The sequence below is a fragment of the Callithrix jacchus genome, chromosome 4 (genome assembly GCF_049354715.1).
Source record: "Callithrix jacchus isolate 240 chromosome 4, calJac240_pri, whole genome shotgun sequence".
Taxonomy (NCBI): Eukaryota; Metazoa; Chordata; class Mammalia; order Primates; family Cebidae; genus Callithrix; species Callithrix jacchus.
Window position 1 is genome coordinate 116,189,897 of NC_133505.1, and position 223,428 is coordinate 116,413,324.

Genomic DNA, 223,428 nt, shown 5'->3' on the forward strand with positions numbered 1-223,428 from the left:
ACAGCTTTATATGAAGTCATAAAATCAGGTATTATAAATCCTATGACTGTGTTCTTTTTAATCAAAAGTTTAATCAAAATTGTTTTGGCTATTCTGGGTACAGATCTATTCTAGATCCTTTGCATTTCCCTACAAATTTTAGAATTATATTGTCAATTTCTGCAGAACTCCCTCAGAGATTTTGATTGGAAATGTGTTGCGCATATAGATCAATTTGTGGATAAGTGGCATTGTAAGAACATTGAGTCTTTCCATTGATAAGCATGGTATAGGTCTCTATTTAGGTCTTCATTAATCTCTGTAAGCAATGTTTTACATTTTTAATTGTGCAAGTCTTGTACCTATTGCTAAATTTACCCCTATGTATTCAATATTTTCATGACATTATAAATGACATTGTTAAATTTCTGATTACTCATTGATTATATGTAAAAAGATGACTTTTGTATGCTGGCCTTATCATCCTTGCCAAACTCATCTATTAGCTCTAATAGTTTTTTGTAAATTTCTTAGGATTTCTTTAGGTAGACAGCCATGTCATCCACAAACACAGTTTTATTTCTTCCTTTCTGATCTGTGTGCCTTTTACATCTTTTCTAATCTTGTTAGATGGGCTAGGAATGATGGTATAATATTAGACAGAAACAGTGAGCATAGACATCCTTACTTCGTTCCCCAGCCTGAGGGCATCACGGTCAGCCTTTCCCCATTTAGTGTAATGTTAACTATGGGTATTTTTGTCAGTGTCCTTTACCTAGATGAGAATATTTCCTTCCAGTCCTTGTTTTTTGTTGTTTTTATGAATCAGTGTTGAATATTATCTAACGCTTTTTATGCATCTCTTGAGATGTTTATACTGCTTTTATGTTTTTAGTCTGTTTAATGTGATGGATTACACTGATTCTTGTATGTTAAACAAATCTTGCATTTCTGGGATAAACCCCACTTGCTCGTGGTAGTCTGTTTTGTACACTGCTGGATTCAACTTGGTAATATTTTTAAAGGATTTTTGCATCTTTCTTCAAAAAAAGAAATCATTCTTGAATACTTCTTCTCTGACTAATATCCACATTATCTTATTTTGATTATCACAAAAATCTTTTGAAGATAATATGTCAGTGCATCCTAGGCCTCTGAAATCCCTGTCAGTCTGCACATATGCTGACTGGCTGATTTATTTATTTATTTTTGGCTATTACTGGTTTTATTGATTGTCACCCAAGCTGGAGTGCGGTGTTGTGATCTTGGCTCAGTGCAACCTCCACCTCCTGGGTTCAAGCAATTCTCATGCCTCAACCTCCCATGTAGCTGGAACTAGAGGTGTGCACCACCATGCCCAGCTACTTTTCTTATTTTTAGTAGATATGGGGTTTCACCAGGTTGGCCAGGCTGATGTTGAACTCCTGAGCTCAAGTGATCCACCTGCCTCAGCCTCCCGAAGTGTTGGGATTACAGGTGTGAGGCACTGAGAATGGCCACGTGTTGTTTTAATAAATCTCTTACCACTTTGGAGCTGAAGAAATGAACCCTCACCCAAATTAACCGGCTTGCCCACAGTTCCAGCATCAGTTCATGACAGAGCTCAGAGTCTTGTAGCCCCTGCACTGCCAGTGGGTGAAGGTTGCCAAGAGGCATGGCAAAGGCATGACGGATTCTGCAGTGATGAGGGTGGGCTCCAGCTTGTGTGTTCCTGGCCAGGGGGAAATGCTATTAACATCCTGCCCACCCTCTGCTCCCTGTCACTTTCTGATAGACAATGGTAGAAGGATTTCTGCTGTAAAAGATTCTTATTATTTTACCTTGAATAGTCTTCTGGGAAGTGTTCAAAGAGCAATTGATGCTTCAGGACTTGTTCTCTCCCTGAAGGAGAAAACAAAGAACCCAATGCCTCCCATTCTTTTAGGGAAGAAGTAGTACTTTCAGTTACATTGTGGCCCCAAGAGATACCAATATGGGTGGTCAATAAATGCTGCTGACCAAATGACTCTTTTTCCAGAAAAATATAAGTGCTTATACCCAGAAAGCATGATTAGTTGCTTTCAAGAAACGAGCCTGGTAACTACAAAATGCAGTGTGCTTATTGTGGGTTCTGAATTTATTGTAACGTGCCTTTCCTCTCCGTCCCCTCTGCCTCCTCCCCATTCTCTCTTCACACTGGCCTGGAAACCTGCTCTTCCCATACAATGAGATAGTGGGAAAGGAACATAATTTGTGTTAATATCCATGCCAGCATGAAAGGAAAGGGTGTCCTGGTTGAGTGAGGCCTGAGTCATGCAGGTGGGCTCTATCCCCGCAGTGGGCCTACAAGTGTGGAAGGTAAAGATGTTACCGTGCTAGGGTGCCATTTCCAAAGGAACCCTGTGATGTAGCCTCAGCAGGAATGGCTCCACTCACGATGGCAACAAAACACAGAACACACTTAGCAATAAGCCTCATGTTGCATGCATGAAATCTTATAAAGAAATCTAAAAAGCATTAGCAAGAGACATAAATGAAGACGCACACTCTATAAGCCCTGAATATGGAAAAGGGACCAAGAGAACTGTTAAATAATTAATAAAATGACCATTGTTCTTCTCATCACTTTATAGATTGAAAACAATTCCATTCAAAGTAAAGAATGATTACCGTCTGCCAAAAATGTTAGTTTTGACTTTCTACAAAAATAGACTGACGAGGCTTTGGCTTCAGCTGTCTGACCCTTAACAAATTACTTGACCTCTCTAAGCACCCGTTCCTCGTCTGTAGAGTGAGGATAGAAGTAATCCCTTTCTCATAGAATTGTGGCAAAGATTAAACGGCAGAGTGCAAATGAAGAGCCTGGCACTGTGGGTAACACGAGGTCAGCACTCATTACATATTAGCTGTTATGATTATTGATTAATTTTAAATATAAAATATTTCTTTAAAGAACATCAGAGAAAACTAGTTCTACCAGATATTTAAGTATCATTTAAAACAATGAATAAAAGCAACAATATATTGACAAAAAAAAAAAAAAAAAAAAAAAAAAAAGATGGGCATGTGAATAAATAGAGAACAGAAAGGACAGGAGCCTCTTACTGTGAGAACTTAATTATGTGGCAAAGAAACCATCACAAAATAATGAAGAAAAGAATTACTTAAATGTTCTTGGGAATGATAATTATGCTATTTTGAAAGAAATAATTTAACCCTTTATATCATACACTGAAAATAAATTCCATATGTGTATTAAGGAGTTAAACATTTTTTATAAAACACAGAGAAAGACCAGCAGAAAACAAAACTAAGTGATTATCAAATCTCCTCTGGGTTAGTTAACTTAAAGCTATTAAGTGATCAAAGAAAGTACAAAAGTAAAGATCAACAGAACCAACTACATAAAAGGGTAAATGTTTGATGGGCCAACTAAGAAAACATGTAAAATGTAAAGAAGTAATATTTACATTGTATGAAGAAATTATGATTTATGAAGAAAATATTGACTGACCTATAAATGAGAAATGATACAATCCATACAGAAAGGATATAATTAGCAAAATACATATGAAAAAATATTATGCATCCCCACTCCATTACACAACCAAAAATTCATACAAGAGGGAGGAACTAAATTGTATGTGTTACTGTGGAATATTACACAGACATGAAAAAGAACAAAATCATGTCCTTTGCAATGACAGGGTTGTAGCTGGAGGCCATTATCCTAAGTGAACTAATGCAGAAACAGAAAACAAAATGCTACATGTTCTCACTTATAAGTGGGAGGTAAACATGGGGTACTTATAGACATAAAGATGGCAACACTGGGGATATTAGAGGGGGGAAGGGGCAAGGTTTGAAAAACTAACTATTGGGTACTATGCTTAGTACCTGGGTGACAGGATCATTCATACCCCAAACCTCAGCATCATGTAATATACCCAAGTAACAAACCTGCACATGTATCCCCTGAATCTAAAATAAAAGTTGGAAGAAAAATAAAAATAAAAGGAAAAAAGTTCAGAAAAAAAAAAAACCAGATACACTATGTTAAAAAATTAAATAAATGATAGATTAGCCAAATGTAGAAAATCTTATAAAACCCAATGTTGATGAGACTGGTAAAACTTGTTTATTATATATTGCTAGGTGTTATTGCAATTTGATGCAGAATTTTGACTATTTGTCAGTACGTATTAAAAGCCATTAAAATCTTCAAGCCTTTGAACTCTGAAATATAATCTAAGTACTTTTTCTTTTTCTTTTTTTTTCTTTTTTGAGACACAGTCTCGCTCTGTCACCCAGGCTAGAGGGAAGTGGCACAATCTTGGCTCACTGCAACCTCTGCCTCCCAGGTTCAAGATATTCTCCTGCCTCAGCCTCCTGAGTAGCTGGGATTACAGGCGCATACCACCATGCCCAACTAATTTTTGTATTTTCAGTAGAGACGGGGTTTCACCATATTGGTCAGGCTGGTCTCGAACTCCTGACCTCGTGAGCCACCTGCCTCAGCCTCCCAAAGCTCTGGGGTGACAGTCATGAGCCACCACACCCTGCCACTGAATAAAATATTCCAAAAGAAAAGAATGTTTCTCAAAGCACTATCTATAATTGTGAAGCAACTGGATAAATCTAAATATACAAGGAAATAATTAACTAACTTACATATGTAATTAATATTGCAATTTACAAAGACAATTATGAATATGCTTGCATAACATTAAATTTTTATAATTCATTTGGTACAAAAGCAGAATACAATACAAAATAATAAGAATGATACATTGTGTCAGAATAATTGGGTAAATTTTTTTCCATTTTATATTATTGGCTATTAATGTTATCTTGCCAAAACAACTGAAAAATTAAAAGCTTCATAGCTAATAAATTTAAGTACCTTTTAACATTGGGAATTATAGGAATCTCAAAAATATGAAAATATCAGTGCCCATTTGAATTATTTTTTATCCTTTAGTTAAAATAAAAAATAGAAGAGATTTCCCTCTAGAATTATATCTATTTTATCATATTTTTAAAATTGTAAATCTTGTCAAGAATGAACACTGAAGTGAATTGCAGTCTTCTCCCCTCAGGCCAACTATAATATCCTCTTTTCCCCAGATCAGGGGAACCTTTACTCAAATGAGTACTGAACTTCTCCCATTCCTCAGATACTTATCAGCCCTAATGCCAGAAGAGCCTTGTATTTAGTAGCTATAAAACTTGTAATTTTTCCTTTGTATTGACAAGATAACATAATTACTCTGGCCCTTGATGCCCTAGAAGAATCCACTGTTCAGTTCTGGGTTCCCACAATCCTTGCAACAAGTCCATTCCTCTCTGGAATCCACTTCAACACAAGGATACTCCTGAGGCTCAAGAATATTGAGAATGTGGGCTGGGTTCGAAATCTACTGGCAAGTTTGTGATTTTCATCTTGGTCAGGAGCTGAAAGATCCAATGTTCGAAGTCATGATATTTCTAATTTACACATGAGCTGGGACAGAATTTTTGCAAAGTCAAAAACAATAATGATAGTAAAAAGCATTCAGAGTTTCTGACAAATCTCATGAAAGTTCATATCAACAAGTGTTCTTTCTGTACAACAAATCTCAGAAACATGACAGTGATAAATATACCATTTGTAGCAACAGGCTTGTTTTTATCTATGGCCACTGTGATTGAACTGTCATTATGTTTCCTTTCTTCTTGCTCCAGTTGCTAGGAAGCTCAGTCAATTTTGCAGCCCACTTCTACTCTTGTACAGGACTTAATGTTAGGTACCTCTCAGTCCCATTTTGTTCTCCTATAACAGAATAACACAGACTGGGAAATTTATAAATAACAGGAATGTATTTCTCACAGTTACGGAGGCTGGGGAGTCCAGGATCAAGGAGGTGGCATCTGGTGTGGGCCTTCTTGCTGCATCCTCACATGGCAGAAGGGCAAGAGAGGATGAATGTTGTGTCCTCAGAGGAATGGAAGGAAAGAACCCAGTCCCACAAGCCCTTTTTATAACAGCATTAATCCATACATGAAGGCAGAGCCCTTGTGAACAAACACCTTCTGAAAGGCCGCACCTCCAACACTGCTGTGCTGGAAGTCAAGTTGCCAACACATAAATTTTGGGAGACCTGTTCAGACCATAGCAGTAGTTATCTTAGTGTTTTCACCTCACTCCTAGCTTTGTCTCTTCCACTCATTATTTTCCCTTTATTTCCTTTTCCTCAACTGTTTATCTTCTATTCTCTTATGGATAATTTTATAAGCTGATTCCTGGACATTTGTGTCCTCCCAAGCCTAAACCAGGAGGAAGCTGAAGCTATGAATAGACCAATAACAAGGTCTGAAGTAGAGGCAGCAATTAAGAGCCTACCACACAAAAAAAGGTTCCGGTCCAGATGGGTTCACAGCTGAATTCTACAAGACACACAAAGAGGAGCTGGTATCATTCCTTCTGAAACTATTCCAAATAATCCAAAAAGAGGGAATCCTTCCCAAATCATTTTATGAGACCAACATCATCCGGTTACCAAAACCCGGCAGAGACCCAACAAGAAAAGAAAACTTCAGGCCAATATCCATGATGAACGTAGAGCAAAAATCTTCAATAAAATACTGGCAAACCGATTGCAACAGCACATCAAAAAGCTTATCCACCATGATCAAATAGAATTCATCCCAGGGATGCAAGGCTGGTTCAACATATGCAAGTCTATTAACATAATCACCACATAAACAGAACCAAAAACAAAAACCACATGATTATCTCAATTGACGCAGAGAAGGCATTTGACAAAATTCAACAGCCCTTTATGCTAAAAACCCTCAATAAACTCGGTATCAATGGAACATATCTCAAAGTAATAAAAGCTATTTACAACAAACCAACAGCCAATATCATACTGAATGGGCAAAAACTGGAAGCATTCCCTTTGAAATCCGGCACTAGACAAGGATTCCCTCTTTCACCACTCCTATTCAATATAGTACTGGAAGTTCTAGCCAGAGCAAGCAGTCAAGAAAAAGAAATAAAGGGTATTCAAATAGGAAAGGTGGAAGCCAAATTGTCTCTATTTGCAGACGACATGATAGTATACCTAGAAGACCCCATCACCTCAGCCCAAAAATTCCTGAAACCGATAAGCAACTTCAGCAAAGTCTCAGGATATAAAATCAATGTGCAAAAATCACAAGCATTCCTATACACCAATAACAGACTTAAAGAGAGCCAAATCAAGAATGAACTGCCATTCACAATTGCTACAAAAAGAATAAAATACCTAGGAATACAACTCACAAGGAATGTAAGGGACCTCTTCAAGGAAAACTACAAACCACTGCTCAACGAAATAAGAGAGGACACAAACAGATGGAGAAACATTCCATGTTCATGGTTAGGAAGAATTAATATCATGAAGATGGCCATACTGCCCAAAGTAATTTACAGAATCAACGCTATCCCCATCAAGCTACCATTGACTTTCTTCACAGAACTGGAAAAAACCACCATGAACTTCATATGGAACCAAAAGAGAGCCTGCATAGCCAAGTCAATTCTAAGCAAAAAGAACACAGTGGGGGGGCATCACACTACTGGACTTCAAAATATACTACAAGGCTACAGTAATCAAAACAGCTTGGTACTGGTACCAAAACAGAGATATAGACCAATGGAACAGAACAGAGGCATCAGAGGCAACACAACATATCTACAACCATATGATCTTGGATAAACCTGACAAAAACAAGCAATGGGGGAAGGATTCCCTGTTTAATAAATGGTGTTGGGAAAACTGGCTAGCCATGTGCAGAAAGCAGGAACTGGACCCCTTCCTGACACCTTACACTAAAATTAACTCCAGATGGATTAAAGACTTAAACATAAGACCTGGCACCATAAAAACCCTAGAAGAAAATCTAGGCAAAACCATTCAGGACATAGGAGTAGGCAAGGACTTCATGACCAAAACACCAAAAGCATTGGTAACAAAAGCCAAAATAGACAAATGGGACCTAATCAAACTCCACAGCTTCTGCATGGCAAAAGAAACAGTCACTAGAGTGAATCGGCAACCAACAGAATGGGAAAAAATTTTTTCAGTTTACCCATCTGACAAAGGGCTGATATCCAGAATTTACAAAGAACTCAAACAGATTTACAGAAAAGAAACAAAGAAGCCCATTCAAAAATGGGCAAAGCATATGAACAGACACTTTACAAAAGAAGACATACATGAGGCCAACAAACATATGAAAAAATGCTCATCATCACTGGTCATTAGAGAGATGCAAATCAAAACCACATTGAGATACCATCCATGCCAGTTAGAATGGCGATCATTAAAAAATCTGGAGACAACAGATGCTGGAGAGGATGTGGAGAAATAGGAACACTTTTACACTGTTGGTGGGAGTGTAAATTAGTTCAACCATTGTGGAAGACAGTGTGGCAATTCCTCAAGGCCTTAGAAATAGAAATTCCATTTGACCCAGCAATCCCATTACTGGGTATATATCCAAAGGACTATAAATTGTTCTACTATAAGGACACCTGCACACGAATGTTCATTGCAGCACTGTTTACAATAGCAAAGACCTGGAGCCAACCCAAATGTTCATCGATGATAGACTGGATTGGGAAAATGTGGCACATATACACCATGGAATATTATGCAGCAATCAGAAATGATGAGTTTGTGTTGTTTGTAGGGACATGGGTGATCTGGAGAACATCATTCTCAGCAAACTGACACAAGAACAGAAAATGAAATACCACATATTCTCACTCACAGGCGGGTGATGAAAAATGAGAACACATGGACACAGGGAAGGGAGTACTAAACACTGGGAGCTATTGGGGGAAATAGGGGAGGGACAGTGGTCGGGGGAGCTGGGGAGGGATAGCCTGGAGAAAAATGCCAAATGTGGGTGAAGGGGAGGAAGGCAGCAAAACACACTGCCATGTGTGTACCTATGCAACTGTCTTGCATGTTCTGCACATGTACCCCAAAACCTAAAATGCAATAAATAAAAAGATAATTTTATAAGCTGATTCCAACCCATTTTTGAAAGAAGGCACACCGATTAATCAGATGTTGGATTATGCTTGTTGCCAGAGTGCCTCTGATTCCATTTCTTTTGACATTTGACTGCCTGAAGAGGTGTCCCTGGAGACAGGTGCCTGGGCCACCTTGGCTGTGCTTGGCATGCTCCCTGATAAGCCCTGCTCTAAGAAACCTAACTGCAGGATCAGAGCCATTGCTGATTTGAGCCCTAATAATTTCACCCCCACAAAATTAACTAATTCGATCTCTTTTAAAAAGTGGGATATTAACATTTTTTAAATGCCAACTTTATATACTGGTTTTGGATATAGACCTGTAAGTTTTAACAAAGATATGCACCTGTGTATCAATCACCCCCAATCAAGATATAGTGATTTTCAGCATCACTTCCAAAGTTCCCTTAAGTTCCTTTTCATTAATCCCTTGCCCCCACACCCTACCCCATCACCACTTATCTGCTCTCTATCACCATGAATTAGCTTTGTAGAGTTTCATACAAATAAAAGCATAAATATTGACCACATTAGAAGTTAGATTATTGGTATTCTTGGGTAGTAGTCAACTGTATTGGTTCTCTATATTTTGTTTAAACATTCACCTGCAGATCCAAGATGGCCGAATAGGAACAGCTCTGGAGTGCGGTTCCCAGTGAGAAGAATGCAGAGAGTGAGTGATCATCGCATTTCCAAACGAGTTTTAACTGCCCACAGACCAGGAGATTCCCAGGCTAAAAGCACCAGGAGTTTCTAGCATGGCTGTTTCAGCCGATGCTGCAGGTCTCCGCATAAAAACTCACACAAATCCAGGCAGCCATTTCAACAGGTGCCTGGAATGCCTGTGATACAGGGCCACCCATTCAACTGACAAAAAAGGGGGCTCAAACAGGGAGCCAGGTGATCTGGCTCAGCAGGTCCTATCCCCCACAAAGACCAGCAATCTGAAACACTCTGAATTGAGAGTTTCGTAGCAAGTGCAACTGAACCCAGAATAGTCCAGCTCAGTGTGGGGAAGGGTGTCAGCTGTTATGGAGGCAGTCCACCACTACCGAGGCAGTCCACCATTACTGAGGCAATCCGCCTTTACTGAGGCAGTCTGCCATTATTGAGGCAGTCTACCATTACTGAGGCAGACCACCATTACTGAGGCAGTTATAACAGGAAGTTCACACAGCAGCTGGGCAGAGCCCACAGCAGCTCAGTAACACCCCTGCTGGAAGACTGTGGCTAGACTACCACCTTGCTTGGAAGGCATCACTGAAAAAAGGCAGCGGCATGTCAAGAACTTATAAATAAAGCCCCACCTTCCGAAGACAGAGTGCCTGGGGAAAAGGACATTTATGAGTTCTATTGCAGCAGAATTAAACATACCTGCCCAGGAGCTCTGAACAGAACAACAGAGCTCTCAGCTCAGTACTTGAGCTCCTATAAGGGAGAGACTGTCTCCTCGAGCAGCTCTCTGACCCCCATATAACCAAAGAGACACCTCATAAAGGAGAGCTCTGGCTGACCTCAGGCAGGTACCCTTCTGGGATGAAGATAACAGAAGAAGAAACTGGCAGCAACGCTTACTGTTCTACAGCCCCTATGGGTGATCTCCAGGCAAGCAGGGTCTGGACTGGAACTCCAGCAGGCCTAAAGCAGAGGGGCCTGCCTGACTGTTAGAAGGAAAACTAAAAAACAGAAAGAAATATTTTCAACATCAACAAAAACGATGTCCATTCAGAGACCCCATCTGAAAGTCATCAACTACAAATACCACAGGTAGATAAATCCACAATGATGAGAAGAAACCAGAGTAAAAAGGGTGAAAACACCAAAAACCAGAACATCTCTCCTTGTCCAAGGGATTACAAGTCCACACCAGGAGGAAAACAAAGCTGGATGGAGAATGACTGATGAATTGACAGAAACAGGCTTCAGAAAGTGGGTAATAACAAACTTCTCCGAGCTAAAAAGATCATGTTCTAACCCAATGCAAAGAAACTAAGAACCTTGAAAAAAGGTTAGACAAGATGCTAACAAGAAAAAAAAGATTAGAGAAGAATATAAATGATCTGATGGAGCTGAAATACACAACAAGAAAACTTCACAGAGCATACACAAATCTCAGTAGCCGAATCGACCAAGCAGAAAAAAGGATATCAGAGATTGAAGATCAGCTCAATGAAATAAAATGAGAAGGCAAGATTAGAGAAAAAAGAGTGAAAAGAAATGAACAAAGCCTCCAAGAAATATGGGATTATGTGAAAAGACCTAATCTACATTTGATAGGTGTAACTGATGTGATAGAGAGAATAAATCCAAGCTGGAAAACACTCTTCAGGGTATTATCCAGGAGAACTTACCCAACCTAGCAAGGCAGGCCAGCATTCAAGTGCAGGAAATACAGAAAACACCACAAAGATATCCCTCAAGAAGATCAACCCCAAGTCACATAACTGTCAGATTCACCAGGGTTGAAATGAATGAAAAACTGTTAAGGCAGCCAGAGAGAAAGGTTGGGTTACCCACAAAGGGAAGTGCACCTTCTCACAGTGGATCTCTTGGCAGAAACCCTACAAGCCAGAAGACAGTATTCAACATCCTTAAAGAAAAGAACTTTCAACATAGAATTTCATATCCAGCCAAACAGCTTCATAAGCAAAGGAGAAATAAAATCCTTTATGAACAAGCAATTGCTCGGAGATTTCATCACCACCAGGCCTACCTTACAAGAGCTCCTGAAAGAAGCACTAAACAAGGAAAGGAACAACCAGTACCAGCCACTCCAAAAATGTACAAAATGGTAAAGAGCAATGACACAATGAAGAAACTGCATCAACTAACAGGCAAAACAACCAGCTAGCATCAAAATTGCAGAATCAAATTCACACATAACAATATTAACCTTAAGTGTAAATAGGCCAAAAAGCCCCAGTCAAAAGACACAGACTGGCAAATTGGATAAAAAGTCAAAAACCATTAGTGTGCTGTATTCAGGAAACCCATCTCACGTACAAGGACACACATAGGCTCAAAATAAAGGAATGGAGGAAGATTTACCAAGCAAATGGAAAGCAAAAAAACAGCAGGAGTTGCAATCCTAGTCTCTGATAAAATAGGCTTTAAACCAGCGAAGATCAAAAGAGACAAAGAAACACATTACATAATAGTAAAAGGATCAATGCAAGAAGAAGAGCTAAATATCTCAAATATATATGCACCCAATACAGGAGCACCCAGAACATAAAGCAAGTTCTTAATGACCTACAGAGACCTAGACTCCCACACAATAATAGTGGGAGACTTTAACACTCCACTGTCAATATTAGACAGATCAATGAGACAGAATATTAACAAGGATATCCAGGACTTGACTCAGATCTGAACCAATCAAACCCAATAGACATCTACAGAACTCTCCACTGCAAAACCACAGAATATACATTCTTCTCAGCACCACATCACACCTACCCTAAAATGCACCACATAATTGGAAGTAAATCACTTCTCAACAAATGCGAAAGAATGGAAATCATCACAAACAGTCTCTCAGACTACAGTGCAATCAAATTAGAACTCAGAATTCAGAAACTAACTCAGAACCACACAACTTCTTGGAAACTGAACAACTGGCTCTTGAATGTTGACTGGATAAACAATGAAATGAAGGCAGAAATAAGATGTTCTTCAAAACCAATGAGAACAAAGATACAACATAACAGAATCTCTGGGACACATTTAAAGCAGTGTCTAGAGGAAAATATATAGCAATAAATGCCCACATGAGAAGCAAGAAAAGATCTAAAATCGATGCACTATCATCAAAATGGAAAGAGCTAGGGGAGCAAGATCAAAAAAACTCAAAAGTTAGCAGAAGACAAGAAATAACTAAGATCAGAGCAGAACTGAAGGAGATAGAGACATAAAAACCCCTTCAAAAAATCAATAAATCCAGGAGCTGGTTTTTGAAAAGATCAACAAAATAGACTCCTAGCCAGATTAATAAAAAAGAAAAGAGAGAAGACTCAAATAGATGCAATAAAAAAACAAAAGGGATATCACCACTGATTCCACAGAAATACAAACTACCATCAGAGATTACTACAAACAACTCTATGCACATAAATCAGTAAACCTGGAAGAAATGGATAAATTCCTGGACACTTGCATCCTCCCGAGCGTAAACCAGGAAGAAGTTGAAACCCTGAATAGACCAATAACAAGGGCTGAAGTTAAGGCAGCAATTAATAGCCTACCAACTAAAAAAAGCCGAGGTCCAGGTGGGTTCACAGACGAATTCTACCAGACATACAAAGAGGAACTGGTACCACTCCTTCTGACACTATTCCAAACAATCCAAAAAGAGGGAATCCATACCAAATGATTTTATAAGACCAATATCATCCTGATACCAAAACCTGGCAGAGGCTCAACAAGAAAAGAAAACTTCAGGCCAATATCCATGAATATATATGCAAAAATCTTATATAAAATACTGGCAAACCAATTGCAACAGCACATCAAAAAGCTTATCCATCATGATCAAGTAGGCTTTATCCTGGGGATGCAAGGCTGGTTCAACATATGCAAGTCTATAAACATAATCCACCACATAAGCAGAACCAAAGACAAAAACCACATGATCATCTCAATAGATGCAGAGAAGGCCTTCACCAAAATTCAACAGCGCTTTATACTAAACACTCTCAATAAACTAGGTATCAATGGAATGTATCTCAAAATAATAAAAGCTTTTATGACAGACTCACGGCCAATATCATACTGAATGGGCAAAAACTGGAAGCATTCCCTTTGAAACCTGGCACTAGACAAGGATGCCCTCTCTCACCACTCCTATTCGATATAGTTTTCGAAGTTTTAGCCAATCAGAGCAATCAGGCAAGAAAAAGAAATAAAGGATATTCAATTAGGAAAGGAAGAAGTCAAATTGTCTCTATTTCCAGACAATATAATTGTATACTTACAATACCCCATCGTCTCAGCCCAAAAGCTCCTTAAACTGATAAGCAACTTCAGCAAAGTCTCAGCATACAAAATCAATGTGCAGAAATCACAAGCATTCCTCTACACCAATAACAGACTTAAAGAGAGCCAAATCAAGAATGAACTGCCATTCACAATTGCTATAGAGAGAATAAAATACCTAGGAATATAACTAAAAAAGGATATAAAAGACCTCTTGAAGAAGAATTACAAACCACTGCTCAAGGAGATAAGAGAGGACACAAACAGATGGAGAAACATTCCATGCTCATGGTTAGCAAGAATTAATATCATGAAAATGGTCATACTGCCCAAAGTAATTTGTATATTCAATGCTATCCCCATCAAGCTACCTATGACCATCTTCATAGAACTGGAACAAAACACCTTAAACTTCATATGGAACCAAAAGAGAGCCCACATAGCCAAGTCAATTCTAAGCAAAATAAACAAAGCTGGAGGCATCATGCTACCTGACTTCAAACTATACTGCAAGCCTACAGTAATTAAAACAGCTTGGTACTGGTACCAAAACAGAGATATAGACCAATGGAACAGAATAGAGGCCTCAGAGGCAACGCCGCACATCTACAACCATCTGATCTTTGACTAACCTGAAAAAAACAAGCAATGGGGAAAGGATTCCCTGTTTAATAAATGGTATTGGAATAACTGGCTAGCCATGTGCAGAAAACAGAAACTAGACCCCTTCCTGACACCTTACCCTAAAATTAACTCCAGATGGATTAAAGACTTAAACAGAGGACCTAACACCATAAAAACCCTAGAAGAAAACCTAGGCAAAACCATTCAAGACATAGGCATAGGTGAGGACTTCATGACTAAAACACCAAAAGCACTGGTAACAAAAGTCAAAATAGACAAATGGGATCTAGTTAAACTCAGAGCTTCTGTACAGCAAAGGAAACAATCATTAGAGTGAACAGGCAACCAATAGAAAGGGAAAAAAATTATGCAATCTACCCATCTGACAAAGGGCTAATATCAAGAATCTACAAAGAATTAAAGCAGATTTACAAGAAAAAAACAAATCCATTCAAAAGTGGGCAAAGGATATGAACAGACACGTTTCAAAAGAAGGGATATTTGATGGACATTTGTGCTGTTTCCAATCTGGGGCATGTATGAATAAAGCTACTATAAACATTTGCATGAAAATCTTTCTTGGAGCCATATATTTTCATTTCTTTTGGCCAAATATACATGACTGAAATTGCTGGATCATATGGTAAGTGTATGTTTAATTTCATTAAGAAACTGCCAGACTTTCCCATAATGATAATACCATTTTACACACCCTTCAGCAATGCATGAGTTCCAGTAATATGAAATCCTTGCTAATACTTGATATTGTCAGCTTATTTTCAATGTTGGCCATTTTAGAGAGTGTGTCATAGTATTTTATTGTGTATTTGTTTTTCCCTGATGACTAACAACTTTGAGCATCTTTTCAAGTGCTTACTGGCCTTTTGCATATCTTCCTTTGTGAAGAACCAGGCTTTGGTTCAAAGCTTTGCCTATTTTATCAGTGGATTTTTCATCATCTTCTTGAGTCTTTACATATAAGCCTTTTATGATTTTAGATAGATTTAGATATTCACAAAGTATTCACAAATATATTTGATAAATATGTATATGTATATATTTGTGAATATAAATTATTTCATTTATATAATTTGAAATGTATAGATATATTTATGTGTAATTTATATTAATATGTAAAATAAATATACATTTATATATAATTTAATCGATAATAATATAAAGAATATTTTCTCTCAGTTTGTGGCTTGCCTCTTTGCTTATTACAATAATTTATTTTGAAGAGTAGAAACCTTTAGTTTTGAATAAGTCCAATAATTCAATTTTTTGTTAATGGTGTGTGCTTTTTGTGTCCTAAGAATTATTCATCTATCCCAAGGTCACAAAGATTTTCTTCTTCTATATTTTCCTCAGAAGTTTCACAATGTTAGCTTTTATGTTTAGGTCTGTGATCCATTTTGAATTAATTTTTGCATACAGTACAACATAAGATTCTGGGTTCATTTCTTTCCAAATGGATATCAACATCATCTGCTAAAAAGACTCTTCTTTCCCCCATCTAATTACCTTAATTTTTTTGAAAATCAAATGACCACACACGTGGGGGTCTATTTCTGGAGATGTATTCTGTTTTACTGATGGTTATGACTATCATTATGCCAATACTAACGTGTCTTAGTTACTGTCTTGTTAGGCAGGTCGTATAAAATCTCCGAATTTGTTCTTTTTCAAAATAATTTCACCTATTCAAGGTGATTTTGCATTTTCATATGAATTTTAGAATCAACTTGTAAATTTCTGTTTTTACAGATACCTGTTAGAATTTTGATTTGAATTATATGACCCTGCTGAGGAACTGACCTCGTAACATAGTGATGTTTCTAATCCATTTGTGTAAATCTCCTTAAATTTCTCTCAACATTGTTTTGTTCTTTTCTATATAGAGGGTTTATAGGCTTTGTTAAATGTATACCTAATTATTTTATCTCTTTGGATACTATTATAAATAAATGGTGTTATTTTTAAATTTTCATACTATTGGTTGGGGCAAAAGTTATTGCGGTTTTTGCCATTAAAAGCAATGGCAAAAACCGCAATAACTTTTGCACCAACCTAATATAATTGTTTGCTGCTAGAATATAAAAATACGATTAATTTTTGCATATTGGCCCTGCTTTGAGCAACCCTGCTGAACTCGATTTTTATTTCTAGTAGCTTTTATTGTAGATTCTTTAGAATATCCTACATACACAATCATGACATCTACAAATAAGGATAGTTTTACTTCTCAGCTCTTGTTTGTATGGCTTTTCTTGTTCTCACCTTATTGCACCAGGTAGAATTCACTACAATATTGCACTGGAGTTGTGAGCATGGAGCTGTGAGTTGCTGCCTTCTTGACATTAGGTTAGAGTGTTTCCTTTCACCATTAAATAGGTTGCAAGATGTAGGGTTTTGTAAAAGCTCTTTGTATAAGTTTAACTTGAAGCTGCTCTGTGTAGCTCTGTGCTTATTTCTGAAGCCATATGGAGCCATGAAACTGACCCTTGGCCACATAGGAATGAGATATTTTGGCTGGTGGTTTATAACGTGCTATTTAAAGTTCAAAACTCCCCCACAAACAGCCTCCATCAGCTTGTCTGCAGTTTTGTTGATAATGTATAGCCTGGTGGCTGGAACCTCGTGTACTGAGTACACAGTCTGGTTTGGCTATATGACAGCAGAAAAAGGAGACTGGCTTGGGATATTTATGGTAGTGATGAGGTGGGTCAGGGTGAGGGTTCCTATTGCAAGGTGGGGAAAGGGTCTTGCATGGTTTGAACCTTCCACCAATGACAGAAAGAGCACTAGGGCTTTCTATCGACTTATCCAGATGTGGGGCATAAGGTGGAGAGCAAGGGGTGAGGCCTAAAAGCTTTCAGCAGTCAAACATCTAAAACTGATGCCAGACTTTGTATTATAATGAGGGGTAGCCACATTTTCTGATTGTCAAACTTAAAAATATTCCTAATATCCTTTTAATGTCTGTCGAATGTTTGTGATGTTTCCTCTTCAATGCCTCGTGTTCAATTTGTGTTTTCTTTTTTGCTTGATTTGTTGAGCTTTATCCGTTTTTTTGAGCCTTTCAAAGAAACAAGCTTTGGTTTTACCAATATTCTCTATTGCTATTCATCTTACATTTCATCAATTCTCACTCTTTATCACTCCCATTCACCTTTCCTTGTATTTATTTATATATGTTTTGTTTCTTAAGGTGGATACACAGACCATTCGCTTCAGACCTTTCTTCTTTCTAAATGTAGGCATCTAAGGCTAACCTTTTCCCCCTAAGCATTGACTTAGCTGCACCTGACAAATTTTGTTATGTTGTATTTTCATCATAATTCAGTAGAAAATATTTTTTGATTTCCCTTATGACTTGTTGTTTGATCCATGGTTTGTTTAGGAAAGTATTATTTAATACCAAAATCTTGGAGATTTCCCAGTTTTTTTATTGGTTAATGATTTTTTATTTTGTTGTGGTCAAAGAATGTACTCTGCATAATTTCAATCGTTTTAACTTATTGAGACATGATTTATGACCAGCATATGGTCTACTATAGTGAATGAACCATGTATATTTGAAAAAAAAATGGGTATTCCGCTGTAGCTGGGTGGAGGGTCCTATAATTGGGGGCAGCTTAAGAGGGAGTGGTCAGGAAGGGCTTCTCTGGGAAGGTGACAGTCAAAATTTATCAATGGCATAAAGGAACCAACCTGGCAGAGACTGTGGAAGGAGCAGGCTGGACAGAGGGAGTGGCTGGGGCAGAGACGCTGAGATAGGGAGAGGTAGCTGGGTGAGAAACTTGGAGCAGGCCCTGTAATTGCTATCATTAGAGGACAATCACCTCCTCACAACTTATGCTTACTCAGGTTTTGGGGAGCTGCTGCTCTACCTGGCCTAATTCCTCATATCTACAATCCATTCTCCCCAGCCCTGACCAGAAGCAGGAGGGACTGAAGGGCTGGGTGACAGGTCACTCATGTGGCGGGCCTGGCTCTGGCCTTTGCCCCAGCTAGGATTTCCAGGCAGCTGCCTTATTCCCAAGATCCACCAGAATAAATAATATTTCTAAAACAATAATAGCAGTTGTTGAAGGTCGTTCAGTGCCAAACACACACAGGGCACATTTCATTTCATCCTTATTACTAACCACCTTCTGGCTAGGTATCATTATCCTTTTCACATGTGAGGAATGAAGCTCAGGAAGGCCAGCAACAAGAGTTCACACAGCTTCGAAGTGGTGGGTGTGGGGGTTTAAGCCCAGATTGTTCTCACACTAAAGCCTATGGTCATAACCATTAGGCAACACTGCCTCGGCTATGCCAGCATCAACCCCTGAATTGCCATCTTAGTTCCTGTCTCCATGCTGCCAAGTTTCTCTGTGCATTGAACACTGCACAGACCTGTCTTGCTCCTGCCAACTCTCCTGCCTCAGGCGCCACCCCATGGCCAGAAACCTGCTCGATGCTGACACCCCAAACCCCACCCTACTGGCCACCTGAATGAGCCTGGCCTGCGCCAGGATACCCTGTAGTCACATCAGGGGCTGCGTCCACTTTGCTGTACTGGTGCAATTCCAGTTTTTGCCTGCTGGCTTCGGCGTCCGCCCAGGCCTCCCTGACCAGGGAATGGGTCCAGTTTCAGGTCTCAATCTCCCATCGGCAGCTTCACTCCTCTGTGATTCACTAGACTGGCGCCAGGATCTGGCAGAATTTACACTACCCATCAGCTTCGACATTCTTTTGGTGTTTTGTGTAGTTTTCACTCCTGAGGTTTGCAGGGACTGCCCCTTCCCTTAGCACCCTAAACAACATCTCCAGCCATAGACACCAAAGGCCTTTTATCAGAAACTCCATCAGTAAAACATGTTTACACCATTCCATCCAATATGTGTAGTTATACACCAATCACAGGCGTGCACTGCTGTGCCAGTATAGTATATACATGATAAAGCACAGCTCACAGCCAGATAAATGCAATGCTTGTGTGTGTAGAGAAGTAATATACACAAACGAATAGTTTTTTAACAGGAATTTGCATGTGGTGCAGATGAGAGGTACATCCTTCCTCTGCAGACCCCTTAACTACAGGACCCAGACAAGCCCATCAGGGCAGCTGCCCTGGCTCTCCAGCCTCGACCCCCTCTCTCCTAAAGCTGAGCTTCCTCCTCCATCCCAGCCCAGACCCCTCTTCCAGGCAGCTCACCCTCCACGTCCCTCCATCCCAACACAGGCTGCGGAGTCAGAACAGCCTGGCATTAACTTTGGATGGCTGTCTCCCAGCTGTGTGACCCGAACAGTGTATGGAGCCTCTCCAGGCTTCGGTTCTCATCTGTAACGTGGGATCATGGCATCAACTTTTCACGGTGCTTGTGAGGATGGAAAGAGGAAAAACACAGAAGGGAGCCTGGCCCAAAAAGGGCAGTCAAGGAATAGTGGCTGTCACTGTTATTTTGCCAGATGAGTTCACGTCTGCCTCCAGCCCTGCTGCGCACTGATCCCTCCTTCCCTGTTGCAGGCCCCTCACCTTTCCTGCCCCGTCACTCCCAATCCTCCAGGCTGGAGTTTCAGGACCTGAGTAAAGTGCTAACTTTTCTAACCACTCCGGCCCACTGGCTGTCTGCCCTTTGGCACAGGCAGCGTCAGATTGCTAAATAACCCTTTCGGTCTACTGTCACTGCCCAACTGCTTATACGCTTCTGGGGGGGGCGGGGCACAGAGCTCCTGCATCTTTGGTACCCACCGCAGACCATGCTCAGGCAAGACTGTTGAAGTGGATCAGTGCCCTCAGCCATAGGGATTTGAGGTCTTCCAAAACCCTCCACCCTGTTGCATTTTACCACCCTGTGTTCATTTGCTGAAATCACAAGTCTGGGTCTGTGGGCCTGTGAAATCCTGCAGGCCCCTGTAGAAGAGGCCACTCTAACCAGACACTCCAGCAGGTTCTGCTTAGCACAGATCAGCATCTAATCACGTTTCCATCACAACACGGTGAGAAACGTGTGACTGGCCCTTAGCAACGGTCTCTCAAGAAAGCTACCCCTATAGAGAGCTCATTAAGTTAGCTGCACACACGTGAGGCAGAATCTAAAAACAGACCTGTGCTGTCTGAAGCCTCATGCAGCACGTGGCAGAAGCTGGAAAGGGCAAGGACAAAGCTTTGCTCTAAATAAGGGCAGGGAAAGAGAGAAAGCCCCCTGAGCGGATCCAGTTCCCACAGAAAGACGGCACCAGACTTCCCCGCTGGGCTGAGCATCTGCAGGGTGGAGAGCCACAAGGTGAAGCCAGGCCAGCCGCTCCCACCCCTCACCCCCATCCCACCACACAGAGGGCACAAGCTGCTCCCAGGCCCAGGTGCTGGGGAGCTCTCCTCACCCCAAGAAGCCCCTGTCTTGTTTAGAACCCAGGAAAGTGCATAACCTGGAATTGGCCGTGATGAGAGTTTGAAATAGTAAGAACTTAACATTTAAAACTTAAAATTCATTTCAATCCAACAAACCTCAGGCACCTACCATGTTGCAAACCACTTTCCTAGGTGACAGAATCCTCACTGTTAAGAGGTTTACAGAAACACATAAGACTTACAATTCATACCCGCAACTCAGGATGACACACAGTGAATGCTCTAACGGAGAAGCAGGCAATGCATTTGGGAGGCAGAGAGGAGACAGGAAGAACAGCACAAAACAGGGAATCAGGGAAGGCTGCATGGAAGAAGCAGCGCTTGCCTGGGCCTTGTCTCCTGACTCCCGGCACCTGAAAGTTGTCTTCCTCAGCGTTCGATAGAATGCGGCTGGTGCTGTTAAGCAGTTAAACAAGGTACCCGAGAACTTAGTTCCTGCCTCTTCCCTGGCTGCTAAGGGAAAAGTTGAGGCTTCTTTTGTCTTTGAGAAGCCAACAGGAAGGTGGCTAGAGGAACTCGGAGCACATTCACCAGGACCCTCAGCCTTATGCCCTGTGCCGGTCTCCTCCCTTCCTTATGGAGACCACGGGGCTGCCATGGGCTCTCCTTGGCTCACTGTGGTGCAAAAGTAGAAAAAGCCAACTGGGGTAGCATAGGCTGTGGAGTTAGCTTCTGCTTTTAAAACGGTTTTGGAATGCAAGGCAGTCCCAGCCACCTTCACTGAATGCTATCCTTGATGCAAAATCAGCACAAGGGGTAAATACCGATCCTTTTCTGTGGAGTTCACGAAAGACCATCTTTCTGCACTGAAGGGGTAGCAAACCTGGAAGGTGAAGCAAAGGGGATGTGCATTCCAGCCTGACGGTGTGTGTTTGAAAAGAACCAAGGGGAGCAGGCGAGGGAGGCAGCGTCTTCACCTAAAGGTCTCGGCAGGCCACCGGGCAAGAATAATGTGTGGGTCTGAAAAATAACAACACACACAGCCAAAGAGGGAATGTGCAGGAGCACCCAGAGTTTGAAATATAGGCTACCAGACGCACGGGCACTGGAGCCTGGGTCAGGAGTCTCTGGGTCCACACAGGCTGCAGCTGGTGAAGGGGTGGCATGAAGAGGGGAGCCTCTGTGTGGTGTTAGCTGGGAGAGTCCTGTGCCATCCTCAGAGTCACCAGAGGGCTCCGTCCCTAGGAGGCAGACACCGAAAGGTCTTTCTCTTACTAGGGAGGCAGCTGTCACACCTGCTTCTGAGAGAGCCACACTCAAAGCTGGAACACTACGGTCTGTGCTTCTCTTTCAGACCCATGGGACCGTTAAAAGTTGGCAACAAAGGAGTTGGTGAGACCTGGACAGGGGAATTATGAAAACGTGCTTTGTGAACTGCAATGCACTATACAAAGCGTAGGGGTTTTCAAAGGAAATTAACATCAGCATGAACTGGAGTGTGAGCAGGGATGTCTGGTTCTCAGGCGCTTAACAGCTACAGCTCTTACTCTCACTCTCCTCACCAAAAATTAACCAGTTCCTTTATTTCTTCCTTTACTCAATGCGTTGGAGACATGCTTACTGAGCACCTACTATGGGCCTACTAAAGTGAAGACATGGATGAGGTCCTCAAGAAATGTACAACTTGGTAAAATTGTTGTAAAGGTGCCAGTCATGCCAAATGCATGGAAAAGGGTTTGAAAGACAACGCACCAGAAGTGGCTTTCTCTGGGGAGGAGGAAAGGAGGGGGTACTATTGAATTTTTTACCAACAGAAGACTCAACTATAGCACCCTTGTGTACCTCTGGTTTTTAACAGATGACTCCAATGCGAGTGGGCGTTTTACATGCGACCAAATGAAAATGGCTTTGATTTTTGATTTTGGAATAAGCTGCTTTCTCAATTAGTCAGAAGTTCTATGAAATGTTCCCAGCTGGCTCCTGGGTAAATGTCCCAACCCTGCAGGCTACACGAGCACCAGACATTTAATTATTTCCTATTTCACACTCCCCATGCGGAGGCTGAGTTTCTGCTTCATGTGCACGGAGCTACTTGGGCTCATTTTTGTGCCATTTTCAACTTCCCATTGACCCAAATCCCTCTCTGGCCCTAAGGATTGAGACTTTGTGTTCCAGTTACATAAATTCTAGGCTTGAGAATAGCCACACATGCTGGTAGCTCTTTACCCTGTCGCCTGGGCCCTCACATCCTGCTGTCGTGTTCTTTCAGATGACCACAGCTCTCTTCCGCCCTCCTGGGTGGGCAGGGCCAGGAAATAGCCCCAAATGGGAGAACAAAACCCCCTAGCCGAGAACCCTGACTCACAGTGCCCACTCCTCATTAGAGACCACAGGGGAAGAAGGCTTCCTAAGTGTCCTCCAAGAAGTTTTAAGCACAGCAGAAACCGCTTAAAAGTTAATGGTGTAATGAGGCTGGGGTGTGGGCTCACACCTATTATTCCAACGCTTTGGGAGGCTGAGGTGGAAGGATTACTTAAGCCTAGGAGTTAGAGGCCAGCCTGGGCAACACAGGGAGACCCTGTGTCTACAAAAGAAAAAAAATTACCAGGCATGGTGGTGGTGTGGGTCTATGGTCCCAGCTACTCAGGAGGCTGAGGCATGAGGTCCCTTTGAGCCCAGGACTTCAAGATCATGATAACTGCACCACTGTACTCCAGCCTTGGCAACAGAGTGAGGCCGTATCTCTAAAATATAAAATAAAAAATAATCATGAATGGTGGAATTAAAATAGAATGTATTGGTTCTCAAAATATGGTCCCAAGACCTGCAGCATCAATATCACCTGAGAACTCTGTAGAAATGTACATTCTTAGGCCTTACACTAGACTTACTGAATCAGAGACTCAGGGAGTGGAGCTCAGCAGTCTCAGTTTTATCAAGCCCTCTGGTGATTCTGATGCATGCTAAGGTTTGAACAGCTCTCGTATAATTACTAGAAGCTAAGATGAGAAATGATTGATTTCTGCTGGGAAAAAAACCAAATTTGTAGAAACTGCCCAGCCTGACTGCCTTCCTCAAAAGAGTATTTATTGGCCTGGGCATGGTGGCTACCACCTGTAGTCCCAGCACTCTGGGAGGCCAAGGTGGGTGGATCCCCTGAGCCCAGGAGTTTAAGACCAGCCTGGGCAACATGGTGAAACCCTGTCCTTACAAAAAAATTAAAAAATTAACCAGGCATGGTGGTACATGCCTGTAGTCCCAGCTTTCTGGGAGGCTGAGGTAGGAGGATCACTTGAGACCAGGAGATTGAGGCTGCAGTAAGCTGTGACTGTGTCACTGCACTCCAGCCTGGGCGACAGAGTGAGACCCTGTCTCAAAAAAAAACCAAAGTATTTATAAATGGTCGATTTCTCAGACTTTCAATTCTACAGAGGAACTAAGTTTTTTGAGAACATGAGAACAAAAATTTTATTCCTTTGCTCGGGCTGCCACAACACACACTCTCCTCTCTCTCTCTCTCTCTCTCTCATCTCTATGTTTCTCTCTGTCTCTCCCTCTGTCTCTCTTCTCTCCCCCTCTCTCTTAAACAACAAAAATGTATTTTCTCTCTCTTCTGGAGACCAGAAGTCCAAGATCAATTTCCTCTTCAGGGTTGGTGTCTTCTTTGGTCTCTCCTTGGCTTGCAGAGGGCGCCCTCTTGTGGCCTCTACACGTGGTCATCCCTCTATGCACAAGGCCCTCATGGTTCAATTTCCTCTTCTTGTAAGAACAGCAGGCAGATTGGATTAGGGCTCTCCCTAATGGTCTCTCTAAAGTTGGTCGCCTCTTGAGAAATCCAGTCTCTAAACGCAGTCACATTCTGAGGTGTTATGGGTTAGGGGTTCAACGTCTGCGTTTTGAGGAAGCACATTGCCGCCCACACGAGGAGTCTTCCCGAAATGAATGGTGCGTCAGCATCCACTAGGCCTTTCTGAAACCCTTTCCCTGGGTGTGTGGGACCAAGATGAGGCGCACTGGAGCCTCCCTTTCCTTCCCCTCAGCTCCCTGGTCACCTCACACGGCTCTCCTAGAGGCACCTGATTCTATGGACCCAACCGTCCTTGGGAAGAGCAGCTGTGCCCTTAGTAAAGGACGAAATGAAGAAGAAAAAGGAGAAACTCACCCGAGAGCATTGGTGAGCTCAGCAGGGAGAGGAGGCAGCGGAGAGGGACTGCCTGCCTTTGTTTCAGCTCTCCAGGTGTCGGAGTCCCGCACCGGAAAGTAGTCGACTGGAGGGTTGGTAAAAAGAATTTACTGACGACAGCATAGGTTTGAAAAAGGAATGTTTATTAGACAGGAAGAACACTGCAAAGGGGTGCAGTGGAGCACCTCAGCGAGAGGACTGGGCGCACGCTGGTGGGTTTTCCTGAGGAGCATTTACGGACCTTTTAAAGTGGGAGCTTAGGGTTGTGAAATGAGTTTCCACACAGCATTCTGGAGATATATAGAAATTTTAGTTGCTTACAAAAGTTGAAAGAGGCCTGGAACCTCTAAAAGTTTAAAGATGCCAATTTTATTTTATTTTATTTTTTGAAACGTAGTCTTGCTCTGTTGCCCAGGCTGGGGTACAGTGGCATGATTTCAGCTCACTGCAACCTCTGCCTCCCAGATTCAGGTGATTCTCCTGCCACAGCCTCCTGGTAGCTGGGGTTACAGGTGCGGGCCACCATGCCTGGCTAATTTTTGTATTTTTAGCAAATACAAGTTTTCATCATGTTGGCCAGGCTGGTCTTGAACTCCTGACCTCAAGTGATCCGCCTGCCTTGGCCTCCCAAAATGCTGGGATTACAGGTGACAGCCACTGCATCCCAGCTTAAAGGTGCCAACTTTAGATACTAGGGAAGTTTGATCACTTCTGAATTCCCTGGATAAGGCATTTTGCCTCTGGATGGCCTGTTTGATGGTCACCAGGTGGTCTTCGCTCCGTTCTGAATTGCTCAGATAAGTGTCTGTCTCCCGGGCCTGTTCAGCGCTCAACAGGTGATTTTTGCGCTCCTCAGTCTCCAGAATTGAGACAAGTAGGGAACCGTCTTAGGGGCCTCCTAGGCTCCCCCAACCACTGTCCCTTGCCCAGCATGGAAACATTTTGAGTCCCTTCAAGGGAAATTCCAGGCACCCAGCTAGCCCTACAGCCAGCCATTAGAGAATTAAATAAATAACCCACTAACTGAGAAGATCATAATAACTTTAACAACAGGCACCCAAGTTGAGTCATGAGATGTTTATTTCCCTACAGAAACTAAAGATAACATCTTGACATATGTCCTGGAGTTGTTTTTAAGAAACCAGGACTCCCACCTGATGGAAAATGCCAACTGTCTTCACAGTGACCTCAGACAGACTAGAGCCAAAAAGGAGATTTTAAAAGTTCCAGAAATTCTCTCACTTTGGAGAGCCCTCCACCCCACCCATGCCCTGCCACCTTTAAAAACCCCTGCTTGGAAGCCATCAGGGAGTTCGGGTCTTAAGCGTTAGCTGCTCATTCTCATTCTCCTCGCTTAGCACCCTGCAGTAAATGTCTCACTTTTTCTCACTGCAAATCTGGTGTCAGTATTTGGCTTTTTCTGTGCATTAGGTGAGCAGACCCAAGTTGGTTTTGGTAACAGAACCAGAGGTGAAGTAACCCCACCCAATTTAAAAGGCCAAGCAGGGTGCAAGTTTAGAGCCAAACCAAGGCTAAACCACTTGGGAACTGTGTGGTCGTGGATCAGCCACTTACCTTCTTGGTGCTTCTGTTCATTCATTTGTTCTACAAAATAAGCAGAGGCTTTCAGATACCGCGCTAGGTGCTAATTCCATGTTGGTAAAATGGGAATAATAAACCCAATTTTCTGAGTTGTTAGGAAAATTCAACATAAACACCTACGTATTAGCAATTGGTTGTGGACTTGGTCTGTGTTTGTTTGTCCACTTCTGTGTCACTTCAGTACAAGGGAGAGTAACTGGGACTCAATTGATATTTGAGCCAGTCCACACAGAACATTAGACCAGCACCAACCCCCTAGCTCCCCTTCTCCCCCACACATTTCCTTTGGACCATAAGAGAAACCAAGTGTGCCTTGCTTCTCCTTGGGACAGAAATCACCAGACCGTGGAAGCAGCCACTTCCCAAGCTATTTTGATGCCAGGAAATCAAGGGCCTGAGTTTCCTGTATCTCAGCAAAGGAGGTGGGGATTGAAAGGCCTTCCCCACCCTGCTCCGCAAGCTGAGCTGAGAGCTCTCCTGATGCCGGGGCAGCCATGCACAGGCCTGCCCCTGCCCACGTGTGTCTCCAGTACAGATGCTAACCATGGAGCATGACAGGAAGAGCCCACTTCACTTCCGCAGGCCCAGCAGCAGCAGAGAAGGATTAACCCTGAAGCGAACGACGCTTTAGTGCCTCACTTCAAGGATCTGGGAAGGGCCCCAGCAATGCGTTCCTATGTCATGTGTCTTTAGATTTAAGCTATCTTAACCTCTTTCCCTGCTGATGTCCCCTTCATCACACAGAGCCTTTTGTAGAGTGACAGAGGACGTTATGAGCATCTGGTTAAGGGGAATTAAATGCAGGAAACATTTAATTGGGGTTTCTTGAGATAGTTTCTGCAGTCGGTCTGCAGTTACTTTTATGTGTTAAATAATTGCTAGGGGCTCTGAGGAATGGCTTCAGGAAATCTCAACGCCCTCTTGCCCCAGAGGGGTAAGGCAGAGGCTGTGCAGCCACGGTGAGGGAGAGGCAGAATTTGGGACTGGCAGAGCTAGTCTGTGGAATATTCATCCAGTTCTCACAGCTCACATGAGAAACTTGACACCAGGTTTCAAACATTTGACAACAAACCTGAAATGTGCATAATATTGCCAATAAAGAGCTGGAGGAAACTTTGGTAAAATACAATAAAGAAATGTTTCCCACCGTGTTTGAGGAAAAATGAATTATCTTTTTCTTCTCTCCATAAAAAACTCCACAAAGTTCTCCACAAAGAACTCCACAAAGTTCTCACGTGAAGAGGTGATTGAAGAGTATGGAAGAAAAAAAAGGGGGAATGAATGAAGCGAATAAAGTGTCAACATAGGGATATAATAAGGGTGTTTCAAAGAGTTAATAAAACAGCATGTTGTTTGAATTTGATATTTGTGGAATTTCTGATTTGTTGTGACTTCTTTTCTCATTCTAAATAAATACTTTTATACCTAGATTTTTAATGTGTATTTTGTTTTAGAACGCCTCTAAAATTCAGGCCCCACAAAGCTTGGATCCAGCATGACAGGAAATCACTAAGGTAACAATTTAGACCCATCGGAAAGAAGTCAACCATGTAACTAGCAGCAGCAATGACATTCTGCCTCCTGCAATCCCAGAGAGCTTTTATATATAAGAAAGGCAATTTAGCACTGACAAGCGTTGGGTTAAGTGATAGAACCCTTCCTGTCCTTTCACGTGGTTAAAGGAAACATTCTCACTTGCAGATGAATAATGCACACTAATTTGTGCAATTTGGTAGTCAGGACCTCCAAAGGAAGGAGAGATCCAATGTCAGGCGAACTTTGTCCTTGTTTCTGGTAGGATGGGGCTGGGGTGTCTCCGATGGGCATGGGGAATCATGCCCCACTGCAGGGATATATGGGAGAACAGAAACTTTCCCTGACCTCAGTTAGAGGTGGGGAAAACTCATATCTCTGCAACAAATCTCTCCACCGCCTCAAGCAAGCCGCAGGAAAGGCCTGAATGGGTTTAATCTTGAGTCTACTCTGACAGCCCATTTTCCTCGGCTTTCATTTGCTCCCTTTCTTTCCAAGTTATTTTATATTTGGGGGAATGAGACATCAACCAAAAAATTAAGTCAACAAATGCTTGTGCAGATTAGGAGGGCGGCTGGGAGCACGCACTCGTGGCAGCTGGGACTGGGATTTTTACAGGGTTCTCCCTGTCCCATTGTTGTGCCTCCTGAGCCACAACAAGGGCCCCGAGGAAGGCTCAACATGACAAATGGCTCGTCCTGCCCTCTGTCTATTTCTTTAAACTACATTATTTAGTAACTAGTTTAAAAAATTCCTGGAAGAAAGAAATACAAGTTTATTTAAAAATCCCCTGCATCTTCTGGTAGTGGGCCTTGGAGCCCAGGTCCAGACCACAGTGAAGGGGATAAAAGTAGCTGCAGCTGGTATACCCAGGATTCTCCACGAGAGGCCACCAGGGCACCGTTTCAAAAATCACCTGGGGCTTTTTACAATGCATATGTCCAGGGTCTCCCCTCCAAACTTTACCAGGGTGCCCAGATGCCATCCTTACCCAGAAATTCTGAGGTCTAACCCTGCGCCCAGGTGAGCCAAGAACAAGTCCCTTGTACTCGGAGTATCCTTTTGTGGGGTACAGAAATCCCAGGTCCCTCACTCTCTATCTTAGGAGGCTCTTCAGCTTCTGTGGAGTGTGATGATTAATCCTGAGTGTCAACTTGATTAGACTGAAGGATGCAAAGTATTGACCTGCATGTGTTTGTGAGGGTGTTGCCAAAGAAGATTCACATGTGAGTCAGTGGGCTGGGAAAGACAGACCCACCCTCAATCTGGGTGGACACAATCTAATCAGCTGCCAGTGCAGTCAGGCTATAAAGCAGGCAGAAAGACGTGAAAAGGAGAGACTGGCCTAGCCTCCCAGCCTACGTCTTTCTCCCATGCTGGATGCTTCCTGCCATTGAACATGGAATTCCAAGCTCTTCAACTGTGGGACTTGGACTGGCTTCCTTTCTCCTCAGCTTGTAGACAGCCTACTGTGGGACCTTGTGATCATGTATATGATATGTGTGTGTGTGTGCGTGTGTGCACGCGTGTGTTATTAATTCTGTCCCTCTAGAGAACCCTGACTAACATATGAGGGCTTAGTGTCAGGCTCATGTAGTCGGAAGTCAGGAATCCACCCAGTGGCTGCACTGGTGCCTGGAAAGATAGTCATTAGCTGCTATAGAGATCTAACAACACAACAGCAACACAAGTATCTACGCCTTTCTGAATCCGGTTTGGATGACTCCCTACTCAAGCTTACTTTGGGCCATAAGTCTTAGAGTTTAAAGAATCTGGGGTGGCTCGTAGATGTATCTAATACATTACTATGCGTTGGAAAGAATTGCTGTCTGGGTTCTAGAGCTGGGACTGCCTGTCAGTTATTAATCCCATATCACAGGGCAAAAAATCACTCAACTTCTCTATGTGTGGTAGAGGGTTAATGGTTAAAGGAAATATTCTTACTTAGAGATGAATAATGCGCATCACTGTAGGATTTGGTCCGTTGGGATCTCAAAAGGAAGTTGAGTCAGGGGTTAGACCTCAGAGCTTCTGGGTAAGAAGAGGCAGTTTTGGCACCTTGTTAAAAATGCAGCTTCTGGGATGGGCCCAGTGGCTCACACCTGGAATCCCAGCACTTTGGGAGGCTAAGGCGGGCGAATCATAAGGTCAGGAGTTTGAGACCAGCTTGGCCAACATGGTGAAACCCCGTCTCTACTAAAAATAAAAAAAGTTAGCTGGGCATGGTGGTGCATGCCTGTAATCCCAGCTACTCAGGAGGCTGAGGCAGGAGAATTGCTTGAACCCGGGAGGCAGAGGTTGCAGTGAGCCAAGATTGTGCCACTGTACTCCAGCCTGGGCAACATAGTGAGACTCCATCTCAAAAAGAAAAAAAAAAAAGGTTCTGGGCCCCACCCCAGAGGTCCTGTCTCACATCTGGGGTAGACTAGAAATCTGCATTTTGAGAAGCCTTCAGGTGATTCTGGTGAAGGTGACCTGGTGACCTTGCTTGGAGAATAAAGGCATTAATAGTTCTTTTCTTAAGCTGGGCGCGGTGGCTCAAGCCTGTAATCCCAGCACTTTGGGAGGCCAAGGCGGGTGGATCACGAGGTCAAGAGATCGAGACCATCCTGGTCAACATGGTGAAAACCCGTCTCTACTAAAAATACAAAAAATTAGCTGGGCATGGTGGCGCGTGCCTGTAATCCCAGCTACTCAGGCGGCTGAGGCAGGAGAATTGCCTGAACCCGGGGGGGTGGAGGTTGCGGTGAGCCAAGATTGCGCCATTGCACTCCAGCCTGGGTAACGAGCGAAACTCTGTCTCAAAAAAAACAAAAAACAAAAAACAGTTCTTCTCTTGAAGGGTTGTTATAAGACTTAAAATAGAGTCACGAACATACTTAGAATGGTACTTAGCATATCACAAAATACTAAACGAAGTTCACTCTTTTTATTGCTCTTTATTTTGTGGGCTAGGTTTTGGGGATCTAGCAGTGAATCAGGTATATGTTGCCTGCCCTCAAGTAGCTCCAGAGGTGGGGGGTTTCGCCATTGCCTGGTTTGAAATTGGAGAAGCTCTCCTGAACAGCAGCCAGAAGCTTCCTCTCCTTCCCAGTGTCATCGCTCCACCTGGCAGAGTTTCTAAAAAAAATCCTTTGATCAAAGTCTAAGCCCAGGCCCATGAACAGTATTCCTCCCCTGAACAGACTGGCAGGACTGGATAAAGCAAGGAAACACTGCCACCTGTTGATCATTCACAATGCCTGCTCCATCCCAAACAAATAACCATGTATACTTTTAAAAAAGCAAAAAAAAGCCCTTTACTAGTGCTGAGTAGTTAACAATCCAATATCCTATAATTGTGCACAGTGTGCCAGTTTTTACACAAATAACGAGTAAATCTACTTAAATCACCTCTTAAAACCAGTTTCCCATTCTCAAAGTCACCTTTGATTAACCAGGTCCCCACTGCATATATTAAACTTATGTAGGGTCAAAGGAGTAAAGGAGTCTTGAACGTCAAGCCTGGAGTTCTGGGCTCTGACCTTGCATAGCCACTGTCTAGCTGTGGGATTGGGCAAGGCTCTTTGCCTCGAGGGCTCTCTCACCAGTAGTTGAGGTCAGGGGACTTCCAGCTCCCATACTGTATGGTTCTGGTGACGTGATGGCAAGACATTATGAGTGAATTTTCTGAACTAAGGACAACATCAGAATTCTATTGCAGAAGTCTTTTTTCGGGGGGGGGTTGGAGGGCGGGGTGGGGGGTCAGGGTCTCACTCTATTGCCCAGGCTGGAGTATAATGGTGCACTCATGGCTCACTGCAGCCTCCACATCCCAGGCTCAAGTGATCCTCCCACCTCAGCCTCCTGAGTAGCTGGGACTGCAGGCATGTGCCACCACAACAGCTAATTTTTCTATTTTTTGTAGAGGCAGGGTTTCACCATGTTACCCAGGCTGGTGTCAAACTCCGTGCCCATCCCAGAAATCCTATTTTAAGACAATTTTCAACAGAGCCCTCTCTGACACCTTCTCCAGTATACCACACTGCAACAGTTCACCGGGCCCATGGAAAAGAAGTACATGAAGCGAGAGACCGACTGGGGAAATGACTATGCATCCATCCTCCCCACATCTATTGGAATGGTTTCCTTCTTATTCTTTCAGAGGGGAGGGTGTGCTCAAACTACCCTTGGCTGCAACTGTCTCTAGAAGCCCAGATGCCCCAGACAGAGTGCACAAGAGCAGGGATCCTCCCCAGCTTGAGGAATCCCAGGGACCAACAGTTGGAGACCCAGAGAAGTTTGTCACCTTCGACCGGCCGCAAACAAGACCAGTGCCTCCTGACCACTGCAGACACCTGTGTGCGTGGCCCTGGAGGGTGAGGGTATGTGGCACCATTAATACTGTTTCTCACACCTGGTAAGACAGGGGCTCAAAAGTTGGAAAGTCAGCCAGAAGTGAAGCTGGGGGTGGCAGTGCGTCTCAAACTGAAGGCCACCAGCAAGGCGAGACTGTGTTGAAAAGCCAGTGGACACAGAGCTGCATAACTCACCTCACAGCAGCCTCAGCACCCATCAGCACCCTTCGGGAAAATAACATAGGAAGCCGCAGTGGAGTCTCAGGGAATGCACAGGAAGGTGAAAATTGATATCATTTGGATCCGACTGAGTGGAAACACACAGCCGACCGTGCCCCTCGCTCATCTTCCACAGGACACTGAAGCTTGCCAGGAAAGAAGCGGCCTCAGAAAAGTGTGAGGGGCGAAAATGTGTTTTCACTGCCCTGTTCAGTTTCCTTCCTCCATCCTTATCCTCTCTTCCTCTCTGCATTTGCCCAGCTGTTGGCTGCCTTCCAAGCATCCGCACATCCAAGAGTACTGGCCAATCTGCTTCAACTAAGAGTTCCCTTCAATGAGCAATTTGCATTTTATTAATGGATTCATAGAGACAGAGAGGCCTTCAGTAAATGAGCAGTGAGAGCAGACATTTGGGGATGGGAGGTCGGGCCGTGGTCTCCAACACTGGCCCTAAGAAAGCAAGGTGGCGGTGACTCAGGGAAGTTAGACACGCTGGTGTTCATAGAGAGGGTGACACCCCCAAGAGGACAGAATAGGAGTACATGATCCACAGTTCAGCATAAAATGGGTAATGGCTGTGAGGGAAAAATTACAGATGACAACCATTGTTTTAAATAATTTACTGCCCCCGAATGGGCTATCCGGTCATCGTCTGATTTGGTGATATCCTTTCCTTTTCCTTTTAGATGTTGTATTTTCTAAAATGTAGTTTTTAAAATTAAGCAGATTAACACAGTTTTGCTTTTAGAATTATCTTTCAAACTCCATTACACAGTAAGATACATGAGAACAATTTGGAAATGACACGAGTTTTAAAAATCTTTGCACAACACAAATTAACCAAAGTTGACATGATGAAGCAGAAACTTCCTCAATGATGGATCTATTAAAATGACCTTTAACTAGCTGTTTATAAGTTCCACGCACTTTTTATTTGTTCATTCATTTTAAAAAATGTATTCCTTTATCTACACAACCCACCCTCCTTCTTTTCCTATCACTTTCACATAGACAAATATTCCAGTATCTTTCGTGTATTTTTGCTTATCAGTGTTCCTATAAAATGTATGTTGTTATTTTGTATACTTGTACTTTATTTATGTCAGTGGTATTATTTTCTGTAGCTCACTTTCTTTCTTATATTTCTTTTCTTTTTTGAGACAGGGTCTTACTGTCACCCAGGAGTGCAGTGGCACAATCGCTGCTCACTGCAGCCTCAAGCCATCCTCCCACCTCACCCTCCTGAGTAGCTGGGACTGTAGGAGTGCTACCACACTCGTTTTTTTGTATTTTGTAGCAAAGGGGCTTCATCATGTTGCCCAAGCTGGTCTGGAATTCCTGGTCTCAAGCAATCCACCTGCCTCCGCCTCCCAAAGTGCTGAGATTACAGATGTGAACCACCGTACATGGCCTCTTTCTTACATTTTTCATGTCTTCAACATCCATCCATGCTGCCATCTCATAGTAACTTGGCTGGGTATGACTACTCCAAAATACCCCATGCTGTGCACCCATCACGTGTCACCTCTGCTCCCCCTGTGAGGGACACCAACTTCATTTCCAACTCCTTACCCGAAAAAATAATACTGTAATGAGCAATTTCCTGGTAGATCTGATGAGTTTCTTTGGGATAAATACACAGGAGAGACTCGATCGCCATAGGAGTGCGTATACTACACTTTTCTAAATGGGACAAGATTGCTCTCTCCAGAAAGACTGAACCAGCCCCTCCTTCCCTCTATCAATGCGTATGGGTACCCACATTCTTATAAACAGCTGGCATCATCCAGCTTCATATTTTTGCCAGGCTGAACAGTATAAATTAATATCTTACATTTTAATTTGCATTGTCTAATTACTAGTTATTTTTAGACTCTCTCCATATGTATTATAGTAGTTATTATGTAATTAGCTTCTGGATGGCTGTAAATTGCCGGGCCCTATATTTGACTCATTTTTCTATTAGAGCTTCTTTTTATTTTTTAGTTGCAAGAGTTTCTTGTATAACCTAAATGTTAATCCCAGGTCTAGTTTAGACATTGCAAATATTTTCTCCTATCCTGTCATCTGTCCATCTTAACTTTGTCCCTGGTGTTGTTTATCGAATAGGAGTATTTAAACTTGATTTAAATCAGTTAAGTTGTTTGTTGTTTGTTAGGTGGTAGTTGCTTTTGAATTTTTGTTTAAAAAGTCTTTCCCTACTTCTGGGTCATAAAGATACCTCTTGTATTTTCTTGGAATTACTTTTTTTTTTTTTGAGACGGAGTTTCACTCTTGTTACCCAGGCTGGAGTGCAATGGCTTGATCTCGGTCACCGCAACCTCCGCCTCCTGGGTTTAAGCAATTCTCCTACCTCAGCCTCCCGAGTAGCTGGGACTACAGGCGCGCGCCACCATGCCCAGCTAATTTTTGTATTTTTAGTAAAGACGGGGTTTCACTATGTTGACCAGGATGGACTCGATCTCTTGACCTCGTGATCCGCCCGCCTCGGCCTCCCAAAGTGCTGGGATTACAGGCGTAAGCCACCGTGCCCGGCATTAACTTTATAATTTTATCTAGAAAACATTTTGGTTTCTAGTCTATTTCCAGTCTGCCAACGATGTGACACTGAGTAGGGACCCAGTTTTATTTTTTTCTATGTAGTGAGCCAGATTTCCTAATAACATTTTTACTGAACAATCTGTCCTTTCCCTATTGATTTGTGGCATCGCCTCTGTCCTTCATTCATTTCCACATATATCTGTGTTTGTCCCTGACCTCTCCATTATTCTCCATTTACCAACTTGTCTGTTCTTACTCAAAAACTACACTTAAAAAATTAATTATGGTTTCACAGCATGTCACCATCTAGTAGGATTAGGCCCCTCCCCTATCTTTACTCTTTTTTCTGAAGGTGTTTTAGTCACAAATCTTTGTCTTTATATAATTTAATTTAAGCAAGCACCTCAAAAAAAATCTAACAAGAATTTTGATTAAAGTTGCATTTGATATGTAGCTTGATTTGGATGTTAATTGACATCTTTTACGTGTCATACCATTTGAGGCTTGGTAAAATTCACCTGGGAGGCTGACTGAGCCTGTAATTTTTGTTTTTGGAAGGTAGGCTTTTGACTTCAATTTGTTTAATTCTACTGACCTAGTTCAAGTTTTATTTCCAGTACCAACTTTAGCATCTCCTGTTTTTCTGTGAATTTCTTTCTTTCATCTAGCCAGGCTTTCAAATCTAATGGCAGATGGGTATTTGTGTGCTCTTCTATGCTCTTCTCATCTTTGTGGTGTTAACTCCTTCTTCCCATTCCGTATTTTCACTTATGTCTTTTTTTTTCCTTGATCCTTCTTTTTTTCATAGATCTTTTTAATACTTCAAAAAAATGTTTGGTCAATCCTTTCAATTGATTTTGTCGTGAACTATTTTATTGATTTCTGCCCTTATAATTGTTTCCCTCTTATTTGCTTTGTTGCTCTTTTGTGATTTTTCCATTAATAGCTCACTTCATTTATCATTAGCATATTGTGTTTTTTAATGAATATATTTAAAACTAAATGTTTAATTAGCCAGGCATGGTCTTGTGTGCCTTGTATTCCCAGCTACTTGGGAGGCTGAGGCAGGAGGGGCTCTTGAGCCCAGGAGTTCCAGGGTGCAGTGAGTTATGATCGTGGTGTGGCACTCCAGCCTGGGCAACAGAGTCAGATTCTGTCTCAAAAAGAAAAAAAAAAATTTTTTTAAACTAAATGTTCCTGAAAATTTCAGCTGGATCCCACAATTTTGATGTGTACTGTTTGCTTTGGTTCCAATATTTCTAAATTTTATGATTTTAACTCAAAGGCTAATTAGTATGTTATTCTGTTTCCAAACACAAGGGATTGCTTAGCTCTATTTTTCTTAGTGACTTCTGCATATTTTTATTAGTTTGTTGCCTGATAGATTATTTCTGTCAATGTTCCACGTGTACTTGAAATCTTTGTTTGTTTGTTTCATTCGTAGGTCTTTGATATCTCTGCTCTTTTTGTCTGCTTTATCAATCTTTCTGTAACTACAATTGTAAGATAATCGATTTCTCTCTGCAGTTCTTTCAGTGGTCAAAACATTTTGAGGTTTTCTAATTACATATACATATGATCACAATTGATATATCTTTTCTTTTGTTGCTTCTTTTATGCATATATAATGTCATCTATCCTTCATGATATTTTGTGCCTCAAATTCTTATTTTGTAAGATACTAATATTGCTATACTAGTTTTCTTTTACTTCATGGATATCTAGTATATATTTTTCTATCTGCTTTTATTCTCAATTTTCTTGTTTTACTGTCCACAGTGTGTGTTTTTAAGACAGCATATTGTTGTATTATATTTTGTTTTTTAATCCAATCTGACAGTGTCTTTGATGAGTTTAACCCTTTTGCTACTAAATTAGTATTTAGTTCCATTATCTTCCTTTTTCTTTTTTTTTTTTTTCTTTTTGAGACAGAGTTTTGCTTTTGTCGCCTAGGCTGGAGTGCAATGACACGATCTTGGCTGACCACAACCTCCGCCTCCCAGGTTCAAGTGATTCTCTTGCCTCAGCCCCCCTAGTAGTTAGGATTACAGGCACGTGCCACCAGGCCGGGCTAATTTTGTATTTTTTGTAGAGACGGGGGTTCCTCCATGTTGATCAGACTGGTCTCGAACTCCCAACCTAGGTGATCTGTTCTCCTCGGCCTCCCAAAGCTCTGGGATTACAGGCATGAGCCACCGTACCCAGACCCATTGTCTTATTTTCCATTTGCTTTATTCTTTTTTTCTTTCCTCTGTTCCTAAATTGCATTGAATAGAACAAGTTTTCTTCTGCAAGATTAAAAATTATGCATTGCTTTTGCCCTGTGGTAGCTGACCTTCCACACATACGTTCATCTATTGTTTTATTGAAGTTAGCAATGTATCATCTTTCTTGCTTTACTATGAATCTCATGTCCCCTTTGCACTTCCTCTCATTTTGACACCCTATATCATGCTGATAGAACTTTAGTTCTAGGCTACTATGTATATTTCCTCCCATTTTAATTTTTAAGACAATAGTAAACTCTACCAAGATATATGATTACTCTTTCTTCCTGTAACTCTTGCTTTATCATGTGGATTTACTTCTCTGATTATTTAAGGACTCCCCAAAGTGTTTTCAAGATGGATTTTCCTTGGGAAAACCTTCTGAAGTTTTATATGCCTGGGAATATTTTTGTTATGTCATTACATTTGATTAAGAGATTGGTGGGATATAATTCTTTAATTTCAGAAAATTTATCCCCATTACATCTTCAAATATTGCCTTTTATCATTTTTCTTTTTTTCTCTTTCTAGGCATCTGATGCAGATGTAGACATTTCTTTGTCTTCCATACTCAGCTTATTTTTAAAAACTACATATTTTCTTTCTTCTCTTACCCTTTTCTGTTGTATTCTGGGAGAGTTTTTCAATCTGATCTCCCAACTAATTGCTCCTTAGCTATATCCATCCTATTAGTTACCCCATCTGTGGAGTTATTTCATTGCTTGCCTTTTCCATACCTAACATTTCTACTTGGTTCTTTGGTGTGATTTTTATTTTTGTTAACATATTTTCTTATTTCTTGAGACATATTTATAATGCTTATTTTAAATTCTTGGTCCACCTGTTCAAATACTTCTGCCAGATGGCACATGTGCAGTTTGCTTGTTTGTTTGGTAGTTGTATTGCTCTAGTCATTTTGGCTCATGAGCTTCTTTTCCTTTCTTCTCCTCTACTTACCCTACCTGGTAATGTTTCCTCTATTCCATTTTGTAATGTGTACTGGGAAGAGCCAGTGGTGGCTTAGGCTCTCAGTGGAGAGCCCGGTACACCATGGAATCACGACAACTTCTCTGGCCAAGGTTTCATCTTAAAACCTTTAGGATAAGGCAGAATGGAAAAGAGATAGTCCCCATCACTTGGGCTGTGGAGAGAAGGTGATGGGTAAAGGCAGGAGATTAGTTTTCAGTCCACAGCTGTTTTCATCACTTCTTCCCTCTGGCTGGGTTTTGGTGCTGCCATGAACTTCCCCTGCAGACACCTGCACCAATAGTCCAGGCTGCTGCCACAGAATCCTACACTGAGGAGGTGGGAAAGGACTGCCTTTCTCCAGGCAGTCTCTTCACTGCTGCCTTGGGGTTTCTCTACCCTGGGAATAGCCACCCCTCCATAAACTACAGTTCAAGAAAATCTTCATGTCCCAGGCATACAATTTCATAACATACACGCGTGTGCACACACACACACCACACTTCTTTGTGCCAGGCTTTCTGTTTTTATGTAAAAAATTCCCAAAGGGGAGCAGAAAGCCCTAGGCCACTAAAGTGACTTTAAATGTCTTTGCAACTTCAGCAGCAAAATGCCATGCTCCAGGGGGATGGGCCGGAGGGCTCTGGCTGATGGGGCTTCCCCTCAGTGCTGAGGTTGTGCTTTCCACATAGGGTCCTCGACGGGAGAGGTTGCCAACGAAGCCCCAGGAATGGCTGCCCCCGCATGGTTCCATGGCTTCTACTGGGGGGTTGTTTGTTGCTTTCATTACTGTTTTTGTTTGTTTTCACGAATGTACATTTCCCCTTTGCTTCTGTTTTCCTGCTGCATTGATTAGCAAGCAACTTGAGCTAGTTTTACCTTCTTGGTAGCAGCCTAACATAGTAAATGGTTAATCAATATTTGTAATTGATTGGCAAAGCTAACAAAGAAGTATGTCCTTCTTTCCAGTTTGTTTGTTTTCTTAACAAGAAAAGTTTCAACTGATTAAAAGATATAGGTATATCCCTGACAAAAGGGACAAGAAAGAAAAAGAAATGGATTATTTTATTGTGTACCCACTAAATCTGGTAATTTGTTAAGTACTAAATATATGAGTTGAGTATGAATTTTACTCCATAAATTTTTCATCTATTTTTCTAAATTAGATAACTCAATCTGGGCCCCACCCACCTGGCTAGGAGAAAAAGTCAGTCTTGGTGATGAACGAAGCTTTCCCTTCCTTGGATCTTACAGAAGTCCCAGAAGAAAGTCTTATGCAGCCTAGATCATTCCTGAATGGGCACCTGCTAGTCGGCTCCCACTGGCCTAGTGGGGGACTCTGTGCAGTCTCTGGAGACAGGCTTCAGCTACTTCTATGCCAGCTACCATCAGTCCAGGGATTTTTCTCTGAGATTTTCAAAGTAACAACCCATAATGTACAATCTCCCTACCCCTAAATGCATATACCACTTTCTAGAGGACTAACTAGAAATGAGATGGCTCTAACATTCACAGATTCCAGAATCCATGTCCACAGATTCTCTCTCAGTTTTAAAGTTTTTTTTTCTCGTCACACACTTTATTTTTTAACTTGTTTGAGCTGGAATCTTGCTCTGTCACCCAAGCTGAAGTGCAGTGGCATGATCTCAATTCACTGAACCTCTGCCTCCTGGGTTCAAGGGATACTCCTGCCTCAGCCTCCCTAGTAGCTGAGATTACAGGCATCTGCCACCACACCTGGCCAATTTTTTTTTTAAAGTAGGGTTTTGCCATATTGGCCAGGCTGGTCTCAAACTTCTGACCTCAGGTGCTCGACCTGCCTCGGCCTCTCAAAGTGCTGGGATTACAGGTGCGAACCACCACACCTAGCCCCATCACACACTTTAAAATCAAGGCCATTTTTATCTCTTTTACTCCAAACCTTGCTTCCATCCTGCTGAGCTGAAACCATCCAGCCTCCTCCCACTAAGTAAGTTTGAAACAAAAGCTTTTCTCTTCCCCGAGGGCTCTTGAGTTGAAGGACAGCTCAGAACTTTAAAAACATGAGCCCACTTTTTCCAAGGATAAGCCTGGGCAAGATGAATCAGTTGGTTTGCTGTTGTTGTTACCACACTATATATGTGCTGTGTCATTTGATTCCCTCCCACAGCCCTGCAGGAGTTGCTATAGTGCAGCCCTCCTTGGCTGGTGCAGGAAGGGATGGAGTGTTGGTGACTGGGGGCTGTGAGCAGGGGCAGCCAGTGGCCAGTGGCTGGCTGATGGGGAATTGTAGATGAGATACAAAGGCCCTGGCCCCCTTGCCTGAAGGCGGTACAACTCTGAAAGGCCATCCGTCAGAGCATCCTGTGAAGCTGGCTGAGGCCTTTTGATTGTCCCAGCAGCTCCCCTGCCCAGTCCTGGGTCCTTCCTGCCCCTACAGGCATTGGCCCCCACTCCCTATCTCCGCCTCAGAGTCCGTTTCCCAGGAACCATACCTAAGGCACCCCAAGAGACAGATAGCAACATTCCTACTTTATAGATATGGAAACCGAGGCTCTGAAAACATAAGTTACCTGGTCTAATGGGAGACTTGGCATTTTCTTACAAACTCTGACTCCCAAGACTTTGGATACTTTTTGGGGGTCTGAGGGATTCCCACTCTTACTTGGGCAGGAATGTGGAATATTAACATCCACTGGACTGTTCACTCCCAGTTCCCTCTGCCAGGTGCCTGTCACTCCATTCCCCAGGCCTGGTTTCATTACACACACACACACACACACACACACACACACACACACACACAAACATGCACACCCATTTCTTTGTGACAGACTTTCTGCTTTCATGTCAAAAATTCCCAAAGGGGAGCAGGAAGCCCTAAACCACTAAAGTGAGCTTCAAATGCCTTTGCAACTTCAGCAGCAAAATGCCAGGCTCCAGGGAGAGGGTGTGGAGGGCTCTGGCTGATGGGGCTTCCCCTCAGTGCTGAGGTTGTGCTTTCTGTGCAGGGTCCTGGAGAGGAGAGGCTGACAATGCAGCCCTAGGAATGGCTCCTCCGTGGCTCCTCATTAGCCCAACCTTCATCCCCATTCCTGAAAAGATTAGAGCTAGGGGAATGCTGCTTTTCAGTTTCCAAGGCAGAATCAGGAGTTGCTGCATTCTTTAAGAACAAATGCCATCTGCTGTCAGAGCACAGCTAGAAACTCTCCGTCTAGGGGAGTCATTGTAACGCATTCGCTCCCTCTTACTCCCTCTCCATCCTCATCATCCCACATTCGCCTGCCACATGCTGAAACATTGTCTAAGTGTAAACACTTTGGCCTTTGCTAGGATCTCATAAAGACGTGGTCCTGTTCATGCTGTAGCAAAACCACCCAGAGCCTGCCTGATTCAGAAGGGAGCCCTGACTGTGAGCTAAACCTCACCTTGCACAAAGGGCCTGCAGCTCCCCACAGCTAAGCCCTGCTGGGCTTTGGGCCACAAGAAGAATAAAGAAGAAACTACAAAGTATCCCCTGCTGTGTTTCTAACCACTACGTCCTCATGTGCACAAACCATCTTGCCAATTTTATGCAGGGGATCCAAAATGACTGTGGGACTGTGTGTGGTTTCGTGGTCCCCTGAGACCTGGCCCCGGGCTCACAGGCTCACTCTCATGCTTTCCTGGTGCTTCTCTAACAAAAGTGCCAAAGTGTCAGGGCAGATGAGGAGAGGGTGGGGCCGCGGGGCTGTGCTGCACTCCTTGGAGAAATCCACAGTCAGATGCTCTCAGGCTGGGAAGGCCTGTGGACAGAGGCCAGCATCCAGCTTTTGCACTTGTGGCCCTGGGCCTTGCTCCACAGTCAAGTACCCAGGGATTGATTGGACTTGCAGCCTCCTCTACTGGTTATGAAGATGAGAGTTCCATTTTTCCCGTTTGTTTTTTTTTTCCCCCTAAATGCTTTATTAAAATATTGGAAGGAAAAGAAAGTCAAGTGGATTGCTTTAAAAGCTTAGAAGAGTCCTGCCATTTTGGTAACAGAGGACACTCCCGAAGTCAGAAGCACAGAGCCTGTGGGTGCCCAGTCCCAGCAGGGGCTTCTCCTCTCCTGATGGTGACAGGGCAGCTGTGACCCCCACAGCCCTCGCTGTGTGCAGGCCTCTCTCCACCCCTGCCTGGGGCCCCTCCTGGTGCTGAGGAGCCGGGCTGCTCCTCTCCTGTTCCCGGACACCCACCATTTCATTCGTGTGCTCAGCAGGATTTTCATCGAATCCCAACCCTACATCAAGGCTGGGGACATGATGACAATGAGGGGAAAGAGGAGCTTAATAGCCATCACAGAGCTCACCAAGTCTAGGAAGGAAGACCAACACCAATCACAGAATTAGACAAATGAAAGTAAAATTATAACTATGCCAAGTGCCAAGGCCATGAGGCACATGGTACCATGAGAGAATGTAGCAGGGGGCCTGCCCTAGTGAGACTTCTCTGGGAAGTGTGGCTGAGCTGACTCAGGGAAGAGCAGGCAAAGCGGGGAGATGTCCATTCCAGGCAGAGGAGATGGATGTGCCAAGGCCCTGCAGCAAGGGAAAGTGTGGGCCTCCAGGGAACTGAAATAAGGCCAGTGAGGGAGAAATGGGTGACTGAAGGGGGTGTGCTATAATCTGAGACCAGATGGGGACAGATCAGGTAGAACAACAGAAAGTCTTTAAAGTATTGGAAGCGGTCATGCAAAATAATCAGATTTGCATTTTTAAAAGTCACTATTAGCTGCAGCAGAGAACAAAATAGAATGAAATGGTAGAGATGGGTTAAGAGGTTACTGCTTGGACCAGAGGTGGCAGCTGTGCAGATGGGGAGGGAAACAGACATCAGAGCTCTTCCTGAAGAGCTAGTTGCAGCTAGTTCCAAACTGCCATGAGCTCCCCCAGACCCCAGGGAGGGCCCAGTGTGAGACACAGATTTCAAAGCTCTCTGGAAGAAGAGAGAGGAAAGAATAAATTGGTCTCCCCAAACTCTCACTTCTGTCTCCTTGACCCAGGAAGACTGTCAAGCTCTGTTTAGCTCCTCCCTCTCTGCCTGGAGCCTGGAAACTCGCAGGCAGCTGGCTATGTCAATTGCAGGAGACCCAACTCAAGACTAGGCAGTGATTCGATGTGGCGGGGAGGGAGAAGGAGTTGTCAAGGAATATATGTGGGTTTTGACTTCATAACTGGTTATGTACTAGGAGGGGCATCAAATTTGAGGAAAGACAATGAACACGTTCAGACATGTTGAGTTTGAGATGCATAGAAAGATTCAGGTTGTGGAGTCAGAGGCAGTTGGATGTCTGTGAATCATTTCATCTATAATCAAATTCTATTTTTTTTATCCTAGAGATAGAAAGTAGATAATTACTGAGAAAAAATTGGGGAAACTTTCCACACACATAATTTGTGTCTAGAAACACAGAAACAAACATTTTTTTAGAATGTACAAAATGATTCTATGTTCAATCTGTTATTGTGGAAAATCTTCTAAAATGGATTCAGTGCAAGAAATCCTAGTTGAAGTCCCGGTGACAGGAGCTCTGGGCCAGAAACCTCATTTATGGTAGAGGTGGCTGCCAAAGCCCTATGTACAGTGAGTTCACCCAGTGAGCAATTTTAGAATGGGAGGAGAGAAGAACAGGACGGTGGATAGTGGAGGAACTCCAGTAGTTAATGAGCCTGCCAAGGAGGCTAAGAGGAGCTTGTAGAGAGTTTGAGACAAGGGAGAATGTCAGGTCTCGAAAGCGAACGGGAAAGAAATGTTTAATGAATGAACAAGAGGACTTTGCTTATGGCCACGATAGACTTAACAGGGATCAGATTTACCCTCCTGCTTTAAACAGCTACTAAAACAGACAAGGTATATAAAACCATGGTTCTCAGACATTAAACCTTGGTTTTTCAGGCAGCACAGGACAGTGATCCCTGAGAGAAGAGAAATAAATGAGATGAGTCTCCTGCAATTGACACAGCCAGCTGCCTGCGAGTTTCCAGGCTCCAGGCAGGAAGAGGGAGGAGCTAAACAGAGCTTCACAGTCTTCCTGGGTCAAGGAGACAGAAGTGAGAGTTCGAGGAGACCAATTTATTCTTTCCTCTCTCTTCTTCCAGAGCTTTGAAATCTGTGTCTCACACTGGGCCCTCCCTGGGGTCTGGAGGAGCCCGTGGCAGATTGGAACTAGCTGCAAATAGCCTCACGAGTGGGTAAAAACATGGCAGGCAGCCTAGGCGGGAGAAGTGATAGAGGCACCCATTCTGCACCCGGAAGGCTGACCCTCTATTCCTACACAGACCTGTACTCTCCAGGCAGAATGGGGTTTGTGATGTGTTTCCTTGAAAGCAGCTCAATTAAGTGAGGAGAAGGCCTCTATGAGGTTCACATAATGTTCATCACCCACTACGTTAGTTTCTGAATTTCTACCTAGACCACTCGTGCCTGTCAGATAAGACAGCAGCTCAATTAGCCTCCAAATGTCACTATTTCTAGTAATTACAGACATGCACAAACAATAGAAAAAGCTCAACAATGGGTCTGATTGGAAACATTAACTTTCAAAAATGCTCACAAATGAATCATTTCATCTATAATCAACTTCTATTTTATTTTTTTCTCCTAGAGATAGAAAATAGATAATTACTGAGGAAAGAATTGGGGGAACTTTCCATGCACATAATTTGTGTCTAGAAAGATAGAAACAGACATTTCCTTAGTATGGACAAAATGATTCCACATACAATCTGTTATCATTGCAGAAAACCTTCTCAAATGGACTCAGTGCAAGAAATCCTAGTGGAGAAACATCTGTGGTTTCAGGCATGTCAAACCTGAAATATGCATGTATGTATGTGTGGGTGTATGTGTATGCTCCCCATAATAGGGCCCCTGTTCTCACTCTGTAACCCACGCATAAGTGGGCATGAAATGATTAAATAACAAAACCCCAAGCTGCTGTACCCAAGGAGAATGTGATAGAGCAACATTAAAAAGTAGCATAAAGTCAGTGACTGCTATGCAGTGGGAAGACTTGGTAACTATGGCAACTTGCTTTAGAAGTTGTTCTTTCCCTGCCAAAAATCAGGTAAGCCTTGTCAGCCCTCCCACTGACACACCACAGGGAGACAGAAGCTATTCAAGAGAGTCAGCAGGCCAGCTACCCAAAGGGCACATGAAGGAAAGTAAACCTCCTTAAGTTTTTGCACTACATGGGTCTATGAAGAAACAAATTACGAGCAAGAATGAGTAGTACAACTGGGGAAGGCTGAATAGAGGATTCTGAACTCTTGAAACAGAATGAGAATTATGTGTGGTGAAGACATCAGCCCAATTGTGACCATTCTGATATAATCTGGCATGGAACACAGGAAAAGATCAGTACACACTCAGGAACCAGGATGAGTTACTAATAGGTCCCAGACAGGGTACGGGTATTTCCATCAGGCTCCTGGAAAAGGTTTCACCAACTCTACAGGAAGGAAGATTGGAGTTAACACCAGCAACCCACCATGTATAGTTAGGTTTTGTAGTTGGTAGCAATTTTTTTTAAGTTTAACTTAGTAAACTGCCTAGTTGATCCCACGGAAGAAACTCAGTTCTCATCAGATGCTTTACGTCAAAAAGCCTGGAGCAAATATGGTTAGACAAATGTTACTATGCCAGGTGAACTCCAGTGACCTTCAGCAATCCGGTCTCTGAAGTGAGCAGAGGCAGGCATCTCTCAGGCTGAACTGGTGTACTGTATAGGACACGGCCTCAGGCCCAGTTCATGCACCTCACGGTGGCACTCAGTGCAGCCGATGACCACCTCCTCTTCAAACATTCCCTCCATGCACTTCAGGAGAACTCACTCCTGTTTTTCTCCAGCCCCACCAGGGCTTTTACTTTTTGTAGTAAACTTCTTCCCTCTATTCCCCAACTCTAGATGACCTAAGTCTTGGAAGTCTTCCTCTTTCATTTCCTATATGGCCTCATTTAATGTCGTGGTTCTCACTACCTCTGCATACTGATTACTCCTATTAATATCCGTAGCTATGGCCAGTTCTGGTGGCTCACCTCTGTAATCCCAGCACTTTGGGAGGCCAAGGTGGGTGGATCACTTGAGGTCAGGAGTTTAAGACCAGCCTGACCAACATGGTGAAACCCTGTCTCTACTAAAAAAATACAAAATTAGCCAGGCATGGTGGCACATGCCTATAATCGCAGCGACTTCGGAGGCTGAGGCAGGAGAATCGATTGAACCCAGAAAGCAAAGGTTGATGTGAGCAGAGATCACACCACTGCACTCCAGCTTGGACGACAAGAAGGAAATTCTGTCTCAAAAAAAAAAAAAAAAAAATCAACTGTAGGTCTTGGACTCACTCAGTCCTCCCTCTCGGTATGTCCACATGGATGTCTCACAGGCATCACAAACACAGCATGCCCCAAACTGTCTTCTCTTAGTAGATAGGTGGTTCCACCATCAAAGTACATCCAAAATCGGAGCCCTCCAACTCCGCTCCTCAGCCCTTATCTGCCCCAGCCAACACTGGACTACTCCCCTGGCCTCCTGAGTTCCCTACCTTTGCCCTTGCCATTTCCTTTTTCTTTCTTTTTTTTTTGAGATGGAATCTCGCTGTGTCGCCAGGTTGGAGTGCAGTGGCGCGATCTCTGCTCACTGAAACCTCTGCCTCCCAGGTTCAAGTGATTCTCCTGCCTCAGCCTCCCAAGTAGGTGGGATTACAGACATGTGCCACCATACCCACCTAATTTTTGTATTTTTAGTAGAGACAGGGTTTCACCATGTTGGCCAGGATGGTCTCGATCTCATGACCTTGTGATCTGCCTGCCTTGGCCTCCCAAAGTGCTGGGATTACAGGCAGGAGCCACCATGCCTAGCCTGCCCTTGCCCTATTCTATAGTCTATTCTCCATACTGCAGCCAGACTCTTTTAAAAATACAAATCAGACCCATCACTACCTTGTTCAAAACCTTCCCATGTCTTTGTGTTACATGAGAAATAAAAGCCCAAGTTCTTGCCACAGCCACTGGGCATCATCAGGTGTGCTTCCTCCTCAAGCTCTCCTACCCTCTCCTCTTGGCTCACGCCGCTCCTGGCGTGCGGGCTTTCTCTGTTGCTTCAAACATGACTGCACAGCCTCGCACTTGCTGTTATCTCTGCCTAGAATGCCTAGAATAGCTCATTCCCTTTATCCCAGTTTCTGTTCTCTCCTTAGAGAAAACCACTCTGCCTATTTTATTTAACAAACCCCACTCCTACATTCCATTCTATCCTTTTATCCTGTTTTATTTTTCTTTGCCACACTAGTCACTGTCTGTATTATCATAGGTAATTTGCCTCCCTCAGTAGAATGTGAAGTTTATAGAAACAGGGACTTTTTGTTGTTGCTCACTCCTTCCCCCCAGGACACATGAATAGTGCCTGGCACATGGTGGGTGGTCAGCAAATATCTGTAAATGAATGAATAAACACACGCATAAAGAAAACAACTGTATATCTGTGTAACACATGGCTGTGACATATAATGGTCCAGCAGTTTTTAAACTTGATTTTGTTGGTAAATGGTCTAGTGCCTTTAACAAATCAGGTGAAAAAATAAATCATTCAGCCACAGAAGTAACAACATTTGGGGTCAACACATGGCTCTGTTCCATTCCTCTGCTATCAAAGAGATTTCAGAAATTTAGCTAATAGAGGAGTCTGAATAGAACTAGAAGTAGGATTTTAGATCTGGAAGAGTATTCTCTCTATATCCTCCTCCCCAAGAGCAAATAAAAATGTGCCTTCCAGCGTGCATGAGTTAGGAGGAACCTGTCCTAAGCTCATTCACCAAGGCATCCTGCTAATACAGGTGCCTCTCCCAGAGGAATTCTCCTTCTAGTTGCTAAAAATAAATAAAATCCCCTCTATATCATTACAGAATTTTAAATACTAACTACCATGTATTGAGCATTAACAATATGCCACCCGTTTGACGTTCACTTGCTAACCCTCAGGGCAATCTTGTGAGGTGGTACTGTTAGCAGTCCCATTTCATAGATGAGAAAACAAAAGCACAGAGGGGCTAACTGACTTGTCCAAGGTTACAAAGCTAGTAAGATGTATAGCTGGGATTCAAGTCGAGGAGGTTTGATTTCAACATTCATGCTCTTAATCATCTGCATAGCCTCTCTGTACTTAGCTACAAGAGGCATTATAGATCACTAGGTTCAAATGCCTCATTTTAACACTGAAAACCCTAAGGTAACGAAAACTCAGCTGATTTGACTGAGGTCACATAGTAGGTAATAGATGACTCGTAGGAAGGATATGGGAGTGGGAGGTCCAGGTCCATGTTCCCTGCTCTTCCCAGTTGGCTTGAAAGATCCCAATAAGAGAATACTGCCCCTAGAGACTGGGTGGTGAAGGTGGTGAAGAAGATTTATGATGGAACCAGTCCTAACTACTAACTGCTAAACATAGGGCCAATGGAGCATCCTATGAAAGTGGGTAAGATTAAATAAAGTAAATATTTGCAACTTTATCTTAGCTCAGTTTAAGAGGCAACGCATGTCTTTTGTATTTGTAATTTTTGTCCTTCTTACTTCTTTCATTATAAAGTAGTGTCTGGTGTCTACTTAAAAAGTACATTTAACTAAGTTTCATTCTGTTGTTTTCATGTAAATGAGTAATTATACATCTTTTAAACTTGGTGCAGACTATACCCTCTACATTTCTTCATTTTGCTACATTCGCAGACTGCTTTGTGTTGCCCAGATGGAGTCTTAATGCTAAATAGCATTTCTGGACGCACTCTGACGTTACAATACCCAAACATACAAGGTGAAATATGAGACCCTGAGCAAGTCACTTACCTCCTCTGGGCCATAGTTTCCTCATTTTTAACTCAAGGGGGTGGGGCTAGATGGTGTCCATCTTACTCTGTGGTGCCTTCTGATTCTATACACAGAATAATAACCATAGTCATAAGTAACACTTATTTACCTATTACCAGGCACTGTGAGAAGTGATTTATGTGATTTCCCTTTAAATCCTCACAGCATCAGTGAAAAAACGGGTACTACTATTGCCCCAATTTTACAGATAAAAAAGCTAAAGCTTAGAGAGGTTAAGAAACTTGCCCAAGGTAACATACACAGCAAGTGAGTAGCAGAGCTGGGATGCAAAGCCTGGAGGTTCACCCCAGATCCTATACTCCTAACCAGAATGAGGTGGGAAGGTGCTTTTCCATAAAACCATGGAGAGCACAGGCACCCATAGAGCACTTTCCATTATAGTAGATGGAGAAGTAAGAGTCAAGAGAATTTGAGTGGCTTGTCCAAAGTCATATTGCCAGGCAGTGGTAGAGCCAGTATGCATTTTCTTCTGGGCTATTTACAATGGCTGTTCCATCAGGTGGACTCTGGAGAATGGTCATCTCCTCAATTAAAAAGCTTCTAATGAGATTCTAGGCTTGGTATACTCACCTTTTGTCTGGGAGCAAAGTAAAAATAGATTTTGGCAATCAAGAACATAATCCCATTTACAATGGCCACAAAAAATAAAATAAAATAAAATGCCAGGAATACAGCTAACCAAGGAAGTAAATGATGCCTACAAGGAGAACTATAAAAGACTGCTTAAAATATTAGAGATGACACAAACAAATAGAAAAACATTCCATGCTTATGGATTGAAAGAATCAGTATCATTAAAGTAGACTTTCTACCCAAAGCAATCTAGACATTCATTGCTATTCCTATCAAGCCACCAGTATCAGCATTCAAAGAACTAGAAAAAACTATTCTAAAATTCATATGGAAATGAAAAGATTCCAAAATAGCCAAAGCAATCCTAAGCAAAAAGAACAAAACTGGAAGCATCACATTTCCTGACTTCAAACTATATTGTAAGGCTACAGTAACCAAAACAGCATGGTACTGGTACAAAAACAGACACAAAGACCAATGGAACAAAACAGAGAACTGAGAAATAAGGCCACACACCTACAGCCATATTATCTTTGTCAAAGTTGACAAAAGTAAGCCACAGGGAAAGGACTCCTATTCAATAAATGGTGCTGGGATAGCTGTCTAGCCATATGCAGAATGGCTGGATTTTACAAGGACCCCTACCTTTCATCACATACAAAAATTAACTCAGGATGGATTAAAGACCTAAACATAAGTCCTGAAACTATACGAATCTTAGAAGAAAACCTATGAAACATCATTCTGGACATCAGCCTTGGGAAATAATTTATGACTAAGTTCTCAAAAGCAACTGCAACAAAAACAAAAATTGATACATGGGGCCTTTTTAAACTAAAGAGCTTCTGCCCAGCAAAACAAACTATCAACAGAGTAAACAGACTCTAGAGAATGGGAGAAAACATTCAAAAACTGCATCTGACAAAGGTCTAATATCCAGAATCTATAAGGAACTTAGATCAACAAGCATTAAAAAAAAAAACCCAAAACAGTTAATTCCATTAAAAATCAGCAAAAGACATGGCCACCTCAAAAGACATACTAGTGGTTAACAAACATATGAAAACATGCTCCATATCACTAATCACCAGAGAAACACAAACTGAAACCATGATGAGATACTATCTCACGTGAGTGAGCTATGGCTATTGTAAAAAAAGTCAAAAAACCACAGATGCTGATGAGACTGCAGAGAAAAGGGAATGGTTCTACACTGTAGGGAGGAATGTAAATTAGTCCAGCTACTGTGGAAAGCAGTTTGGAAATTTCTCGAAGAACTTAGAACTAACATTTGACCCAGTAATCCCATTAGTAGGTATATAACCAAATGAAAATAAATCATTCCACCAAAAAGTCACATGCACTCATATGTTCATTGCAGGACTATTCTCAATAGCAAAGACATGGAATCAATCTAGGTGCCCATCAGTGGTGGATTGGATAAAGAAAATGTGGTACATAAATACCATAGGATACTACAAAGCCATAAAAAAGAACAAAATCATGTCCTTTAAGGCAACATGGATGCAACTGGAGGCCGTTATCCTAAGCAAATTACTGCAGAAACAGAAAACCAAATACTACGTGTTCTCACTTATGAGCTCTAAAAAATAGGTACTCATGGACATAAAGATGGGAACAACAGACATTGGAAACTACTAGAGCAGGGAGGGAGGCGGGCATGGGTTGAAAAACTATTGGGTACTATGCTTAGGACCTGGGTGATGGGATCAATCATACTCCAAACCTCAGCATCACACAATATACCCATGTAACACACCTGCACATATACGCCTGAATCAAAAAGTTGAAATTATTTTTTAAAATAAATAAAATCCATGTTTCTGCCAAGAAAATTAATTTTGCAAGTTTATGCATCTCCCATACATTTGATTTATATTTTCAAAATTGACTTAAACTTGATCCTATGTGTACTTTAAAAATAAATAAATAAAATTGTATTTGGAATTTGGATTCAGAATTCATTCTGGCTGGTCCTAAAACATAATATTTCCTATATCATGTTCCTGCTCAAATGCCATCGATGGAATTCAGAATTCATTCTCTTTGGTTGTCAATGTGATATTCAGTGCTTCTCCACACAACTTTCCCCACAGGTCCACTGAAAGACGGTATGCAGACGGCTGAACTAAACTTAGAGTGTCTGCAATCCACAGGCTAAGCCCTAAAACAGTGTTCTCTATCACACTGTCTATACACTGTTTATCACTTTTAGATCAGGGCAATGATTCCCAACTCTGGCCAGACAATAGAATCATCTGAGATACTTTACAAAATAGTCATAATTTGGAACTCACCCACCACTAAAGCCACTGAAATGTCAAATTCCATCGATGGCATTTGAGTGGGAACATGATATAGGAAATACTATGGTTTAGGACTGTTAGTCAGGTTGCTATATCCCTAACTAAGTAGATCTTTACAGTATTTTTTTTAAACACTCAGGTCTGCTGATGCTTAAACCTAGATTGACAGTGCCCTGAATCATGGGTTCTCCCATGTGCCTCATTCTTTCTTCCCATACTTCCCTGGAGTTTGCCTGACTTTCCTTTTTTGAAGTTCTCTTTCCACATGTAACAGTTTGTGAAAAAGTACATGTCCCAAGATTATTCCCTATTTTACTAATTTTGGAGAGATATTTTATTCACGTCACAACACTCAAAAGGCACACAGTGTAGAGTAAAACCCTAGTCTGCCTTCTCTGTCTCTCAGCCTCAGTTTTCCTCCCCGAAGTCACCACATTTCTAGTTCTTGAGGTGTTCTTGCAGAACTGGGTTATGCACACACAAGCAAATGTTGCATACGTGGATTAACTAAAATGATACCCTTTTAAGCACTGTTCCGTTTTTGCTTTTTCCCTTCTCTTTTATCGCGACAATTAAGCATGTAGGCCCTTCTTCGTTTAAGTATTTTTTAGAATGAAAAGGGGCAATGACGAGGGTCTGTAAGGAGGATCCAAAACCTTTAAAAGTTCTCACAGTTGTATGTCTGAGGTCCTTGGACCTAAGAGCTTCCTGCTTTCACCCTCTCTTCTTTACCTGAAGGTGGAGTTATTCCAATCTTATTTCCCTGCCCTCTTCAGCCTCCTGAGTCCCTGACTCTATCAGCATTTTTCTTCTCTCCTTTCTTTATGATACTGACTCTCACTAGGAAGTGGGTCTGAATTTACAGTTAGGGTAGAACAATGCTTATGAATAGCAGACCATTAAGCGGCTTCCTAACCTCATTTGGAAATCAAACATCTCAGAGGAATTTACGGTCACCCTGAGCAACCTCTCAACACAGTAAGTTAGGAAATTTATGAGGGTCTGAGTTATGATGTTAAAAGTTGGAATTCAAAGAAAGGGGTAAATAGGAAAAACAATGCAAAGAGAAATGTGATGCACCTTGATAAATGACTAGGTTGAGAGAATGGAAAGAAGTGGACTCTCTATGCCTTAGGATCAAGATTTTAAGCTCAAGAGACCAAAAGAATGGTGGGATCACCATCAAACAAGACATTCTTTGTAAAGGGCTTTCAAAAGCCTTATTTTTTCTAGGTTGAATACCGTACTCATCAGATTTCTGAGGCAGACCAAGGATGGGAAAATCTGTGGAGTAACAGTTTGTCTCCAACCCTTCTCTGTACCTTCTCTGTCTCACCCTTCTGACTCCATGCGCCACTCTTCCACTGGACTGCCTGTCATCTAACGCTTGCTAAAGTGATGAACAGTATCAGCTGCAGGCTGATAAAGACAAAAGTTGCACCTTCTCCCAGGGGTAGCTACATTTTAAAAGGAGACTTAGGAAGAAATCAAGATTTTAGACCCCCAAAAAAAAAAATTCATCTACGAGAGTGGATTAATGGGTCCTAGGGTTTTTTAGACAAGCTGGTATACCTCAAATCACATGGTGGTTTGTTAATCCCAAGGTTAATTCTGTTCTATTGGGACCACTTAACTCCAAAGCTTTTCTTGCCTGAACACAGACTATAGCCTACTGATGGGGTTTTAGTTCTATTATTCTGTAATATACAAAGGTACTTTGCAGCCATCCATTCAGTTATTTTAAAATATAACAATAGAGGCTGAATAATTTTCTTCTATATTTCCTGACAGTCTTTTTGGTGGAATTTTCTGTGATCCATAATTGGCCTCTGCTTACTGGGACTATGTAACATTTAATACCTTATTTACAAAGAGAGAAAGCTTCATAATTACATCCAAAACTTTAATAAAGACACATGGCTCTTCTAAAGAGAAACTTGCCCACATCCCTAGTAAGTTGAACAAAACTGAAATAGCTGATGTATTATGGGCATGTACACTCAGTCCACAGCCAGCATCTCAGTGCACACGTCCAAGTCACTAATTCCAATCCAGTTGGGTTTAGCAGAGGTCCAGCTAACGTAGATATATACTGCTTAACCTCCTCTAGGCATCTGACCTTGAAAATATTCACACTGTATAAAAGGCAGTATCACACAGTGGTGAAGAGCACAGGCACTGAAGCCAGGCTATTTGGGCTCAGATACTAGCTCTACTAGTTATAGCATTCCCCCATATCTGTGGGGTTACATTCCAAGACCCCCCAGTGGATGCTGTAAACCAGATAGTACTGAACCCTATATATACTGTTTTTTCCTATACAGCCATATCTACGACAAAGTTTATGAATTAGGCACAGAGACTAAAAACTACTAATAAAACAGAATACAATAAAAGTTATGTGAATGTGGTCTCTCTCAAAATAATTTACTGTGCTAACTCTTCTTCCTGTAGTGATGTGAGATGATAAAATGCCGTGCTGAAATAAAGTGACGTGAATGACACAGGCATTGTGACATAGTGCCAGGCTATTACTGAATGTCTGACACTTCAGAAGGCTCATCTGCTTCAGGTGATCCTAGATGTCAGGATTCTGACATCACCATGTCATTACCTGCTTCAGGTGATCCTGGATCATTGAGCCATGATGATCCATGGCTGGATGTCAGGAAAAATAGCTCAATGTCATTAATGGGCAGGCTGTGTATCCGACATGGATGCTCTGGATAAACGGACAATTAATGTGCTGTGTGGGACAAAGAGGGGTGGTGCAGGATTGCATCACGCTACTCAGAACACTGCATAACTTCAAACTCATAAATTGTTTATTTCTGGAATTTTTCACTTATCTGTGTTATTTCTGGACTGCAGGTAGCTGAAACCTCAGAAAGCAAAACTGTGGATAAGGGGGGACTACTGTACTACTTAGGTGACCCCAAGACATTTATTTAACCTGCTGTGCTTTGGATTCTGCAAAATGTGGAACACATTAATAACTACTCTGTAGAATAGTTGTGAATAAAACATAATACATGAAAAGCATGTAGAATGGAGCATAGCACTTTGTGCCACATAAGTGTTAGCTGTGTTTTTACTTAATAGTGGAAACTTTATACTCAGATTTTGAAGGCAATTTTGAAATTAATTTTAGTTAAAATGTGACCAATGGAAAAAAAGTATTAGCTTTTTTCTTTATTATTTCTCCCTCTTCTATTATAAGGTTTCCCTCTGACATGCCAGGGTCTAGTAATGACGTCCACATGTGGCAAGAAACTATAGCAATTAAGCCACAAGCTAAGCAGCTGAGGTATCCAGGGCCCCTTTGGGGTCATGTTTAAATGTTCACTGCCCATAAAGGCAACATAAACTTTTTAAATTTTTTGGAGACAGGGTCTCACTCTGTCACCTAGACTGGAGTGCAGTGGCATGATCTCGGTTCAGTGCAGCCTCGTCCTCCTGTGCTTGTGATCCTCTCACCTCAGCCTCCTGAATACCTGGGACTCTACGCATGTATCACCCACCCACTAATTTTTATTCTTTTATAGAGATGGGGTCTCACTATGTTGCCCAAAGTGGTCTCAAACTCCTGGGCTCAAGTGATTCTCCCGCCTTGGCCTCCCAAACTGCTGAGATTACAGGTGTCAGTCACTGTGCCTGGCCAAACCTTCCTTTTATACCCCTGCATTATGATGCTGTCTATGGGTGGGAGATCCAGTTTTGACTGAACTGTCAACAACTTCTCACTTCGGTTTCAAGCAAGCACACCCAACAATAGACACAGTTAGAAGCCATCGCATAGGAAATGCATTCCACATTCCTGTCATCTTTTTTTTTAAAAAAAAAAATAGTGTGCATGTGAAATTCAGCTTTTAAAAAGGTAACATGTGAATATATTAGTTCCTTCAGCTAAAGGAGATACAAAGTCCATGTGAATATATCATTTCAGTTGAAGGCAGATCTGTGGTACTTCAGTTTGAATGAAACTAAAACCACTGAGAAATTAGATAACATCTGAATAGATATTGAATGAATGGGTCTTTTTCATCACAATGGTTTATTTTTATAGTACTGTGGAGCTACACAAATATTTGTTGAATATTTCTACTAGGTACTTTCCCTTTATATGAAATGCCTGTCATGTAAATGTTAATATTTGTTGATCTGTTGAAGAATAATGGTAATCTTAGGCATCTAAATTATGAAGTTGAAAATATTTATTTAAAAGTATCATCATTTAGATACTACATCCTCTGTGTTTTGACATTTAACTAAGATAGCTTTTTCTAAAATACCATAGCAGAAGAAAATTCTATTCCATCTTATTTTAAACAATCTGTATTTTGGTGGAGTTCAGCAGCATTTCAATAAAGAGAATTTAGTACGTTTAACTTTTAGCTTAGCTAATGTACACCAAATTAAAATCACAGCCTTAAAATAGTTGGTACTGCTGTTGATAAAAAAAAATTACTTTGATAGCGTTTTTCGTTATAAAAGTGGAGTATTTTTAAAGAATTTTAGAAATTCACACATTTTCTGAGAAGACAAATCATTTCCTGCTAAAAATATAAGGCTGAATCAAGTATCAATGTTAGGGATCTAATAAATCTTGTTGATAAATTACAGAAACACAGAAAATATGTCTAAAAGGAAGCTCATGCTAGGAGAATATATAAATTTACCTGCATTTACATATATTTTTTTCCTTTAATCAATTCAATCAAATAGACTTCAATTTTTAAGAAACAGAATGAAGCCTTTTAATTTTATATCAGTCTAGAAATAGCTCTGTTTTATATTCTATTCTTTGTAATCTCATCTTTCACTCATTTACCTTATCTCCCGAAGGACTGGACCTCATATTGGATAATGGTAGACCTGGCACAATTTATCCAGGGATCTCAAAATACTGCATCTAGAATAACGTGATTTTTATTGAAGAAAAACACTGGGTTCTTCAAGGTCACATAACATGCAACAGCAGGGCTAGAAGAGCTCAGCTGGCCACAGCTGGATTAAGCACAATGCTCCTTTCTCTAAAGCTGTGTTTGCTCAGACATCACTTACAGAGTCTCTCTCAATATTAAAATCACAAGATACCTTAAGACACCTTAAGTCATAAAATCAATCCACAATCTCATCTCTTGGGTGTGAAGTAAGAGAGGTGTCTAGGAAACCTGGGCCCAAAACACTTTCTCAAAATGCCAAACATCACCTGTTAATTATCATTCTGTAGGTTTAAGCCTTTCTGGTCCTTAACATCACCAGTTAAAGATCCTGTAGACAAGAAGTTATTAGTGATAAACCTTTTTGGTGATAGCCTGTTAAACTCACTGGAGATATGGAAGAGGACTGGTGAGTTTTGTTCCTGAGACATGAAGAATTAGTCTCTGTTCAGAAAGCCAGAAATAGGTAAGATATCATGATGTTAGGGACCTGTACAGTTGCCAGGTAGAGAGAGGGATGTGTGGGGTGGGATGAGATGGAGATGGCTTCCTTTTAAGTGAGGTGGGAAATTAACTCTGGAAAAAGATAAGGAAAAGTATCAAAAGTAAAGTCTTGGCTGGGCATGGTCATTCATGCCTGTAATCCCAGTACTTTGGGAGGCCAAGGTTGGTAGACTGCTTGAACTCAGGAGTTCAAGGCCAGCCTGGGCAACATGGCAAAACCCTGTCTCTACTAAAAATGCAAAAATTAGCCGGCCATGGTGGTGTACCCCTGTGGTGCCAGCTACTCTGGAGGCTGAGGCAGGAGGATACCTTGAGCCCAGGAGGTTGAGGTTGCAGTGAGCTGAGATTGCACCACTGCACTCCAGCCTGGGCAACAGTGAGACCCTAACTAAAAAAAAAGTAAAGTCTCTTTCTCTGCATATACATATACATACATGCATATACACACACACACACACACACACACCCTCCCACCCCTGGCTGGCCCTAGCTGGTGATTCTAACCCAGCATCAGTGTGGTCTTTCATAGATGTTTTTTTAACTCTAAGATAGGGTTTTTAAATATTACTTTTGAAATAAATGTTTTTATGTAGAAAAGCATACTATCCTGTTTTTTTAAAAAAGATAATCCTATGGTCTAAAGATGTTTTGATGTATTTCATTTAAGTGTTCTATGTGATTATATTTGCATAATTGTGATTATGCCTATAAGATTTTAAAGAATCTGAATATGTTTCCTCAACTCAAAAAAAAAGTACTAAATGTTACCTTTAGAGAATTATGATTATCTTCAATGCAGTTTTTTTTCTTGTGAGAAAACCTAAGAGCTGCTTCCCATGGTATACCTTTCCCTTCTTCCAAAACTTGCCCTTCTGCCATGGTTTAATCTTTTGCTTTGGTTTACCTTTAGCTGCTATTTAGAAGTCTTTCTTCCTCCACCCAAAGGGAGGCAGCTTCCTGAAGTTCAAGATTTTTTGTCGCTCTTCTTCCTCTGTAACACACCATGATAGCTATATTGTAATCTCTACTGCAGTACAGTAGATATAAAGTAAAAATGTATGACACATTAAACTGTCCTGTTCAGACCACATTGGGAGCTGCTTTCTTAGTTTTCAGTCTTGTGGAGGTGAGGGGTGGGAGAAGGGTTCATGTTCTGTCTGCCCTGAAGGCTTTTAAGCCCCATGCTAGGTTGAGTTCTTTCTTTCAAACACTGTCTCTGGAAAAGAAGGATATTTTCCTGTCTGGGGGCAAGTCCACCAGCTTTGACATCAAAACTGCTCTCTTAGCTTTCTAGACCAACCTGCCTGCTGTCTTCAAGACTCTACTCAGAAATCACCAACAAACTTTAGTCTACTGGCCGTGGGCATCCATCTCCCAACCATCTCTCACTAGCAGATTCTAGCCTTTAAGTTTATTCTTCCCCGTCCTCGCTGTCATATTCTTACAGTAGTGAGCTGAGTCTTCCCAGCCTCTCCCTCTATCTGAATTATCTCCTTCTGGTTCCCAGGAGAGTATTTCTAGTCCCACATCTCTGAAAAGCCTTCTTGGTGCTGTCCGTCCCATCGCTGTCCTTGGAATATCTAAGTCATACCTGGGAGCATCTTTCTTCAAAAGACTCACACCGTTCGTGTGCACATGAGAATGTGAGAAAGTTGATCTATCTCTTACTGGGAAAACAGAAGCTTCATAAGGTTCAATTCAGTGAATGTTATCAATGAGAGATTAAATAAATTACTTATAGTCCATTCCTCCATTCGCATACTGCGAATGAATGAACTAGAACCCTACATATTATCATGAGTGAAACTCACAAACATATTGTTGAAGAAAAAAGCAAGCTGCAGAAAAATATCCAGATACCATGAATACAGTTTGAAAGCTATTCACAACAATGCTATCTAGTTCTTTCTTTTTTTGAGACAGAAATGTCGCCCAGGCTCCAATGCAGTGGCATGAATTCGGCTCACTGCAACCTCTGCCTCCTGGGTTCAAGTGATTCTCCTGCCTCAGCCTCCTGAGTAGCTGGGATTATAGGAATGCACCACCATGCTCAGCTAATTTTTATATTTTTAGTAGATGGGGTTTTGCCATGTTGGCCAGGGTGGTCTCAAACTCCTGGCCTCAAGTGGTTTGCCTGCCTCAGCCTCCCTAAGTGCTGGGATTACAGGAATGAGCCACTGCGCCTGGCCAATGCTGTATATTTCTTAGGGATATGCACACATACACACATTTTCCTGACACTATGTGAAATATGTATGTAATAAAAATATAAAGGTATGGAAATAATACACTAAATTCATGGTAGTAGTTACAACTGCAAGGAGATAAGAAGTAGCTTCAACTGTATTGGTTAGTGTTTATTTCTTAAGATGGGTAGAGGATATGTGGTAGATTATATATTCATTATGTAGTTATAAATTTTACTTATTGCGTAACAAATAAAAATAAAATGCATTCCAGCTTTTGCAGTAACAAGGTAATTCAGATATTTTATTAAGGTTAGCTAAAATTCTGATAGAATAATTTATTATTTGCCTTCTCACAACGTAAAATTACGATAAGATATTGCTGGTTCTATTTTCTTAGGAAGACAGCCTCTGTCATTTTAAGTTAACTTGACACTCTCTTTCTCTTGTTTAAGCACAAGTCACAGTAGAAAACTTCACTCCTAAACAAAACCAGCTCTTTTCTCTCCTAAAATTAACTGGCATCAATGTGGATCTGGCACTACGTTTCTAAACTGGCAAAAACCAATTGGCTACAATTTCTGCTCATATCTTCAGGTTTCACTGTTACAAATCACCAATTGCCAATAATAAAATCATATTTTCATGAGGTATAAACCACTCTTAATATTCTTCCTGAATTTATCAATTTTCCATTAAAATATTCAAAAAATATTTTCTGCTTATTGATCTGGCACCACAGTGGTGCCAAGACCATGCGTACAAAATCCCATATAATTAAAAAATTAATGTTATCAAATGGTTCATGTCTACCTTTTCTTTAAGCCACTTTTCTTTTTCTACACATAAGACTGGTACCATGTGTAGTTACAAGCCATATCTGTGTAGTATTAGCATCAGCATGTGTTTTCAATATGAGATTATCAAAGTTCTTTTGTTGCAGTTTTCTAGTACAAACCATATGCCACCAACATGTATAAATTCTTGAGAAAATTATTAATATTTTAAAATCATATATTCCAAATAACTGTAGAAAACATGTGACTTTAAGTTATATCCAATAAGAAAGGAGCAATGAAATAAAACAATTTTAATAGTACCTCTAAAACCCATGCTTTGAATATAACATATTCGTGTGGGGGAACGATCCAAGATGGCCGATCGCTAACATCTCGGGATTGCAGCTCCTGGCGAAAGCTCAGACAACGAGAGGACGCCACACTTTCAGACAAATTTTGGTCGCTCATGGAGCAGAAGATTCCCAGTGGAGGAGCTCCACGGGTCGCCAACATGACTCTTGTGGCCGGTGCAGCGGTTTCGCTGGCACTTTGGCACGGCAGCTCTCGGTGCAGAGTAAATGGGACTGGTTCCCTTTCTGATCGAGGTTTGGAGGAGCCACACGGGTCGCCAGCATGACTCTTGTGGCTGACGCAGCAGTTGTGCTGGCACCTTGGCGCGTCAGCTCTTGGTGCAGAGTAAACGGGACTGGTTCCCCTTCTGACCGAGGTTTGGAGTTCCGGGAAGGCAGAGTTGCTTATTATGGACTCAAGAAGGAAGCCAGACTGGAGATTCCCGGGCAGAAAAGCACCATCAGTCTTTTTTTTTTTTTTTTTTTTTTGAGACGGAGTTTCGCTCTTGTTACCCAGGCTGGAGTGCAATGGCGCGATCTCGGCTCACTGCAACCTCCGCCTCCTGGGTTCAGGCAATTCTCCTGCCTCAGCCTCCCTAGTAGCTGGGATTACAGGCACGCACCACCGTGCCCAGCTAAATTTTTTGTATTTTTAGTAGAGACAGGGTTTCACCATGTTGACCAGGATGGTCTCGATCTCTCGACCTCGTGATCCACCCATCTTGGCCTCCCAAAGTGCTCATATTTCGGCCCTGGGAATTAACAACTTGGACGTCCACTAAGAGACCTAATTTGAAAGTTGGTAATTACCAAGATGACCGGTGGATAAATTTACAATGATGGGAAGAAACCAGCGTAAAAAGGCTGAGAATATTCAAAATCAGAACGCCTCTCCCTCTAAAGAGGATCACAGTTCCCCATCAACAAGGGAACAAGACTTGATCAAGAACGAGCACATCCCATTAACAGAATCAGGCTTCCAAAGATGGATAATAAGAAACTTCTGTGAGTTAAAAGAACATGTTGCAGCCCAATGTAAAGAAACTAAGAACTTTGAAAAAAGGTTTGATAAAATCCTATTGAGAATAGACAACTTAGAGAGGAATATAAGTGAATTAATGGAACTGAAGAATACAATGCAGGAACTCCGAGAAGTATGCACAGGTTTAAACACTCAAACTGATCAAGCAGAAGAAAGGATATCAGAGGTAGAAGTCCAACTTAATGAAATAAAACAAGAAGACAAGATTAGAGAAAAAAGGATAAAAAGGAATGAGCAAAGTCTCCAAGAAATGTGGGACTATGTGAAAAGACCAAATTTATGTTTGATAGGTGTACCTGAATGCGATGGAGAGAATGAATCCAAGCTGGAAAATATTCTTCAAGATATTACTCAGGAAAATTTTCCTAAACTAGCAAAGCAGGACAATATTCAACCCCAGGTAATACAGAGAACACCACAAAGATATTCCTCAAGAAGAGCAACCCCAAGGCACATAATTGTTAGATTCAGCAGGATTGAAACGAAGGAGAAATTACTAAGGGCAGCCAGAGAGAAAGATCAGGTTAATTACAAAGGGAAGCCTATCAGACTTACAGCAGATCTCTCAGCAGAAACTCTACAAGCCAGAAGAGAGTGGGGGCCAATATTCAACATCCTTAAAGAACAGAACTTTCAGCCCAGAATTTCATATCCAGCCAAACTAAGCTTCACAACTGAAGGAAAAATAAAATCTTTTATGAACAAGCAAGTACTCAGAGATTTTATTACCACCAGGCCTGCTTTACAAGAGCTTCTGAAAGAGGCATTACACATAGAAAGAAACAACCAGTATTAGCCTTTCTAAAAATATACCAAAAAGTAAAGAGCACCAACATAGAGAAGAATTTACATCAAGTAATGGATAAAACAGCCATGGATAAAACAGTTAACATCAAATGGCAGTAACCCTAAATTTAAATCGACTTAATCCCCCAATCAAAAGATACAGCCAAAACCCAACGGCATGTTACATCCAGACCCATTTCACTTGCAAGGATACACAAAGACTCAAAACAAAGGGATGGAGAAAGATTTACCAACTAAATGGAGAGCAAAAATAAATGAATAAATAAAAAGCAGGAGTTGCAATTCTCGTATCTGATAAAATAGATCTTAAAGCAACAAAGATATAGTGGTAAAAGGATCAATGCAACAAGAAGAGCTAATGATCCTAACACCCAGATACATAAGACCTATAAAGAGACTTAGACTCAACGAGACAGAAAATTAATAAGCATATCAAGGACTCGAACTCAGATCTGGAACAAGTAAACTTAATAAATATTTATAGAGCTCTCCACTTTAAATACAGAAAATATACATTCTTGTCAATACCACATCACACCTACTCATAGGTTTAAATGAAACATTGATTGGCCATTATTAATACCCATTTTTTTTAGAATAAGCAACATTTCCCTTCTCTCACCCTCTTTTTCTTCCTCTTTCTTCCTCTCCTTCACTCTTTTTTTTTCTTTCCTTCTCAAAAAAAAAGAAAAAAAAGAAATCAACTTGTAGACCTCTAGATCCAGATCGGTAATGTCTCTCTCACTGCTTGATTTCCTTCCTTCCCTTCTCTCCCTCCTTCCCTCCCTCCCTTCCTCCTTTCCTCCCTTGCTGCCTTCCTCCCTTCCTAAGAAAAAAATAAAAATAAAAACATATTTGTGTGAAACTATGATATGAAATATAACATTCCTATGAGGTGAAAATAGTTATTTTATTGGAGAAATACTAGGTGCTCAAACTCTGAACTACCTGAAATTCCTTAAGTTCTCTAAATTGTTCTGAATACATACAACTTTAGGCTAATATTATTCAAAACAAAATGAAATTTGGGAAAGGTGGATCTCAAATACAAGCTTATATACAAAATAAACAGCCTGAATGTACATAACTCAGTTTCAAATGACTCATTAAAAAAGGACACCCACAAGCACAGACATAGAGTAAATAATACAAGAAATTACGTATAAACTTAATAACAAGTAAATCTGGATTGGCATATAGGAGTGTTCTTTGTATTGTTCTTATTCTTACAAGTTTTCTGTAAATTTTAAATTATTTCCAAATGAGACATTAAGAAAAAATGTTAATGAGCCAGTTTTGGAGTTTGGGGAAGAGAGAAAGCAGGAAGACACGTTAAGTTTCCAGCTAAGTACACAGGAATCCCCAGACTAACAAGTTCCAGTTCTGATACTGGCTGTCATCTTACATTAATGACAGGAAGAAAGATTTTATATAGCCAGGTTCTCATGGAATAAAGTATTCTTTTCTGTCCTGGGTTTAGAGACCCAAGCTCTGGTTCTAAGAGTAAGGCCCCCACCGCCACTTTTAAAATATGCTCAATTTTCAGAATATTCCTGGAATAATGTAGAGAAGCTGACAACAAAAAGGGAAAATCCAATCATATCTGATAGATCTAGTTCTAGGCAAATCCCAGACAACCCAATTAATGGGACAGCCATGGTTAGAGTTCAGTGTCCATCAGAACTATGAAGTGCCTGACATTTTTATCCTACTTGCAAACCAGTTTCATGGATGCTGACAGGAGACCAGAGACACCTGGCTAAGAAACTGAAAGACTTCATTACTTATAGCAAAAGCAGTAGCCAGAATGACAGATGTTTGCAACAGTTTCCCAAGCTCCAGTTCCCACATGGGTGTTATGAATGGACCTAGATGTAGATGGACCAGCACATGCACTAGGTTACATTACAGGACAGCTTTGGGCAAATGCTGTTTTAGAGCCGGCCAGTTTATAATAAGCAAGTTTACTCTTTGTCCTGGAGAGAGATGGATCAGTGCATGCAGTGGGTTGCATTACAGGACAGCTTTGGGTAAATGCTGTTTTAGAGCAGGCAAGTTTAAAATAAGCAAGATTACTCTTTGTCCTGGAGGGAGACATTATCTCCTCCTTCAGGGTTTTTTGCCCACTGAAAAAACAATGCTGAGAAATGACCTAGATAAACAGAGGTCAGGGCCTTTCTGGAGTGCAAAAGTCATGGAGGACACTCTCCCAGTAAAGTCCCTCTCAGCAACAGTTAGATGACTAGTGAGAAGCATAGTGCTGGCTATCAGTCATACACCAAAACATATTCAGCATGGAGCTAATGTGGGTAGACTGTCTAGGAAAACAGTAGATAGGAACAGATGGATGGAAGGGGAAGCATAGCTCATCCAAGGTCTCATCCTTGCTTAAGTAGAAGAGGTAGAGAAAGCAAACAGGTCCCTACCAAATAAGGAGGATGGAACCTCCCAAGGAAGATGGGAAAGAGCTCTCTCGTTTGTATTGTCTGTTTCTGTCCCTCAGCAGCTGCCTCCTCCTCCCTGAGCCCTTCCTTTCTTCCTTCACCCTCTATGAGATAGCACTTTGGTCGCGGCCCCTGATTTGGACTGCTTTCCTCTCTGGTTTGGATGTTTCCCTGTCTTGGGTATTAGCTGCAGTTGTCTGTATCCTGCTCCTCCTTTGCATCTTACACCTCACTGAACATTTCTACTTCATAATGAAATTAATATACTTTAATTTTTTTCAAACATCCAAAAACCTTTCTCATTCACAAGCTTTCAAAAGTACAAAGTCACTATCATGCTCAATTTTTTTTTAAATCAAGAATTTAAACTTTTAAATCATATATGGCTTCCATCTATTCCAAAAAACATTTATTGACCACTCCGCTCTCTTTGTACTGGAACTGTGTTAATGCTGGGGATACCAGTTTAACAAGACATTGTGCCTATTCCCAAGGATTTTACAAAATCTACCCAGAAAATCCAAGATAATCCATAAACTAGTAGAATTATTAGGCAAGTTCATCTAAGTACCAATATTTAGAAAAATATGTATCACCACTTAGAAAACATAATTAAAAAGATAATGTTAATTATAACTATTATAAAAAGATTAAAGGTATCCAATAATAATCTAACTATAAATAGATGGTGAGCTGGACTGTTTTCTATTCAGTTACCCTAGGACTGTTAAAGACCAAACACAAGGATGAAGTCATGAAGTATACCATCTACAGCAACATTTGCACACACAGACCACCCGTGGGGTCAGAGTCCTCTCCACAGGAAATGCAGAATTACTATCACCCACCACCATTCCTTCCCTGCATATTAAGTAGAGGATTGACAAGGACAGAAGGAGTGGTCAGCAGTAGCCTTATGAGGAGTGGGGTAATCCATGGTTATAGCTGAGTAGGGATGGATAGGGCAGAGGGTTCAAGTGACTAACAGAGACGTAGATAGATGCCTAATAGTGGGTTCTCTCATTAGCTGATGGCTGAACTGCAAAATCCGGAGGTTGAGCCTGATGTTGCCATCTAAGTGTGGAAAGGAAGTCCTTGAGACTGGCTTGACATGTAATTCCTGAAAACTGCTGTCATATTCTATCTGTGCAATCCCTGTATAAACAGCAATCTATACAATTCCAATCAAAATTTCAAGAAAGGTATTTATAAGAATAAAGGACCAAGAATAGTCAAGATTATTTTTAAAAAGAATCAAAAGAAACTTGGCCTATCAGAAACCAAGACTTAGAAATGAATAGTAATTAGGGAAACGTATTGTTGCTATAGAGGAGGGCTATTATATCCTAATTCTTTCACACATGGGAATGTGATATAGAGAGAGGTGGCATTGCAATTCAGTGAGGATAGAAGAAACTGTACAATAGTATTACTTTCATAAAGAAAAATGGCATCAGATTCCCTATATCATACCCTAAACAAAAATAAATTCTAGATGATTAAAGACTTAATGTGAAAAGCTAACCTTTAAAGCTTTCAGAAGAAATTATATGAAAATATCTTTATGACCTCAGGGTACAAAAACATGTTTTAAACCTGACATAAAAAGTATAAACCATAAAGGAAAATAATATCAAATTTACATATCAAAAATCAAAACTTCTGCATAGCAAAACTCAAAAGACAAGCTACAGATTGGGAGAGATATTTATATAGTTCATATATTGTATAATATAAATCAATAAAGGCAAATATTCTATTAAAATGGGCAAAGAATATTAATAGACAGGATGGGGAAACTTAAATGACTAACATACATATGGAAAAATAATAACTAAAGAGATATTGTTTCACACTTACCAGAACTGCAAACAGACAGTACCTATTCTTGTTGGAACCATCAGGGAATTTTAAATCAACAATGAGTACTAGATGGGTTAATAGGTGCAGCAAACCACTATGGCAGATGTACACCTATGTTACAAACCTGAATGTTCTGCGCGTGTATCCCAGAACTTAAAATAATGACAAAACAATGACTACCATGTTAAAGACTCTAGTGGAAAAGGTAGACAACATGCATGAACAAAAGAGGACTGTCAGCAGAAAGATAAGAACTGTAAGAAAGGATAGAATGGAAATGCTAGAAATAAAATGTCTGGTAATAGCTATAGAATGCTTTCACATTAGTAGACTAAACACAGAAAAAGAATCAGTGAACTTCAAAGATAGAGCAAAGAATATGTGTGCGTTTGCGTGTGTGTGTGTGTGTGTGTAGTGGGGAGAAGTGGGACCACAACTGTGTGTGTGTCTGTGTGTGGGAGTGTAGTAGGGAGAAGTGGCACCACAACTGTGTGTGTGCGTGTGTGTGTAGCGGGAAGGAGTGGGACTAGAACAGAACATCCAAGAATTGTGAGACAGTACCAAATCGTCTAGCATACATGTAATCAGATCCTTAGCAGAAGGAAAGACAAAACAGGAAAGAAGAAATATTTGATCAAAAAATATCTGAGAAGTTCCTAAAAGTTCCATAGATGATGCTTATGATCAGCTGGGTTTGATAACCATTGAGTATATGAGAGGATATTCCTCCTCACTTCATAAACTAACAAGTGAACTGAAGACTGCATAGAAGCTATCCAGAGGTATCTGCTATTCACCGTACTAACGAGGCATCAGTTATGCTGACAGGTCAATATAAATAAAACAGTAAAGAAGAGAATTCTGTTTAGAGACAGAATATTCCCTATGGTAAGTGTGCTTTAGTGTCTGATTTCTAATAAATCTTGCTAGGAAGGGAAACAAAACAAAACAAAATGCTTATCCTTCCTAAAAGAGGTACAGCTGTACCAGCTTAAATCCTTAATGCGAAAAAGACTGTAAGGTACTTCAGATCTATGTGTTCCTTATCTTTGCAGGCACATACATAGTCTTATGTGCCTGGCATATAATGATTATTAGTAAATACTAGTTGAATGAATGAAATAAGTGAACGAAAAGAAAGTGACACCTGGAACTTTTCTCAAAAAAGCATGGCTCAAGGATGGAAACACTACCATTTAACTTTGTGAACCACAGTAATCTGTTTTGTTTTTGTTGAAACGAGGTATTGCCATGTTCCCCAGGCTGGCCTCAAACTCCTTGGCTCAAGTGATCCTCCGGCCTAGGTCTTCCAAATTGCTGGGATTATAGGCATATGCCACCATGCCTGGCCACAGTAATCTTTACCTATTTCTGCTTCTATATTTTTAGCACCTCACAGTAACTAATTCTGATAATCATGACACGTATTCATTCATTCTTCCATTATTTTAACAAACATGTAGACCTTCTATGAACTACAGACTATACTGAAGGTTGGGAACACAAAAATGAACAAGACACAGTTCTCAAGATTTTCACAGTCTACTAGGAGACAGTAATATAAGCAAATAATTTTTTTTTTTTTGAGACGGAGTCTCGCTGTGTCACTCATGCTGGAATGCAATGGCGCGACCTCGGCTCACTGCAACCTACGCCTCCTGGGTTCAAGCGATTCTCCTGCCTCAGCCTCCTGAGTAGTTGGGACTATAGGTATCACCACCATGCCTGGCTAATTTTTCTATTTTTAGTAGAGACAGGGTTATAATACATTTTAATAAATGCTACACTAGTATCATTTTTTTAAATGGACATTACATCCAGAATATTCTTTTTTAAAAATCAGAGAAATTCACAGTTGCTTTCAGTAACAACACTGACTTCAGACATGTGCTGTGGAGTCAGACTGACCTGGATTCAAATTCAGCCTTTATCCAGCCCTTACTCCATAGAAGCTGAGACAAGGGCCAAATCACAACCTCTCCAAACTTCAGTTCTCCTCTGTAAAATGGAGACAATACCATTTCCTACCTCATCCTAATGTTAAAAAGATTAAATGAGGGAAAGAATGTAAACTACTTAGGACGGACAGTGCCTGGCACAAAAATAATAGGTGGTGGGTGGGGGTGGTAACAGTAACACTGCTTTTGTAATATGCAAAATTTTAACCCTTCATTATCTGAAGAGGAGACTTATCCAGAACGATTTATTTCTTAAAAGATTCTAGAGGGCTAATATTTTAACGAACATGTACCAAGAACTGGGAGTAGAAAGATGAGCAAGAGTCCCTACCCTCTAGCAGAAGTATTATTAGTGGTACCTGCTAGGATATCATTTGTAGTCAACAAAGATTCTACAGCCACTAAAGAGTTAAAATAGACCTGAAGTTCAACTAGCTGTTCAAACACACTTTCCCTCCCTTAAGCAAGAATGCTTCAAAGTTAAGTGCCACTGGGGAATTCTGATTTATTATGGTGAAGTTTTTGCAAGTTGTTCAGCTTCAAACAGCATCCTGTAAGTCCCCAAGCAGTAAATCGGGAGCCAAATGGGAAGCATTTGACAGGTCTGTCACTTGCTTTTTCTTATTCCTCAAAATACTCCAGGGATGCACTGTCTCCACTTCTGCACGTCTCTGTATCTTCGCCTCTGAACACTTCTTTTGTTAGTTAAAAATAAGCTGAACTGTTCATAGTTCTCTTTTTCTGTTTTGATATGTCTTTAAATGCAGCTGCATGCAATAAATGGTTTAATTGTGGTCTTAATGAACTCAGTTAAAATCTGGAAACTGTGCATTTTTTGTAACTCATGGTAAAAAAAATATTTGGCTATTAAGATCACTTTTTATAAGTACCAAAACTGGGCTTCACATTAATTTTCTTTTCCCTGATACATGGGCTGGCTAATCTCTTCTGATAATGATGGACTAAGTAATTTGGATCTACTATCTTTTGAGGACAATTAGAAAAGCTGCGCCAATTATTAAAGGTGTATGCTTGAGACTATCTGAGAGATATCCAGATAGTAAAGAATTGGCAGGCCAAGATCTGGGAGTGTTTGATGGCTCCATTTTGGGGATCACTTTTGTTCTGGATGAGTTTATGATTCTGAGAGGCCTGCTGAAAAAATAAGCAGTACTTCTGGCACACTCAGAGTACTTGAGGACAGGAGCTAAAGTATGGAACTGGCCAAAGCGAGAGGTCAGGTAAACCTCCTCGCTTTAGGTTTAGTCCCTAAAGGGCTCACCTGGCCAACTAAGGTTGAATCAGAAACAGACAGGCCTTGCAAGGGCTGCAATTCAATCTTACTGAATAGGGGCCCCAAATATTCGAATTATCCGACAGAGACTATAAAATAGCTATCCTTACAACGTTCAAGAACACAAACGGTAAGATTAAAAATTGACAGAAAACTAAAACTTTTTTAAAATAGGAAATTCCAGGAATGCTAAAAGCATAACTGAAATTAGACACTTGGCCAATAGATACAATAACAGAGTAGACATAGATTAAGTAAATTACAAAAGAGGCCAAAAGAAACTATCCAAATGAAACACAGACAAAAAGATGGGAAACACGGAAGAAAGATTAAGAGAAAAAGGAGAACGTAGGAAAGTCTAATATGTCGGTAACTAAAATTTCAGGAGGAAAAGACCAGGTAACTTTTTAAAGATATAATGACTGAAAATGTTTCAAAACTAATGAAAGATATCAAGCTGAAGATTTAAGAAGCCCTTCGGATTCCAAGAACAATAAACAAAAAGAAAATCCTGTCACCACAGATTCTATAGACAATAAAAGGATAATAAGGACATATTATGAATAACTTTATGCCAATAAATTCAACAATCTGGATGAAATGGACATAACTGAAAATCTAAATAATCTGATGCCTTTTAAATAAGTTAAATCTTTTATATATTAAAAAAAAAAAAACACCACATAAAGAAAGCTCTAAGCCTGGATGGTTTCACTGGTGAATTTTATCAAACATTTTAAAAAGAAATAATACTCATCTTATACAAACTCTCAGGAAGTAGAGGAGGGAATGCTTTTATGAGGCCACTCATAATACTACTAGGAATATCTGAAAAAGTCATTCCAAAAAGGAAACATTTCTCCTAAACTGCAATACAAAAATCTTTAACAAAACATTGGCAAATCAAATCCAGTAATACGTTTAAAAGATCATGATCAAGCAAGGGCTTAATCTAGAAATGCAAGGCTGATTATGCTTAAAAATCAATGTAATCCATCATATTAATAAAGGAGAAGAAGCATATCATCAGTTCAGTAGATATAGAAAAACATCTGATAAAACTCAACCCCAAATCAAAATAAAAACTTTCAACAAATTTGGACAGGCAGAGAACTTCTTCAATCTGATAAAGGGCATCTATAAAAACTCTACAGCTAATATCATGCTTGATGGTGAAATATAGAATGTGTTCTCATTAAAGATGGGATTAAAGCAAGGATGCCTGCTCTTATCACTCCTATTCAACACTGTACTGCAAGTCCCAGCCACGGTAATAAGACAAACAAACAAACAAAAAAAAACAAATAAAAGGCAGATACAGATCAGAAAACAAAGTATATTGCTTCTATTCACAGACAGTATGATTGTTTACATTAAAATTTATAAGGAATTTACAAAACAACTATTAGAACTAATTAGCGAGTTTAGCAAGTTTGTAGGGCACAAAGTCAACACACATAAATCAACTATACTTCTGTATACTGACAGCAAACAACTGGAAAGTGAAATTTAAATTGAAATACTGTACTGTCAAAAACATAAAATACTTTAGGGAAAAACATAACAGAAGACATGAAAAATCTCTACACTGAAAACTACAAAACACTGCTGAGAATTCAAGAGGGTTTAAACCATACTCATCGACTGGAAGACTCATTATTGTTAAGCTGCTAATACTCCTTCAAGTTGCCCTATAGATTCAATGCAATTCCAGTGAAAACCCCAGGATTTTTTTTAAAACGAATTAAGTTACTTCTAAAATTCACATGAGAATGCAAAGGAACTAGAATGTCTAAAGCAATCTTGAAAAAGAACAAATTGGAGGGTTTACAGTACCTAACCAGGACTTACAAAATGTACCAGTAATCAAAACTGAGGTGCTGGCAGAGGACTGACAGATCAATGGAACAGTAGAGGACCTAGAAACAGACCCACACTCATACAGTTATTTGATTCTTAACAAAGACACTAAAGCAATCTGTGGTGGCCATAAAAATGTACCAGTCATATCTCCTGCTGAGGGAAACATAGTTGACTGATGGTCCCAGCTGCCAGCCTTCTGAATCTACTACTAAAGTTATGCTAAGACCAAGCTTAGCTTATGCTACTTACAGCCAATGAGCACAAGACGGTCAGTAATACTGGTCCATTCCTTTAACAGGCAACTTCGGCTTGAGGATTCCCCATAAGCCTGGCCAAAACTTTCTTAGAATAGCACTGTAGTCTACAACACTTTCCAACCAATCCTCCTTTTTCCCTCCTTTCCTTTGCAATTGGAAGGTTTTTAGATGCCTTCTCTGACCCCCTCCCTTTTTTTCTTCATAGCTATTCCCTCCAATAATTCTCTTACACATCTAATCCTGTCTTGGCATATGCATCTCCAAGGACTTACACTAACACTTTAGGTAGTGGCAGAAGTAGTCTGAAGACATGTGTTAGAATACTGGACTGGCTTCTTCACTATTTGGTGGGCAAAGAGGATGTCATCCTGAGTGGTATGCAGGGCATGGATAGTCCCTGGCACAAAGCAGTGGCCAAATTGCTAAAGATTTTACCAATGGTAACCTGGGAAAACATACTGGTGAGGAGAATGCATGTGTAATGATTCAGCCATTTGAATGAAATGGGGAAAACAATGTCTATAAGGACAGTGGGGTTTGCTGGTTATTGCAAAGTTGCTATGATGCTCTGCAGAGGGATAATGAGAAAGTGAGAGCTGTTAACAGGCAGTTAAAGTCTAAGTATAAAAGCTTAGTTTGGTAGCTTACAATGAGACCCTTATTTCTGGCTGTGGAAGAGCAGATACAGCTAAGCATCCAACTGGCGATCTGTTCATTAGAGTTATAGAGACATTTAAATGCTCAGTTGAAGCAGGTGTGCTCTGTTAAAGCCAAGAAAACTTGCATGAGGGCACATGAACAAAGTGGTCACAGTGGCAGAAATAAAGGCTATGTAATGAGCTCCCACACTCACCAAGGCCAATATGGCTACTGCTGTCTCTGAATGTCCTGTTAGCTGCCCATCAGATTTTAAAATGTATATAGATATGCAAGGAGCCAATAATAATAAAGATAATATTGAAGAAAAAGAACAAGGTGGACAGGCTTGCTTTCTGGACATTGACACCTACTGTAAGGCTGTGACAATTAAAAAACTGTGATGCTATTATAAAAATAGACCAACAGAACAAAATAAAGTCTATAAATAGAATGTATTTGTATCTATGTCAACATTATACAGTTGTATATCAACATAAATAATACGTGCATATTTATTTGTTGTCTATATTTATGTATACTTGATAAATTGGCCCTAAAGAGCAGTAAGGAAAGAACAATCTTTTCAATAAGTGGGACTGTTTTGATCGAAAAAAAAAAAAAACCTGAAACTTAACTCCTACCTCACACCACACACACAGTTAATTCCAGATGGACTACAGATATAAATGTGAAAGGTAAAACAACAAAGTCTCCAGAAGACAATATAGGGGAAACATTTAACTTTGGCATAAAAATATAATTCTTAAACAGGACATAAAAAGCACTAACCATAAAAAAGATTGGATAATATAGATTATATTAAATTAGTAATTTCAAAGAAAATTAAAATAAGAAATAAGCCACAGAGAGGGAGACGATATGGCAATAAACACAAAAAGATGCTCAACCTTAGTAGTAACTGGAAAATGAAAATTTAAGTAACACTAAGAGATTGCATTCTAGAATGCCTAAAATGGAACAGAATAATAACAGAGGGTAACAAGGATGTGGAACAACAGGAATTCTCAGACTGCTGATGGGAGTATAAATTGGTACAATGTTTTTGGAAAACATTTTTGGCATTACCCACTAAAGCTGAAAATATGCTTATTCTATGATCTAGTAATTCCACTTCTAGGTATATACTTAACAAAAATGAACAAGAAACATATGCAAAAATATTCACAGCAGTATTATTTGTAAGATGCCCCAAATTGTATATTAAAATATTCTTCAACTGTAGAATGGGTAAACTGTGGTATATTTATACCACGCACTACTATAAAGCAATGAAAAGGAACAAAGTAGTTACATGTAACAACGTGGTTAAATCTCACAAAATTTTAAGGGAAGTCAGACAATAAAAAGCGCATACTTATGCCTGTAATCCCAGCACTTTGGGAGGCCGAGGCAGGTAGATCATGAGGTCGAGAGATCGAGACCATCCTGGTCAACATGGTGAAACCCCGTCTCTACTAAAAATACAAAAAAAAATTAGCTGGGCACGGTGGCACGTGCCTGTAATCCCAGCTACTCAGGAGGCTGAGGCAGAATTGCCTGAACCCAGGAGGTGGAGGGTGCGGTGAGCCGAGATCGCGCCATTGCACTCCAGCCTGGGTAACAAAAGCGAAACTCCGTCTCAAAAAAAAAAAAAAAAAGATTCACTTTAATTAAAGTCCAAAATAAAGGCAAACTGAACTACAGTATTCAGAAACACATGCTGAGATAGCAAACGTCTAAATGGAAGAAGTGATTACCATAAATCAGGATAGTGGCTATCCTTAGGGATGAAGTTAGGAAAGAGGTGGGGATTAGGAGTGTGCATGAGAAGCACTTCTGGAGTGATGGCAATATTCTATTTCTTGACCTGGATGGTGGTTACACTGTAATAATAGATTATTGAACTGAAAATTTTATGTACTTTTCTGTACACGTTTCATAATAAAAAGGTTAAACAACCAAGCAAAAGGAAAGAGTCAATTTTTGAAATCAAGATGAAAAGCCTGGTAATTGGTTAGGACGCCCTTCTCTTTATTTTCTTAATAATATGTAGTTTACATTGAATAATCCACATTCTTTTGCTTAGACTCTATGCCAGACATTTCTGAGATGGCTGGCTAAGGGTAAAAAGTCTATTGCCAAAGAGCTGTAGAAAATTAATCAAACCAAAAATCAAACCTAAAAACCTGGTCTACTTATGCTCTAAAAACCACAATAGAATCAAGCATAATTACTTATGTAGAAGGAAATTTCTTTAAAGGAAAATGATTCCTGCCCACAGAGTAAATTAGGCAGATGAGATAACTCAGACATGAAAGGGATACACAAAAAGTCAAATCCCTTTGCTGCTTTCTTATTTCAAATTACATAACTTAAGAGGCAGAATTATCTTTGACAGAATCCTTAGAAGTAAGATTTCTAGATTTAAAAGATAGCAGTATAAAGGATAGCTGAGCATGTTAAAATGTGAATGAGACAGAAAATGTGTAGGTGTTAACAGGAAAAAAAGGGAGGACTGCATAATATACCTAAGTAGAAAGAAAACCAAGATGACACTGAGTCTAGAAGAGTGGAATGAAAAGTCTTAAAAAGATAGGAAGATTCATCTGCATGATTTGACAATGGAGAGCCTTTGAATGGACTTAATAAGAAAAGGAGATCAAACTCATATTACAGTAAATTCAATGTGAAGAATTTCTACATGGGAGTTTAATGGTGGGATTTAGATATTAAAGAGATTGGTCAATCTTCCCAAGAGATAATCCTTCCACCCGATTCAGACCTCAAATTTAAAATTTGTAAAATCTGTAAAAATTCAACTGTTTCTGGCAATTGTCTTCAGACTGCTGGAAAAAAAATCATACATAGTAAATTGGATCCACCATAAATTCATTGTCACCAACCTTAACAATGGCTTCTATATTGTGATAATTTCCTATTTCCTTGGAAAGTTCTCCCATTTTCACAACGACTATTGTTAAGCCATCTCTACTTTTCTTAACATTGTTTACACTCTTCCTGTCCCCCAATCACCCTAAGCAGTGTTGTCATCTACTTCAAAGAAAAAAATCAATTTCAATTTTTTGGCACCAGACCTATTAATTTAACAGCTGTGATCCTTTTCTCCTTCCTGTATATGACGTTTCCTTCCACAAATACAAAATTAATTCCTTCCTCCATTCACATCAGTGATCCTCTCCCTGCCTACTGTCCCCAACTTTATCATCCATTCTCCCAAACCTGTTCCTCTTCTAATGCTCCACCCATCAGTAAGCCAGTACCCTGGAAGTCATCCCTGACTCCTTCCTCTCCAATTACCAAGCCCCATATATTCCACATCCTAAATATCTTTTACATCTATCTCATTATTTCTCTCCACCATAACTATCATCTGTCCACCCATTCTAACAGCCTGACTGGTCTCTTGACTGGCAAGCTGACTTCTCTCTAATCCATTTACCACTTTGTAGCCATCAGCTATCTTTTCAAAATGCTATACTGGTAACTCACTTCTTCAGTTTTATTGCCCATGGAATAAAATGCAAACTCCTTACTGTTTCTTAAGATCCTCTCAATTTGCTCCTGCTTATCTTTCCAATGTATTTCCAGCTATTGCATTGCTTGTATGCTTTGCACCAAGCATTTCCATACATTCACAGGTTTCCTTTGACTGGGAGACTCTCCACGCTCACTAACATTTATTTGTCTAGGTTCATCTCAAACCTTCAATGTCATTTCCTTTTAGAGGCCTTTCCTGACTTCCTAGACTAGGACTGGTCTCTCTACTATGAGCTTCCCTGACAACATTCACTGTTCCTTGTTAATTTATCTGTATACTCAGAAAGTAGGGCTCTGTCTATTCACTGTTGTGGCCCCGATACCCAGCAGTCTCAAAACTCTGCAGGCATCAAAAAATGCTGCTGAATAAATAAAAATATAATAAATACATAATAAAAATATTATATTATTATGGATTTAATAATAATAGGAGATGTGCTTCTTTATCTGGAATAGTATAAATAGTTCCCATTGATTTTCATTAAAGTTAGAAGTGTAACATCTCATGGTTTTCATAGGTAAGAATGAAACAGACACTTTAATATTGGAAGCTATTACAATGGAAAACATACTATGACTTAATGGCCAGAAAGGAAGATAGAGAATTTTAATATTCCTGGAGACATCGGTGTCAAAAGAATAGTATTGAAAAAACTAGCTTAAAGACAGGATGGACAAATAAGTTTATCAAGAACTCTTTGAGTATAACACACACTATATACACAAGGATTACATTGATATAGATACTATAAAATATTCAAAATCATTACCATTAAACAAATATACAAAAAAGAAACTATAAATACCTTGAGAAAGATGACTTCAATATATGCTGTTAATTTTTTTTCCTAAAGGAAAAAGAGTCAGAGCAGCTGGTCTTACAATAATGAGAAAAAGGTATTGATGACTAGCCTTCTAAAAAAAAAGTGCCTGAAATGTTCATTCAAGGCTGGTATTCATTCTTTATTCAGAGCGTGGTTGTCAGGCTTGAAAAGCAACAGAGATTACTGATGCATTCTAGAGCCAAATCATGGAGAACATAAATTTGCTCTCAGTACAACAATGAATAAAGGGAGGAAAAAACTTAATCTTTGTATTCCAAGGGTCCTATGCATTGTTTTGCTTCAGTAAAATTATTTTAATTATAAGCTATATGACACAGTTAGAAATGCCATAATTTGATATTCCGTTTCATTAGTTCAACATAGCAAAGCCATCCTTGAAATCCTGATACTGCATGATTATTATCTTGGTTTATTTGTATTTTTTTTACTAAGTAGATATTACAGAAATAATGCATTCCAAAAGGAATTTCTGAACTATTTAGGAGCTTTAAATTTAGATTTGCTTCAGTTGAGGAAAGTGGTTTTAAAAAAAGCTAGGGTCCAGATATATGTAGTGGAGTGAAAATGCAAAAAAATAAACAGCAATGTTATGTTTACTAAGGGCAAAGTTAAAGCTGTGTTTTGAAAGTAATTAATGAGCATTCCCATGAAATTAAAACACAGAATCTATTTTGCTGTCTTAAGATATGACTTCAGAAATACTAATATGTTTCACATTTTGGTTAGAAGACTCATTCCTATACTTCTCATTTATTAAAATACACACATACAGAGTTTTGATGAAATCAGGATTAGTTTTACAACAACTATGCTAGTGAGATTAGTGGAGAAAGAAATTTTAAACAGAAGCATGCCTAGGAAAAAATAATTTTAAGAGCTCCAGTGGACCAAACAAAAAAGAAGGTATTTCTGAACCTGCTTATGCGAAGAGATATTGTGAGCTGCACATTTAAGACAACATCCCTGCTGTTGTGTAAATAATCTATTTGGTAAGCTCAAATAGGTAATAACTGTGATGTGAAATATTATTACTTGAAAAGAGCTTATAATAAAATAATTACAGAAATTCAAAAGGAACTTGAACCCAGGAGGCAGAGCCTGCCAAGATCGAGCTAATAAACTCCAGCCTGGGTGAGACTCTGAGCCCAGTCTCACTCCAGCCCACAGTGAGACTCTGTCTTAAAAAAAAAGAAAGAAATTCAAAAGGAATATGAACTCCAGTTGTAATCAGAGAAGATTTCAAGAAAATACAGATGTGAGATGGTATTAAAGGACAGAGCTTTCTAAAAGTGGAAACAGAGAAAGATGTTTCATGATTTATAAAACACAACCTAAATGAACCTTATTATTTATCTTTCAGTAAATATTTACAACATGAAAATGCTTTGGAAGTCATCTCATGTGCCAGATTATTTATAAATCATGAAAGGCAGTGGTGATGGCTTACAATGCTTTATAAATCTGAAGCTTATGAATATCCCTTCATTAGGAAAAGATAGAGTGAAACTCCCTTTTCCTCCATAATGACTGCATTTCATCCCAAACACCGCTGCTACTAGGTATTTCCCTCTCCTCCTTCTGTCCCACCACTAAGGAAAGGAAAAGGAGAAGGATCAGCGTAATAAAAGCCAAAGGAATTGAAAGCTTAAGGGACTGAAAGCTTTGAGGAGGTAGAAGAAACACAGAACATGTGAATTAAGATTAAAAGCATTCATTGAATTTCACAGTATAGAGGTAAAGGGTGATGTCAACCAAAACAAGGGAAACCAATTGTTTCTCATGCGGTATACAATGCGTCTTTTTCTTTTTTCTTTTTTTTTTTTCCTGATTCTATGCTTGTGCCTGACCCTGCTGAGTAGTAAAACAATTTAACAAGAAAGTACTTATTACCCAGTAACTTTCATTCTTCTTAGAGTATGATAATTGCCACTGAATGCTCTGTTCCAAAATCCCCTCAGTAAGTCAAGCTAAATATCTAGATTAAAAGATTATTTTGATTTTAAAATGGACACTATAAATCTGCTTATTTAGTCTGCAGGCACTTTTTCAACTTCCAAAAATGTTCTGAAAAACAAAAAAAGTCTATAATAAACTTTACTAACATGTCTACTTCTATTATTAAGAAATCTTCGGCCGGGCACGGTGGCTCACGCCTGTAATCCCAGCACTTTGGGAGGTTGAGGCGGGTGGATCACGAGGTCAAGGGATCGAGATCATCCTGGTCAACATGTTGAAACCCCGTCTCTACTAAAAATACAAAAAATTAGCTGGGCATGGTGGCACGTGCCTGTAATCCCAGCTACTCAGGAGGCTGAGGCAGGAGAATTGCCTGACCCCAGGAGGGGGAGGTTGCGGTGAGCTGTGCCATTGCACTCCAGCCTGGGTAACGAGAGCGAAACTCCATCTCAAAAAAAAAAAAAAAAAAAGAAATCTTCACCAATTTCCTTTTGTAACATCCTTAGCTGCTTCAAAACCAGGACTATTATGTTTTGGTTATCTGGCCCCAAATATATATATATTTCAGTTTTATAAAATATATACTAGTTGCTGCCTTTTGACCATAAGGACACTTAGACTTTAAACTGTGACATATTTTCTTGAGTTTAATTTGACAATATACATTTTCATGTGGTTAGAAAGGAACCTCAATGGCTATCTAATCTCTTGTTCTTTCTAAGCTACCCAAAAGAGCAAATCAAATCCTTTGTTTATTAAAGCTATCAGGAAATGTTATGTCCAAACTGAACAATAAAACTTGGTTAGTTATTCCTATTCTATAAAGATCACAGGTCATTAGTGGTATGCCTAAATAACCTTCAAATTATCAAATTACTAAGTGACCTCACATATCAACTATTTATTGCTACAATAATTCTGGCAACTCAAAACTTAGGTGTAGGACAATAAGCATTTATTTTTGCTCATGAAATTATGGATCAGTGGACTGGACTGGGTTGGGCTAGGCTAGGCTAATATCATCCAGGCTTGCTTATCTGTCTATGATCAGCAAGCGAGTTTGGGCTTGGCTGATCCAAGATGGTCTCTCCTGAGATACCTCTCCTCCATGAGGTTTCTGATCTTCAGCCAGACTTACTTGGGATTATTCTCATGGCAGAGGTAGTTTTGAGACAGGGAGGTAGGGAGACGGAAGAGAAGGCTACAGCTTGCAAGGTTTCTTGAGACTCAGGCTTAGAACTGGCACAATGTCACTTTTGCTGCATGTTATTATTGGCCAAATCAAGTTTCAGGGACACCCAGATTCAAGGGCATGGGAACAGAACTTACTTCTCAATGGGAAAAACTGGAAGCTGTACTACAAAAGGAGTAGACAGAAGCAAGGCTGAAGACTGCAGTCACTTTACAATCAACTTATCCAAACTTCATTTAGTCGTTTCTTTAAATGAAATAATCTGGTATTAATGGTGCTTCCTCTCCACCCCTAAATCTAAGCTGTGCAAACATTAACTCATTTTATCATTGCAAAATATAATTTCTTTCTTTTTTTTTTTTTTTTTTTGAGACAGGGTCTCACTCTGCCCAGGCTGGAATGCAATGGCATGATCTCAGCTCACTGAAGCCTAAACCTCCCCAGGTCAAAGTGATCCTCCCACCCCAGCCTCCCAAGTAGCTGACACTACAGGCATATCCCACCATGCCTGTATTTTTTTCGTAGAGATGGGGTTTTCACCATGTTGCCCAGGCTGGTCTCAAACTCCCAGGCTCAAGTGATCCACCAGTCTCAGCCTACCAAAGTGTTTGGATTACAGAGATGAGCCCACCATGTCTGGCTGCAAAACATAACTTTAAGAACACTGTTAAACTGAAATTAAGGTAAGCTAAAATTGGACGGCAAGTTGAATAATTAAAACAATAATTAAAAATTCAAGCATTCCTTTCAGAGGAATGAGGTTTTAATTTAAAACCGTGAGCAATTGAGAAATATAGAGTTTATGACCTTAGTGGGAAAATAACATAAAAGCTGCCTTACATAGTAGACAATATGAAGCTGTGCAATTAAGAGGAAGTTACGTAGCTTAAGTGGTTTTTTAAATTTGCATTCACTATTTAGAGCCTACCTTACAGTATTTGATAAATTATGATAAATCATTTTATTCACAGAGCAACACCCATGAACTTTTAAAATGAACCATTTATTAAATCGGACTGTTATTCTTAACGGTTATGTAAGTTACATGTATGTTTAAGTCAGAGTATTTCACATGGAAAATTTTTTAACTCCTATAGGCAAGCAAAATCATATCACACAATATATAAGTGGGAAGGGGACACTGCTAAACATTCAAATAAGGCAAGTATTTAAAAACAATAAAACAATAATTAAAAAATTCAAGCATTCCTTTATGAAAATTCAACACTACAAGCTAAATGTACTTTCTGAGTGTATTCATATAATCAAGGCAGTGTTTCTTCTTTTAAAACATCAGGAAATGGAATAAGGCTCATTAATAGATACAGCTGCCCTCAAGTTTCAATTTCAGTTGCTTTCTTTAAATTAAAATTCACGAAGTACACAATTAAGATATATCAAAAAACTGAATCTGCTACTCTAACAACAGCTGTCCATGCTTAATACTTAGTGGTTAATTGGACCAAATTATGTCTTTTCAGGGGGAAAAAAAGATAAGCCACTCTAAAACATTTAGTTTGAAATGTATGCTAATATTTTTCTTAGAAATCAAAAGTTATGGAGGAAAAGCATTATTTATTATGAGGAAAAGAAAGCAAAACACTAGAATGACCAAACATTTTCAAGGAACAAGCACCACAAAGGACATCTGCATTCAGTTTTGTAATATTTATCAATGCATTTTTCTTACTCCAACCAATCTACTTCATCGAATTCTGAATCATCTTCCGAATCACTATATTCAACAGCAATACGGCGAGACAGGATAGTGGCAACGTCATTTTCAATGCGTTCATGTTTAGCTTCCTGTTCACGCTGCTCTTCTACTTTGCGTAGTTGAATACCTGATATAGCGAATCCAAATCATTCATTTAAATAAGAATACTAAATACTAGATATTATTAATATTTCTGGAATAAAATCAAATACACATGAGAAATACTAACAGGAAAATAAAAAGATGAGAAAAGAATGTGAAGAAATCATATTAAGAGTGGCATTAAATCTCTTATGTTATCTGTGTTATTAGCTGGTAAAACTTACCAGGTATCCCAGTACATATCTACAGTTTATTTATTCATCATGGTCTACTGTAGCTCCCTGCTCACCACCCACTAAAATATTAATGAGGTGGTACATTTCTTCTATCACCTCAATGGTCAAATAAATTTAACATTGTTGAATATGTTTTCTGTGGCTTTATTATCCATTGTACTTGAGGGAAAGGCACTATTATTCATTCTATATGCTCAGTGCCTGGCATGTTGTCACTGTTTAGGAAATAATGACAATAAATGAATATGAGAAGTCTTTCCTTAGTAAAGGGAGGAATAAAGGTATCTGGTAGAGCAAGCGTCACTGATATTCGAAATGAACAGCCTTAACATTGAAGAAAATTTTTAAAGGAGTTAACATATGCATTAAGCATAATATAAAGGGTTTTAATTAAATGTTCTATAACATTTAAGTCCGATATTTTAAATTTCTCATTTACTCAATAAACATTTTAAGGATACCTAAAATGCCTGAAAATAAAATGATTAAATGTGATCTATTTTCTTAAAGATAATTTTAAATATAAGATGGATATAGTTTCTAAAGACTATTCGTACAAAAACACGATCACCTATAATTTTATAAATGAAGAACATATTTTTGTCTTAAATATTTAGAATGTTTCCAATGCTACTATATCAAAGCTTTTCATGGTGCTGAGAAACTTACCTTTTCGTATTGCTTCCAGTAGCACACTCCTGGCATCACTGATTACAGGTAGGGTTGATGGATGGCGCTTTGGCTCAGAAGCAGGTATAACTTGTGATGGAGGAGATGGAGGCATTAATGGAACATGGGGACCTGGGGCAGTAGATGGAGTTGGATGCAGCCCAGAGGGAGGATGAGCAAGAGCTGTAACTGTGACAGGTGATGATGGTCGAATGCCAGGTGGAGGCAGAGGAGGTGGTGGTGGGGGTGGAGGCAGCCCCTGAACTTCACCTTGTGGAAGTGGATGAACTGGTACAGTCTCACATACTGGGGCAGCTCTAGCTACTGGTGGAGAGGGCTGTACTAGAGGAGGTGCAATTGGAGGAGGAGCTGGGTGAAGAACTCCAGGGGCAATCTGAAGAGGAGCTGGAGGTGGTGGTACTGCTGGAGCTTGCAAAGCAGTGGTTGGAGGTGGAGGTGGGGGAGGTACTGGAGGGGGAGGAGTTGAAGTCATTGAAGCTCTTAATGAGGAAGTTGACAAGGCAGATGGAAGAGGTGGTGGAGGAGGTGGGGGAGTAGGGCTCACAAACACAGGTGTTCTGCCTGTAGCTGGTGACTGAGGGCGATTTTCTATCAAACCTGTAGCAGAACTGAAATGACAAAGAGATTCTAGCAAGTTATTAAAAGAGAAAAGCCTAAAGAGAAAATCTAACCAAACAAACTATAAACAACTATCAATAATTATATCAGAATAGACCAATTAACATGCTCCTATAGAAATTTAACATTTTCAATAGTGTTTAGGAAAAAAAGAACTAAAAGCACATCAACAAAAAAAATAAATGAGTGGTGCTTTGGTTTGTAGTAGTCTAAATGGTCTCATTCTCTCAAGCAACTTTTGTATTCACTCAGACATTTTATGCTTACTTTGATAAATAAAATGCTCAATTCTATACTGATAGGAATCTCTGTAATGACTCAACATTGATCATAATGCAATTTTGTAGTAATACTTGTGGCCAATACAATGCTGTATTTATACTGAAGCTATTAAGTCTCATCATATGCTATTTCAGTTAAATCAATGACAGCTAATTACAAACCACAAAAAGAAATGTACAGCTCTCTTTCTTCCTAAGGATGGAACATCAAATGAGTCAGTGATAGAAAATTGAATTTTTAACTGAAAATTGTAAAGCTGATCTCTATTATCTCTACTAGAAAATTTCTCAAATATTTCTCCATTAGAAATTTATCATTTGGACAATAACTGACAAGATTAAACTTCAAAATAGCTTTACTGAGAGATTATTATGAGCAATTGCCAGTCCTCTCTAAAATTCTTTACGTATTTTTCTTACTACCAAATTAGTATTAATAATCACATCTTTGGTTCCCATTTCTTAGACCATTACCCATATTGCAAAAAATCCTTAATTTTTCTTAATACACTGCACATGATATGCTTGATAACAACATTATCATAAAATGAAACAGATTTTAAATTCTTATTAGCTAAATTTTCTTATGAGAATGTGTCAGCTCTAATCAGAATATCGCAAATAACGTCCCATAGACCAAATCTGACCTGCTCCCTGTTTTTATAAATAGAATTTAGAAGCAGACACATTCATTTGTTTATGTAGTCTATGGTGGATTTCGTGCAACAATAGCAGAATTTAGTACTTGTGACAGAAACTGTAAGACCTGAAAGCCAAAAATATTATCTTGTCCTTTAAAGAAAAAGGTTCCTGAGTCCTAAGGTAAAACATCATATGCTTTTTCCGACGTACCTGATACAGGTGGGTATGGGTTTCGCATCTCCCGCTCCATGCATTGGTGGAGGAGGAGGTGGTTCATGTGGTCTGACTAATACCCTTTCCTCGGCTCTAGTCAGAAGCTCACTCATCTGACTAAATGGCAAGGCAGAAAGTGAGTAAGATCCATCCATATGATCCACATATGTCTGAGGTCTAAAAGAAATATACAGTATCAGTGAATTTTCCTTGAATTATTGGGGTGAAAAGTGTTTTACATGAGCTATCAAATATTTAAAGTTTATCCTTTCAATGCCAATATTTTAACTATTTTTAAGAAACTTTTAGAAATGTATTATATTAATCCTGCTTTTAAAACAAAGAAAGCTGCTGGCAATGTAACCTACTTGTTGATTTAGAGATTTATTATGATGACCATCAGTTATTTTATTATTTTATAACAGAATACTAATTCAATTCACAGGATGAAAAGTATTACGTATATAATCTAATAAACAAGAAAATAATTAACTTTTAGCAAATTTAGAAAGCTATCTGCCTGTATTTCAGTTTTTTTCTTTACAAGAATATCCAATGACAAAAAGGTAGAATAGGAAAACGAGTTTTCTTCTACTAGTATATCTCGGTGTACTCTTAAAACTTAAATGACTTTCAAAAGTCTTGCACCAGAAAGGTCCCCCTGATATTAGCACCACAGAGGAGGCTAGCTATATTGTTTCTGTCCTTCTGCTGTTTTCAAAGGTACTAGGGTACTCAGAAAATAGCTGAGTAACACAGCAACATGTGACTTAGATGTAAGCAAAATTTTAGACACCTCGAACATGTTAAGATTTACAAATATTTACTGGGAACATGTTCCCAAACATTCTGGGAACAAAGTTGGATTTAACAGATGTGCACAGAGCAAGTCAGAAATTACTGCATTTAGTGGGTCAGATAAATATCTTAATAATCAACTGTAGTAGAAATAAATATGTCTATTTATTAATTTTTTAATGTCAATTATTTCAGTAATACAAATAAATAGTATCTCTCAAATGTATATTTCTCCTAAAATAGGTCAAGTTGTTTCACACTTATGGCCCAGTAATTTACATGTATATTACTTAAAAGAAAACCTTAAGTTATTTTCCATTAAAAAAATCATATGATTAGGCCAGGCACGGTGGCTCATGCATGCAATCCCAGCACTTTGGGAGGCCAAGGCAGGCAGATCACTTGAGGTCATGAGTTCAAGACCAGCCTGGCCAACATGGTGAGACCCCCCCCATCTCTACTAAAAATACAAAACTTAGCTAAGCATGGTGGCTGAGGCAGGAGAATTGCTTGAACCCGGGAGGCAAAGGTTGCAGTGAGCCAAAATCATGCCACTGCACTCCAGCCTGGGTGACAGAGTGAGACTCCAACTCAACAACAACAGCAAAATAATCATATGACTTTACACAAATAAATGTCTTCACAGAGAGATGCCAGTTTAATGTGTTTTCTGGATTTGGTTAGGGCCCCTGGCCACTGAGAAAGGAAAAAGACCTACTCTTTTCTACAAAAAGGGATGAATACTTTTGTTTGAAAGTCCTACTGTATCTGAGGTGGGGGATGTGGCAAAGAAAGGAAGTTAGGGGAAAGTAAAAGGAACAAAACAGAACCCCTTCCCCACTCCTATTTTATATACAATAAATAAATAGTATTTGAAAAAAAAAAATACCAGACTCTACACTTTTATAATGGAATTCTACCAGACTGTGCCTCAAATATTGAGAGGCTGTTGAGACTTCACACTAAAGCTAAAACAACCCTAAAGATCAGCCACTCCAACCACCTCTTTCTACAGATGATAAAAAACTAAGGTCCAGGTATGAAAATGACCTGCTCAAGGCCAGATTTTAGTAGGCTCACAGTGGTCAGGATTTTGAAATCATCTCTGTATTTATAACAGGGTCTGCCTGATCAACAGTTTAGGACTCAAGACTCAGAAGTACAAATATTACAAATAAAGCCAATGTTTTATCATTATTTTAAAAAGAAGTAAAGAAACCTTGTTTCAAAATGAGAGGCTGGGCCATTAGCAACTTCAATATGCTTATGTAAGAGATTAGCATCATCCTCAGCCAGCTCTGGACCTTGGGCCAGCTTCTGCCATTCTCTCCGCCTGTCGTGAGGTGCTCTTGGCACTTTTTCTGGTTCATGAGGACGATCTAGATTTTTCTGCTGTAACAGATGTATTGAAACAAAGCCAAATAGTGAAGTGCTAATTTTTTAAAAAGAGGTTATAACAATCAAAATAAAATTCCAGCATCAACACTGAAAAAGACAATGTCATTATAATATAGTAAAAGTTAACACAGTAATGTTCACTTGTACATTCAGAGTTAAATCTTACCCAATTTGCTGTAATCCCAGTTTCCCGCCATGTTTTGTTTAACCCCTAATTTGAACTGATGCACCAGATATAAAATAGTATGCCTAAGGAATACAATTTGAGGTCAGAAAGTCTTTCAGATGAAAAAGGTTCATGAACCCTCACTTCACAGGCATCAGTTTGAAATTGCTACCATGAATGGCAATTATCTACTCTAACCAAAATGTAAAAATTTACTAAGGTTATGTTATCTGGGAAGTAACTAATTAGCTTAGCTAGCCAACGCATTAGAAAAAAGTCCAATTATCTAATTAACCCATAATAACTATATTCAACAGAAAACCTGGTCTTTAAACAATAAGACAAAAAGTGATTCAAAACTGGGGGAGAAAGTAGAGAAAGGTCTATAGTAAGTATAACAAATTCAAATGCCCAAAGCGACTAAGCAGATAACATACATGAATAAAGTCAGTCGGGTGCAAGATGGGACATGCAGTGAGCTAGACAGATATGTCCATCTCAGGCATTGTAATTCAAAAATTTAAAAACCTCTGTGTTTGGCAAAAAACATACTGTCTACAGGCACAATGTAGCTTGCCAGTCACCATTTTGCAAATGTTGGCGAGAACACTGGGTTACCATCTAGCAAAGATAACACAATGGCATTATGCAGAGATTAGGAAAAAAAGAGATGGCTACAGGATCAACAGAGAGGTGATAAAGACAGACTTTGCCTCCTTCTCAATGCAGCCTAAATCTAACTTTGCTTTATCCTTCTGTATTTTCAGTTATCATTAACATTAAATAAAGCAGATACAAGCAAATTGTGTTAGAAAGTGGAAAATAACAATAATAGAAATAACATAAATTTCATGAGAATATAATAACCTCTCCAAAACATTTAGGAGAGAAATGTGCTCTGTAGCAAGAAAGTATTAGCTTAATCTACGTTAACAATATCTGTACAAGATTCCATTGTACCTTCTTACCAAAATGTTCCTCTCTTCCTTGGTCCACCTAACTCCTACCTGTTCTTCAAGATTCATTATAAGCTTTGTTGGAAGTGCTTACCCTGCCTGCTAGCTAACGCAGATACTATTTTGTATTACCTAAAGCCTTTATGCATACCTCTGCTATGGCACTTACTATACCATACTCTAATAATCTAATTGCTCATCTGCTCCCCATCAAACTATGTTCTTTCTGTGGAGTTATAAAGATTTCAGTATTTAACTATATGGACCCAATAAAATAAAACTGTCAAAATACAAGATTAATGAAGTTCAATATATATAACAAAACACAAATATACAAAAATTAACCTCAATATTTTAATCTCTTGTAATACCTTCTGCTTCCTCTTTTCCTTCCTCTTATCCTCTGTATCTTGCAACATTTTTTCTTTCCATAGATCAAAGAAATATGAAGGATTAGTATAAAACTTCAGACCTTCTTTACCATCGTCTCTGAAATACAAAATATCAGTTAAAACACATATTAGTAAGACTTAGGCATTAAGAATAGAAATAATTTCACTAAAATGTTTATCCTCTTACATTAATAAAATACAGCATGAGTTAAAATACTGCCAAAATAGTACTGAATATTGCCAACAATGGAAAATTTCTCACAAATCTGAGTAAACGAAGAAAAGTAGAAAACCAGATGCTCTTCCAAGTTGGCACTAATAATTTAAAGTACAGCTGGGCAATTTTCATCCCTAACTTCTGCTGAATCCCAAATTTTCTAAAAAGTCCTTTAGGCAATTCCAATAATTACAAATAGCTCTGCCAAAGATAAAAGCCTAAAAAGACAGTAACATCATCTAGAATAGAGAAATCTTGCAGTTTCTGCTAATACCATAATTTGTTATCTTGCTAAATCCAAAAGGTATCATGTAATAGTCATTCTAATAGTCACATTTATATCTAATGATTTGCACACTTACAATTTCAAATAACTCTCTGAATACTATTTTATTCAGGGTATGTGTTGTACATCTTAAATTACCCATTTAACAAACCATGTGAAAGAACTTCAAAGAAAGGCTGAATAATTCCAGATTTTATTCTAAGTGGTAAAAAGCATTTTAAAAAGATACTACATATTCATTATGTAAGAAATTAACGTATATAGGTCAAGAGTAGACAAAACAAGCACAAGTTATTGAGCTTTTTCCATTTGATTAAAAATTAAATTAAAAGGACAATAATAACTCCCTATCTCTTTACACTAATAAGTTTACCAGGGGCTTTTCTTTACTTGTCAAAACAACTCTTTTGAATAGGTCTTGTCTATTGTATACCAAAATCTTCGGAATTCATCCAGTGAATAAAGCAAAGGTTTTCCAAAGGTGGTTAGACAGAGAGGGCTCTCTGTGTTGGCTAGAAGCCAATGAAATAAAGAATGTTTGGGGATTTAGCATGTCAATCTGAAGTCTGAGAAAAATAACAGGGCTACTATTTATTAACCTACCTACCTATAAGGAGTGAGTATATTGAGAGGTGGAGGCTGTTCACAAACATCATACGTCTCCTGTAATGGAATAGGTAAAGTCTTGCGATCGAAAAGCTGCTGGTCTTGAATTGTAGAACTTCGGAAAGCTTTCCTCATTGTTATATCTTGCAAAGACACTAAAAGAAAAATCAAGAATTCATTTTATTTTATTTTACTATGATGGTTTAACATAATCGCAAATTCATACACTTTGTCTAAAAGTCAGCATGGCTCAAGAGACTGTGACCTTAGTGGTTTATGAATCAGAAATCAAATTTTAAATGTTCTATCATTATATTTACCTTTATCTTTCTGTGCCTTATTTTCCCAATCAAATAGGTTTTAATTAACCTTTGATTTCTAAGGCTCAGAGGGCCCTGATGACACCTGACACGTATCTACATTTCAACCAAACGTACCTTTTTCTTTCTTCTACCTGCCATCATGGGCCCCCACCAACTTAGGTTATCTTCTCCTATAATCTTCTCCATCTCCCTTTATTTATTCTATTCAGCTTACACAAGTAACTCTGAAGGGAATTACTTACTTATTACTGGCACTGTGGGCTAAACACACTGTTAACCTCCATGCTATATATACTACAAATATTGTATGTGTACTATCAAGTTAAAACAAACTTTGCTGTAAAAAAATTTTTTTAAGTATTGGGTGATCTATATTATTCTCTATTTCACTTATCTTTTATCTGTACTATAAGGATTTCTACCTAACTATAAGCTCTTGAAGACTCAGACTATCTTGTACATTAGTATTCCCAACAGCTAGCACAGCCCCATCACATATATGATGATTTAAAAATAACTTCCTTTATTTTGAACTATGCAGCATGTTAAAACAAAAAATATACAAAAATACTACATTCTTAATTCCTAGAGTGATTTCCTGATATTAAAAAATAAGGTAATTTCTTACATATTTAATATGGCATTAAGTATACAGACAAATGCCCTATACCACAGCAAGGTCAGTATAACAATCCTAACAATTCTATTTTTTTTTTTTTTTGAGACAGAGTCTCATTGTGTCACCCAGGCTGGAGTCCAGTGGCATGATCTCAGCTTACTGCAATCTCTGCCTCCTGGGTTCAAGCGATTCTCCTGCCTTGGCTTCCTATGTAGCTGGGACTATAGGTGTCCACAACCATGCCTGGCTAATTTTTTTTTTTTTGTATTTTTTAGTAGAAATGGGGTTTCACTATGAAGGCCAGGCTGGTCTTGAACTCCTGACCTTGTGATCCGCCTGCCTTGGCCTCCCAAAGTGCTGGGATTACAGGCATGAACTACCGCACCCGTTCAACAATTCTTAAGTTATCCTTCTCCCTAAAATAATATTCCTATCATACTCTCAAGTAAATTCACTCAACATGAACATGGAACCCATGGCACAGGAGGTGCATGCAAGAGGCTGGCTCTGCAACGGTGGCACCATAACTGCATTTCTAGCAATTCCACTGCTGCATGACCTGTAACACACTTATAAATACTATAATAAAATTCGGAGAAGCAAAAAGTTTTTCCCCACTAACAGTAAAAAGTGGCACTGGAGATACAGTATTTAATGAGCACATACTGTATGTGCAAGATGGTTTCACTAAATTTCATTTCATTTAATCTTTATAATTCAGTAAGACAGGAATTATTATTCCATTTTTAAATACTATAAGAAAGCCAAGGCTACGAAATGTATATGACTGACCTGAGGTTAAACAGTTAATAAACAGCACAGCCAGAATAGAAAACTGAGATCTGCCTACCTTTGAGGCTAATCTTTTTGCCACAATACTGTTCTTAGGCTCCTGCCAGAAGTGGCTTGTGTTTCTGCAGTCAAAATGGATCAATTCTTGCCACTCTCCCACCCAACTTATTAATCAGTAAGTATGTAACTGAGATGAAACCTAGTGTTTGATCTCCCCAAACTTCCTTGGTAAAGGATATAAGGGGCATGTAAGGTAATAAGCATGATGAACTTTTCTACCTTCAACTCCTCTCATTTATCATTTTTCTTATTAATAACAGATCATTTTGGCGAAGCCTCTTCCACTTGCCAACAATAACATCTGATATTAATTAATAACATTATATAACAATAATTTAGCATGTTTGTAAATATACTTGAATATAATTGTACGTCTTTGTTTAAAATTCATTTTTAAAAAATAATTGCAAAATTTGTAGTTTTGTTACTGCATAATGGTTTAAAAAACTGGTATCACACTGTGCAATTCAGTACTGTATCCATGATGTTATTTTGTCTCAACTCCCACTGAATTAAAAAAACGTAGGTTAAATAACTGAAAACTCCTTCAATACAACCTCTCCAAAACAAGTTCAAATTAAGTAGTTCAGCTTTTAGATTCTGAATTCTTCCCCACTGCTCCACAAAAGTTTAAAGAAAATTATGTATAATTCTGACAGTATAGTTGTTGACATATTAAAATTTTTCTTTTTTTTTGAGATGGAGTCTCACTCTGTTTCCCAGGCTGGAGCGCAGTGGGGCCATCTTGGCTCACTGCAACCTCCGCCTCCCAGGTTCAAACAATTCTCCTGCCTCAGCCTCTGGAGTAGCTGGGAACTACTGGCACCTGCTACCATGCCCGACTAATTTTTGTATTTTTAGTAGAAACAGGGTTTCACCATAGTAGCCAGGCTGGTCTTGAACTCCTGACCTTGTGATCCACATGCTTCGGGCTTCCAAAGTGCTTGGATTACAGGCATCAGCCACCATGCCCGGCCTAAAACTTGTTTTTTTTTTTTAACATAAACATCTTTATTTACTGTAATCTGTATTTTCACTTTCAAGTTTAAGGTGGTTCTAATATTGTTAAAATGTAACAATATTTTGAAACTACATGTTGATTTTTATTTCTGTTACATATGAGAACAGCCTATGTATTTCTGTATTATTTGCTGGCATAAGTTTATATTTAAGTTATAAATATTTGAGTTATCTAAAAAATAAATTTTGGCTATAAATTATGTATTTGAAAAGATGACCATAAAATATTTTTCACCTCTAACTACGATTTCATTTCAAGAATTCCATGAGATGCAATTAATGTATTAATATATGCACATGTTTTGAAGGATACCACCAAGAAAGACAACCTAAAGAATGGGAGAAAATATTTGCAAATCATATATTTGACAAAGGACTTAAATCCAGAATATAGACAGAATTCTAACAACTCAAAAATAAAAACGCTAATATCAATGGGCAAAGGAACTAAATAGACATTTATCCAAAGAAGATATACAAATGGCCTATAAGCACATGAAAAGATGCTCAACATCATTAGCCATCAGGGAAATATAATATAAATATATGTACATGGATGAACCTTGAAAACATTATGGTAAAAGAAGCCAGTCATAAAAGACCACATATTTCATATGAAATATACAGTACAGGCAAATCCATATAGACAGAAACATCAGCGATTGCTAAGGGTTGAGCTGAAGGGGAAATAGAGTGACTGCTAATGAGTACAGGACTTCTTTCTGGAGTGATACAAATATTCTAAAATTCATTGTGGTGAAGGCTGCATAACTATTGAATATAATAAAAAATTGTACACTTCAACTTTAAATGGATGCAAGGTATACGTAGGTTGTTAAATATATCTTAATAAAGCTATTTTTAAAGTATTATTTCATTTTTTTCTTGTATCCAGAGCTCTGAGTTTTTATTTTTGCAAGCAGTAGAAATCTAGTGTGCTAAGTATTTGCCTCTCCTTATTTACACATTAGATTATTTCAAAAGGAGCTGGTTCCATCACTGAGACATTCATTATAACATTGTATTTTTTTGTTCTTTCCAGTGACATCCTTTAATATTTTTATTGTTAAAGTTTAGATCTATTATATAATCTGCATTTATACTAAAAATTAGATTATATAATTTGCATTTGTACTATTTAATGCAACAAAAATATTTTGAAGGGAGTGTTGTAAGAAATTCCACTAAGCAATTCTCTGTGGTAGATAAGTGCAAATTATGTTCTTAGTACTGCATTTCTTTTTGTAAAACAAAGAAAAAGACACATTTGGGAAACATTGGCATTCAATGTATTCTATCAAGGCATAAAACATGATTTTTACCACGAAAGTTTCTACAAGTATTTTAGCCTACAGAGTGGCTTTTTTACCTGATTATTCCTGATTTAATATCTTGGTATAGAATGCTTACACCCTAACTGGCAATTTGTTTTTGAAATGTTCATTTAAAGTAGGAAGTTGCATTCGGTTAAATAATTAATAAGACTTTAGCAATATGCACATACAAAAGCATTTAAAAGTGGTTACATTCTTGTAAAATCAAACCTAAAGATTTCAGGTAATTTTCTAATAATTTTTATTTCTAAGACAAAAGTGTACAAATAAATTACAAGGGAGAAAAGATAAAGAAAATGGAGGAAAACATCTGATTAAAACATCTTTTTTATGTTAAAAAAATTAGGAGCTGTTTAGTGTACAAAAAGAAGATATTTAAAATAGAAAAGCCAGGACACTAATACTGATGGCATTTTTAGATAATTAACTGATTTATTACAATATGTACACCACAGAACATGGGTAAGATCTGGAATAAACTCACAATATTGTTCTTAAATATATCATTCATCTCATCTAACTTAAAATATACACACAGAAAAAAATACAATATTAATAAGCTTACATTCTTCTTCCTTTGGATCAAGCTGTGTAACACTAACAGATAAACGGTCCACACGTTCTTGTAATGAGTTGACTCTGAAGGAAAAACTATGTGCTTCATTAAATAATTCTCCAAATATATCTTCAGCATATTTACCTAAGCAAAAATGAAACATATATCATAAAATTTAATATCCAGAGCACTGAGTTTTTATCTTTGCAAGCAGTAGAAATCTAAAATGGTATCTGCCTCAGATACTTTGTGATCAGAGATAAACACTGAACAATGTAACATTAAAACTGGTGTCCTGTTGGAATTTGGCATTTATTTGGAACTACAATTGACCCTTGATCAACATCAACTGTGCTAGTTCACTCATACGTGGATTTTTTTCCAATAAAGATATTTAAAATTTTGGAGACTTGAGACAATTTGACAAAACTTGCAGATGAACCACATAGCCTTAACATTATTTTAAATATATGTTATGAATGCATAAAATATATGTAAATACTAGTGTTTTATAATTTACTACCATAAAATATATAGAAATCCATTATAAAAAGTTAAAATTTATCAAAATTTACACACAAAACACAAACACAGTGCCATTCATAGTCAAGAGAAATATAAAGAAATGTAAAGATGTTATCAGGTTGGCGCAAATGTAATTGCGGTTTTTGCCAACTTAATAATACCAAATAGTACTATATCTTAACAATAAATTTAAATGTAGTAATTCTGTATTACTGTAATAATTTTATAACCACCCTCTGTTGATACTGCAGTTAGTTCTAGTGTTGTATTTCCTTAAAATGCTGTTTGAGCAGTTCTCTCTCCACTAAATTGCCTATGAGAGTAGGAAGTAATCTCTCATGGTTCTTTTGTATTTTTCATCATGTTGCATGCAATACCGCAAACCTTGAATACACCGTGGGCCTCATTTAGTGACGCTGGAAGTACTCTCAAGTACAAAAATGTCATAACATTATAAGAAAAAGTTGAATTGCTTGATATGAACCACAGATTAAGGTCTACAGCTGTGGTTGCTTAACATTTCAAGATAAATGAATCAAACTGAAGGGCAATTATAAAAAAAGAAAAGGGGTGGGGCGGATCCAAGATGGCCAAATAGGAACAGCTCTGGAGTGTAGTTCCCAGCGAGAACAACGCAGAGAGTGGGTAAACACCACATTTCCAAATGAGTTATTACTGCCCACAGACCAGGAGATTCCCTGGCTGAAAAGTGCCATGAGTTTCCAGCATGGCTGTTTCAGCTGGTGCAGTGGGTCTCCACAGAAAAACTCACACAAATCTGGGTGACCGTTTCAACTGGCGCCTGAAATGACTGGAAGACAGAAATGCCCATTCAACTGAAAAAAAAAGAGGGGGGGGCTGAAACGGAGCCAGGTGATCTGACTAGGCGGGTCCCACCCCCACAAAGACCAGTATTCTGAAGTGCTCTGGATTGAGCGCTTCGCAGCAAGCGCAGCTGGACCCCAGATGGTCCAGCTCTGTTGGGGAAAGGGCATCCGCCATTACTGAGGCAGTCCTCCACTACTGAGGCAGCTCACCACTACCGAGGCAGCCCGCCACTACAGAGGCAGTCTGCCATTACCAATGCAGTTCTAACTATACCTCTATAAACAAAACAGCAAGGAAGTTCACACAGCTGCTGGGCAGAGCCCGTGGCAGCTCAGGAATGCCTCTGCTGGCAGACTGTGGCTAGACTACCACCATGCTGGGCAGGGCAGCTCTGAAAAAATGCAGCAGCATGACAGGAACTACAAAGCCCCATCTTACCATGACAGAGCACCTGGGTAAAAAGGTGGTTATGAGTTCTGCTGCAGCAGACTTAAATATACTTGTACAGAAGCTCTGAAGAGAACAACGGAGATCACAGCTCAGCATTTGAGCTCCTATAAGAAACAGACTGTCTCCTCAAGCAGCTCCCTGAACCTGTATATCCAAAGAGACACCTCATAATGGAGAGCTCAGGCTGACATCTGGCAGGTATCCTTCTGGGACAAAGATAACAGAAGAAGAAACTGGCAGCAACCCTTACAGTTCTGCAGCCACCACAGGTGATCCCCAGGCAAGCAGGGTCTGGAGTGACCTCTAGCAGTCTTATAGCAGAGGAGCCTGACTGTTAGAAGGAAAACTAAAAAACAGAAAGAAATAACTTCATCATCAACAAAAAGGATGTCCACTTAGAGACCCCATCCGAAAGTCATCAACTACAAAGACCACAGGTAGATAAATCCACAAAGATGGGAAGAAACCAGTGCAAAAAGGATGAAAATACCAAAACCAGAATGTCTCTCCTCCATGGGATCACAACTCATCACCAGCAAAGGAACAAAGCTGGATGGAGAATGAGTCTGATGAAGTGACAGAAACAGGCTTCAGAAGGTGGGTAATAAAAAACTTCTCTGAGCTAAAAGAACATGTTCTATCTAACTCAATGCAAAGAAACTAAGAACCTTGAAAAAAGCTTTGACAAAATGCTAACGAGAATAAACAGCTTAGAGAAGAATATAAATGACTTAATGGAGCTGAAAAACACAACACAAGAACTTTGTGAAGCATATGCAAGTTCAAAAGCCAAATCGACCAAGCAGAAGAAAGGATATCAGAGACTGAATATTAACTCAATGAAATAAAATGAGATGGCAAGATTAGAGAAAAAGGAGTGAAAAGAAATGAACGAAGCCTCCAAGAAATATGGGGTTATGTGAAAAGACCTAATCTATGATTAATAGGTGTAGTACACCTGAATGTGACAGAGAGAATGAATCCAAGCTGAAAAACACTCTTCAGAATATTATCCAGAAGAACTTACCCAACCTAGCAAGGCAGGCCAGCATTCAAGTCCAGGAAATACAGAGAACACCACAAAGATATTCCTCAAGAAGAGCAACCCCAAGGCACATAGTCATCAGATTCACCGGGGTTGAAATGAAGGAAAAAATGCTAAGGGCAGCCAGAGAGAAAGGTCAGGTTACCCACAAAGGGAAGCCCATCAGACTCACAGTGGATCTCTCCTCATAAACCCTACAAGCCAGAAGAGAGTGGGGGTCAATATTCAACATCCTTAAAGAAAAGAACTTTCAACCTAGAATTTCATATCCAGCCAAACTAAGCTTCATAAGCAAAGGAGAAATAAAATCCTATACGAAAAAGCAATTGCTGAGAGATTTTGTCACCACCAGGCCTGTCCTACAAGAGCTCCTGAAGGAAGCACCAAACACGGAAAGGAAAAACCAGTACCAGCCACTCCAAAATGTACCAAATGGTAAAAAGCATCAACACAATGAAGTAACTGCATCAACTAATGGGCAAAACAACCAGCTAGCATCAAAATGGCAGGATCAAATTCACACATAACAATATTAATCTTAAACATAAACGAGCTAAATGCCCCAATCAAAAGACACAGACTGGCAAATTGGATAAAAAGTCAAAAACCATCGGTGTGCTGTATCCAAGAAACCCATCTCACATGCAAAGATACACATAGGCTCAAAATAAAGGGATGGAGGAAGATTTACCAAACAAATGGAGAGCAAAAAAAAAGCAGGGGTAGCAATCCTAGGCTCTGATAAAATAGACTTTAAAACAACAAAGATCAAAAGAGACAAAGAAGGGCATTACATAATGGTAAACAGATCAATGCAATAAGAAGAGCTACCTATCCTAAACATATATGCAGCCAATACAGGAGCACCCAGATACATAAAGCAAGTTCTTAATGACCTACAAAGAGACTTAGACTCCCACACAATAATAGTGGGAGACTATAACACTCTACTGTCAATATTAGACAGATCAATGAGACAGAAAAGTAACAAGGATATCCAGGACTTGAACTCAGGTCTGGACCAAGCAAACCTAAAAGACATCTACAGAACTCTCCACCCCAAATCCACAGAATATACATTCTTCTCAGCACCACATCACACCTATTCCAAAATGGACCACATAATTGGAAGTAAATCATTCCTCAGAAAATGCAAAAGAATAGAAATTGTAACAAACAGTCTCTCAGACAACAGTGCAATCAAATTAGAACTCAGGATTAAGAAACTAACTCAGAACCTCACAACTTCATGGAAACTGAACAACTGGCTCTTGAATGTTGACTGGATAAACAATGAAATGAAGGCTGAAATAAAGATGTTCTTCAAAACCAACAAAATGAAGACATAATGTACCAGAACCTCTGGGACACATTTACAGCTGTGTCTAGAGGAAAATTTATAGCAATAAATGCCCATGTGAGAAGCAAGGTAAGATCTAAAATTGACATCCTATCATCAAAATTGAAAGAGCTAGAAGAGCAAGATTAAAAAAACTCAAAAGCTAGCAGAAGACAAGAAATAACTAAAATCAGAGCAGAACTGAAGGAGATAGAGACACAAAAAACCCTTCAAAAAAATCAATAAATCCAGGAGCTGGTTTTTTGAAAAGATCAACAAAATAGGCCACTAGCCAGACTAATAAAAAAAAAGAGAGAGAGAGAAGAATCAAATAATTGCAATAGAAAACACTAAGGGGGATATCACCACCAAGTCCACAGAAATACAAACTACCATCAGAGATTACTACAAACAACTCGATGTACACAAACCAGTAAACCTAGAAGAAATGATAAATTCCTGGACCCTTGCACCCTCCCAAGCCTAAACCAGGAAAAAGTCGAAACCCCGAAAGACCAATAACAAGGGTTGAAGTTGAGGCAGCAATAGCTTACCAACCAAAAAAAAGCCTAGGTCCATATACATTCACAACCACATTCTAACAGACATACAAAGAGGAGTTGGTACCACTCCTTCTGAAATGATTCCAAACAATCCAAAAAGAGGGAATCCTTCCCAAAACATTTTATGAGACCATCATCATCCTGATACCAAAAACCCGGCAGAGACTCAATGAAGAAAGACAATTTCAGGCCAATATCCATGGTGAACATAGATGCAAAAATCTTCAATAAAATACTGGCAAACCGATTGCAACAGCACATCAAAAAGCTTATCCATCATGATCAAGTAGGCTCTATCCCAGGGATGCAAGCCTGGTTCAACATATGCAAGTTTATAAATGTAATCCACCACATAAACCGAACCAAAGACAAAAACTACATGATTATCTCAATAGATGCAGAGAAGGCCTTAGAAAAAATTCAACAGCCCTTCATGCTAAAAACTGTCAATAAACTAGGTTCTGATGGAACGTATCTCAAAACACTCCTATTCATATAGTATTGGAAGTTCTAGCCAGAGCAATCAGGCAAGAAAAAGAAATAAAGGGTATTCAATTAAGGAAGGAGGAAGTCAAATTGTCTCTATTTGCAGATGACATGATTGTATACTTAGAAGACCCCACCGTGTCAGCCGAAAAGCTCCTTAAACTGATAAGCAACTTCAGCAAAGTCTCAGGATATGAAATCAATGAGCAAAAATCACAAGCATTCCTATACACCAATAACAGACTTAAAGAGAGCCAAATCAAGGACGAACTGACATTCACAATTGCTACAAAGAGAATAAAAAACCTAGGAATACAACTAACAAAGGATGTAAAGGACCTCTTCAAGGAGAACTACAAATCACTGCTCAAGGAAATAAGAGAGGACACAAAGAGATGGAAAAACATTCCACGCTCATGGTAAGGAAGAATCAATATTGTGAAAATGGCCATACTGCCCAAAGTAATTTATAGATTCAACACTATCCCCATCTAGCTACCTATGACCCTCTTCACAGAACTGGAAAAAACCACCTTAAACTTCATATGGAACCAAAAGAGAGCTCGCATAGCCAAGACAATTCTAAGCAAAAAGAACAAAGCTGGAGGCATCAAGCTACCTGACTTCAAACTATACTACCTGGCTACAGTAACCAAAACAGCATGGTACTGGTAACAAAACAGAGACATAGAGCAATGGAACAGATCAGAGGCCTCGGAGGCAATGCCACATATCTACAACCATCTGATCTTTGACAAACCTGACAAAAACAAGCAATGGGGAAAGGATTCCTTGTTTAATAAATGGTGTTGGAAAAACTGGCTAGTCTTGTGCAGAAAGCAGAACCTTGACCCATTTCTGACACCTTAAACTAAAATTAACTCCAGATGGATTAAAGACTTAAACATAAGGCCTAACACCATAAAAACCCTAAAAAAAAAACCTAGGCAAAACCATTCAGGACATAGGCATAGGCAAGGACTTCATGACTACAACACCGAAAGCACTGGCAACAAAAGCCAAAATAGACAATTAAACTCCAGAGCTTCTGTACAGCAAAAGAAACAATCATTATTAGAGTGAACCGGCAACCAATGGAATGCGAAAAAATTTTTGCAATCTACCCATCTGACAAAGGGCTAATATCCAGAATATACAAAGAACTAAAACAGATTTAAAAGAAAAAAAATAACCCATTCGAAAGTGGGAAAAGGACATGAATGGACACTTTTCAAAAGAAGACATTTATAAGGTCAATAAACATATGAAAAAATGCTCATCATCACTGGTCATTAAAGAAATGCAAGTCAAAACCACATTGAGATACCATCTTATGCCAGTTAGAACGGTGATTATTAAAAAATCTGGAGACAACAGATGCTGAAGAGGATGTGGAGAAATAGAAACACTTTTACACTGCTGGTGGGAGTGTAAATTAGTTCAACCATTGTGGAAGACAGTGGGGCAATTCCTCAAGGACCTAGAAACAGAAATTCCATTTGACCCAGCAATCCCATTACTGGGTATATATCCAATTATAAATCATTCTATTATAAAGACAAATGTACACGTATGTTCACTGCAGCACTGTTTACAATAGCAAAGACCTGGAACCAACCCAAATGCCCATCAATGATAAGATTGGACAAGGAAAAAGTGGCACATATACAGCATGGAATACTATGCAGCCATAAAAAACGATGAGTTTGTGTTCTGTGTAGGGACATGGATGAATCTGGAAACCATCATTCTCAGCAAACTGACACAAGAACAGAAAATCAAACACTGCATGTTCTCACTCACAGGCGGGTGTTGAACAGTGAGACACATGGACACAGGGAGGGGAGCATCACACACTGGGGTCTGTTGGAGGGGAATAGAGGAGAGACAGTGGAAGGTAGGGAGATAGGGAGGGATAACAGGGGGAGAAATGCCAGCTATAGCTGATGGGGGGATGGAGGCAGCAAACAATATTGCTACGTATGTACCTATGCAACAATCCTGTGTGTTTTGCACATGTATCCCAGAACCTAAAGTGCAACAGAAAAAAAAAAACATTTCAAAAGAAAAGGAAAATCACGAAGCCGTTGCTGTAGCTACACCAGCAGATACTTTAAAAACCTTATACTTTTTACAAATACCTTCTAATCTCATATAGAAAATGCAACTTTTGTGGGTACATAGCTGTTATAAGAAAACCCTACATATAGATTCTAACATGATTTGAGAAAAAGTGAACTCATTATATGACAAATTAAAGCAAAAGGAAGGTAAAGGATCTAAACCTGGAAAACTAATGCCAGCAAAGGATGGTTTGATAATTTTAGAAAAAGGTTTGGCCTTAAAAATGTCACAAGAGAAGCAGCAGCTTTTGCCAAGCAAGAGGCTGCAGATGAATTCCCCAATGACATTAAAAAATTAACTGGTTTCCATGTATGCTGCCTTAAGAAAAATAATAGTAATTGGCTAGGCAGGGTAGTCTGTAATCCCAGCACTTTAGGGGGGCCAAGGTGAGCAGATTGCTTGAGCTCAGGAGTTCGAGACCAGCCTGAGCAACATGGTGAAACCCCATCTCAACCAAAAATACAGAAATTAGCTCAGCATGATGGCACGTGCCTCTAGTCCCAGCTACTTTGGGAGCTGAGGCAGGAGGATCACTTGAGCCTGGGAGGTCAAGGCAGCAGGTCCAGATGTTGTGAGTCATAATTATGCCACTGTACTCTAGCCCACCATGGGTGACAAAGTGAGACCCTTTCTCTCCCAAAGGAAAAAAAAAAAAAAAACAGAAAAGAAAAAAATTGAACAGAAACAGTATCTGCCTGAACAGATTTTTAATGTAGACTAAAGTGTTCTATTCCAGAAAAAAAAATTTTCCACAGAGGACATTTATTAGTAAGAAAAAGTGAGAACTAGGATTTAAGGGAGGAAAGGACATGCTAACTCTACTGTTTTGTGCAAATGCAGTCAGGTTCATGATCAGAACTGCCCTTATCTATAAAGCTGCTAACCTCCAAGCCTTGAAGGGAAAGGCCATAAGAAGAAGGCAAGACAGCAAGAAGGCATGGACAATGAAAATCCCTTTCCTAGATTGGTCCCATTGATGCTTTGTCCCTGAAGTCAGGAAGTACCTTGCCAGCAAGGGACTGTCTTTTAAAGTTCTTGTGATAACTGTACAACATCCCTGGTCACATAGAACCCCATGAATTTCACACTGAAGGTGTCAAAGTGGTCCACTTGCCTGCAAACATGACAGCTCTAATTCAGCCTCCAGATCAGGGGGTCATAAGAACATTTAAGACTTATTATACACAGTACTCTACGCAAGTCTGTTAACACTATGGAAGAGAATCCCAATAGAGAACATCGTGAATGTCTGGAAGGATTATACCATCAAAGATGCCATAGTTGTTACAGAAAAAGCCAAGAAAACCATCAAGCCTAAGACAATAAATTCATAAATTTGGAGAAAACTGTGTCCAGATGTCGTGCATGACCTCGTGGGGTTTATAACAGTGCCAGTCAAGGAAATAATGAAAGAGACAGTGGATATAGAAAAAAGGGTGGGCGTGAAGGGTGTCTAGGTACAGATCTTGCAGAAATTCAAGACCTAATTAGACAGCACACCAGAGGAATTAACAGAAGATGACTTGGTGGACATTATGGCCTCCAAACCAGTGCAGACAATGAGAAGGAAGACACAGAAGAAGTGGTATCACAAAACAAACTGACATAGACAATCTGGCAAAATTATTCCAATTATTAAGACTACTTTTGATTTCTTTTACAACATGAACCCTTCTATGATGTATACTGAAACTAAAGCAAACAGAAGGACTAGTACCATAAAAATATTTTTAGAGAAATGAAAAAGCAAAAAACTCAGAAATCAAGATGTGTTTTTGTAAAGTTACACCAGTGTGCCTGTCTCTACTACTTCCACCTCCTCCACCTCTCTGCCTCTGCCACCCCTGAGACAGCAAGACAAACTCCTCCTTTTCCTTCTCTTTGGCCTACTCAATGTGAAGATAATGAGGATTGAAGACATTTATAATACACTTCCACTTAATGAATACTAAGTATATTTTCTCTTATGGTTTTCTTACTAACATAATCTTTTCTCTAGCTTACCTTATTGTAGGAATATAGTATACTACTATACATATACAATATATGTGTTAAGCAACAGTTTATGTTCTCAGTAAGGCTTCTGGTCAGTAGCAGCCTATAGGCAGTTAAGTTTTGGGGGAGTCAAAAGTTATATGCAAATTTCTGGCTTCACTGAGAATGTGCTCCTAACTCCTACATTGTTCAAGGGCCAATTGCATTTTAAACTTTAAACCCTATCTAAAGTCTCCTAGCCATGACAAAGTAGGGGGAAAAAAAATAGATACCCTGGAAAGCCTGCTTTTAAACCCTGGTCTGCTACTTCCTGTTAAGTAATATGTCTAAAATGGAAATTAATTGCTTTATCTACATCTGTCCACCTGATGAGGGTTCAAGATTATGATGTAAATGTATCTGCAAATAATATGCCTTTCAATCTGAAAACATTTATATGTAGACTGTAGCATTTACATATATTCAGCATTTATATATAATCAGCATTTATATTCGCTAGAAATAAATTTTAGGCCAAGTGGCAGAACGCAAGATTCATCAAAGACCTAATAGATGACCTGTTTCAGGTATGCCCAAGATACAGATTCAGAAATGTAGGAGATCTTTTACATTCTCTTGTTATAATTTCTGGAAAAAAAAATCTAAAATGACTGTATTCCTCTAGTTCTGTAAGTTCTTATTACTGAAAAAGGTATGCCAAAATAACTGAAAGAAGGTCCCTGCTATTACTGAATTTTGAACAGAGGGAGAACCAGACATTTAAACAAATATGAAAAGCAATTTAATAAATAAATCCAAATACTTTTTCTGTTTACTGTGAGACCTTGGTATATATTTCCTTATCTGTAAAATAGGAATAAAAGTATCTGTCTCAAAAAGAAGTGAGCAAAGAGCCTTGAAGTGCACCTGATACAGAAGAGCTCACTAGCAGGCAGCTCTTAACATAAGGTAAGAGCAACACAGCACAGAGATAAAAGCACCTCACTTTCAGGTGTCAAAAGTTATTCGGCGTTCAAGACACTCCCAGAGACAGTTTCTCTGGCAGATAAGGGAAGAAAAAGCAGATATAAAGTTATTCATATATTCAACAAATGGTAGAGATACAAATGCTAGTTGTAGATATAGATATGGAAAAGACTAATCTTGGCAATAAGAACTGACCATATTCAATAAAAGAAAAGCCAGGGGAAGAGATTCCTTAGGTAATCAGAGTCCCAATGGTGGTTAATGTAAGGAGTCAGATAGATTGCTTTAGGAAGACAGTAAGGGAAGGGTCCCCAGAGAACCTCCAACCCACCCGACAAATGCTTACAACAGATGCTTTGTACAGATAAGGGAACTTGCACTGGGGCTTGCCTAAACATGCCCACAGTGAACTAAGGGCCTGCATGTTGCATGTGCACTGCGGGGAATGTGGTGAAGCCACCAGGAATTTGTGCCTCACACAAATAGGGAACATAGCTCCATATATATATATATGCCATTATATTCAACTGTGAGGGTGCAACCTGGAACCTGCTTTCAGGACCCCTCTCTGCTAGAGTTTTCCTTTCCCTTAATAAAATCTACTCTAGTCACTCTTAGAGTGTCTGTGTGCCTAATTCTTCATCATCGTGAGACAAGAACCTGGACCTAGCAGAGCTAGGGAATAAAAAATCTTGCATCATTAAGAAAACAAGAAAATGAGAAAGGGGAAATTGATATAAAGTGAATTATTGGTTTGTGGGAATTATGTAATATAAAACAGAATTATGTTCTACTAGGAAAAATCTCACAAAAACAGATATACTGGCTGGGTATGGTGGCTCATGCCTATAATTCCAGCATTTTGGAAGGCTGAGGCGAGGGGATCACTTGAGGCCAGAAGTTCAAGAGCAGCCTGGCCAACAAGGCAAAACCCCATTTCTACTAAAAATAATAGAAAAATTCGCCAGGCTTGGTGGCACTTGCCTGTAATCCCAGCTACTCGGGTGGCTGAGGCACAAGAATTGCTTGAACCTGGGAGGTGGAGGTTGCAGTGAGCCAAGATCGTGCCACTACACTCCAGCCTGGGTGACAAATAAAGACTGTTTCAAAAAAAAAAGGAAAGTACTTTTCTGTGAGGAAGAGGTCAGGAAGATATCCAGCCCTAAGTAAGCCATGTGGAGCCCTGCAATTTACTTTCATTGCTATACTCTCAAGCACTTCTGGTACTAATAATAGCACCAATGGGAAAATCTCCATTATCTAGAAACATTTTGGATAGCCAAGTTTTCTAAGTAATTCAGAGAATATTATCTAATACATCAATTGTTATTTTAACTATTTTGGATGCAAACTTGTGAAATGTATTCGAAGCTTCCCTCTTTTAAATGGAATATGAAATTAAACATAATTTTTTCTTGGGAACTCATGGGCATGAATTATGAAAATCAAATATTATCCTAGGCCAGAAAACAGCCTTGAAGTGTATAAGGATACATGCTTCACATTAAATGGCTCCTTTCCAGTTTTTATGTTGCATCTTCCCTTACGTCACTTTGTCCTTTCCCGTAAACTATCTTCTTTCGATTGGGTTCAGTGATGCCTCCTTCTAGAATCTCCTCTCATGCTTCCTCCTTTTATCCTCTGAAGCATAACTGTTTGGAAACCACATCATCAAATCTGTTTGAACTATCCAAGTAAAAGTAAACAGGTTTTGAGAGAGGGATCAATTGGTTATTTTATGTGAATGGTCTTTAGTGCATGGGTTTATTTATTCTGGCTATCGTGAGACCTTTTAAATTTAATTCCAGCTTCTCAACTATGTCAAGTGGGAAATCTGCCAGAGAAGTTAATTTCGGGCAGTAAACTATTGTCACACCTTGCTACAACATTTTATGGATTTTCTCTTTGCTTTTGAATCTCTGCAAACTGTTTAAACAATGCCTTCTAAATGTGAAGCAATCACCCAACACCTAATTTAGTTATATTGTTACAAGGTATTTATAATTTTCAGTTTGGCTACAGCATAATCATGTGCCTTCTGATAGATGTTGCTTATATGAACTGTATGAGACTTCAAAATTCCTTAAATTTTCATCTTTAAGTTATGTAAGAAATGGGTTAGTACTACAAATTAACACCCTTAATCATAATATTAGTTCTAAATTCTATATTGGGTATATACCAAAAACAAGATGCCTATATTGGATCCAGAATTCGTTTTAAGAAATATTTTATACAAAATTACTAATGCCATTTCTAGGTTCTTAATATGTATTTTAATATTAACATGCTTATATACTCATGAATGTACATAACATATATAAAACACATTTTATATGACATCATGTTAGATTAGATTCAATTCAGGCTAGGTCACAAAAAACTTGCAAAATATCTTTAAACAATAAGGTGAATCATATTTAATCTGGGAACTCTTAACACTTTTTTTTAGTCTCAAGTAAACAATATTTTAGTGATTTACTAACCTGAAACAAGCCACCAAATGGAACAAGAAATATACTTAAAACAAAATTCAAATAAAATAGCCTTTTATTTATTCTGTTTCACAGGCAATGCAAAAAGTTAGTACTCTCACAGAGAACATTCAAATTTAACTTTTTATGTTGCTCTTGCTACAGATGTATGCCTAAACTTTCTCACTTGAAACAAATTAGATTAACAACCTCTTGTGCTAAGTACTCAATTATAAAAGAAAGGACAAAAGTTAAAAGGAAAGAAAAGCCAAGCCTGCTTATCAGGAGAATTTATATGACTGATGAGATAAATCTAGGACCACTTAGAGGATATAATCTGTGCCAAGAATACCTTGTTTTACCTTTAAAACAAAATATCAATGTCTCATGAAAAAGCTAATCCTTCAATGGAAAAGACAGACTAGACTTATTTTTTAAATTTTCTGATTAAACTTAGAATAACGAAAAATAATTTAATTCCTTAGCCAAGTAGCTCTATTCTGTAAATCTGTAATGAGAACATATTGGCTGTCTCCTTCTCCCTAATCTCCCTCTTTGACTGGCCTTTATTCTCTGGCCAACCTACTTGACTTATGACTGCCAAAAGCCAGGTTCATTGGCTGTTTTCACACCATGCTGATTCCTGACTGATATCCTAATGTCTCTTAGACAACCTATTTGATTAGCCTACTCCTCTGACTAGTAATGACCCCATACCTTTCACTTTAGATCTTTGTTAATATAAAAATATTTCCCTAAATGAATTAAATATATATAAAAAGAGGGATAGGATATTAGTGTTTCAAAACACAAACAGTTGAGGCCTCTAAAAAGAGTAAATAGTGATAATAACCAACCAAAAGTACAACTCTGGTCCTTTCACAGATTATGTATTTTTAAAACAATCTCAATAATTTTCATTCATCATGTGGTTCTGTTACTAGAGATTCTGTCCTTATGTTCCTTTCCCAGAAGAAACATCACGCAGAAGAAGAAATTATTCCAGAACTCAATAATTATACTTGTGACATTTTCAGGATAATTTTGTACTCTTCTCACCCCCCATACTCTCAAATTAGTCAGCAGCACAACTTCTTAATACTCCAGCATAACATCCTGGGTTGTGAGTATATTTTTAATTGATATATACTTACTTAGGCTACTTAGTTGTCTAATTATGTTTGCCAAGGAAATATTGGTTACACATTCCAGTTCGTTCTTGATGCCTCTAGGCAGTGCTGTGTGGCACAAGTGCCTAGGATCGATGTTTCTTTTCACTAGTGGCATCTTGAGATTAACCTTTATGCCAGTTCACCTGTAGGAAATAAAAAATAAATTAACAATATTCAATTTCAGCCAACACAGAATGAGACTCTACCTTTCATATTGAAGAATAAAGTACGTTGACCCGTGAACAACATGGGTTTGAACTGCATGAGTCCACTTACAGGTGGATTTTCTTTCCCCTCTGTCTCCCCTGAGACAGCAAGACAAACCCCTCTTCTTCCTCCTCAGCCTTCTCAATGTGAAAATGACAAGGATGAAGACTTTTATGATGATCCACTTCCATTTAATGTATTTTATCTTCCTTATGGTTTTCTTAATAAATTTTCTTTTCTCTAGCTTATTTTATTGTAAGAATGCAGCATATAATACATATAACATGCAAAATATGTTAAATAACAGCTTATGTTCTCGGTAAGGCTTCTGGTCAAGAGTAGGCTATAAGCAGTTAAGTTTTTAGAAAGTCAGAAGTTATACAGATTTTCAACAATGCAGAGGGTTGGTGTCCCTAACCTCTGGATTGTTCAAGGGCCAACTCTATATGCTTGTATGATGACAATAAAAATGGCATTACCCAACTAAACTAATCAAATTTGATTTAACTTTCAATTACTAGAATATCAACATTATATAAAACATTTTTTAAAAACTTGCTTTTAATGTCAGTTGCTACATGGGAGATTCAGTCATCATCGCTGTTATTCTCCTAAAAACATTGTTTTTATTTACTATAATAGGGATCTTCTTCTAGAGAGTTATTTTGAGATGTCCTCTCTAAGGAAGTACATAAAAAGATTAAGGAAGCTGTGAGAGTACAACCAAATTTACATTACCATGTAAAATGTTTCATTCAGGTGCTCAACAGCTCAAACAAATACTCCAAGTAGCCCCGCACATGAAATCTCATCAGAACTACCACATCTTTATTTAACACTGATCAAAAAGTTCAACCATCTTTGAATTATAGGCTGTTCTCCCTTTGCATGTTTCCCATATGCACAAATTTAAGTAATTCGAGTTAAATAATACCAGTGTCCAATACCATGATTCAAATTTCACTTACTACAGTATATTAACTGTGAGCTTTTCCATTGCTCTTTTTGACTAACCTAGAGCTAATGACAAACTGACTTAATTAATCAGGCCTTAGAGTAAGTGTTTTTTTTTCTTTTTGGAGACACAGCCTCACTCTGTTGCTCAGGCTGCAGTGCAGTGGTATGCTCTTGGCTCACTGCAACCTTCGCCTCCTAGGTTCAAGTGGTTCTCCTGGCTTAGCCTCCTGAGTAGCTGAGATTACAGGCACATGCCACCATGCCCAACTAACTTTTATATTTTTAGAGAGATGGGGTTTCGCCATGTTGCCCAGGCTGGTCTCAAACTTCTGAGCTCAGTCGGCCTGCCTCAGCCTCCCAAACTGCTAAGATTATAGGCATGAGCCACTCTACCTAGCTTACAGTATTAATATTCAACAGGGCAAGCTCTCCTACCTTGTTCTCCAAAAACATTTGTTCTTGACCCTGTGTATTTCCATGTAAATTTTTAGAATAAGATTATCAAGTCACCCATCACTCACACACACAACACACACACCCCTACCTATTGAGAATTTGACTGGAACTGTATTAAACCTATAATATTGGGAAGTACTGGTATTCATACATTTCTTTCTATCCACAAACATAACATATTGCTCCAATTATTTCAAGATTTTTAAGTCTCTCAATAATGTTTTGTAGTTTTCTAAAGAGAAGCCTTATAAATCCTTATTTGTATGTAGATGATTTTATAATACTGGAAGTGGTTTATTTTAATATTTTGTTGTTTTATATATATAGAAAATAAATTGATTTTTAAAGTATTGACCCTATATCCCAAGACATTCCTAATCTCTAACCTATCTGCAATTGTTTTGAATTTTTAAATGTACATATGATTATATGTGAATAGTGACTATTTCCTCCATTCTAATCCATCTTATATCTTTTATTGCTTTTTCTTGCCTTACCACACTAGCTATAATCTTTAATACAATGTGAAATATGTATTTCATATATGTAAGGATGATGGCAAACATCCTTGCCTTTTTCTTGAACTCAAAGGGAAAAGCCTTCAACAATTCACAAGGCATCCGTAAAAGGGTTTTCTTATGGTTATTCTGTTTTATGGACAACTGTTAATAGATTAAGGAATTTCCTTTCTTTATTATTATTTTAATAGGTTTTTGGGGAAACAGGTGGTTCTTGGTTGCATGCATAAGTTCTTCTAGCAGTCATTTCTGAGATTCTGGTGTACCCATCACCCAAGCAATGAACACTGTACCCAGTGTGTAGTCTTTTATCCCTCACCAACCTCCCACCCTTTCCCCCAACCTTTGCATCCTCATGGCTTAGTTCCCACTTCTGAGTGAGAACACACAATGTTTGGTTTTTTTTTCTGGAGTTACTTCACTTACACTTGACCCTGTGTGTGTGTGTGTACACACACACACACACACACACACATTTTGTTTATCCGCTTGTTAATTGATGGGTATTTGGGCTGGTTCCATATTTTTGCAATTACAAATTGTGCTGCTATAAACATGGATATGCAATTATCTTTTTTGTATAATGACTTCTTTTCCTCTGGGTAGATGTCCAGTAGTAGGAGCTGAATCAAATGGTAGATCTACTTTTAATTCTTTATTCTTTAAGGAATCTCCACACTGTTTTCCATAGTGTTTGTTCTAGTTTACATTCCCATCAGCAGTGTCAAAGTGTTCCTTTTTCACCACATACACACCAGCATTTATTATTTAATTTTTTTTTATTATGGCCGTTCTTGCAGAGAGTAAGGTGGTATCACATTGTGGTTTTGATTTGCATTTCCCTGATAATTAGTGACGTTGAGCATTTTTTCATGTTTTTTGGCCACTTGTGTATCTTCTTTTGAGAACTGTCCATTCATGTCCTTTGACGACTTTCTGATGAGATTTTTTTCTTGCTGATTTGAGTTCTTTGTAGATTCTGGATATTAGTCCTTTGTCAGATGTATAGACTGTAAAGACTTTCTCCTATTCTGTGGGTTGTCTGGTTACTTTGCTGATTATTTCTTGCGCTGTGTAGACATTTTTAGTTTAATTAAGTCTTATCTATTTATCTTTTGTTTTGTTGCATTTGTTTTGGGGATCTTGGTCAGGAAGTCTTTGCCTAAGCCAATGTCTACAAGGGTTTTTCCAATGTTATCTTCTAGAATTTGTATTTTTTTTTTTTATTGGTCAGAATCTCACTCTGTTGCCCAGGGTGGAGTGCAGTGACATAATCTCAGCTCACTGCAACCTCCACCTACCAGGTTCAAGTGATCCTCCTGCCTCAGTCTCCCGAGTAGCTGGGACTACAGGTGCATACCACCACGCCTGGCTAATTTTGTATTTTTAGTAGAGATGGGGTTTTGCCATGTTGGCCAGGCTGGGTCTCGAACTCCTGACTTCACATGATCCACCCAACTCAGTCACCATGCCTGCTCTTGGGTTGACTTTTTTTTTAATAAGGTGAGAGATGAGGATCCAGTTTCATTCTTCTACGTGTAGCTTGCTGATTATCCCAGCACCATTTGTTGAACAGGGTGTCCTTTCCCCAATTTGTTTTTTGTTGTTATTGTTGAAGATCAGTTGGCTTTAAGTATCTGGCTTTATTTCTGGGTTCTCTATTCTGTTCTATTGGTCTATGTGCCCTTTTTTTTTTTGAGATGGAGTTTCCCTCTTGTCACTCAGGCTGGAGTGCAGTGGTGTGATCTCAGCCTACGGCAACTTTCATCTCCTAGGTTCAGCGATTCTCCTGCCTCAGCCTCCTGAATAGCTGAGATTACAGGTGCCTGTCAACATGCCTGGCTAATTTTTTTTTTTTTTTAATTTTTAGTAGAGGCAGGGTTTCACCATGTTGGCCAGGCTGGTCTCAAACTCCTGAACTCAGGTGATCTCCCCACCTCGGCCTCTGAAAGTGCAGGGATTACAGGTGAGTCACCACGCCAGGCCTATGTGCCTATTTTTATACCAGTACCATGTTGTTTTGGTGAATATGGAGTATAGTTTGAAGTCAGGTAATGTGATGCCTCCAGATTTGTTCTTTTTGCTTAGTGTTACTTTAGCTATGCAGGCCCTTTTTTGGTTCCATATGAATTTTAGGATTGCTTTTTCTATTACTATGAAGAATGACAGTGCTATTTTGATGGGAATTGCATTTTATAGATGACTTTTGACAGTATGGTCATTTTCACAGTATTGATTCTACCCACCCATGAGCATGGAATGTGTTTCCATTTTGTTTGTTTTCTATGATTTCTTTCAGCAGTGTTTTGTAGTTTTCCTTGTATAGGTCTTCCATGTCATTGGTTAAGTATATTTCTAAGTATTTTATTTGTTGCAGCTATTATAAAAGAGGTTGAATTCTGGATTCTCAGCTTGGTCGCTGTTGGTGTGTAGCAGTGCTACTGATCTGTGTACATTAATTTAGAACCCTGAAACTTTGCTGAATTCATGTATCAGTTCTAAGAGCTTTTTGGATGAGTCTTTAGGGTTTTCTAGGTATACAATCATAACACTGGTGAAGAGCGATGGTCTGGCTTCCTCTTTACTGATCTGGATGCCCTTTACTTCTTTCTCTTGTCTGATTGCTCTGGCTAGGACTAAGGAAGTTCCTTTCTATTATCAGCTGCACAAGATTTTTAAAAATCACGTTATCGATGTTTTTCCTACATCTATTATGATAATCATGTGACTCCTACTCTGTTAGTATGGTGAACTATATGGACTATGGTTTTTGTTGTTGTTGTTGGTAAACAACCCTGCATCCTTGGAATAAACCTAACTTAAATGACATGTATGTGGTAGGTAGAATAATGGTCTCCCAAAGCTATCCATGATCTTATTCCCCTGAATCTATGAATGTTACATTATATGGCAAAGGGCTTAGAATTAAGGTAGGTGATGGAGTTAAGATTTCTAATCAGCTGAGCTTAAAATGGGAAGATTATCTATTTTTATATTTTGCTGGATTTAGTTTTGGTTTATCATCACTTTTTGGCCTTTTAGCTAACATCGAGTGTAGTTTTGGTCAATATAGATTTTTGCATTCACACCCATGGGAGAAAACAGTCCATTATCTTAATATAATGTCCTTGAAAAATTTTTTTGTATTAATTTCTAGATTACGGACACTAGAAATTAGTGGTCAGAAAATGTATTTTGTATCAACTTCATCCTTTTAAAATGTATTTACACTTACTTTATTGTCCAATATAATCAATTTTTCTAAACATTCCAGGCATATTGAAAAATAATGTACATTTTACTGGTGGTTGCAGTGGTCTATGTATGTCCAATAGTTACATTTGCTAATGTATCTACACCTTCTATAGCTTTACTGATTTTTGTCTACTGGTCTATCATGGAGACATGTTAAGATGGCCCACTGTGACTACAGATTTGTTAAATTCTCCATATGATTTACATATTTCATGACTATGTTATCAGGTATATTTACCAAGTTCCTCCTATCTCTAATAATAATGGTTTTTGCTTAAAAGTCTACTTTTGCAGCCATACCAGCTCTTTTGGTTGTGTCTGCATGATAGAGCAGCAGTTAGCTGCTGCCTTTGGCTTTATTTTTTCTTTAACTCAGTTAACCTTTGAAACAGGTAATTCAAAATGTAAGCTATTGGACTCTAAATTATTTTGCACCTTAAAGGAATGTGATTTTATTGGTATAATGCTAATGTTCTTTTTGCCCAAGATATTTTACTTGCTCATATTCTCTTTTCCCTACTGCTACTTGATCTTCAGATTTTAGCTCCAATGACAACATTCCCTGATCCCCCAGTCTCAACTAGAAGTGGTCCTCCTGTTAAAACTTATAACTTTTCCTTGTAACACTTGTCTCAGTTTGTAATTATGTATCTTCATGATTGATTTTTCTCCTTTATTAGTCATAAAGCAGGTTTTATGTGTTTTATAGTATCCTTGGTGCCTGGTACCTGCTTGGCATATAAGAAATGTTAAATATATATTTGCTGAGTAACTCAAAAATTCTTAACTCCTGTTCAAATCTCTCTCCTAAGCTGTGGATAGGCACATGCAACTGACTCCTAGATATTTTTACTTGGAAGTTCCATAACACTTATTAAATTCAAAATATCCAAAACTAAATTCCTTATATTTTCCTCTTCAAATCTAGGCATCATCTTTAGTTCTGCCATACCACTGCACTCTCTATAATGGATCAAGCCTTATTAATTCTATCCCATGAACATCTCTCATATTCCAATAATCCCTTTCTATTCTAACTGCTACTGGTTTAATTCAAATCATAGTCCTCACTTGGTTAGATTTGTGAAAACAGGTAATTAAAAATATAAGCTGTTGGACTCTAAATTATTTTACATCTGCAGTCAAGTGATAGGCAGCTGTAACTTATGCAGCTGCAACCTTTGTTTCTCTGATTATATATTCGCCTTCTTCCTTACTTACATTGTTTTGTAAAATGTTGCACATGACTAAAGGACCCCAAGGAAGATCTCTTCCCTCTTTATTGCTGATCTTCATTATAGATTAACTTCCCTCTGACCTTTCTCACACAAAGACTTTGTGGCTATCACACTGTCTTAAGATGGAATGTTAAGTATACTCTTTAAAATCAGAAAGGCAATAAAACAGGTGTAAAGGAAAGAAAAGCTAGGTGGAAAAGAAAACAAACTAACTAATTATTGTAACTCAGAAACCAGCCTTCTATTCAAAGAAATGCTGTAATCCTAATAAATTTCTGTTTTCCTCCTATACAAGTATCACAGGATCCTTAGGGTGTTGCTTTTCCAGCTGGAAACCTCTGTGGCTAGTGGCACCTGTGCTAGAGTTTTGCTCAGGGCTGCTGGGCTTGTTCTGCCCACTTGGCCTGGCAGGCTGCACTTACCAGTCTGGATCCCATACCTGCCAAGGGCGAGCCAGGCATGGAGTTGCAAGGATGTGTGAGCAAGCACAGGGTCTGGCCACGCATAGCCAAACACACTGGCTGCAGTGGGGCAGGTAGCTCCAGGGGCTGGCACAAGTGCTGGCTCCCTGAGAGGCTACAGCTGGACTAGATGTACCAAAAGTGGCACCCAGAAGCTTGGAAACACCAGGAACTGCAGAGCCCCAAAGAGGGTGTCGCATTCTTGGCTTAGAAAGTTCCTAGGTCTGGGCTCTCTGAAGGGCCACAGCTCTTCTCCTTCTCTCTTCTCCTTATCAGCTGCAACATGGTGAGTGGGGGTCATGTTTCAGCTCTGTGTTATAGCTCTTCCAGTCCTGCCATTTAGCAGGTCCTGAGTTCTTGTCCCATGTCTGGGAAGAATGAAGTATGCAGACAACTGGAGGGTGAATAAGGCAGAGAGGAGCTTCACTGAGCAACAGAACAGCTCTCAGGAGACCCAAAGTAGGTAGCTCCTTTCCACAGGAAGGTCGTCCTGATTAAGTATCCAGCTCTCAGCAGGGAAGAGACCAACAGTGAGTAGCTCTTATTCACAGGGAGGTTGTCCCAACGAGTTGAGGAGATCCAGAGTGGGTAGCTCCTTCCTGCAGCTGGTAGTCCCAACATCTATGTGAATCTGGCTGAGTCTGTAGTTTTTATGGTTTCAGATGGGAGGAACTGTGTGCTGACTGGTCCAAAGGCAGCCATAGTGGGCTTGGGAAAAGCACTATGTTCTCACTCTGGTCCACAGAACTGAGTGCCCAGCCCCCAGGCTTCAGGCCTTCCCTGGCTTGAAGATGGGGTTTCAACTGGGACCTGCCCCTTTCTACCCAGTAGCCTGTCTGCCTCCTGCCACCATCAACATGCTATCTATAGTGACTAGGTTGTTTAGGCTGAGGGATGCCTGTGGGCCTGAGCCCAGCTGCCCTCAGCCCCACTTTGGTCTTCCTCCCATGCTCATAGGCGCCCAAAGTCTGGAGGGGGCCAAGGTGGCATGCACTGGTGTGTCAGCACAACCTTGAGTGCATGCATACTCAGTCAGGTTGTTACAGCACCCAGGCTTAGCCACAACTTTGCTCCGCCCTGAAGTAGGTGCCAGGATGGGGGAGAGGCCAGGGAGTGGGAGCAGGCACTTGCAAGCCTGTGGGGACAAGGAGGCTTCCCAGGCCCCCAACAGCACAGGGATGCCCAGGTCCAGAGCTGCGGCTGAGGAGCAGTTGCACCCAGGATCACAGGGCGCCCACCCCACAAACTTGGTAGGGCCCCCGGTTCCCAGCCCTGACTGCTCCTCCCTGGTTGCAGCTAGCATCTTTGCAGCAGCTGCTACATTATGAGCTCTGGCAGCCAGCATAAGCAAAACCTTAACTTTTAACTTCAGAGCACTGATCCCTGTGTCTCCTGGATGGCTATTTGTGCTTTTTGCTTGAATAAACTCGTTAAACTGGATTCTGATCCCTTCAATTATCTCAGGTTGACAGACTAGACCATCTTCCTCCAGTCCTGTATTTTTTCTCCCTGCCATTCCATCCAATTCCATCCACTCTCACCAATTCAATCCATCCTACATCACTGCTTTAAGAATACAGCAGGTCCCCCCACCTCCAATCCATGAAGAATACATTCCAAGACCTCCAGTGGATGCCTGAAACCACAAATAGTACTGAGACATATACATACTGTCTGTTCCTATACACACCTATAACATTTAACTTATAAATTAGACACAGTAAGAGAATAATCCTATAACAATAGAACAATTATAATAATATACTATAATAAGAGTTACATGAATGCTCTCTCTCGAAACATCTAGTTGTACTTGTGAAATATTTATTTGGTTGGTTTTCCACCCAATTTTCTGGGCTACAACTTCTGAAATCCTTAGAATGTCCAAAGTATTACTTTTTTGCAGGATGGGGGCTGGTCACCTGAAAGATTAGAGGGTTGGAACTTTCGGCCCCATCCCCTTAGCATCCAGGGAGGGGAGATAGGCTTAATGTTATCACCAATGGCCAGAGGTTTACTCAATCATGTCTATGTAATGAAGCCTCCCTGAACACTCAAAAGGATGGGTTTGGAGACCGTCCAGAGAGTTAAACACATGAAGGTTCCTGGAAATTGGCAAGTCCTGGAAAGCCATGGATGCTCCATGTCCCTTCCCCTATTTCCTTGCCCTATGCATCCTTATCTGTGTTCACTGTAATATCCTTTATAATTAATTGGTAAATCTAAGTGCTTCCCTGAGTTCTCTAAGCCACTCCAGTATATTAATCGAACCCAAAGAGGGAGTCATGGGAACCAAACTTGAAGTGGGTAGGTCAGAAATTCTAGAGGCCTGAACTTGCAACTGGCATCTCAAGAGGGTCAAGCAATCTTGTGGGACTGAACCCTCAAGCTGTGAGATCTAACACTATCTCTAGGTAGACAGTGTCAGAATTGAATTCAAGAACACCCAGCCCAGTGTCTGCTGAAGGACTGCTTCCTTGGTGGGTGGGGAGAAACCCCACAGAACTGATCACAGAAGTATTCTGTGTTTGTTGCTGTGGTGGGAGAGTAGAAGAAAAACACATTGAGTGTGTTTCTTCAACTCACAGTACTTAACTCACCTTTCTTGTGATGGTGTGAGATGATACAATGCCTACTTGATGAGATAAAGTGAGGTGAATGACCCAGGCACTGTGACATAGAGTTAGGCTATGTCAGGAGCCATGACAATGTCAATGGTTGAAAGTCAGGAGCTGAGGGTGTTGACGACTAATGAGCAGGAAGCATTTACCATATGGATATGCTGAACAAAAGGATTATTCACATTCCAGGCAGGATAGCACAAGATTTCATCATGCTATTCACAATGATGTACAATTGAAAACTTATGAACTGTTTTTTTTTCTGGAATTTTCCATTTAATATTTTCAGACTACAGTTGACCACTGGTTAACTAAAACCATAGAAAGCAAAACCATGAATGAGAGGGGGACTATCGTATTATTAAAATTATGATTCTGGTAATGTCATTCTGCAAAATCAAATCCTTCTTTGATTCCTTGTTGTTAATGAAGTCCAAACATAATATACACGGTTTTTCAGGATTTAGCCTCCCCTCCTCACTTCTACCTTCATTTCTCACTATGCTCCTACATTATACTCTAATTACTGTTAATATATCTTGCTGCAGGACTACTGCCTTTTCTCATGCTGCTCTCTACCTGGAATGTATTTCACTTTTTTATCCTCATAAAGAATATATACTTGTTCAAGACTAGACTCAGGCAGCAACTCTTTTCTGAAGACTAACTGAATCCCCCAGGCCAATATAACCATCTACTCTTTGATACCCTCAACTTTGATCCACATGTGCATCTACTTAATTACTACCAATTATACTTTACTATACTGTACTTATTTGTTTACACATTCATGCCTGAATGTCAGCTTTTTTAGAAGGCAAAAATCTTGCCTTACTCAACTTGTGTCTCCAAGATCTAGAAAACAGATGTTCAACAGTTAATCAACACATACATGGAAGAAATAATAAAATCATGAGCTCTAAGGAAGCCAAAAAAGAAAAATTAGTTAGGTTACTGTGGGAAGACAGACACACATACACTTTTCCAAAGCAACTACTTAATCATGATTCTAAGGAGCTGCTTTTTTGTGTGTGCAAGGAAAAGAAATACATTTGAGAAAAATCCTCTTATAATTGTATTGTGAAATCATAGGCTTGCTTGTTTCACTCTCCCAAGAAAAAGCATGGATGGATCATATCTTACTCATTTCTTCATCTTTATGGGCTAGCTCAAGAGTTCTAGGGTATAGCAATCACACAAATTTTGAGGAAAGGAATGTACAGCGTACAAAGTTGTTTTGAAATATTATCCAAATCTCAAAAGAAAAATGGCTTTCATTGTGATTAAAATAGTGCCTTTAGGTACAATGCAAAAGCTTTTTAGAGAGAAAAATCTTTCTTTTTACTTCAGTTTCAACAACAGATTCATTTTCTTACTTCTCTGCCTTATTCCTTGATTTCTAATGTCATTTATCTAACTCAACTATCAAAATCTTAGTGGCCAAAAGTAAAATAAAGCCTAATAACGTTATCCCCTAAATCCTGAGAAAAACTGCCTGATTCCCATCTTAGAGCAATCCTAAATCCCATCTTTTTCATGGGATATTTTGTCAGACTAGAAAATAATTTTTTTAAAAAACCAAAAAACAAAAGAAACTCTAAATGCTAAAATATTATTTAATTATCAAGCAAATATAAAATCAAATTTATCTCAGTATTTTTAATACTGCAAATGATACACTGTTTAAGAAAAAATTGCATAGAATGAACCAACTACATATAATTTAATATCTTTTTTTTTTTTTCAGACGGGAGTCTCGCTCTACCACCCAGGCAGAAGTTCAGTGGCTTGATCTGGGCTCACTGCAATCTCTGCCTCCCAGAATTTAACATCTTTTAATCCATCCCTGCCTAACTTGCTTAATAAGGGGAAACCCACTAAATTATACCGTGCTATAACATAAAATAACCAAATTTTTGAATTTCCTGACTATTATATGACACATGTAGTTCTAAAAGTAATTTGGTTTCCCAATGATGTTTAAAAAAAAAAAAAAAAAAGCAATTCCCAGGTTTCTTTACACATTTTCCTGTGTTATCAATTAAACTGTTATTTACTGAAGCAAAAATCAATAGATTGCTAGCGTACATAAACTAAAGAATATATCCCTCAAGAAAGATTTTAAAATAATATTTAAGAAAAAATAACAGCTAAAATCTCAATAATGTTTTTAATTTTTAAAAAAACCCTTTTTTATGGGTATGCCTTTAAATTCTGATATAGATTTTTACATTAAAAATAAAATGAGCTACAATACTGTTGATAAGCTATCACGGTATCTTATATTGAAAGCCCTCTTTTAGGAGGGAAAGGAAAATGAAACTATGAAATCTAACCATAGCAAAATGTTTGACAGAATTCTAAATTAAGTTTATTTTGGTGACTACTGCTAATATTAATAATATATTCTGTTAGTTTAAGAATGCCTTCTCTTGATTCAAAATGAAGTACACATATATGTATAAGCAACGTGTAAAGTATTCAAAATAACCCAAGATCAGATGTCATAATGATTATATAAATTTAGAAATAAGAAAAGTATACTATCTAAGTTCTGATTTCAGAACTCAAAAAATGGCCTGTAAAGTTTATTTAACATGTTTAAAGGACTCCTTGTAGTTAACAATTCAGAGAAAAATAAAATAACTGCTTATTTTACTGTCTCCAAAATAATTATACTGATAGCTAATAATTGCTTTATGAGTTATATAAAGAACATAAGAATTAAAAGTATTTTATCATCAATGACAAGCAATTAATTCTTTACATTCATGATCAATGAAAAAATTTATGATCATGTAAAGTGTTTTTAGTATTTTATAAATGACATTAATATTAACTAAAAAATTGTTATAGAAATATAATTTTCAATTTTCATAATATAGTATTAAATTCTTATTTAAACTAAAAGATTGTATTATGTAACCTAAAGGAACAGGTTAAAATAAGGACTCTAATAAAAACAATTTCAGTATTTTAAATACATTAAGAATTTTGGGGAGAGCAAATACTTATTAAAAAATGTTCTCCCTCAGAATAGAAGCCACTTAATTATGCATAATAGGCCAGTTAAATCTGAGTATGAGAATGTTTAAACAGAGCTTTGCTCTTCATAGAAATAATTTTCCCAATAAACTTCCACGCCAATGACAAAATATTTTATAATTGTGACAGATACAATTAAATATAAAAATTGAAATAAGAATGCATGAATTGTACATTAAAAATTACATCATATCTAATTTTAAACTGTATTTCAATTATGTAAAACCATAGGTTTTAATGGTGATTTAATATAAAATATATTTAAAATGTTATTGTTTAGAAGTGTATCAGAAACAGAATTTTATAACTTACCTTTTCCCTAAATCTATAATGCATATTATCTCAAACTGTTTCATTATTGTAAACTAAAAAATTGAAGTTAAAAATAACTCCACTTACCAGTGAAACAGAAGCTTCTGCTTCTTGTGGAAAACAACCTCAGAAATATATAAAAATAATAAATCTCCCCTCTGTGGTGAGTAGCAAACTTTAAAACTACTCACTACTAATGAATTTCTAAAGGAGATTCACAGGAAAAGGACAAAACCAATGTAGGTACTCACAGGACTAAAGAACTATTCATCATGCTGAACATCGCCAGTCATTTGCTCTGAGGTACTCTGGCTCTTGCTTTAAAAAAAAATTGCCCTAAGAACAGTGCTATCTTTACCAAAAATAAATATATAGATAAATAATTATGTCACCTGAAGTCACAGCAGCAAAGCCTTTTTTTTTTGTAGACATACATTAAAATCACAATATTAATCACAATTCTGAGTGAACTTAAAAAACATAAAACACCTCTTTCTGTTACATTTGCTACATCCTCACTTTTCTACTGTTTCTTACCATCACAGATGAAAATTAAAAATACAGAAAAAGTGGTAAGTATATTATTATCTTAGTTCTATTTTCCTATTTGAACATGGAAATGCTATGCCAAATCAAATCAGTGAGAAAAACCAACTTACGACAGAGAAAGAAGGCCAAGATTCATTTAATTAGCAAAGATATGCTAATGTAATAATAAACAGTATTAGACACCTATAGAGTGGAAAGAAGACTGACTCTGGATAGTTAGTAATAAAATCCACTAAATACTTTCTTATGTAATTCAAAAGAAAGTCTGTATTTCTTTTAAATTAATATAACCACTACTGAAAACTTACCTGACAAATCATTATACAAGCATAATAATGCACCAAGGTTATTATTGTTATTATTTTTCTTTCTGAGACAAGGTCTTGCTCTGTCAGCCAAACTGGAATGCAGTGGCATGATCACAGCTCACTGCAGCTTCGACCTCCCTGGCTCAAGCCATCCTTCCACCCTCATCCTCCCAAGTAGCTGGGACTACTACACCACACCTAGCTAATTTTTTAATTTTTTGAAGAGATGAGGTTTTGCCATGTTGCCCAGGCTGTACTCAAACTCCTGGGCTCAAGTAATCCTCCTGCCTCAGCCTTCCAAAGTGACATGAGTCACTGCACCCAACTACCACGTTTACTTTCAGTGGTTTAAAAGATGCTAAAATTGAAGTTTGAGGTATCTAAACCACAAATGCAGAATTAATCTACTTAAAAAATATGAGATTGTGTTCTTCATATTAAAAATATTTATAAAAACAATATATACCTATCAATTATGTTGTACTTTATATGAAAAATGGCAGTACTGACACATTGGCATCCATTCATTCATCTAGCCATCCACTTACTGAACATCAGTGAAGCAAGTACTGTGTGCCAAGTGCTAAAGATAAAGGACTGAGCAAAAGCAAACAATCCCCCATGTATTTGCTAGAATCTAGCATCTAATTACACTTATAAGTGTAATGGAGTAAAAGCACGGGGCACTATAAAGCGGACCTGTTTCCTTAAGGAAATGATATTTAAATTAAGAACAAAAGGATTAATAGCTAAGCCAGGGAAACTGAAGCATCCGCATGTGCGTTTTCATTCTTAGAATTAAAGGTAGACAGGGAATAACAATGAGAGCAGGCCAACATGGGTTGAAGTGCAATGAGAGACACTAGGGTTAGCAGGGGGTCAGATTAGGTGGACCTTGAAGGTCGTATTGACGATTTTCTATGTTGTTCTAATGGAAAACCTTTGAAGGGTTTTAAGCAAAGGAGTGCCAAGATCAGAAATGATTGACTATTCATTCTAATTGCTCTACGGAGAATTGGGCAGTGGGGAATGGCAGAATAAATGCAGGTGGACCAAACAGAAGATGAATGAAGTAGTCCAGTGACAGAGATGGCAGTCACTTGGGCTAGATGACGGTGATACAGAAGCATGTCAACTCAAGACATATTCTGGAATATGTCTTGAGATTCCAGAACTGAAGATTGATTAGATTACCAGAAGGGGTGAAGCCCAAATTCTTGGCTTAAGAAACTTTCTATAGGCAGCCAAAAACTGAAAATTATTTCTAAAGCAGATCAATTATATTAATACATGACCCCCCATCCACAAAGGATTAGGAAAAGATTTATGACTAACTGTAGTAATACATACAACCAAGTAACTGGGCTCATGGAGAGAGTAATTTAATGGTATTTGGGATGGGGTACTGGGAGAATGATGAGTTTTAAAGCCAAAATTAATCGAGAAAGCAAGACAACATTTAGTGGGTTTCTTTTTTTTCCCCCTTTATTTTTTTCCTTGTATTTTATTACTCTACATGGCATATGCCCACTTTACCAATTTCAGTCTCAAGGAGAAATCTTAGATTCACTTAATCACATTGTTCCCCTACATTGTTGCCATTCTCAATGCCTGTAACTTCAGTCCACCTGACTTCTAGACTAGAGAGCAAGGATAAACACAATATTCCTAGCATTTCACCTTCCAATGCCCCACAATTCATATGAAATGTCTAGTCATCTTCTTTCTGTAGGAGTCAGCATGGCAGAGGGGGACTCTGTCAAAAGGAAGGAGGGAAGGGAGAAAGGGAGGGAGGGAGGGAGGAAAGGAGAATGGATCTTAATGTAGAGGAGATATTAGAAAACCAACTAATTCATATCCCAGTTTTGTAGATTAGGAAATTTACCTGAAAGGTAAGAAACTTCTCTAAGTTCACAAAATTAATGGCAGAGATGAGACTAGATTTTGTTTCCAGATTTTGCATCTACTGCTTGCTCTATTTTTGTCAGTATACAAATTTTAATTTAACTTTTTATTTCAAGTTTCTGGGGTACAGATGATTTTTGGATACATGGATAAGTGATTTAGTGGTGATTTCTGGGATTATGTACACCCATCACCTGAGCAGTGTACACTGTACCAAATATGTCATCTTTTATCCCTCAGCCCCCTCCTACCCTCTTAATCTGTGACTTTTAAAAATTATTATTATTATTACTTTTGTGGAGAAGGGGGTCTCTCTATGTTGTCTGCCCAGGCTGGTCACAAACTCCTGAACTCAAGCAATACTCCTGCTCCAGCCTCCCAAAGTGCTGGGATTACAGTGTGAGCTACCATGTCCTTTCCTATTACTGTTTTTAAATCCATTTTTGTATTCTTGACAAATCAGCCTCCCAAATTTCACATTACCCTAAAAGATTTTTCATGGTATTTTGAAGTTCCAAATAATAAATAATGTTCCCCAATTCCCAGATGACTACTTTCTTCACTAAATATTTACAGATTACATATTAAAACACAGAAAGTAAAAAAAATAGAAAAGAAGTAAAATAGCCTTACCACCCAGAAGCTTACAAAATAATCAGGAAGCAAAAATATGTAACAAAAAATGTAAAACAATAAAAAGGAACATATAGCTAAGGTCTAAAGTAGGCTAAGATAAAGTGTTACGTATGCAGAGAGAACGAAATCAAAACAAGCTAAAGTATTTATTTAGACCTGTGCTGTCCAATGCATTAACTGCTAACCACAGGTGGGCTAAATTAAAATGAAGTAAATAATTTAAAAATCGGTTCCTCAGTCACACTAGTCACACTTCAAGTGCTCAACAGCCATACTTGACAGGATAGTTATAGAACACTACCTTTACTGCAGAAAGTTCTATTGGGCAGCAGTGACAGCCATGATGAATAAAATGGCATGGAGAGAGGATATTTTAAGTTGAGAATTAGAGAGGAAAAATAAAGACACTTGCTTGAAAGGAAAACAGAAGTAGGAATAAAATATTTTTTAAAAAGCAATCAAATTGATGATTCTGAACTTTGGTAATCAATGAGGAACAAATAAGTCTTCTGAAAAAAAGTAAAAGGGCCAGGCACGGTGGCTCACACCTGTAATCCCAGCACTTTGAGAGGTCCAGGCGGGCAGATCACCTGAGGTCAGGAGTTTCACATGATGAAACCCCATTTCTAACAAAAATACAAAAAACTGGCTGGGCGTGGTGGTGTACGCTTGTAATCCCAGTTACTCAGGAGGCCGAGGCAGGAGAATTGCTTGAACCCAGGAGGCGGACGCTGCAGGGAGCCGAGATGGCACTATTGCACTCCAGCCTGGGCAACAAGAGTGAAATTCTGACTCAAAAAAAAAAAAAAAGAAAAAGAAAAAAGGAGTATAAGATGACAAACATTTGATCTTAAAGAGATTTTAATGCGTATTATCGAGTAAACGTGGAATGACTAGAGAGAGTAAACCACTGGGTCACAGGGCATATATACATATACATATATATATACATACATACAGCTTTAGTAAATATTGCCAAATAATTTTGGAAGTGAACTAATTTATACCCCCATCAGCAACTTATGAGAGTTCCAGTTGTTTGACATTCTTGGTAACACTTGCCTGAAGATCCAGGCAAGACTAACCATGTTTTATTCTAAAGTTTCATCTAGTCTTCTAAAATTTTTAATTTCCAAAACCTTTGGCTGTTAAATAATTATAATATTAAATGTATTGCTCTTGATTTAATCCTTTATAGGAAATAAACAATGTGGCGATAAAACCTCCTATATGTTATAAAAACTGTATTTACTATATTCTATAATGTAAGAATTCTATAAACTCAAGAATTCCAAGACTGGTCTAAACAATAGGATTAACAAAATGCACACTTACATTCATGCATCTCTTGCACAAGTTTAATGAATAGTAATTTTTAAATATTACATTTATATTTGTAGTAAATTTTAAATATTACATTTATACATTAAATCAAAGTATTAATGACAATTCTGAGTAAACTTTAAAAACTTACAAAATCACCTGTCACCTTTCTACTGTTCCTTATCATCATAGATGAAAGAAAATAAAAAATATAGAACAAGTGATAAGAAAATTATTATCTTAGTTCTATTTCCCAATTTGGACATGGAAATACTATGCCAAATCAAATCAGTGAGAAAAATCAACTTATATCTTATTTGGGTGTCATAATCATCCCATTATATGCACATATTATTATATCTTTTTGTCCTGTTTTTAGAAAAAAATACATAAACTTTATTGAGGTATAAGTGAAGCACAATTTACAGCATGTGGCAGGCAGAAATCTAATATGGCCCCATGATATCTAGTATCTAGCACTATTCCTACGATTATATTACCTTTTAAGACAGGTTTTGAGGATAAAATTATGGTCAATTATCAGCTGACTTTAAAATAGGGAGATTATATGGATGGGCTTAACCTAATCACACAAACCCTTTGAAAGCCAAGCTTTCTCCAGAGAAAGAAGGCAAAGATTTGAAGCATGAGGGAAGACATAGCAGCTCCTGCTAGCTTAAAGATAGAGGGAAACTGAAAGCAGTTCTAGGAGCTAGAAATCTTTTTCTAACACCCAGGAAAAAAACAGGAACCTGGAAACCAGGAACCAGGAACCATAATATCAAATCCAACAAAAACTTACTCTGGCTAACTACTCTCTTTCAGTTGGGATTCTGATATTATTTCATATATATCTATATATCAAAATTCTTCTAAACTTTCATTTTGTTTTCACAATCCAACAGAAAAATTCACAATTCATTGAAGAATTCTATCCATCAGGAAAACAGAATCTGCCTCTGTACTTATTAGACATTAAAAGGGAAGCTTAAGATTGTACAACTATCAGGAACTTGAATGAGCTTGTAAGCTGATTGTTCCCCAGAGGCAACAGAAAAGAAATGTAGTTTAGTCAGTGCCATGAGGTTGCACTTGTGAGTACCTATGCAGAGAACCTAGCCAAGCCTACTCATACTTCTGACCTATAGAACTATAAGAAGATGTTTTCGCCTAAATGTGTGGTAATTCATTAAGCAGTGATAGAAAAATAATACACTACACATACTGGTGCAAAATTTGATTAGGTTTAAAACAGTTTATCACAGCTTAATACTGTGAAGTTGTCACAATCATCCTCCAAATTTTCTGTGTCTCTTTGTAATCTCTTTCTCCCCTCACGTTTCCAAGGACCACTGACCTTTCTGTCACCACAGATTAATTTGCTTGTTGAATTCTATGTAAATGGATTCGAAGAGTAGTAACTCTTTATTGCCTGCCTTCTTTTGTTCAAACGATTGAGATGATTGAGATTCATCCATGTTGTTGCACGTATCAACAGTTCATTCATTTTTATTGTTAAACTGTATTTCATTGTATGACTGTAGCATAACTTGCTTATGGACATTTGGGTTATATTCCATTTTTGATATTATAAAGAAAGTAACTACAAACATTTCATACAAGTCTCTGTGTGGGTATGTTTTTGTTTTTCTTGGGTAAGTATTTAGGAGTGAAATGGTTGAGTTATATGTTTAGCTTAGTAAAAAAACTACAAAATTGCTTTTCAAAGCAGTTTAACCATTTTACATTTCCACCAAAAGAATTCTAGTTGAAGATATGGAGCCAGGAAATAATAAATGGCAAAACACTTTAACCAAATCTACAGTTCTGGGTTCTGTTCCAGTTTGACCCTACAGCAGATAAAAAGAATAACTAGCTATACAACATAATGGTATACTGATATTTTGAGTCCACAAAGAAAGCTTAAGACTGATTTAGTAAGAGCCTTAATACTTACAAGAAGCCATAGATTAAATCAATCTACGTTGATTTCTCACTATATCCTCACCAAAACTTGGTATAGTCAATCTTTATAATTTTAGTCAATCTAGTGCATGTACAGAGGTATCTCATAATTTTAGTTTGTGTTTTTTTATCCTGCTTAAAGCTAACACAAGGCTGGGCATGGTGACTCACACCTGTAATCCTAGCACTTTGGGAAGCTGAGGTAAGAGGATCACTTTAGCTCAGAAGCTCGAGACCAGTCCATTTACATTTAAGGTTAATATTGTTATGCATGAATTTAATCCTGTCATTATGATGCTAGCTGATTATTTTGCCTGTTAGTTGATGCAGTTTCTTCATACTGTTGATGGTCTTTACAATTTGGTATGATTTTGCAGTGGCTGGTACTGGTTTTTCCTTTCCATGTTTAGCGCTTCCTTCAGGAGCTCTTGTAAGGTAGGCCTAGTGGTGACAAAATCTCAGCATTTGCTTGTCTTCAAGGATTTTATTTCTCCTTCGCTTATGAAGCTTAGTTTGGCTACATATGAAATTATGAGTTTTTAACCTTGGTGAATCTGACAACTATGTGTCTTGGGGTTGCTCTTCTCGAGGAGCATCTTTGTAGTACTCTCTGTATTTCCTGAATTTGAATGTTGGCCTGTCTTGCCAGGTTAGGGAAGTTCTTCTGGATGATATCGTTAAGTGTGTTTCCCAACTTGGTTCCACTCTCCCCATCACTTTCAGGTACACCAATCAAACATAGGTTTGGTTTTTTTCACATAGTTTCTTATTTGTTGGAGGCTCTGTTCATTTCTTCTCATTCTTTTTTCTCTAATCTTTTCTTCTCGCTTTATTTCATTAAGTACATCTTAACCTCTGAAACAATTGTCCACTTCAGACTGTTGTGCTGGCAGGAAAATTCCAATCCAGTGGATCTTAGCTTCCTGGGCTCCATGGGGGTGGGATCTGCTGAGCTAGACCACTTGGCTTCCTCGCTTTACCTCCCTTTAGAGGGGAGTGAAGAGTTCTGTCTCACTGGCATTCTAGGCGCCACCGGGGTATGAAAAAAAAAGCTCCTGCAGCTAGCTCAGTGCCTGCCCAAATGGCTGCCCAGTTTTGTGCTTAAAATCCAGGGCCCCGGTGGCATAGGCACCCGAGGAAATTTCCTTGTCTGCATATTGCAAAGACCATGGGAAAAGCATAGTATCTGGGCCAGAGCGCACCATTCCTCACGGCATAGTACCTCATGGCTTCCCTTGGCTAGGGGAAAAAGTTCCCTGACCCCTTGTGCTTCCCAGGTGAGGTGATACCTCGCCCTGCTTTGACTCACCCTCCATGGGCTGTATCCACTGTCTAACTAGTCCCAGTGAGATGAGCCAAGTATCTCAGCTGGAAATGCAGAAATCGTCCACCTTCTGCACTCATCTCACTGGCAGCTGCAGACTGGAGCTGTTTCTATTTGGCCACTGTGTCAGGCACATGGATTATATTATTTCTAAAGTGCCTTCCTGTTTACAATCTTACATAATATAAAAGGGAAATTTTAGGGAATGAAAAACCCTCACATGAGCTTCTTTGACCCAAAGATAAAAAAGTGAATAATAAGACACTAATTGTGTAAGTCAGTGTTCTACTCTATAAGTATAAACATTTTTTAATGAGACAATATTAGAGTTAAGAGTGAAGATTAGAACCAGCTACTATTTTATTTAGAATTGCTGTCTATTTTCTTCCCCATCTAGCTCAATCCAATTAATCCTTCAATATCCTGAACAAAGCCTTCCTTCACCATGAAAACCTTCTTAATATACCCAGTTCATAGTGAGTTAGTCCTTCCTCTGTATTTAGAGTTCCATTCTCTATGCCAGTAATTATTTTTATTAACCAGATAGCCATTTGCTACATTGTGATCTTTATATTTCTTCATATGCCTCACAGCAACTAATGACATTTTACGCTTTGACTAGTCAGAATGTGCTGAGTAAAAATAAAAAATTACAGATTACTTTAAAAACTGGGGAAGGCAAATTTGGTAAAAGCAAGCATACATCAAGAAAAAAGTAAATAAGTAAAAATAATACACAGGTTAGTAGCTAGAGTCAACCCTGCATTTAGATTTAAAAAACAAAAGTTTGTTGAGTTAAAGACAGTAGGGTTCTAGACCAAGCTCCATGCATACTCAAGGTGAGAACAATTGATAGAGCAGATAATCATGTGACACTGCCAGAGTCTGAGAAAAGGAACACTATTACTGAAGTGAAGTGACATTACAAGATTTTTTCCACATCTTTACTTCCATCTTTTGGCACCTGATAGGGGTCTTCAAATAGCAACTCCAGCTGACACCAGATGGTACCTGTTGGAGCCTAATGCCAGGCTGTGGCCAGCAAACCAAATAAATAGCACTACTCATCAGACCACAGTTAGAGGCTGAGTATCCCCTCTTATCTGAAATGCTTGGGACCAGAAGTGTTTGCAGTTTTAGATATTTTAGGGTTTTGGAATACTGCATATATGTAATGAGAGCTCTTGGGGATAGGACCCAAGTTCAAACATGAAATTCATTCATGTTTCATATATACCTTATACACATGGCCTGAAGGTAATTTTATATAACAGTTTAAATAATTCTGTGTATTAAACAAAGTGGTCTTAAGTATCTACATGTGGAATTTTCCACTTGTGGTGTCATATTAGTGCTCAAAATGTTTCGGATTTTGGAGCATTTCAGATTTTGGATTAGGGATGCTGAACCTGTACCTCAGGAAGCATCTATTTCTTTAACATAGGTCTAAATGAACCATGGCTTCAGCAATTTTTCAACTCCTATTTAGCATTAAAATAACCTTTTTAATTCAAAAATATTATCTTGAAAGTTTTATCTAGTTAGAATATTGTCTACTTTAAAAACAGAATATACACTCTTATCATACACAAAATTATATTAAAATGATGTTAGTTACACTTGTTGCATCACAGTATTTATAAGACAGTAGTTTACTAAGAAAAACAGCTGATTTAAAATCAAGTGTCTAATGAAACCACAACCCAAGGCAGAATAATATGTTAGCTAACTGCTGAACGGACTAAAAATAATGGGAAAACCAGATATTAGACTCTTTTAGGAGCACCTTTAATTTACCACTAAAAAATTGATAGGGATCTGGGTTTAGACTGTTGGTAGTTGGAAACTAGAGAAGAAAAATCATTAGATACAGAATAAGAAAGGTTTTGAGCTTAGGAGACTGTGCTACCTTTAACAGAAATGAAAAGATTGAGAAGCTAATTCCAAACCTATTGAACCTACTGTAAAAACACCAACATTTTCTAATCCTGTCCCTATACACTTAATTTTTAAAAATAGAATATGCTTTCAAGACCATTCCACTTTTTTTATTTATAACTTTTGAAGTAGAAATGAGGAGTAGCTTTAAATTGACACCTGCTATCAGGAGTTGCTATTGAGATACCTTACTTCTTAATTTCATCTTGAAGATTTTAAAGATTTTACAGCCATAGCTTCCACTGTAACTTTATTCCAACAGCTATCATCAATACTTGTTTTAACATGCTGATTTCTCCAACATGCTGATTAAAATGGAGAACAAAAATAATATCCAAATTTATTATCCCTTGTTTCTCATACTCAAAGAAACTACCTTTTTCTTTGAATAATTAGAACAATGAAACATGAGACTTGAGTTAATTTAAGCTTAGCCAATTACTTTTAACTATAATCTGAAATGAGAGGATCAATATAGTAAAATACTCATTAATCATATTCTACCAATTATGAATCTGAAATTATCTAGATGAAATAAATGCAATTCTTGCTTACCCAGAAGTATGAAACATTTTTTCATTAAAAAAAATTTTTACCTATTGCTACTAAAGCCATATCTGACTGGAAAATCTTTAGCAGTAAAAATTAAGGCTCAAGAAATCAGAAAGTACTTTCAAGGCATCTTCCTCCAACTTCTAAGTTCAGAAGATAAAAAGCAGTATTCTAAATTCATTAACTCAACAAATATTTGAAGTACCTTTTTACTTATGTTATACAGTCTTTTACACTGTTTAACTGTACTAAACAGTGCATTACATTTTCTATCAACTAACCTCATTTTACTCATTACCACCAACTTATTTAGAAGAAAACATATGTCCTTAAGAGGGAGGTACTAACTAATGTTTAACTAGCAATGAAACTAATCCAAAAATCCCAGCAACTGTTGGATAAATTTGGCTATCTCTCTTTTCTTCTACATACTGACCCCCTTAACAAGCTCATCATACTCACAGGAGCCTCTCAGACAGCAGTGGACCATTCTTCAGTCAAGGGTACCTTATCTTACTAGATTACACTTTACTTGTCCAGATATTTTTTACATGGTCAAGATATGTGAGACCTTATTTATCTAACACACTGTATTATGTGTTAGATAAATTGAAGAAAATTGATGGTAATGTTGCTTTTTATAGCTTTAAAAAAAATCTAAATAGGAATCACTCATTCCCTGCCATTCAGTAAAAAACTGGGGAAAAATTAATTATACCTTTTGCAATGAATTATTACAATGATGTCTGCATTCCAGATTTCTCACTTACTGTGATGAGCCATGTTACTTTATACTCTATGAACAAGCTACATGACAGGAAGAATCAAGGCCCAGCCTCAACCTAACCTCGGTGAAAGGACCACAGTTTCAGCAAGAACCTAATCCCTACACAAACTATTCAAATAATACGTATTACCCACATATGCAAATAAAGAAAAGAGGGCTAACACAAAACAAAACAGGGAGGACTTTATCATCACCGAATGAATTTAATAAATCTAAAGTTTATTATTAAGCAATTTTGAAAGAGTGGTAAAATTCAGAATTCTATCTGTATCACTGATATATCTGAAGTATATACTGTGCACTTCAGTGAATATATTTTAAGAAAAAAACAATGTACTTTTTAAAGAGTAAAAATAATATAAACATGTCAAGTATTATTACTTATGAATAAAAAACTTTCTATCTTTTGGGACACGTCCTAAAACACAGGGAGACAAATTCTGCTTCTGCTCTTCTACTTTTTGGTAGAATCTTCTGAAAGTCTACTCTGATCTAATCACAATTTAACTTTTTTCATTATTCACTATCCTCAAAACAAGCAAGAAATAAATTAAGATTTGTCATGCAGACAACATACTTGCTTCAGCAGGCATAAAGGAAAAGATACAAGCAGACTCATTCTACTAAGGTTAACATTACCCTAATACAAAACTAGATAATGACAAAAAACTAAAGGCCAATATCTCTCATTAACAAAGATGCAAAAATTCTCAACAAAATATTAACAAACTGATTACAACAATATGTAAAAATAATTACATACCAGGACCAAGTGAGATTCATCCTAGATATGCAAGGCTGGTTCTACATCCAAAAATCAGTTAACATAATTCAACACATCAATAGGCTAAAGAAGAAAAGCTTGCATGATCTTATCAAAAGATACTGGAAAAGGATTTTAAAAAAACCAATGCTCATTCATTACAGAAACTCTCCACAAACCGGGAATAAAAGGTAACTTCCTCAACTTGAAAAGATTTAGAAAAAAACCTACAGCTAACATTTTGATGGTAAGAAACTACAATCTTTCCTGTTAAAATCAAGAGCAAGGAAACGATGTTCCCTCTTACAACATCACATCAAAAGTCCTAGTTAATACAAGAGAAGAAAATAAAAAGTATGCTGATTGGGAAGGAAAAATAAAAATTTTTTTTTCAAAGATGACATAATTGTCTACATAGAAAATCTGAAAGAATTTCTTGAAACTAGTAAGCAATTATAGCAAGCTTGCAGGATACAAGATTAATATATAAAAGTCAACTGCTTCCCAACATCTTAACAATCAGCAAGTGATACCTGAAATTAAAAACATAATACCCCCAAAATGAAATAGGCATAACCTATTGTGTTGCAAGCCCCCCAAAATGAAATAGGCATAAACCTAATAAAATTTGTACAAAATCTATATAAGAAAAACTACAAAACTCTGATGAAAGAAATCAAAGAACTAAATAAACACAGAGATAATCGATGTTCATGGATAGTGTCGTATTTGGGGCTGCCATAACAAAGTACCGCAGAATAGGTGTCTTGTAAACAACAGAAATTTATTTCTCACAATTCTGGAAGCTAGAACTCCACGAGACTAAGGTGCTAGCATGGTCAAGTTTTAGTGAGAGCCCTGTTCCAGGCTGTAGACTTTCTGTTGCGTTCTCACATGGCAGAAAGCTCAGGAGAGTGCTATGGGGTCTTTTTCATAAAGGCACTCATTCACAAGGACTCCACTCTTATGACCTAATCATCTCTCTGAAGTCCTATCTCCTAACACTATCACATTGTTAGAATGTCATCATACAAATTTGGGGATGGGGAGACATATTCAGTCCTTGACAGGAAAACTCAATGTTGTCAAGATGTCAGTTCTTTCCAACTTGATCTATAGATTCAACACGATTCTAATCAAAATTCCAGTAAGTTATTTTGTGACTAGCAACAAACTGATTCTAAAGTTTATTATACAGAGTCAAAAGATCCAGCATAGCCAACATAATACTGAAGGACTGACACTATCCAGCTTCAACACTTACTATAAAATTACAGTAATCAAGACAGTGTAGTTTTGGAGAAAGAATAGAAACATAGTTCAATGAAACTGAATAGAGAGCCCAGAAACAGAACCACTCAGTCAACTGATCTTTGACAAAGGAGCAAAGACATTACAATGAGAAAAGATAGTCTTTTCAACAAATGATGCTGGAACAACTGGATGTCCACATGCAAAAAACTGAGTCTAGACAAAGACCTTATAAACTTCACAAAAATGAACTCAGAATTGTTTATAAATATAAACATAATATCCAGAACTAGAAAACTCCTAGAAGGTACCAAAGCAGAAAATCAAGATGACTGAGTTTGAAGATGACATTTTAAATATAACACCAAAGGCACAATCCATGAAAAATAATTGATAAATTGGACTTCATTAAAATTAAAAAATTCTGCTCGGTTAAGACAAGGTTGAGAGAATGAGAAAACAGGCTACACACTGGGAGAAAATATTTGCAAAAGACTGTTATTCAGAATATACAAAGAATTCTTGAAATTCAGCAAGAAAATGAACAACTTAATTAAAAATTGGGAAAAAGTTCTCATCTCAACAGATACTTCACCAAGAGATACATAACTGCATGATTGCAAATAAGCATATAAAAAGATGTTTAACATCATGTGTCAGTAGGGAATTGCAAATTAAAATGAGATATTGCTACATGCGTTTTAGAATGGCCAAAACCTAAAACACTGGCAATACCGAATGATGGGGAGAATACTGAGCAACAGGAACTCTCATTTGCTGCTATTGAGAATGCATAATTGGAAGGCGGTTTGGCAGTTTCTTATAAAATGAAACAAACTCTTATCATACAATCCAGCAAAAACATTCTTTGGTATTTACCCAATGAGGGGAAAACTTATGCTCATACAAAAATCGCAACATGGATGTTTTAGCAGCTTTATTCATAACTGCCAAAACTTGGAAGCAACCAACATGTCCTTGAGTAGGTAAGTAAATAAAGTGTGGTACATCAAAATAATGGAATATTACTCAGCACTCAAAAGACATGAAATATCGAGCCATGAAAATACACGAGAGGAACCTTAAATGCATATTACCAAGTAAAAGAAGCCAATTTGAAAAGGCTACATACTCTATGATTCCAACTATATGACATGATAGAAAAGGCAAAACTATACAGAGTAAAAAGATTAGTGGTTTCCAGGGGTTAGAAAGGAGAGAGGGATGAATCGGCAGAGTACAGATTATTAGGGCACTGAAAATATTCTGTATGATACTAAAATGGTAGATAGGTGATATTACACATTTCTCAAAATCTATCAAATGTAAAACACCAAGAGTGAACCCTAGTATAAACTATGAACTTTGAGTGATGACTTATCAATGCAAGTTCACCAGTTGTAACAAATGTACTATTCTGGTACAGAATGATAGTAAGAAAGGCTACGCATATGTGGGGTCAGAGAATATATATGGGAACTCTCTGTACTTTCTGCTCAATTTTGCTATGAACCTAAAACTGATGTAAAAAATAAAAGTATCTTTAAAAAGAAGTTGAAGATGTGAATATACTTAATGCCACTGAATTATACACTTTGAAAATGATTAAGATTGTAAATTTTAACTCATGTATATCTTACCACAATTTTTCAAATGTCATAAAAGAGTTCTAACAACATTAGGAACTAAGTACGTATTCTATTCGGATGTCTGTCGTCTTTCTATCTTTTCTCACTCAAACTACCTACCTGACCTTTTGCCTCTCCTTTGAATTCATCTCTTTTTATAAACATGATCTTTAAGGATGTATTCCCTTTAAAGCAATACTTTTTCTAACTACTTCCTTCTGACATAGATCTTCTATACCAGCGATAATGCAAAGTATAGTCCTTAAACCAGCATCAGTAGCATCAACATCACCTAGGAACTTGTAAGAACTGCATATTTTGGTACCACCTCTGAATTTCTGATCAGAATCTGCTTTTTAACAAGATGAATGATAAAGTTTGGATGCAACGTTCCAGAAGCCTTAGTTCTCGTGTACCCTTTTAGCTCCCTTTATGTTCCTGGCAAGAGGCATGAATTCCAGGAATAAAGGATGCAAAGTACAATGAAAGTCAAACAGATAGGCACAGTTTTTATAAAAGAAGGGGTAAAAATGAAGAATGCAACATTAAATTTAAAAGATATCAAGGATGTAGATGGGAAAACAGAAAAATCATTCATGAAAAAATCAGTGATACACAAAGCCAAAATGGGATAAGCCATTATTCTATATTATTTAGAGAATAAGGGAAATGGGAAAGCAGATGAATGCTTATGAAAAAGAAAGAGTCTTGGATCAGGAAACCAGGGTAAAAGAAGACTAAGAAGAGAGTTAACCAATTTAAAAAATGCCCTACAATAATTCTCCTAATTTGAGTTCTCATTTTGACCAAAATATTTCTGAACTCTTTAATCCTGAACAGATTTTAAATGTTTTAAAAATATCAGTGGTATTCCCCAACTTACCTTTACACACCAAAGTACAGTCTTTACAAAGAGTATCCAGAAGACAATGAGAATAGCTTACTCATTTTACAGAAAGCAAGGCTCAAAAAATGGCCAGGCCACCAGAAACTCAACATGAATTAAAAGGTTTTCCAGTTTTAATGTCAAATTCATTAAAATAATAAACTAATACTGGTATTCTATACTTTAGCAATGGATGAGAATTTATTTCCTTTATCCAAAAATTTGCTAGTTGTATTTAATCTGTAAAATTTAAAAGGTGGTTTCCTATAGCAGTTAGGAGTATAGCGTCTGACCACAGACCAGATGGGTTTAAATCTTGCCTCTGCCATTTACAAACTGTGCAAAGAACCTTAACTTCTCTGTCCCTCTGTGGGTAGTCCTGCCTTCATTGGCTGGCTGTTAATGAATATCAAATAAGATAGAATGATTAGCATAAAGCCTGGCACACACAACACAAAACTCAAAAATGTTAATTTTTTGTGTCGAAAAAATTTTAAAGTATTTCTTAAAGCACAATCTTCCAAGGATAAAGAGCTACTCTATCTTCATATAACCAGAGTTGCGGTCATGAGTTTCAGTCAGTGATGGACCACATACACAATGGTGGTCACATAAGGTTCGAAGAGAACTAAAAAAATTCCTATCACCTAGTAACATTGTAGCCATCATACAGATAATAATGCAAAGCATTACTCACGCACGTATTTGTGGTGATGCTGGAAAAAAAACAAAACCAAAACCAAAAAACAACCACTGTGATGCCAGTTACATAAAAGCTGGGCGTGGTGGCTCACGCCTGTAATCCCAGCACTTTGGGAGACTGAGGCAGGCACATCATGAAGTCAGAAGATTGAGACCATCCCAGCTAACACGGTGAAACCCCGTCTCTACTAAAAATACAAAAAATTAGCTGGGCATGGTGGCATGTGCCTATAGTCCCAGCTACTTGGGAGACTGAGGCAGGAGAACTGTTTGAACCCAGGAGGTGGAGGTTGCAGTGGGCCAAGATTGCGCCACCTCACCCTAGCCTGGGCAACTGAGCGAGACTATATTTCATTAAAAAAAAAAGTATGGTTACATAATACTTGATAATGATAAACTACTATATTACTGGTTTATGTATCTACTATCCTATACTTTTTATTATTTTACACTGTACTCCTCCTTATTATTTCTTTTTTAAAAAGTTAGAGCCTCAGGCAGCTCTTCCAGTAAGTATTCCAGAAGGGATTGTTAACATAGGAGATGACAGCTCCATGCTTGTTACAGCCTCTGAAGACCTTTCAATGGGACAAGATGTGGAGGTGGAAGACAGCAGTATCAATGATCCTGATCCTGTGAAGGCCTAGGATAAGGTGTGTATTTTGGTATTAGATTTTAACCAAAAAAAAGCTTTAAATTTTTTAAAAATAAAAAAAAGTTTACAGAATATAAAGAAAATACTTTTGTACAGCTGCATAGTGTGAATTTTAAGCTGCCAATAGTCAAAAAGTTAAAAAAAAAATTTATAAAGCAAACATGTTACAGTAACCTAATTACTGAAGAAATTTTTAAAATAAATTTAGTGTAACCTAAGTATACAGTGTTTACAATAGCTACAGTCATGTGCAGTAGTGTCCTAGGCCTTCCCATTTACTCACCACTCACTCACACTGAGTCACCCAGAGCAACTTCCTATCCTGCAAGCTCCATTCATAGTAAGTGCTCTATATAGGTGTAGCATTTTAAATCTCTTATATTAATACCATATATTAATTGTACCTTTTCTATATTGTTATGTTTAATATCCACATAAATACTATTGTGTTACAACTGCCTACATTTTTCAGTACAGTAACATGTTGCGTGGGTTTGCAGCTTAGAAGCAAAAGGCTCTGCCATATAGCCTAGGTGTGCAGTAAAGTACAGTCTATTCATACAATGACGAAATCGCCCAACGATTTCTCAGAACATATCCTTGTCATCAAGTAACACGACTGTTGCATACTATATGCATACTACATGATTCCATACATATAAAGTTTTAGAATATGCAAACTAACCTATAATGACAGAAAGTAGATTAGTCATTGCTTAGGGAAGGGGTGAGGGTTTGTAGATGCAGAAGGGAGAGGTAAGATGCAGGAATTACAAAGAGAACTAGGAAACTTTTGGGGGTTCATTATTTTGATTGTCATGATAGTCTCCTGAGTGTATCCATAAATCAAAACTTATCCAATTGTACAGTTTACTACATGTCAATTGTATTTCAATAAAGCTCTCAAAAATCCATTTAATCAAACAGCATTAACTATTTATTCCAACTAAAGACAATAATCACATACTATAAAATGCTTATTTTCAACTGCCTATTCACAAAAAACAACTGATTTAAACTTAGTAACATCAGACATAAGCTTTAAAATGTATATGAGTACTGCGCATATCAAAAAAGGTAATCTACAACTATAAAACAATACATGAATTGGGTTATTAAGCATTTGTAATTTGCCTATGTCAAAGTCAAAAATTTCTCCACAGAAACCATTTCACACAGTGGTGAAGTTCCAGGCCAGTTCCCAAATCCTATTTAAGCAGTAGGAATTAATTATCCTTCCCTTCTTCTGTATCATCATTTTTCCCTCTTCTGAACACTTCCATTGGCATAGAAACATACTATAATTTCACCCATCTTTAAAAAAAAAAAAAAGGGACCACCACCACCAACAAAAACTTCTCTTGGTCCCACATCTCCCTCTAGCCACCCCTCCCAATTTTTCTTTTCTACTTTATGGCAAAATTTCTTGAATGAGTTATCTGATTTCTCTCTTCCAATTCTCACTAAAATCTATCCTTTTCAGGCTTGCATTCCCAGCCCTGCATCTGCTATTGCTAACGGTTAATTCTCAGGCTTCTACTCACTCAAAGTATTAACAGCATCTGATAAACTCAACCGTTCAGTCACCAAAATGCCTGCTTAAGTTGACTTCCAGGCATCTCAAGTTCTTGGCTTTTCTCCTATTTCCTTCTCTGTCTCCTTTGCTAGTGCATCCTTCTCTTTATCTTCTGTACCTCTAATTCTTTGAGGACTCCAAGACTTAGTCCTTATACCTTTTCTCTTATTTTTATCTATACTCACTCGATGAGTAATCTCATTCATATTTTCTTAAGATGAGATACATCTATATCTAACTTACATGTTTCACTATAACACTCAAATAAAGTCCACTATAGCTAATTCTACTAATATTTGGTGAGGCAGCTGCAAATGAAAAAAAATTCAAATAGAAACAACATAATTAAAAATAAGTGACTTAAGTTTCAATAAATTACCATCTTTCTTCAGTTTAAGTTCAATATTATTGGTACAGCCACTTAAAAATTCAAAATAAAACTAGCAAAAAAAATTCAAAATAATCAAGCTAAATTGATCATAACCAAAACAAATACTTATTGTTTATTCTAGTCATTGATTACATTGGAAATATTTAAATGCCACACTGAGTATTTCATAAAAAATGTAAATACTTGGTCTTGTCTATGTAATGCAAAATATAAGTCATGGTCTTGCCTATGGTCCTAGTTTCCTGGCCTTAGAACTTAACAGCAGCATCTCATGTTAATACAGACTTGTTTCAAAAGCCCTTTTATAACAATTATCTCTTACACCCCAAAGAAGATTTCATTAGAATAAGTAAAATAAATACTATCTCCACCGCAGCTTCCGGCCCTAACATGACCTCTCATGTAACAATTAATAATGAGTTAATTTAATGAATTTAATTAAAATTGTTAAGAAACTCATAAATCCATCCTTACTATAAGAAATACATATTAAAATTCATGTTCAACTGGTAAGTCATTAATGTCATCTTTCTGTACTTAGTATAGCTTTACCAAAAAATTTACATTTTTTCTTTTTAATGCTAATGAATGAAATTAAGTATGTAAATTCCACTGAAAGACATGCTCTATTTCATTCTCTTCTGTGACAGTGAAAATGGTGATTTTTATAATATTAACACTGTCTACTATATATGAGGCATGCAGCCTCTTCACAATGAAAAAGACTGATTTTTGCAAGCAAGAAAAATACATTTAGAATACAGGAATCAGTAGTAATGCACGACCACCTTCATCCCGCCAAGATTTCCACTTCAAATGATGTGGCTTTTACTACTTGCCAAGCCCAGAACAACTGTTAGAAGTATAGAGACAAGAGCAAGACTTTTAAAACTGTACTCCATCTCTCCTGAGGACTCCACTGCCAGTACTTCCAGTCCTTAGGAGTAGTACCTTCCCTTCTACTACTAAGCACCTCAAGTGTCTGTGCACAGACCTTTTTAAACAGTTCTACCTATGAGAGCGCCATCTCTGAAGTGTCTCTTTCTGACATATTCTACCCTATCCATTCATTGCCTCATTATTATAAAACAACTTTGTCCTTCCTTGCCAACTTCCTGCAATCCTGTCATTCTCCTCTATTTTCAAAACCATCAACACACTTTTGTCTTTGCTTTCCTTCCTACTCACTAGCATCTCAGATTCCTCTTCAGAGATCTGCCCAGATCAGAAGGCCTTATCCCCTATCCCAAGAGAAGAGTCATATTAAAATGCAACACATTATATTCTCTTTGATCACACCTTCAGCATCCTCTTCTGTCTCTCCTTTTCCTTTCCACTCAATTTTAGGAGTCAACAGTTCTTGTAATACCTAGTTCCTTCTATACTTGCTCTTCATAAATCTGTCATTCCCAGATCTTTAACTATCAAGTCTAAATTACTTACACAAACTTATACAATCAATGGCAGACAGCTCCACAGGGATGTCTCACTAACTCAAATTCAAAGTATCCAAAATCAAATTCATCATCCATCATTCCCTGCTCTCCCCAAAAAGGAAACCTACTCATTCTTTGGGCTTCTCTATTTCTAGTAACAGCACCAAATCACTTAGGATTTGAGATCATCTTCAAATTAAACCAAAGTACTGGATTCTCATTAATCAGTTCAGTATGCAAATTGCTGGTAAAACAGTTGCATCTCATCAAAAGGACACAATATAGCCATTTTCATTCAACTCCTTCAATGGTACACAAATTTGATACACTGCTCATGGCTTGAACTGTGAAATTAATCCCCAAAACCAAACTCCAGTATTGTGACCTAACAAGTAAATCAAAATAATTCCATTTTTTTTTCATTACATCTAGAGGAAGCTTACATCAGGGGTAAGCCCAAGACAGTTAAATTTTAATGACTATTGTAGAATCATACTTCCTCACAGAGTTGTCGTGAGGATTAAATCACATACACAAGATATTTAGTACAGTGCCTAGCATATATAGGTGCCCAAAATTTAGAAACCAAACAGCAAATCCATGAAGCTCAGAGAACATCATGCAGGATAAATACCAGAAAATTTACACCCAGGCATGTGATGTTCAAGCTGCAGAAAACCAAGGACAAAGAAAAATTTTGAAAGAGAGAAACCACTTTACCTATAGAGGGTCAAGGATAAAAATTAGATTGGACTTCTCAGCAGCACACAAAAAGGCAAACTAGGACAAACACTCAAAATATTTTTTAAAAAGAAGTATAGTTGATATGCTAACAGATGAGAGAAAAGGAAACCATATAAAGTGCTCAAATGAAGTCAGAGAAGGCAGAAAAAGAAAGGACATTTTGTGGGGGGTAGAGGAAGTGAAACAGAGGTTCCCTCCATCACCCAGATTGGAGTGCAGTGGCACAATCTTGGCTCTCTGCAAACTCCGCCTCACAGGCTCAAGTGATCCTACTACCTCAGCCTCCCAAGCTGGGACTACAGGGACTTGCCACCACACCTGGCTAATTTTTGCATTTTTTTGTAGAGACAGGGTTTCACCACATTGCCAGGCTGGTCTCAAACTACTGGGGTCAAGTGAGTGGCCTGCTTCAGCTTCCCAAAATGTTGGGATTACAGGCATGAGTCACCGGGCCCAGCCAACCTTTTCTTTTTAATGAAACAAGGAACAAGTGCAATTAATAAAAAAACAGTTGCAAACACAGTAGATTTTAATACAATTATAATCAATAACCACCTTAAATGTGAATGGTCTAAATATACCAATTAAAAGATAGAGACAGCGTAGAATTAAAGAAAAACAAGACCCAACTATATGTTGTATACAAGAAACCCACTTTAAATATAGAAACAGATTAAAAGTAAAGAAATGAAGAAAGATATACCATGCTAACATGAATCAAAAGAAATCTGAAGTAGCTATACAATCTCAAACACAGTAGGCTCCTGAGCAAGGGAAATTAACAGAGAGAAAGGCATTGCATCACAATAAAAGGGAAAATTCTCCAAGACCTGATAATTCTTAATGTATAAGCGCCTAACAGAGCATCAAAATGTGAAGCAAAAATTGATAAAAGTGCAAGGAGAAATAGATGAACTCATGATCGCAATTGGAGACATCAACATCCTTCTTTCGGTAATTAACAGATTAAGCAAAAAATCAGTTACAGTTGAACTAACCACCAATCAACTGGATCTAGCTGATATTTATATAGTGCTTCATCCAACAACAGCAGAACACACGTTCGTCTAAAGCTCGCATAAATCATTCACTGAGACAGACTACATTCTGGGCCATAAAACACACCTGAAAACAATTTAAATGAACAGAAAAAATAAGAGTATATGCTCTCAGACCACAATACAATTAAACTAGAAAGTGATATCAGAAAGATAGATGGGAAAATCTCAAAACATTTGGAGATTAAACACCACACTTCTAAATAACACATTTCAAAATCTCAAGAGAAATTTCTTAATATTTTGCATTAAGTGAAAACGAAAAGCTAGCGCGGTAGCTCACACCTGCAATCCCAGCACTTTGCGAGGGCCAAGGCAGTATAGGCATATCACGAGGTCAGGAGTTTGAGACCAGTCTGGCCAACATGGTGAAACCCCATCTCTACTAAAAATAGAAAAATTAGCTGTGCGTAGCAGTGTGCACCTGTAGTCCCAGCTACTCGGGAGGCTGAAGCAGAAGAGTCACTTGAACCTGGGAGGCAAGAGTTGCAGTGAGCCGAGACCATGCCACTATACTCCAGCCTAGCAATAGAGCAAGACTGTCTCAAAAAAAAAAAAAAAAATACAATTTATCAAAATGTGTGGGATGCATCAAAAGCAGTGCTTGGAGGGAAATTTATAGCACTGAGTGTATATACAGATGCACTGAGTGTAGATACAGTTAATGATGGGGTTACACCCCAATAAATCTATTTTAAGCTGAAAATATCACAGTCTGTATTAGAAATGTAGAACAATCTAAAATTGATAATTTAAGCTTCTACCTTAGGAAATAAGAAAAAGAACACAAATATAAGCCTAAAGCAAGCTAAAGAAAAAAACAATAAAAATTAAGGCAGAAATCTATGAAATTGATAACAGAAAATAGAGGGAAAAAATCAATGAAACTAAATGAAGATTCTTTGAAAACATCAACAAAATTGATGTCATGTATTATGATGTACCACACAGAGCTTTTATTTTGGTTTAAAAAACTGAGTGCTACTACTCAAAATAGCAAAGATATGGAATCAACCTAAGTGTCCATCAATGGATGGGTAAATTTAAACACACAAAATGGAATACTACCCAGCCATTAAAAAGAAAGAAATCATGTCTTTCACAGAAACATGGATGGAACCACAGGACATTAATCTTAACTAACTCAGAAACAGAAAGTCAAATACCGTGTGTTCTCATTTATAAGTGTGAGTTAAGTAAGTTGCATACATGGACATAAACAGTGGAATAATAGACAATGGAGACTTGGAAGAGTGGAAGGACAGATAATGGGTGAGGAATAAGAAATTACTTAATGGGTACAACATACACTATAGTAAAAAGACCAGACTTTGCCACTATGCAATATACACATATAACTAAACTGCACTTGTACCCTCTAATCTATAAAAATTTAAAAAATGAGTACCAGTCTTCATCCTCTACTAAAACATAAAATGCTTCACTGTTCCTCCCATTTCATTTAATCTTTCCACAATTCTTTGGCATAACCTCTAGCACATGCATATTATAAAAATTTACCAAAATAAGACAACAGATGTCCCTATTAAAAAGACTAGAAAACAAGCTTACTTTTGTAGCATAAGGTGAAAACATAACAGACTTTGTATTTTTTGGTAAAGGACTCAAACAAGTTAATCCATGCCCTGACATATAAGCTGTTCTCCTTTTTGAGTAAGTTAGTCAGTGTAACTTATTGGAGTAGACCTGGGTAAGGGTTAGAAGAAAAGAATGGCTAGATGCTGAACTGTCAAGCACACCAAAAAAAAAAGAAAAAAAACTTTGCTGTCATCATCATCCAACAGATGTCACCACACCCAAATTCTACCTCCTCACAATTCCTTTAGGACCTTTAAAACTCCTTTAAGAAATGGTACCTTGGTAACATTAAAAAATGGAACTCTGAAATTGCACATATCTGCATTCAAATTCCACCTCCATTTTTATTAGCCACATGACCTTGAACAAACTACACAATCTATGAGAAGACTCAGTTTGCTGGTTAACCAGCACCACGAACATAATTCTAACAGTTTATGCAAAAAGAAGGACTTATGACAAAGATACTAGGATGTCTCTTGGAACCCAATCTCAGGACCATGGACAAAGGAAGCTGAGTACAGTCAGAACTCTGTGCATCTGCTTCTTTGCACTCTTTGTTCTAGAAGCCCTGGCTTATCTAGCTTACAGGGCAAGAAACAAGGCCATTAACAGTACCAGAGTTTTATATATCACAGCTTCAGCAACTGAAGAGAAAACAAATTATTCAACCTCTGGGCATGTAGGACCCAGTAAAAGTTCTGAGTGACCTGGCTTACTTAGTTCAAGTGTCTAAAACCAGGCCAATAAACCACAGAAATGAATAGAATTGTGACTGGTCTCTCTGGCCCCTTCCAAGTCAAAGTGATCTTTATAAAAGACAGATCTGATCCAGTAACTAACCTGATTAAAAGTCTTCATGGGCTTTCCCAATGACTTAAAATTGTTAACCTTGTTGAAGGAAGCTTCTTGTAGGCTCTCTGCATAGTCTGGCTTCTGTTTACCTCCACAACCTCATAGCAAGTCACAATCCCTCTTAAACTAAGCTTTATCTACTCTGGCCTTTTTTTTTCAGTTCCTTGAACCTACCATGCTTTTTCTTACTTCAAAACTGTTTCATGTGTTCTTTGCATTCTCTTCGTTTCCCACCTAGTTAACTTCCATTATTGTTGCCTCCAAGAAGCCTCCCTGACTCCCAATGTAAATCCAGTTTCTCTTCTTTTCCTTAATAGCATTCACCAAAATTTATAATTACAAATGTACTTGTTCAACACCTGTTTTTTGGGTTTTTTTTTACTATAGTGTTAACTCCAAGAGGATAGAGACCTATCCTTTTTAGCACTTATTTGGCCCTCAATAATTACGTGCTGATTATGAATTATGAATCATTGGTTTAGCATGGGGTCATCACTAAATTAACCAATTACAAATAAGGGGAGAGCAGCAGGCAGGCAAAATTGCTATTATCATGTTACTAAAATGACTATTCCAACAGTAACTTGTTGGTAAAAGGGGAGATAAAGCAGTTACAAGAGAATCTGGGTTTCTGCTAGGCAAAACGAACAACTTGTTCAATTCAGCTAACCTTTTTCTTCAATTAAATCCTCATAGGGCTATGGTATCAACAAGATAAATAAAAAATGTGACAACCTATACAGTGAACTGTACATATAGCAAGGAAGCAATGTTACTTCTTTTCCTTTTGGACCATGTTACACAATTTTTGAGTATCACTGATCTCCAAATAAGGAGTTAATAAAAACCTATGAAATACTCCAATGCATATGACAAAAATAGCTGTGTTTCATGACCCCTTCTCTCACAGCACCCTGATCTTTCCACCTAGTAAGAAAATGACTTATCTCTTATTCTGCAGTAATTGCATACACCCAAAATCCACTTGGCTTAAACCAAAAACAGGCACTGGGAACACAAAAGCGAAGCAAAGCAAAACAAAACCACCAAACGGCAACAGCAAAACTGTCCTCAAGGAGTTCATAGATTCATTTTCTCAATCTGCCTTCAGCCCATCACATCCATACCAAAGCTGCATAGAGCCCCCAGGCAAGGCTGCTACAAATAGAAGATGCCTCATACTTCAGGGGCAATAATCCCTCTTTATATCTTCATACTCCCACTTCACTACCTAATTCCAATATTTTTTCCTTAAAAAAATTCTATGGAGAGTCACTGGATATCATCTTTCTCCAAAATATGATTAAAATCTACCTTGACCTAACTAATAGCTTAAAAGAAGGAAACAAAGAAAAAAATCCAAAGGAAAAATCCTGTTTCTTGGCAGTGCTGGGAGTTTCTCTTTAAAAATTAAAACAAACAAAAAACCCCTAACAAAAATAACTCTTTTAAGAGACTAAAAAATCTTGCTTCTGGGAATAGGCATGTAAAAAGATCAAGACTACCTTCTTTCTCAGAGGTAGATCCAGAAAGAAGAAATGTCCTCACAAGAGGAACATAAGTTGTAACGTTAGGGAAAATGAACTCTCAGAAAAAAAAGGGATTATGCTAAGTTTCAAAGTGTCTTAGAATTTTATTTGTAGCTAAAACAGATCTCAGAAGTCATTTATTTCTACCTTTTTGTTTTATAATTAAACATCTTGAGAAGTCAAGTCACACAGAAAACTACATTTCCTTCTAATTTCTGCCCTAACTTCTTGTCCCAGAGAATGTAAGGCTACACCACTCACTGAACTGAGGGACAGCCTCTTCTTCAGGTCCACTGGGTGAAAGAGAACAAGTTCCTAATAATGTTGTCACGTCTAATACAAGAGTTACAGATCCTAGCATTTCAAGGTAGATCTGAAATGTATTATTCCCATAGATTCTCATACAAATTATTATAAGTATTTTAATATATTTATACTAATTATTAACATAATTTTATAAATTCTTTTGTATTATTAATATAAACCTATAATTCAGGTATTTTAAGATTTAAATAGGCTTTAGTGGGCTCTTTGTGACTCTAACCACTAAGTATACCATTTCTGAGAAAATAAGACTCAAGTTTGAAACCATTTACAAGTTGTAAAATATGATCAATCGTGTTCTAAGTTAGAACTACTAATTCACAAAGACTCAAAATTATAAGGTGAATATAATAAACTAAAAACAGAAGATTCTTAATTTTATAAAAAGTTCCACCTCAGGGGTCATCTATTTTTAACAACTAGGTACTCAGGCATTTAGAACAGGATTTAATTTACATGTATCTTTTTATTACTATTTCACTAGAAAACTTAAGCCACAAAGACTCAAACACTTCCATCTAGTGTAGGAAAAACAGTATGTTAACATACATCTTCATAAAGTGATTAAGAATATGGTTAATATCATTTCATAAATCAAAGACTGCTAACATATACATTATTAAGTATCTAGTGCCAGTTCAAAAATGTACAAGTAATGGAATTATATCTGAACAGGTAAATAGAGTTCAAGGAACCCCCAAATTCATTTTTCTCTTTTCTCCTGAGATAAAGATATACATTTCATTAATTAAAATGTTTAATAAATCTTTTTGTTTCACTAAGTATATTAATTCAATGGATATCTTTACCCATTCATTTTATTCAACAAAGAAAATTGAGCCCCTACTATTTGTTAAACACTATACTGATAACTTTGGATTTATGACAATAACGTGCAAGTCAGTTCCTCTCCTTAAAGAGCTAAGAAAAACCATGACCTCACTGCATTTACCAAAGTGACAGTGACAACTAAATTTTAGTTCATTTAAGAAAACATTATAAAACATAATCAAATTCTCAAAAAAGAAACCATACAATAGTAACTTTAAACATACTTTAATAGTCTCATCTATATGAAGTTTTCTCACAAAGTAACCAAAAGCACTGTTTTGGTAAAAGTGCTAATACTACAATCTTTTGATAGTAGTTCAATATGGAAATCACAAGCTACTAGGTACTGTGATAATGAAAATCAAGCACTTGGAAAAGATATCTGAAGCTATTCATTAAAAAAAAGCAAAATATATAATTCAATATAGTCTTATACAATATTAATACACTGCCTCTGAATATATGAATATTTACAAATGTGAATAATAAAGTAACTCTATAGCATACCTCATAAATAATCACAACCATGTATTTTGGATTGTATCACCTGTAATTTTTTTTTTAACAAAAAAAAGCCTTAATATTTTTTGAATATATTATTCTTAACTAACTTAATTCAATATTCTACTTATTATCAAGTCACATAATTTTTATTTACTATTAACTATTTTATCTATATGTTTAACTATATGTCGGTATTAACTGTAATAACCTTTATGTCTGCAATTATATAAAACCCTTGAAAGATGAAAAACATTTTTCAATTCAGAGGTATATCTCTCCAAAGCAAAAATCAATGTAAATCAGCCATTCTAACATGCTATAGAAAATCCTAATGACATTTTTTCATTGTATTTTTCACAGAAATTTTTTCTCATTCATCAGCTAAAAATATTTAAATTTTCTTAAAAAGGCTACAAAATTTTCTTTAAAAAGATACAAAAACACACCTTTCTTGAATTTATGCACACTACCTACCAGTGTAAATGAGTATTATCTCTGTTTACATATAAGGAAACCAAGGTACAAAGGTGTCCATTTTGTAAATTGCAAGGTCATTTTCCTAACCAAGCAACTAATCCTACACCACCAACTTTTATGTATGCTGTTTCCAAGTACCGTAGAACAATTACCGTACCTTAAAACTGCCTCTGCAATGCTTATACGTGATCCTGTTTTATCGAAAAGGTTAATGCAACAAGCTTAAACAAGGAAAGATGGAAAAGGAAAATTATAAAAATGCAACACTTATTTTTCATAGTGAATCATTTATTTTTAAATAATGAGATGTAAACAGTTTTTAACATAAAAATCAAGTAACTAACAGTTTTTTCTTCTATTTAAAAAAAAAAATTTCATCCTTCAGGTAGATCATGCAAAATTGGAGCCTACTCATCCATGTAGATCGAAGTCAGAAAAAAATTTTTAATTCTAAAACAAGTAATTAAATACATGATATTGCAAAGAAAAAAGTGAATAAAAAATAAAATCAGGTAAGTTAGGGAATGATTGATATGGTGGTTTTAAAACCTATTCTTAAATATTAAATTCTTCCATTCAATGGAAGGCTATGATTAGTAATGACATCTTCTGTTACTGAAAAACAAATACAAAACTTTTCTTATTCAAAACTTCCAAAATTTTGTATCAAATACTTCATTAAAATATTCAGTATAAATATACTTTTTTTAACTGAAACTTAAGAGCATAAAGGAGAAATTGTTCCTGAGAGTTCAAATTGGGACTGCATTTTTAATTATGATATAGTGCTATGAACAAAAATGAATGCTCCTACACCATGCAAATTTAAATTTAAGAACATTAGACGGACTGAATAACCAATTAGTCAATTACATCAATTAGTGAACAGAAATAAGACCTTAGCTAATCGTGAATCTAACACCAAAGAAAAAATTTAAGTCGAATCCACACGACACACCTTATTATATAGAAAAGGCTATGGTTACATTAAGTCGTATTTAAGTACCCAGTCTAGCTGGGGATCAATTAATTAATCTGTTATAGGACAAGTCGGGAATGTTGAGGTCGGATCTGCTTTCTTTTCATCGTTATTCCAGTTTATCATCCGCAAGTACAAGAGAAGGTGTCAGAGTACCGAAGCTAGGGGGCATGCTGTAGCAAGGGGAAAAGAAAAATGGGAAAGGTGCAATGGATGCTGCATAGTTGAATAATTATCTGGGTGGCACAATGGGCGAGTCCTGCCGACAGGAGCGCTGAGTGAGCGGCTCCGTAACTCTGCTGGAGGCAGATCCCAAGAACAGGCATCAGAGACGACAGCACCGCTTCGCCTCCCCTTCCAACGGAGAAAAGGATGCCCGCACTCGCTTTACCGTTATGTCTTTAGACACCGACTCGCGGCGCAAACACGCAAACGCACGAGCTCGCTTTACCGAGCCCCGGGCACGTAGGGCGAACAGGGGCTTCTCCGCCGCCCCGGGCTGCCGCCTCCCCCGGAGAGGCACGGAGTGGACCGTGGGCGCGGGTGGGCAAAGAAGCCCGGGCGGTGGCACCTCAGGTGAGACCCGCAGTCTCTCCAGCGATAGCCACCCCGGGGTAGTCCCTGCAGCCGAGCCCCAGGCGCGCCCGCCGCCGTCTCCCTCGGCACCCAGCCCGGCTGGCGGGTGGGCGGCGGGCGCTCGGGAAACCTGCGGATGGGGGGTGGGGGCCGGGGCGGGGGAGGCGCGCCCATCCATCCCCACCTTTGCGGGCCACACACCCCTCGGTCTGCTCCGGCCGGTGAGTAGGAGTTCCTCTCCCACCAGCCCCTCCCCGAAAAATGCAATTCCTCGGGGACTCGCGCTCACCGTGAAATCTTGGGGGCTCTCGCCTTACCCCTTCTTCATGCTTCAGCAGCGGTCGCCTGTCCCCCTCGGCTCCCGGAATTCCACCTAGGGCCCCCAGGAGCGTCGGGGTCCGAGACGGAACCCACTCGGGGCAGCGGCCGAGGCGCCAGGCCAAGAGGAACGCCGCCTGGGGCGCCCACCGGCCACCGGACCCACGGTGTGCTCGACGCGCGAGTGAACAACACCGCGAGCTGCAGCTCCCCCCGCCCCCTCCCCGCGCGGACGCTCCACAACCGGGCGCAGGGACCCGCGCCAGAAGCAGGGGGGACCGCGGGACGCTCTCCGCCTAAAATCCCATCCTTGCCACCCCCAGGAGCTCTTCCCGTCCAGTTAAAGGTCTCGAAACTTCAGATTCTCACTTTCCTGTTTAGCCTCCAGTGACCAGGTGCAGCCGAGGTGGGAAGCCCAGCCTCCGCCCACTCCCCCATCAGTGTGTCTGAAGCTCGCTCTTCCCCCTTTCCTGAGGCTCTGTGGTATTGCCCAATCCTCAGTTTGGGGGAGGGGGACGGAGAGAACAGTGCTTGGCTAGGGAATGAGGGAAGATGATAGCCAATTGAATGGAACATCCATTCGGGGGCGGGGCCAAAGAGGGACCCCGCCCCCTAGTGCCAAACTACATTTCCCATTGTACCCTCTTGCGCTTCCTGCCGCGCTGTACGCTGGGAGTGTAGGACCGCGAGGCCTCAAGGTTTTTGGAACTCGTATTCTTTAGTCAACTAGGTCCTGAAAGTTATAAGCTATTATAATTCGTTCTTTTTCCCTAGGTAAACTTTTCAAAGTTCTCAGTTCGACATTAGCTATTCTAATAATGATTATCTAATTGTTTTAAAATGTGATAAATGATTTCATAGCAAAGAAGGTTAATAATGTGTTTGATGGCAATCTGTCAGGACCTGGGAGCCTCTTCTTCTTCCGCCCTGGCAGGGTATCCGCAGAGGATTTGTTGCCGTCATGTCGGCTGCGATTGCGGCTCTGGCCGCTTCCTATGGTTCGGGTTCAGGGTCCGAATCGGACTCGGACAGTGAGAGCAGTCGGTGTCCGCTGCCAGGCGGCGATTCTCTCATGCACTTGACTAAATCTCCCTCGGCCAAGCCGTCTCTAGCAGTGGCCGTGGACTCGGCTCCGGAGGTAGCAGTTAAGGTAAGCACTTTTGCTACTGATGCGGTGTGGGAATTGTTGGCTTCAGCTCCAAAACTGCCGGTCGCTTGTTAGGTCCCAGGTTACCGCTTTCTCAGTGCTCGGAGATAAGTTGCTACCGCTTGGATTTTTTTTCCTTCTCACATGCATCTTTCTCGGGAGAAGCAGAATTGGAATTTCAAAATAGCCCTCCGATGCTCTCTGCCCTTGCCTCCCGCCATCAGAAAGCAAGTGGAAAGAGGGGATGAAATTTGAATGTATGGATTAGGGACATGGCCTGGGAAGTTCAGGTGTAATCTCGGAACATAAATTAAATTAGATCGGGACTTCCCAAACTCGAATATTGTGCCTTCACTTGAAGTAGCAGTGGCGTGCATTTGTTTTGTTTTTGAAGTAAGAACTAGGTTCTAATCCTGGCACCACCACTTACATGAATTTGGACAAGTTATGCAGCCACCCCTGTTTCCTCACCTATACAGTAGAGATCATTTTCAAAACACCTGTCTACATGAGAAAATGAGTGTGAAAATTGAGTGAAATTACACAAATAAAGCATATAGCACAGAGCCTGGTAACTAGTGAGAGTGCAGTAAATGTTTTATGATTATGTATGTTAATGCAGTGAGAAAAAGGCCTTGGATTTGAGAAACAGCTGCAGGATCTCAATGGAGGAAGCTGATAAATGGAGAGATTGGGTTATAGTTTACTTAATAAATGTTTATTGAGCACGTGTTATTTGCCAGGAACTGTTGTTCAGTTCCTGATACAGAGGCCAACAAGCCACAGACATCTTTGCCATCATGATGTATACAATGTAGTGAAAGAGGCAGCCGATTAAATGTGACCAGATAAAGTGGTTACAAATTGGATTGAGCACTGTGACGGAAAAATAGAGCATCATAATACAATATAAAGTAGGAATATTATTTCGATAGGTCGCTCAGGGAAATCCTCTCTGAAAAGGTGGCTCTGAAGAACAAGAAGCTAGCCCAGTGCAAGTTAAGGCAAGTTTCCAGGCAAAGGTGACAGGCATGCCTGAGAAGGCAAAGAGCTTCCTGTGTTTGAAGAACTGAGTCAAAGCTGATGTGTCTAGAGCCTGATGAGAGCATCCACGACCAATTGATAGTGTAGGCCCAGTAGAGCATGATGTAGGTGATCAGCTCAACATGTGGAGAGGGGAGGGGCAGTGTCCAAAAATTCCTTTGTAACATATCCCCAAGTCTAGTTTAATGACTTAAGACATGCTTAACAGGTTTTTAACAAGTTGTTTATGAATTTTCCTTTTTACAAATGGACATCTGCCGTGAAAGAATGCTTAGAAGCCTCCTAACTTCCTATCAGAACAAAATTTTCCAAGCTTTAGCCCCTCCATTAACCTCCTTTCTCAGCTCAGCCTTTTGGAATTCTCTTTTTGTCTTTGTCTCATTTTCTCCTCAACACAATGCAGTCTGGCCCTACACTCTTGGCAAACTACTGTCTGTGAGTGATGTTTAAGGCCTTCCAGTTGTCAGGTTCTACCGTCTGACTTCAATGTCTGCACCAAATGACACTATTCATTAGTTCCTCTTTCTTGAAACTTTCCGTTTCACTTCCATGGGGCTCTCCTCAGCATTTTGGTCCAATTATTTTACTCTCTCTTTCAATATTGGTGTTTCCCAGAACTCTGCTCTTAGTCCTCTTTGTATTTCACATACTCTCCCATACCTTCAACCTCAGTCTGTGCTGCTTCTAGCTCAACGTGAACGCTGTGAAATGGTTAGCACAGGCTCTGGAATTAAGACTGTAATTTAAATTCTGCCTCCAGCACTTACCCGTATGGGGGCCTTGGATAAATTACTTAAATGCTCTGTGCCTAATTTTTCCTGATCTATAAAGTAGGACTAACAGTAGTACCTATCTAACGGAATTATAAGAATCATCATAAAAGATGTAAAACCCTTTTAACAGTGCCACACACAATAAACACTAATTAAATGCTTGTTATTCTTTTATTTCCAGTTCTATCCTCCTTGCTAGCTTAGAGCCTTGCTAAGTATATAAAAATCTCCCACTGTAACAGTACATTTGTCTCTTGCAGGTTGGCGCTCAGCCACCTTCAATTAAAATGTGTTGAAAAATTATTTTCTTTCCCTCAAAATCTATTTCTGCTTTTCCCATTTTGATCTATGATCCCACAATCCACCCACTAGTACAAGCCAACAACAAAGGACATATCCTTTTCTCTTCCTTCTTCCTCAGCCCCTAAAGCTAGTCATTCAATTGATTCTAACATTTCTGTTTAATTTTTCTCACATTAACTCCTTCCTCTCTATTTTCATGGGTACGGGCTTCATATCTTCCTTATTTCTCCCAGGAGTATTCTTTTCTTTCTCTTTCAGCCTCCTGGTTAGTGGGTCCTGTCCACTTTAACTCAATGATATTTATCAAATCTCTCTCCTCTTCTCCTGCCACTGTTTAGTGCAGATTTTTGTCATTTCTCTTCAGACAGTTATAACTTTCTAACTGATCTTTCTACTTCTTCCTTTCTTGTCTCCTAGTTTTATACCCCATTCTTTTCTCCACAGTGCACTTGGGATGATCTTTGTTAATTACACTTGCATCCTATCACTTCCCTTCCCAAAGACACCAAATTGTCCAGTGAGTAATTTCTAAGCTCTTGTTGTAGCATGTGAGGGCTGCTATTCTTCCATCCTGAACTCTACAAAGCCCTGAAAGCCAAATTTTCTTTGTTCCTCTGAAGATTTTGCCCATGCTAGTCTTTCTGCCTGGAAATCCCTTGTCTAGTGCCTCCTTCCCCCACTCCAAACACTGGTCCGTTGGTCTCAGTGCATGTTTCCTCCTATTCTACCTTAGCCCCTTTATCATATCTTAACTATTGCACTTATCACATTGCTGTAACTTGTTCACCTTTTTCTTTCCCCTGGACTGTGAGACCCTACGGCCCTGAGACTGCGGTATCCATTCATTTGTGTCTCCAATGCCTAGTGTACAAGATTAGGGGAATATATTTGGTAAGAGAATGGAATGAAAAAGAAAGTCTTATAAAAGTATGCACGTTAAGAATCAGAATTTTAGAGCTGGGCGAGCAGTGACAGGGATGAGGGTGTTTGTCTAGAGCTCACTTAGGTCAATCAAAAATAAATAAGGAAATCCAGGAGGAAAGATTGCATAAGGTACCAGAGATCCATTAGAGGTAGAGCTGGAGCTAGTCTACTCCATGGTCTGGATTCTATGAGAGAGTAGAGGGCATTGCTCATTGCTGGTTTATGAACCAATACTTGTTTATATGAAGGAAAATGACTTATGCATAGTAAATGTAATGATTGCAAATGACTGGAAAATTGGAAAATGACCAAGGGAGATGTGAAGCATGCAAATACATTCATCTGTAGTTGACTAATTTTATTATGATTAATAGCCAGCATTTTGGCAGAGAATACATGTATGCAGCATTTTTAATCCATATTTTTTCTGAGCTCTTTCCTGCAGTTGAGTATCTTTTCATATGTGTTATTGGTGATTTATTTATTTTTTTCTTTTGAAAGCAACTGGGTTGTCATTTCCTTTTGATTTTTTGGATATCTTTACATATTCTGGATACTATCCTTTGTCAATTGTGTGTGTTACAAAAATTTTTATTTCTATGACTTTTTTCACTGTTCGTGTTGTTTATAAACAATCATTTATGTAGTCTGCGCTTACCAAATTATTCTATTATGTATTGTGGTTCCTGTTTGTTTGAGAAATCCTTAACTCACAGTTATGAAAATATTTTCTCATATTACTTCTCGAAAGCTTTTCACATTTAAGTCATTAATCCCTATGAAATTAACGTTTGTCTATAGTGTGAACATTCTTAATAGCATGGCTTGATATGTAATAAGGCACTTTCCTTGTCCTTTTCCGTTGTTGTTCAAGAACGTTTTGGCTGGCTCTTCTGGGTCCTGTAATTCTATATACAGTTTAGAATTAACTTGTATAGTTCTACTAATATCCAGTTGGGATTTTGTTTGGGAGTACATTGAGTCATAGGTCAACTTGGAAATAATGTTATATCCCTTCATTTATTTAGGGCTTTTTAATTTTTTTTTCTCTTCTAAAGTTTGTAATTTTCTCCATATCAAAATCTTGTATAGTTTTCTTGGAGATATTTCTAGGTGCATATTGTTTTTATGCTATTATATTAATAAACAGTATTGTCTTTTTCATTTATTTAACTTTCTTACTGATCTTATTACTTACATAGTCATATCAGCTGCAAATATGACATTATTTTTTCTTTTTTTAATCTTTATTTTTCTTGCCTTGCCGTGCTTACTCTAGGAAGATCTAAAATAAAAATAAAAAGGATGTACCAGGCAAATTCTAACTAAGAGAAAGCTAGCACTGTTTGTATTAAGATCAGTAAAAATAGACTTTAAAGCAGAAAGCATTACTGGAGACAAAAGAGTCACTTCATCATGATAGAACCTTCAGTTCACAAAGAGATTAAAACAATGTAAGCTCAAAATGTTTAAGCAAAAATTGACAGGAGTATAAAGAGAAATGGACAAATGTACAATTACAGTGGGAGATTTTTATACACCTCTCAAAAATGGATAGAACAAGCAAAAAATATCAATAAGAATACAAAATATGTGAACAGCAAAATTAGTTGCACTAAGCAACACAGAATGTTGTTTTTAGCACTAATGAAACATTTTTTTAAGACTGTATACTAGGCCGGGCGCGGTGGCTCACGCCTGTAATCACAGCACTGTGGGAGGCCGAGGCAGGTGGATCACGAGGTCAAGAGATCGAGACCAATCTGGTCAACATGGTGAAACCCCATCTCTACTAAAAATACAAAAAAATAGCTGGGCATGATGGTGTGTGCCTGTAATCCCAGCTACTCAGGAGGCTGAGGCAGGAAAATTGCCTGAACCCAGGAGGCGGAGGTTGTGGTGAGCCGAGATCGCGCCATTGCACTCTAGCCTGGGTAACAAGAGCGAAACTCCGTCTCAAAAAAAAAAAAAAAAAAAAAAGACTATATACTAGACAAGGGATTGGCAAACTTCAGTAAAGAGCCAGACAGTAAATATTTTAGGTTGTGCTAGCCCCGTGTAGTTTGTCAGTTTTTTCTTTTTCTCTTTCTCCCTTTCTTTTTCTTCATCTTTTTTCTTAGCCTTTTAAAAACGCAAATACCATCCTTAGCTCCGTACAAAAAACAGACCTTGGGCTGGATTTGGCCCAGAGACTATAGTTAGCCACCCCCTGAACTGGCGCATAAAATAAGTCTCAACAGATTTAAAAATCTTATTACTACAGTCTCTGACCTCAGTGCATCTAAGCTGGAAACTAACCACAAAAAGATAGCCATAAAATTTCCATATTTGAAAATGTGAAATTGCACTTCTAAGCAACATATACATCAGAACATGTGAGGTGTAGCCATAGCAATTTTTTTAAAAGTATAGTCATAAATACATATCACAGAAAAAAAGAAAGGCAGAAAGTGAGTATGCTAGGCATCCATTCTTTTGGATTTTAAAAATCATTACATTCTTTTCCTGTACTTGTTTGTAAGTCATGCACTCAGTTTCTGTTCTTTAAGTGGTTACCCCTAGAAAGCATAACACATTTGATCAGTACGTTCACCTTCTTGTAAACAATGGGAGAACCTTAGAACACTTTAATTTTATTCACATCCCCTCTACTCCTACTTTAGCTATCGTTATTTGGTATATATACATACATTTACATATATACACCCCACACACACACACAAGATGATGGTGAATGATGATGATTCTTGCATTTCATATGCAGAATACCACTTTCTTTCTGCCTGTAGCACATTCTTTAGAATGTCCTTTAGTGAGGATTGCCTGGTGGCGGATGCTTTCAGTTTTAGTTTGTCTTTTAAAATGTTTTGGCTGGGTGAGGCGGGCGGATCGCCTGAGCCCAGGAGTTCCAGACCAGCCTGGGCAGCATGGAGAGAACGTGTGTCTAGAAAAAATGCAAATATTAGCTAGGCATGGTAGCGTGCACTTGTAGTCCCAGCCACTTGGGAGGAAAAGGTTAGAGAGATTGCTGGAGCCAAGGAGGCAGAGGTTGCAGTGAGACAGAATCATGCCACTGCACTCCAGCCTGGGAGACAGAGTGAGACTCTGTCTCGTAAATAAATACTTAAATAAAATGCTTTCATTTAGTTGTATTTCTCAAAGGATATTTTCACTGGGTTGTTTGCTTAGCTGGCAGTTTTCTCTCAGCACTTTTAAGATACTCTACTCTCTTCTGATTTTCATTGTTACTGATAAATCAGCTTTGGTATAGCTGATTGTCTTTGAAAGTGATTTTCTCTTTTCTTTTGATAGCTTTTAAGACCCTCCCCAGTTTTTTTGAGATATGTTTTTTTTTAAATTTTATTTATTTAATTTTTTTGTGTGGGGGGAGGAAGTGAGGGAAGGAGGAAGGGAGGGAGGAAGGAAGGGATGAGGAAGGAAGGAAGGGAGGAAGGGGGGAGGGAGGGAGGGAAGGGAAGGAAGGAAATCGAGCAATGAGAGAGACATTGCCGACCTGGATCTAGAGGTTTACAAGTTGATTTCTTTTTTTTTTTTTTTTTTTTTTTTTTTTGAGAAAAGGAATAAAAAAAAATGAGTAAAGGAGAGGAAGAAAGAGGAAGAGAAAGAGGGAGGGTGAACGGAAATATTGCTTTATTCTGAAAAAAAATGGGTATTAATAATGGCCACTCAATGTTTCATTTAAACGTATGAGTAGGTGTGATGTGGTATTGACAAGAATGTATATTTTGTGTATTTGAAGTGGAGAGCTCTATAAATATTTATTAAGATTACTTGTTCAGGATCTAAGTTCGAGTCCTTGATATCCTTATTAATTTTCTGTCTCATTGAATCTAAGTCTCTATGTATCTGGGTGTTAGGATCATTAGCTCTTGTTGTTGCATTGATCCTTTTGCCACTATATCTTTGTTGCTTTAAAATCTATTTTATTCGATACGAGAATTGCAACTCCTGCTTTTTATTTATTTATTTATTTATTTATTTTTGCTCTCCATTTGGTTGGTAAATCTTTCTCCATCCCTTTGTTTTGAGTCTTTGTGTATCCTTGCCTGTGAAACAGGTCTGGATGTAACATGCCGTTGGGTTTTGGCTATGTCTTTTGATTGGGAATTTAGTCGATTTAAATTTAGGGTTACTGCCCTTTGATGTTAACTGGCTGTTTTATCCATTCGTTGATGTAAATTCTTCTTTATGTTGGTGCTCTTTACTTTTTGGTATATTTTTAGAAAGGCTAATACTGGTTGTTTCTTTCTGTGTATAATGCTTCTTTCAGAAGCTCTTGTAAAGCAGGCCTGGTGGTAATAAAATCTCTGAGTACTTGCTTGTTCATAAAAGATTTTATTTTTCCTTCAGTTGTGAAGCTTAGTTTGGCTGGATATGAAATTCTGGGCTGAAGGTTCTGTTCTTTGAGGATGTTGAATATTGGCCCCTACTCTCTTCTGGCTTGTAGAGTTTCTGCTGAGAGATCTGCTGTAAGTCTGATAGGCTTGCCTTTGTGGGTAAGCTGATCTTTCTCTCTGGCTGCCCTTAGTATTTTCTCCTTCGTTTCAACCCTGGTGAATCTGACGATTATGTGCCTTGGGGTTGCTCTTCTTGAGGAATATCTTTCTCTGTATTACCTGGGGTTGAATATTGTCCTGCTTTGCTAGTTTAGGAAAATTTTCCTGAATAATATCCTGAAGGGTATTTTCCAGCTTGGATTCATTCTCTCCGTCGCATTCAGGTACACCTATCAAATGTAAATTAGGTCTTTTCACATAGTCCCACATTTCTTGGAGACTTTGCTCCTTCCTTTTTATCCTTTTTTCTCTAATCTTGTCTTCTTGTTTTATTTCATTAAGTTGGACTTTGACCTCTGATATCCCTTCTTCTGCTTGAACAATTCGAGTGTTTAAACCTATGCATACTTCTCGGAGTTCCTGTATTGTATTCTTCAGTTCCATTAATTCACTTGTATTCCTCTCTAAGTTGTCTATTCTCAATAGGATTTCATCAAACCTTTTTTCAAAGTTCTTAGTTTCTTTACATTGGGCTACAACATGTTCTTTTAACTCACAGAAGTTTCTTATTATCCATTCCCTGAAGCATGATTCTGTTATTGGAATGCACTTGTTCTCCATCAAGCCTTGTTCCATTGTTGATGTGGAACTGTGATCATCTTTAGAGGGAGAGGCGTTCTGATTTTCAGTATTCTCAGCCTTTTTACACTGGTTTCTTCCCATCATTGGAAATTTATCCTCCTGTCGTCTTTGAAATTACCAACTTTCAGATTAGGTCTCTTGAGTGGATGTCCAAGTTGTTAGTTCCCAGGGCCAGAACAGCGGCATTAAGACTGATGGTGCTTTTCTGCCTAGGATTCTCCTGTCTGGCTTCCTTCTTGTGTCCATAATAGGTGACTCTGCCTTCCCGGGGCTCCAAACCTTGGTCAGAAGAGGAACCAGTCTTGTTTACTCTGCGCGGAGAGCTGCCACGCTGAGGTGCCGTCACAGCCGCTGCATCGGCCTCAGGAGTCGTGCTGGGGACCCGTGTGGGTCCTCCAAACTTTGGTCGGAAGGGGAGCCAGCCATGTTTACTCTGCTCCGAGAGCCGCGCTGAGGTGCCAGCAAAACCGCTGTGCCGGCCACAAGAGTTGCGCTGGCGACCCATGTGACTCCTCCACTGGGGTTCTTCTGCTCCGTGAGCGACCAGAATTTGTCTGAAAGTGTGGCGTCCTCTAGTTCTCTGCGCTTCCACTGAAAGCTGCAATCCCGAGATGTTAGCGATCGGCCATATTGGATCGTTGATTGAGATATGGTTTTATTTTTCAGTTTTATTATGGGATACACATGTGGATTTCTTTTTATTTTTTCTGTTCAGAATTTGTTGGATTTCTTTAATTGCGGATCAGTTGCTTTGGAATGTGGACCTTTGAACATTTCTTAGCAGTTGTCAGTTCTTATCACTTAATATCTTATTTTAGTCCCATTCTCTCTTCTCTTCTTCTGGAACTCCAATTAAACATATTTGTGTTCTCCAGTGTATTATGACAATGAGTAGTTTCTGGATAAAAATTAATTTGAATGCAACATTGTAAGGGTTGCACTTAAGAAATCATGCAGTGGACCCTATTGGATTGCAAGGGTTGCTTATTAAGTGACTTTAAGGTTAGAAAAACAAAAGCAGACCTGGCTTTCTCTCGTTTCAACCAGTGACCATGTTACTTCCCCTCAGTGTACTCTTTCCTTAGCATAGCCAACTAAAGTAAAATAAAAATTCTGCCTCTAATTTTGAGTCATATTTTTTGGTTTCTTTTTGAGTGGTATTTCTTATATTTGTGAGTTTCAAATGGACCACCTTTTCCCTCTGCATCTGTTAAGTGCCAAACTCAGAGGATATCTTTACCTGAATTTCTGTTCTTTTATATCATTCACCTAAATTCTTCTTTTAGGAAGTTTAGTCATTTCTGTTTTCTGGGAGACAAAAACAAAAACTATGCCATAAATTGATAAGTAATTTATAATAATAATATTTGTTATCCTCTTTCAGTTTACATGCTTTTTTTATATCTCTTATTCGAACACAGGAAGAAATGTGAAAAAGAAAATGAATATTATGTAGTTTTATTCTCAAATTGCTTTGAATCAATAAAAGATACACTATTTAAACTTATTTGACCAACAGAGTGCCCTTCACTTGGTGCGTTTTAATTTTTGTGGATAATTGAAACTGAATAGAAATTATTTGTTATTCTGTGGCAATTCCAACTGCATTCCTAATTGGAATTGAATTCCTCATGGGTGTTAAAACAAGGTTGTGTTATTGTCCAAGTTTTCTAATTAAATGTTTGTAAAATAACAGCCCTTCATTTTCTTGAGGGTTGTTCAATTTGTTCTTATAATAGAACGATTTATAATCCTTTGGATATATACCCAGTAATGGGATTCCTGGGTCAAATGGAATTTCTATTTCTAGGTCCTTGAGGAATCGCCACACTGTCTTCCACAATGGTTGAACTAATATACACTCCCACCAACAGTGTAAAAGTGTTCCTATTCCTCCACATCCTCTCCAGCATCTGTTGTCTCCAGATTTTTTAATGATCGCCATTCTAACTGGCGTAAGATGGTATCTCAATGTGGTTTTGATCTGCATTTCTCTCATGGCCAGTGATAATGAGCATTTTTTCACATTTCTTGGCCTCATATATGTCTTCTTTTGTAAAGTGTCTGTTCATATCCTTTGCCCACTTTTGAATGGGTTTGTTTTTTCCTTGTAAATCTGTTTTCGTTCTTTGTAGATTTTGGATATAAGTCCTTTGTCAGATGGGTAGATTGAAAAAGTTTTTTTCCCATTCTGTTGGTTGCCAGTTCACTCTAATGATTGCGTCTATTGCTGTGCAGAAGCTGTGAAATTAATTAGATCCCATTTGTCTATTTTGGCTTTTGTTGCCAGTGCTTTTGGTATTGAAGCCATGAAGTCCTTGCCTATGCCTATGTCCTGAATGGTTTTGCTTAGGTTTTCTTCTAGGGTTTTTCTGGTGTTAGGTCTTATGTTTGTATTTAATCCATCTGGAGTTAATTTTAGTGTAAGGTGTCAGGAAGGGGTCCAGTTTCTGCTTTCTGCCCATCGCTAGCCAGTTTTCCCAACACCGTTTGTTAAACAGAGAATCCTTTCCCCACTGCTTGTTTTTGTCAGGTTTGTCAAAGATCAGATGGTTGTAGATGTGTGGCGTTGCCTCCGAGGCCTCTGTTTTGTTCCATTGGTCTATATCTCTGTTTTGGTACCAGTACCATGCTGTTTTGATTACTGTAGCCTTGTAGTATAGTTTGTCCATCATGCTCAAGTAGGCTTCATCCCAGGGATGCAAGTCTGGTTCAATATACGCAAGTGTATAAATGTAATTCACCACATAAACAGAACCAAAGACAAAAACCACATGATTATCTCAGTAGATGCAGAGAAGACCTTTGACAAAATTCAACAGCCACTTTATGCTAAAAACCCTCAATAAACTAGGTATTGACAAAACGTATCTCAAAATAATAAAAGCGATTATGACAAACCCACAGCCAATATCATACTGAATGGGCAAAATCTGGAAGCAATCCCTTTGAAATCTGGCACTAGACAAGGATGTCCTCTCTTACCACTCCTATTCAACATAGTATTGGAAGTTCTGGCCAGAGCTATCCGGCAAGAAAAAGAAATAAAGGGTATTCAGTTAGGAAAGGAGGAAGTCAAATTGTCTCTGTTTGCAGATGACATGATTGCATAGTTAGAAGACCCCATCATCTCAGCCCTAAAGCTCCTTAAACTGATAAGTAACTTCAGCAAAGTCTCAGGATACAAAATCAGTGTGCAAAAATCACAAACATTCCTATACACTGATAACAGACTTAAAGAGAGCCAAATCAAGAACAAACTGCCATTCACAATTGCTACAAAGAGAATAAAATACCTAGGAATACAACTAACAAAGGATGTAAACGACCTCTTCAAGGAGAAGTACAAACCACTGCTCAACGAAATAAGAGAGGACACAAACAGATGGAGAAACATTCCATGCTCATAGTTAGGAAGAATCAATATTGTGAAAGTGGTCATACTGATCAAAGTAATTTGTAGATTGAACGCTATCCCCATCAAGCTACCAATGACCTTCTTCACAGAACTGGAAAAAAAACACCTTAAACTTCATATGGAACCAAAAGAGAGCCCGCATAGCCAAGTCAATTCTAAGCAAAAAGAACAAAGCTGGAGGCATCACGCTACCTGACTTAGTCTCTTTTTAAGGAAGAAGAAAAACTTGACCCTGAAAATCCTTCCAACAGAGATACCCCATCTGTTCTGTTTTTTTACCAAGAAATATTTTCAGTACAGATTTATATGGTGATGTTTTTCCAAATCCTCATTGACACCTCTGCCTCTTGCAACTGGCTTTCCATAGTCCTTTCTAACAAAGTCACTCTCGCAAAGTTTTCTGTGACATAATTGCCAGATCCAGTGATCTTTGGTCAGCCTTATTCTACTTAATTTCTCCATGGATTTGGCTTTTCTTTCTTCAATTTAATGTAAGAAATGTTTATTGAATATATGTTGAATGCCCTGTGTTCTACTGGGCAGTGAGGATATATGACATATGTAAAAGCCATGTGCAACAAATAATATATCACAAGTACTATCAAACAGAGTACAGTATTTTTTTAGGGCTGCAAACAACAACAACAACAAAAAAAACAGTTCTTCTGAAGCAGGAGGAGGGAAAGTATCAGGGAAAATAAGAAGGCAACATAAAATAATAAAGGCGATACCTAAGATGCAAGGCGGTAACATTGCCTACAGCACAGAAAGCATCAAAGTGCTTGCTCTTTTTAAAAATTAGCAGTTAGTCTAATATGGCAAAAGCGAGAGAGTATTGAAGCAGATAAGGAAGTATTACAATAGGCCAGGCAAGATATAATGAAGCCCTAACTAGGCCAGTGTAGCAGGGATGCAAAGAGGGGAGGGCAGATGTGAGATTACTGGAGAAATATTCAAAGGTAGAATCAGCACGACCGTGCCTGATTTATTAGTGAAGATGGAGTCATGGGGGAATGGTAAGTTCTATTCTGGACATAGCATAGTGTTTGATGCTGTGGGATATTCATATAAGGAAATTTAGTAGGCAGTTGGATATGTGGATCCAGAGGTTAGGAGTGTGATTAAGGCTGCAGATAAAATTAGGGGTGGTAACTGAAGTCATGAAAAGGATAAGATACAGTAAAGATACGGACAGTTTAGAGAGGAGAGAAACTCAAGGGACCTGATAGGCCCTGAATCTTTAAGAAGTAGAGAAACTTAGTTGCCTGTTTTGTTAAAGGGGCCATGATAAAGTGTTTTTGGAGTGGTCAGATTTTGAAGCAGTGCATATGGGCTTTTGGTGTTATTTTTCTTGTTGGTTTTTTAGTCTTTGGTCATCAGCTGACCTAACTCTACCAGATCTTTACTTGTCTGTGGCATTGCTGCTTCTCCAATATCAATATCAACTTCATGAAATCCTACCTATTTTGCAGAATGTGTGACGTTACTTTACGTTGTTTTTTCATTGTATTAGGGGATATATCCTACCATCAGCAAGATGCCAGCAGAATAAAGATGGTGATATAATAGGGATAGTTCAAGGGTTTAATTGTACATTTGTGTGTGCAAAATGCACCTTGTGTAGTTTACATTTTAGTGGAGAGAGAGGGATAATATATCTGTCCATTGAGGATAAATACAATGGAGGAAAATAAAGCAAGATAAGGGGGAAGCAGAAAAGCTGAGCAGAGACTTAAAAGGAGAGATAACAATCACGTGAATAGCCACAGAAAAAACATTTCATTCCAAAAGAAGTAAGTACAGAGACCCTGAAGGAGGATTGTTCCTTGGCCTATTCCAGGAATAGCAAATGAGCAAGTGATGCTGGGGAAAGTGAGCACAGGCATAGTGCTAGATGAAGACAGAAGTTAGTAGGGGTAGGGGGCTGATCATGGAGGGCAAATTCTCAACCTGTTAGACTCAGCTCTGTCATTTTATGACAACAGTGTTATAATACCGACTTTATTGAAATATAATTTGTAGAGGATATATAACTTCTTTATGATTTTTAAAATAGAACATGAGTACATTAACTAAAGGAAAGGTACTTATAATCAAATATGTTTTTCAGTATGTGAATATTCAGACAGGACAATACAGGAAGACAAAAATGCCCTGTAAAACTACTCTAGGGAGCCTGCCTGCTTCCTGAGAAGAAGAGGTAATGGGCCCTATTAGGCCTTCGTTAGGCTTTTACTCTGACTGGGGAGGCCGCTGCGGGGTTTCGAGCATAGGAGTAGTATAACCTGACTAATATTTTGAAAGAATCCTACCATCTCCTGTGGAAAGTGAGGCTGTGGCTGGTCGGGGCAGAAAACAGGGAGACCAGGTAAAAGCTACTCCAAAATCCAAAGGCAAGACGTTAAATTGAACCACCACAATAAAGGATGTCCAAAGTGGTTGAATTCTGGATGTGTGTGGAAGGTACAAGATTTGATGATGGATTGGATATAAAGTGTAAAATAAAGAGGAGTCAAGGGAAACTCCAGATTTTCACCTGAGCAGCTGTAAGGGTAGGATTGCGATTAGGAGAGACTTAGAAGGATTCATTGAGGGAGGGGAGGCCACGAGTTTCCTTTTGGATATATTAAGTTTGGGATGTCTGTTAGATGTTCTGAGAGAAGAGATATCAAGTTGAAGGTTGTATATACAAGTCTTTAGAAATCAGGGAGGTCCAGACTAAAGATACCAATTTGAGAATTGTCATGTTTGTAAGTGATGGGGTTATACAGAAGTTATACTATCAGTGATTCTTCAGTGGAGATGAGATTTTTATTTTCAGAAACCTGGGGAATGAATTTAAGATGTTTAAAATATTAATGTAGATTATAAGACTTTAGATGTAGAAGATTCAGTCCCTGTCACTTCCTTTTGTTTCCTCTCCAGTACCCAACCAAGTGCAATTTGGTTATATATCTAATACAGTTTGTTGAATAAAAAAAGAAATACCTCTTGAATTTGGCACTAGAGGTCCAGGTCTTTCGAGTTAATAACAAAGAAGAGTTGAAATCTCTTAATCTAATTTAAGGCTTTGAGTAATGTTAACTTATTTGGTTTTAAATTTAAAATTTAAAAATTTTTAGTAAAGTCAGTATTTTGAAAAGAAAATTTTTGGGCCAGGCACGGTGGCTCACGCCTGTAGTCCCAGCACTTTGGGAGGCCGAGGCGGGTGGATCACGAGGTCAAGAGATCGAGACCATCCTGGTCAACATGGTGAAACCCCGTCTCTACTAAAAATACAAAAAATTAGCTGGGCATGGTGGTGCATGCCTGTAATCCCAGCTACTCAGGAGGCTGAAGCAGGAGAATTGCCTGAACCGAGGAGGCGGAGGTTGTGGTGAGCCGAGATCGCGCCATTGCACTCCAGCCTGAGTAACAAGAGTGAAACTCCATCTCAAAAAAAAAAAAAAAAAAGAAAAGAAAAATTTTTAAATATTTTAACCTCTAACACTAATTGTATACATTAATTTTATTAATCTTTATTAGAATTATTCATATGATACTGTTATAACCATAAAATAGGTATTAAAGATAGTTAGCATGCCTTTAATGTGGCTTCTAAAATAAAATAATAACATCAGATCTTTAATATTTATTTGGTATTCTTTTTAGGAAGATTTGGAGACTGGAGTTCACCTTGACCCTGCTGTCAAAGAAGTTCAGTATAATCCTACCTATGAGACCATGTTTGCTCCTGAGGTAAGAAAACATATTTAAGGTTTTGACTTTTGCTAAAGAATTTAAATTATAGTAGATAATTAGACATAGCAGTGAATTTTTAAAGGTTTTCTCACATAAGCATACTATTTAAGCTCTTAGAAACTATATTCTTCTATTCTCCAAAAGTTTAAATAGTGTGCTTTTGTGAGAATACTTTTAAAAATCCACTAGCTGCTTATCTGCCTGCATACAAATGTCCGATAAACGGAACTATGTCTTTTGAAAAAGGAAATCTGATTTTTAAATATGAACTTAGTTGATATCTCCCTCTCAGTCTTGATGAGGGAGTATTATAATTAACCGTAAAGGAAAATAGTGGGGCTTATCAGCATCAATATGTAGTATATCATGAAACCTCTAGTTACAGATGCCCCCGAAATGTCATACTGACATACTGCTGGAAAGTAGTCACAGTGTTTGATGTCTGCTCTGAATAAAACAAAGTACTGGATTTTTTTTTCTCTTCCGATAGAAAAAAAAAAAACAGAAACAGTGAATATTGTTCATTTAAGAAAGTATTTGAATATTAGCTATTTAGGGAAGTTTGTAGAAAATATTAAATTTCTAGATATTTTGCCTTTTAAAATGGGAAAGAATGCTTGATTGACAAAACAGAGATGCCAGAAAATGATAATTATAAAACCAAGAAATAAAGCTTTGGTTGGTAGCAGAATCTTAACAAGTACTTTCAAGGTGGAGGTGAGGAGCTATATCTTATGGTATCTTGGTGGAAAATGGCATGCCTTTTACCATTTTTCATTTTGTCGCATAAATTAGCCCCTTTTGTGACATGTGAGAGTCATAGAGCTGTTTCAAATAGTACTTGCCCTGCCTAGGTTTCTGTAGACATTTAAAAGATAACCATTGAAATGTGTAGCACAGCCAGAAATGTCAGTACTTGTATTTAGACAGAGCTCCAGTGATTCACTGGGTCTGCACTTAGCAAAAACCTTCCCATGCTCTGACACTACAGTACATTTTAAATTTTATTACATGTGTCTAAAATCCTTCTAGCCTGTCAGACTACAGGCTGTCTCATAACCATTGGCACCATTTTAGCCAGCCCATTGAAGAGAGGTTGTCTATTATACATTAATATATGCTTCATGATTTCTTAAAAATGAAAAGTACTTTAATAAAAAGCCACTGAATTAGGAAAACAAGAAAATTTGGAAGCATTGTGATGTATAACATTCTGATGTCATTTTATTTTCTCTAAAGCCTGCTTTTTTCTTAAGTTCTTAAAGTGCATGTGTAACTAATACATTGCTGTGTAATTAGTTTTCAAAACTTTCAAGAAAAATTTAAAAGTTCAGTTTAAATTGTTTGTGTTGATATTAACTAGAGGCCTGTAATTCTCTTTGTGCGATTTTCAGTCCTTTTATGTTATTCTTTGTCCTCGTATTGGGGAACCTCACATTAAATATATAAATTAGTTTATGTGAGGAGCACTATAATACTTCTTTACAATATGAGAAAGTACTGATAGGACATAAAAGGGAATCAAAATATAATTTTTCCTGGTTGCCAAATGAATCCTCTGTATAATACTTCTTTACAATATGAGAAAGTACTGATAGGACATAAAAGGGAATCAAAATATAATTTTTCCTGGTTGCCAAATGAATCCTCTGTACCTTAACAAATTTTGAACTTTTGTCTTCTATGGCTAGGATGTGTATCACTTGGCAAAGTCTGGAAAAGTATCACTAGGAATTTCATGAGTTTAAATGTAAAGTTTCTGTATCTTGAGTATCCGTTGTTAGAAACAAGATATAATCCCTCTCCTCAAGCTAATGTTTACCAGAGAGGATATGCTAAGTGTTTGTTTGTTTGTTTGTTTGGTCAAATGTATTTTTTTAAAAAGATAGAGGCCAGATTATTTCCTGTTATGCATCTGAAGTGCTACTCAAGCTTAAGAAAAAATTGCATCTGGTTGTAAATACTTTTAAAAGTTTCTTGAAAGAAGTACTATTTGAAATGGACAATTTAATCCAGATTAAAAACATTAGATGTGGAGTTAAATGGAAAACTTATTAGCTCTTGCGTAACCTTGGAAGTTCTTAGTTTTTTCATAGGTAAAATGAAGATAATTTTTATTTTATTGAGTTATAAGGATAAATCAGATAATGTATGATATAGTTAAAAAAAAACTCTGGCACAGAATAGGCAATTAACAAATAGTGTCATCATTGTTATTGGCATTATTAATTATTGGCATTGGTGGCATAGGCTTTTAGGAGGAAGGATTCCAAGAAGAGAACAGCATGATCCAAATCATAAGAGATCTAAAGAACAGGAATGCCTGAGTCCTTACTAGAAGAAAGAATTGAGAGATAAGACTAGAATGGTGTTTTGTATAACATTTCACAAAGCTTTTGGGGCCAAAGTAAAGACTTTTGTCTTGATTTAATCGATGATAAATAGATTTGTGAGGGTCTTAAATGGGATGGTGGCATAATCAAAGCTGAATTTTTAGGAAGGTTTATTTGCTATGAGTTTGCATGATGGAAAAGAACAGGGATATAGATTAATGAAATAAAGCCACTATTTATTACTGTACACCAGGTACCATACTGAGGGGTTTATATACCTCATCTCAATACAACCCTATGAAGTAAGGACCTGTGTTCTTATTTTATAGTGAGGAAACCAAGTCTTAAGTTATACTGCCAGCAAGTGGCATATTTAGATATTTGAGTCCAGATCACTCTTAATTATCTCTCTGTAACTGCAAGACCAGTTTAAAGGCCATTGTGGAGTTTGCAGGGTACACCCCTATGCCTTTGACTTTGCTAATTCTGAACATTTACTGAATTGCTTATTTTATTTTATAAAATATTGTTTCCCTCTTCTGACCAAGGACTTTTCGGTTATACAGATAATTTTTCTCAAATAATGGATAGAACTTGAAGACGTAGTAGCCATTGTTTTAGTCTAGTAATTTCTATGTCATTTCACTCAATTATTTTTGAATTTACTTAAAGAAAAATGTATTAATTAGCTTCTCTAAACTCATAAAACTTGTAAGTCTCAGGAAGAATTCCAGACAGTTTAAAATAGTACTTTAGAATAGAAAACATATAAAAGTTAAGAGAAAAGAACACCAGTTACAGTTAAGAATCTGGCTATAAAGGCTGCTATAAATATTAATGTTATAATGAACTTTAGAAATCATATAGCTTAGATCTTTTAGAAAACTGAGGTCAAAGGTCATAGAACCAGCACTAATGAAACTTTCTTATACTAATATTTTTATGTCTTATAAGATCAAAGTATTCCACCAATAAAATTGAATTGTAGGAATCTTACCTTAATTTGCAGGAAATAATTAACAGACTCTTCTCACCTTAAAATTTGTTTGTAAATCTTTTAAACAATAATGACTGCAATAAATATGAATGAAAAATGTACCAACAATCTAGTATATATTCAGTAATTTGGTTTATTTTTCTATATGTGAACTTACAACTATGATTTTATATAGTCCAATTTTTAGTAGTATAAATTGTCTTAATTCCTGTGATGTTATAATATGCTGCTAAAATGCTGACTCACCAATATTCTACCTACTGAAGATTTTTGAGATCCACGTCCTTATAGTATCAGATCTCTGAGAGTGATCAACCAGCATCTTCACAAATTAAGAGTGTTTTTCTCCCAACCCTATAAGTAAACTACTGCTTTGCTCAGTTGACAGATGTTTAAGGATACTTACCTCCCTTGGGAACATCATACATACTTTGGGTGTAGCGATCTGAATTAGTACTTACATGCCTTTTAACTAATTAATCTTTTCATTAACCAAAATTGCATATATTCACAATGTACAATGTGTTTTTTAATATGTATCCATTGCAGAATGGCCAAATCAAGCTAATTAACATGTGCATTACTTCATGTACTGATCATTTTTTGTGGTGAGAACACTTAAAATCTATTCTTAGTGGTTTTCAAGAATACATGGGTCTTAACTATAGTCACCATGTTGTATGATAGATCTCTTGAACTGATTCCTCCTATCTAACTGAAATTTTATATCTTTTGACCAGTCACCCAAAACCCCTCTATCCCATCTCATCCCTACCCATCCAGCTCCTGCTAACTGTTCTACTCTCTGCTTCTATGAGTTCATCTTTTTTGGATTACAATTGTGGGATCATGTCCCAGTACCTGGCTATTTGTCTTAACATAATGCCCTCTAGGTTAATCTCTGCCGTCAAAACTGACAAAATTTCCTTCTTTAAGGCAGAATAGTATGCTGATGTGCGGACATACCACATTTTCTATATGCATTCATATGTTGACAGCCATTTAGGTTGATTCATGGGAATACAGATATTTCTTTAACATACTGATGTCATTTCCTTTGGACACATACCCACTTGTGAAATTGCTGGGGTCATATGGTGGTTCTATCTTTGATTTTTTTTAAGGAACCTCCATACTATCTTCCATAGTAGCTATACTAATTTCCATTCCCACCAACAGTGTGCAAGTGTTATCTTTTCTCCAGAACATCTTTGCCAACACTTGTTATCCTTTATCGTTTTTATAATAGCTATTCTAACAGGTTTGAGATGATATCTTATTGTGATTTTAATTTGCAGTTCTCTAGTGATTAGTAATGTGGTGTACTTTCTCATATACCTGTTGGCTTTTTTTTTTTTTTTTTTGAGCAGAGTCTTGCTCTGTCGCTTAGGCTGGAGTGCAGTGGTGTGATCTCAGCTCACTGCAACCTTTGTCTCCTGGGTTCAAGCAATTCTTCCACTTTAGCCACCTGAGTAGCTGGGACTACAGGCGCAGGCCACCATGCCTAGCTCATTTTTTGTATTTTTAGTAGAGATGGGTTTCACCATGTTGGCTAGGCCGGTCTTTAACTTCTTATCTCAAGTCATCTGCCTGCCTTGGCCTCCCAAAGTCCTGGGATTATAGATGTGAGCCATGACACCTGGCCCCTGTTGGCTATTTATGTATCTTTTGAGAAATGTTGAGAAATTCAGGTTCTTTGCCAATTTTTCATCGAGTTATTTATTTTCTTGCTATTGATTTGAGTTCCTTGTGTATTTTGGATATTAACCCTTTACCAGATGTATGGTTTGCAAACATTTTCTGACTTAAATGTATATGTTTTATATAAGGAGATTGCAATTGTAATTTACTGTGTTGTGCTTCATTGTTTTAGCTAAATATTTTTAAATACTCATATGAACTTGAATATATTATGCATTCATATTTATGTTATGTATTTACTTGTATATTGTTATAAATCACTTAAATACAAATTTACTCTTAAACTTAGTTAACTACCAAAAATTGAAAAGAAATGTTTGGAAATCAAATTTGTGTGTTTTCTGTGTGCTCTGTTGTATTTTTTAACCGGGGTTGTCCCAGAGTAAAGCGAGTTGCATATTCACAGGGACCAAGAACATCTGAGACATATCTTGAGTAACTGAGAAGAGCTGAGTCCTGCTAAATAGTGTTCTCTCCCTTCCTCTGTTAATATTCAGCATCTTTGAGGTCAGTTCTAATAGCTACCAGTAGATAAATCCTCCTCCCACCAATTCCCTATATCACTAGAAGATTTTTTTTGTTGCCTCAGCTTAAATCTGTATGAGACATAGGCACATGTAAATTTTTAGATTGCTTTAGGTATAGCACCTTATATAATGCATACATAGCTTTAATATATGGAGTTGTCTTTGTATAGAAATTACAGTTCTTTTACACTGATAATTTTTCTTTAAAAAGTGGAGCTGGCTGAGCACGGTGGCTCAAGCCTATAATCCCAGCACTTTGGGAGGCCGAGGTGGGTGGATCACGAGGTCAAGATATCGAGACCATCCTGGTTAACATGGTGAAACCCCATCTCTACTAAAGATACAAAAAATTAGCTGGGCATGGTGGCGCGTGCCTGTAATCCCAGCTACTCAGGAGGCTGAGGCAGGAGAATTGCCTGAACCCAGGAGGCGGAGGTTGCGGTGAGCCGAGATCGCGCCATTGCACTCCAGCCTGGGTAACAAGAGCGAAACTCCGTCTCAAAAAAAAAAAAAAAGTGGAGCTAATTTTGTATGTGTGGCCTGTAGAAGAATTGTTCTTTCTTTTTTAGTAAAATCTGAATTAAATAAGAATATGGAAATTGTAGTCTCCTTTTTTAAATGGAAAGTTACTGAAAGCACAGTGATTGGTCATCTGTTACATGTGATATGAATAACAATAAGGACAGTGGGGATTTTTATCATTTTTAGATTTCCCACCATACCCCCCTCCACCCCACCTCTTTCCAGAAATAGCAGATGCTACTCTGTGGATGATAGCTGACTGTAGCAGGTAGAGCATCTAGGAAACTTTTAAATCATTTTGTTATCTGTGATTTAAATCATTTTGTTATCTGTGACTGCTCCTGTTTTCGTAATAAATTTCATAACTGAAGTTGACTGCTGCTTCCAGCATTCCACAATCTTTTTTTCCCCAACATTTTTCACCCATCAGCAGACACAGGAAGAACTAATATGGACTGCAAAGTCTTGCACTATCCATTATAATTAAGAATATATAGTAATAAAAGCTTTGTATGTAAATCAGGCGTTTTCAGATTGAATAGTTTTAAACATATAAATGGAAGCTGTCAATATATAGGAATCTTGTAGCAATTTATTTTCTTCAAAAGCAGAAAAAATGTAAGGCACATCTAACATTGAAATTCAGATTTTCATACATAGTATAATGTTGATATCTCGAGAATGCAGTATATTGGTTAAAACAAGATGAGTAATTTTTATTTGTGGCTCTGGAAATGTATCATAGAAAAGATGGTTTCTAATGGTAATGACCTACAGTGTTCTAATGTCAAAATAATTCATCATGATGGTGGGTCTCATCGAGTTCAAATGAAAATAGCCTGTTATTTTCGCCTTTCCAAAGTGGGAAACTCATTTGATTCTTTATTTTAAAACAAACAAACAAACAAAAAAGAGTTGGATTTTCCCAGTACCTTTTATAATAGCATTGAATTAATAGCACTTGACATAATATATTCTGGTAATTTTTTACCCAATTTTTAAAAGTTAGAGGCTCTGATTGTGCATTTAAGGAACTTAATGATAGAATGCTTGACTATGGTTTGTTCTAGCTCTGGTTCTGCCAGTTAATAAAACTTTTGACCATAGGGCAGGTAAAATAGATTGTCTTTGGGTTTTTTTCTTTATTTGCAACATGAGAAGGAGAATACTTCTCTAACTTGCCAGGATTTTTGTACAGATCAAATTAAGTAGCATTTGGAGAAACTTAAAAGTATTATAAACAGATAATAATGGTACTATTTGGTATAAGACAAATAATATGACTCTTCACAGTGTGACTTTTCAGAGTGGAGATATTTTATTGACATTTGCAATACCTTTTCCTAGGCACTTTTTCAAGCACTTTATTCTGTTTTTCTGTCCTCTACGCCCAGTGGAATTCTGATTCATCGCTCCTTCATTAGTACTTTCTATATGCCAAGCACTGTGGTAAATATTGAGTATTCTGAGTCTCCCGCTTTGAGGAACTCATAAGCTAGTGGAAAAGAAAGAAGTATTTTTTTTAAAAAAATTGTATCACAGTGCCACTGTTGATATAAAAGTCACCCAAATCCCCCAAATCATGCTTTGGGCAAACTATAGTAACTCAATTATCTAGATAACACTGTGAAATAGAACTTCTGCAATAATGCAAATGTAGTAGCTAACAACCACATGTGGCTACTGAGCTCTTGAAAGAAATAACTACATATAGATTTGAGTGAGAGGGATTCCTCTTCTTCTGTCCCTGGGGCTGACAAATGGTGCTAATTAGCCATTGCCCAGTTGCACAGAACCATATCAGGCTAGAGTGTTCCCAGATAGGTTAATAGGCCCTTGGTGATTTATAGTTGAAAAAGATATCATACAGTTATTCCAGTAATTCTGGCTTCCATATACTCAGAACTTTTGTCTCTTTCTTTTTTTTTTTTTTTTTTTTCCTAACAACATTGCAGTTTGGACCAGAAAATCCCTTTAGGACACAGCAAATGGCCGCCCCTAGAAATATGCTTTCTGGATATGCCGAACCAGCTCATATCAATGATTTCATGTTTGAGCAGCAAAGGAGAACTTTTGCAACATATGGTAATGTGACAAGACTTAAACAGTTTCAATTTTGGCTTTATTAGAAGTGTGATGTGTGTGTGCTAATCTGTTTTATCTTCTGGATTTTGAAATTCATTAGATTCCTTCAAAAAGGACAGTATGCCTTCTTATACATATCCTTAAATATTTATATAAATGGGAAGGTGAATTCATATTTTTAGCTGTCATTGTAAATCTACTGGGACTTCTGAGTACTGGAAATATTCCATGAGCTTAACTAGAATGCTCTTTGTCTTGTACTAGGTAATGGACACTGTTATTTCATGTCAATTACATGTAAATTGCTGCTAAAGTTGGCAAATGAAAAGACAGTGTTCAGAGGTTACTTTTTATCTTTTTATAGGCTATTTAACTTACTCTCTCAAATCTTATCTCAGAAATGCTTTCTCTTGATCACTGAAGGGTATTAGGAAAGAGAATAGTCACAAATTCATTGTGTAAAATAATTATATCCTATCAGTGGTAATGTATATGGAAACTGATTGTATAAAGGATTATCATGTATTAGATCATATGTCACCGTGGTAAGATTGTAATAGACTTAGAATGTACCAAAAATCACAGCCAAGACTATATACCACTTAAATCACCCCAGTTCTGTAACATTTTCCGTTCAATAAAATGGTTGCAAATACCTTGTACCCATTGCTTGTATAAGGAGTCCTGTGTAAATCTAAAGTAATATGCAGCACATAAAAATAAACTCTGTTGCAGGATGATTTTGTTATATTCTAACCTATAATAAAAGAGACTTTTAAAGACTTTTCTTATTTTCTTCTACTTTAGAAGGACCTTAAGCAATAATTTAGTTCTCTTGTCTCCTTTAAAGTAAAACAAAAGTCCAAGTAAGTTTATACTGACACCTACATTTCTTTGTAAATTACCTTGTAACAAGAATAAGCATTTAAAACTATCCAGCTGGTTTTTGACCTGGTTTCAGAATTTTTTTTTTTAAGGGTCTGGTGATTTTTACCTCTCCCTCTGGGAAGTGGCAAGCTAGGACACAGGTTGAACTATTGAGTTAGAGACAAAAAATGAATTTGAGGCTATAGTATATTAGGCAGCCTAAAATAAAGGGAATGGCCAGTTGCAAAAATAAGAAAATTTTAGTTAATTTGAACTTAATAAGATCAAGGTTTAAACTGGGGTTTAAAGAGACAGTTTATTTATTAGGTTCAAGTAAACTTAATAAGTGAACTTAATAAATAAGATCAATCTTATCTAAGCTTTAACAACTGTCTCTTCAAACCTGAGTTTTAACAGTGTCTTTTTTCTTTGCCTCTAGGTACTGAGCCAAGCATATGACTTCTATTAGTTTGTCCTGTAATTTTCTTATAGAAAGTTCTTACCTGACTTCTGATAGTAATTTCTATACCAACTTTTTATCCAGTTTTGTTGTTGTTCTTGTTTTTTAACCTTCCACATGAAATGTAAGGCTGTGAGACCTTTTTGTTACCTTTCCTCATTTGCAAAGTGCAAGGCAGCAAACCTTTCTTATACCATGTAGTGGTGTTATCTACCAGATATACAGGAGGTGACACGTGAATTCAGTTTTACCTCAATCTCATAACCCTTGGATATCACTGCTGGAATATAGTGTAAACATTTATTTTAATTTTCTTCCCATTTTTAAATGTTGTAAGATTGTTATAATCCCAATGAATTATTTCTGTAATACAGTTAGTTTATTACAGAGCCCACCTAGAGAATCCTTACCACCGAAAATAGTCTAATTTACTACGCCAGCCCATTTAGTTACTCTACAGTTTTGCTTTTAGCTTGCATTTATAGTATTTCTTGTGACTTCTCAGTCCCTCAGTGGTTGTGTGAATTTTGTCCTGTTTTCCCTACTGGACCCTACCCTGCTCCCCTGCCAGTCTTACTTGGGACTTCTCAATGAGGTTTCTTTCTTTTGTTCTACTTTCATCTAGAATTTTCTCTATATCCACCAATAGAAGTGGAAAATAAATACTTTTAGTTCCACAATAGTCCTTATTAACATGAGTTTTAACTTCAGTATTTGAAACTCTTTATTAACATTGTTAAATGATTTTTTAAAAGTCTACAGAACAAAGATAATTTTATAAAGAATTACTTGTATCATTTAGATTTCAGTTTGGTTCCAGTATTCACTATTAAAAATGTGATGTATATGTTATGCTACAAAATGCTTTTTAAAATGTGGTAGTGAATATTTTTGTACATAAAACTTTATCGTTTCTTTACATTATTTTCTTAAATGAGTTCCCAAAAGTAGGTCAAAGAATGTATGTGTTAAAAACTTTTGTTGTATATTATCAAATTGTTTTCTAAAAGAATTCTCTCAACCTATTCTACTGCTACAGCACATAAAAGTCCTATTTCTCTCTATTTTTCTTTCTTTTTTTTTTTTTTTGAGAGAGAGTCTTGCTCTGTCACCCAGGCTGGAGTGCAGTGGCAGAATCTCTACTCACTGCAACCTCTGCCTCTGGGGTTCAGGTGATTCTCGTGCCTCAGCCTCCTGAGTAGCTGGAATTACAGGTGTGAATGACCACACCTAGCTAATTTTTTCTTCTTTTTTTGTATTTTTCATGAGATGGGGCTTTACCATATTGGCCAGGCTGGTCTCAAACTCCTGGCCTCAAATAATCTGCCTGCCTTGGCCTCCCAAAGTGCTGGGATTACAGGCCTGACCCTCCATGCCTGGCCCTATTTCTCATATTACCAAATCATATTACCAAAGATCCATATGATTGTTTTTTCTTTGTTTAGTTGATAATCAAAATATTATATTTCTTTATTGTAACTTAATTTTTCTGGACTACTAGTGAGGTTGAAGGTTTTTCTGTATACTTATGACCATTCTTTTGCAAATTGTTTATAATCTCTTTTCATTTACCTAATGGAATTAGTTTTAATAATCTTGAGGGTATAATAATAAAATCAATATTATAGTCATTTCAAATAGGACTATCAAAGGGAAGAAAGTAGACATTCATTCCATTAAAAAGATAAAAGGGAAAATAAGCTTCAGAGAGATAGATAAGAACATTTAAGAAATGTAGATATATTCACTTATTTAAGACACAAGATAGTGAGAAAACAAATTGGACTTAAATTTGGTAGTGAGTTACATCTTGTTCTATCACTGGCTGATTTGTAGGAAGACATAAGGCCAAATCCTTAACTCTTATTTGTAAAAGGAAAATAATACTGTTTCCTAATCATGTGTGGGGTGGAAGGCAGTAGTGGGGATGTTGGGATGACAGGAAAGATTTTGACCACAGGGAATGTGGAGCAAGAGGAAAGCATAACTTCTTTTTTTGAGTAACAAGACTATGGCCAGTTGAGTTGGGGAATGGTGCTTACACAGAGACAGGGACCAGGGATACCTCTTCCCTCTCTATCTACTCCTTCTCCCCTCCAGACACATCATGAAATGCCATTTATTTAGACATTAAGTCTCCTTTAAAAGTAGAAATATACATTATAGTTAGATAAGTTTTTTATTATTGAAATGAGAACTTTTAACTTGATATGTTGATCTGAACTTTATATGAGCTTATAAAAGTCTCATTTTGGGGAAAAAGTTATGTACTGAACACTATTCTGTATGTCAAAGAGATTAAAGATAAAATAACTCATGGGATTTGAATCTGTGATTTCAGAGATTCTACTCCAAAGCTACTTTTCTGCCATCAGGTTCTCTCCTCTGGCTAGTAACATATTTTGATCCTGAAAAAAACTATATGCAAATCATCCAATAGCCAGGTGGTTGGTTCTGTTCTAGCATATTATGAGGGTGAGTTAAGCACTTACATCCTTAGCTTGTTTGAAAAGCATGTTTCATGACAAATCTCTTTCTGTTCCCCAAAAGAAGTTGCCTATATTCTTTAGGTGAAAAATGATAATATTAAATCTATCCACTAGGATGTGCCCTTTTAAAAAAATGGGCTTAGTACCTTTTTATGTAATCTGTGATTGTTCACATGAGTTGTAGGCCATAGACTGATCAGTTATCTAGCACTCTTGTCAATATACCAGACAAATGTTATTAAACATTTATTGTGCTAGCACACCCACTTGAGAAAAATATTGATTTGAGCTAACTTAGGTAGGCTTTCTTTCCTTAAATTCCCGTAGACCACTGAAGACCACATTTATATGTAGCTACATACTCTATAACTAAAGAAGTACATTCATATGCTGGTAGATATCCTTCCTTACTTCCCTTAAGAAAATATAAAGAATGATTGCTGAAATAGAAATATATTATTTTAAGATTGGGAGGGAAGACTAATCTTACTGAGAATGGTATTTTCAAAATAATAGCTAGCTTCCTTACCCTATTTCTTTTTTATTATTTAATAATTTATATAATTTGATAAATTTAGCCTTGCAATTTCTATTACCAAGAAGAAAAGGGAAATGGTTTCTAAATTTCCAAACGCATCATGTACATGTATTTTCAAGCTCTTAGAATATTTAAAACTAAAGTTTAATATTTTGGCTAGACAGGCACTTAGTGATGTAATGTCAGTGTGCAAAATTCATCCTATAAGAAATATATTCTGCTGGAGTCCAGCCTGAGCTTTGGATTCTAAATAGAAGAATATAGCTTTGGGTTCTAAATAGAAATATAGCTGAGGGTCTGGGAGCCATGGCTCATGCCTGTAATCCCAGCACTTTGGGAGAGCAAGGCAGTGGATCATTTGAGGTCAGGAGTTCAAGACCAGCATGGCCAATATGGGGAAACCCCATCTCTCAAAAAAATAGAAAATTTAGCCAGGGGTAATGGCACACATCTGTAATCCCAGCTACTCTGGAGGCTGAGGCAGGAGAATCTCTTGAGCCTGGCAGATGGAGGTTGCAGGGAGCTGAGATCATGACACTGCACTCCAGCCTGGGCATCAGGGTGAGACCCTGTCTCAAAAAAAAAAGAAAAAGCAAAAGAAAGCAATATAGCTGAGGGCAGAATTATTGGTCTTATATTAAAGAGATCATTTTTGACATTTGGGAAGGTAAATGTGAAATGGGTATATTTGTATTATAATAATATAATGAATTTAAACAGCAAAATCAAGTTAATAATTTGCACTTTTTTCCTTTCAGGTTATGCATTAGACCCTTCATTAGATAATCATCAAGTGTCTGCTAAATATATTGGTTCTGTAGAAGAAGCTGAAAAAAATCAAGGTAATTTATTTGAAACATTTAATATCAAATATATATATGTACACATCTGTAATTAGTGTCTTGCAGAGAGACTTTAATTAGTCAAAAAGCATTTTATTTAGCTCTTTTTTCTTAAGTTGAAACAATGGGGTGATAGAGTTTAGAGCAATACAGTTGAACTGTTACAGTTTAGAGCTTGCTTTTGCCACTTACAGTTATGTAATCTTGCAGGGAAAATAATGGTGCATATCTCTGAGCTTTGAGTACTTGGCACCATGCCAACCCTGTAGAACTAATTCAATAAATTATAACTAATATATAGATAATTTGGGCAATTGATTTATCAGCACTAATGTCAAGCTTCATTTTAACAGAGTAGAAATACTTTATTTTGTAAGTCTGTGAAGACTGTCTTTGAAGGGTTGCATTGAACGCTGAGTCTGTGAATATGTGTTTTGATGTATGTTTGTGTTCATATTCATTTTGAACTTACAATAAGACAAAACAAGATATGCTAAATGCTAACTTGTCACAAGGCTCATCAGTCCATTAGAATATTATCCATAAAATCCCATTTAAAAAGTAATTTGCTGGTTGCATAGGACACTTCTGCTTAGTAGCTGTAGACCCTATGTGATCATGCCACTCTCTGTACGTGAGCTAAATTATTGTTAAAATAGAATTTTAACAGGCTTTTGCTATAAAGTGTAGCCTGAATTAATATAGGTAGACATTTCTTTAAGTTAGAACTCTGCAAGTCCCACCTAAAGGTAGCTTGATTCTTAGTTAACTTGTGACTATGATTCCATGAACCTTTCTTTTTCCAGGATAATGACTATACACAGTATGCCACATCCTACTAATCAAATCAGAATCTCAACCAGAAACACCCTCCTTCTCCTTTTCTTTTACTGTTAACGTTGATAATATTAAAGGTCAAGTTGAGACTGAAATCACTTGGAAGAAATATCACTTCTGGTGAAACCTTGTTTTATTTACATTTTTGCATTACAAGTGAAATGAAGATAAGTTATTAAGTACTTACTATAAGTTAATTTAGTTTTAAAATGATAAATTACAGTTTATTCTTGCTTTCAAAGGTCACTTTACCATTATTTAGTAATAATGAGTTTCTGAGTTTTTTTCCAGAAAGCCATACAGATCCACTGACATGCGTTCTTGATTCAATAAAAGGCTTGTGCACCATTGTAGGAGTACATACTTGGGTCTCTTCTTAAGTATATGGTATGAGAATTTGCAGAATATTGAATTAGTTTTAAGTGTCTTTGCCCAGAAGGTTGAATCCCTTTTTGTGTAGCCTGAGTCAGCATATATGGTAGATTCATGTAGATTCTTTGTTTTTTGATAATTCTGTGGTCACTTGAGCAATCATCTTTCTTTAACTGTATAAATAAAATTAAACATATGCTAATATGTTTAGAAAATGTACATCTTTATAATCCGTCTTTTTTGGGGGTTACTGTAGGTTTGACTGTATTTGAAACTGGTCAGAAGAAAACAGAAAAGAGGAAAAAGTTCAAAGAAAATGATGCATCCAATATTGATGGTTTCTTGGGACCGTGGGCAAAATATGTGGATGAAAAAGATGTAGCCAAACCTTCAGAAGTAAGCTTTGATGTTTTTCATTGTCAATTCAGGTGTATGCTGTACCTCCATGAACAATATTTACATTAATACACTTGAGATTTCCTTTGAAGTGACTAAGGAAATGACTTAGAAATGACTAACCAAATGACTGATCAAAAATTTTCTGCCTTTAGTTGATTGAAAATACACAATAAAATTTATTAGTTTTTCTTTGGAATATTTTTATTTACCTTTTTTGCTGATTTGTTTTCTCTCATGCTTTTTTGTTAAAATAACAATATTAAACAATTTTCATAAGATTGCCTTGATATTGCTATTAAGCTGCCATAGTAGCTGCTCTTCTGATGCTTGACATTCAGATAATAGCTCCAAAATCAGCCTTCTATGATACTAGAATTGATGATAGGTTTTATTGATTCTGAATTTATTTAAAATTTTAAATTTTATCTCTATATATATTTTTAAAACTACTATAAAGTTTGTAAAGTAAATGCTCTGCCCTTCCCTTCCTCACCTCCTCACTGTCTCTATGAGCCAGAGAGTGTTCTAGTCCCAGGCCTACAGCATTGAACAAGATCAAGAAAATCCTTTCCTTATGAAGCTTATATTCTAGCTGTTACTTATATAGTAAATCTATATTTATAACGATAGGAGTAAACAGGTGACATCTAAGATGAGTAAATGTATGCTACTGTTTTTTATTTATTTTAGATTTTATCTGTTGATTTCTTTGTTTTTATGGATACAGATTTACTGCTACCCCATCTTCTGTCCCCAGCTCCTTAAAAAAGTTGTGTCACAGAGGTGTAGTCATCACTTACATCCTAGGACTGGGTAAAAATCATTAACTGAAAAACAACATCTTGTGCTAAAATTCAGTGTCCATTCTGGAACTAGATTTTCTGATTGCCTTGTCTTTTTACTTGCATAACTAGTATAACATGTTAAAATTTATTTCCAGGTGTCACAGAAGGATGAGTTTTGAAAACTGATTTTATATAGTCGAAAAGTATTTTCTAGTATCCGTTATGTATTTAGTACCATTTTGTAATTTGTAGAAAAGGTACTCAATCTCTGCGTATAGAAGAGTCGAGCTTGGCCTGGCGTGGTGGCTCAATGCTCGTAATCCTAGCACTTTGGGAGGCCGAGGTGGGCAGATTGCCAGAGCTCAAGAGTTCAAGACCAGCCTGGGCAACACAGTGAAACCCTGTCTCTGCTAAAATAGAAAAAATTAGCCGGGCACGGTGGTGCATGCTTTGTAGTCCCAGCTACTCGGGAGGCTGAGGTAGGAGAATCACTTGAACCCAGAAGAGGGAGGTTGCAGTGAGCCAAGACTCACACCAGTGCACTCCAGCCTGGGTGACAAAGCAAGACTCCATCTCAGAAAAAAAGGAGTTGAGCTTGTTATTCTGGGAACATACTTGGACCAAATTTGTAGACCTCATTATAAAGAATTTATAACCATCTTTAGGCATAATGAGGTTCTAAAACATTCATTTTAAATTTTACTCCTTAATTTTCTTAGGAAGAACAAAAAGAATTGGATGAAATCACAGCAAAGAGGCAGAAAAAAGGAAAACAGGAAGAAGAGAAACCTGGGGAGGAGAAGACAATCTTACATGGTATTACATTTTTTATACATCTTCATTTTTATGAAAAAGCTCCTTACTATCAGCTGTTAAAAAAATCATTATGTTGAGCGTAATTGTGTTGGACAATTTGTATCCCAGGGAAATTATAGCAGACTTCTGTATACTGATAAAGGAGAAAAAAATAGCATGATTAATGATAGCCACAGATAATTTTTTTTCAAGTGTCAATGAATGTTATTAAATGATAGATAAAAAAGAAACTTGGAATAGTCTACGGTCTATTCTTTCATAAGATAAAGTTGACTCTTTTGGTATATTAATAGTGCCCCAGTCGTTTTAATTGTTTTTAACAAAGTCAAATACTCAGGTATCCTCACAGTTCATAACCGTTTACTAAACTATACTCAGAAAGAATAAACTTGGATTTTCATGTGAAAAGATGGAGATTAAGCCTCTCATACTTATTTTGACTTGTAGAAGGAAATGCGTAAGTATTCTAGAACATACCTGTTCATTAATAATTAGTTATATTTAGGAAATTACATAATGATTATCTAAAACTGTAAAGAATAACTTAGTACTTATAGTGTTGCTTATTCTAATGTTACTATTACATCAGATATTTAGGTTTGATGAAGCCATATTTGGTTTTTCAAGCTTCCATTTTATGTCTAAGGAGTCTATTCAGTATTATGGTACTTACAACTATAATAACAACAATATAAAAATAACATTTATTGAGTACTTACTCTGTGCCAGCCATGCTGCTAATTACTTTATATATACTATGTCATGTAATTCCCATAGGTGACTTTATTGTAAAATTTGTGATGAAAGCAGGAAAAGATAGATGAAAAGGAACTGGAAGGGCATAAAGAGGAAAGCAGGGGAAAAGGATAGTTGATTTTTTTTGTTGTTTGTTTTAAATTTCTTCTTAACCTGTTTTACTTCTGCTTCTTTACCAATGACTGACAAGGCCCCAGTATTGTCTTTTCTTCCTTTGCTATAATTATGCTACAGTGAAGATAAGTCACTAAGATGTGTAACTGATGAAAAGAAGTATAGATCTTATCTCAAGGTCTATAATCTCTGGGTATTTAGGAATTTCAAAATACTACCTCTAGTTGTAAATGATAGCAGTTATTTAAAGCACTTAAATCTTAGCTGACTCTTGATCTTGACATCATTGGAGTGTTATTACTTAACCTTAATACAAAATGCTATTCCTGTGAATAAAATATTATTTTAAGATAGAGATTTCATGACTGTAGCTTGTATTTGTTTATCGATTTTCTTTGCCTTTTTGTTTCAGTTAAAGAAATGTATGACTATCAGGGCAGATCCTATCTTCACATACCTCAGGACGTTGGTGTTAATCTGCGGTCAACTATGCCGCCTGAGAAGTGTTATCTTCCCAAAAAACAAATTCATGTGTGGTCTGGACACACAAAAGTAAGCAAGTTGGTGTGTGTGTTTGCTGTAATGTTATAATAATGAAGCCAAGGTAAAGTTTCAGCTATTGATGTGGAACATTTAGTATTTCTGGTAAATGTGTAGGGAAATTAATTTGAATGTAAGCTGCATTCTAGGCTTTGGAGGTGCCCACACATCCATTACAAGTGACTAATCAGTCTTCAAGGCCATAGCATGCATGGTTCAGTGCCCTGTATCCTTGCAGCCCAGGCCTTTCCCCACAAGCTCCTGCTACAGTCTTCCTTTTGGGCACCAAATCAGTGAGTAATGGGCTAGTATTAGCACCAAGTCTCCTGCTTAGCTTCAGTAATTTTGCTTTAGCTCTTGTGGTTATCACACTTCAGAGATTAGATGTGCCCTGGTTTATAAACTATGGTAATTTTTAAACTAATGCAGAGACAAGGTACATGAAAAGTTTTGATGTTGGTATTCTTCATCATCTGCACTATTCCAACTGGTAATTTCCAACTCTTTGCAAAGAGCAAAGGGACTAAGTTAAAAAAGGAAAACAAGTCAGGGCATTAGCAATTTGATTGACTCAGGATTCCTTTGGGTGAGGAACTCAATATTAAAGGTTAAAAAAAAAAAAAATCTTCAAAAGCTTAGCGTCAATAAGGCCTGCTCTTGGAATGCTAATGAAGGTTATTCTAAGTTGTGATTTTTGGAATGAAGACAAATAGCAAATTAAGCTGCTTAATATCTACTGTCTTCTCTTGATGCTTAATTTTAGCTGCTCTTTAGAATGCTTCTGGTTGATAACTTTAATACCTTTTTACAGGGCGTCAGTGCAGTCAGATTGTTTCCTCTCTCTGGCCATTTATTGCTGTCTTGTTCCATGGACTGTAAAATTAAGGTGAGTTTTCAGTAACAGAGTGGGAGTGCTGCAAAGCTAGTTCTTTGGTTAAATCTGTTTGGTTAATTATAAATAAATTTGGATTTGTTAGGCAATTAGAAACTAATTATTTTCTCTTGGACACTGTAAATGCAGCAATTTATGAACTACTTCCAAACACAGATTCAGAAATGGCTCTGTGGTCCAATTGGCTAGTCTCCTTTTTAAGACAACTGATGAGAATGTAATCCAGTCACTTTGGCTTTAGACATACAAATATTTAATCACAAATCATTTTTATAGAGATTTTGTATATGTAATAGTTTGTTTCTTCAAACCTTACAAAATAGAGAGGACATATGATAGAAATCCCATTTTTAGAAAGTAGAAAATATAATTCATCCTTTTTTTTTTAAATACTAGTAGACTCCAAGTAGCAGAACTGCCTCCAGCCCCTTCTTTCACCTTTTCTAGTCTTGGGAAGCTCCATCTTTAGCTTCTCTTCAGCTGTAGAATGTGTGATAGAAAAAACTCAGTTGCCAATGCATCTCAACCTGAATACGCAGAAAGTCTTGAAAAACATTTTTAAATCTGAAAGGATAGTTCTGACCGGTTTTGTGTCTTGTCTTTGTCCAAACCATTATGATGGTTCAATAAATACCAACCCTATAGTGCTCTTGGGGTTTGGAAAGTTGAGTCATTAAAATTTTATCATTAGTAAATAATTCATGGATATTAACAATAAAAAGAGGCCTCTTTTGATAAGAGCAACCATGTAGGCATTTGTCTCTAATAGCTTAAAATGACAAGCCAACATTTTGGAAGTAAAAACGCCCATTTTATTTAACTTTTACTGTGTATGAACTACGTTAATTGAAATGTTGGTCTTTTCTTTGGCCAACCAAAAAAGCATAGAATTCAATTTAGTTCACTTCTATAAACATTCTATTATGTTCAAGGGACTGAAAGCAAAAGCTATTAAGGCACTGTCTCTCCCCTTAAGATGATCATTTTATTATGATATAAATGATTATTACAGAGGCAAGCACAAGATATGCTGCTTTCAAAGAGGAAGCATGCCTTAGTAAGAAGGTTGACTAAGTAAAGGACGAGGAAACAGGAGTAGAGTTGTTTGAAAAGAGTAAAGAGAATGAATCAGCATGGTGTATGCTGGAAACAACAGTTTTGTGCTTGCTGGAGCATAACAACTAAGAAACAAGGAATGACTGCAGTCATGGGCAAGGAACCAGGTCTCAGACAGAGGTCCTTTCCTAATATTCTACAGTAACTGAGACCGTGTCCTGCTGGCACCGGTGGCAAGGAAATGCTTTCTGTTTTAGAGTACAAGCAACATTGTTGAGGATTGGATTCAAGGCAGTCAAGAATAAAGCTAGTCCTGAAGCTATTGTATTAATCCACGTTAGATATGCTGAGAATTATGAGCCTGTTATTTTAGTCTAGATCATCATTTCCATATAGTTTCTGTAATACTTGTTACTTTAGAAAAGTAAACAAAAAGGCTTTCACTTTCAAAATGTTATATACATGCCAGTTTAACACTTAATTCCTTTAAAAGTTGTTTGTAGTGCTACAAAAGTAGAAACTTTTCATCATAGAAAATATATGAAACAGAAAAGAACAATATGAAAATGAAAACTCACCTGAATTAACTCCACCTATAGTTAACTCTCATGATATTTTGATGTAAATATCTTTAAAACGCCTTAGTTTTGAGTGTGTGTGATTGTGTGTGCACGTTCCAAATATTACCACACAAGCTGGCAGCACCAAAAAATATTTAATGATATTCATTGTTTACTATTTAATAATTAAAGCTGTGTGTTAACACACACAGATGTGCACACACATAACCAGCATAGGGCTATGGTTATTGATTGAAAGACTTGTATTAAATGTAATATTTCTATGTGTTATTTTTTCCCCCCAGCTATGGGAGGTTTATGGAGACCGGCGCTGTTTGAGAACATTTATTGGTAATGCTTCTTTTCTCTCCAACATAAATCTGTTTGGGAACGATTTTTAAAGTGAGATAACATAATTGATAGTAATTTCACTACGCTGATAGGAAGGAAAGTCTTCATATACTTGAGCTGAATCTGAAAGGAGTCAATCTCCCCAGGTAGACAAAGAACTAGGAAGCAAGAGCAGCAGATGGAAAATGAAAGTGGTGTGAGAAGGAGTGCTTCTGACGGGATCCACGTATATTTCAGGATTGTCAGAGGATGTTGAGAGACAGAAGTAGAGAAAAGTAGCAAGAGGGGGACCAGAACAGGGGAAACCTTCTGTGCCATTAATAAAGAGTGCCCTCTATTCTAAGGGCATTGGGGAACCCTTAGAGAGCTCTTGCAGGAAAGCAACATGATTTGACGTTTACGAAGATCAAATGGCAAAACACAGGATGCTTTGGTAGGGCAAGCTTGGAGGAAGGGAAAAAATTATACAGTTTTTTCATAGGTCTGATTTAGAGATGATGAGAGTCTGAACCAAAGCAGCAAAGAGAGAAGAAAGGAACTACGTATTAGAGTTCAAGTCAGTGAGATTGAGTAACGGCATGTAAATGATCAGAAGAAGACAGGAATCTAGGGTGACTCCCATGAGGCTGGATGAATGATGGTGCCATTCACCAAAAAGGAACCTAAGATGATGGTGAGGTTTTAAATACACCAAATTTGAGCTGCCTTTGGGATATTGAGGTGAAAATGTCCAGTAAGCATCTAGCCAGATGTCGAGCTTTGAAGAGAGATTGAGAATTGGCAGCTAAAGCATAGAAAAAGGATGAGATTGAGAGAACTCCTTGAAGAAAGGAAGAAGGCCAAAGGGAGGACAGCTTTGTGACATGCCAGCTTTTTTGGTAGAGAAAGGTTTATTGTCTTTGTCAAATTCATGTGAAGGCTAGCTCCTCTTTCCAAATTTGACTGTACCACACTGAAACGGTGTGACTCGTAGTGGCTCTGTTTTTAGATTAAAGTGGGAGTCTCTTTGGCAGTGCTTTATGATTTTAGGGCCTCCCTGCACAAATTAATATTGCCTAAGATGTCACTGCAGTCTAAAGGGAGATTTGTGGAAGGCTGTTTGCTATGTACAGCAGAACAAAATGTCTCCGTCAGATAAAGTGGATTTTGTTCCGCATCTGTCTCCTCTGCACTAGCAGACCATTTTTCTGTGGAAAACTGAAATTTTCCTCCTGAGGGAGATGATAACAGCTCTGACTGGGACTCCGGCTGTAGAAAAGGATGCCTAATTGCCATGACACATCCTGCCTGATGGGAGTTCACTGGAGGTGATGGTTTAGAGCTGCTGCATGTGGTTAACAATTGGTGCCATGCTCATTTTGCACAATTGTACATGTCTTGGTCATGGTGGGGTGGTAAAAATAGGAACATTTTTGCTTTTGTTTAACCACATTTTATTTTCTTTTGTAATTTTTAAAAGAGTTGAGTGGTCTGGCAAGATTCATTTTTAAGTAAAGTATAAGCACCTTAAAATTAGTGTATTGTCAAAATACCATCTTAAAACAATAGAAGTGAGCCTGGGCAACATGGCAAAACCTTTCTCTACAGAAAATATAGAAATTAGCCAGACACGGTGGCATGCATCTGTAATCCCAGCTACTCAAGAAGCTAGGTGGGTGGATCGCTTGAGCCGGGGAGGTTGAGTTTACAGTGAGCTGAGATAGCCATTGCAGCCTAGCCTGGGCAACAGAGCAAGACCCTGCCTCAAAACAAAATAAAAATAAAAAAACAATACAAGCTAATATAGTTTTCAAAAAGTCTCCTAGATTCAGAGTCAGTTTCTATGAAATTTGGTAATGTGATCACAGAAATATATAGTTGTTGAACAAGGGCTACAATTTCCTGAACTTTAGGTTTAGGTCACTTTGGTTTCACTTGCAGCCTGGTGAGCAATCTGAGAGTGAACCTCCAAACTTCCAGCAGCCATTTCTTTCACTGGCAATAATTGGTCTTTTACATTTCCATCAATTCTTGGCTAGTTAGTCATCACTTGTATGTACTGCATATTAAGAAATTGCTATGACAGACAAAAAAATGTTAAACCTTTTTCTCTCGGTTCTTACCAAGATGTTTGCATCAGAATCACCCAAGAAGCTTCTTCAAGGGGAAAAAAACACCCACATTCTGAAGCCCACACATAACATATTCTAAGTCAGTAAATCAGGCAGTAGCATTCCAGTGATCTTAACTCACAACTGACAACAACTGCTTAGTGCTGTTTCTCTTTATGTGTTTGTGTTTTAAGAGAAGATACACTTCACCTCACTGCTGTTTCTGTTGACTCCACCTTTAGGTCACAGTAAAGCTGTTAGGGATATCTGCTTCAATACTGCAGGAACACAGTTCCTCAGTGCAGCCTATGACAGGTATCTTAAGCTCTGGGACACTGAGACAGGTAAGAGTTCGCTTATACTAATACATATTAATCTTACAAGTTATCATTTATATATGAAATGGTATGAGTAGTCTTCTGTGGCAAAAATGATACCTCTAACTGCTGATTCTCATACTATTAATATCACAAAATACATTTGTAGACTCAAAACTAAGCATAAGCAGCTCTTTCACTATGAAACTTTTTTGCACCAGATAGAGTTTATAAAGCAAACATGTTGACAGATAAACAAAGTCGAAATCTTGTATAGGCCATCTAATTGATCTTTTTGTCCCCCTACATCACCTCGTATGGTACATTGCACATAAGTGCAATAAATGTCTAATGAACAAAATTAAATTTATTTGGACAAATTGATTAAAATGTAGGTCTAAACTTCCACAGGCCAGTTGATTTTATATATTCACAGCCATACTAATTGCTCTTTATTAATTGATTCACATTAATACGTTGTGGCTAGTATAATTTTATGTAATTAGAAAAATCATCTTATTTTTTATTGTCTTATCATCATTATCATTATTTTAAGGGTAATGCTAATAGTTAATATTTATTAAACATCATTTACCAGGCATAATTGCTAAGCATTGATGTTCAGTATCTCCTTCAACCTTAATTTACCCATTGAGGTAAGTACTGTTATTATAGATAAGGAAACTGAGGCTTAAAGAGCTAACTTTTTCAGGGTCACACAGCTAATAAGTGGCAGACTTGTGTTCTGATGCCAAAGCCCATGTTCTTCAGCACTTTAGCAGTGGTCTCAACTCTGGCCACACATTGTAATCATCTGAAGAGCTTTATTATTACTGATGCCTGAGTCCCACCCTCAGAGGTGTTTATGTAACTGGTACAGGCTATAGACTAGATGATTGTACCATGTAGCCAAGGCGGAGAAACCACCATTTTGCAGGTTCTTTTAAAAATCAAGATAAAATGTACACACAGTAAAATGTATGAAGTGTCTAAATATTCAGTGATTTTTTTTTTTTTTGGTAAACATATCTATGTAGTTATCTGTCACCAAGATCAAGATATAGAACATTTCCAGCACTCAGTAAAGGTTTCTTGTGCTCTTTTCCAGTCTGTGCCCACTGCCAGTAACCACTTCTGTCATCTCAGATTCATTTTTCCTCTTCTTAAACATCTTATAAATGAAATCATACCATTTTTACTCTTTTGTTTCTAGCTCCAGCATAATGTCTGAGATTCACTCATTGGCTTGAACCAGTAGTGTTTTTTTGTTTTTATTGCTTGCACTATTCCATTAATATGAATGAAGTTACAATTTATTTATTCTACAATTGGAAGTACAGATTTACTTTAAAAAAATTGTTAAAAATCTATGAAAAAGAATAAATGTAGTTTACAGTAAAGAGCAAGCAGGCAGTCCTTCCTCAAAATTTATTAAGCAGGTAATCTCTAGATCTTAATCTCACAGTCATCTTTAAGTGGTCAAATTTATTTTACCTATTTAATTTGAGTCTTTGGTTTTAGGACAGTGTATATCAAGATTTACAAACCGAAAAGTACCTTATTGTGTCAAATTCAATCCTGATGAAGATAAGCAAAATCTCTTTGTGGCTGGGATGTCTGATAAGAAGATTGTGCAAGTAAGTCTTTCACTGTATTTTGTTAAGACCCCTAAGCTTATGTGGTTTAAGGGGATGGAATAAGTTAATAAGTTAATATTACTCATTTAATGTTTGCTACTCTTAGGGACAGCTAATGCTCCACTCTTAGCAGAAAAATCTACATTTATAAAAATATCATGTTGAAGATCTTTTCCTTCTCCACTTTCCAGAATTATGGTTCGTCATAAATCTGCTCTACTTCTGTCTTTACCTTTTCTCTTGCTTGATCTACAGTGGGACATTCGAAGTGGAGAAATTGTGCAGGAATATGATCGGCATTTGGGAGCTGTCAACACCATTGTTTTTGTGGATGAGAATAGGAGATTTGTGAGCACATCTGATGATAAAAGCCTACGAGTTTGGGAATGGTGAGTTTCCATTAGTAGAAAATCTGATTTATATAAAGCAAGCAGTTAAAAATTATATAGTCAAATATAAAACCTGATAATATACAAGCATTTGAATATTTTTTGCAACTGTGATCCTGGCTTGCCAGTCAAACTGTTTTAACCATTTAAGTACTGGCAATATGGAGATTAAAATTTAAACATGCTACCATTTATAATCTTTGGATAGTCTTTCCAAAGGATGTGTATTTTGGGTTGTTTTTCTTATAGTGATAATAGATTTGTATTGTGCTGTCTTTCATTCTTTATTAGGTATCTTATTCATCTCTGCAAAATAACTGGCAAGCAGTAGGGAGATTGAGCATAAGATTGCGGCCCTAAAACCACTCAAAGAAAATAGTGGTATATATCTTAATTTTTTTAATGTCTACTTTTTATGATTATTCAGACAAACACCCCATGTATTACTCCATTTTCACACTACTGATAAAGACATACCAGAGACTGGGCAATTTACAAAAGAAAGAGGTTTAATAGACTTAAAGTTCCCCATGGCTAGGGAAGCTCCACAATCATGGCAGAAGCAGAAAGGCACTTCTTACATGGCGGCAGCATGAGAGAGAATGAGAGCCGAGTGAAAGGGGTTTCCCCTTATAAAACCATCAGATCTCATGCGACTTATTCACTACCTCACAAGAACAGGATGGGAGAAACAACCCCTGTGATTCAGTTATCTTCCACCAGGTTCCTCCCACAATACATGGGAATGATGGGAGTACGATTCAAAATGAGATTTGGGAGGTTGCACAGCCAAACCGTATCACCCCATATCATCATGTTGGTACAAATGTTTTACTTGTAGAATATAATCATATTATATTGGTTAATTTTACTTTCCTAGGGAAAAAAAAATTTTGTAAAGTTAAGAAATATACTAGTTTCATTACATATCATAGTGTGTTCTATAGTTCAGTTGCAGAAAAAATGCTTGATAACCTTTTTGTTAAAATGAATGTTTGGACGGAAACCACCTTGTTTTTACAGTCAGTTATTAAGCACAGCTCAACCATGAGTCCTCCTAACAAGACTAAAAAGTTTGTCTGTCCATCTCCCAAAAGTTGTTCTGCTTTAACAAGTGGGAAGCCTTGAACCATGGCCAGTGGTTTCCCCTCTTTATACTAAGTCCCTCTGGGGACCTGAGCGGGTCCCTAACCATTGTCAGGACAATCTGGGTGACTGAACATTTAATGTAATTTAATTGTAGTTTCTCCCACACTCACCACCACCATCACTACACCCCTTCAGATTATCCCCAATTAGTGGAGAGTTGACTATACTTTATATATATTCTTAACATATAGCCCATGTTGGAGACTACCTCACAGCTAAAATCTTCCTTACTTCAGAAATGTTTTTTTGCAGAGAATCTAATATGGACCCCAAGTTTTATATGAGCCACCTTAGATCATTTGCACAAACTCTGGAGAATAAACATACATATTCACGTTCTGTTTTCATTTTATATACTTTAACAGTTTGATTATATTCAAATTTTCTGATGTTTCTACCTTTAGATATTTTCAATTTTAAATATAGAGTGATATAAAACAAATCTATAAATATTTAAATATTTAAGCAATTACAGGGCTTAAGGACATGTGTATGTGGGTGTTCTGAAGTAAAACATTGGTGAGCAAAGAATTTTTGTTAAACTAACGGGTGGGGGAGGAACTCAAGATGGCGCTGTGACAACAACCCAGGATTTAAGCTCTCGGTTAATCCGCGGAGAGGTGAGTCAAAGCTGCATCTTTGTTGCCCACAGAACGGGAAAATTCCCAAGTATAAAGGAGACACCGGATACCAGGCAGAGGCTCTGCCTGGAGAAGCCAGCAGCCGGGGTGGTGGCAGCCGGCCCTACCCAGCGATCCCCACAGGGCGCGCTTGTCTGGGTGCCCTGTTGAAACGGCAACCTGAGACTTGAGAGGGCTGAACTCGAGACTGAAAGGGACTTGGGCAGTGGTCCAGCCCAGGGGATTGCAGGGACACAGCGTGTGGGATAGTGCAGTGGGACAGACAAAACGGCGATTCCAAACGCTCACCATGGAGACCGTCCCTGAGGCGCTCCGTGGGGGAGGGGCGTCCACCATTACTGAGGCAACCCGCCCCGACTGAGACACACGCCCACTGCTGATGCAGCCTGCAGTTGCTGAGGCAACCCGCCCCTACTGAGATACACGCCCACTGCTGACGCAGCCTGCCGTTGCCGAGGCAACCCGCTACAACAGAGAGACTCCGCTGCAGGGCGTAGCCCGTGGTGGAGAATGCAGCAGAAGAGCAAGAGCCTGCAGCAACAGGGCGAGCCTCACAACAGCAGGGTGGAGTCTCGGCAGTCAAATAGTGATTAGACTGCCTCCTAGCTGGGCAGGACACCTCAACAGACATCCGAAAACAAAGCTCCAACCCCCAAGACAGAGCATTTGAGAAAAAAAGGGGTTTTTTAATGAGCTCTGTTGCAGCAGAATCAAACATAGCAGCCTAACAGCCCTGAATGAACAACAGAGCTCACGGCTCAGCAATTGAGCTCCTATAAAGTACAGATTGTCTCCTCAAGCAGCTCCCTGACCCCTCTATATCCAAAAGACTGACATTTGGCAGGCATCATCCTGCGACAAAGATAGCAGAAAAAGAAACTGGTAGCATCCCTCACTGTTCCGCAGCTGCTATAGGTGTACCCCAGACAAGCAGGGCCTGGAGTGGACCTCAGCAGTCATACAGCGAAGGTGCTAGACTGGTAGAACGAAAACCAAGTAACAGAAATACTTCATCACCAACAATCTGGGTGTCCACTAAGAGACCCAATCGAAAAGTCAGCAACTACGCAGACGACAAGCAGATAAATCCACAAAGATGGGAAAAAACCAGCGCAAAAAGGAGGAAAACACCCGAAACCAGAACACCTCGCCTCGTAGAAAGGACCAAAACTCCTCACCAGCAAGGGAACAAAGCTGGACGGAGAATGACTGTGACGAAATGACGGAATTAGACTTCAGAAGATGGATAATGAGAAACTTTTGTGAGCTAAAAGAACATGTATTAAATCAATGCAAAGAAACTAAGAACCTTGAAAAAAGATATGAAAAAAGATTTGAGGAAATGATGACAAGAATGGATAACTTAGGAATATGAATGAACTAAAGGAGCTGAAAAACACAATACAAGAACTTCGCGAAGCATGCACAAGTTTCAATAGCCGAATTAACCAAGCAGAAGAAAGAATATCTGAAGTGGAAGATCAACTCAATGAAATAAAACGAGAAACCAAGATCAGAGAAAAAAGCGCAAAAAGGAATGAACAAAGTCTCCAAGAAATGTGGACTATGTGAAAAGACCTAACCTACGTTTGATAGGTGTACCAGAAGGGGACGAAGAGAATGAATCCAAGCTGGAAAATACTCTTCAGGACATCATCCAGGAAAATTTCCCACACCTAGCAAGACAGGTCAACACTCAAATGCAAGAAATACAGTGAACACCACAGATATTCCACAAGAAGAGGAAACCCAAGGCACATAATCGTCAGATTCAACAAGGTTGAAATGAAGGAGAAAATACTAAGGGCAGCCAGAGAGAAAGGTCGGGTCACCCACAAAGGGAAGGCCATCAGACTCACAGCAGATCTCTCGGCAGAAACTCTACAAGCCAGAAGAGAGTGGGGGCCAATATTCAACATCCTTAAAGGAAAGAACTTTCAACCCAGAATTTCATATCCAGCCAAACTGAGCTTCAGAAGTGAAGGAAAAATAAAATCCTTTGAGAACAAGCAAGTACTCAGAGATTTTGTCACCACCAGGCCTGCTTTACAAGAGCTCCTGAAAGAGGCACTACACATAGAAAGGAACAACCGTACCAGCCATTCCAAAATCACACTAAATGCTAAAGAGCATCAACATAATGAAGAATCTACAACAACTAACGGGCAAAACAGCCACTTAGCATCAAAATGGCAGTATCAAATTCACACATAACAATATTAACCCTAAATGTAAATGGACTAAATGCACCAATCAAAAGACACAGACTGGCAAATTGGATAAAAATCCAAAACCCATCAGTGTGCTGTATCCAGGAAACCCATCTCACATGCAAGGATACACAAAGACTCAAAATAAAGGGATGGAGGAAGATTTACCAAGCAAATGGAGAGCAAAAAAAAGCTGGAGTTGCAATTCTCATCTCTGATAAAATAGACTTTAAAGCAACAAAGATCAAAAGAGACAAAGAAGGCCATTACATAATGGTAAAAGGATCGATACAACAAGAAGAACTGACGATTCTAAACATATATGGACCCAATACAGGAGCACCCAGATACATAAGGCAAGTTCTTAATGACTTACAAAGAGACTTAGACTCCCACACAATAATAGTGGGAGACTTTAAAACTCCACTGTCAATATTAGACAGATCAACCAGACAGAAAATCAACCAGGATATCCAGGGCTTGAACTCAGACCTGGAGCAAGCAAACCTGATAGACGTTTACAGAACTCTCCACCCCAAATCCACGGAATATACATTCTTCTCAGCACCACATCACACCTACTCTAAAATTGACCACATAATTGGAAGTAAAGCACTGCTCAGCAAATGCAAAACAACTGAAATCATAACAAACAGCCTCTCAGACCATAGTGCAATCAAGTTAGAACTCAGAATTCAGAAACCGACCCCGACCCAGAACCACACAGCTTCATGGAAACTGAACAACTGGCTCTTGAATGTTGACTGGGTAAAGAATGAAATGAAGGCAGAAATAAAGAAGTTCTTCGAAACCAATGAGAACAAAGACACAACATGCCAGAATCTCTGGGACACATTTAAAGCAGTCTCTAGAGGAAAGTATATAGCCATAAGTGCCCATATGAGGAGAATGGAGAGATCCAAAATTGACACCCTATCGTCAAAATTGAAAGAGCTAGAGGAGCAAGATCAAAAAAACTCAAAACCCAGCAGAAGACAAGAAATAACTAAGATCAGAGCTGAACTGAAGGAGATTGAGACATGAAAAACCCTTCAAAAAATCAATAAATCCAAGAGCTGGTTTTTTGAAAAGATCAACAAAATAGACAGACCACTAGCCAGATTGATTAAAAAGAAAAGAGAGAACAACCAAATAGATGCAATAAAAAATGATAAAGGGGAAATCACCACAGACTCCACAGAAATTCAAACCATCATCAGAGAATATTACAAACAACTCTATGCACATAAACTAGTAAACCTGGAAGAAATGGATAAATTCCTGGACTCCTGTGTCCTCCCAAGTCTAAACCAGGAGGAAGCTGAAACTATGAATAGACCAATAACAAGGTCAGAAGTCGAGGCAGCGATTAAGAGCCTACCACACAAAAAAAGCCCAGGTCCAGACGGGTTCACAGCCGAATTCTACCAGAGACACAAAGAGGAGCTGGTACCATTCCTTCTAAAACTATTCCAAATAATCCAAAAAGAGGGAATCCTTCCGAAATCATTTTATGAGACCAACATCATCCTGATACCAAAGCCCAGCAGAGACCCAACAAGAAAAGAAAACTTCCGGCCAATATCCATGATGAACATAGATGCAAAAATCTTCAATAAAATATTGGCAAGCCGATTGCAACAGCAAATCAAAAAACTTATTCATCACGATCAAGTAGGATTCATCCCGGGGATGCAAGGCTGGTTCAACATACGCAAGTCTATAAACGTAATTCACCACATAAACAGAACCAAAACCAAAAACCACATGATTATCTCAATTGACGCAGAGAAGGCATTTGACAAAATACAACACCCCTTTATGCTAAAAACCCTCAATAAACTCGGTATCGATGGAACGTATCTCAAAGTAATAAAAGCTATTTATGACAAACCAACAGCCAATATCATACTGAATGGGCAAAAACTGGAAGCATTCCCTTTGAAATCCGGCACTAGACAAGGATGCCCTCTCTCACCACTCCTATTCAATATAGTACTGGAAGTTCTAGCCAGAGCAATCAGGCAAGAAAAAGAAATACAAAGTATTCAGATAGGAAAGGTGGAAGCCAAATTGTCTCTATTTGCAGACGACATGATAGTATACCTAGAAGACCCCATCGCCTCAGCCCAAAAACTCCTGAAACTGATAGGCAACTTCAGCAAAGCCTCAGGATATAAAATCAATGTGCAAAAATCACAAGCATTCCTCTACACCAATAACAGACTTAAAGAAAGCCAAATCAAGAATGAACTGCCATTCTCAATTGCTACAAAAAGAATAAAATACCTTGGAATACAACTCACAAGGAACGTAAGAGACCTCTTCGAGGAGAACTACAAGCCACTGCTCAACGAAATCAGAGAGGACACAAACAGATGGAGAAACATTCCATGTTCATGGTTAGGAAGAATTAATATCATGAAAATGGCTATACTGCCCAAAGTAATTTACAGAATCAACACTATCTCTATCAAGCTACCATTGACTTTCTTCACAGAACTGGAAAAAACCACCATGAACTTCATATGGAACCAAAAGAGAGCCCGCATAGCCAAATCAATTCTAAGCAAAAAGAACACAGCGGGGGGCATCACACTACCGGATTTCAAACTATACTGCAAGGCAACAGTAATCAAAACAGCATGGTACTGGTACCAAAACAGAGATGTAGACCAATGGAACAAAACAGAGGCACCGGAGGCAACACAACATATCTACAACTATACAATCTTTGATAAACCTGACAAAAACAAGCAATGGGGAAAGGATTCCCTATTTAACAAATGGTTTTGGGAAAACTGGCTAGCCATGTGCAGAAAGCAGAAACTGGACCCCTTCCTGACACCTTACACTAAAATTCACTCCAGATGGATTAAAGACTTAAACATAAGACCTGGCACCATAAAAACCCTAGAAGGAAATCTAGGCAAAACTATCCAGGACATTAGGAGTAGGCAAGGACTTCATGAACAAAACACCAAAAGCATTGGCAACAAAAGCCAAAATAGACAAATGGGACCTAATGAAACTCCACAGCTTCTGCACGGCAAAAGAAACAGTCACTAGAGTGGATCGGCAACCAACAGAATGGGAAAAAATTTTTGCAGTTTACCCATCTGACAAAGGGCTGATATCCAGAATTTACAAAGAACTCAAACAGATTTACAAGAAAAAAACAAGCCCATTCAAAAGTGGGCAAAGGATATGAACAGACACTTTATGAAAGAAGACATATATAAGACCAACAATCATATGAAAAAATGCTCATCGTCACTGGTCATCAGAGAGATGCAAATCAAAACCACATTGAGATACCATCTCACGCCAGTTAGAATGGCGATCATTAAAAAATCTGGAGACAACAGATGCTGGAGAGGATGTGGAGAAAAAGGAACACTTTTTCACTGTTGGTGGGAGTGTAAATTAGTCCAACCATTGTGGAAGACAGTGTGGCGATTCCTCAAGGCCTTAGAAATAGAAATTCCATTTGACCCAGCAATCCCATTACTGGGTATATACCCAAAGGACTATAAATCATTCTACTATAAGGACACATGCACACGAATGTTTATTGCAGCACTGTTTACAATTGCAAAGACCTGGAATCAACCCAAATGCCCATTGATGATAGACTGGATTGGGAAAATGTGGCACGTATACACCATGGAATATTATGCAGCAATCAGAAATGATGAGTTCGTGTCGTTTGTAGGGACATGTATGAATCTGGAGAACATCATTCTCAACAAACTGACACAAGAACAGAAAATGAAACACCGCATATTCTCACTCATAGGTGGGTGATGAAAAATGAGAACACATGGACACAGAGGGGAGTACTAAACACTGGGGTCTATTGGGGGGAAAAGGGGAGGGCCAGTGGGAGGGGGAGGTGGGGAGGGATAGCCTGGGGAGAAACGCCAAATGTGGGTGAAGGGGTGAAAGCAAACAGAACACACTGCCATGTGTGTACCTATGCAACTGTATTGCATGCTCTGCACATGTACCCCAAAACCTAAAATGCAATAAAAAAAAAAAAATAAAAAATAAAAAATAAATAAACTAACGGGTAATGTTAGTGTGTTTCTCTTCTTTTTTCCCATACCTCTCAGATCTTGGGAAATACTCCTAAAAAGTCATGATACTGTTTTGTTACAAATGATGACATTCTTTAGATTTTACTTTAAGTTGGCTGGGCATAGGGGCTCATGCCTATTAGTTATCCCAGCACTTTGGGAGACTGAGTTTGGTAGATTGTTTGAGCCCAGGAGTTTGAGACCAATCTGCGCAACGTGGTGAAATCCTGTCTCTACAAGAAATACAAAAATTAGCTAGTGTGATGGCACAGGCCTATAGTCCCAGCTACTCAGGAAACTGAGGCAGGAGGATTGCTTGTGCCTGGGAGGTCGAGGCTGCCGTGGGCTGTGCATGTGCCACTGCACTCCAGCTTGGGTGAAAGACCAAGACCCCATCTCAATAAAAAAAAATTTTAAATAAATAATTTTTTAAAAACAGATTTCAGGCCAAATGCAGTGGCTCATGCCTATAATCCAAGCACTTTGAGAGGCTGAGGTGGGTAGATCACGAAGTCAGGAGTTCGAGACCAGCCTGGCCAACATGGTGAAACCCTATCTCTACTAAAAATACAAGAATTAGCTGGGTGTGGTGGTGCACACCTGTAATCCCGTGTAATCCCAACTACTCAGAAGGTTGAGGCAGGAGAATCTCTTGAACTTGGGAGGCAGAGGTTGCAGTGAGGCGAGGTCATGCCATTGCACTCCAGCCTGGGCAACAGAGCAAGACTCCATTTCAAAAAAAAAAAAAACAGGTTTCAGTTTAACCCTTACTATGAGAGCTTTCCCTTACTATGAGAGCCTTCCTAACCCTTACTATGAGAGCCTGGATAGTTAGATGAATGAAGGTATTGGTAAGTCGAGAAGGACAGATACACTTTTTAGTCCTTGCTAGGACTCATGGTAGAACTGTGCTTCATAACTGACTATAAAAACAAGGTGGCTTCCATCCAAACATTCATTTTAACAAAAAGGTTATTAAGCACTTTTTTGCAAGCATATTTTCTTTTTTAAAGAAAACAACTTGTCCTCAGACGAGATTAGGTGCCTCCTCTCCATCATCCCACACTATCATTGGCTTTCCATAGCTTTAGCATACTTCAAGTGCTTGTTTATATGTTTCATTCCCTCACAAGTTCTTAACCATGAGAAAAAGCATAACAGTGTGAGTCATGCTTACTGTCTGTTCCCAGCACAATGCCTGGCACACAATATGTGCTGTATATCTAAAGAAGTAATTATTGGTGTAATTATAAATGATGTTACATTTATTGAGCTCTTTCTGTATGCCAGTTACTATGCTAAGCATTTCACATGAACTATCTGATTTAGTGTGCAAAGCAATCTTATAAGATAGGTACATTTGTTATTCCCATTTTATGTATAAGGTAAGATAGTTTAAGTAATTTGCCCAACATATATAGGACATGAAAGGACCAGAGTTCACACTCGAATCAAACTGATTTCAAAGCTTGATTTTTTTGTTGTTAAGAGACAGGATCTCACTCTGTTGCCTAGACTAGAATGTAGCGGTGCAGTCATAGCTCACTGCAACCTTGAACTCCTGGGCTCAAACAATCCTCCTGCCTTAGCCTCCTGAGTGACTGGGACTATAAGTGCATGCCACTATGCCTCACTAATTTTTAAATTTTTTGTAGAAATAGGGTCTTACTCTGTTTGCTGGGCTGGTCATAAACTCCTGGCCTCACAAAGCTTTAATTCTTGATCATATGAACGGATAGTTAGATGAATGAGGGGACTGGTAAGGAGAGAAGGTATTAATAATTTGTATTTGATTTGATTAGTGAGAAAGTGATAATTGTGAGGGTCTGTTCTACTACAAAGACAAGTAGGAAGGAATACCAGTTCAGGATCCCCGGAACTGTGCTTACTACATAAATCATCTCTAAGAGCAATTACTAGTGATACTGGCCCGTTGCTTAGGAGAGGACCTCCTCAAAGTGACAGCTGACCTCCTCTGTGGGAAAATTAGCAACACTGGGGCTAATTCAGACAAGTGGTATTTGCCAAACTTTTATATGCTGTAGCTGCTTAGAGAACCATAATGATACCAGAAAACAAAGGAAACTTTCTTAAATAATATTACACAAACTAACCCTATTATGTACTAAAAGAGAATAAAAGTCTATATTAGATATTCAGCAGCTTGTGGTATTTTAGTCAACCAAATGCATGAAATGTCATAGACATGTTTTCTCCAGAAGGTCTTTATTTTGGTAAAATAATTTTTAAAAGAAAATTTTATAGAAGTTGACACTACTGTTTCTCTTTTAGCTTTAAAATTTCATAGACTTTTATTAGGGTTTTTCAGTGAATTTTTAAACTGGAGATTATTTGCAAGATATGAGTTACTAGTTCATTATACTGAATTACAGTATCTAATTAGAAAATAGTGTTGTTTTTGTTTATTTATTTATTTTTGCAATGGAGTCTCGCTCTGTTGCCCAGGCTGGAGTGTGGAATGCAGTGGCATGATCTCAGCTCCCTGTAGCCTCTGCCTCCTGGCCTCTACCAATTCTCCTGCCTCAGCCTCCCGAGTAGCTGGAATTACAGCCATACGCCACCACATCTGGCTAATTTTTATATTTGTATTAGAGACAGGATTTTGCCATGTTGGCCAGGCTGGTCTCGAACTCCTGACCACAAGTGATCCCGCCATGGCCTCCTATAATGCCTGGGATTATAGGCATGAGCCACCTCGCTCAGCCATGTTGTGTTTGTTAACTATAACTATGCCTAGCAGGCATTTTTGCTAGAAATAATGAAGTCTGCAGGGTAGTTCAAAAATTCTTTTTCCATAGTTATTGGTATGAAGGTTCCTTGAAATAAGGTATCCATTTGAATATTTTTGTTTACTTTTGTTAACACGTTGATCAATATGAACCTAGACTATAGTTAATTTAGAAAATTCTCATGTTTTAATTCATGTTGTAAAATTATTAACCACTAACCATAAATATCAGGAGGGAAGAAACAAGCCTTTTTTCGATTGCAGCTTTTTAAAATACATTTAGGTCATTCTAAATGTCAGTTCTCACTGGTAACATAGAGGTATAAAGGGTTGGAGATCTGACAATGATGTCAGATTATTCCCCAGGTTATTCCTGAAAATGTTTTCCTCTGACCATGAACCTGATCGAAGTTTTTTCTAGTCATTTGTTCCTTCTGCTGAGTGGATGGATAAATAGGGAAAATCCTTATATTAAGGGAAATTATTATTATTTTCCAGTTAATCAAAGTATTGGAACTTGAAACAGTGTTTGACGTTAAAATTGCTGCTGCATAATCTGTGTTACTTATCAGATTACATTTCCCACACATTACTCTGTAAAAAATATTTCTGGTCTCATGAAAAGCAACAAGACCAAAAATCCTTTCAGAAAAGAATTTTTAGCATGGAGAATTTTGAAAATAAAAAGGCACTTATAACTTTTGATGGTTCTGAATTTAGGTGGCTAGTTTGAACTTTTGTTTTTCTTTCTGTCTTTGTATCACTCACAAGTTTTTTTTTTTAATGTTTTCTCTCCTTCACCGAACACATTTGAAATGCTTTGCATGTCAACTGAAAATAGTCCAGGTACCAAGCATTTAATCTCTCTGGCCGTGGACACCATTTCTGGATGGGCTAGACCAGCTTTCGGATCCCTACAGCTTTGCCTGCCATCCGCTTGCATTGCTGCAGGCTTAACACTCTCACCCACTGAGCTAAGGTTGACTGGCGGGTAAAATAACACTTCTCCATAGGCTTGCCTCAGACACCTTGCTTCACCCTACCATGGTACATTTATTTTATTTATTTACTTTTTTTTGAGACAGAGTTTCGCTCTTGTTACCCAGGCTGGAGTGCAATGGCGCGATCTCGGCTCACCGCAACCTCTGCCTCCTGGGTTCAGGCAATTCTCCTGCCTCAGCCTCCTGAGTAGCTGGGATTACAGGCACGTGCCACCATGCCTAGCTAATTTTTTGTATTTTTAGTAGAGACGGGGTTTCACCATGTTAACCAGGATGGTCTTGATCTCTTGACCTCATGATCCACCCACCTCGGCCTCCTAAAGTGCTGGGATTACAGGCGTGAGCCACCGCGCCCGGCCCATGGTACATTTTTTATTTAAATTTTTTTAAATTTCAGCAGCTTTTGGAGTACAAGTGGTTTTGGGTTACATGGATGAATTATATGATAGTGAATTCTGAGATTTCAGTTTACCTATCACCATGGTACATTATTAAAGAACTTTTAGTAACAAATTTTTTAACATAAAGGACAATGTTTAAATCAAATAGAAAACAAAATCACTGCCACTGTTATAATTATCATGGAAAGTCATTTATAAAGGACAGGATTTACCATAAGCCATACAGTATCATTTTGTGATTTTTCTTCTTCTAGAAAGTTTCATGAAAGATTTATTAAATGTATAATTTCAATAGTTTGCTTTTATTTGCATATTATTCCTGTATTCCAGAGATAATTCTTCTGAAGGTGCTTTTTAAAAATTACTTATTCTGATATGACATTTTTTAGGGATATCCCTGTGGATTTCAAGTATATAGCAGAACCCAGTATGCACTCAATGCCTGCAGTGACTTTGTCTCCAAATGGTGAGTTAGTACGTAGATTGTATTTTTAAATGAGCTTCTGAGATATAGTGTGATTTTTTTTTTATTTAAAAGAACTTTGGCCCTTTCTTTCTTGGGAAGGTGTGTCACAGTGCCATTACTTGGATATGGTAGCCTTTACAATATTAAAAAGCATTACTGGTTTTCATATGTAAGTCACATCGCCTACTTTTCTGTGTCTTTTTGTAAATAAAAATAAAATAAAATGATTTATAGCTAACATCTATTGAACATCAGATTTCTATTTAACAATCAGTTTTTTCTTTTCTTTTCCTTCTTCTTTTTTTTTTTTAAGAGACAGGGTCTCCCTTTGTTGCTCAGGCTAGTCCCAAACTCCTGGGCTCAAGTGATTTTCCCACCTTGGCCTCCCAGGGTGCTGGATTACAGGACTAAGCCATTGTGCCCAACCAGAGTTTTCTTTTCTAATTCTCCTTCCAAACAGAATCACATTTAGTAAATCATTTAATAATGATTTGGCCAAGGTAGGAGAATCACTTGAACCCGGGAGTTCGACACTAATCTGGGCAACATAGACCTTATCTCTACAAAATAAAATTTTAAAACTCAGCTGGCATGGTGTTGCACACCTATAGTCCTAGCTATTTGGGAGGCTAAGATGGGTGGTTCCCTCGACCCAGGAGGTTGAGGCTGCAGTGAGCTATGATCGTGCAGCTGTACTCCAGCCTGGGCAGTAGAACAAGACCCTTTTCTCTAGTAATAATAATAATAATGATTTATTGTAAGCTCTTTCAGGGGATAGGAAATTTAGGTCTGGTTCTCCATAATGAAAACACTTTAGCAATTCTCTATAAAATATTTTCTCAGGCAAAAATTAAAAAGATAAATCTATTTAATATTGTTTAATCCATTGTCTTTTAAGTACAAGATAATTTGTGCTACAGATAATACTGACAGTATACTGATGTGATTATAGCTCTACATGAGTCTTAAAGTGCGGGTTTTGATGTTTGGGGAACATTGTCATCAGAGCCACCATTAACTCATATAATTACCCCATGTGTGGGGCAAGGAAGAGTTTGCTCTTCCATCAGGGCCTCTGACACAAGCAAATGGTGATAGTCATCAAGTGCTCTATCATTTTTATAAGAAGAGCAACCTAACAGAATCCTTTTTTGGTAATTGCTAGATTATATACTTCGCCACTATGCATCTACAGTTCATGTAGTGTGTTTTTAAACCACCTTGAACAAGGCCATTTACCCACTCAGGCATTATTTAAGTCCATTTCCTCAGTTAGTAATGTTTACATGGCTCTTTGCATCCATGAGCACCACATCCTGGGATTCAACCAGCACAAATCCAAAATATTCAACAACAATAAATAAAAAAATAACAATATAAGAATTAAAAATACAAATTAAAAAACAACACAGTATAACAACTAGGTACAAAGCATTTATGTTGTATATTAGGCATTATAAGTAATCGAGAGGTGATTTAAATTATACAGGATATATGTGTAGGTTATATGCAAACCCTATGCCATTTTATATAAGGGACTTGAGCATCTGGATTTTGGTATTGGGTGAGGGTGCAGATCCTGGAACTGATTCCTGACAGATACCATGGGATGACTGTATATAGGATACAAGTATAGTCATGTATTCATAATAACAAGGGTACTTCTGAGAAATGCAGTATTAGGTGATTTTGTCATTTTGTGGACATCGTACAGAGTACATACACAAACTTAGATGGGACAGCCTATTACCCAGGCTCTACCCCTGTATGGCATATTGCTATTCTGAATAATGTAGTCAATGCTTAGCATTTATGCAAATAAATGTATCTAAACATATCTAAACATAGAAAAGGTACAGTAAAAATTTGGCATTATAATTTTATGGGACCACTGTCATGTATGTTCCATCATTGACCAAAACATTGGTAAGTGGCACATGACTGTAAACACTGCAGTTTAGGCTCTAGGGGCTTTGATGAATCCTAAGAAAAGCATTGTAGCCTTTTAAAAAGTTACTGTATTTAAAAAATTTTTAAACTTGTTTTGCATAGTTTTATTTAATAATACTAGGCTTTCTCACCAGTTAATCTTTATTCCATAATTACCACAGATAAGTGTCTTTCTTCTATGTCCCATAGTTCTGTTGTCTATGCTTACTATAAATTAATTTTAGTTCATGACTTTTAGTTTATTTCTATTAACACTAAGCTTGGAATTCCTCTATTTCCTTATTTTTTTAAAAAAAAAAAAAAGCTTTTATGTGAGCATGCTCCGTGATAGAGAGTTTGTATAAGCAAAAGCCATTAGTTTATATATTAATACCTCTTGCCAGTGACATATTTGTAACACTTTACAGGTGGTATAGTAAATTTATTTTTTAATATTACAGCGTCTTTGGGAGCAAAAATTATATTAATCACAGTGAACATACTTAAAATAAAAAGGTTTTTTAAATGTTTTCGTCTTTCTCTAAAATACCTCATGTATTGAATTTACAGGAAAATGGCTAGCATGCCAATCAATGGACAACCAAATCTTAATTTTTGGAGCACAGAACAGATTTAGATTAAATAAGAAAAAAATTTTTAAGGGCCATATGGTAGCAGGCTACGCTTGTCAGGTGGACTTTTCACCAGACATGAGGTAAGTTAAATCTTCTAATTCATTCTCATATTCAAATATGATGATATAAACTATTATTGTACAAATAACACTTTAACGTCACTCTCACATAATGTATTTTTATGAGAACTCAGTAACGTGTCAAAATTGTCAAAGTGCTGGATGTAAAGGTCAGAACAAATTAGGAAAAGTACATTTTGCTTTTTTTAAGGTTCTTCTTTCAGTATATTCCCTTATATTACAAGGCTTATGACCTTTAGGCACCTAATAAATCCCTGTCTATATAACCAATGCCTTATTTTCTCTCTGCTTTTCTAAGCAAGACTAGAAGTACTGTAATTACTGTATTGCTATGATTGAATGAACACGAGAGGAATTAATTGTGTATTACAGTGTTGCAGTTACAGCTTCACTACGGCTTGTCTGTGCTGAAACCTCAAATCCAGCTTCTGAACATTTCTAGGTCACACTGGATTTGTGAAGCCTACAGCATGATTCTTAGTTAAAATGTATAGGTAATTTAGAAATCCCTATAACTTTGTATGTTTAGCCTAGTAATTGGGCCTAACTCTGATTCAGTCGTAGATGTTTTCAAAAGATATTAAAGTCAAAAAAATAATTATGAAAGTGGTACAGTCTACTATGATAGAGTAGATCTAAAAGTGTTCCCTAGCTGTATGTGAAATTGGTTCTCCAGTTCTCTGTTTCTGACTCTCTAGAGACTGATTGTGTAACCTTATTTATTGTGGTCCCTGGGACTCCCAGTCTTACAAGTTAAAAGTAAATCTCTACTCTTAGATTGGTAGCTCAATGGGGAGAATTTTTTTAATAGAATTTGAAATTATAGACAGCTTCATGTTCTACCCAGTTATTCTGAGTATTGTATATTTGCATTGGATTTTTTAAAATGTTAAAGTGAAAAGATAAAATCTTTATTCTTCCTTCGCCTCACCAGTTTAAGGTATTTTAATAATTTGAATTTATTTTATTTTTCTTCCCATTGTAGTTATGTGATTTCAGGAGATGGAAATGGAAAATTAAACATTTGGGACTGGAAGACCACAAAACTCTACAGTCGATTTAAAGCTCATGATAAAGTGTGTATAGGTGCAGTGTGGCATCCTCATGAAACATCTAAGGTCATAACATGTGGTTGGGATGGTCTCATTAAATTGTGGGATTAATGAGATTAATCCTTAAACTGTCTAGGATCATTTTTGATCCATTGTCATATTTAACTAAATTATTAAATGTATCAGATGATAACTTGATTTACAGATAATGTTTTCCTTACATGCCTGATGAGATTAACCCATTGTTTAAAAAAAAACTCTAAATTTGACATAATTTCATTTGCAACTTAATTTTGTTCTTTATAAATGTTATTTATATAGAAAATGGCTATTGACTTTCTATTTGACAAGTAGTTATAATTGGCAGGCAGTTTGAGTTTATACTCATGACATACTGAAAGCATCCCTTTGGGGTCAGGAAAGAATCCCTAGTGGATTTGGGATTCTAGAGGAGGTGATGTAATTAATTATTCAGAAAAATACCATGTATTTACCTCCTCAACCAAAAGGGATAATGTAATGTAAATTTGGAAGAAGGATAAAACCACCCACAGTTACTTTCCCCATTATTTTCATAGGGTCAAGTTCTGATCTTTTGGCTTCATGAGTTCCACTCCCTCTGATGACATATGTTGTATATTTTTAGTTGTAAAACAGTAATCTTTAACTGCGGCATTTCTCTAATTATAAACGATGTAAAATAAAAATCAGTCCAGAGTTCTTTCATTGACTTAAGTCCTGATCAGTATAGACAGGACTATATATATTTAATCAGATAATTACATTATATCTGAAGATGGAACTCAGGAGGATGCACCAAGACTTTGAATTTTATTTGTATTCACTGTCAGTAAAGACCTGGCTACACTTTCAGAAAGTGATCTCCAAGGATCTCAGGATCTCCAAGGTCATGGCTTCTTGATGTAATTACTGAAATCCTCCTCATAGGAGATAAGGTATGAGGGGTAGAGCCCAAGATGTCAACGTGTAATTTCTTTGAAGTCCTATGTCTTATCTTTAAAATTATTCTGATTTTACCTGTGAACATATACAATAGGACTTTTTAAGATTAAAAAATTTTAAACCTCTTTATAATATGTCTGAAGAAAAAAAAGAAAATCACACTCCAGGAAGATGGCTAGGGTTCCCCAGTTTGAGAAGTAGTGACCCTGGTGAAAAATAGTTTTGAAAACATCAGATTATAAAATCAAGATAGGTGAGGTGCAGTGGCTCATGCCTGTAATCCCAGCACTTCAGGAGGCTGAGGCAGGTGAATCACCTGAGGTCAGGAGTTCGAGACCAGCCTGACCAACACAGCAAAACCTGTCTTTACTAAAAATATAAAAATTAACCAGGCGTGGTAGCAGGTGCCTGCCAGTAATCTCAGCTTCTCGGGAGGCTGATGCAGGGAGAATCCTTGAACCCAGGAGGCAGAGGTTTCAGTGAGCCAAGATCATGCCAGTGCACTCCAGTCTGGGTGACAGAGCAAGACTCCATCTCAAAAAATAAAATAAAATCAAGATAGCCTCTTGAATGTAGTAGCTCATAGCACTTTAATTTGGTAAGTCATTTTTTCTATTTCATTCTAAGTCTACATTAGATGTTTGAATATGGTTTGAAATATTTCACTACCATGCTGAAAAAGATTGGTTGATAGCTGCTTGGGGTGCTAACTGGGAGATCAAAATCATGTCTCTTGCTGATACCCTAAGAGCATTAAGCTCTGAGTCCTGTGCGGTCATAGCAGTGTATGCTCCTTGCCCTTAGGGAGCATCCATTTCTAGAAATTTAGATTTTAAAAGGCCTGGGATATATGACCAGGCTCTGTAGCCACATATAAATAAATTTTATAGAAAAAGAATAAAAGCAGAGATGTATTTTTTGACACAGAGGCACCCAAAGAAATACAAACACTGCCTAGCTGCTGCCATTTCTGTAACTGCCCAGAAGGGTGACAGATTTCTGAAGGAGAAAGGATTCAGATATGACCTTTCCTTTAGTCCCAACCAGTAGTTTTAACAAATGTGAATTACTGAAATGTGATGGGACAGGAAGAATCATGCAGTTAAACTGTCTTGTTCAGTACACCAGTATTGTACGTTACAAATCATCATTTCTAAATCTGGATTTATTTTGTTGTGTTTTTGACTGTTTCAAAAGTAAGTGTATATAAAAGTTGTCTCTTTTTTAAAAAGATCGTATTTTTAAATAAAGCATTTTTTTGTAGAAAGTGCTATCGAAATGTTTATCTTATTCATCTTTAGTCTCCTTTAAGTCTTAAGTGTGTTGAGACACTAGATTAAAGCCATTTGCAGTTTTAAAAGGGTCATGTGGAAAGAAATGATGCTTTAGAGGTGGATGTGGTTTATTTAGGTATATCAATGGGTTTATTCTAATTAAATAATAAAATACATGGCCGTACCCTCAGAGCACATTAAATTTAACACATTCCGTATTTATTCATTTAGTGGTGGCACTAAGTCATGATTACACAACATTGTAGAGTACAAAAGTGAGTGGGGTTATATTTCAGCATAAAAAGTCTCATGATCTCATTGTTACTGGACTTTTAGGTAGTTACTATCTGGCTCCTTTTCCTTCTTACAGCCTTTTTGTCATACCCAGGACAGAGTTCCTTCCTAAAAGTTAGTATAAAAAGAGATGCTTTAGTGAAAGATTTACTAGAATGGATATTTAAATATTGAGGCACAAGCTGGAAATATTTTGTCCTAAATAAGGAGCAAATTTTAAGATAAACAGGGAGTAATGTCACATAGTCACATTTCTAAGTAGTTCTTCAGGCTACACTGTGGGGCTGGCTCGTATCCTTGGTGTATTATAAAATACCTGTAAGAAGACATTGACTTTGAAATAGCAAACCCTTAGATGGCAACCATAAATATCACAACACGAGGAACAATTATAGAGACGTTCCTTGAAGAACATTGTTTCTCAGGGCATGGACTGAGAACCGTCTGCATCTGAATTACCTAGGGGTTGCATTGCTTACTGAGATGTGGAATTCAGAAGAAAGTAGGGATTATCTGGGGGGAACCATCATGAATTCAGGTATGTGAAGGGGTATAAAGTGGCATCCAGGTCCCAGTATCCATCAGCAGAATTAAATGTGGGTTTCAAAGTGAGACCTGGGAAATACTGATTCCATGTATCATCACAGATGCGTATTTTTCACATTTTGACATTTGTGAATGGGGCTATAGTTAAAATAAATGAATGTCATAGTTTAATGGGCAGCATTCAATTCTTTCTTAGTGTATCATAAAATAATTAATGAAATACAGTAAAAATAAGGCAAGTACTAAGGGCCTGAGAAGAAAAGATCCAATGGAAGGAAAGTGTCTATTGTAGTACTGGGCTCAAAATTCCTGTTACGAAATGTGTCTGTGATCACTGAGTAAAGTGAATGAACTAACTAAAGATTGTAATTAAAAATATATATTAATATACATATGTAGACACACAAATATATATAACTGGAAAGCTTTTTTAAAATGTAGAATTCTTGTTACCAATTCAGACCTCCAAATCAAAGTCAGCACTTTTAGCAAGATCCCCAAATGAGAACCACTGAGGTAGAGTCCTAAATTTATCTTGGGTATTTGGGAAACTAGACTATTTGGGACATGTAAAGTCAAAGAAAAATTTAGCTGGTTAAAAATGCGTACTGTACACATGTGTATGTACATGTATATATGTATATAATGTATGCACATAGCATATATGTACACATTCCATATTCAATAGTCACCTTAATAATTGTGGAAACAACTTTCTCAACTTAATGCAATTTTATCTGAAACTTAAAAGAAGTCACCGACTTGCAGCCAGAGCCCTTAGAGTGACTTTATTTTTAGTGACAGTAAGTGAAAGTGAAACTCTTGATTCTACAGCTTCTTATATCTGCAATAGCTGTCTTCAGATAAGTTTCTTTTATTCGATTCCCCACTCTCCAGCCTCCAGTGTTTTAGATCTGGGGGAGCAACTCAGATCTCCACTTTTTATTTGTTCTAATCAGTCTGTCCAATAGATACATGTCAGTCATATATGTGATTTTAAATTTTCTAATAGCCAGAGTTAAAAAGGGACTTAATAATATATTTTACTTAACGTATCCAAAATTTTATCTTAAGATGTACTCAATTGTTTAAAAAATTAATATTTTACTTTTTTCTAAGAACTGTGTCATTAGGCAATGTCATTGTTGTGCAAACATCATTGAGTTACATATGTAACTCTACAATGTTCTACTGTATTAGAACAAATAAAAAGTGGAGATCTGAGTTGCTCCCCCAGATCTAAAACACTGGAGGCTGGAGAGTGGGGAATCAAATAAAAGAAACTCATGTGAAGACAGCTATTGCAGATATAAGAAGCTGTAGAATCAAGAGTTTCACTTTCACTTACTGTCACTAAAAAGTCACTCTGAGGGCTCTGGCTGCAAGTCTGTGACTTCTTTTAAGTTCCAGATAAAATTGCAATTAAGTTGAGAAATTTGTTTCCACAATTATTAAGGTGACTATGAATATGTACATATATGCTGTGTGCATACATTATATACACATATACATGTACATACACGTGTGTACAGTATGTATTTTTGACCAGCTAAATTATATATATAATTTACATATGTAACTCTACTATGTTTGTGTATATAACAAATGTAGATGGTATAGCCTACTCTATTATATAGTTCCATTATAGTCTCAAGGGACCACCATCATATATGTAGTCTGTCACTGACTGAAAGGTTATTATGTGGTATGTGCCTGTATACAATTTTTAATTTACATTAATTAAAAGTTAGTTTAATTTAAAATTTAGTGTATCAGTTAACTACAGTTTAGGTGCTCAGTAGCAACATGTCTATAGGCTACCATGTTGCACAGTACAATACTAGTACTACTTTTTACATAAGAGTGGCTCAGATATTCAATGTACTGCCTCGTCTTCTGACAAACATTCTAAGGTTCAATCTGATCATAAAATATCGCGTAAAAAATACAAATGCTCATTTTTTTTCTGTGCTACATTTTGGATAATTTCCTCAGGTTTGTCTTCCAGTTCATTGTAAAGTCTCTTTAGCTGTGTCCAGTGTGCTGCTCTTCCATTAAACTTCTTGTTTCTGTGGCTGTTAATCTTTTCTGGAAGGTTTATTTGTGCTGCTGTTCCATTAAACTTCTTGTTTCCGTGGCTGTTTCTCTTTTCTGGAAGGTTTATTTGTACTTTTTTTATATTTACCTGTTCTTTTTCACAATGTCGTATTTTCTTATGGCTCCTATATAGTCCTTTGTGCCTTTAATTATGATAAATCATGTATATTATACTTTAAGATTGTTCTGTTATCTCCAGTTCTTGGGCTGAAAATCACGTGGTTTATTGTGTCTGGCTACCTCATGGGAGACTGTTTATTTCCTTGTCAGTTATAATATTTAATATGGGTCTTGTTTTTCTAAGGAAATCCTCTGTAGCCTGGATTGGTGAAAAGTCCTTTCAGAGTGTTTTGCATCTGCTTCTGTCGTATACACCTGAGGTATCACCCCTAGAACCTGTTTAATATCCAACTTTTAAGTTCAAGGGGACATGTACAGGATGTTCAGGTTTGTTACATAGATAAATGTGTGCCATGGTGGTTTGCTGCAAAGATCATCCCCTTACCCAGGTATTAAGCCCAGCATCCATTATTCTTCCTGATCCTCTCCCTCCTCTCACCTCCCACCCTCCAGTAGGCCCCAGCACATGTTGTTCCCACATGCGTCCATATATTCTCATCATTTAGCTTCCACTTAGAAGTGAGAACATATGGTGTTTGGTTTTCTATTCCTGTGTTAGTTTGCTAAGGATAATGGCCTCCAACTCTTTCCATGTTCCTGCAGAGGACATGATCTGATTACTTTTTATGGCTGTATAGTATTCCATATGTATATGTACTACTTTGTCTTAATCCATCATTGATGGGCATTTAGCTTGATTCCATGTCTTTGCTGTTGTGAATAGTACTGCAATGAACATACATGTGCATGTGTCTTTATAATAGAACTATTTATATTTCTTTGGGTATATACCCAGTAATGGGATTGCTGGGTTGAATGGTATTTCTGCCTGTAGATCTTTGAGGAATTGCCACACTGTCTTCCATATTGGTTGAACTAATTTACATTTTTGTTTTTGACTTATTAATAATAGCCATTTTGACAGGTGTGAGATGGTATCTCATTGTGGTTTTGATTTGCATTTCTGTAATGATCAGTGATGTTGCGCTTTTTTCATTTTTGTTGGCCACATGTATATCTTCTTTTGAGAAGTGTCTATTCATGTCCTTTGCCCAATTTTCAATGGATTTTTTTCTTGTAAATTTAAGTTCCTTATAGATGCTGGATATTAGACCTTTGTCAGATGCATATATTGCAAACATTTATCCCTTTCTGTAGGTTGTATGTTCACTCTGATGATAGTTTCTTTTGCTGTGCAGAAGCTCTTTAGTTTAATTGGATTCCATTTGTCAATTTTTGCTTTTATTGCAGTTGCTTTTGGCATCTTCGTCATGAAATACTTGCCCTTGCCGTGTCCTGAATGATATTGCTAGGTTTTCTTATACGGTTTTTATAGTTCTGGGTAGGACCAGTTTTTTTTCTTAATTTCTCAGCTTATGGTTTTTCTCAGCATGTGATTAGGATAAATTCAAGTAGTCAACTCCTTGCACAGGCCTGAGGTTTCAATTTCTCATGAAAACTTTTCTTTGTACTCAGAGCTATAAGCAGAGATAAATGTCCTTGTGCTGATGGATGTAGAATTTTTAGGTCCCTTCTTGACTGAGGCTGTAGCCCTGTAACAGTCCCTGTTTGCTGTAGGTGTCCTCAGTCCCAATCCTTTCTCCCCAGGACCAGGTCTTATCTTGTGCTCTAGGCTTCTCTCCATTACTGGTTATACTAAACTCCAAAGGCTACTGCAGTGTAGGTTCCTGTCTACCTGTCTGGCTCTAGGCTCCTTCCCTCTGGGCTTTTTGTATCTGGAAGACTTTCTTCTCAGATATTCAGTCTACACACACATACATACCATATACACACATGCATACTCACATGTATACACACATATACACATGCATGTGTATACACATATATACACATGTGGAAGGATATTTGGGGATTTATGTATAATTGTATTTTGTATCTTTAGATGTTTCCATGTTATTGGAACAGTCTAAAAGCAGGAATGTAATCTAGTACAGTCTAAAAAACATAACATTCTGATTTTTAGAACCATGTGAGTTTAAGTGTGTGATACAAAAAGGTACTTTTCTAAGGGTACTTCATATTGATGACCAGAGAACCATCATAATGGATTCACCCTTTATCTGGGCTTTTTCTGCATAAGCACATCATTTGCATTCTTCTGAATTTATCAGAAGACTTCCCTTTATAGCACTTGTCTTAATCCATTCAGGTTGCTATAACAAGACACCTTAGACCACGTAATTTATAAGCAACAGAAATGTATTGCTCACAGTTCTGGTGGCTGAGAAGTCCAAGATTGAGGTGCCAGCGGATTCAGTGTCTGATGAGGGCTAGCTCTCTGCTTCAAAGATGGTGCCTTTTCACATGTCCTCACATTGCAAAAGGGGGAAAAAAGTTTCCTCAGGCCTTTCATAAATGCCCTAATCCTATTCACAAGGGCTCTGCCCTCATGACCTAGTTAATTTCTAAAGGTCCCACCGCATAATACCAACACATTGGGAATATTTAAATGTATGAATTTTGGAGGGTCACAAAATATTCAGACCATAGCAGCATACAAATTAAGAAATTCTCATTGCCTAAGCCTCATGTAATCACAGTAGTCAAAATAATGAAATTTGCAAGCAAGAAGAAACTTCAGAAATTAAATATTCTAACCTAAGAAAATAGTTAAAGAAAGGTGATGACTTGCTTTATATAACACAGCTAGTTCGCAGCAGTATCAAGAGTCCCTTATTTATTTCATTCTACTGTCCTGCCTCTATATAATGCCACTTAATTGTATATTTTTAAAACTGTTGGATCAGTGTTATAACTTTTGTGGCTTCTAGGCTTGCTGTCTCTGAGCGAGTTAATTTAAAAGAAACAGCTATTTACATACTGTTTATTTCATCCTTATGGCTCCTTCCATTAGAGTTGAGCCCCCTCACTTTCTCTGTGCCCACAAGGAAATCTCTGGCTCATATTTCAGTCTCTACAATACCTTTTCTCACCTTGATTTTACTCTTTCAACTGTTGTCTTTATTATGCACTTTATACTCCATATCCTATAAAAACTATGGCTTGAATCATTTTTGTAAAAATGCTAACCCCTATCATTGGTAGAAATAGTCTCACATCATCCTACCTTCCTTCTTCTATTAACTGAAAAATATTTTCCATGCTACTGTGAATTGTGTTTCCATATACTGACTCTAAAAAAGACTGCTGGGAGTTGCTACAAAGAAAGGACAATGAGAAAGATTGAAGTTTAATATCCTAGGACTCAGATAGCTTCTAGTAATAATTGAATCTTCAATTATTATTGTATTCATTCAATTAAATTATTATATGGTTCTCAGTTCCCCAAGGCCAAGAAGATCTCCAGGTTGGCATCCTTTAACTGGGAATAGGGACTATCACATGCAGTGCAATGAACAGCCATGTCAAGAAAATAACAAATTGTGTCCAAATTTAAATAACAAAATGAGAGACAGTAGTCCATCTAAATTTCAAAGCTATTTTTAATGCCAGAAAAAAACTTCAATAACAAATGAAATAATTTTACAGAAAAAATTATATGGAAATAGCTTTTTAAATTTATATTCAACAGAAATTTATTGAGCCCTTTTTACCTAGCAGGTTTCATGCTAGGCACTGGGGCCACAGATGCAGCCCTTGCCCTCATGGAGTGTACAGTCTTTTGGGAAAACCATACATTATACAAACAGAGAAAGTACAGAGAGTGTTAAGATAGGAATAGAGGACGTTGTGGGGACACATAGCAAGGAGCCTTAAATAAGAGGGGTCCCTGAGAAAATTATGTTTGATCTGACATTAAACCTTGAGAAATAATATTTTCTTGTACAGATAATTGATTATTTTTATTGGTACATAATTGAACTGTCTCATTCAATTATGTTATAGAACACAGTTGGACCTTTATTTTATAGATCCACCCAGGAGTGATACTCAAAATATCCAACGGCAAATAAGGCAGAAGACAGGCCAGTTAGTTAGAACAGAAGCAAGCCACAGTGCTGGGTCAGGATCCCAGAAGCTGCCTTTTGTGCTGTGCGTTAGCCTTTAATTGCCCAGTCATGCAGAAAGGCCTAGGCATCCTGTGAGAGTGTCTCCAGTGGAGCGGGACCATTGGGGAACCACTATATCTCTACTGGTACTTTCTTTAAAAAGTATAAATATGTCCAATATATTCCAAAGGACATACTTTTTTTTTAGTTGACAAATAAATTGTATATATGTATGGCACACACGTGCTATTTTGTTATATGTATAATTGTGGAATACTAAGTCAACTAATTGACACATCTATTACCTCAAATACTTATTTTCTGTGGTGAGAATATTTTAAATCTACTCTCGGCAATTTTCCAATATATGATACATTGCTATTAACTCTAATCACCATGTTGCACAATAGCTCTTCTCTACTGGTACATACTGATTAGATATCAGTCCTCTGCACATTTGGTTTCTGTACTGAAATTCTCCAGTCTAGTGTTGAATAATTTAGTCAAATTGGATCCCCCAAATTTAAATCCCTTATTATTTCAGATAGCCATATTGTACAAAACTAATCACTAAGAAATAGGTAAAATAGTCTATCTGAGAAAAACAAGACGTTGCTGGTTTTAAGAAAGCATTAAATTTAATGTGTTGAGAACCATTTTTCCACATAGTTCTTTTTTTTTTTTTTTTTTAAGATGGAGTCTCACTATGGTCCCCAGGCAGGTCTCAAACTCCTGTACTCCCATGGTCCTCCCACATAGCTGGAAGTACAGGCATATGCCACTGCACCCCGCCTCCATACAGTTATAAAGTGTGACATTAAGAATGCTTGATTTATATTTCTTAAGAAATGCCATCAAATCATTTAAAGAATTTCAATAATCTCTAAATGTAAGCAGTTTTAGGAATATATTAAATCTTTGGGTTACAGTTTTATCTGATAAGTTCAAGTACCTCTTTCAATGTAAGAAAAAGTAAGACATTTTAACATAAGGTTAAATGTATTATTGAATCCACAAAGTATCCGCAATTGGCTAGTTCAAAAAGAATTACGTTACTGCTTAAGAATCAAACATAAATTTATCTCCACCAGAAAAGAACAATTACACTAATTGAGCTTGGAGTTACTGTTGTATTGTTAAGTAGAATGATCTATTTAAATGAGGTCATCATTTTTACACTGGCAAAATATGATAAGCATGGCTTCCTGGGACTAATCCAAGCTTTGCAGAATCCAAACATTTAATACTTAAGAAATGCAATTCTTATACTTACTAAAAGATCGTATAACCAAGGCAGAAATGCTCACATGAATAACTGATTTGGACTAAATACTGTAAACCCATGAGTTTGTTTATGCCTTATCCTGAGGTAAATTTGGACCTTCAGTCAATTCTAGTAGAAATTTGTTCACTTCTCCCTAGCTCTTCAGTTGAACATGTCAAGTAGTTACAAATATTTATATGATAACCTTTTATATTATAACTGCATCAATACAAGCACTGTAAGAAATAAGGAAGGTGAAAATTATTTTTCTTTGACAAATTATGACACAGAGTTTATGCTAAAAGGCAACTTGTGAATCTCTTCCATCCTCATATATCTTACACCTACAAAAGAGCATTGTTACTCATTTGATAAGAGCATTATCAAATGTGTATTTTCAGAATCACTTATGAACACTGCTCTAGTAAAAATTAAGGAGATGCATGTCACAGAGATTCACATCTTAGCTCATTTATCTGCAAGTCAAAGACTAGTTTTAAGCAAAAAATAATTACTTTGCTTAAGCAACTCCAAGTGACTGCCATTTCTAAAACCCAGGCAGAAAGTGACAAGTATTGGGACAAGCCAGAAGAAGAGTCACTTCCAGGCCTGCAAGAGCTTTCCTGGCAGCCTAAATATATTGATAGGGAAGTTGTTGTCTCCATATTTCTTCAGTGAGCTTCCATCTGGCAGGCATATCAAGTAGATGATTTAAGTTCAGCAAACCTGAATGCTACAAAATGATTCTGCCTCAAACTTGCAGGTCTTTACTATTTGTAGTTTTTTCTCCCACCTTTTACTAATAGGGAGGCAAAAATGTGTCTTTTGGACAAAGCATCTGATGTTTGGTACAGGCTGTGGAAGCAGCATTGTGGATGGGACCAAACACAGACTTTTTGGGATCTGACAGACAGAAATGTAAATGATTGTTCCTCCATCTACAACTTGAGTAATCTGAATAAGCCATTTAACCTCTCAAAGTTTCTCTTTTTTTATTTGAGACAGAGTCTCACTCTGTTGCCCAGGCTGGAGTGCAGTGGCACAATCTCGGCTCACTGCAACCTCTGCCTCCCAGATTCAAGCAATTCTCCTGCCTCAGCCTCCCAAGTGGCTGGGATTTCGGGTGCGTGCCACCCTGCCCAGCTAATATTTTTTAGCATTGTTAGTAGAGACAGGTTTTCACCATGTTAGACAGGATGGTCTTGATCTCCTGACCTTGTGATCTGCCCACTTCAGCCTCCCAAAGCGCTGGGATCACAGGCGTGAGCCACCACGCCCGACCCCTCTCAGAGTTTCTTTACCCACAGTATTGGGGGAAAAAATGTACTTCCTTGTTGGGGGAATTAGGAATAAGCTATGCACATGGTCTGACAGACAGTAAGCTCTTAGTACAGAGTTACTTTTGACTTTGTTTCCTTGTGTGTTGTTTGTGTTGCTCTTGTGGTGGTTGCGGTGGTGATGATTACGGTTTTGCCTGTTCCTCATAAGAGGATCTTGTGTTTGCCTGTTCACAAGCAAACAGTGCTACAGTAGCCTGGTCCCTTTCTCATGGCCTGCACCGGCAGTGGGTGATTTTGCCCCCACAGGGACATATCCTACAATGCCCAGAACAGCCCTCCCCCAATAAAGAATTAGCCAGCCCAAATGGCACTGGTGCTGAGGTTAAGAAACCCTGGCCTACATGATAAACGTAATAAATTCTAGAGGCAGGGAAACCTTAACAACTGTCAGAATATTCATCATAGATTTCAAGCTATCCATGAAGGCAATGAAGGACCATTTTAGACATAAGCATAAAATAAGTATCAATAACTATTAAACAGGCTGCCTGTCAGTGAGTGTGGGTGGGTACGTTTGTTATTTATTCTTTTTTAACAGTACATTCATTCTTACTTCAGATATAGATAGCGTGATGAAGTCCATGTGTGACACCACCAACCTGAAATAAATGGTTAACTTGCTGTAGACAAAGGGGGCTTTCGGTAATGCCCTAAATCTCCAATTCCATGAATTAAAAATCTTACTATGGGGGTGTTACATATCTAAAAGCTGATCAGACTGGACATTTAAGATGAGTACACTTTCTACGCTTTAATATATAAAAATGTTTATATATTTCAGCATACAAAAATTTTATGAAAATAAATCTGTTATATAATCTAAACAGAATTGGGGTAAAGTTAGCTTTGCTTTGGAGACAACACCATATAAACTAACAGTACAAACAAATTTAGAGTGTGTGTGGACCCTTCTGCACATTTGAAATACCTCTGTACACTGAAATGACTAACTGCCTTTTCAGATCACACTTACTCAAGCCGGTCCTCTCAGCTCAACAACTTTTATCAGTGGACTATGAATCTTAAAATAAAGGTCTATATATTTTTTAAGTTATCACAACTAACTCAGAAAGTCCTGTTCTCTTT

The 223,428-nt window shown here is 38.0% G+C and overlaps 2 protein-coding genes across 11 annotated transcripts; one reads left to right on the forward strand and one right to left on the reverse strand.

Annotated features, from left to right (window-relative positions):
* Positions 1 to 81,856: 81,856 nt before the first annotated feature.
* WASF1 (WASP family member 1) lies at positions 81,857 to 152,748 on the reverse strand. Of its 10 annotated transcripts, none has more exons than XM_078369941.1 (10): positions 152,670 to 152,748; positions 150,585 to 150,648; positions 108,844 to 109,004; positions 94,904 to 95,038; positions 90,192 to 90,345; positions 89,061 to 89,178; positions 87,389 to 87,558; positions 85,369 to 85,548; positions 83,597 to 84,225; positions 81,857 to 82,716 (listed from the first exon to the last, which is right to left on the reverse strand). In XM_078369941.1, the coding sequence occupies exons 3-10, from the start codon at positions 108,974 to 108,976 to the stop codon at positions 82,559 to 82,561; spliced, it is 1,677 nt and encodes a 558-aa protein (XP_078226067.1). In that variant the 5' UTR covers positions 108,977 to 109,004; positions 150,585 to 150,648; positions 152,670 to 152,748; the 3' UTR covers positions 81,857 to 82,558. The 10 variants fall into 10 exon arrangements, with proteins under 10 accessions (XP_078226067.1, XP_078226064.1, XP_035152392.1 ...); XM_078369938.1 differs by having other exon boundaries at positions 87,389 to 87,561; XM_035296501.3 differs by lacking the exon at positions 152,670 to 152,748 and adding an exon at positions 152,272 to 152,486.
* A 495-nt stretch (positions 152,749 to 153,243) lies between these two features.
* CDC40 (cell division cycle 40) lies at positions 153,244 to 212,703 on the forward strand. The gene is made up of 15 exons (XM_002747007.7): positions 153,244 to 153,450; positions 168,720 to 168,806; positions 176,845 to 176,974; positions 182,087 to 182,170; positions 183,636 to 183,775; positions 185,283 to 185,379; positions 186,662 to 186,801; positions 187,601 to 187,675; positions 189,603 to 189,648; positions 191,981 to 192,082; positions 193,577 to 193,692; positions 193,948 to 194,081; positions 206,701 to 206,777; positions 209,277 to 209,421; positions 210,407 to 212,703. Exons 1-15 carry the CDS (start codon positions 153,262 to 153,264, stop codon positions 210,582 to 210,584), a joined length of 1,740 nt encoding a protein of 579 aa, XP_002747053.1. The 5' UTR covers positions 153,244 to 153,261; the 3' UTR covers positions 210,585 to 212,703.
* The last annotated feature ends 10,725 nt before the right edge of the window (positions 212,704 to 223,428 follow it).

Bases quoted from the DNA above. Each gene is read 5' to 3' on its own strand.
- WASF1 (XM_035296497.3), bottom strand. From the start codon at position 108,976: ATGCCACTAGTGAAAAGAAACATCGATCCTAGGCACTTGTGCCACACA. The intron at 90,346-94,903 runs GTAAGCTTATTA...TTTTTCTTTTAG, and splicing joins TGATCCAAAGGAAGAAGAAT to TGTCTTTGCAAGATATAACA. The intron at 87,562-89,060 runs GTATTACAAGAG...CATCTGTTACAG, and splicing joins AGGAAAAGAGGAAGCAGAAG to CAGAAAAATCTAGATCGTCC.
- CDC40 (XM_002747007.7), top strand. From the start codon at position 153,262: ATGTCGGCTGCGATTGCGGCTCTGGCCGCTTCCTATGGTTCGGGTTCA. The intron at 182,171-183,635 runs GTAATTTATTTG...GGGTTACTGTAG, and splicing joins AGAAGCTGAAAAAAATCAAG to GTTTGACTGTATTTGAAACT. The intron at 193,693-193,947 runs GTAAGTCTTTCA...CTTGATCTACAG, and splicing joins CTGATAAGAAGATTGTGCAA to TGGGACATTCGAAGTGGAGA.